The sequence below is a fragment of the Polypterus senegalus genome, chromosome 5 (assembly GCF_016835505.1).
Source record: "Polypterus senegalus isolate Bchr_013 chromosome 5, ASM1683550v1, whole genome shotgun sequence".
Lineage (NCBI taxonomy): Eukaryota > Metazoa > Chordata > Cladistia > Polypteriformes > Polypteridae > Polypterus > Polypterus senegalus.
This window is the reverse complement of record NC_053158.1, coordinates 195,786,537-196,074,894: the sequence shown is the minus strand read 5'-3', so window position 1 is coordinate 196,074,894 and position 288,358 is coordinate 195,786,537. Positions and strand designations below refer to the sequence as shown.

The 288,358-nt window shown below is 42.5% G+C and overlaps 2 protein-coding genes across 2 annotated transcripts; one reads left to right on the top strand and one right to left on the bottom strand.

Moving 5' to 3' along the window:
* Positions 1 to 54,318: 54,318 nt before the first annotated feature.
* Positions 54,319 to 89,676, bottom strand: si:ch211-37e10.2. Its single transcript, XM_039753911.1, has 5 exons — positions 89,503 to 89,676; positions 85,267 to 85,932; positions 81,012 to 81,550; positions 61,505 to 61,571; positions 54,319 to 56,293 (listed from the first exon to the last, which is right to left on the bottom strand). The coding sequence occupies exons 2-5, from the start codon at positions 85,907 to 85,909 to the stop codon at positions 54,774 to 54,776; spliced, it is 2,769 nt and encodes a 922-aa protein (XP_039609845.1). The 5' UTR covers positions 85,910 to 85,932; positions 89,503 to 89,676; the 3' UTR covers positions 54,319 to 54,773.
* Positions 89,677 to 100,381: 10,705 nt separating this feature from the next.
* Positions 100,382 to 275,400, top strand: LOC120529776 (amyloid beta (A4) precursor protein-binding, family B, member 1 interacting protein). Its single transcript, XM_039753910.1, is given in 15 exon segments — positions 100,382 to 100,765; positions 165,486 to 165,545; positions 168,591 to 168,672; positions 184,435 to 184,766; positions 190,709 to 190,786; positions 197,292 to 197,451; positions 205,096 to 205,217; positions 208,799 to 208,864; positions 209,155 to 209,298; positions 215,760 to 215,870; positions 237,918 to 238,016; positions 248,193 to 248,307; positions 268,753 to 268,856; positions 274,762 to 274,888; positions 274,891 to 275,400. Coding segments are annotated over 14 exon segments (1,734 nt in total). The 5' UTR covers positions 100,382 to 100,765; the 3' UTR covers positions 275,025 to 275,400.
* The last annotated feature ends 12,958 nt before the right edge of the window (positions 275,401 to 288,358 follow it).

Genomic DNA, 288,358 nt, shown 5'->3' with positions numbered 1-288,358 from the left:
TCTCAACTGAGTCAGGAGGGCCAGCATTTCCCTCTGTGTGACCAGGATGGGGAGGGGGGGGGTATTGCAACACCCCAAACCCCAAATACCACCTCACAGACACAAGTCCCAGGTGTAGATGTAAGGCCTATTATTATAAATTACCTTACAAAAGGCTTCTTTTAATAAACACCAACACGAATCCAAGGTAAGAAGGGAACCACTGGCTTAGAAGAGGATTCAAGTATCTCAGAACCTCATCATGACTAACGGAAGATAGATAGATAGATAGATAGATAGATAGATAGATAGATAGATAGATAGATAGATAGATAGATAGATAGATAGATAGATGAAGAGGCACTATATGATAGATAGATAGATAGATAGATAGATAGATAGATAGATAGATAGATAGATAGATAGATAGATAGATAGATAGATAGATAGATAGATAGATAGATATGAAAGGCACTATATAATAGATAGATAGATAGATAGATAGATAGATAGATAGATAGATAGATAGATAGATAGATAGATAGATAGATAGAGAGTGCCAACCCCAACACAGACAGATGCAGGAGGCACAGGTACAAGCACACTGGACTTTTTATTTTAATTTTTCTTATCTGGGAAATGCCTTCCCCATTCCCCACAAGCTCAACACAATTTTACTCCTTATCTTTCTTTCTTCCTTCCTTCCATCTCTTCTCTTATTTTCTCTTCTCCTTCACTCCTCCTGGCAAGCTTTGTGCTTCAGGTGCTCATTTGCTGCAGTACCCCCTGGTGGCGCAACTGACCTCAACAGGGCTGTATCAAACTCCATCTCCCATAGAGCCCTGTGGGAGTCCGAGGCACTGCTGTCAACCAGGGAGTTTGCCATCTAGCGCTCTGGGAGAGGTAATGTTCTGCCATTCCGCCGCCTGCAAATGCCCCAGCCATCCATGACAATAGATAGATAGATAGATAGATAGATAGATAGATAGATAGATAGATAGATAGATAGATAGATAGATAGATAGATAGATAGATCCCTTTTAATTCTCACAAATCTTGCATTAAACTTAAACAGGTGCTGTCTGGTAACACTTAACATAAGGCAGCAGGGAACAAAACAGAAAATAGCTTCACCGGTATTTCTATCAAACAAAACAACAAAAGGCTTTCCTAGAGCTTTCACTCATCAAAAACCAAATTAGTGGAGGCACCTGATCTTTTTATAATGGGAGGACCGGAAGAGATGGAGCTAATTTCCTTCATTGTGAGGTTTCTGGGAGCTGTTGGATAAAAACAGAGTTAGTGACAGTGCCCCCTCTCGTCCTGGTGGGTTACCATTTACCTTGAATGAGCCAGCAAGGAGATCCTCAAACACACATGCGTGACACGTAATATGATAGATGAAGTAGTTGGCAGGATTAGATAGATAGATAGATAGATAGATAGATAGATAGATAGATAGATAGATAGATAGATAGATAACTTTTTTTCTCAACTCAGGGAAATTCAGGTGTCCAGTAGCTCAAACACATCAGTAACAATTGTTACAAATGTGAAAGTTTTTTGTTATCTGCAGACTTGATCTGGGAGTGACATCATTAAGGACGTGACTGTGAATCAATGCTTCTGTAAAGAGAGGAAGACAAAAAGGCATTAGGTAACAGCGCCAAACCCTGGTTGGGAGTGTAATTACATTTATATGAGCATTGAAGTTGTCTCTCAAGCGCACATAGGCAATCAAAGTACCTAAAATGGTGTCCCAAGACATTACAAAAAAAGAATCACACCAATATCGAACAAATGATGACAGGAACAGAATCCTCGACCCTCAAGAAAACCCAATTCAAGTACAATTTGCTATTCAAATGAGTTAATGAGCCAACAACAAAATCAAATCAGTCATTTTCCAACCCGCTATATCCTAACACAAGGTCACGGGGGTCTGCTGGAGCCAACCCAGCCAACAAAGGGTGCAAGGCAGGGCGTCAGCCCACCGCAGAAACCAAATCAGAATGCATTTATTCCTATAAGCTCTGACCTTAATTGATTATGATGCTCAGGGTATAAAATAAAGGCCGACTGAACCTGTGCCCAAATGCTCAGAGATTTCTGCTTTTTCCGTGTAGGTGACAGAAGCCGTTGTTTTTTCGGATTTGCTCGTCATGACAACAATTTGTCCGGACCCCCTCACACACTGACACTGTGATTTTTTTTGTAGAATGAGATGGATCATGGCACAGTCAGCAGGTGTTTGAGGCATAACCTGTATAAAACCATTTGCATGCTGGGAGGCTGTCAGGTATCTAATCATTTATTCCCCAAAAACAATTTCGGCTGAGAGAGAAGGGCTGCTGCATCCAACATGAACTGCCGTGGATTTCTTTGTACACAATCACTGAAGTCACTTTTGATTCTTTTATTAGAGGAGATCTGCAGGAGGATGGCACATGAACAGGATCTGGCTGTTCTAACTGGACAAATGAATTCACAGCATATGCAATAAGTATTGAACGCGTCAACATTTTTCTCAGTAAATATATTTCTAATGGGGCTATTGACATGAAATTTACATCAGATGTCGGTAACAACCCAAGTAATCTACACATGCAAAGAAAAAAACAAATAAGTCCATAGATTAAGTTATGTTATGTGTAATAAAGTGGAATGACGCAGGGAAAACGTATTGAACACGTGGAAAAGCCAAGAAAGCAGTTGACATCTGTCAGCATTTAGAAAACAATCCTATCAATGCAAATGAATATCAGCTGGTTTAGTCCTAACTGATGGCCTATAAAAAGGTTTCTCATTACCGAGGTGTCACACAAGAAGCATCTCACGATGGGTAAAAGGTGTAGTGTGTGGCCAGGGCCTTTGTCCAGCCAGGACGCCACCACGTTGGGAGGACAGGGGCACCTGGGACGCTAGATCATACCTATTGTCACACACGAGCGCTTAGGAGGCAACCAACAAACCCTAAGGTGAGTGATACTATAAGGAACAAGGGGCTGATTGAACGTACTAACGCCTCTGTCTCTGTATCACCAGGAATAAAGTCAAGTCGAGTCAAGTTGGGGAGCATGCACTGGTACAGTGCGTTGCTGCACCCGCTACACGGCGAAACAACTCGGCATCCCGGTTGGCAACCCCCCAGGCAGACACGCGGTCCAGTCCCACCCTCCGGAAATGACCCTCTATCTGCCGCACCCAGGTGTTATGTGAGTGACCCCTTGGTCTGATCCAGCCACTCGGGTCCCCAACAATGAGGATCTTACAAGCCGGATCACCATCTGGGAAACGCGCCACATGTCCATAGTGCCATAGCTGACGTTCCCTCACAATTCAGGTCATATGCTTCATTCGGGACTCCATGAGCAACACAAAGTCAAACCAGCGGTGCCCAAGGATTTTCCAGAGAGACCAAAGGAGTCCAGTCATTGTCTCAGGTCACTGGATAGCGTCCATGTCTCGCAATAATATATCAGTAAAGGAATACAGAAGGAATGAAGAAGACAAATAACTTACCATCCACACATCCAGTTACTCAAAAATCAGCACTGCTGCTTAACAACTCAGATCACATATATGGACACAATAATCGGTCCAGCATAATTGGTAGACGCTTCCCTAGCCTTCAGGGAGGGGACACTTTAAAATTAGGTTAGGTAAACTATATTAATCCTAAGGGGGAAATTCAGATGCATACAGCAGCAGAAGCATAAAAAACAAGGATACAGACTCACAGGACAAATAATAGAGCCAATCAATCAATAAAGTTAACAAGTACATTGGGTGGAAGCATTGAATTTCCTGATAGCAGTGGGTAGAATAAAATACCCCAGAAACGCTTCTTAGGACTCCATGGTGGAACAAGCCTGTAGCTAAAAGTGTTCCAAGTGAGCCCCTCCTGGAGGGGATGGAGGGGATTTTTCATGATGGCATCCAATTTTGCCACCATCCTCTATTCCACATGTCAACCACCAGGGGGGGCACAGCTCCCCAAACACCTGACACAACAGACACAGAGCCCAAGTCCAGCACACAGCACAAGTTTATTATGAATCAGCATTACGACGATAGTGTAGGAGTCGATGTAAACTTGAAAGAATTTGCAGCTATATTCATGAAAATATCCATCCATCCATTTTCTAACCCGCTGAATCCGAACACATGGGTCTGCTGGAGCCAATCCCAGCCAACAAGGCAGGAACCAATCCTGGGCAGGTTGCCAACCCACCGCAGGACACACACAAACACACCCAGCACACACTAGGGCCAATTTAGAATCGCCAATCCACCTAACCTGCATGTCTTTGGATTGTGGGAGGAAACCGGAGTGCCCGGAGGAAACCCACGCAGACACGGGAGAACATGCAACTCCACGCAGGGAGGACCCAGGAAGCGAACCCGGGTCTCCTAACTGCGAGGCAGCAGCGCTACCACTGCGCCACCGTGCCGCCTCATGAAAATATGAACTGCAAAATATGCATTTGAAGTAAATGGTGTGTCACCCTCTGTCAGAAGGACTGTCATTAAGAGAGCTGATAACAAAGGGCCACAAGAGATGCAGATTTCTGTACTCAAAATACCTGAATCAACAAATCTGCCTAACAACACCAGTAAAGCAGTATAGCATCCACCACCTTTCTGGACATTGTGGGTGACCAGGAAGAAGGACAGGCACCCTGGCTGGCATAACAGAAGGTTTCATACCCAGCCAGGAGGCCATAATGGAAGGACTGTAAGAATGGACTCACCAGGAGAAGATCATTCCCCCACTTGGCAGGTGGCAGCGTTCCTCAAGGCTAAACCCGATTAGGGCACCCATAGGGTTGCATGGGAAATGACGTCTAGAAACACCACACTGTCAGAGAGAGGTGTCCGGGTAGGATTGCCCTGGTTTCCACACAACCCAGATATGCTCCAGATGACTGGGACAAGAAGCCTAGGTTGGGCTTAAAAGAAAACCCACTGCTTCATTTGGACTGAGTCATTGTCAGGAGACAGTGGGCTACACTCTTGGAGGAGGAAGGAGAATTGTGCTTGGCGCTTTATTTTGCCATTAGTCTTGAGAAGAAGGTGATGGGGCTCAATGTTATTTGAGTAGGAAGTGTGTTTGAGTATTATTGTGGTTACAACATCTAAATGAGTAACTATCAAAAATTAAACATTACTGTCTAATTGGAAATGCAAACATAAATGGGCAAAATAGCTGCAGTGTTTTAACAGGTTGTATATCCACAGACAATAGTGCCTATCTAAACTCTCTTTGATGTTGTTTTGTCATATAGTAGGGGTCCTCAACTCTTTCCAAACAGAAATGAAATCTGAAACGAGTGAGCCAGCAGCAGACCAACTAAGTCAGAGCCTCAAAGTGCAACCAATTTTATTCCAACCAGTTGCTTAATCAGGTGCGAGTCTTGTCGTTATTTAAACCCGTTCTTTAATTCCAGGACTTGTTGCTGCTCTCGTTGTGAAATAACATCCATCCATTATCCAACCCTCTATATCCTAACTACAGGGTCACGGGGGTCTGCTGGAGCCAATCCCATGTTTCCAAAATTGTTGATTTTCTCTTTTTTGAGAGACCTGAGGAGATCACCATTCCCGAGACCTTTATTTTCAGATATTGTATGACGGCCACAGTTTGCTGGTCATGTTTTGGCTCATTTTGTGTCTCTTTATTGTATAACTACTAATTAAAGAAACAATGAAGGGGCAGAGTCTTCAAGAACAAGTCAATTAAAATCAATTCAAAAGAAGTTACTTAGCAGCAAAAATAAGTCACTAATTAAGAAAAGGGTTGGAATGAAAACCTGCAGCCACTGTGGTCCTCCAGGACTGGAGTTGGGGACCCCTGTCATGTCGTGATGCAATAGTCAAAATAATTGAAAGATATCAAAGGAGACATAGGTGCTTCTGAAAAATGTGGAGCTGTGGTGGTCTACAGGCGTGTCTGTCTGTCTCCACTGTTGCAGTGTTCAATACAAAGAACAAAGTCATTATTATCCCTCAGTCCTGCAATTTTAGCTTTTTATTTTCTCTCAGTGTCAAGTCTTTTGCTTTCTCACTGAAACCCCGTCAGCAGTTTAAAACACATGGACTGCAGAAATTGTCGGGGCGGATGTTTTAGGGAGCACCCCTGTGAGTGGAGCCTTTGCAGTGCAGGAGTCACCACACACTTTTTAACGTTCTCTCCCCAGATGTGTATTCTCGTTTTAGCCTCACGTCTGGCCCCACAGTAGAATCGTTTCAAAAACCACAGACACCTCCAAAGCCCACATCTCTCCCAATCCAAAGTGAGCTGCCAGTGCAATCAGGGACCCAGTATAAGTTATTTATTCTGCCTCTGTGGGTGTCTTGATGCCCCAGAAGGAGTTGGTTTCTCACCTTACACCCAATGCTGCCATAAAATTATATAATTCAGCTACTAGAAAAAGCAGGTGCAAAAAAGCATGGAAAATGCTTAATTTGCTTTTACTGAAAATTGCAGATGAACGATGTCATGTGGTATACCATCTTTATTTTCACACAAAGCTCTTTAAATGATTAGCATTGTTTTTTTTTTTTTGCATGAAAGAAGAAATACAGATTTAAAATTACAACCACAATTAAATGAAGTGAGCAGCATCACCTCGGGAGAAATGTTTTTTCAGTCTAAATTGTCGATATGAATATGCATGGCCCCGTGATCTTACTGAGCCTCATCACAATTCATTATGTAGTTGCACTTAATTGTATGATGAAATGGAAACATCTGTCACGGATGAAGCTCATCGACGAGACTCGGCACTGCAGCAATGTTGTTTGCTTTTTAATGTCTTGAATAGCCGACGTACATCATGTGAAACACACATTACCATCAGACAAGCAGCAATCCAAAGCTCTTAACGCTCGACAAAGACCCCGCTTTTATTCTGATAGACAAGACGGCGTAACCTGCAGCGCATTTCAGTCATCAGAGAGCGCCGGCACAGATGTGTGCTTGACAATATTTGGCTTATCGATTGAGAAAAACTACGGAGGGCATTGCAAGTTCATCCAAAAAAAAGGCTGACATACTTGTAGCTGTTAATAGACAGGAATGAAAAAGATGGAGATGTGCTGAAGTGGGCTGAGTGTGTAGAGAAGGTGCCCTCCTAGGGCAACACCCTTGGGAGATGAATCTGGCACAGCCCACTGAGAAGAGACCAGGAGTGCACAAACAAGAGACACCATCTGTGTCACTCTGAGACCCCAAGAACACACATAAGAACATAAAAAATCTGACAAACGAGTGGAGACCATTCAGACCATCAAGCCCGTTTGTTTAGCTAATAGCAAAGCTGTTCCCAAAATCTCATCCAGGTTCTTCTTAACTCTTTGAGGGGTGAATATTTCTTCCAATAAACTCTATTTTCTGAAAAGCACACAAAGCGATGGTTTTACACATAAATCAACATAAAACGTCTGTTCTGCATGCTGTGGTCAGCATCTCAGGGAACAGAGGCTGCGTGGGGTGGCTCAACGGGCTGGCTGCCTGGCTGTCTTCATGATGCTGGTGGCAGTGTGACACAATCTGGTTTGTACCTCTTGTCGTCGTAAGTGTTGGTCCTCCAAGGTGAACGTTGCTGTAGGCGAATCAGCTACACGAACATCTTCAGCATCACGATCAGCCGGGAAGCGGTTATCTGAGGCTGGTACCTCGCTTTTGTTTTCGTTCAATCTTTCCAGATCACTTGCATCAAAATCAGAGTACAATTCAGTGATAGTACGCAAAATGTCGCCCGCGGAGTGTTTTCCTTTGCGCGTTCGCTTTGGTTTTTTGCCGGATGTTGATGCTATTTTAGAGGTTGTTTGCTCTTCGCTACTCACGCATGCGCAGGGCAAATTGAGGTCAGATCAACGAAGCTAACTTTCCTTCTAGCACAGAGAGTCGAACTAAAACGTAACGGCAAGTTTTGTCGCCATTTACAGGTGATTACTGTCCTCTACCCCTATCTTCCCTGAAAGAGTTAAAGGCTGTCAAGTTTTCTGCTTCAACTCGATGTCTTGCTGGTTTGTTTCAAAGTCCCACAACTCTTTGCATAAAGAAGAGCTTCCTGGCTTCAGTCCTAAATGCACTTCCCCTTAATCTCCATTGACGTCCTCAAGTGCCTGATTCACCCTGTGGCGACGACCTGGCTGGGATGGCATCTCAGACCACGTGGGGGCAGCCACCCTGGTTGCTAAGGGGACTACAGGTACAGAGCTTTGAAGTTCAACCCTGTAGGGGCTCGTGGTCACTGCCAGGGGGTGCTCCGGTGCCTAGACAGCCCTGGACCTCAGCACTTCCGCCACACCAGGAAGTGCTGGGGGAAGAAGACTGAGGACACCCGGAGGGCTTCTGGGTGCGCAGCCGGCACTTCCGCCACACAGGGGAGTGTCCACAGAGGAGTGTCGGGAAGCACCTGGAGCCCACCTGGGCTTGTACAAAAGGGGCCGCCTCCCTTCATTCGATGATGGGTGGAAGTGGACGGGAGTCTTGTGAGAGAGGAGTGGAGGCGGCCTGAAGAAAGGCACTGGAAAGAGAGGCCTGGACTTTGGGGGATTGGTGCTGGAAGCACTGGGTTGTGCACTGTGAACAAACTGTAAATATTGTAAATAAATGTGTGTGTTGGGTGAGAAGACGTTGTCCGTCTGTCTGTGTCCGAGGATCGTCTCACAACCCTTAACATGAAAGAATGTTGCTGAATCTTCTTTGTCAATGCCTTTGAGGATCTGGATGAGGTTCCCCATACAGATTCCTCTACTCAAGACTAAGCAGGTTTAATTCTTGGAGTCTGTCACCATAGGACATGTCCTTAAATCCCATGATGCACCTGGTTGCTCTCCCCTCACAGCTTCAAGTGCTGCTATGTCTTTCATGCATTGTGGTGACCAGAACTGCACACAATGCTCCAGATGTTGTCTTACTAGTTTAAGCATAACATCCCTTGATATAACCTCACTTTTTTGTTGTCTTTTTAATCGTTTCTTTGCATTGTTTAGTCGGTAAAAATATTGTGTCAACATAAACCCCTAAATCCTTTTCAGAGGTTGCTTCCTGTAGCTCAGTGTCTCCCAACTTGTATTTATAGTTGACTAGTCATCCACTGTGGCTTCGCCCGCATAGAAGTGAAACAGGACAGCGAGGAGGGCCCTGCCTGGCTCCCTACTCCTGATGTCACGCTTCCCTCTCTTCTTGGCCTCTGTCTCGGATTAGCATGAATATATCGGTCCTGCAAGCAAACTATGATTCTTAGAAAAAAGCCGATCTAAATCCGTTAAGTAGTTCTCTCGTTCGCTAGCTAAGCAGTTGTAAGGTACGCCTCGAGGCTGGCGCGTGAGTGAGGAGGGCCCTGTCCCTCGCCCCTCTGCCCACTGCGTCTCTCTTGGATTTGCACAAATAAACAGGTATAGCAAGCGAACTACCATACTTAGCACGATTAGAGAAGTCGCAAAGTCAACCGGAATGTTCAAGCAAATTATAGAGAAAAGCCGATCTAAATCCGTTAAGTAGTTCTCTCGTTCGCTAGCTAAGCAGATGTAAGATACACCCCGAGACTGGCATGTGAGTGAGGAGGTCCCCAGCCCTGTCTCCTCGGCCTGCTTCATCTCTCAGATTCGCGCAAATAAATCGGTACAGCAAGCGAACTACCATACTTAGCACAATAAGAGAAGTCGCAAAATCAACCAGAATGTTCAAGCAAATTATAGAAAAAAAAAATCTAAATCTGTTAAGCAGTTCTCTCGTGAAAAGTAGACAGACATACAGACAGATTTTGGATTATATATACAGTATAGAGATGTTCCGTTCGTCCACGTTTTGCACTTTGCACTTTTCTGCATTAAACTGCATTTTCTGGGTGTCTGCCCAGTACTGAAGCTTGTCCAGGTTTTTTAAATTCTCTTTGCTACCTCCTCAGTGTTTGCCATCCCTTTTATTTTAGTGACATCTGAAAATTTGACAAGTTTACTAACTATACCAGCATCAATGTCATTAATATAAATCAGAAAAAGTACCGTATTTACGCGTGAACCACACACACATTTTTTCCTGCAAATTAACATTAGAAAATCAGGTGCGCATCATAGACGAGGAAATGTAATTCTGTAATGTTTACTTCTTTTGCTTGGGCTCGCGTTCTCTCTCTCTCTCTCTCGCTTGCTCGTGCACTTGCACTCTCTCTCTCTCTAAATGCTTCCTATAAATTCACAATGCGCGTAGTACACGGGCAAAACGATTTTCGCGATTTTCTTTGTAAAAATTATGGTGCGCATCTTACACGAGGGTGCATGGTACACGAGTAAATACGGTAATTAGGGTTTAAGGACAGGCCCCTGAGGGGCTCCACTGATGACCTCACTCCATTCTCCTCATATCTGGACCCTTTGTCTCCTGCCAGTTAACCAATCAGAGATCCAGTTTTGTAGGCTACCTCTGATTCTTATAGCTTCCAGTTTCAGAATGAATCTTAGTTGTGAGACGACTGTATCAAAGGCTTTTTGAAAGTCAAAGTAAATGATGTTTTATGCTTTGTTTTTGTCAACTCTGGTTGGATGTCAATAAGAGAACCAGATAGAAAATAAGGGTGGCTCACTGGACAGATGATTCAAAGGACATGTATCTGGTTACTTTGCAGGATTAATAAAAAGAAGGTAGTGTGGTGAGCTTTACTGACTGTAAAAATAAACTCTGACAGGTTGAATGCTGAGTGTGTCTGTTCTCTGAGAGCCAGACGTGACAACTCTAAGGGAATTTTCCTTTAAATACGGGTGGGGGCAATCAGATGCTTCACTCAGGTTCAACTTTCGAAGCTAATCCAATGCCTCATGAAGGCGGAGCTCAAAGTAGGGGGCGGGATTTAATCAGCAAAGAGTGACAGTGCTTGTGCTTGTTTATCTGGTCTGACAGAGAGCCTCCTGTGGCCACCCATGGATTAAACTTCTATGGCTGAAGAATATAAATGTGTGTCGTGTTTCAGGATTGTCAATTTGTTAACAATAAACATAACTTGTTACAAAGGAAAAAAAATTCTGTAAAACCAGACTACAATTCTAAGACATCACTGGACTAGCGATAAAGGCAAAAAATACACTGCTGCCGGCTTTATGTGGTGTCTGACACTCACAGTTATGATGATAGTTCAATGTGACGTGTAAAAAATTGGCAGCTATGTCCACAAAAGATATTATTGATAACTAGCTGTGTAAGGCCGTGCTGTAAAGAGCCCAGGGCTCCTAGAAACCATGGATTCTGGCACTTCAGTCAATCAATCAATCGCATCGGTTGTGCATTAATGGCTAAGCGAGGTTCTCTTTCCTCAGTGGTTTCGTTTTGCCAATGTGCTCGACTCCATTGTCAATCAGCAGCTAAGCGAGTTTCTTGCTCCTCGGAGGTTTCGTTTTGCCGATGTGATCGCCTCTCTTGTGTATCAGCGGCTAAGTGAGTTTCACTTTAGCGACAGAGTCACTTTCTTTGAACTTCATGCTGTAGCCTCGTACTTCCGGGCCAGACAGACAGACATACACACATTTATATATAAGATATTGTGGTCGCCTGAGGAATAACAGGCTGGCAGAACTGCAGCACTTTGGGGTGCCAAGACGACTGTCCCCTTTTACTTGACAAACGTACAAATGAAAAATTAACATGTGATGCTGAATAGTAATAGCATGAATAAAATAAATTTGTCCCTCTGCAATCGGGTAGTTGAATCTTCTTTTCCCTAACACTCTGTCAATTAATGCCTGGAGCTCCTCTCCTTGGTTGCTTAAGTCTCAAGTGACATTTTCCTCTGGGCGGTCTCAAATTTATAGCCCAAGGAATCGGAAGGAGTGGAATTAATTGTGCTCATTGGTTGGCTTTCTGTGCTGTGAGAAAAGGACAGAGGGAAGACGAGGCAGTTACCAGAGGCAGCACCCCCTCTCGGCTTGGGGTGGTATCACCTACCTGTGAAGAACTTGAAAGGTGACCCTCTGACATTCATGTGTGACAATATGCATTTGAGCTAAACAGTGCAACTGGTGCCTTTTTTAGGGATTATTTCTGCCTTGCACACAATTACTGCTGGGAAAGATGTCAGCTGCTCCGCAATCGTGCCCTGGATAAGTGAACTGAGGAAATAAATGGAAGGATAGATGGATGGAGAGTCTGAATGGTGTGCCATCACAACCAGTTTAAATGATGGTAAAAAGAGCAGCTGTTAAGTGAGATGAGCCACAAAAGATTTCACTTTCAGTTTTCGGTCTGTCTGAAACAGTCAGTGTGCCTAATGATGCTGACAGAACTCCAGCAAAACTGCAAACGAGACTGAACCTCATCCAGCACCTCACTGAACTTCTAGAATGGTCATGCGAGGAATGAGAATTCCACATGGTGAAAAGTTTGGGCATCAATTTGTCGTTGCCTAATATCTTTTCCGTTGCTTTATTTTTGTTAGGAGTAAACAGGGTTGGCCCAGTTGGCACACAAACATATTTTGGGACTCGTTCAGCCTTTTGTCACTGAGCTCCCACAATATACTGTTGTGGGGAACAGCCCGGACACAGACAGGCAGACACCGCTGGTTTGCACCCAAACACATGTTTATTCATATTTACAATAAAATGAGTCCCGCACCAATAACCCTTCAGTCCAGGCTTCTTCCGATGCCTCTTTCTCTCCTGACCACCTCCACTCTTCACCTCCAGGCTTCGTCCTCTTCCACCCGACTCTAGCTTTCGAATGGAGGGAGGCGGCCTCTTTTATATGTACCCGGACGTGCTCCCTGGTGTGGTGGAAGTGCTGAGGGCCAGGGTTCCACAGGCATCCGGCCCCCTGGGCGGTAACCACAGGCCCCTATAGGGCTGAGCTTCCATGCTCTGTTCCCATGGTCCTCATACCAACCAGGGTGGCTGCTGTCTCAGGGTCCAGAGGAGGCATAATCCCTCCTTCGGTCCTTCCAGGCATCCCACACTGTATATGGACACATTTCAGGATTTTCTTTTATCAAGTTAGTTAGCAAGTTTGTTTTTTAAAATACTCATAGCACAGTTTCATATCATCTATATATATAATTCACTAAGACAAGACACCCATGGAAAGCACGCCGGAAGGGGCGTGGATTCACTAAGTCGCCGACAAGGCGCCCATGGCGCATGCAGGAAGGAGCCACGCCCACCAACTCTAAGACCATTGGATGCGACGACAACTCGCAGAACCACACCCACCAACTCGGATGCGACGACACAGGAAAAACGGCATCATTTCTGTCGTGGAGTCCGCATTCAGCTCTGAGCCACGTTGACTGTTCATAGAGGCATGTTTCTCACGGAAGTGAATCGCTATATGCAGCGTGTAAAACAGTTTGTGAGGGCTATCCCATGGGATCCTTAAAACAATCCTTTACAACTGAGGTTAAAACACAATGAAGGAAGCAGTCTTTAAAAACCAATAAGCCGTGTGCGTCTGTTTCATTACCGTCTCACCTGCTTCACCAATGCAGGCCCTGCAACAGTCGAGACGCTCTCTCAGCAGCTGACCTTCTCTCTGCCTGACCGGTTCACACAGAGGCACCACATGACCAGACGGTGTGTATGCTTCGAGAACGAGGGTGGACGCGGCAGGACTATCAAAGAAGAGTAAATCGCTGTATGCGGCGTGTAAAACAGTTTGTTTGTCGCGGATATGAATCGTTGTATGCAGCGTGTAAAACAGTTTCCGAGGGGTTTCCCATGGTCTTAGACTTGGTGGCCGGGTCTCTGTCAGTTGTTCTTGCGACCGGGCACATGACCAGGCAGTGTGTATGCTTCGGGTGCGAGGGTGGACGCGACAGGACCATCTAAGAAAAATCATGTTGCGGATGTGAATCGCTGTATGCGGCGTGTAAAACAGTTTGTTTGTCACAGATGTGAATCGCTGTATGCAGTGTGTAAAACAGTTTCCGAGGGGTTTCCCATGGTCTTAGACTTGGTGGCCGGGTCTCTGTCAGTTGTTCTTGCGACCGGGCACATGACCAGGCAGTGTGTATGCTCCGAGTGCGAGGGTGGACGCGACAGGACCATCTAAGAAAAATCATGTCGCGGATGTGAATCGCTGTATGCGGCGTATAGAACAGTTTGTCATAGATGTGAATCGCTGTATGCGGCGTGTAGAACAGTTTGCGAGGGGTATCCCATGGTCTTAGACTTGGTGGCCGGGTCTCTGTTAGTTGCTCTTGCGAGCGGGCACATGACCAGGCAGTGTGTGTGCTTCCAGAGCATGGGAGGACGCGACAGCACCATCTGAGAAGATTCATATTTGTCGCGAATGTGAATCGCTGTATGCAGCATGTAAAACGCTGTATTGTATGTTGCCCTCTCCAGAGTTACATCTTTTCATTCACCTACAGTCGTATACACAATGAAGTAAGCAGTCTTTAAAAACCTAGTTTTCGGTTACGACGCACGATCGCATGCACCATATTAAACTGTTTTACACGCTACATACAGCAATTCACATCCGCGACAAACATGCGTCTTCTTAGCTGCTCCTGCACTTTGTACACACCCCCCTCCCACCTCGCTACTACCATGGTCGGGTGTCTTGGTTGATTATATATCGAAAGGCAGCCAAAACCGTACAGAGCAATGAAAAGTCTATGTGAGTCACAGGTGCATCTGAACTGTACAAAGACGACAACGACTCAAATGACGAGCTGGACGTGGGCACATGAGCAGGCAGTTCATACTGGACGAGAAATCAGCACACAAGCATGATGGAGGGAGCAAGTGGACGTCCTTCTCCTCTCCTCCCGTTCCACCCTCCGCGCCTGAGCGCCGCACGGACGATTGTGTGATGGATCGTTCCGTGCATTGTTACAATGTTGCTTTTCTTTCTGATTTATTACATTACCGATTTTTCAAATGTTAATTTTCTCCCTGTGCTTAAAAATCATTAAAAAACCGGCCTGATTATGCGGCGTATGGTACACCGCGGGTTGGCTAGTATTCCATAAAAAACCTAGACGGAATTGCGGTTTACAGCAGTCTGATCCTAAATAATGTCAAAGAGAGACAACTTTGACAAAACTATTAAAATAAAACCACAGCAAAGAGGGACTCACAAATATGGTGGTAATTTACAGCTGAGAGAGTCAATGATGCACAAAGGAAACCCGATGAAGTCAGGTCAGTTCATGTATGTTAGGATGAGTTTTTTTTACCATTGCTAAATAATGCAGCTCACGTTTAAACAAAACACATGAATGTGGCATCTTCAAGATTATTTATACTTACATTTTATATTTATTTGCTTGCCAGACACTTTTATCCAAAGCGACTTACAAAAGAGTTAAACATAATCGAGTAACATTAGGCTGGGGTTTTGTTTCGTTCAGCAAGTGTAGCAGAACTGGTAACAAAAAGTTGATTGCATTTTTACTAAATATTATTAATGGTAACTTCCCGAAAAATCAATGTACAACATAAACAAGAAAGGGATTCTCATAATACTGTACTTTTTAACAAGAGACAGGACGTTTTGTGTATGGAGGAATATTTCGGACAAAATGAAATAAATAAATAAATGCGTAAATAAATAAAAGTACTGTGAAATGTGAGCATAAATAAATAAATGTGTCATGAAATGAGAGCCTTAATAAATAAATATGTCATGAAATGAGAGCATAAATAAATAAATGTGTCACGAAATATGTTTTTCGTTGCTTATTTGTTTATTTCATTTTGTCCGTAACATTCCTGCAAACCGTCATGAAATACGGCTTGAAATAAAACTGTCACTTTCACTCGTCAAAGTTGAGAGGGTGGGCTCTAACACGCCCTCTAGTTACTGATTGGTGAATCGATAGCACAAGAGTTAATTAGAAAAATGCTTACTACTGCTGATTAAATGGATTCTGCCGAAGATATTACGTATTTCAGAGAGAGAATTGAAGATTTATCGGAAGAAATTACAATGTTGGCGGCCCTTTTAGAACTGAGTATTTGACCCTTGTTTTACGAGTTGATAGTCAGTTTTTTCAAACAACTGTACAGCTCTGATCAGTGGTAAAGTTGTTCAGTTCAAAATATTAGGTGGAGCTGCTTTGGGCATTCCATGTCAAAGTACCTAAACTAATACAGCCGTTGCAGCTTACCGTATATCAAACTGGCTCATTCGCCTTGTGATCGTCTTCTCTTATACATCATACAGATCTGCAATCTGTTGTACTTTTAAACCGCATAACAGAAGGTGTTCTATTGACTCAGCTGGAATGTCAAAGGATGGACGTCCAGAGCAGGGTACTGCATTACCTGAACTGGAGTGTAGTCGAGTCCGTTCCACCTGTTCTTCGATAATTTCCAAAACAGTTTCATCTATATCGGAGTATAAAAGGGCCGCCAACATTGTAATTTCTTCCGATAAATCTTCAATTCTCTCTCTGAAATACGTAATTGCTTTGCCCTTCAGAGCCACCGTACGTAATATCTTCGGCAGAATCCATTTCATCGGCAGTAGTAAGCATTTTTCTAATTAACTCTTGTGCTATCGATTCACCAATCAGTAACTAGAGGGCGTGTTATAGCCCACCCTCTCAACTTTGACGAGTGAAAGTGACAGTTTTATTTCAAGTCGTATTTCATGACGGTTTGCAGGAATGTTACGGACAAAATGAAATAAATAAATAAGCAACGAAAAACATATTTCGTGACACATTTATTTATTTATGCTCTCATTTCACGACATATTTATTTATTAAGGCTCTCATTTCATGACACATTTATTTATTTATGCTCACATTTCACAGTACTTTTATTTATTTACGCATTTATTTATTTATTTCATTTTGTCCGAAATATTCCTCCATAGTTTTGAACATATGGTTGCATAACTGAAATGTGGATTATGCCACACAAGTGACGTGAGATTTTCTTTTTCTTTTTCCCATGGGCAGTAGTCAGAAATTGGTCACCATTGAGTTCTATTATATTATAAACATTTTTCTGTCATTCTGCATGTAAGCAGAGACTAAAAATTTTTCTCGGCCATCACTACATACCACATGGGGTAAGTAACATATAAAAAAATATGTCATTTTTGGGTGAAGTACTCTTTTAAACAGTAATAAACACCACAACAAACCTCAAGTTTGGAATCTCTTATTTACAAAAACCTTATAAACAATCTCTAATTCGCCAGGAACCCTGCTACAATTTGCATAATACATTTTGAATATCAGAAGTCAAAACATTTACAGTATAGCAGAAGTGGGATGATGGTACAGCCATGGAGATATCAGTGGGTGTTGGTGATGACCAAGAAAATAATGAAAGAAATGATGGTGTCTCACTAATAACCCCCAAATAAAATGGTGTCATGATGAATGCTGGAAATGTATAACAACAAAATGACGATAGTAAATGTTCCATAAGAAAAAGTTAAGTGTCATGTAGGACAGATGGACATCCCAACCAGGATGGAAGTTGATTTTTTACCAAGAAGGCAAACATCAGATGGACAAGAGGCGTCTCCCACTCAAAGTTATATTCTCCCCCTTACACACGGTGGCAGCATCCTACTGATGGGACACCCATAGCAATATCCGTAGGGCAGGCTGGGAACTGTAGTCCCATGGGGCCTGGCCTGGTGGGGTTTCCTGGGTGCCATCAGTGGGAGCTCCAAATGATCGATATGAACGTTTTAATAGACTTCTGCCTGACAGAGTGTTGTGGCACTCGAAGTACTCCTGGGTCTGGAATTAAAGAAGCTGCGTTTCCAGTAAGGGCAGTCAGATCCAGGAAGAGTGTGGACGAGACTTCAAGGAAGGTGAGGAAGGAGGAAGAAGATTTACTGTCCTGTTATTGTGGTAAGAGAATTGGAAGAATGGTGGAGATAAAGAATAAAGAAAATCTTGTAATTTAACCCACGATTATGTTGTGATGTGTCTTGGGCATTTGGGGTGCTGCTACACCCTCTACTAGTCATAAAAACTGCAATAAATAAGGAAGTCCTACATGGAGAACTTGTTACATAAAAACAACAGTAATAGTGGACAAAATGAAAAGAAGTAATGCAAATCAGGATATGCACAAATACGATTCTAACACATAAATTCTTCCTGGGCTCTGGATCATGCCCATCACATTCATTCTCGGGGTGCTGATGTCTGTGTTCAAACTGCTGAACAAGCGTTAGCATTCTTAGTGTCTAAAAGACACACACCCATTAATAACAGCCATGCGATTTTCCTGATGCTTACAGGGGGCTATTAAATCTTCTAAAGCTCCATGCTAAAAGCAATTTTCTGTTTGTCTCCTGCGCCCCTCTTCAGATAAGTATGCTTGAGTGCTCAAATGAGGCAGAACTGCCTGAAGAATCGCGCTTAAGCCTTTAAAACCCTCTCATTTGCATTTTAGTCACGGGGGTCAGAGGACAAGAGGACCTCAGTGGGCATTTCAATAAAGTGTCTTTCTTTGATCAGAGATCTATTTTTTTTTTGTTGTTGTTTTCTTGATTTCAGGGCAATGCTTTTTGTAAAGGATAAATACCAATTTGTATTTCATCAGACTGCCATTCACTTTCAAGTGTTTTATATTTTAATAGAACTACTGAAAGTGGATATATGGACACCATGGCTTTCAGAAGGTCCTGCTTTCATATGCTTTGTCTAGTGTTTGTAACCATTGAAGAACATTTCAGCCTAGAATAGATGGTTGGATGGATGGATGGATGGATGGATGGATGGACACCATCCATTTCAGTTGTGATAATCTCTGTCAAATTCTTTTTGGAGTAGTGATGAGGACACATGAGCCATCGATTGCTCTACTGCACCGAGTCTCTTCCCTTTCGGGAGTCTGGCATTCATCTCCTGTAGTGCTGATTGCATAAAACTCCCATCTCACTGAAGATTTATTCACTCCTAATAGACAGGATAAGGTGCTAGAGTCAGTACCAGCGGCAATGGACGGGGGTAAAATGAAATGAAGTGGATTGCTCTGCCAGGCCTTTACTGCAGCGGCTTTCAGTTGCTGTTTGTTTGTGGGCCTTTCTGTCCAAAGTTTAGTCTTCAACAAGTGAAATGCATGCTCAGTTGGGTTAAGATCAGGTGGCTGGCAGCCATGCACGCCCAAGCCATCACACTGCCTGACTCCACCGTGTTTTACAGATGATGTGCTATGCTTTGGATAATGAGCTGTTCCACGCCTTCTCCATACTTTTTTCTTGCCATCATTCTGGTAGAGGTTGATCTTGGTTTCATCTGTCCAAAGAATGTTTTTCCAGAACTGTGCTGGCTTTTTTAGATGCTCTCTAGCAAAGTCCAATCTAGCCTTTCTATTCTTGAGGCTTATGAGTGGCTTGCACCTTGCAGTACACCCTCTGGATTTCCTTTCATGCAGTCTTCTCTTTATGGTAGACTTGGATATCAATACGCCGACCAAGCCCTGGAGAGTGTTGTTGTTTTGATTCGGGAAAATGGTTCAAGGGGTTCTTTAGAATAAGTGGGCAAAAATCAGAGAGAAGAGGTCCGATACTTCAATAAAATTTACTTAGTCAATTATAACATTTAAATACATATAATGCAGTAGCGATAGGTTATAGAAACAAATATATGCTTACAGTAATAAAAACAAACTTATGCTTACAGTATATCAAAAGAAACAAACTCATGCTTATAGTATATTACAGGTTATTATTATGCTGTCTTAAGGAATTGTTCTGTTGTGTATATTGTATTGCATTGACCCCCTACTTTTGACACCCACTGCACGCCCAACCTACCTGGAAAGGGGTCTCTCTTTGAACTGCCTTTCCCGAGGTTTCTTCCATTTTTCCCTACAAGGTTTTTATTGGGAGTTTTTCTTTGTCTTCTCAGAGAGTCAAGGCTGGGGGGCTGTCAAAAGGCAGGGCCTGTTAAAGCCCATTGCGGCACTTCCTGTGTGATTTTGGGCTATACAAAAATAAACTGTATTGTATTGTATATCAAAAGACACAAACTTATGCTTACAGTATATGAAAAGAAACAAACTCATGCTTACAGTATATCAAAAGACACAAACTTATGCTTACAGTATATGAAAAGAAACAAAGCAATCATCCTAGACCAGTAGACTGAGGGAGCCCGCATGTCAGTCTCGTCAGAGGATCAACTCGTTAGCCTACTCCCAAATACCAAACAGGTGTGCACATTCCCCACGGTTGAGCTTCCAAAGAAACTGAGGGCGAAACCTTCCCTTATATACTAATTGAACGTCCTTGCCGAAAGCGGCTTACGTGCAAGCAGTGTATACAGAAGTGATCAGCTTCAGTACACACCTTTCCACGGGACGCGGTGTTGTTTTTCACTTGGTCCTGATGGAGACGGTGCCTAGTACCAGAAAGCACACAAAAATAAGAGCTGTGTACAGTAAAGCCCCTCGAAGTGAAAAACAAGTCAGCATGACCCTTTGCCCTGACGGAGACGGCGTCTAGTACCAGAAGGCACACAAAAATAAGAGTTGCGTAGTGAAGCCCCTCGAAGTGAAAAACAAGTCAGCAGAACCCTTTGGCTGTATCTTTAGAACATTCCCGGCTGTTTCTCTCAAAACATTAGTAATGCAGCTGGGTTTGCACTGGAGCGATCAACGCCCATCTGCTCTCCTGATTCCCTTCCTCTCTTTAGAAAAATCCTTCCATTATAGTTGTTCACTTGGTTGGCTGTTGTGAAGGGGTTTCTCATCATCATGGAAATGATTCTGTGATCATCCACCATTGTTGTCTTCCGTGGACGTCCAGGTCTTTTTGCGTTGCCGAGTTCACCAGTGCTTGCTTTCTTTCTCAGGATGTACCAAACTGTAGATTTTGCCACTCGTAATATTGTACCAATTTCTCGGATGGGTTGTGTCTGTTTTCGCAGCTTAAGGATGGCTTCTTTCACCTGCATGAATGGGGAGCTCCTTTGACCGCATGTTGTCTGTTCACAGCAAAATCTTCCACATGCGAGCACCACACCTCAAATCAACTCCAGGCCTTTTATCTGCTTAACTGATAAGACATAACGACGGACTTGAACACACCTGCCAAGAAATAGCCTTTGTGTCAATTGTCCAATTACTTTTGAGCCTCTGAAATGAAGGGATTGTGTTCAAATAATGCTTTAGTTGCCTCACATTTTTATGCAATCGTTTTGTTCACCCCACTGAATTAAAGCTGAAAGTCTGCACTTCAACTGCTTCTGAGTTGTTTCATTTAAAATTCATTGTGGTAATGTACAGAACTAAAATTAGAAAAAAGTTGTCTCTGTCCAAATATTTATGGACCTAACTGTATATATATAGATTTAGAAATATTTCTGTTTTTTTCTCAAGCTATAAATGCTTAACTCTCCTTTGTTGTTTTCTTATTTTTTTCCCCTTTTCCTGTGTAGTTTGCTCCCTTTATTTAACCCACATAGTGACAATTAACAACAGCATAGCAGACACCCAGGATGATGAAAGCTGCAATGACCCACTAATTAGTAAATAATCAATTAAATAATCAGAACACCTAGAAAAGCAGAATGAAAAATAGGTTGCAAATACTGTTAATGACTAAAAAGTATGTAACTGCTTATTACATTTTAATGAAAATCAACCAAACCTAGTTTGTAATTTCTACGTTGACTCCAAAACACAGAAATTGGGAAATAACGACTCACTTAATTAACCTAAGAATCCAATGAAAAATGTAAGTTGGTGGGACCAAAAACCTGCAGCTACAGTGGGTCCCCAGGATCGAGTTTGGGAACCACTGCATTAGGAGAACCGGACATGGCTGCAAATTGTTTCTTTATGTTGGCAAAAACATGTTATGTTTCATGTATGTGCACCCACACCATACGAAAACTAAATGTAATGATAGTTGATGTTGATCTGTGAACTCGACAGCTTATAGTAATGTCTTAATTTACATACAGGAAGTTGTAAGAGGATTTGGTGCTTTGGCAGAAGTTGTACATGTTTAGGACTGTTCAAGTAAAGAGTTACTCTTTTCCAAACAATGCGTCGCTGAGTTATTGGAACCCACAATAAAAACAATACACTAAATGTAGTGCCTCGTCATTCAGTCAATTGTTTCCAGTACAGCAGGCATGACGGAGTGAACATTGGCTGAGATATCGTTGACCTGTCAGTCAATTAGTTCCATGAAAAGTGCCACCAAGTATCTGATATAAACTAACGAATAACAAAAAAGCTCTTTGGTAGAAATATGCAGAATTGGTCCTCTTAAATGGGAACCAAAGTACAGTCTGTGTATCATACTCATCAGTTTTGAGGTATAATATCTCTGTCACATCAACGCACCTTGTAATAACAGCTCGGTGACAGGAATTATACAAGTCGTCATTTAGTAGATTTGGCTGCATTTCTCTACTTGATCAAGGGTGTTGTCATTTTCTAATTTCTCCAAATTGTTGTGCACGCATTGGTCAGAGAAACCATAAATATACAGTATGCTTGATAGTTCGTTGAGTTTTCGTTTATAAATCATGAAATTGCGTACGCACATTTTGAGTCTCTGTTTGTGCGTATGCAAGCTTTATAAATGAGGCCCACTAAAGATCGCAACCAGTGGAGACAACTTGTCACTCAGTACTCCCCAAGGAACTGGAGAAACAAGTCTAAGTAAGACCGTCTGGATGTGGATACTGACAAGTCCATTATGACTCCCCAGGTCATTTTAAAAGAAAGATAGACGATATGATAGATAGAAAGATAGATAGGAAGGAAAGGGGCACTCTCTGATAGATAGATAGATAGATAGATAGATAGATAGATAGATAGATAGATAGATAGATAGATAGATAGATAGATAGATAGATAGATAGATAGATAGATAGAATACAATACAATTTATTTTTATATAGACCAAAATCACACAAGAAGTGCCGCATTGGGCTTTAACAGGCACTGCCTTTTGACATTTCCCCCCACCCCAGCCTTGACTCTCTAAGAAGACAAGGAAAAACTCCCAAATAAAACCTTTGTACGGAAAAAAAATGAAAGTAACCTTGGGAAAGGCAGTTCAAAGAGAGACCCTTTCCAGGTGGGTTGGTTGTGCAGTGGGTGTCAAAAAAAGGTGATAAATAGAATACAATACACAGAACAGTACACAAGTAATCCTCAATACAATATAATAGTGCAATAGAAATATTACAAGTACAGAGCAGAATTCTACAGTAGATTATATCATGTAATAGGATTCGGATTTGTTCAGAGTCCTGGAGACTTCGGCTATCAAGCTGCCTCCCCCTATTGGCTATTTCACAGCTGAGTCAGTACTGGGCCAGCCAATCCAATGAAAGGACCCCTCTACCCGATGATTCCTGCAATAGATAGATAGATAGATAGATAGATAGATAGATAGATAGATAGATAGATAGATAGATAGATAGATAGATAGATAGATAGATAGAGCTGAAAAGCGCGATACACTGGATAGATAGATGGCTTTATTCAGAAGCTATTTAAATAAATGGATACATAAATAGGTAGATAAGGAAGGAAATAAAGTTTCAGATCTCCCATTGCATTTTTAAATCTAACAACATTACTTTCTACTCCTAATATCTTAAATGTACTTATTGTACATTAAAAGATTGGAGCATCGCATATGGTTATACTAGTATTCTTAGGAACTCACAGACTAAACGTTCCACTGCATACACCAGATTCAGGCTACATTCACATTACCAGGCTGTAGACACACAAATCAATTTTTTTGCCATAATGTGACACAAATCTGATGTTTCCATGCCTGTGTGGACACAGAAATCTGATCTTTTCAAATCTGATTGGAGTTACTTGTGGCCACATGACATGAAGCAGAATGGCCTGATTAGAATTCATGTGTTTTTATTTTATTTTTTTTGCCTATACACATGGGTCGAGTCCCAGCAGTGGCAGTGCGGCAAACCAGCAGTGGAGAAGAACTACAGCTGTGACAACATTCACAGTTCCACCATCGCTTTCTCCTTTCTTGTACCCACACATCTCTTGGTATAGCAGTGCCCTCATTAAATGCAAAAACAGCAAAAGCTAGCCATTTTTCACCTTCTTGACCTGAAAATGTCAGCCGTCCTCCAGAACAAAATGTGACGTGTACATTAGCTACTAACACATCCATTTTGTCATTTTGAAAACCACGAATTGTCTCACAAATATGACTTTTTTGTTGCCAGTGAAGCAGATGATGTATGTATGCATGCCGTATCGGAGGACATATGCATTCACATTAGAGTTAGATATGCAGGTCACCTGTACTTTTGCGTGTGATAAGCAAATCGGATCTGAGGTAATAATCAGAACTGAGGCTTGCAATGTGAACATTTTTTTTTCCAACATTACATACAGCCCATATATTCACCTGGAGTAATTTATAGTAACTCCAAAGATAAACTGCTACCTCCACTCACACAAAACACCTTCCTAAAATGAATGGATTTACCCCTGAAGAATCACAAAAAAGCCTTTAAACCATCTTAACTTGTATTTTAGTCAGTGGGTTTAAAGGACAATGGGCAGTCAATGGACATTTCAACAATCTGTCTTTCTTCGATCAAAGAGGACGTCGCATATTTTTTTTTTTTTTCTTGATTTCCTTGAACCGTCACCTTATTCACCAAACCGTCAACAAACTTCCAATGATGAGCAAAAACTCTGGACAACGTTTTCCCTTGCCTGGACGCGGGTCACCGGGCCCCCCCTCTGGAGCTAGGCCATTGAGGTGGGGCTCAATGGCGAGTGCCTGGTGGCCGGGCCTGCACCCATGGGGCTCGGCCAGGCAAAGCCCGAAGAGGTAACGTGGGTCCTTCTTCCCATGGGCTCACCACCTATGGGAGGGGCCAAGGAGGTTGGGTTCAGTGTGAGTTGGGTGGTGGCGGCGGGACCTTGGCGGTCTGATCCTCGGCTACAGAAACTGGCTCTTGGGGCGTGGAATGTCACCTCTCTGAAGGGAAGGAGCCTGAGCTAGTGCGCGAGGTCGAGAGGTTCCGGCTAGATATAGTCGGACTCACCTCGATGCACAGCTTGGACTCTGGAACCAATCTCCTTGAGAGGGGCTGGACTCTCTACCACTCTGGAGTTGCCCCCGGTGAGAGGTGCCGAGCAGGTGTGGGCATACTTATTGCCCCCCGACTTGGAGCCTGTGCATTGGGGTTTACCCCGGTGGACGAGAGGGTGGCCTCCCTCCGCCTTCGGGTGGGGGGAAGGGTCCTGACTGTTGTTTGTGCGTATGCGCCGAACAGCAGTTTGGAGTATCCACCCTTTTGGAGTCTCTGGAGGGGTGCTAGAGGGCATACCTTCTGGGGATTCCCTCGTTTTGCTGGGAGACTTCAATGCTCACGTGGGCAATGACAGTGAGACCTGGAAGGGCGTGATTGGGAGGAATGGCCCCCCCGATCTGAACCTGAGCGGTGTTTTGTTATTGGACTTCTGTGCTCGTCACGGATTGTCCATAACGAACACCATGTTCAAGCATAAGGGTGTTCATATGTGCACTTGGCACCAGGACACCCTAGGCCTCAGGTCGATGATCGACTTTGTGGTGTGGTCGTCGGACTTGCGGCCATATGTCTTGGACACTCGGGTGAAGAGAGGGGCAGAGCTGTCAACTGATCACCACCTGGTGGTGAGTTGGCTTCGATGGTGGGGGAAGATGCCAGTCAGACCTGGTAGGCCCAAACGTGTTGTGAGGGTCTGCTGGGAACGGCTGGCAGAGTCCCCTGTCAGAAGTAGCTTCAACTCCCACTTTTGGCAGAGCTTCGACCACATTGAGTCTGAATGGGCCATGTTCCGTGCCGCTATTGTTAAGACAGCTGACCGGAGTTGTGGCCGTAAAGTGGTCGGTGCCTGTTGTGGCGGCAATCCCCGAACCCGTTGGTGGACACCGGCGGTGAGGGATGCCGTCAAGCTGAAGAAAGAGTCCTATAGGACCTTTTTGTCCTGTGGGTCTCTGGAGGCAGCTGATAGGTACCGACAGGCTAAGCGGAATGCGGCTTTGGTGGTTGCTGAGGCAAAAACTCGGGCATGGGAGGAGTTTGGAGAGGCCATGGAGAACGACTTTGGACGGCTTCGAGGAGATTCTGGTCCACCGTCCGGCGTCTCAGGAGGGGGAAGCAGTGCAGTGTCAACACCGTATATGGTGGGGATGGTGCGCTGCTGACCTCGACTCGGGACGTTGTGGGTCGGTGGGGGGAGTACTTCGAAGACCTCCTCAATCCCACTAACATGCCTTCCAATGAGGAAGCAGAGCCTGGGGACTCTGAGGTCGGCTCTCCCATCTCTGGGACTGAAGTCACCAAGGTGGTCAAAACTCCTTGGTGGCAGGGCCCCGGGGTGGGATGAGATACGCCCGGAGTTCCTTAAGGCTCTGGATGTTGTAGGACTGTCTTGGTTGACATGTCTCTGCAACATCGCATGGACATCGGGGACAGTGCCTCTGGATTGGCAGACCGAGGTGGTGGTCCCCTCTTTAAAAAGGGGGACCAGAGGGTGTGTTCCAACTACAGAAGGATCACACTCCTCAGTCTCCCTGGAAAAGTCTATTCGAGGGTTCTGGAGAAGAGGGTCCGTCGGATAGTTGAACCTCGGATTCAGGAGGAACAGTGGACCAGCTCTACACCCTTAGCAGAATCCTGGAGGGTGCATGGGAGTTTGCCCAATCAGTCTACATGTGTTTTGTGGACTTGGAAAAGGCTTTCGACCGTGTCCCTCGGGGAATCCTGTGGGGGGTGCTCCGGGAGTATGGGGTACCGGACCCCCTGATAAGAGCTGTTCGGTCCCTGTACAACTGGTGTCAGAGCTTGGTCCGCATTGCCGGCAGTAAGTCGAGCCTGTTTCCAGTGAGAGTTGGACTCCACCAGGGCTCCCCTTTGTCACCGATTCTGTTCATAACTTTTATGGACAGAATTTCTAGGCGCAGCCAGGGTGTTGAAGGAGTCTGGTTTGGTGGACTCAGGATTGGGTCACTGCTTTTTGCAGATGGTGTTGTCCTGTTTGCTTCATCAGGCGGTGATCTTCAGCTCTCTCTGGTTCGGCTGGGATGAGAATCAGCACCTCCAAATCCGAGACCATGGTCCTCAGCCGGAAAAGAGTGGAGTGCCCTCTCAGGGCTGGAGGAGAGATCCTGCCCCAAGTGGAGGAGTTCAAGTATCTCGGGGTCTTGTTCACAAGTGAGGGAAGAATGGACCGTGAGATCGACAGGCGGATCTGTGCGGCATCCGCAGTGATGCTGGCTCTGCATCGGTCTGTCGTGGTGAAAAAAGAGCTGAGCCATAAGGCAAAGATCTCAATTTACCAGTCGGCCTACCATCACCTATGGTCATGAGCTATGGGTAGTGACCGAAAGAACGAGATCGCAAGTACAAACGGCTGAAATGAGTTTCCTCCACAGGGTGTCTGAACTTTCCCTTAAAGATAGGGTGAGAAGCTCGGTCATCTGGGAGGGGCTCAGAGTAGAGCATCGAGAGGAGTCAGATGAGGTGGCTCGGGCATCTGATCAGGATGCCTCCTGGACACCTCCCTGGTGAGGTGTTCCGGGCATGTCCAACCAGGAGGAGGCCCTGGGGAAGACCCAGGACACGCTGGAGGGACTATGTCTCCCGGCTGGCCTGGGAATGCCTTGGGATTCTCCCGGAAGAGCTGGAAGAAGTGGCCGGGGAGAGGGAAGTCTGGGCCTCTCTGCTCAATCTGCTGCCCCTGTGACCCGACCCCGGATAAGCAGAAGAGAATGGATGGGTGGATAGATGGATGATTTCAGGGCAATGCTTTTTGTAAAAGATAAACACCAATTTGCATTTCATCAGACTGCCATTCACTTTCACGTTGTTTATATTTTAATAGAACTACTGAATGTGGATATATGGACATCACAGCTTTCAGAGGGTCCTGCTTTCATATGCATTTTCTCGTGTTTGTAACCATTTCTTTGTTCAATGAGGCTGTTTCCTATTTTTTGTTTTTTGTTTTGTTGTTGTTTTCTTGATTTCAGGGCGATGCTATTTGAAAAAGATAAACAACAATTTTCATTCAGTTTCAAGTGTTCTTAATTTAATTGAATTGCCGAAAGGAGATACATGGACATCATTGCTTTCAAAAGGTCCTGCTCTCAAAATGCTTTTAGGTTCTTTTTCTTACGTCTGTAACTGTAACGAGTGCGTTAGCGGACGCAATCCCAGCCAAAAATAAGACCAGGTGGTCTAAAAGGGAATGGCACTTCCAAGCAGCATCTGACAATTCAGATAAACCGCTGTGCTTATTTCAAGATCTCATTTGAATTTAAACACTTGCATTGCAGCAGTGCCAAATGGGGTGGGATGTGAAGTGGAGGTTGGGGGTTCTGATTTTGTATTACAGTTGTCACACATGTGTGTTAGAGGATCTCTTTACGGGTTTTGTTAAGGTATGTAATAACCTGGCAAGATGAGAAGGGGTGGTGCTATCGCTAATACTGTCCCCAGAGCACTTAAAAATTGTCGAGTGAGGGCACCTTCTAGTTCCCCGACAATAAGGACCCCAGCTTCCTGGAAGAATGCATCATTATCGCAACCTGAGAAGCAGAGCTCCTGAGCAAATTGACCCTAAGCCCAGCGTTTCTCAACCTTTAAGTATTTGCGACCTGAGTTTTCATAACAGTTTTAATTGTGGCCCCCTAAGGTTTTTTTGAAAGGAGCCCACTAATACCATTTTGTTCTTTTTGAATTAATGATATTTCATAGATGCATATTTTATTATACCTACTTAACTTTTATCGACATTTATCTAACTCTATATTTATTTTTCTATCTATTCTCAGAATGTAGTTTAAGTTAATTTGTTTTGGTTTCAATAGATGTATTTTTCATATTTTCGATTCTTGTTTTCTTTCTTTCACATCTTCACGCCCCCCTTTTTGTTACTTCGCACCCCCCTAGGGGGGCCTGCCCCACAGTTTGAGAACCACTGCCCTAACCCATGGATAGAAACAGAGCTTTATTTTATTATTGGAAGCCTGAAAACAAGAGCAATTTATTCTGAACTTTCTCTTAATTAAACTTAAACCCGGTTAGCGCCTGAAATTTTTTTGGCGAGCCCATCATTCCTGCATTCAGCTCCACAGTGAACTCAGAATGTATTCTCGGCTTTTCACTTTCTGCACACTTTATTGTGTTGCCAGATTTCATTTTAAATGAGTAAATTTGCCATTTTTGCCCATCAATCTAGACTCGATAACACTGCACAACACTTTTTTTGAAAAGTCTTGCTTTCTGAAAAGTTTTTGCTGATTGTGACAGGTACCTACTGGGTATGCACAAATAATGTTTTGTAACTCAGAGAAATCGACATTTATATGTTTACTGACAATAACATATTTAGTCACATTTATGTTTTGCATAAGCTATTAAATTCAACAGAATTAAAAGTGTTTTGCTCCTGATTTTCTTTTGTATTCAATGTCTGGTGCATCATGTTGCAGTGTCCTACAATAGTCAGCAAGCATTGACTGATTCCAGTTGCCCTGCTTCTCCATTGTAGCAATGTCCTGGTCAAACCTTTCACTGTGTTTGTCACTGACAGCACTGAGATTTGCGGGGAAGAAGTCCAAGTGTGAGTGGAGGAAATGAATCTTGAGTGACATTTTGCACTTCATTGTCTTGTATGCTTTGAGAAGTTTGTCTACCAGCTGAATGTAGTTTGGGGCTCTGTAATTTCCCAGAAAATTGTCAACAAGTGTTTAAAGGCTTTCCAGGCAATTTTTTCCGGCCCAACTAACAGATCTTCAAACCGCTTGTCGCTCATAACATATCTGTTCTGGGGGGACAACAAAAATGCCCTCTTTGATCTTGGCGTCAGTTATTCTTGGGAACATCTGCCTTAAATAACGAAAACCTTCGCTTTCCTTGTTCAGTGCTTTCACGAAATTCTTCATGAGTCCCAGTTTTATGTGAAGAGGAGGCAAAAATATCTTTGCCAGGTCGACAAGCAATTCATATGCCACATTTTTCTGTCCTGGAACTAACTTTTTACGGAGTGGCCAGATCTGTCGAGAATAGTGTGACTCTTTGGCACGGCTGTCCCATTCACAGATGAAACAACAGTACTTTGTATAGCCGAGCTGCAGTCCTAGTAACAGAGCAACGACTTTAAGATCTCCACAGATATTCCAGTTGTACCTGCTATACTGGACGTGCTTCAGCAACAGTCCCATATTCTCATACGTTTCTTTCATGTGTGCTGCATAACCAACAGGTACTGAAGGATAAACGTTGCCATTGTGTAGCAGAACAGCTTTCAGGCTTAACATTGACAAATCAATGAAGAGACGCCACTTTTCCGGGTTGTGATCACAACCCAAGGCCGAGAACAATCCTTCAATGTCACAACAGAAACAGAGACTGTCGACTTGTGCAAAAAAATTGGTTATATCATGATGTTGGCCTCAAAACTCAGAAAGTTCCATACCTGGTGACAGCAAACGCCATTCCTGCAGTCTCAAACCCAGCAGCTCGGCTTTTGCTTTTGACAGACCCAAATCTATGACCAAATCGTTCAATTCGGACTGTGGATGTGGATCACCTGATGAGCACGGTTCAAAATCCTGGTCAATGTCACTTTCAGTACCCTGCATTGCAGTTTCTTCAACTGGTTCATCTAAGGTTCAATCCTCTGGTGGTTTCGGAATTGAAAGTCTATCGTCATGTGGCACGGGTGTCATTTCTGAAGGCAGATTAGGATATTCAATTGACTTCTTGTTTTTGGCAGGGAAACCAGACACATTAGTCAAACAGAAGTAACAGTCCATCACATGCGGTCTTTCTGTTCTCGCAATATCATCGGAACAGCAAACAGCATCATCTTTCGAGTGCCTCTGAGCCAGGCTCTCAAACTAACAGCACATATAAAGCAAATATGAGGTGCCCATTCCTTGTCTTGATCACCAATTTTGCAGCCGAAATACAGATGATAAGCTTTCTTCACAAGAGCAGTCATCCAACGTCTCTGAGGCGCAAGTGTATATTCGCCACAGATATAGCAGAATGTATCGCGGCTGTTACGACATTGACAAGACATATTGGCCGACACCAAAACGTCTATAGCATCAAGCTTACTTACTGTTATATTGCTGCAGATACTATACTATACTATACTGATACTATACATACACAGTGACTATCTATATAAACCAAATGAGCAGGATCGGCATCAACCTTTATAGCATGCTGAGACAACGTCAAGCTCGTTCACACCTGCCCAGGATGTCAACTTCCACAGAACAGCTTCCAACCTGGCCTGATTCACTGCCTGGACATGCCCAGGCTGCACAAACCGTTGTTAATAAGTCACTTACGGGAGCGAAAATGTTTGGATACAAATATAAGAAAAAATCATGACAAAACTGAAATGTGATTGGTAAATTTTGATGTGATATTCGTGATCAGCACCCAAAAATCTATAAGAAACACCCAACAGTGTTCAAGAAGCAAAAACTTTGTTCCGCAGTGTAACCCATAATGACAAATTGAATGCATGCTTTCAGAACGGTTTGCAAATGTCAAGTCAAAACCTAAAATTTCTCCTTCATATAATCATTCAGACTCTTTCCTGTGGCCCTCTAAATTGTGATCAGCTGTATCCAGTTTCTTTTATTTATCCTTGAGATGTGTCTTAAACTGATTGGACATCATTTAGAAAGTCACAATGACTGGCTTTGGCCTACATGGGCCTAAAAGGGGTTTTGCCTTTAGAATATCTAGGTTACCTCTCAGATAAGATAAACAGTGATGCAACTCTAGCTTCAACAGATTTCATAAAAAGGATTTTTCTAAATATAAATAAAATAATGAAGAAAAAGCTTAAAAAGAGCATAAAGGAGTTGCCTGAAAGGAAATCATGCAAAAATTCAGAGAACAGGATCCAAAACAGACCTCCAATAACCAGAGTGTAAGATTATAAATAAAATTCAGTAAATCCAATACCAAACATAATACTCACAAATGGCTCCTACAAACTGACCTTCATTACCACATTACCGCAGCTCTTAAATAGCCAGAGGGAGGTCTCAGGAGTGGTGACGTCAGTGTAGCCCTGCCTCTTGGGGTACCACCGACAAACTATGTGGAACAAACTCACCTGTGCAAAACCAAACCGCTTGGACATCATTTCGAAAGCCACACGTGTTCCTGTCCATATAAGGTACACGATTCATATTGCATGTCAGGACAAAACCCAGCCATGAAGTTCAAGGACCGTTTGTAATGTTTCAGCCAGCATTTCTCCCCTGGCAGGGGTTCAAAATCACATTTCTGGTCTGTTTTGTCTAATTATGTATCATGTTTCTGTTGTTTATTATATGTATTGTTTGTTGTGTTTTTTAGTAATTGAAGTAGCCTAGATTATGTCCCATGTGTTTTGTGGGTGGTTCCCCAAGGGGCGGGGCCACCTGACAATCACCACCAGGAATGGCCCTCCACACTATTTATGGGACGGCATCCATAGTTCCTGACAGTTCATTTCGCTCATGCTAGGGAATGGAGTGTTTCTAGTCTTTGTCGTTGTCCTTGTGATTTTCCTGATTTTTTGATCCTGTGCTCTGTTTCTCAACAATGTCTTTGGATTTTTGGTACTGTGTTTATCTAAACCTCCATGTCTTTTACTGAGGAGAGGCTTCTCTCTGACACTCTGTCATAAAACCCAGATTAGTGGAGTGTTGCAGTGATGGTTGTCTTTCTGGAAGTTTCTTCCAGCTCCATGGAGACTCTGGAGCTCAGCCAGTCTTAGTCATCTCCCTTACCAATTGTTCTTCTATTCAACCAAGTGGACAGCTCCAGGAAAATATGTGGTTTTTCCATATTTCTTCCAATTAGGAATTATGAAGGCAACTGTTCGCTTGAGACCCATCCATGATGCAAGAATATTTTGGAGCCTTCTGTACCTTGACACAATATGGTTTCTAAACTCTGCAGGCAGTTCCTTCAAGCCAGCATGGACAAAACACTACCTCCCCTGAAACACTAAACGGCAGTCCCCCTGGGTGGCAGCCATACCTCGGACTCCCGCAGAGAGCCCTGTTGGGATGCGGGGGTGCCGCCAAGGAGCGCTGCAGCTGTTCCTGAGCCCGTATGAGCGATTCTTCTGCCATACCTGGAAGTGCTGCCGGAAGTAGGGCAACGGGCACCTGAAGCACTTCCGGGTGCCTTATATAAGGGACCAAAGGACAGTACTCAGTGACCCAGAGTCAGGTGGAAGGTGGACAAAGCTTTGTGAGGAGGAGTGGAAGAGAAAGAGAAGAGAATTTATTGTATTGTGTGCTTTTGTGTTGGTGGGACTGAGTTGTGCCTGTGGGAAACGGTGATGTAGCTTCCCACATGGTGAAGAAAAAATAAAAAAACGTTTTTATCAGTGTGCCTCTAGCGTCTGATGTGTCGGGTCAGGTGGCTGGCATGTCAACTAGAGTTGTTACACCTCTAATACACTTGTGTGTGAATTGACCAAGCTGACCACAGGTGGAATCCTAACAAGGTGTAGAAACACCTCAATGATGATCAGAAGAATGGGCTTCACTTGAGCCACATTTCAAGAGTCATCGAAAAAAGTCTGAATGCTTGTCTCAATACGAAATGTCATGTTTACTTTGAATAAATTTAAAATTCTGTTTTCGCTTTGACATTCTGGAATATTAAGTGTTGCCTGATGAAATGAATTTAAATAATTATATGATTTTAGCAGAAGGCTGCAACATAACAAAAGGTGAAAAAAGTGAAGAGATCTGAATACTTTCTGCACCCACTTGTAAGTGAAAGTGTACTTAAATAAAATAAATTTCATTGCATTAAACAGAAATTAAAGTAATACATTCCAGCACTCTCTGAGATCCTATAGTGGGTGTAATGGATTCAGAAAATGGACGGGCGTGTTTATAAATGGAAGGCTGGCTGAAAGGCTCCCTTCATGCCCTGGTAGTCATCCTCAAATGATTTGAAACATGCTTTAACCTTTGCATTATTCCATACATCTTGTAACTGTGTGGCCAGATAATTTATTTATTTTTTATTTAAGAATGATAAACTGATGACACTGTTAAAGTTAAAAAAACAAAGTTCAATCAATCATTAGCAAAGAAATCAAGAGAGTCCATCATTTAGCAAATCCGAGGTCTGAAACATTAAACTTTACACTGATGCTGCATTCTTTCTCATTTTATTTTTATACTTGTTTTCTTTTTTCTTTTTTTTTTCCTCGAAACACAAATGGCACAAAAGCATTTGTTTGATGTGTAATGTAAAACAGCTGCTCATCCAGTCGCTGCACATCCGCTTCCAATATACTCTACGGGCAGGGCCTTCTGTAACATTACTGTACTTCATAACAGATGAAGGGCTCAGTCAGTGAAGATTAGGCTTTCTCGTCCATAATGGGAGTTTTTCTTTCATATCGAATTCACTTACTCTTGTTTTTAACTTTCAAAAATGGCAAGATGCATTAAAAGTAAAAAGCGTCATTATATAACATTACTCCAACACCATGAATTGGATTAGAGGGGTCTGAGAGTGTTATGTTATGTTTAACAGTTGACTTTTTCAACATACTATTTGAACAGGCACACAGTGAATCTTCATGCAAACGGTGCCTATAGATAAAGGTGACATACTTTAATAAAAACACACACACATTTCCTGTTTAATACGTTAATTAATAAAAATATCATTAGATGTAATGATTATAGCAGTGCTACTATTAGATAAAACTACATCTCCCAGCAGTCCTTGCAGGGGTTGTTGGGGTCAAAGGTGGTCAGAGGGGTTTCAAAGGAGGGCAGGTGTCCAAGGGAGAAAAAAGTGTTTTTTGTTGTTGTATTTTGTGTCCCGTTTACCTGTCGGACTGCCTTCTGTTGATTAAGCCGTATTTAGTCTTTGAGTCCTGGATTGTTTCGTTGTTGGGGTCTGAATCATCTTCTGTCCACCTGTGTGCTGAGGACTGATAGTGGATTAATTGGCTTCACCGCTAAGAAAAGGAGCGCTCCTGACCTATCCATCTGTCTTCACCCTTATAGTGTCTACCGGTAGGACTGTTTTTTCATTCCCTTTCAACGTGCAGATCTCTGGACTTACTATTGTCATCTTTCATTGCATCCAGTGTTGTTTTTCATGGACTTTGCTGTGTTTATATGTTTCATGTACTGAGGTGGGTTGGCACCCTGCCCGGGATTGATTCCTGCCTTGTGCCCTGTGTTGGCTGGGATTGGCTCCAGCAGATCTCTGTGACCCGATTCAGCAGGTTGGACAATGGATGGATGGATGTTTAATGTAATAGCACCGTAGGGGTACAGGGGTGGTATTATTGTTTTCCATCCATCCATTTTCTAACCCACTGAATCCGAACACAGGGTCACGGGGATCTGCTGGAGCCAATCCCAGCCAACACAGGGCACAAGGCAGGAACCAATCCTGGGTAGGGTGCCAACCCACCGCAGGACACACACACAAACACACACCACACACCAAGCACACACTAGGGCCAATTTAGAATCACCAATCCACCTAACCAGCATGTCTTTGGACTGTGGGAGGAAACCGGAGCGCCCGGAGGAAACCCACGCAGACACGGGGAGAACATGCAAACTCCACGCAGGGAGGACCCAGGAAGCGAACCCGGATCTCCTAACTGCGAGGCAGCAGCGCTACCACTGTGCCACCGTGCCGGCGGGTATTATTGTTTTCATTTATATTATTTAATTCTGAGGTGGGCTGGCGCCCTGCCCAGGGTTTGTTTCCTGCTTTGTGCTCTGTGTTGGCTGGGATTGGCTCAGGCAGACCTTGTATATATAGCGGGTTGGATAATGGATGGATGGATTATTTAATTTCATTATATTCTTTGATTGTTGTTATTTCCCATTGTGCTTTATTTTGTCTCTGTTTGTGAATGTGTGCGGGTCAGGCCAAGGCTAGGAGCGTCCCTGGGATCTTCTCAAAAAATAAATAAATCGCCGTCATATGGACGGTGTGAATCTTAGCGGCACCGGATCAGCTGACTACTTCAGCAGCCACACCACATGCACTTCAGAGCAGGTCATCCACCTGAAGCTAAGCACATTTAGATCTGGCCAATACTTGGATGGAAGACCAACCAGGCAAAGCTTAGGTTGCTGCTGGAAGAGGGGTTAGTGAAGTCAGCAAGGGCCACGTCCTAATGTCCCAATGCAGTAACAGGAACATTGTGCTGTAAAAATGACGCTGTCCTGCGGATGAGATATAAAATAGAGGTCCTGGTCATAAAAGATTCTTGGGCATCATTCGTAAAGAGTAGGGTGCATCCTAATGTTCTGGTTAAATTGCCCACCACGGCCTAGTCATTCTGGCCCTCTAACCATCCCCTGTCTCTAATTGGCTATCTCTCTCACCACTTCACCACTTAGAGCTAATGTGTGCTGATGGAAGCTTATAACTCATTTTGCAAAATATGTGATTGTGCCCCACTAGCACTTAATGCAGAAATGCCACAGGAAAAGCCCACAGGAACCAAAGTTCAGCCTGTAAGGCAGCCGCATTAACAACACTGAAATGTTACATATTAATTACAAGAACAAATTAGAAAACACACCTGTCCATTTTTTAGATTATTATACAGAGGTAGATTCAATTCTAGAAGTTTCAATCATAAGAAAGAACCGACCTTGCAATGGTACTCCAGAGGTAGAAATCTGTGTATCTGGAGGCAGCGCCCGAGACGTTAATATTGAGGCCATCAAAATAAGAGAGATGGTCATTTATGTAAAACAGGGAGGATGCTGATTCTTATTATGGAAGCTATTCTTTAAATAAGACATAGGGCCGGTGTGTTAAATAACGTTACTGGAGGCAAGGCAGCCCTTTCTCTCAAATATATTTTTACTAAGCTAATCAATTCAGAGTTGATATGCTTACACATGCAATACATATTATAATACAGGGTTTATAATATTCAGTATGTTCTCAGAAAAATAGGCAAAATATATGAAGAAATGAAGGATGAGCTTCAAATCCATCAAAGGAACAAAAAAAGGAGGGGAGGGTGGCAGTGGTGACTTTCTGGGTGCTGAGATTTCCTGTGGAGAAACCACACTAATGTGCCCAATGGTGCGTTTTAGTGTGTGTTCACATTGTAATGAGAGAACAAACAACGTAAGTCTTTTAGGGGGCATCTTCCAGCCAACCCAGTATAATTGAAAAGGTTTGAATAAAAAAAAAAAATTCATGTAAAATGCAATTCGAGTCTTCCGCAGACTTTTGTCTGCTCTGGATGACTGCCCAAGATGGCGGCTCTTTTCGGTTATCAGGCATTCTGGGAGGAAGAGGCGGGTATCCAGGTAGACAGAACCTCAGAATTGACGTCAAAGGTAGTAAACCAATCTCACCCAGCACAGGGCACCAGGCAGGAACAAATCCCCTGGGAGGACACCAGCCTTTATAAATCCTATACAGAAATTTTATTTCCATGCACCAAATAAATGTTGAGTTGCCTCGGATTGTACTTGAATAACTTTTAAAAACTACAAACTCCAGACTTGATAAGTATACAAATCCTAACACTTACAGATCAGGGGCCTCATGTATAACACAGTGCATAGAACTCACACTATAACATGGCATAAGCACAAAAGTGGGAATGTGCGTACGCAAAGAAAAATCCAGATGCATAAATCTGCGTGTTCGCCAACTTCCACGTTCTTCCGCTACATAAATCCCAGTCAGCGTGAAAAGTAATGCACGTGCACGCTCCTGCTGTCCCACCCCAACTCCTCCCAGAATTATGCCTCTTTGAATATGCAAATTAATATAAATAGCCCTTAAGCTCAGTGTTCTGTGAAAAGACAATGGCAAAAGCACTGGGGAAAATATAAGAATTTCAGTGAATACCAAGTGGAGGCAAAGAAAAACGTAATATTTGTTGGTTTAAACAGTGGTATAAACAACAAAAGGAAGTCGATCGAGTGACATAGAGTGTCAGAGAAACTCGAAAGCTCATGTTCACAAAGTCGCACAGTGCCGAAATAAAAAAGAAGTTGTCAGATATCAAAGTTGCCGTGAAAAGGTGAGTCGTAGCCCACTGTCTGAGTGTCATATGAAAGCTTATTAGGGTACAGAGAAAAAAAAAGGCACACAGTGGGAAAAAAGCACGAAATGTCAACTTCAATCTCGAAATTTCTACTTTAATCATGTAGTTTATTTTGTCATTAAAGTAGAACATCATAAACTTAGTCTTAAAATCATTTAATGTACTAGTTTCTCAATCCTATTGTAACTAAAGCAGCAAGTTAAATGCTTTGTTTAATATTTGATCTTCTATGTGCTTTATGTGTGTGAATCACCATGTGCTTCCGGGCTTTCTCTTCCTCCGACAGGACACAGAATCCATTACATTCGTGATATTACAGCTCTCTGAATAATACTGAGATGTACATGTGATATCATTTTCATGATGACAGGAGTTAAATCATGTTATTAAACATGGGAACACGGTGGTGCAGTGATTGTTCATGTCTCACGCAAGATGCTTGCTGCGGCGTGTGCTACCTTCGATGAAATACTTTATTGTAGCAGTACTGCCTCTTTCAAACGTACTAACCTCCAATTCCTGTCCTTACTTTTCTTTCTCCAAATATCCAATCGCCACACAATCAGCTATGTGATAGACGTTAAGCCATCCTTAAGCTTAGAACGTCGATTCTTCAAAACTTTTAAGGAACATCAAAATATTTTCGTAGTACATGTTTAATTATTCTATTCATCTATCCTTCCCCTGTCGCGTCGGCACCAGCAAGAATACAGCGCGAGGCAGGAACAATCCGTGAATGGAGCGCCAGCGGCTCACTAGCGCTGTGGCACCGTGTAGTTAAAGTTGAAGTTTTATCTGTATAATATAATAAACATATTTTGCTGTATTTCATCTTAAAAATGATATCGTCATCATATGTAAATACACGCTTTATAAAGTGGCTCAGGTTGTGCAATATTATAACTGTAGTGCAAGTTTACAGTGAGGTGATTGTACTTATAAGTACAAACATTTCTACAAGGAGCACTTGATGAACTGTTTGAGTGCATTTAGAGTTCTTGGGATGAAACTGTTTCTGAACTGCGAGGTCCGTACAGGAAAGACTCTGAAGTGTCTGCCGTATGGCAGCAGTTCAAATAGACAGCATGGCTGAGGCAGCGTGTGCTTGATGCTGTATACCGATAATTCTCTTTCTCAGATACAGTGATATGAATACTCTGAGTGGTGCAGTGAGAGTAATATGGAAAAAGATGATCCGTTGTGGGACCGGAGGTGCAGGATGATATGATATTTGGAATAGTTTGACCATTCTGTGGGCCATTATATTATTGCAGGTTAATTACAATCAGATGCATTAAACTAATCAACAATATGTGGTTAATTTCAGTGTATTTATAAAGCCGCGTCAGGGATGTGGATCTAAAAAAGAAAGGGAAACCACACAGGAACAGTAGCACTGCTTTGACGCTGGGTGCTGCCAGTCTGCAAAACCGAGCAGAGAACTTGCATATGACAGGGTATGAGCTACCGTGGAAATGTGCGTGGCTTTACGCCAAGTTTAGGTTTTTTATATCGCGATTTGAACTTGGAAACGTTCTTACGCAACATTTTTGTGCGTACGCACCGTTTATACATGAGGCCCCAGGGCCTTTAAAAATTTGGTTTGTGAGATCTAAACTTTTGAATAGCAATGGCCACTAGGGGTCACCTGAGAGCCACTTTCACCTACCACATATAGTACAGTCTTTCTGTGACCCTTAAGCACCAAGGCACAGGCTGGTCAAGCGAGGCATCCATCTTTTCATTCACAACATCTTCCAGTCTTTCAATATGTAACCCCCTTGCACCACCAATCCTTAATCGGTAGGCAAAGGCCTGAGCTCTTTATAACGGTGTCGCCACCTCTATTGTTGGCAGGTTCACTATAGCCCACTTTAAACCCGGTAATGCCCATTCCAAGCACTGTTACTCAGATATTTTATAAAACCAAACTCTTTACTTAATTTGAACATAAACAGTTTTCCCAAAACTTAAAGTATTTACAAATATATATACATACAATACATAAAACAAACACTAAATTATTTACAACTATACAGTATATATATTGTGTCTGAAACTACTGGTGAGCTCACCCAGAACTTATTTACCCAGTCAGTAAATGTTACTCACTCCTTTGGGAGCCCCAACCGTAGCTCGGGTGCGTAGTGGCCACACAAACAAAACAAGAACTGGGCCCTTCACTTGAAAGTTTATTCAAGCCGCTTTAAAACAAACAAACACCGACCTTGTTTTATATCTTCCCCCTTATACTCGGGTACCTCCTTTATGCTTCCGTCTCCCTCTTTCTCAAACACCCTCTTTACTCGCTGATCGCCATTTCTGCATTTTCTGTCCTGCAAGCCGGCTTTCCTTTTATCATCCAACTCCTTTTGTGTTTTAGCCATGTGCTAACGTTAGTTCCTCTTTCTGTCTTTCCGTCTTGCTTCGGCGTTTTGCCTCAACAGCGCCTCTCTTTTCTCTTTATCGTCTTGTTTCAGCGTTTTTCCTCAATGGCGCCTCTCATTTCTCTTTCGTTCTTTCCGTCTTGCTGCAGAGTTTTGCCTCAACAGCGCCTCTCATTTCTCTTTCTTTCTTGTTTCAGCGTTTTGCCTCAACAGCGCCTCTCTTTCTGCAACTCTTCTTTACGTCTTGTTTCGGCGTGCTGCCTCAACTACGACTCTTTCTGCAACTCCTTGTTTCGCCGTGCTGCCTCAACAGTCTCTTCTCTCAACGAACTCTTTTTTTTCTCTCTCTTCCCGCCAATAGGCGACACATATATACTCCACGTTACCCAACCCCCACAACTGGTATCCCAATTCTTTCAATAGCAAAAAAAAACAGTTATATTTTCATTTTGAAACCTTACCAGGTTACAAATACATCACAGAGTCCTGGCAAGGTGGAACTGATCCCAACAGTATTGTGTTCCGTTACAGAACACACACACACACACACACAGGTTCAGTTAAGTTTGAATTTAAATAGAGCATTGTGAAACTGACGTTAAAAGTTGTGCAGTTGATCTCGTAATCACAAAACTCAGAACTTTTAAAGGAGTCTCCTTTTTTTACTAGCAATACCACTCCTTCATTCACACTTCAAGCATATAGTGGCATGAAATGATGTTCTCCAACACATACAGGACAAGAGCAAGACAAGTAAAATACTATACTGCCTGTGTAGGTGTGTGCTGTAAAAAGCCCAGGCTCCTAGAAACCTTGGATTGTGGCACTTCAATCAATCAGTTGCATTGGTTGTGCATTAGTGGCTGTTGTGATATGAAATTTTGCATACAAGTTGATAAATATTTTGTATGTCTTTATTTGTAACTTAGACAAAGAGATGTAATATTAATGTTACATTCTAGATAATAACAGCAATGGTTTAGAACCCCTTCCCCACTTTTAGGACTGAGTCTCTGTAATTTTACGACAGGGTTGGGGTGAAGTGCCTCAAACAAGTTTTGCTAATATTTCTCTGCTAAAGTCTCTCAGTCAACCCCCACAGGAAAGCCAGGCTGCCTAACTGGCAAGCTTTACCTTAACATATGGTTTGGAGGGCAGGAGTGAGGGTATTCTGTCCCCCCATTGGTCTGAAGTATGGCTGTTTGGAATTGGCTTGAATCATAAGCCTTTAAGTACCCCATCGCCTTATTGGCTGTAGGGGTTGGACAGAAAACCTATAAATTTGCTTGCTTTACCTCACCCTCTCTCTCTCTTACCAAACTGATGAAAGACCATCACACATCATGAACTGAAAAGTACACCACAATGAAGAGCACAGCTCGGCTGCCATTTTGACACAGGCATGCAGCCTGGTCTGAAGAAAGCTGACCACAAATGAACAAGTCTGTGTGCCACCTGAAACTACACATCACCATTCATCAGGTTGTATGGTTGCCAATATTCAAATGTACTTTGCATATTGTTATTATTTACGAATATTATCAATAATACATTGTTTAAATTGTAACTTAACTCCTGCTTGTCTTTTACTACACCTAATTGCCTAAGGTTGTACATGTAGAAGGGAAGGTGGGGAGAAGTTATATGGGACAGTACACAGTGCCTTGTCTCTTCCTTCAGGCCGTTTTCTTGCCTCCTCCTGAGACCTCGTCCTCATCCACCCAACTCTAGCCATTGTATGAAGGGAGGCAGCCCCTTTTATGCTCCCCCGGATATGCCCCAGATGTGTCCTGGCAATCTTCCACAGACACGCCCCAGTGTGGCGGAAGTGTCGGCTGCATCCCCAGAAGCACTCCGGTTGTCCCTGCTTCTCTTACCCCCAAGCACTTCCAGATGTGGCTGAAGTGCTGAGGTCCAGGGCTCCAAAGGCATAGGGACACCTCCTGGAGGTGACCATGGGCCCCTACAGGATTGAGTTTCAAAGCCCTGTACCCGTGGCCCCAAAAAGTACCAGGACGGTCTGGGGAAGATGTAAGCCCTCCTCCGGTCCTCCTGGGCGTCATGGCCGGATCGCCCCCCCTGCCATCTCCGACAACTAGAGTCATAGAGAACTCTGCCAAGACAAAACAGTGGCTAAGCGAGTTTCTCTCTCCGCAGAGGTTTCGTTTTGCCGATGTGCTCGTCTCCATTGTCTATCAGTGGCTAAGCAAGTTTCTCTGTCCTCGGAGGTTTTGTTTTTCCGATGTGCTCGTCTCCTTTGTCTATCAGTGGCTAAGCGAGTGTTTCTCTCCTCAGAGGTTTTATTTTGCCGATGTGCTCGTCTCGCTTGTCTATCAGTGGCTAAGCAAGTTTCTCTCTCCTCGGAGGTTTCGTTTTTCCGATGTGCTTGCCTCGCTTGTGTATCAGCGGCAAAGTGAGTTTCTCTTCTCTCTGCGGTTTCACTTTGGTGATAGAGAGGCTTTCTTTGAGCTTCATGCTGTAGCCTCTCACTTCCAGCCCCAACAGACAGACACACACACTTCCACGCATAGACATTTATATATAAGACTATAAATAGATTGTGATAAATAGGGGCCGCCACTGAGCTCCAAAGCCTGGAAACTACTGACACACATACAGTCAAGGGTTCAACCAGAGACTTTTATGATTAAAAATACTTCACAAAAGGTTTCTCCCAGGTCACACAGTATTCTTCTTTCTTTCCTCCTCCTGTCTCTTCTCTCTCTCCGTCCACCTCCCTCCAGCGTGTTTTGTCTTCCTTCCTTCCGACTCTGACTCACCAGGGGAGGCTGAGCAGCTTTCTTTTATGTCAGGTCCAGGAGTACTACGGGTGCCAGGCCAGAGCCTAAAAGAAGCACTTCCGGCTCAGACGGAAATCCCAAGAAGTAGGGATTGTGAATCCCCGCAACACCCTCTGGTGTAGCTCCCATGGCACCCAGCATGGCTGATTCTTGGCACTACAACTCCCGTCATGCATTTCAGGGTCCTATTTGTTTGTCATGGTCTTGGGATGCTGCCATTTAGTGGATGGGGGAAAAATATACAAAATTAGGAGCTTCCCCCACTGCCTCCTTGTCTTGTCCTCCCATCTGGTTAAGGGTCCCATCTCATCCTGCCAGATAATCCTGCTTGGCACTTACAAGATAAATAAATACTGTAGTAAGTAAGTGAATAGATTTGAAATACATAGTAATTATTACATTAACAACAACTACCAATAATTTTAAACCACAGTAGTGACAAGTGTAAAAAATGTACTGCATATTAATTTGTTATTGAGGACAGGGGGCAGCACTAAGTTCAAAGCAGAGGCAGCCAAGGGATAGAATCTACTGCAGGACCTGGCAGGACTGGTTCAAATGCTACAGTACCTTCTACCAGATGGAAGTGGGACAAAGAGGCTGTGGAAGGAGTGGGAGTGGTCCTTCACACTGCTATAGGCCTACAGGCTTTGCAGATGTAACACTTCATAAATGTGTCTTCAATAGAGGGCAGAGACATCCCAATGATCTTTTCTGTGCACTATAGATCTTTATGGTCAGTGGCACTGCTGTTCCCAAACCAGACAGTGATGCAGCTGGTCATGACCCTTTCAAAGGTGGACTATCTTACAGTCAAACCTCAGTATGTGCATCTCGGGAACTGCAGGTCTAACATTGTGGTCAGCAACACAGGAGTGCCACAGGGGACTGTGCTTTCTCCGGTCCTGTTCAGCCTATATACATCAGACTTCCAATACAACTCGGAGTCCTGCCTTGTGGAAAAGTTTGCTGACAACACTGCTATCGTGGGCTGCATCAGGAGTGGGCAGGAGGAGGAGTATAGGAACCTAATTAAGGACTTTGTTAAATGGTGCGACTCAAAACACCTACACCTGAACACCAGCAAAACCAAGGAGCTGGTGGTGGATTTTAGGAGGACCAGGCCCCTCATGGACCCTGTGATTATCAGAGGCGACTGTGTGCAGAGGTTATAAACCTATAAATACCTAGGAGTGCAGCTGGATGATAAACTGGACTGGACTGCCAATACTGATGCTCTGTGCAAGAAAGGACAGAGGCGACTATACTTCCTTAGAATACTGGCGTCCTTCAACATCTGCAATAAGATGCTGCACATGTTCAATCAGACAGTTGTGGTGAGCGCCCTCTTCTATGTGGTGGTGTGTTATAGAGGCAGCGTAAAGAAGAGGGACGCCTCACTCCTGGACAAACTGGTGAGGAAGGCAGGCTCTATTGTGGGCACAGAGCTGGACACTTTGACATCTGTGGCAGAGCAACAGGCACTGAACAGGCTCCTGTCAATCATGGAGAATCCACTGCATCCACTGAACAGGATCTTCTCCAGACAGAGGAGCAGCTTCAGCAACAGACTGCTGTCACCGTCCTGCTCCACTGACAGACTGAGGACACCCCACACTATGTGGCTCTTCAATTCCACCCTGGGGGATAAACGTTAACATTATACAAAGTTATTGTCTGTTATACTTGCATTGTTATCACTCTTTAATTTAATATTGTTTTTTATCAGTATGCTGCTGCTGGAGTATGTGAATTTCCCCTTGGTATTAATAAAGTATCTATCTATCTATCTATCTATCTATCTATCTATCTATCTATCTATCTATCTATCTATCTATCTATCTATCTATCTATCTATCTATCTATCTATCTGTAATGAGAATGAGGGGAGGTAAGTTTGCCTTCTTCAACCACAGAAGGAAGTGGTGACACTGCTGCACCTTCTTGGCTATGGACGTGGTGTGAATTCACCAAGTAAGGTCAGCTGCCAGGTGCACAGCAAGGAATTTGATGCTCTTGACTAATTTCACCATTGAGCCCTCCATGTGCAGTGGGGTGTGGACAGCATGGGCCTTCATGAAGAGAAATGTTGGGGTGCCAACCACATCGCCACATTTTGTTCCAAGATGTAAATAAACAGAACAAGAGCACGATAGTAAAAACCTCCTCAGCTCTTCGATTAAAGGGTCTCTGCACTGGAGCTCCATGCTCTTTCCTAGCCCGGGTACAAGTGAAATACCAGCTTGTTGCACTGCCAGGCTTTTATGGCCATTGGACTGGAAGGGGAGGAGTCAGTTGTCCTCAGTGGGCGTCTTCTTAGTGCTGAGGAAGGAAAAGGAGACAACACCATCAATGACGGTGCAACCTTTTGACCTGGAAGGGTATTGCTTACCTTTAACGAAGGTGGTCCTTTGTTGTGCATGAGTGACACAGTACCTGTCAAAGACAGGTAAGAGAATAATTTAAAAAATGTTTGCTATCTCTTGCTCTATGTGTACCTTCAGTGCCTTTCTTTGGTATCTGTTTGTGTCTGAACCTCCATTGACCAAAGCCCCCTTCTCTTGAGCATCTTAGCAGGCGACTCTCTCAGTGCTCGTCTTTGCTTCCTTCTTTCATGACATCACCTTCAAACTAACTGCTAATCCTAGAGGTACACATACTTTTGCAAATCACAAATATGTAATATTCGATCATTTTCCTTAATAAATAAATGACCAAGTATATTATTTTTGTCTCATTTGTTTAACTGGTTTCTCTTTATCTACTTTTAGGACTTGAGTGAAAATCTGATGATGTTTTAGGTCATATTTATGCAGAAATATAGAAAATTCTAAAGGGTTCACAAACTTTCAAGCACAAATGTAGGTGCATTGGCGATCCTAAATTGTCCCTGGTGTGTGCTTGGAGTGTGGGTGTGTGTACCCTGTGGTGGGCTGGCACACCTGCCCGGGGTTTGTTCCTGCCTTGCGCACTGTGTTGGTTGGGATTGGCTCCAGCAGACCCCCGTGACCCTGTAGTTAGGATGTAGCGGGTTGGACGATGACTGACTGACTGACCTCTGTCCTTGGTTTCTCTGACCAATCTGACCAGGCTGTAACAGACTGCTTCTGATGAATGCTCCCTCTCAGGCATTTTGCTGAGGAGTAACTAAAAGATGCAATGAACAGCTTTTCTCTTGCCTGATTACTGAAGTGTCCTGCTAGATAATGTTTCTTTCTTTAATAAAATGTTAACTTTCTACCACAATAACCTGCAAGCTTTTGGGGATGTGGAAGGAAGACCAGGGCATCCAGAAAATCCCAGGCGGACATGAGAAGAACAAGCAAACTCCAGTCAAACCCAGGACTCTGGATCTGTTAGGCGGTGACCCACTGCACTGCCATCCCACCCAGGCATTCAAGATTGAAAATGTAAACAAGAGGATGGGGGGGGGGTCTTGAATCTAGCAGGGTTAGTTTAAGGAAACCTGAGCAGCACTCCAGCAATAACAGAGTCCAGATGCACGCAGAGGAAAAGTAAAGGAATGGCAGGAAACGCTTGTCTCCTCCGTGCAGAAGCATTGGATAAAAACGGTTTATTTTTTTCCTCTTTAGAATAACCGTTTTAAAAAAAAAAAAAAAGACGATGCCTCATAACATTTCCATGCCTCGCCTCGGGTCTCTGCCGTATTGGGTTTCACCTCCTCTTTAACTTTGGATGGAAGCAAATGCTCCTGGGGTTCAGATGGATGTTGGTCTTATGGCTGCCAATCCAAACATTCTGTACCAAGTTTAGGCAGCGCCGGGGGAATTTGAAAAATTTGAAAGTGATTTGTTTTCTTATTAGGGTCAATACATCTGCACTTCTGCGTCTCTCGTTCTTTCAGCGATGGGGGTTGTGCAGGGTCACATTGGGAAGATTTAAATTGTTTAAAGATTTGCACGTGCTCAAATATTCATTCAGGTTGACATGAGAATAGGAGCCCTGGATTCAGGAAAAAAGAAAAGGAATTTGATGGGGGTAACCCACTTATGGCGCCTATAGAACAATATCGTAAAGTTTGCTTTTTTTGTCGTGCAGCCTGACATCAAATCCAATAAAAATATCTCTTTCCAGCTTTACACACCATTGAAACAAAATGCAAATAAAAACCAAGATAATGAGTTACTGATACTTCTTATGTTTCCTAAACAGTGACTTCTTTCAGTTCCTCTTGAGTATTTTACTCTATCTGGTGCCTCCTGGGTGGCTTGGTGGTAGCGCTGCTGGCTTGCAGTTAGGAGACCCAGGTTCACTTCCCGGGTCCTCCCTGTGTTGAGTTTGCATGTTCTCCCCGTGTCTGCATGGGTTTCCTCCCAAAGACATGCAGGTTAGGTAGATTGGCGATCCTAACCTGCATGTTTTTGGACTGTGGGAGGAAACCCACGCAGACACAGAGGGAGAACATGCAAACTCCACACAGAGTGAACCTGGGTCTCCTAACTGCGAGGCAGCGGTTCTACCCACTGTGCCGCCCAATTCACACTATTATGCTTTGAAAAAAAAAAAAAAAACCAGTCCATGCCATTCAGGGAACTCTTTGTAGATGTCCACGATCAAACTGTGGTGGAGCACAGATTATGGCAAGGGGTTCAAACCATTTCTAAAGCTTTAAGTGTTCCCAAGAGCACAGCGACCTCAATACTTTTAAAAGTGGAAGAATTTCAGAACCACCAAGACTCCCCCTGGAGTTAGCTGTCTGGCCATACTGAGTAACCAGGTAAGAAGGGCCTGGATTAGAGAGGTGACCGAGAACTCACTGGTCAATCTACCAGGGCTTCAGAAGGAGTGGAGGTGCTTATGAGCCTTCTTGATAATAACTGAGGCGTTATTGTTGAAGGTCAGGTCATCAGTCAAACGTACCCCTAGAAACTTGGTGCTATTTACTCTTTCTACAACAGAACCACTGATGGTCAATGGAGAATAATTATTAGGGTTGACCTTCCTGAAGTTAATTATCATCTCTTTGGTTTAGACCAGGGGTCCCCCACTCTGGTCCTGGTGGGCCTCATTCTACCCCTTTTTTAATTAGTAATCTGTTTTTGCTGCTGGTTAACTCCATTTCCATTCATTTTAACTGACTTGTTTTTTTAAGATTTGTTCCCCTGAATTTCTTCATCGCTCCTCTGACTTGCTTCATTTCTTTTCTTAAATGGCGCCCAAACAGAAATGAAATGTGAAGTGAGTGAGCCAACAGAAGACCAGCTAAGTCAGGACCTCAGACTTCAACCAATTTCACTTCAGCCAGCTGCTTCATTAGACTCTGATTCTTCTTGTTAATTAAACTCGTTCTTTAATTCCATGGCTTGCTGCTGCTCTCATTATGCAATAGCATGCATTTCCATAATTGTTGATTTTCTCTTTTCTAAGAGCACCGTTCAAATGTTCTGTGGACCTGAGCAGATCAGCATTCCTGAGACCTTCATTTTTCTTTATTTTCAGACTAACTGTCTCCCGCAGAGACAAACTTTAGAACTCAATGAGCAAGCAGGTATCGTTAGCTAAGCAGAGGCAAGGTGTGCTCCAAAACATGGCGAGAGGCTGGCACAGTGAGTGAGGAGGGTCCCACTCGGCTCCCCACTCCTGATGTCTCGCTAATTCCTCCACTCAGCCCGCAACAGCTCTCTCGGATTAGCGCAAATAAATCGCTGCCACAAGTGAACTATGATACTTAGCGTGATGAGCGAAGTTGCAAAATCAACCGGCATGTTCAAGCAAATTATACAAAAAATCCTGATCTAAATCCATTAAACAGGCGGAGTGGTGGCTCTGAGGCTAGGGATCTACATTGGCAATCAGAAGGTTTCCAGTTCAAATCCCGTAAATGCCAATAGGGACTCTGCTCTGTTGGGCCCTTAACCTGCAATTGCTGAGCATTTTGAGTAGTGAGAAAAGCGCTATATAAATGCAAAGAATTATTAATTATTATAAGTAGTTCTCTCATGAAAAGCAGACAGACAAACAGTTGGATTTTATACAGAGAGAGATATTGTATGATTGACGCAGTTTGCTGGCAATGTTTTGGTTCATTTTGTATCTCATTATTGTTTGGCTGCGAATAAAGGAAAAAAGAAACAAGGGGTCTGAGTCTTTAAGATGCTGCTTATGTTTTACAAAGAATTAAATAATCTGCTCCATCCTGTATCTCAGAATGACTTTCACCTTACAATCCTAATCGTAACCTTAGATCTTCAAATGAGTGTCTGCTTAGAATTCCAAGAGCTAAACTTAAAAGAAGTGGTGAGGCGGCCTTCTGCTGTTATGCACCTCAAATATGGAATAGCCTGCCAGTAGAAATTCGCCAGGCTAATACAGTGGAGCTCTTTAAAAAAACTGCTAAAAACTCATTATTATTAACATGGCTTTGTTATAGCTTCATTTTTTATTCTGTATATGCATTTAAAACTCATTTTGTCATTGCTTCACAATCTGTACTAACCCCTATGTTCTTTTTCCGGTTTTCTGTGCTGGTGATCTGCACCACCACCACCTGATCAAAGCACCATGAAGTCCCTACAATGATGCATGGAAGGCCAGATATCCACATGAACATCATCATCTAACTGTTCCACATGACGCCTGAAAACCATGAAGGCTGATTGAGATCATTTATATTAGGTAGAGGGCGTCACGGTGGCGCAGTGGGTAGCGCTGCTGCCTTGCAGTTAGGAGACCTGCGGGTTTGCTTCTCAGGTCCTCCCTGTGTGGAGTTTGCATGTTCTCCCCGTGTCTGCGTGGATTTCCTCCCACAGTCCGAAGACATGCAGGTTAGGTGCATTGGTGATCCTAAATTGTCCCTATTGTGTGTGAGTGGGTGTGTGTGCCCTGCCCAGGGTTTGTTTCCTGCCTTGTGCCCTGTGTTGGCTGGGATTGGTTCCAGCAGACCCCCGTGACCCTGTAGTTAGGATATAGCGGGTTGGATAATGGATGGATGGATGGATACTAGGTAGAATGTCCAGTGGTGAACGGGTGGTCTTGTGGCCTTGGAACCCCTGCAGATTTTGGTTTTCTTTTTCTCCAGCCCTTTTTGTTTTTGTAGGTCCTCCCTGGCCATTGGACCTTACTTTATTCTTTGTTAATTAGTGTAATATATGAAATGTTTGCCTATATATTAGTGCATAGTCTATGGGAGGTTCCTACTACCCCCAAAAGCTGAATTGAATCGGTTTATTCTAATTATTTCTAGCCTCTCTGACTGCACATCATGCTCAGTTAGTGACCTGCCTTGCCAGGTGTAAGGCGTCGAGGGCACATGGTTTTAAATCGTGCCTTGCATGCATTAAGTGCCAAGTAACATGAAAGACAACGTACTTTATCAAATGTGCAGCGCCGTATGTTTAAAGGATACAGAAGAAGAAGTAAAGCATCTTTAACTATAGAAACAACTAAAGTCTGACAAGGAAAGCTAAGTGTATAGAAGATACATTTTTTCTAATTTTTTGCCTTTTATTCTATGTGTGTAACAACCTTTTTCTTTATTCTTGTGTTGATTGTTTGCTTTGAATTTTCACAAAATATTTTAAAACAAACTTCTGGACTGAGAGATTTCTTTCGGTACGTGTACCAGTGCTGGAACCCGCCTTACACTCCTGCAGCTGGTTAGTATTGCCTAATTTTTATATATTTTTTCATTTCTTTATCTTGTAAAGCACTTTGAGCTCAATCATTTGTATGAAAACGTGCGATTAGAAGCAAATGCTGAGTCTTTCGAGAGCAAATCCAATACAATGAATTCAAAAGAAGGTAATTAGGAGGAAAAACAGGTCACTTAAGAATAGGGTTGGAATGACAAGCTGCAGCCACTGTGGGCCCACCAGAAGCGGACTTGGGGACCCCTGGCTTAGACCGTGTTGAGGGCACGATTATGAATTTTTTTTTTTTTTTACCAAGTTATCAGCTGCTCCACCTCTCTTCCATAAACTGGCTCATCCTCATTACTGATTAGGCCTACAAGTGTGGCATCATCCGCAAACTTTATAATGTCATCTTTGTTGAAACTGGTGGAACAGTCATGTGTGAGTAAAGTCAGTAATAAAGGGCTCAGTACAGAGCCTTGAGGCGGTCCTGTGCTCATCATGATGGATTCAGATTGTGAAGGACAGCCGGGTCCCATGCCCGGCAGGGACGCCTCTGCTGCTTATGTTCCGGGGGAGCCGCCATGGGAAGTCCAATACCTCCCCCGGGACGCTTGGTGGCAGCCTCCCTGGCCGACGGTGACTCCCCAACCGCCCGCAGGGCTCCATGGGAGATGGAGTCCTCCACAGTTTGGTTGGGGCCCGGCTTGGCCGTTAGGGGAGCTGCCTGCTTCCCACAGCCCGGCTGGACGAGCTTTCAGCCCCACCCGGAAGTGTAATTAGGACCAGGTGGTTAATCACCTGGAACGCTTCCGGGTGGGCTATAAAAGGGCCCAGCCACCACCACTCGAAGAGCCAGAGTTGGGAGGAAGGAGACGAAGCTTGCCTGGGAGGAGTGGTGGAGAATTGTGGTTTGTGTTGTGTTTTGTTTGGTGCTTTGGGACTGTGTTTGGGCTGTGTGGCACGGGGAAGACGTGTCACACAGCTGAAGAAAAATAAAAGCCTGTGTGTTTTGTACACGTTGCCTCTGCGTGGTCTGTGCCGGGTCGGGCGCTATATAGCGCCTTTTACAAGATATATTGCTACCAACTGGGGTGGCGCAGTTGGGTAGCGCTGCTGCTCTGGGTGGAGTTTGCATGTTCTCCCCGTGTCTGCGTGGGTTTCCTCCGGGTACTCTGGTTTCCTCCCACAGTCCAAAGACATGCAGGTTAGGTGCATTGGCGATCCTCAATTGTCCCTAGTGTGTGTGTGCCCTGCGGTGGGCTGGTGCCCTGCCCGGGGTTTGTTTCCTGCATTGTGCCCTGGGATTGGCTCCAGCAGACCCCCGTGACCCTGTAGTTCAGATATAGTGGGTTGGATAATAAATAGATGGATGGATGCTACCAACTGTGAATGTCTACCATCCCTGTGCCAGGAAATCTAATATCCAGTTACAGGTGCCAGTGTCCACATCTAGCAGCCTCAGTGTCTCTAGCAGCTGTTGTGGCAACACTGCTTTAAATGCCATGCTAAAGTCGACCAGCACGATCCTGGCATACGTGTCCTTGTTTTCAAAATGAGGTAGAGCAGGGAGGTCAAACTCCAGTCCTGAAGGGCTGCAGTGGCTGCAGGTTTTCATTCTAACACTTTTCTTAATTAGTGACCTATTTTTGGTGCTATTTAACTTCTATTGAATTAATTTTAATTGACTTGTTTTTTAAGATTTGTTTCCCAGAATGTCTTTATCATTCCTCTGAATTGCTGCATTTGTATCCTTAAACAGAAATTCAATGAAATGTGAAGTGAGGGAGCCAACAGAAGAGCAACTAAGTCAGGGCCTCAAACTCCAACCAATTTCACTCCAACCAGTTGCTTAATAAGGCACTCGTTAATTAACTCTTTGAGGGCTGAATATGTTCTCCAAAAAACATCATTTCTGAAAAGCAATGGTTTCACGTAGAAATCAACATAAAACGTCTGTTACTGCATGCTGTGGCTGCCAGTTTGCCAAGAATGTGCGGCAGGCTTGCTGCCAGGCTGTTTATTGTGTGGCTGGGGCAGCAGCAGCGGTCACTGTCGCAGTGCATTATAATCTGGTTTCTACCTCTTATCATTGGTAAGTGGCAGTCCTCCCTGGCAAACATTGTCAGTACCAAGATTAGCTGGGGACCAATCAGCTGAAGCTGGAACCTCACACTCGTCTTCGATCACTTGTATGAAAATCCAAGTCTAACAAGTCATACTCCAGTTCAAAGATAATAGGCAAAACATCGCCCACTGAGTATTATGCTTTACGCATGCGCTTTGGTCTCTCGCCAGATGTCAGTGCCATTTTTGACGTTGTTTGCACCTTGCTACTCGCACGAGTGCAGCAAATCTCGGTCAAACCAATAAAGCTATTCTATCTAGCTCTGCTAACTTTCCTTCTAGCAACGAGAGTCCAACTAAAACATAACGGTTGGTTTTGTCACCGTTTACAGTTGATTACCATCGTCAATTCCTCCTTTTGACAAAAGTCAACATCAGCCCTGAAAGAGTTAAATCTGTTCTTTAATTCCATGGCTTGTTGCTGCTCTCATTGTGTAATAGCAGACATTTTCAAAATGGTTGATTTCTTTTTTTTTTACTTTTCTAAGAGCGCTGTTAAAATGTTTAGGGGACCTGAGCAGATCAGCATTTCTGGGACCTCCACCCTTTTCATTTTTAGATATTGTATGATGGTCTCAGTTTCAGTTCATTTTGTATCTCATTATTGTTTGGCTGCTAATTAAGGAAAAAGAAACAATTATTGGGTCTGAGTCTTCAAGAGGAAGTCAAATAAAATGAATTCAAAAGAAGTTAATTAGCAGCAAAAACAGGTCACTCATTAAGAGAAGGGTTAGAATGAAAACCTGCAGCCACTGCGGCCCTCCAGGACTGGAGTTTGACCTCCCTGCTCTACCTCATTTTGAAAACAAGGACACTTATGCCAGGATCGTGCTGGTCAACTTTAGCATGGCATTTAATGCAGTGTTGCCACAACAGCTGCTAGAGACACTGAGGCTGCTAGATGTGGACACTGGCACCTGCAACTGGATATTAGGTTTCCTGGCACAGGGATGGTAGACATTCACAGTTGGTAGCATCTGTAGAGTTTGGGGAGTTTGACATCCCTGAGGTACAGCATAGTGGGTATTGCGTCCTCCATAGAACGGTTAGCTCTGTAAGAGACCCTCCCTGGTCCTGCCATATCTTTTCCTAAAGAGTCCCCAGACTCCTCTTTATTCAATTATTTGTATGATGACCTCTCTTTGGGTAAAATGTCCGCTAAGCAAGTAAATGTAGATGTAAGACATCTCACTATCACTGATCACAGTCCTGTGATGTTTGAATGGTTGAATGAAAGTGCATTGTTATTCTTATCTCATTTCAGTTTGTTGTTCCTTTGCATGCAATTTTTGCTTTGACATCTTGTGAGCTACAGCCTTTGTAGGAAAATGTGCTACAGAAATTAATGTTGACGTTGTTGTATTAGGTGGCAATTGAAGACACTTGGTACGTTGGCCTCCATTTTAGGAGACGCACAATTAAACGTTTATTAATGCTGATGTATTGTACTCATTAGAAAGCACAATCTTGTTAAAACACATGTGAAGCACGGATGTGATTAATCGCATACATGTCATATCAACACATTTGGAGTTCTGTTCCCCTTATGGGGCCGTCTTTGAGGCCCAAAGACCCTCTTGTACCCATATGTCCCTGAGCGTTGACGTCAAGGTGACACAGAACGCAGAGATTTTTTATTGCTATTTACTTATGTTCAGATCTGCACAAGAAACTGCCTTATGACCTAAACACCTTTTGGAGAAAACAAAATTCCTGGGAAGATCAACTCCACTGCCTTTTTGTTGTATCTGTGCTCTCTTTTCTCCTAACACCAAATTGAGATCTCCAGGGCATCAACGTGCAAACAGAATGACTTTACTTTAACACAAGGGTGCCAAAACTCAAGAGGAAAGCCAAAGGATAGAGAGGTTGGTGCCACGTTCATGAGCAATTTGGTTGATTCTCCCCCTCACGCAGTCCAGGGAAATGTAAATCATCGTGCCGTTGCGGACGTCAAAGGAAGTGCGGAGGCTGACGCTCGTCCATTGGCTCCCTTCGGGCATGTGACCTCCGATTTGCTGGGCTATGCTTGTTGGCTGCAGCTGATCACTCATCAGGCGATTCAACGTAAGCTTAACGATGTTGCAGGAATGAATGAGCTTCAGATTAAAGGCAACGCTTGCCGTCCCGCTTTCCCGGAAAACGAAATACTTCTGCGCAAATTGTCCCGAACTCACCAGCTGAATCTGTTTCTCGTGGGAAGAAGCTTGATAGAAGTGGAGTGCTTTATTTCTCACCGCTCCTGTTGGTAGTCCGTCACGCGAGACGGTCGCCGAGAGAGCACTCGAAACTGCTGAAGGAATCCAGATGAGACTTAACATGCTAATCCCGGAGTTGTCACCGAAATACCTGATGTTGCACTGTGAGGGAGACAAGATCTCAAAGTTCATCATCTCTCCTGCGTTTACCTTGGCCGCGCCAGACAAGGAGATTGACGTGTCTCTGTAGTTCACTCCGGACTTGAATACGTGCATCAACTCTTCGTTTGTTCCATTTCTATTGACATAAGCAACCAGGGAATAGCCTTCCCGGACACAGGTGTGCCCCATGGAATACAACGCCTGCTGAAAGACAAACTTCACCACCCCACTCTCCGTAAACTTAACTCCTCTGCCATCATGTGACAAGCTTATCATGTAGGGATCGGATACAGAAATTATTTTAAAGGCCGGTCGATAATTAGTCTGATACTGCATGGACATCGATATCTGTGCCGTCATTGCCACCGCCCCCGTGTCATGAGACAGCCAAAAAAGGCTAAAGGGGGAGCTGAGGTCATACGTATTAAAGTCTTTGCTCTGATTACAGTACTGATTGGGACTCTTCAGGAACAGCGACAGAGTATAGTTGGGCTCCACCTCGGCGGTGGCACTTAAACTGATGCTCTGAAAGTACTTCCTTTCGGGCTGTTCGATGCGAATGCCACTTATTTCTTGGCCTTCTTCACTGTCGTTGAGCCTGAGGGAGAGTTGAAGGAAATTTCGGCAGTTGTGCTTCAAGGCGAAATTGTAGTCAGTCCAAATGAGACCATGTTGTTGGAATAGGAGGCGCCCATCATCACTCAAAAGAAGATCTGACTGGGTTTTCCCCTTGATATTTAGGACCATCCCTGGGTAGATAGAATGGGAAAAGGACTTGGCGGTAGGTACGATCACAAGACCTGTCCACGATTCCGAAAGCTTGTTTTCCGAAGAGGCGGAGCAGACTGTATCACTTGCTGCTGTGCAAGGAAAAGAGACCGACTCTCCTGGACACTCGGAGCATGCTTGACATTCCTGCAGTTCCCTATTGAAGAAATAGGCATGGCCACAAACTCCTGCTGAGGCGTCTCTTTCGGAAACTCCCAAGCACCTGAAGCCCCCTAAAGGAGAAAAAGACATTTGTGATTAAAGAAAATTGAAGAACGAATGAAAAGTTTAATGAAAGAACAACCAGTCATAGAAGTTATCACCTTCTCTTGCTAATACGGTCATTGATTTCTATCATTGATCATCAGCCATTACTAAGCAGTCTGTCCTCCTGGGGTTCAGATTTATTAAACTGGTCTATGCACGAAAAAAAAGACTCCCGAAATGTGCGTACACAACTTACGACTCAAAAGTCAGGATTTATTAAAGAAAACTTGACGGAATTAACCCATTCTTATAACGTGCGTTGACGTGACAAAAGTATTATACCTCAAAAGTGATGAATATGATATACAGCTTCTGTTTTAGTTTCCTTGTAAGAGTGTGTAAGAGCCCGGCCGGGACGCCCCTTCACTATATATTCAGGGGGAGCAGCCCTGGACGTTGCAATACCTCCCCCTGGATGCTGGATGGCCATCCCCCTGGATTAGAGCGGTGCCTCAGCCACCCGCAGGGCTCCATGGGAGATGGAGTTTTCCACAGCCCTGTTGGGATCTGGGGTGGCTGCAAGGGGGCGCTGCATGGCCTCCTGAGCCTAATTGGGCGAATCTTCAGCCCCACCCAGGAATGCAACCGGAAACAGGAGATCAAGCACCTGGAGCACTTCTGGGTGGGCCATAAAAGGAGCCCACTCAACGGCCAGAGTCAGGAGGAGGAGGACTAAGCTGGTGGAGGAGTGATGGTAGAAGAGAGGAGTGTGGTGCTATACCTTGTGTGTTTTGAGTTTGTGCTTGGGACTGTGTTGTGGCTGGGGGGCACAAGGAAGACATGCCCTCCAGATGAAGAAAATAAAACTTTATTTATTTTTATACGTGCCTCCCGTGTCCAATCTGTGTCGGGTCGGGCGCTTATATAGCGCCTTGTTACAAGGGTCAATAGTATATATTTGAACGAAAGAACATTTTGTTCTGTTTTTCATCAATTTATATTAGCTATCTGTTGTCACTTAGAAACCAAAGCTATCGCTTATCAATAACTGCATGAAGCCAAAACAGTGATGTGATTCACTCACTGAGTACAGAAGGCTATAAACATCATGTCCTAAGCTGTAGCTTATTCTTAGCCTACTGGTTTGACACAATATTGTTTGTCTGACACTGCTTGAAGACTATGATGTTATACAAAGGAAATATCTTCTAGAGCCTGAGTTCTTAACCTGAGGTCCATGGACCCATGGATGGGTTCCAGGGGGTCCGTGAGGGTCAGATAAAAATAAACATTTATATTCACTATATGGCCCGGTACTGTTGATTTTTCTTGCGTTAACTTTCTCACTTGATTTTCCTCACACGTTATTTCTCTCGCTGTTATTTTTCTCGCGTATTATTTTCCTTGCAAGTATTTATCTTACCTAAGCCTAATACCTGAGTTACATACTCAGGAGAAAAATGACACACCAGAAAAATAATGTCGAGAAAAATCATGCAAGAAACATCATGCGAGATTCGGTCACCATACAGCGCCTCCCCCGTGTCCCAATCAATTGAAAGAAATGAAACAAAACACACCCTGTCACAGTTTCATATTGTTATTCAAGGCAAACAAAAACAACCTTCTCTTTGAAATAAAATAGATAACGAGGGAATAGATGTAGTAGTAGTAGTAGTAATGGTAGTAGAAAACATAGTAGTAGTAGTAGTTCTGTTTTAATTTGCACAAGAGGACAGTATTTCATACTTCTAATGAGTCTGCGGTGGGTTGGCACCCTGCCCGGGGTTTGTTTCCTGCCTTGCGCCCTGTGTTGGCTGAGATTGGCTCCAGCAGACCCCCATGACCCCGTAGTTAGGATACAGCGGGTTGGATAATGGAGAGATAGATGAATTCTGAGTGGCCATTACTTTTTGCATGAAAAGGAGTGTTTTTTTAGATTTAGGTCTGACATTGTGGTCAGCAGCACAGGAGCGCCACAGGGGACTGTACTTTCTCCGGTCCTGTTCAGCCAATATACATCAGACTTCCAATACAACTCGGAGTCGTGTCACGTGCAAAAGTTTGCTGATGACACTGCTATAGTGGGCTGCATCAGGAGTGGGCAGGAGGAGGAGTATAGGAACCTAATGAAAGACTTTGTTAAATGGTGCGACTCAAACCACTTACATCTTAACACCAGCAAAACCAAGGAGCTGGTGGTGGATTTTAGGAGGCCCAGGCCCCTCATGGGCCCCCGTGATCATCCGAGGTGACTGTGTGCAGAGAGTACAGACCTATAAATACCTGGGAGTGCAGCTGGATGATAAATTGGACTGGACTGCCAATACTGATGCTCTGTGCAAGAGAGGACAGAGCCGACTATACTTCCTTAGAAGGCTGGCGTCCTTCAACATCTGCAATAAGATGCTGCAGATGTTCTACCAGACGGTTGTGGTGAGCACCCTCTTCTACGTGGTGGTGTGCAGGGGAGGCAGCATTAAGAAGAGGGACGGCTCACACCTGGGCAAACTGGTGAGGAAGGCAGGCTCTGTTGTAGGCACGGAGCTGGACAGTTTGACATCCGTGGCAGAGCGACAGGCGCTGAGCAGGCTCCTGTCAATCATGGAGAATCCACTGCATCCGCTGAACAGGATCATCTCCAGACAGAGGAGCAGCTTCAGCAACAGACTGCTGTCACCGTCCTGCTCCACTGACAGACTGAGGAGACCCCACACTATGTGTTTCTTTAATTCCACCTGGGCGGGTAAACGCTAGCATTACACAAAGTTATTGTCTGTTATACCTGCCTCACACTCCCCACCTTGCATTTTTTTTAACTTGCAGTATGCTTTTATCACTCTTTAATTAATATTGTTATTTGTATCAGTATGCTGCTGCTGGAGTATGTGAATTTCCCCTTGGGGTTAATAAAGTATCTATCTATCTATCTATCTATCTATCTATCTATCTATCTATCTATCTATCTATCTATCTATCTATCTATCTATCTATCTATCTATCTATCTATCTAAGAGTGCCTTTCACTATCTATCTATCTATCTATCTATCTATCTATCTATCTATCTATCTATCTATCTATCTATCTATCTATCTATCTAAGAGTGCCTTTCACATCTATCTATCTATCTATCTATCTAGATTGTTAACTTTAAAGTTTAATAATTCGTTGTGTATGTCATATATGGATGAGACAACTAAATCTCAATAAATAAAGTACATTATTTTCATTGCTTGCAAAGCTGTGTTTATGTGAATGTGTCTGGGGGGATACATAACTTGCATTAGATTCTTAAAGGGGTCCGATACTCAAAAAAGGTTAAGCATCACTGTGCTACAGGATAGCAGTATATTTTCACCCATGATGATGACTGGCTTACGAACAGATTTAGATTTCCAAGGCCAGCCATAACACCAGTGCTTGAGAAGAGTCAATCCACCTGAAGCTAAGCATGTAGGACCTGAATCTAGGAAAGGTTTGGGTTGCTGCTGGAAGAGGTGTTGGCAAGGACAGCAGAGATTGCTTAACCCATAGTGTATGTGTGGACCCCAGTGCAGTCACAGGGATACTGTGCTGTAAATACGGTTCTCTTCTTTCGGATGAGACGTTAAACCGATGCCCTGATTCTCTATGATCATTAAAGATCTCTGGACATCTTTTGAAAAGAGGAGGGTTTATCCCAATGTCCTGGCTAAATTGCCTATCATGGCCTAGTCATTCTGGCCCCCTAACCACCACCCTTGTCTAATTGGCTTCCTCTCTCACCCTTTCACCTCCTAGACGTGTCTACACCGTTGCCCGGGTAATGTTCAGGCCTGACAATTCCGCATGACATGCCTATATGGTTGCACGAGTAACACTCGTCACGAATGCTGTTGGCACTTTTATAGCCCAAGTAATCCTCGGATCTTATGTAAGACACATCTATATCCTTGCCCAAGTAACACTCGGGACTAACGATTTTAGCACTGTTTTTACTGCCCCACTGATGCTCGGGTATAAGAAGGTTAATTCACTACGGAACCCTGGCTACAGGGCAATTTTGGGTTGGGGTCTGTAGAGGCTGCGGTGGGATGGCACCCTGCCCGGGGTTTGTTTCCTGCCTTGAGTCCTGTGTTGGCTGGGATTGGCTCCAGCAGACCCCCGTGACCCTTTGTTCGGATTCAGCGGGTTGGACAATGGATGGATGGATGGATGTTTAATGTAATAGCGCCGTAGGGGTACAGGGGTGGTATTATTGTTTTCATTTATATTATTTAATTCTGAGGTGGGCTGGCGCCCTGCCCGGGGTTTGTTTCCTGCGGATCTCCGAAATATCAAATCATATTCATCTTTCAAATGTAAACTTAAAACACATTTGTTTAAAATGGCTTTTTCTTCTTCCTCCTGATTATAGTGGTTTTGTTTGGTTTTAATTTTTAGATTTTCTGATGTTTTAAGTTGTTTATAATTGTGTCTTTTATTTATTTATTTATTTATTTATTGTTTGTTCGATGTCCTTGAGTTCTCTGAAAGGCGCCTTGTATAAATAAAATGTATTATTATTATTAACATATTTTTTTTTATAATTTAAAAAAATGAAGTGATTTCAATGCATTCAGAGGTAATTCTTATGAACGCAAAGGTTCCCGAAGCCTGAAGATCTACACTAAGCACTTTTGAACAACCACAGCTTGGAGAATGAAGAATATATGCTGGTGACTTAAATATTGCCCCACACATGAGCACGGGGAGGGTCTCAAGGGCTCTGGTGACAGGAAACATATGGGGAAGCTGAAGGATGTCGCACATTTGCTAACCCAGTTTCCATTCCCACCCATAGAGTGGAGGAGAAACCTCCTGTAGACACCTGCCATCACTTCTGTCCTGTCGCCACAAGCCTCACCTCTTCTGGTTCCCAGGGAATATAAACCACTACTTCACTGGAAGACGGCATTCCATTTTGGTAGCAGATTCTGAGAAGAACAGAACTTATATGAAGGTTGTTTGAATTCGGGTGTGCGTTGAGCAACCAATATTGGACAGAAATACAATGACGTCCTTCTTTCAACTCCGGACGTTAAACAGAACTACCCTGGAGCCCCAACTCTTTAGAGGTTTCTCTGCAGTTATTCCACAATCCCATCACATTGCTCACATCATGCTGGTTGGACTCCATGAACAAGCCCCTTCACAGTTCATCACGTCACAAAAATTAAACGTATTTTGTTGTTTTGCCACTGCATTGTTTCCTTACCTGGTGTGTTCATGCACTTGACTCGTTCACCACATATGCTCGGCAGTTCCATGCACTCATCTTTGTCCTGAAAGAAGAGAATAGCATCATATTTTCCAGTAGAATCTTACATTTCTAATTATTAGCAAATATCTGAGCTATTTCATCAGCACCACTCCACTTGATAATAATAATAATAATATAATAATAACAATTCTTTCGATTCATATAGCACTTTTCTCACTACTCAAAGCTCTTCGGTGAGTGGGAAGCCACTTCAGCCGCCACCAATATGCAGCATCCACCTGGATGATGTGACGGCACCCATTTTTGTTCCTTGAGCTGTTAGGTGGTGAAGTGGTGAGAGAGAGCGATAGCTAATTAGAGAAAGGGTATGATTAGGGGGCCAGAATGACTAGGTCATGGTGTATAATTTAATTGTGACATTGGGGATACCCCCTACTCTTTACAAAGGATACCCATGAATCTTCTATGACAACAGAGAGTCAGGACCTCGGTTTTACGTCTCATCTGAAGGACGGTGCCATTTCTACAGCACCATCTACTGCACTGCGGCTTTTTGCATCCACATTCAGACCACAGGGTAAGTAGCTCCCCTCTGGCCTCACCCACATCTCTTCCAGCAGCAACCCAAGCCTTTTCCTAGGTGGTCTTCATTCCAAGTACCAGCTAGACCCAAACATGCTTAGCTCCATGTGGATGACCTCTTCTGAAGTGTATGTTTTATGGCTGCTGGCCTTCAAAACAGCATTATTGTGTTGTTGTTCATATTGTTTTTTATATTGTCTGGCTGGTGATCTTCTTAGATAGCAGCAATGTTATGACATTATGGATATTTTGACTACCTGGTGAAGTGGTCCTGGCCAAGTGAGTCCTTGAAGCATACTAAGATTATCATCTCCCCTGAATTCTTTTAAAAGTCAGTCAGTGGGTTCCGCAATCAAACATAATTTGTCAGGCAGTTAGAGAGCAGATTGGATCAGGAAATGGAACGTATAGTCAGAAAAAGAGATAAAGGGTCAATACCCAAAGTCAAAATGATTGTAGGACTGAGACAACAAAAATTCAACTTAAAAAAACCCTGAATTACCGTAAACATCCCTAATTAGGGATAGTTCATGAGGTAGGTCAGGTCAGGTCAGGTTGGCTCAGGCAAGCACGGGGTCCAGTCCCACCCTCCGGAAATAACAGTCTATCTGCCCCAGCCATGAGTGTGTCCCCTTGGCCTGGTCCAACCACTTGGGTCCACAACAATGAGGATCCTGAGAGCTGGATCACCCTTGTGGGAATTGAGCCACATGGCCATAGAACTGTAACTGAGGCTCCCTCACAATGCAGGTAATGTGCCTCTTTAGGACTCTATGAGCACAAAGTCAGACCAGTGGTACCCAAGGATTCTCTGAAGAGACACCGTACAGAAGCAGCAGTGTCTTTGTCTCAGGTCACTGGATAGCGTCCATGTCTCGCAACCATATATCAAAACAGGAAACACCAGGATTCTAAAGACTTGGACCTTGATCCTTTTGCATAGATATTGTGACCGCCACACAGCCCTTTTCAGAGACCTCATGATACCCCCATGCTCTCCCAATCCGTCTAATGACTTCATATAAAAAGCCACAGGAAACATGAATGTCACTGCCAAGGTAAGTAAACCTCTCAACGAGGTTGACCCTCTCTCCACAGACAGACACACTGCTGATGGTTGTGCCCAAAAGGTCATTAAAGGCCTGGATCTTGGTTTTTATCCAGGACACTCGCAAGGCCAGACGTTCAGATTCCTTGCTCAGTCTCTCGAGAGCCCCAATTAGACATAACAAAAAATCAAATATTTGAAATATTACATATTCATAATATTCTGGATTGTAATAGAAATGTGTCATTTTTAACACCCTGATGGAGGTCCTTTAGAGGACTAGTTGCCTACTAAAGAATCAAAAATAACATCATATTCATAATTACTGACCTTGAAATAGTCTAAAGTGATACTCCGCATGCTTATGTTTGAAATTAAAATATAAAACAGCAGGGTGCCAATCTGTCATATGACCCATTTGCACACATTGGGCTAATTTATTGTCACCAATTAACCTTACATGGGATGTGAAAAGAAAACCAAAGCACCAGGAGAGACCCCAACACGGACATGCAGAGAGCAACCAGACACACTGAGGCAGCTGTGCTAAAAAGTGTAATACAAAAAGTGTGGCATCTAAACACCTTGTGCTGCAGACATGATTAAGAATGAGGTGGGTCATACCAAAATAACGACTAGCGCTCCAACAGTCTTTCTTTTAATCTTTTTTTTACAAGTTTATTAAATAAGCCAGATGTTCTAAATGAGCCAAGGAATACTGCAGACTTACCCAGAAAATAAAAAATGGATGTAAATATAAGAGCAGGCGTAAGAAAGAATACGCTTGCAGAGACGATTCTGTTTAGACTTTACCTTCAGGTGTGTGAACACAACCCTAAGTGGTTGATTTTTTTTTTTCTTAGCAAAGATTTTTATTTAACTTAAATAAAGAATTCTGTCTATTTATTTATTTATCTTGTATTAATTGAAAAAAGTGGTCAAAAGAAGGTAATTAGCAGCAAAAACAGGTCAATAATTAAGAAAAATGTTAGAATGAAAACCTGCAGCCACTGCGGACCTCCAGGAGTGGAGTTATGGACCCCTGTTGTAGACAAGCAGGCAGATAGACAGACAGACCTGGCTACCACAGTAGGTGCTTTTTGTCTACAAAATTACCAATGCATTCAACTATTTTCTATTTCTTTTTTTCTCGTCAACAGCTTTCGGCCAGCAATTGGTGTGAAAGTGTGACCGATACTCCCCAGGATGCCAGTGCATTAATAGGTGAAGCTTTTAGGGACCAGTAAATTTAGAGTCCATAAAAAGCCTAAATGCACGTGATTGGTCTGTTAGAGGAAGTCGTCACCACTGGAGACACCCAGACACCCAGAGAGCATGCTAACTCCTCGCATAACTCAAATGAGCCAATCACCCAACCACCAGAGAGAGAGAGGGTTTAGGACCATGAGCTGATATACCGCATTGCCGCACCCACCAAATGACAAACCAACTCAGGATCCAGATTAGGGCCCGAGTGTAGCCATACAATGGGTGACACCTTAGCACCATACTAGTTCAGATGGAGTGGAACAGTGTGAGGTTTTTTAGATAGATAGATAGATAGATAGATAGATAGATAGATAGATAGATAGATAGATAGATAGATAGATAGATAGATAGATAGATAGATAGATAGATAGATACTTTATTAATCCCAAGAGGAAATTCCCATACTTCATCAGCAGCATACTGATAAAAAACAATATTAAATTAAAGAGTGATAAAAATGCAGGTAAAAACAGACAATAACTTTATATAATGTTAACGTTTACCCCCCCGGGTGGAACTGAAGACTCGGATAGTGTGGGGTCTCCTCAGTCTGTCAGTGGAGCAGGATGGTGACAGTAGTCTGTCTCTGAAGCTGCTCCTCTGTCTGGAGATGATCCTGTTCAATGGATGCAGTGGATTCTCCATGATTGACAGGAGTCTGCTCAGTGCCCGTCGCTCTGCCACAGATGTCAAACTGTCCAGCTCCGAGCCTGCCTTCCTCACCAGTTTGTCCAAGCGTGTGGCGTCCCTCTTCTTCATGCTGCCTCCCCAGCTCACCACCGCATAGAAGAGAGCGCTCGCCACAACCATCTGATAGAACATCTGCAACATCTTATTGCAGATGTTGAAAGACGCCAGCCTTCTAAGGAAGTATAGTCGGCTCTGTCCTCTCTTACACAGAGCATCAGTATTGGCAGTCCAGTCCTATTTATCATTCAGCTGCACTCCAAGGTATTTATAGGTCTGTACCCTCTGTATAGTCACCACTGATGATCATGGGGTCCATGAGGGGCCTGGTCCTCCTAAAATCCACCACCAGCTCCTTGGTTTTGCTGGTGTTCAGTTGTAGGTGGTTTGAGTCACACCATTTATGATGGCTGGAGTGCCAACTCTGCCACTAACCCCCAAGTTTCTCCTGCAGGTTGGAGGGCCTACATGCACGGATGGGTGCAGATTAACGTCATACCCATGACGGAGCAATTGCAGGTGAAGGGCCTTGCTCAAGGGCCCGACAGAGCAGAGTCCCTTTTGGCATTTACGGGATTCAAACCGGCAACCTCCCGATTGGCAGTGCAGATCCCTAGCCTCAGAGCCACCTCTCCGCCCCCCAACCATTAGGAAGTAAAAAAATATTTTTACATACTTTAGAATTGAATTACATTTCAAAAACAGAGTTTGGTCTAAGGGTTCCCAATGCATCTGTGGTTCATTTCTCTCTGTATGTCTACCGCCATCTGAGAAGCTTCATTCACAGACCAGAAAAGCAGACACCTGCAGTGCGCCAAGGCACTTTATTCCTACAGCACCACTCATCTACAAGAACACAGAGAGCCATACAATGCCGCTTTGCATTATTGGAATTCACAAAACACTGTAAAGTCAGGGTCCAAATTTCACGTATCTGTGTTAGCAAACATGAGGCCACGACCTGGCAGCCTGGACTATGGGGGTCCATTTAGCCAGAGAGGTCATGTTGCCCTGAGTCACAGCCATGCCTTTTTAGCTCTTCTTTTTTGTTTCACACATCTGGAGTTCATTTGAGTGCATCAATGACTCCAGAAACACACACAGGATGGGCTTCATCTGCTTCGGTAGCCAGAGGGTAAGAGTAACTGATGGAAACGGCTACATTTTCACGTCTGGCAATTCCATTTTCTGGTAATGCATTTCATTCAATATGGGTTGGTGCAAACGTAAAAATCAAATGTTTAGTTCATAATTGAGGTATGTGTGATGGTCTGGGTTACCTCCACACTCCCGGGTTGCTTCCAGGAGTCTTTTCAACTTGTAACCATCGATTGTCATAGACCGAGATGAGCTGGGCAAATGAGGGCACACATGTTCATAAGTGGTTCAGTACTTTTATTAAAAACCAGACCAAAACAAAACGTGTTCAATCGATCTGAGCAAAAATGAATCGTCCATGAAATAATCCAGAAAATCAAGTTAAAATATCTCATAAATATTTTATTACAAAGAAAAAAGACCAATCCATGGGCAGAATCCATCTATTAAAACAATGGCGAGCCACGGTGGTTCTTTCTAAAATGACATGCCCTCAGCTCACCCATACAGGACACCTCAGCATGAGGAAGCATCTCCCCACAGGTACAGTCAACTCTTTAACGGGGCTCGGGTCCTCTTTGCCAGTTTTTCGGGGTCTGCGAGGTGCTGCACCGAGCCTTACTCCCTGGCCTCCCGCCGCCACTCCTCAGCTTTACACGGGAGTCCTCCTGGAGCGGTTGGTCGCTCCTGCTCCCCGGGTTGCTCAACAGGAGTAGTCCTCATCCCCCCTTTTGAACGTTGGCCACACACTCCTCTCCTCTCCGCGACTGCCTGCCTCCACTCTGCATTGCATCACTTCTTTAACCTCCGCCTTGCTCCTTCTTTGTTCTCCAATTCTGTTCTGCTATTCCTTTGTTCCCATTTTATATTCTGGGTGATTGGGTGCAATTGTGATACACTGCCTCCTCCGAGGTGAGAATGAGGCACCTGACTGAATTGCTACCATTTGCTACCAAGCACCCCATTCAACCGTAAAGTGACTTGTGCTTTTGCAGATCCGCACCCGATCGGAGCCTGTACGGTGCGGCACGTGATTATTTATTTATTTAAAATCGCAGGTCGCCACGGAACTCTTACCACAAGCTGCACACTTAAGTCACCAGCTGCAAGGGAAGGGTCCACACTCCTCCCTTCCCAGTGCATCTGGTAGTCCAGGTCTGTTCTGTGGCCGTAACACTACACGAAAACAATAAAATCACTAAAACAAACCCCTCAATAAAACAAATCCCCAAGCCCCCTCTTAAGAATAGGACAATAAAAGAACAAGAAACGCAAAAGATAATAAAATAAGCAATAAATAAATAGTCCATAAAAAGTTCAACATTCTAAAAAGTCCTCTTCTGCTCTTCTTTTCTCACTGCAACAGGATCATCCCACGGCTGCCACCATTTGTGTGGTGCGGGGAGGAGGGTGACACAGAGGTTCGCATGTGGTAATGTGCCTGGCCAGACATCACCAAGGCAAAGGGAAAAATGACCTGTTAAGTTTCATTTAAGTCAAGAAAAGGGGAGAATGGAAAACTATGAAGGGCACTCCCCTTTCTTATTTAGCAGCAGTGAAGGCAAGGGGACGCTTCTGGTAGCGTTTTAGCGCCGCTTCAGCGGGTTGACGTGGTAAGGGCACTGCCGGCTTGGCAACCTGTGGAATTATGCAGACGTATTTAGCCTCACAGGGTGACCCAATTCAACACTGCCGGCTTGTGGCCCCCCGCCATTGAAGTAATAAAATAAAAAACTTGCAGAGCATTCAGTTTAGTTTTCCGCAAGAAGTTAAAGGGATCCCAAAGGTTGACCTAAGCAGAGTTTTAGAAAGCATGGTATTAAAACATTTACTTCTGGAGCATTTATTACCAGTACGCTGCAGAAGAGGTCTATACATCTCTATCTATATAAAATCCAACGTCTGTCTGTCTGTATGTATGTCTGTCCACTTTTCACGAGAGAACTACTTAGCTGATTTAGATCAGGGTTTTTTTTCTAGAATTTTCTTGAACATTCTGGTTGATTTTGTGACTTCAGTATCATAGTTCACTTTCAGGAGCGATTTATTTGCGCTAATCCGAGAGAGAGGCTGCGGGCCGAGGGGGGGAAACGTGATGTTAGGAGTGGGGAGTCGGGTGAGGCCCTCGTCACTCATGCGCCAGCCTCCGTTTGAGTTCTACCACTCACCACGTGTTGGAGCATACCATGCCTACACTTAGCTAGTGATGCCTGTTTGTCACTGCTAGGCGGGCAGAGCCGCGGGTATACTGTATTATGATAAATAATGAACTCTTTGAAAATCTTGAAAAAAATGAATTAGAAAACAACGGTTTTAATATCAACAGTAACTGTCAAAAATACAAAGGAAATATGAATTACTTTATTTTCACCACCAACACGACTAAACATCTGCAATTGAACGAGAGTCCTAGAAGCATGGCGCCACACAGAGTGCTGGCTTAGAAGCAGACGTGCCACAAATATAACGTGTTTCATTGCGCCGCCTGCACTTGTTTCACACAACATATTTGATAGTTGGTGACAGTTTGCGCTCAGTGGGCGGCAGAATGTCCATGCAGTGCTGACCTGTCAGTCATGACAAGTGGGATGAAATAAGGCTTTTGGGGCAGCTATCTGCATCAATGCCAGAGCCTACAGCTTCCACATCATCCAATTAATTGTCACTGTCTCGATCAGTGTCATTATCATTATGTGACGGCATGACTACACTCTGTTTGTAGTATTAGTTCTGCGACTATCCACTAGATGGCAGCACTATAATAGATAACTGAGATGCAGCAGAAAAGCTCGCCAGTAAACTGGTTGCCTCAATAGTGGATGTATGCTGGCATACGAGTTTTATAATGCGCCGCACCTTGACAAGCTCACCGAGATACGACTTAACTCATACTTCGGATTTAAGGTGTTAACTTACCCTCAATTTGTAGTCGGAGAGCGCTCAAGCCTGAAACCTGTGAGTGATCACTTGCGAGTGCACGTGAGGCTACACTGAATTTAATACAGGTTCCACATCATCGTGTTGACTATCGTTATCATCTAAATATTCATCTCGCAACAAGTCTAGTTTATGGATAAAGTCTATAAACTCACCTTTGCTGTGTGATTTAGTTAGGGTATAGATTTGTAGTCGGCTTGGTGGCACAGTGGGTAGCGCTGCTGCCTTGCAGTTAGGAGATCTGGGTTCACTTTCCGGGTCCTCCCTGCGTGGAGTTTGCATGTTCTCCCCGTGTCTGCGTGGGTTTCCTCCGGGTACTTAAGTTTCCTCCCACAGTCCAAAGACATGCAGGTCAGGTACATTGGCGATTCTCAATTGTCCCTAGTGGGTGCTTTGTGCGTGTGCGTGCCCTGCGGTGGGCTGGCGCCCTGCCCAGGGTTTGTTTCGTGCCTTGCGCCCTGTGTTATCTGGGATTGGCTCCAGCAGACCACAGGACCCTATAGTTAGGATATAATGGGTTGGATAATGGATGGATGGATAGATGTCTAGTGAGGTTTCAGACCTTTTTGCTTTGTTAGGTTTTTAATAATAATAATAATAATAGTACATTTTATTTATACAGCACCTTTGGCTATATGGTTTTGGGTTCAGTTTTGATATTTTTAATTTGATATTCTTTATCAATCCCTAAGGGGTCTTTTCACATAACCTTGGAAAGAAATGGATCATGATTTTTTTTAGCGATTCATTAATGCTATTTTTAAAATAAGTCCATCAGGTCTCGGCCACACTTTTCTTGCTGTCTTAATGGACTGTATATGAGGAATGAGATTAGACTGCACTGTCCTGTTACAGAGTCGAGCTCTAGGAATCGGACAGGGGAAGTTGGTCGCGTCTTCAATTTGTTTAAATTTAAATTTCAAGGACACATTTTTTACTTTCTCCTTGCTTAGGTTCCACCAGATATCCACCGAGCCCCACGTCCCCTGAATGCAATGATTTTTAAAAACACATATTAGGGGCTCCTACAGTCTAATTGCTACTTTCCTTGAGCACTCTTGAGTAAAATGTATCCGGTGCCGGAAATGTACTTGATTACAGTGTTTTTTTTTAATTATAGCAGCACTTGTCTTTCTTTAATCTCTCTACACCATATAGGACTTCATTAATATATTCCCTCAAGTTACTGGAACACTTCTAACTTCTTCATGTGGGTAGACTGTAGAAACATAAAAACAGCTTTAGCTATTTCCTCTTCAGCTAATTTTGCTTCCCTCTGATGTTTCCAAATACGTTTTGCCTCATCTTTGACTGACCACTTGGTGCCCTAACTGTCTTTTTTGCCATTTCTTATTTCCCTTTCACGGCTGTTAAATATAGACGCAGGGTTTCTTAATCTATAGGACCCAAGTTGCATCAGTTGAGTTGTGAGTTACTGTCCTATCTAATGGTAAAGGGCGAGTGATGGTTTGTAAAGTGGGTCACAGTGGGTTGCCATGGGTTGATTAAGCAATCAGCATTGCTGTGACGATTGTTCTTGACAACCCTTGCCTCCCACACTCTGCCAATTTCCCACAATTCCCCAAGGGGGACAAAGACGATTGTCTGACCAATCAACAAGGAATGGGCCTCCACGACACTAAAAAAAGGGTAAGATTGGGTGGCAAAAAACAAAAATCTGCAGTAAGGGTCTTCTACACTACTCAAGAAATGAAGGGAACACTTAAATCATCACAATCTAACACTAAGTCAACGAAGCTTCGGAGATATCAATCTGTCCGGCATAAGCGATGGTGAATCAACAGGTGCAAATAATAATAGTAATTCTTTGCATTTACAGGGTGGTCCAGATCTAATTATGCAGATCCAGATCGTCTGGATGACTTTGATTTATGTGGGGACGATTCCAGTTCGTCGTGAAGTCAATTCTTCATGTCGTCAGTTCACACTCTCGATGGTCCGGGATTTTTTGGGTGATTTTCTATGTAATAAACTTAATAAGTTATAGCGTAATGAAAATTGCTTAATTAGATCTGGACCACCCTATATATATCGCTTTTCTCACTACTCAAAGCTCTCAAATGAAAGTGACAACAGGAGCACTGGAGGGGCAACAGCAAGACATTCCCCCTGTCCCAGACACCTGGATGGTCCACGGGAGGGACGATACCCTCCCTGGGGCATGAGAGGGCAGCCGCTCTGGTCTGCTTGGGGGCCACTAGAACAGAGCTGGGAAGCTCATCCCTAAGGGAGGACATGTCCACTGCCGGGGGCACCCAGATGGTTATGGAACCCTGGATGGCAGCACTTCCGCCGCACCAGGAAGTGCTGCAGGAAAAAATCCCAGGGGCACCCGGAGTCTCATCTGACTCCCGTCACATCAGGAAGTGTCATCGGACGGAGCACCTGGAGCCCATCTGGGTTATTAGAAAAGGGGCCGCCTTCCTCCAGTAGTGGAGCCAGAGTTGGGAGGATGGAGATGGAACTTGTGAGGAGGGGAGTGGAGGTCATAGAGAAAGAGAGAGAGAGAAAAGAGAAAGAGACTGTTGGAGAATAAGGCATTGTGGTGCTTATATAAAATAAAGGAGAGTTTTGGTCTTTCTGGTTTGTCTGTCTGTCTGTGTCCGGGGGCTGTCTTTCCACGCCCCTAAAAGGGAATGGTGGCCAAAGACAGTTGCTCTCTCCTGATCTTTCTTGACTAATTCGTCTCTAGTTTTGCATTATTCTGGTAGCATGAGGTGGTACCAGCTGCCAATTTGGGTTGCACAGGAAGCCCAGCTCCTCCATTGCAAGAAGGTTTGCATAGAGGAGATACCAGGAGATGGGCCATTACATGAGGAGAGCTGGACAGGGCATCATAGAAGGGCATCAGCCCAGCAGCAGGATTGGTATCTGCTCCTTTGTGCGAGAAGCAGGCGGAACTCAGCCAGAACTCTACAAAATGACCTCCAGCTGGCTACTGATGTGCAGCTTTCTGACCAAACTGTCATAAACAAACTCCATGAGGGTGGCGTGAGAGCCCGATGCCCTCCAGTGGGACCCGTGCTCACAACCTATCACCAAGCAGCATGATTGGCATTCACCAGAGAATACCACAATTGGCAGCTCTGCCATTGGTGCCCTGTTCTCTTCACAGATAACAGCACAATGAGCACATGTGACAGACGTGAACAAGTCTGGAGACATCATGGTGAATGTTATGCAGCCTGTAACATCATCCAGCATGACCGTTTTGGTGTTTAATTGGAGCACATGGAGGGTCACACAGACTTCCATGTGCTAAGCAGCAGTACCCTGACTGCTATTAGGTACAAGGATGAATCCTCAGAGCCATTGTTTAACCTTACGATGGTGCGGTGGGTTCCTCATTGTGCATGACAATGCCCAGCCTCATGTGACCAGAATGTGAAGACTGTTTCTGGATGACAAAGCCATTGATGCCTTTGACTGACAGGCATGTTCCCCAGACCTGAATTCAATTGAGAACCTCTAGGATGTTATGTATCAGTGCATCTGACGCCATCAAGCAGCACCACAGACTGTCCAGGAGCTCACTGATGTCTTGATCCAGGTCTAGAACGAGATCCCCCAGGACACCATCTGCTGTCACATCAGGAGCATGCGGGAGTGCATACAGGCATCTGGAGGGCCATACACACTACTACTGAGTTGCCATGATGGAATTCACACAAATTGGATCAGCTTGTGATTTCAATTTTTGACTTTGATTTTCGGTGTGATGTTGAATCAGCCCTCAGTGGGTTGGTGATTTTGGTTTCCATTGACCGTTATTATATCATTGTGTTCTCCTCGAATGACACGGTATTACTCAATTAAGATTTTCCACTTGAGTACTGAGCGGGATTTAAGTGTTCCCTTCATTTTTTAAAGCAGTGTATATTCCCATCAGTGCCGGCTCTTCCCTTAAGCATAGCAGGCATCTTCCCTTGTTCATTTTTTAAGGATGGGGACAAAAGGATGCGGTAACGGCCATTGGAGAACAAGTGGATCACTATCTTAATTTGAGCTGTTAGACTTGAGGTCACATGGTGGAGGCTTGTCACCTAAGTTATTAGACATTTTGGACTTGTCATTACTCTCCCGTGGTACTTCCTTTCTCGGGAGACAGACGTCTAGGATAAATTTATAATACCTCATCCTTCAGTGTTACATGTTGTGGTTAGAGTTCCCTGGTTTAGGTTTATTCCCTTCTTATTTTTTTAACTGTTCAATTATTATTTATCTCGTATTTTTGCTTTTTAGGCAGCTTTTTATGAAAGGAGTACATCACCTAAAAATAATATTTTTTATATCTTACGTACTCCATGTAGTTTATAGTGATGGCTAAGAACAATCTTTAATCTCCTGTTTTCAAGCAGAAAAAGGTTTTTGATAAAATAGGAATCTAATTTGGGGCCAATTAGTGAAGTCCTGGTTTCTCTCATAAATATAAGGAGAAGAAGGAGAAATGAGGCCTCCAAAAGACCCACAAAGCTGGCAAGGACCATCACTGGCCTGCCCAGAAGAGGCCCATCCCAAGTCAACCAATCCCCAACTACTACCCTCAGGCTTCAAAAATGAAATAAAATGACATATTTCAACAAAATACCTTACAAGGGAGAGAACCTATAAAACCTCTGGCTTGTAATTAACAGATGCAACAAGCACATTTACAGTATAAATAAGCACATCTAACAAAAAATGCTCAAAAGAACAAAAAGGAGTCAAACGCTAACAAGGCCAAATACACTTTACCGAAGGCAAAGATCTGGGGGGTATTTTTCGTACGTGGATTGCTCGTTTAGCCGGATGTAACAGTTGACGATTTGGCCTGATCCTGGATCTGTCGGTTTTTTGAAACTTTTGCTGGATGTGTTGTCATAGCAGCACATCCAAATCGTCAAACCTGCTCGGAGCAGGTTTCTTCGATGTAAACAAGGATTAGCTCACACATTTAATCAGTGTCCGTGCATGGAATTCATTCAGTCATGGCTTCGCCGTTCATGAATGAGTGACCAATTGATATTGGTGCGCAAACTATAAAAAGAGAATTTCATATAGAGAGGCAAGATCCTTTATTGCTTCCGGAGGAAGATACCGCTTTAGCCGGGGGGGAATATTGTACCTCAAAGATTTATTAGCACTTTATATTTGAAGTCAGACTAGGCGAAGTTGGGCTCTCACAACCACACAGACAGTATGCATTGCTTTAAGGTTTTTTGCAAGCGGCCCTTTATTATACACTGTAGGTGATGCGGAAAATCGGTCTAAAAGTGCAGGCAATTTGTAGAGTCTGTTTGGTTCTGAAATATTTCCTTTGGGTTTTCATTGTGTTTCCTGGACACACCTGCGTGTGCAGACAATAAAAGAGGCGTTTAATGCCATTGCAGGTACACAGGCAAAAACACCCACAGTTGAATAAAGAATCTCACAATCAGCCTAACATTCTCATTACTCAGGATTTCCAAATGTGATTGGGGCACATGGGACTGATCAGAGTGGAGTTTGATAAACATTATTTGGAAAATGTACCTCTCCTCCTGATGAATAATCAGACACAGTGTCTTCATCAAATATTTGACCTCCGTCAATATCTCGTTGGTCAGACACAAGTTCTAGGGATATGAACATACCTATGGCACACATTGAGGACAAATACAGTATATGCAATGACCATCCTTTACCTGAAATGAAGTGACCACTGCATCCTGCCACTGGTTCTGAGGAGGAGCTTCCCCCTGGAATGCCCTCAGAAACCGGGCGATGGGCATTTTGCTGGAGAGCCAACTCTTCTGCCGGGGTTAGGTCTGGACCGCGTGGACCTCCACCTTTTTTTTGCTTGTCTGCCTTCTTCTTATTAGCTTTACAATTAATGTTTTTTATATTATATATGATTCTTTATCATTCATCTCGGATGATTAGATCCAGCTAGACTCATCTACTACATGGCTGCGTTTGAAAAACCGACTTATCCCAGATGTGTTTCACCGGCATTAACTCATCCAAGATGAGGCATCTGATCTCGGATGATTTAGGTGGCGTTGGGAAAATATGGAAAAAAAATGGATTATGTGAATTTCCCCTTGGGATTAATAAAGTATCTATCTATCTATCTATCTATCTATCTATCTATCTATCTATCTATCTATCTATCTATCTATCTATCTATCTATCTATCTAAAATACCTCCCTGGAGGCAGAAGCTGAATAATTCCAAGAACCAGGAAATCTAAACAAAATAAACCATAACTGATAGCAAACTCCAAACAAAATAAATGAACCACTGCAGAATCCTTCTTTTTGGATGACTGTCATGAATGTGGAGTCCCAACCACTAAAGAGTTCCAAATCATGTAGTCCCAAGCACTACCAATAATGCCCACTAGAGGGGCCTACCACCATCACATTCTGGCTAGTTATAAGGGTAAGCACCAATTTCTATAAGATAAAAGATTTATTCTTCACAAAAAATATCCCAATTACAATGGAGCTCCATTGAGCACAAAGGAGAAATTGAATAGCCTGTAACAAGAAGGCAATCCAAATCAAAGAAGTCCCAATACAGATTCCAAAAGCAAGCTCAAAAAACCCAGAAAAATCAAAAGACATAGAACATTTACAAAGAGCGCAAGAACCTAACAGTCCTAAGCAAATTTGCAATGAAGTGTGGAGGACCCTTCAGATTTATAGGGCAGAGGTTGGCCCCTGGTGGTGATTGGCAGGTGGCCACACCTTTTTAGGTACCGCCCACAAAACATATGGAACATACCACAAGCTTAGCTTAAGATACATAAAACATAAAGAATAATGCAAAGCATACACGAAAGAAATAGTAATGCATGCAAATAAATTAAAAATGTATAACAAAGACACAAAATAATCATTTAAATCCCAGCCAGGTTATGACAATGACTTATAAATCCAGAGGGAGGACCTATCAGTAGTGATGTCACGGTGGCCCCACCTCCTGGAGCTCCATCCTCAAAGTGCAAGGAACAGCAGAATTTTTAACAAGATAAAACACAAAAATGAAACAGAGAATAAATACAAGTTATCCTGACTCAGCAGTTGAACCTGAGAGATGTGTGCAAAAGGTAAAACAGAGCAAATTAAATAAAAATGAATCAAATTCCAAAATACAGGCAAGGCACAAGAAGTCCCACAGAGAGAATTACTACGAGAGTTTCGAAGGGTTTACCTTCAGATTGGATAAAGCTTTGTATCTTGTCTACCTGAGCAACTCGAGGTCACGACCCTGGAGACCACGCCCTTAGAAACGTGGGATGCACCCCTAACAACAGTTACTCAAACTGGTGTCCATAATAGAAAACGACTGAAAAAAAATTCAGCCTACCCTGTCCTTGGATCTACTCAGCTTTGGAGCTGCATGACGTTCCTATTATGGCTCCCTGTCACATCAGATTTAACAACCGTGACCACTGGTATGGCCCCTTTTCAACATTTCCATATCACAATGGGGAAGTTTTAACATAACAGCAGCCGTACCACCTGCACATTTCAGAACAGGTCATCCACCTGAAGCCAAGCGTGTTTGGATGTGGCCAGTACTTGGATAGGAGACCATCTGGGATAAGCTTGGGTTAATGCTGAAAGTGGTGTTGGTGGGGCCAGCAGGGGGAGCTTACCCTGTGCTCTGTGTGTGGATCTCTATGCCCCAGTGCAGTGATGGGGACACAGTGCTGAAAAAATGGTGCCATCCTTTGGATGAGATATAAAACTGAGGTCCTGAGTCTTTGTGGTCATAAAAGATCCCTCTTCATCCTTCATAAAGAGTAGGGTGTATCCCAATGTCCTCATTAAGTTGCCCACCACAGAATAGCGATTCTGTCCCCCTAATCATCCCCTGTGTCTAACTGGCTATCTCTCTCACCACTTCACCACCTAACAGCTCATGTGTGGTGAGCGTACTGAGACAGAAAATGGCTGCCATCGCATCATCCAGATGGATGCTGCACATTAGTGGTGACTGAAGTAGCACCCCACTCATTATGTACACCTCTGTGAGCAATAAGGAAAAGTGCTATATAAATGTAAAGAATCATGATTATTTTTTATCATAAACACACTAGCTGTGTAAGCCCATGTGCTGTAAAAAGCTCAGGGTCCTAAAAACTATTGAAATCATCAGAAAAAAAATTTAAATGTTGAGATGTCAGGTAATTGAAAGGAACTACTCAGGGCATCTCTCTCCTAGGAGGATTTGTTTTGCCGTTGTGCTCGCACCAGGGCTCTCCATCACTCCTTATCCTCCTGGATCTCACAGCTGCATTTGATATGGTAGATCATAATGTTCTCCTCCATTGTCTCCACTATATAATTGGACATGCTGGTGCTGCTCTGGAGTGGTTCGAGTCCTATCTCACAGATAGGGCTGAGTATGTGGCCCTGGGGGATGCTAAATCTCGTACCCACACTGTCACCTGAGGGGTCCCACAAGGATCAGTCCTTTTTAACATCTATAAGCTATCGCTGGGTCACATCATCGGCAGGCATGGAGTTTCATTCCATTGCTATGCCGATGATAGGCAGCTCTATGTGAGACTGGATTCGACTTCTCCTACACCTTCATCAACCCTTTCCTCCTGCTTGGATGAGATTGAAGCCTGAACATCCAAGAACTTCCTTAAGCTGAGCAGCACCAAAACTGAAGCTCTTTTAATTGGTACCCCCCATCAACTTCCTTCCTCTGTAAATTATATTTTCTTTTCTGGCCATACCATCACTTTCTTCCCTTCTGTTACTAATTTGGTATCAAGTTAGACTCCCATCTGTCATTTGATACACATGTCCATCACTTCTGTAAAACTGCATTCCTCCATCTTCGAAACACAGCCAAACTCCGTCCCCGCCTTTCCCTCTGTGATGCTGAAAAGCTGGTTCATGCCTCTGTCTCTTCCAGGCTGGACTACTGTAATGCACTCCTCATCGGGAACCCCAGCAAGAGCCTTCAAAAGCTCCAACAAATTTAAAATAGTGCTGCAAGGATCCTGATGAGGGTGCGGAAATATGAACACACTTCACCAGTCCTTCGGTCACTTCTTTGGCTCCCAATTCACCTTCGTATTGAAAGAAATCTCTGTCTGCTCACTCATCAGTATATTCATTGAAATGCTCCTCAATATCTTAAGGAACTTCTTATTTTACAATCCACTACAAGAAACCTCCGTCTTGCAAACACCTATCGCCTTCGCCCCCCTATGACCAAACTTCATTCAATGGGTGATCGAGGCTTTGCAGTCGCTGCTCCACGGCTCTGAAATGTCCTACCAGAGAGCCTGAGAACACAGCAGATTGGGGGCTGTTTTATAAAACAGCTAAAGACTTTTCTATTTAGGAAAGCATATTAACATGAATGCCACTATTTATTGTTGTTTTATCTCTGTTTTTATCTTGTTTTGTCTTTGTTAAATATTTTTATGTAGCACTTTGAGATTTACTACAAATGTAAAGTGCCTTATAAATAAAATGAATGAATGAATGAAATGAATGCATCGCTTGTGTATTACCAGCGGGAGGAAAAGTAAAAAGGATACCGTTATGTCGATGTGCTCGCCTCGTTTCTGTATTAACGGCTAAACGAGTGACTCTTTGTCCCTAGGTTTCATTTTGTCAATGTGTTTGCCTCGCTTCTGTATTAGCGCCTAAGCGAGTTTGCTTCCTTGGAGGTCGAGCCATTACCCAGACTCCACCTCTCACTTCCAGGTCGGACAAACAGATACAGTGGTGCTTGAAAGTTTGTGAGCCCTTTAGAATTTTCTATATTTCTGCATAAATATGACCTAAAACATCATCAGATTTTCACTCAAGTCCTAAAAGTAGATAAAGAGAAACCTGTTAAACAAATGAGACAAAAATATTATACTTGGTCATTTATTTATTGAGGAAAATGATCGAATATTACATATTTGTGAGTGGCAAAAGTATGTGAACCTCTAGGATGAGCAGTTAGTTTAAAGGTGAGGTGTCCGGTGTTTTCAATCAATGGGATGCCAATCAGCTGTGAGTGGGCACCCTGTGTTATTTAAAGAACAGGATCTATCAAAGTCTGCTCTTCACAACACATGTTTGTGGAAGTGTATCACGGCACGAACAAAGGAGATTTCTGAGGACCTCACAAAAAGAGTTCTTGATGCTCATCAGGCTGGAAAAGGTTACAAAACCATCTCTAAAGAGTTTGGACTCCACCAATCCACAGTCAGACAGATTGTGTACAAATGGAGGAAATTCAAGACCATTGTTACCCTCCCCAGGAGTGGTCGACCAACAAAGATCACTCCAAGAGCAAGGCGTGTAATAGTCAGCGAGGTCACAAAGGACCCCAGGGTAACTTCTAAGCAACTGAAGGCCTCTCTCACATTGGCTAATGTTCATGTTCATGAGTCCACCATCAGGAGAACACTGAACAACAATGGTGTGCATGGCAGGGTTGCAAGGAGAAAGCCACTGCTCTCCAAAAAACATTGCTGCTCGTCTGCAGTTTGCTAAAGATCACGTGGACAAACCAGAAGGCTATTGGAAGAATGTTTTGTGGACGGTTGAGTCCAAAATAGAACTTTTGGTTTAAATGAAAAGCGTTATGTTTGGAGAAAGGAAAACACTGCATTCCAGCATAAGAACCTTATCCCATCTGTGAAACATGGTGGTGGTAGTATCATGGTTTGGGCCTGTTTTGCTGCATCTGGGCCAGGACGGCTTGCCTTCATTGATGGAACAATGAATTCTGAATTATATCAGAGAATTCTAAAGGAAAATGTCAGGACATCTGTCCATGAACTGAATCTCAAGAGAAGGTGGGTCATGCAGCAAGACAACGACCCTAAGCACACAAGTCGTTCTACCAAAGAATGGTTAAAGAAGAATAAAGTTAATGTTTTGGAATGGCCAAGTCAAAGTCCTGACCTTAATCCAATCGAAATGTTGTGGAAGGACCTGAAGCGAGCAGTTCATGTGAGGAAACCCACCAACATCCCAGAGTTGAAGCTGTTCTGTACGGAGGAATGGGCAATCCTCCAAGCCGGTGTGCAGGAATGATCAAAAGTTACCGAAAACGTTTAGTTGAAGTTATTGGGGGGTCACACCAGATACTGAAAGCAAAGGTTCACATACTTTTGCCACTCACAAATATGTAATATTCGATCATTTTCCTTAATAAATAAATGACCAAGTATAATATTTTGTCTCATTTGTTTAACTGGTTTCTCTTTATCTACTTTTAGGACTTGAGTGAAAATCTGATGATGTTTTAGGTCATCTTTATGCAGAAGTATAGAAAATTCTAAAGGGTTCACAAACTTTCAAGCACCACTGTACACACTCATTTCCACATGTAAAATGGTAAAATGGTAAATGGCCTGTATTTGATATAGTGCCTAACTAGAGTTCAAGAACCCCCCTAGGTGCTTTACAACACAACAGTCATTCACCCATTCACACACACATTCATACGCTGATGATGATAAGCTACTATGTAGCCACAGCTGCCCTGGGGCACACTGACAGAAGTGAGGCTGCCGAACACTGGCGCCACCAATCCTTCCGACCACCACCAGCAGGCAAGGTAGACGTTTATATATAAGACACACACCAAACTGCATATTAATGTGAGTGTCTACACCACAAACACCAGCCTTCTGCATTACCTAAGCCTTGGCCTAGCTCTGTTTTCCTATAGAGTACAACTGAAAATTATGTTAAGAAATCATATTTTCAAAATTAAAATTCTCTTAGAGCTTGTATCAGTGTTTAATGAGTTTCTACCCCGTGTGGCCAATTCAAGAGATACACTAAACATATCTCCATTGTCATCCTGTAAGCCGATTGACCAGAATTTAAACTGAAAAGTAGGATGAAATGTATTACCTGGCAGATGCGGTCAGCATTCTGTGAGCACTCAGACACCAGAAAAAAGCCAGGTGGGCACAGGGTGCATTTCTCACAATGGGGTGGATTGTTCTGGAAGTTACAATACTGGTCGCGAGCACAGGATCCGCATTCTAGCAGAGGCTCTCCTACGTCAATCACCTTGGCATCCACATCCACCTTATGCACGGCGTAGGACTTCTGCAGGTGACTCCGCACTTGGTTTTGGAGGCCCTGCAGGTGGCTTTCAATGTAACTCTGGATGTCCCCCTGCAAGCTTTGGAAGGACATCTGCTTGACTGCCTCGAAAAGCATGCCGTACTGCACTTTGACCAGGTCCATCTGCTCATACATTTTCCTCTGCTGTTCCAAGATTTCTCTTTGTTGGCTGATCAGGGCACTTTGTTGCTGGGCCAGCTTCTGCTGCAGATCGGTTATCACCTTCTGCTGGCTCTTGAGGGCCTCAACAAACTTCTCCTGCCCTTTGGCGAGCTGGAGCTGAAGTATTAAAGCATCTTCAGAAGGAACTTCATTTTCACCTATGGAGAAGAATGAAGAGATTTAATGAGATGAGGTCATGTGACGCACTGGGCATTTGGGCTGGCACCAGCCCTACACAGGACAATTTACTATCACAGGAGACATTTGCTCATTTAAAGTCACCAATCAATTTCAAAAAGAACGAGTTACAAAATATATACGCATGGTATAACATTCTGGTGTGCTCAAGGGCTGTGCAGGCACTGAGGCCTTCAAAGAACTGAGTGCTACAACCTTCTCAATAAACTTCAGGGTTACAGGTGTCAAAGGCTTCCTCACCAGGATTGGGCAAAAGTTTGAAAACAGACCTGGACAGGACTCTAGTCCATCACTCTCACACACACACACCTCATATTCACACACAAAGACAATTGGCAATTAACATAACCTAAATGAGCAAAGTGCAGCGCAGATTAAATAGGCGGAAATCAAACAATTCACCAGGGCCAGATAATATCTATCCTCAAGTTCTTAAGGAGGTTAGCAAGTGCAGATATAAACCCTTGACAAATATATTTAGGAAGTCACTGCGCACTGAGGACATTCTGAAGGACTGGAAAATGGCAAATATTATCTCGTTATATAAAAACACAGATCTGAGCAGCTATAGGCCAGTAAGCTTAACCTGCAGCACAGGAAAATCAATGGAAGGAACTATTAAGGTGAAGATTGAGCAACACATGGCAAGAACTGTGTGAAAAATGAGTATGGGTTCAGAAGAAGGAGGTCGTGTTTTACTAACGTGCTGGAATTCTATTAGGAAACAATAAAAGGATGCAATCAAAGTGGACCTTCTGATATTTTTGATCTGGACTTTCAGAAAGCATTTGATAAGATGCCACATGAGAGGCTGGGCATCAAACTAAAAGAAGGGGAAGTTCAGGGTGATGTGTGTAGATGGGTGCAGAATTGGCTCAGACATAGAAGGTAAAGGGTGATGGCGTGAGGAACATGAATTGGCTGATTTAAGAGTGGTGTCCAGCAGGGGTCAGTACTTCAGCCGCTATTATTTCTAACCAGTAACGTGCAGTGAATCCACTTGACTTGAGCATTCCTAGTTTTCCTCCTCTTTCTCTGTACGTTTAGCATTCATTTGCTTAGAGGTTGATTCGCTTGCTGCTTCCTGAGCAGCTCTTCTTTTCTCCACCGTAGCGGCCCGCTTCCTCTCTTCTTTCATCTGCATCTTCTCACGTTAAAACTGATAAATCAGCGTTTCTGTTGCAATTACTTAGTACGTTTGTCTGTCCAGGATTTTAAATCACCTGTAGCTCGCCAATCGTTTTACCTATTGATCTGAAATTTGGTACTCATATACTACGTGACGTCTACTATCTGCTTTTGGGATGATGATTGATCTCCAAGGTTATTCCTCTCTTTATTTTGATTTTATTTTATTGTAGAATGAACTCTCGGCAGCGGCCAGCAGGGTGGCCATGTGTACGGGCACCATTCTCATCCCTACCACCTTCGTCGTCACTTTCCCTACCTCTTCATATCTTAAATCATTATTGAGGCAGATTGAAGACTTAAGTGCTAGCTTAAGTGAAAAATTAAAGAAAACGTACTAAGTAATTGCAACCCAAACACTGACTTAATCAGTTTTAACGTGAAAAGATGCCAACGGAAGAAGAGAAGAAGCGGCCCGCTAGGCTGGAGAAAAGAAGAGCTGCTCAGGAAGCAGCAAGCGCATCAACCTCTGAGCAAATGAATGATAAATGTACAGAGAAAGAGGATGAAAAGTAGGAATGCTCAAGTCAAGTGGGTTCACTGCACGTTATCGTGTAGTTCACCATTACTGGTAAATAAATACATAAAAATCAAACCCTTTTGTATTTCCTTCTTTGCTTGAGCATGTCTGGCCACATTTTGCAAAGTTGTTCGGTTATGACAAATGTTAGGGAATAACAGGAACGAAAGGCAAACTTTATTACAGCAACTGACTGTTATGAATATCAGGTGAATTTGACACTTTGATGGTAAGTGATAAGGCGACCAGATCTTCAAAGTCCCAAACTAGGACACTTGTGTGGCACGTATGTCCATCCTCATTCCTTTAATGCCTGCTTTATAATATCACCAACAGCAAGGGTTTCAAGGGTACAGGACAAAACACAAAAACACTTCCACAAATCAACATGCTTGATGTGGGCACAAATAAATGGCACGACTGTCTGTTTTTTTGGCTGCTGCTTGGTCAAATTTAACACAAGTTCTTAATTATGCTTTCTCCATCGCAGTGTTGGCCAAGCTATTATACTTATATCATATCAAACTGGGAACAGGCTGCTGTCTAGTCACTCCACCACAAACACCTGATTGATGGAGGCCTATTTGCTGCTATCTATGGCTTGTTGTTAGCATAGCAGCGTATTGTTCTTACTGGAACTACAATGTCCATACAGAAGTTGATGTAATCAGTAGTGCAGACCCCACACTATGCGACTCTTCAGTTCCACTCAGGGTGGTAAACATTAACATTATTCAAAGTTATTGTCTGTTTTTACCTGCATTTTTATTACTCTTTAATTTAGTTTTTTTTTATCAGTATGCTTCTGCTGAATTATGTGAATTTCCCCTTGGGATTAATAAAGTATCTATCTATCTATCTATCTATCTATCTATCTATCTATCTATCTATCTATCTATCTATCTATCTATCTATTATATAGTATCATATCTATCATATAGTGCCTTTCATATCTATCTATCTATTATATAGTGCTTGTCCTATCTATCTATCTATCTATCTATCTATCTATCTATCTATCTATCTATCTATTATATAGTGCTTGTCAGATCTATCTATCTATCTATCTATCTGTCTGTCTGTCTATCTATCTATCTATCTATCTATCTATCTATCTATCTATCTATCTATCTATCTATCTATCTATCTATCCATCTATTATATAGTATCATATCTACCATATAGTGCCTTTCATATCTGTCTGTCTGTCTGTCTATCTATCTATCTATCTATCTATCTATCTATCTATCTATCTATCTATCTATCTATTATGGGCAATGAACGTCACCCACTATACATCACCATAATTAAGCAGAGGAGTTTGTTAAGTGGTAGGCTGCTATCTCAGATCTGCCGTACGGACAGACACAGAAGTTCTTTTGTCCCCAGAGCCATTAGACTCTTTTCCTCTTCCCAAACAGGGCAGGCGTTGGTTGATTTTAGGCCTGATGCTCCTTCTCTGCTCACAATATATTAGCTTTATGCACGACATTCGATATCTCACTACTTGGTCACTACTGCATAACCATTTTTTTCATAATGTGTCACTTTAAACACGTTATCCTAAGCAAAGTCACTATCTTTGACTTTAATATTATGTCACTTTAGTGTCTGTCACTTTTTTTATTATGTGCCACCTGCCACTTTGGTAATAATGTCATTTGGACAATTCCTATTGCACTGCCGTTATTGGATGCACCATCTACGTTCCCTCTGTTGGACTGAAAGATTACAACCCCAGTTTACTTTGTTAATGTTATTTGTATCGCCTGTCCTTAAATGTTTGTATCTAACTTTGTAACATAAACAGCGTTTTAAATAAATGTTACTCTTTAGAAAACGTCACCAAAGAGACAATTCCGCGATGCTGCCTTATTTAATTTGATTTCACTTTTTTAGTGTACACCTTCCACACATTGAAAACTCAACCAAAAATTCATTAGCAAATAATTAGAAAACGCGACTCACCCGGTTTAATGTCACACGTAAGCTGCACTCCGACAGAGGCGCCTCCGAGCTCGACTGGCGGATACCCAAAGTCTGGGATCTCTCCGAGAAACTGAGCAGCCCTGTCCGGCAGGTGGACCAAAGTGGGCTGCGGCTGCAGGGCATCAGTGGGACATCCCTCTCCAAAACACGGGTGTGGTCGTGGCCGGGGCTTCAGCCGGATCTTCAGAGGCAGTTTACACTCGATGCCCCGACAGTCCCTGGTCTCGTTGGCGGCCTGTCTGACTGCTGCGCCACAATCCGCTCCGCTGCACGCGGCCACCGGGTGTTTGGCTGTGTGGCTACCACTTGAGCCGGTGAGAATTCCCGCTTGTGGGTGCAAAACGGCGTTGGGATCAACGCTGCTTCTGGAATGAAAACCGTGCTGTCCATTGTGCTGACTCGGGAAGAAGTGCGTGTTCCTGCCCTGAACTCCTGAGCTCAGCGGCCGCACCGGTCTGGCTGAGCGCGCCGGGCAGTGGGTGCCTTGGCACGGCCGGGAGTCGTCCGCCTCCGTCGAACTGTAGCAGTGGGCACCTCTGCAGCCCTCGGGCGAGACCCCGTGCTGTCCAAATACCGGGACGAGCCAGAGCCAGAGCCATGGGGAGAGCCGCCGCAGCAGCATGCCGGGCAACGCCAATGCGGGATCTGGAATCAACAAGAGACTGAGTGATAATACCAATGAAAGAAAGAAAGAAAGAAAGAAAGAAAGAAAGCAGCAATGTTACAAAAGAAAGAAAGCAACAATAATATAAAAGAAAAAAGAAAAAACAGCAATATTACAAAAGAAAGAAAGAAAGAAAGCAGCAATATTACAAAAGGAAGAAAGAAACTTTTTTGAGTTTTGAATTGAACTGTATTAATCAATAAACAACAAGCAATTTACATTATCAAAAGTAATGAAAGCAAACAAAAAACAACTCAACCTCAAAAAGAAAACAATACCTAATTCGAATTTTAAATAAGAAAAATCAATTATACTCCAGTTAACAGGTTGCCTCATGAACACATCATCTTTTCACAAAAGAATTCACATTTGCGGTCATTTTGTCGAATTTATATTCTAAATAAGCTTGGGCTATCACAAGTCCATGAAATATCCTCTTCATGCCACATGGCCTGTTTGACTTGACTTACTCTTCTCTTGATTTACGATAAATGGTCAACTTGGACTCTCCTACAAGGAAATTTCCAATGTGACGTTCATCCTGATTATTCTTATTTCCGGTAAAACCATAAATAAATTCACAATCATTAATAGGTAAGTTAAGAATATTTAAAAGTGGTTGAAGTTTAATACAGAAAATTAAATAGTGAAAGACAGTCTCTCAATGTCTCAATGTCTCTTCTGTATGTGTGACTTAAGGTAATAAGAAAGAAAGAAAGAAAGAAAGAAAGAAAGAAAGAAAGAAAGAAAGAAAGAAAGAAAGAAAGAAAAGAGCTCAATTGCTGATTTGGGACAGTGCAATATAAAGGAAAGAGCAAAAGCTGTTGTTTAATTGTGGTATCCTAAATAACTAAAAGTTTCTGTAAAAAAATTCAAAATTTCTCTGCAGGAAAAAATCACTAAACAAAATGTGGACAGGTTACTATTGTGCCGAAAAAGCAAGACAAGGAAAATAAATAACAATCGAGTAAGAATGACTATATGGCAAAAAATAATCAAAATAGAATTTGTGTTGGATTGTAGCCAATTCAGAAATAGTTTCAACTCTGTGCCAGGACAGGCTCATGTCTCAGAGACCCTGTTTTAAACATGTTATGTTACCATCCTTTCATCCATCTTCACAACCTGCTTATCCAGGAAAGGGATGCACAGCAAAATCATCTGACACAAGGCAGGAACAACACCTGGACGAGTGCGTTTGGGGGGCCAGTCCATCATTCTGTTACCTTATTTTAGAGTTGGCCATACACTCTTACAAATAACCGTCAATAAATTTGCATTTTACTTGGCTGTGTAGTTCTCATAGAATCATCGCTTGATAAAGGACCATTTAATTCTGGGAAGAGTTCTTGGCATATGACATTGGATCTTTGGGCTTTAAAAGGGTTCCCAATATGTGGACAGAACAGAAATCTTGAATGTATTGTAGACAACCTAGAAGGATACAATCAGATCAAGCAACCCTGAAGTTAGCCTGTGGTATTGCATGCAGTGAGAGTCTCTTTTAGATAGATAGATAGATAGATAGATAGATAGATAGATAGATAGATAGATAGATAGATATAGATAGATAGATAGATAGATAGATATATGAAAGGCAGATAGATAGATAGATAGATAGATAGATAGATAGATAGATAGATAGATAGATAGATAGATAGATAGATATGAAAGGCACGATAGATAGATAGATAGATAGATAGATAGATAGATAGATAGATAGATAGATAGATAGATAGATAGATAGATAGATAGATAGATGATAGCAGAAGCTCTTTAAATAAATAAAAAAATCAATCAATAACAAACACCACAATGACTAAAAAGGAGGATTTTTTAAAAAGAAAGCAAAATGTCTGACTAAATCCTCTCCTTGTCTACTACACCCAAGGGGTCCAGAGTGTGTCCAAATATGTGAGCCTGCCCTTTAGCGGCCCTTTACATCACAGCCATCCCAGACTTGTAGAAGATGTAAAGATGTCTCTACCCAAACTAATGTAACACAGTCTACTAAGAAAGAAGAGTCTGCTCTGCCCTTTCTTCTACAGTTCCTCTTTGTTACACAACCAGTCCAACCTGCCACTAATGTGGACCCCCAAGTACTTTAAGGAGAGCATCACCTCAACATCCACTCCCTGAACAGTGACTGGGAGTGGAGGCTCGTTGGTGCAGTGAAAGTCAATAAGCAGTTCCTTGGCTTTGCTGATGTTAAGCTGCAGACAATTCACAAAGCTCTCCCCCTGACTCCTCTCCTCTTTCTTATCCCCCTAATCAATGCACCCCATAAGTGCAGAATCATCTGAGAATTTCTACCCGTGTTATGACCTGCTGTTTCATTTATAGCCTGAGGTGAAGTGAAAAGCAGGCAGGTCTGTTCCTTGTGGTGCTTCAGTTTTGCTCACACAGTCCTTGAGTCTCACACACGGTGGTCTGCCTGACTGATAGTCCATTATCCAGGACACCATAGTGTCATCCACCTGCATATCTCTGAGTGTACCCCTTAACAGGGATGGTTGGATGGTATTGAAGGCACTGGAGAAATCAAAACCCATAATCCTCACAGTGTTGCCAGCTTTGTCCCGGTGACAATGAATCTTGTGGAGCAGACAGATAATTGCATCTTCCACTCCAATTTATGTTCAATAAGCAAATTTCAGTGGGTCCAGGTGGTCCACCACAAGACGACTCATATATTTCAGGACCAGCCTCTCAAAGGAACTCACCAATATTTCACAAATATGTTACAATCTATTCATGTCTATTCATGCCACCTGTTACTGATCTAAACAGATAACGGTCCTTTCTGGAACCTTCATGTGGATGGTTCGTTTTGGAACCAAAGATGGTTCCTCTATGGCATCACTCTAAAGAGCCACTTTGACTCCTTTATTTTCAAGAGTGTACAGTACTGATGAAGGTCATAACATTTATTGTTGTCAATATTGTAAAGTCATGAGCGAGACTTGACGCATACTGTAACATAAATAGCGTTTTAAATAAACGTGGCTCTATGGAAAATCTATATTTAGATTTGCCGCATCATTTAAATGGGCTTCACAGAATGTCACCAGCATCCGCAGCAGCTCTGAACGGGACGCCAGTCCAGTGACTCGCACACAGTTAATGAAGTCGTGCACGTAATGGAGTGTCAAAGGAAACTTTAGGGCACACATGAGAATGTCAAGTTCGCTGAAGTCCCGAGCCCACTTTCTGCGCCATGCTAGTCACCCCCGAATCCCAGTGTCCTTGCGGGTGGCATTTGGCATCAATAAGATGTCAGAAACAGTTAACAAAATAATAAAAGAGAAAAATAACGTCCAAGACGCTAAATATGTCAAATCAATCGGACACTAGAAAGTCTGCTGCTTTTTATTCCCGAAAAAAATAAAACCTTTTGGATTTTTTTTTTTTTGTTAAATATTAATAAGATTTAACGCATGCATTCCATACTCAGGCAGACATACGGTGCACAGACGCGCCAGCTGCTCCAAGCAATTTTATTCTGAACAGCACCGATGATGTCTTTTGAAATAAAAAATATCACAAGTTACCTTTCAAGTGTCTGAGAAGAGACGGCAGAAGTTCGCGGACAGATGCATGGAAAACAAAGCTGGAAGAAGCAGAACCCGCGTCTGCTTATCTGAACTTCTTCATGCGTTTGAATGTTTTGCAGTTTGGCACTGCGCTCTCGGGTTGGTTTTTTTTTTCCCAGCGATCTCGACTGACCTCCTCTGAAGTTTTGGGGGGATTGTTGTGCACGGCATTCCAAAGACGTTCAATTAGAATCAGGTTTCCCAGCGTCTCCCAAACTTAACCCTTTCATAGCACTAGTTGCTGGATTATACCATAAACATGATGTTTTTTTTTTCTTTTTTAGATTTCCGCTTTATTTAAGGGTTTGTTTTGTTTTTAGTTTGGTTGTCAATTCCATTTTTAGCCCCCACGCCCAACAAGGAGACCGCGCATGGGTGTTCCCTGCATGTGGAGTTTGCATGTTCTCTCCATGTCCATGGGGCTTTCTCCCAAAGACACGGGGGTTACGTGATTAGCGACGCTAAATTGGCACTACACTCCAAACATAAAGGTGTCGAAGTGATTCCTCAAAGTCAAGCCAGCTTTATTTAAACAGCACATTTAACACAACTGCAAGTCGACCACAGTGCCTTACAGTAAAACACAGCTCCCAAAAGCTACAAGGTAACAAATACACACACAAAAAATAAACGACTGAAAAACTATACAAACTATTAATACATAAACATCTTTCAAAAATTAAAAATTAGCTCTTTCCTATGAGCTAAATGCCAGCTTATAAAAATAGTTTTCTAATTGAGATTTAAATGTATTAATCAACAGAGCACCTCTTACTACTAATGGCAGAGCCCCGGGCCACAGCTGCAAAAGCAAGGGCACCCATAAGCTATCTGTCTTCATATAGTGATTTTCATATCTATCTATCTATCTATCTATCTATCTATCTATCTATCTATCTATCTATCTATCTATCTATCATATACTGCCTTTCATATCTATATATCTATCTATCATATAGTGCCTTTCATATCTATCTATCTATCTATCTATCTATCTATCTATCTATCTATCTATCTATCTATCTATCTATCTATCTATCTATCTATCTATCTATCTATCTATCTATCTATCTATCTATCTATCTATCATATAGTGCCTTTCATATATATATATAGCTATCTATCATATAGTGCCTTTCATATCTATCTATCTATCTATCTATCTATCTATCTATCTATCTATCTATCTATCTATCATATAGTGCCTTTCACATCTATCAATATATCTATCAAATACATGATAAAAGACAATAGTCTTGGTGTCTAGTCCCTCAGAAAAATCTGATTGGTCATCTATCTATAGCTTGGCTTTGGTGTGATTGGTCAGTTTGGCTTTCATGTGATTGGTCCGTTTGGCTTGGGTGACACTATCAAAGAGTAAGTTTGAGTGTGAGATGCATGATCAGGAGTAATGCTGCATTCAACTAAAATTACCAACCTTCGACTCGGACTCCTAATGGCAAACTCGGGCCAGGCCTCTCAAGTCTGAGTTTGTCCAACTTTAGATTTGAGTATGACATCAACCCAAAATGGTGACGTGCACTGTGAGCAGTTAAGAACAGTAACGCTTTATAAGTTTAATTTGTTTATTAGAACAACTTACTTTAAATGACTCCCTCAATCCATAATACTGAATATTGAGAAAGTGAGCATTGGCATTACTAGAACGAACAGTAAAGGACTAACTGATGTTAGCTTGATACGTACTAATGTTCGTACATTACGCTAAATGATTGCTTTGTGAAGTTTTGAATTGCAGCTTCCAAGCAGAAATATAATAATTTATTGTGGCCAAGACAGTGACATGACAACATACTTTTGGTGCCTTTCTTGCTCATCGGTTTCTTCTTCAATCCCCACCATAGACCTACTTAGTTAGTTTTTGTTGATGAAACACCAGCATTCACGGGGTGATCCGTGTTTACTTTCCTACTCCGGGAATCGCTTGTGTACCGTGATGGCCTCTGATGGTTGTTCAACAAAACATGAGGTTAAGGGTCTCATCATTTTTGTTCATGCCATTTTCATATATGTTCTTATTTGAAATATTCTGTTTATTCAAATCTCTAAAGCAAAGTCTGATTTTTGTTGAATTTGAAATAAACACAATGGGTGCCAATTACTTTTGTCAGTTTCAAGTTATTTCAGAGACAATTGTGGGTTCTTCTTCTTTATCGTGGAGGGGTCCCTACAAATGTGTCTACGTCTGTAAATGGAGTCAATGGTCTTGGATTTTTTGTAGTAATATTAGTAGATGGATTTATTTAACTGCTGCTGTCCAAAATGTAATATCCTGAAGGTACTGCAAAAGGAAAGTTATGGAAGTCTTCACACCTCACCAGAACTTGATATGGCTTAGCATGAAATGCAAAAGTTAACCCAACTTATTTAAAAGCAATTGAACTTTCCACATTTATGGAGACAGGCCAGTTCTGAGTACTTTCTCACCTCACTTTTATTCTCGCTCCTATTCTTTCCATCTTCAAAAGAGCTGCTCCTGTGATAAGGTGTAATGGCGTGGTGATCACAGTGCTACCAGCTGAGTATGGAGACATTTCTAATATATGGCACTTTACGTTCTCAGGATCCCTTACATTCTCAGATGTTATACATGTCAGTAACCATCAGCGTGTTTTGATCCTCTTCACTCACTTTATGATAACTTTCACATTTCCAGCTCATCCAAAGGGCAGTCGATGCTTGCTGACTGCTTGGGTGGTGTGATGACAGCAGCACATCTTCAATTAAAAAATTCAATTAAGATTTATAGTAGCAAGGCAGGGGCAAAATCTTCATCTTAATGTTGATAATAAGTATAAATTGCTTAATAATTATAAAAAAAGAAGAAAAAAGGAGACCCACCTCCTCCAAAAAGACTTTGGCAGAGCACCTAATAATCACTTAACAGCCTGCTAACTTTTCTTAAGAGTTTACAGCCACCTAATTAAAAGTCTTCAAAAGGTTAAATGAAATAATTAGACACCATTATGATCTCTGTGCAGCTAAAGGTAGGGTGGTCTGTTGTTCAAAGGAAGCGAGAATTCCTTTCTCCTTTATATCTCCGCTGAAGTGGTGTAATGGATAGCAAATGCAGTGAGATGGCCAACGGCAAAATCGGAAAAGAGTCTTCCTGGGATGGCAGGCACTGCAAATGTTTTCCTTGGCCCTTCAAGTCACACCTTGTGTGTTTAATTAGCATTCAGCTGCAGCGGAGATGTTCTCATCACTGAAATGCAGACCCGCTTGTCTCATCTGGGGCTGCGATGTGTGCCTCAAGTAACACGGGGGCCATACTTTGCTTCATAAATGTTACAGTTAAGCTAAGGTTTTGTCCAAGCTCAAGTAAAGTTTTCTTTAATTTGTTATTTGTATTTATTGTAAAATATAATTCTGTATATTTTGTTATTGGTAATCTATCTATCTATCTATCTATCTATCTATCTATCTATCTATCTATCTATCTATCTATCATATAGTGATTTTCATATCTATCTATCTATCTATCTATCTATCTATCTATCTATCTATCTATCTATCTATCTATCTATTATATAGTGCCTTTCATATCTATCTATCTATCTATTATATAGTGCCTTTCATATCTATCTATCTATCTATCTATCATATAGTGATTTTCATATCTATCTATCTATCTATCTATCTATCTATCTATCTATCTATCTATCTATCTATCTATCTATCTATCTATCTATCATATATTGCCTTTCATATCTATCTATCTATCTATCTATCTATCTATCTATCTACCTATCTATCTATCTATTATATAGTGCCTTTCATATCTATCTATCTATCTATCTATTATATAGTGCCTTTCATATCTATCTATCTATCTATCTATCTATCTATCTATCTATCTATCTATCTATCTATCTATTATATAGTGCCTTTCATATCTATCTGTCTGTCTATCTATCTATTTTTGTGTTAATGTGTTTGTGTTTTAGTTATGTGCAGTGTCCCCATAAATAGAATATTAGTGGTGGGTCCACTATAACAATCAGTGTGAGGACCACCCCCTGTCTTTGTATCCAAGTTTGAGTCAGACCTTTAAAGTGAATGTATATTGTGAGCATTACTGGATTGTATGTTTTTTTTATTGCTGTGGGTTTACAGACTGGACGTGTTTGCCTTGTGTTGCCATTTTAGGTTTACCCATTAAGCCTATTTTGTTTTTGCTATTTATGTCCTAATGTTTCATTGTGCTGCTCTTCTTCTTCTTTTTTAATAAATACATCCTTCTTTTATACAGGTTTATTTTTTAAAATTAATTTTCCTTTTTTATGCAGGTTCTTCATTGGTCTCATCTTTTCATCAAGAGGTTTTAACAGTTTCTTTTCCCAGTATTTTGAACTTTAAAATCCACTTGCTCTTTTTTTGGGCCTGTGTGGGCTGAAACCTCCCTGTGGAGTTTAGGGATCAGGCTGCCTAGGATGAAGCCTATTTTGAGTGGGAATCTCGGTGAGTTCCTGGTCTGTTCTATGTGTTTTATTGCCTTATTACCCTTTTAAGCATTCTGTGCCACTCTATTCACTGTATGATTTGACTTATTGTTCTATTTTTAATACGTTTTCCTTAACTTACAAATAACACATATTACATTATAGATATTTTACAGATCAAAGAATCCTGTGGTAAAAAGTGATTTTTGATTGAATGTACAGTTATATTCAAATCAGTTTTTTGCGTGATACCATTTTGAATTTGGAGTTTTAATAGTTGCTTGCCATTGTTAGGATGAAAGAAATCTAAGAAAGTACAGGAAAGTAGATTGAGGTGGTATGGAGATATGATGAGGAGAAACACTGAATATGTGGGCAAAAGAGTGATGGGTTTAGAAGTACAGTGGAAGGGGAAGTGGAGGTGGATGGATAAAGTGAAAAATGATTTGATAGGAACTTGTCTGAATAAGGAGGAGATGTAGGATCTTTTTATCAGTTACTGGACAGCCAACTCTGGGAAGAGTCCTAGTGGTTCCAAACTTCTTCCAATTCACAATTATTATTACACACTAAACTTAATTGTTTTAAACCTTTGCCTTGATTTATACCTCACCACAACTTGATCACGGAGGTCTACAGAGAGTTCCTTGGACTTCGTGGTTTGCTTTTTGTTCTGACATGCTGTGTGAATTGTGAGACCTTCTACACACAGGTACACATGTGCCTTTCTAAATAATGTCCAATCAATTCTGGTGGCCACAGGTGAAGTCCGATCAAGCTCTAGAAACAATTTAAGGAAAATTAAAGCAAACAAGATGGACCTGACCACAATAAGGAGTGCCACTCAAAGGGAATGAGACATTTCCGTTTTTGATTTGTAATAAGTTTGCAAACCTTTCTGAAAACATGTTCACGTTTTGTCATTGTGGGTTATTGGGTGTAGATTGGTGGGTGAAACTAGAAAATGTATCCATTTAAAATGGAATCTACAACACAATTAAGTGTGCAGGCAGTGAAGGGGTCTGAATACTTTCTGAATCCCCTGTAGATGTATCCTTTGTTATGAGTGCAGGTTCATGATTTAGTCAGGTGGGAGCCAAGGCTGATTCATTCTGGTTTCTGCTCTTTTCCTACAGGGCTACATCACCAATGTCACTGATGAGAGTGTCCTTGATGCCCACTACAACGGAGGTACAACACCTTTTAACAACTAAACACCCCCATATAGACCAAGTATTTCTACTGTCAACTTTGGAAACTGATGACAAACATCCTTAACTCAAGAACACTGGAAATATATAGCTAAGTAAAATCAATGCTTGTGACAGTCAATGTGTCCCCATGGTGTGTGGCCCAGTCAGAAAAGACTTGTCATTGCAGAAAAGGAAAAAATGAAGATGCCACATATATGCTGAAATAGACTATCAAGAACAGACCATCTATAGAAAAGTTATTTTAAGCTGAAATGTGCAATTGATGTGTGGTAGCCACACGAACTACAGGAAATGAACTGACCAAAGAAAAAAAATGGAAACAACCACATCTCTTCTCTTTTTACAAACTGTCTTAACAGGGACCTTCTAACGAGAAGTTTAACATGCAGTTGAAAGTGTTTCAAGAGTATCTCAACCTTTGAAAGGGTGAACTGGGTGAAGGTTTACTAACGCCTGGGACCCCCAGAAGGCAGCACACCTTGTAAAGATAACACCAGGTCTGTGTTATGGTGCCAGTTGGGCATCCATGTGTTGTCCTTTCAGCCAAAGTGAGCTGACAGAGAGGCTACAGTAATTCAGTGTTGTGGGGTGAAATTTTGCATATAAGTTGATAAATATTTTGTATGTTTATTTGTAACTTATAACACTAATGTCTATTACTGATAAGAACAGCAATGGTTTTGATGGTTAAGAACCCCAAATTAGGACTGGGTCTCTTTGTAATTTTACGAGAGGGTTGGGTGAAGTGCCTCAAACCAGTGTGGTAAGTGATTCTCTGCAGGACTCTCTCAGTCAACCCCCACAGGAAAGCCAGGCTACCTAGCTGGCAAACATCAGCTGAACAAATGGTTTTGGGGGCAAGTGTGAAAGGTATTGTGTGCCCCATTGGTCTAAAGTTGCTTGAAGCCATTAAGTAGCATGACACCGTATTGGCTGTAGGGTTACCCCTCTCTCTCTCTCTCTCTCACACACCATCATCATGAAGGAGCATCTCACACACCATGAACTGAAAAGAACAACACAATGAAGAGCACAGCTCGGCAGCCATATTGAGACAAGCATGTGGCCTGATCTGAAGAGAGCTGACCAAAAATGAGGACTTAACTCGAGACATTTTAAGTAAAAATAAAGTCTGTGTGCCGCCTGAAACTACACATCAGCATTTACCAGGTTGTATGGTTGCCAGTATTCACTTGTACCTTGCTAATTGCTATTATTTATGAATATTATCAATAATACATTATTTAAAGTGTAACTTAACTCCCGCTTGTCTTTTACTACACCTAATTGCCTGAGGTTATAGATGTAGAAGGGAAGGTGGGGAGAAGTTACAGTATATACTACAATGCCTTATAAACAGTGGTAAGTTTGTGACATTTGAGGCATTCTGACAAAGGCTACACATTAATAATACAAAAGGGGAAAGTCGAGTAAAATAATACTCTACCAAGACCAAACATTCAGAAAACCAACTGCGGTGAGCAGAGAAGCATCTCAGAATGCACAGCACATCAAACCTTGAGGAGGATGGGCGACTACAGTAGAAGAGTACGCTTGGTTCCACTCCTGTCAGACAAGAACAGGAAGCTGAGGTGGCAGTGGGCACTAGTTTACCAAAACTGGAGAGTTGAAGACTGGAAAAATGTGTCCTGGTCTGATGAATCTCGATTTCTGTTAGACAGCACACAGATGGTGAGGTGTCAGAACTTGACTTGATGTTTTCTACCAAAACTTGATGTTTTCTTGAAGACTGGAAAAAGTGGATAGGACTGGCGAGCTTTGTTGGGCTGAATGGCTCGATGTTCTCGTCTGAGGCATTGTTCTAATGTTCTAATAAGAATTGTTCACCAAGAGCATGAATCCATGCATCCAAACAGCCTTGTGTCAACAGCCCAAGCTGCTGGTGGTGGTGGTGGGGGGGGGATGTTTACTTGTCACACTTTGGTCTCATTCATACCAATCAGTCATCCCTTGAATGTCACGGCCTGTTTGAGTATTGCTGCTGACCATGTGCATCTCTTCATGGCCCATATTCTAATGGCTACTTCCACCACGATAATGTGCCATGTCACAAAGCAAAAATCTTCTCAAACTGGTATCATGAACACGTCAATGAGTTTGCTGGACTTCCCAGTCACTGGATCAGAAATCAAATTGAACAACTCTGGGAAATGGAGCTGGAGAGCTGGAGACTCACAGCATGAAGGTGCACTACAACGGGGAAAAAAATGTGGTGTCAGAGATTTCAACTGTTAGTGCCAGACAGGCTGGCTTGAGTATTTCTGAAACTGCTGATCTCCTTGGATGTTCACACACAACAGCCTCTAGAGCTGACTTCAGAATGGAAAGAAAAACATCCAGTAAATGGCAGTTCTGTGGATGGATGTACTTTGTTGAAGATAGTGGTCATACTGGTTCAAGCAGACTGGTAACTCAGATAACAAAACTGTGGGGAGCAGAGAAACATCTCAGAATGCAGAAGATGTTGAACTTTAAGGTGGATGGGTTTCACAAACAGAAGATCCTGTTGGGTTCCACTCCTGTCAGCCAAAAACAGAGAGCAGAGGCTGCAGTGGGCACTGGCTCACCAAAACTCGACAGGTGAAGACTGGAAAAATAATGCCTGGTGTGATGAATCTCAATTTCTGTGAGGCACATACGAGGGGGAGTCAAGCTAAAGTTAGAAAATGGGATTTATCAGGAAATGAAATGCACCTTAACAAAACTGATCATGTCATTTCTCAATGTCATCTCCACCCGTCTCGATGCACTTGTGTCACCTGCCTGAAAGTGCCTGGAGTCCAGCAGAAGAAAACGTTTTGTCTTGTCCACGCCGCCACTCATGCACCGCTTTCTTCACGTCGTCATCTGTCTTGAATCGACCACCACCCAGATGTGGTTTTTTTTTAGTGGAGGATGTGGCAATACCTCAAACTTCAGTTTCTCCAGACAAGCCTTGGTGTTCTTAGCAGTGTGTAGGCAGGCGGGGGCATTGTCTTGCAGCAGAAGGACTCCTTGAGACAGCCGTCCCCACCGCTTGAATCGAATAGCAGGCTTTACATTGGTCTCCAGCAAGTCACAGTAACTTGCACTAGCGACTGGTGTACCCCTCGACATGTTGTGTTCGACAAGAAGTCGGGTGCGTGCGTGGTTGAGAGGACGAGACAAAGCCTTTTATTCTGCTGGAATCCAGGCACTTCCAGGCAGGGGGCAAAAGTGCACTGGGAAGGGTGGTCAAAAGTTTTGAGAATGACACAAATATTAATCTTCACAAAGTTTGCTGCCTCGGTTTTTATAATGGCAATTTGCATCTATTCCAGAATGTTCTGAAGATTGATCAGATGAATTGCATTTCATTCCAAAGTCCCTCTTTCCCAAGAAAATGAACTTAATCCCAAAAAAAATCATTTTCACTGCATGTCAGCCCTGCCACAAAAGGACCTGCTGATGTCATCTCAGTGATCCTCGAGTTAACACGGGTGAGAGTGTCGACGAGGACAAGGCTGGAGATCACTCTGTCATGCTGATTGAGTTACAACAGAGAGGTGAACAAGGCTTCAGGGCACCCAAGAAAGGCCAGCAAGTGCCAGAATTGTCTCCTAAAGTGGATTCAGCTGTGGGCACCACCAAGGAAGAGCTTGTTCAGGAATGGCAGCAGGCAGGTGTGAGTGAGGCAAAGACTTTTGGAGGATGGCCTGGTGGGTGTGAAGAAGGGCAGCAAAGAAGCCAAGAAAAACATCAGGGGCAGACTGATATTCTGCAAAAGGTACTGCTGGGGTCAAGTCATTGTCTCTGATGATTCCCTTTTCCGATTGTTTGGCGCATCTGGAAAAAAGAAAAGGTGAAGACCGCTGCCATCAGTCCTGTGTCATGCCAACAGTAAAGCATCCTGAGACCATTCATGTCAGCCAAGGCAGTGGGCTGATTCACAATGTTGCCTAAGAACATAGCCATGAATAAAGAATGGGACCAAAACATCCTCCGAGAGCAACTTCTCCCAACCATCCAAGAACAGTTTGGTGACCAAAAATGCCTTTTCCAGCATGATGGAGCACCGGGTCATAAGACATAAGTGAGAACTAAAACATCGACATTTGGGGTTCATGACCAGAAACTCCCCAGACCTTAATTCCATTGTGGTCAAGAGGCGGATAGACAAAGAAAAAAACCCAAATTCTGACAAACTCCAAGCATTGATTCTGCAAGAGTGGGCTGCCGTCAGTCAGGATTTGGCCCAGAAGTTGATTGACAGCCTGCCAGGGAGAATTACAGAGGTCTTGAAAAAGAAAGAAGGGCGGACACTGAAAATATTGACTCTGTGCATAAACTTAATGTAATTGTCGATAAAAGCGTTTGAAACTTATGAAATGCTTGTAATTCTATATCAGTATACGATAAAAAAGATCTAAAAACACTGAGGCAGCAATCTTTGTGAACACCAACACTTGGGTCATTCTCAAAACTATTGGCCACGACTATACATTGAGAAATGACATGATCAGTTTTGTTAAGGTTCATTCCATTTTCTAATAAATCCCATTTTCTAACTTTAGCTTGACTCAGAATTTGGTATCAACAGCATGAGTCCAGGTAAACAACCTGCCTTAGGTCAACAGTTCAGGCTAGTAGTGGTGGTGCAAGGGTATGGGGAACATTTTCTTGGCACACTTTGGGCCCACTAATACCAAACAATCATCACTTAAATGCCAGGGTCTATTTGATTATTATTGCTGACCGTGTGCATCACTTCATGGCCATAATTTACCCATCTTCCAAAGGTCCATTAGTAATGGATACCTTCCAGCATGACAATGCATCATGTCACAAAGCAAAAATGGTACTACGAACATGACAGTGAGTTTGATGGCCTTCCCAGTCACTGGATCAGAATCCATTAGGGCCCTTCTGGGGTGTGGTAGAGCGGGCATGAACATGCAGCCGACAAATCTGTAGAAACTGCAAAGTGCACTCATATCAGTATGGACCAGAATCTCAAAGTAGTGTTTCCAACATCTTGTGGAATCCATTCCGTGAAGAACTGATGCAGTTTTGATATCAAAAGGAGGCCCTCCCCAGTGTTAGTGCTCAGCGACTGCTTTTGTTTTATTTTTTTGTAAAGTATACAGGCAGCTGGCATCAGGGTGGAGCCACACTACATCTTGACTGGGGCGGCTGAGGTTCCGAGCCTGCTGGTCTGATACAGATAAGCTGAACATTGCCACATTCTCTGTCTGAAAGCCCTCCGACTTTACGTGGCTTTTCCTTAATCTTCTTATACCCACCAACCGAAATCAGACGCGTGCTGACTCAATGTTTAGGGCCAGGTTTGTCAACGTAGTCTTTCTCTTCATTTCACAATTTGAAAAACCTACCCTGGTGAATTTCCGCCAATTCAGGAAGTAAGAATAACTGAAAGAAAAAAAAAAAAAAAAAGAAAAGCCTGACGGGCTAAAGAACAGCCAGCAGCAGAGAAAGAGGAGCTGCAAGATCCCAGCCAATGTGCTTCATTTGACTATTAAGTTTGACTCAAGACGAGATCTCAAGGTAAGAGCTCCTCTAAAACGTCCGTCTGTAACTACTGTACTCTAAATGTTGGCATATTACATGTGAATGCTGTACCTCCACATATATAGCGTGTATAGCTCACGTCTCGTACAGGGTATCTGGAATTGACTTGGACTTCATTTTATGTAATCACTATTTAATCTTTATGATATGCTGCCAAATGTAAATATATTTAGAATAATTTAAAGCATTGCTTGTGATCTTATCATGTGCCTTAGGAGACATTTGTTACTTTAGCCTTAGTAGATTATAAGCAAATGACAAAAGTTCTCATTTCTGAGTTTAACTAAATTGCACTCTTCAGGGTATATATACACAGCATATATATATATATATATATATATATATATATATATATATATATATATATATATATATATATATATATATATCATATATACATGTATATGTACAAATATATATACAGCATATGAGTACATTCATAGAAATTTGATAATGTGCATACACACATACAGCTGTACATATACAGCATATGCACAATATATACATTTCTGCCTGTTATTTTATACTGTGCTTTAAGTTTATCAAGGAAGAAAAAACTGTCTTTTATTTCATTTCATTGTACTTTTTGTTTGCTTTTCGGTGTTATTCTAACGGACGCAAAAACAGGAAACTGAACTGTGGTTTTGAGCTATAAAATGTTGGTTCACAGTGGTGTATCACAACATGAGACTAAGGCGTTGGCACACAGCGACAAAGAAAAGAGGCTAATTACACGTTGTTCATTGCATTTCGTGGCTTATATAATACGTCGGCCGTGCTGATTGCCTATTCAACGATTTAAATAAGAAATGTCGCCAGACTCCCCCTCTTCGTGTGTATCGTAACACCCTGAAGCTTTGCCGAGAGAGGGTGTTCTAATCTGATGTCCGCCTCTTCACTGTCAGGCTCTTTGAGATTTCACAATCACGCGCCTTCAGATTTTTTTTTTTTTTCCTTATTGCTCTGTGCTTGCTGAAAAGAATTAAAGAACGTGTCTCCACACATCAGTGTGCTGAGAGCACACCTAATTTACCCTAACCCTTCACGGGCTGTTCCATTATGCAGTGGCAGCAGGTTTTCACTTTAACCAGTTTCTTAATTAGAACCCCATTTATCTACTAATAAAGCTAACTTTTTTTTGGGGGGGATGAACTTAGTTTTAGTTAATAATTCAGAAGCCTTAATTGCCTGTTTTAGTTTTGAATTGCTGCATTTGGTTTTTAATGGTCAGCTGTTTTCTCAACCAGCCGTCAGTTAGAGCATTAGAAAGATTTAGAGGAGACCAGGCCATTGGGCCCAACAAAGCACAAATCTTATCCACTATGATGGATGGCCGGGGATCGTGCCCTACCAGGAGACCTGGAGGAGCAGGAGACCAGGAGAAAGGTAATTTATACCCCAGGACATGAGAGGGCAGCCCCCCCGGGATGCACTGGAGCCACAGGCTTGGGGCTTAGAAGCTCCAACCTGTTGTGGTCCATGGCCACCATCAGGGGGTGCCTGGACAGCTCCAGAAACAAGATCTGCAGCACTTCCTCCACACCCGGTAGTGCTGCCTGAAGAGGACTTGGATCCACGGGCAGTGCTTCCACCACACCAGGAAATTGCTGCTGGAAGGCTAATCGGGAAGCACCTGGAGCACGTCTGGGTGCACTATAATTCAGGGAGCCGGAGTCGGATGGAAGAGGACGGAGCTTGCGAGAAGTGGAGTGGAAGCAGCAATAGAGAGAGAAGAAAGGACTGTGAGCATTAGTGCTGGTGGGTTGTGCACTGTGTGTGAAGTAAAGGACTGTGCAGTGAAAAACGATATAAATTGATTGTGCTTTTTGGAACATCTGGCTGTCTCAGTGTCTGTCTGTGTCCGAGCTTCTTTTACACCACTTAGTTATTCCCAATTAACATTAAGTGGAGTTTTGAAGGTCCCTGAATTTTCCTCCCACAGGGCAAACACATGCAGTTTAGAACATTAGAAGATTAGAGCAGTCTAGACAACAACAGGCCATTCAGCCCAGCAAAGGTCGCCAGTCCTATCCAGTTCCTCCAAATTAACATCAAGTCGAGTTTTGAAGGTCCCTGAAGTTTTCCTGTCCACTGCACTATTTGAACACTTACTCCCTGTGTCTGTGGTCCTCTGTAGGAAGAAAAATGTCCAAATATTAGCACCTAATAATGAGGCGTAAATGACAACACTACCTGTGTGCAGGTATTTATGTTCAAACTGTGTTTTGATATAAACAAGAGAGAGGGGAAGGACCACAAATTATATGCATGAAGTTCTCAGGAAATAAAAAGTATGTAGTTGTTGTCTTTGAAGTGTGAAACTAAGTTTCATTATCTGTTAGGCCTGGCTTCTAATTAACAAAGTTAGCTGAAATGAAAACCTGCTGCCACCGCAGACCTCCAGGAACGAAATTTGGGGACCCCTGCCCTAAAATGTGTGTTTACACCTTGCCCTCTTCAGGGCTGTTTTCTGCCTAACACCGGCTGTTGCTGCTAGCACCTGAATGTGTGTTTGTCTATGGAAATGTATTTGGCTCTTATTGTTATGAATTGTGCACTATGAGAATTTTATTTTCAAAAAATGTGGGTGTCTTAGCTGTTTTTTTTTTCCTCTACTGTCGTTCTTATGGTTTCCTCCAGTTATACACTTCCTGAATGTAATGGCTAATTACTCTGATTATTTTATTTGACAATTGGGCACCGCCATCACGTTATTATTACCATTACTACCAGTATGCGGCTCCTGGTTAACTCTTTTAGGGTGGATGTCGACTTTTGTCGACAAAAGGGGCTGAGGGCAGATAACAACTAAAGTCAACATCCTGAGGCAGAGGGCAATAAAAGTTGTAAATGTCGATATGTTATGGGTTGACCCTCTTGATGTAGAATCCCTTAATTGTGTAAGTAGCTCGGAGTGAACAACGTCTAGAATGGCATCGACATCAGGCGAGAGAGCAAAGCGAAGCTCATTTATTTATTTATTTATTTATCATTCTTGCTGAATCAAACTCTGACTTATCGAACTCCAATTTTAATACAACTGATCTGTTGATTGAAAACGAAAGTCAGGTACCTGCATCAGCTGATCGATCACCAGCTGATCGATCACCAACTGACACACCTACTGGCAGCATTCACCTGAAAGGACTACACAGACATTTGTCGAACTCCGATTTTGATGCAGACCATCTAGAAATTGAATATGAAAGTCAGGTACTTGCATCAGCTGATTGATTTCCAGCTGATCATACTGCTGCACACGCACGTGTAGCTGATGCACCTGCGGTAACGTTTACCCTGGGAGGACTACACAGATGTAGATCTCTGGGAGGCAAACTGGCAACTGGATTTGATGAAACGACACAGAGTGCTGGTGGACACTATGGATTACCAGCCACTCGACTACTTCAGGCTGTTTTATTCCAGTAGGTGCCTTTCAGCTTATGAGTGATGAGACAAACAGGATTGTAATAAGTACGTGAATTTACATGCTGTAGGGGCTCATGGAACATAAAACAGAGTGACAATTGTCATAAATAAGTATTTTATGTTGATTTATGTGTGACACCATAGCTTTGTGTACTTTTCAAAAAACTGAGTTTTTGGGAAAAATATTCAGCCCTGGGATAAAAGGGGAAAAAAAAAAAATAGCGAGTCCTTAAAGGGTGGCACGGTGGCACAGTGGTAGCGCTGCTGCCTTGCAGTTAGGAGACCTGGGCTTGCTTCTCGGGTCCTCCCTGCGTGGAGTTTGCACGTTCTCCCCTTGTCTGCGTGTTTCCTCCTGGTACTCCGGTTTCCTCCCACAGTCCAAAGACATGCAGGTTAGGTGGACTGGCGATCCTAAATTGTGCTTGGTGTGTGGGTGTGTGTGTGTGTGTGTGTGTGTGTGCCCTGCAGTGGGCTGGTACCCAGCCCAGGGATTGTCTCCTGCTTTGCGCCCTGTGTTGGCTGGGATTGGCTCCGGCAGACCCCCGTGACCCTGTAATTGGGATATAGTGGGTTGGATAATGGATGGATGGACAAGTCCTTAAAGAGTTATTATGGAAGTTACGTAGCACAACGCCACACCTTACATCATAGGCATGGCTCTTTACATCCGGCGTACACAGTCATACCAACTCTAACATGCGAAACGCATATTCTTTCTCGACTTTCAGGTTTCTGATTCTATCGTTTCTCTCTCTGATCCTGATATCTGGATTATGATTAGGTTTTGGTTCTTCGTTTCTGAATCATAGATGTTTCATCTCCTGGTTTTCTTCACACCTTTGGTAGGAATAGTTATTGTGTTATAATAACAATTATAAGCAATACATTTGTTATGGGAGCTGATATCAAAGATCTACTGTATTGTGAGAAGAAAGTACCAGATCAATGGAGAAATATTGAGATATTGCCTAGTATAAATAGAAGGAAGACATCCAGGACTGTGTAAATTATAGGGGTATAATGATAAACTGGACTGGACTGCCAATACTGATGCTGTGTGTAAGAAAGGACAGAGCCAACTATACTTCTTTAGAAGGCTGGCATCCTTCAACATCAGCAATAAGATACTGCAGATGTTCTAACAGACGGTTGTGGCGAGTGCCCTCTTCTACACAGGGGTGTGCTGGGGAGGCAGCATAAAGAAGAGGGACGCCTCACGCCTGGACAAACTGGTGAGGATGGCACGCTCTATTGTAGGCATGGAGCTGGACAGTTTGACATCCATGGCAGAGCAACGGGCACTGAGCAGGCTCCTGTCAATCATGGAGAATCCACTGCATCCACTGAACAGGATCATCTCCAGACGGATGAGCAGATTCAGTGACAGACTGCTGTCACCGTCCTGCTCCGCTGACAGACTGAGGAGACCCCACACTATGCAACTCTTCAATTCCACCTGGGGGGTAAACGTTAACATTATACAAAGTTATTGTCTGTTATACCTTCATTTTTATCACTCTTAAATTTAATATTGTTTTTTATTAGTATGTTGCTGCTGGAGTATGGGAATTTCCCCTTGAGATTAATAAAGTATCTATCTATCTATCTATCTATCTATCTATCTATCTATCTATCTATCTATCTATCTATAGAGTGCTTCTATCTATCTATCTATCTATCTATCTATCTATCTATCTATCTATCTATGCCCCTTTCCTATCTATCTATCTATCTATCTATCTATCTATCTATCTATCTATCTATCTATCTATCTATCTATCTATAAAGCTGATGTCACACACAATGAAAATATGGGAAAGGATAATGGGTGAAAGGCTGAGAAGAGAGACAGCAATAGGAGAAGAACAGCTTGGATTTACATGAGGAAAATGTATAACAGATGCGATTTTAGTCTTGAGACAGGTTATGGAAAAATATAGAGAGGAACTGAAAGGACTACACATGGTGGTTATGGATTTAGAGCAGTCCTAAAATGGAGTCCCCTAGCAAGAAGTGTGGAGTTGTATGAGAGAGAAGGGAGTACTGGAGAAGAATATAAGGATAGATAAGGATATATCTGAGGGTGCCAACACACAAATGAGAAGTAGCGATGGAATAACAGATGGATCTGCAGTTAAGATTTGGGTTACGTCAAAGATCATCGCTAAGCCCATATCTTTTTACTGTAGTTATGGATGATATTGTTAGGGGAATAGTAGATCAGATCCCATGGTGCATGCTGTTTGATGATGACATTGTGTAATATGGCACCACCAAGAATATTGAGGAAAGGAAACTGGAGCAGCGGAGAAGAGCTACACTCTTAAAAATAAAGGTGCCACAGAGGCTCTTCAGAGCGATGCCATAGGGGAACTATCTTTGTTTCTCAAAAGACCCATCCACATGAAGGTTCCAGAGAGAACCTTTATTTATTTAGATCTGTAAAAGGCTCCATACATTGAATAACCATGAATTGATTGTAGAGATTTGTGAAATACCAATGGGTCATGATTTTAAATGGGTTCTTGCTGCATACGTACAATAACTATAACTAAGTCCTGGTTTTCTTAATCTGTCAGTCTGCTAGGTAGCCTAATATGCAGAGAACCCTTTCATGAATGAAATGGTGCTCAGTCAAGCACTGGCACTACGAGGAACCACACAACCCAGTGAAGAGCCATGTAGTGCCATTAAAATAAACAGGGTTTTTAAGAGTGTTTGAAGGATATGAGCCTTAAGATTAGCATGAAAAAGACTTAAGGGACAATTGATAACAAGATGGGGAAATTAACCTCCAGGAGGGAATGGCTGAAAAGGGTGGAAAAGGTTAAATATCTAGGATCGACAATAACAGAGAATGGAGGGATGATGTATTAAAACAGGTCAAAACTTGTGCAATCAACTTTTTTTGTGTTTACTATGTCTTTCATGTAGACCACTTTTTAGAACCGTCTAGACGAGAACAGGCCATTCAGCCTAACAAAGTTTCCCAGTCCTATCCTCTTAATACCCCGACATTAACATCATGTCTATTTTAAAAAGTCCTACTGTCTACCACACTACTTGGTAGCTTATTCTATGTGTCTACAATCCTCTGTGTGAAGAAAAAATGTCTAACTATTGTGTAAAACATAATAATAGTCTCAATCCACTATACTAATTCCCTTCATAATTTTAAACACTTCAGTCAGGTCTCTTCTTAATCTCCATTTGATCATACTTTAAAGGCTCAGATCTTTCAATCTTTCTTCATCATTCATCCCCTGTAGCCCTGCAATCAGCCTAGTTGCTCTTCTTTGGACTTTTTCTAGTGCTGCTATGTCTTTAAGGACACCAAAACTGCCCCCAGGACTCCAGAAGAGGCCTCACCAGTGCTTTATGAAGCTTCAGCATAACCTCCATGGATTTGTACTCCACACATCAGGGCACTATATACACTGACATGCTGTTAGCCTTCTTAATGACTTCTGAACACTGTCTGGCAGTTGATAGTGTCGAGTCCACCATGACTCCTAAATGCGTCTCCTCAGGTGCAATTTCAAACTTCAGACCTCCCATTGTGTATTCAAACCTCACATTTTTACTTCCTATATGTAACACTTGACATTTACTGACAATTTCATCTGCCCAAATCCTGCATGCTGTCCAAGTTCCTATCTGATGATTCAACAGATTATAGATTATCTGCCAATCCACCCAACTTGGTATCATCTGCAAAACCTAACCAGCTTGTTATTTATATTTCAATTCAAATCATTTTATATATAAAAGTCTACACGTGGAAGTGTGTTTGTCTGTCCGGAAAGGGAGGTGAAGAGAGGTGGAGTCGGGGTAAGGGCTCCAACTCTGAGGATACACAAGCGAGTCGAGCACATCAGCAAAATGAAACCTCCGAAGAAAGACAGTCGCTCAGTCACTAATACAGAAGTGAAGCGAGTACATTGGCGAAACGAAACCTCTAAAGAAAGACAGCCGCTTAGCCACTAAAGCACAAGTGATGCGAGTACATCAGCAAAACGGTATCCCTTTTACTTTTCCTCTCGCTGCTAATATACAAGCAAGGTGAGCACGTCAGGAAAACGAAACCTCCAAAGAAAGGCAGTCGCTTAGCCGTTAATACAGAAGTGAAGCGAATACATTGGCAAAATGAAACCTCTGAAGAAAGACAGTCGCTTAGCCACTAAAGCACAAGTGATGCGAGTACATCAGCAAAACGGTATCCCTATTACTTTTCCTCTCGCCGCTAATACACAAGCAAGGTTAGCATGTCGGAAAAACGAAACCTCCAAAGAAAGATAGTCGCTTAGCTGCTAAAGCACAAGCGATGTGAGTACATCAGCAAAATGGTATCCCTTTTACTTTTCCTCTCGCTGCTAATACACAAGCAAGGTGAGCACGTCAGGAAAACGAAACCACCAAAGAAAGGCAGTCGCTTAGCCGTTAATACAGAAGTGAAGCGAATACATTGGCAAAACGAAATCTCTGAAGAAAGACAGTCGCTTAGCTACTAAAGCACAATCGATGCAAGTACATCAGCAAAACGGTATCCCTATTACTTTTCCTCTCACTGCTAACACACAAGTGAGGCCAGCAGGTCGACAAAATGAAACCTCCAAAGAAAGATAAAGTCGCTTAGCCACTAAAACAGAAGCGATGCAAGTACATCAGCAAAATGGTATCCCTTTTACCTTTCCTCTCGCCGCTAATATACAAGCAAGGCAATCACATCGGCAAAATGAAGCCGCCGAAGAAAGACAAAGTCGCTTAGCCACTAATGCACAAGCGATGTGAGCACGTCGGCAAAACAAAACCACCTAGGAGAGAGATGCCCAGAGTAATTCCTTTCAATTACCTGACATCTCTACATTTCAATTTCAATAGTTTTTAGAACCCCGGGCTTTTTACAGCACATGGGCTTACACAGCTAGTTTATATATATTAAAAACATCAGCGGCCTTACCTCTGACCTCTGTGGGAAATTACTTCTAACTCACTTTGTAGGAATCTGTTTCTGTTTTGTGTTGATCAGTGTCAAAAAAGGCAAACTAAACCCACTGTGATTCAATGTCCCATAACAATAAACTGTGAAAACTTCCATGAGGTGAATATTTTCAAATGACGCCGCACAACACACAACCCACTGTTAAATGTCAAGTGACCGTCACAGTGATTGTACAGGTGGATTAAAAAGAAAATAATACAGAAGGTTTAAACATTTAAAGCCATGCCAAAAAAGACTGTATTTCTTATGACGATGCCATTTTGAATGCAGATCTTTGTAGAATAAGGAATACTTGATCTCTTGTCACACTGGCTTTGCTTTACTCGAAGAACAAAAGAAATCTGGTTAATTAAATTAAACAAAAACCTGCAGCCTCAGTGGACCCCCAGAACTGAGCACGAAAGCCGCCAGTCGAGGTCAAGCAGGTATTGCAACATTTCCTTTTCCTCTGTCAACATGGCTGATTGAGTCATTTTATACAAGTGTGGTGTTCAGGGTAGGTGAAGTAACCTGCAGCTTTAGCAGAGCAACAGCAGATAAGACAAATGAATAAATCTTTGGGGACAGCATGGTGGCAGAGGGACGACTGTTGCTGCCTCATGAATCCAGGGTCCTGGGTCTGAAATGCTCATCTGGGTGTTGTATATGTGAAGCCTGCATGTTCTTCCTGTGTCTCTGAGGGGTTTTCTCCCACATCTTCAAAGGCTCTGTGTGAGTGTAAGCCTGGGTGGGCTATGCGAAGGAGTGGGCTGAATCCTGCTTTGTACCCATGATGCAATCTGTCACCACCTCACCCCTGAATGTTCTGTTACAGAATTTGTTGGTACCCTTCGACAAAAAACAAAAACCCACAATTGTCACTGAAATAAATAAATGGCACCCATCAATTGTTTACTCTGTATTTACCAAAAATCAGCCTTTGCTTTAGAGTTTTAATTCAACAGAACATTTCAAATAATGACACAAATGAAAAGGGCGTGGACAAAAATGATGGGACCCTTAACCTCGTTTTTTTGTTGTACAACCTTTCATAGTTTGCAGTCACTACACACAAGTGATTCCTGGAGCTCACCATGAGATGTCTGCACCTGTCCACAGGTCATTAGGCTGCTCCAGGGGGGACAGGTTTGAAGGGGTCTTCTCCAGACGACATGTTTCAGTTCTTTTCAGAGAAGTTCAATTGGATTCAAATCAGGGCTCATAGAAGGCCCACTTCAGAAAGTCCAATGTTGTTTTCTTAGCCATTCTTGAATGCTTTTTTATGTGTGTTTTGGCTCCTTATCTTGTTGGAGGATCTATGACCTGCGGCTGAGACAGACCTTTATAACGTACTGGGCAGGATGTTCCACTCCAGAATGTCTCGATAGTCTTACGATTTCATTGTTTCCTGCAAAGACTTGAGGTGCACTGTACCAGACACAGCAGAGTAGCCCCAAAAACTAAGCAAACCTTCTCCAGGTTTTACAATAGGTCCTGTGATCTTTTCTGTGAAAGCTTCGTTTTTATCATCTGTGGACATAGAGCTGATCTGACTTGCTAAATTCCAGTCTGACATTGTTTTATGGAGTCCTCCTGGGTTTTCTTCCATTGATCCCACTGTCACTCAAAAGTGATGGATGGTGCGATCAGACACTGATGGACCTCGATCATGGAGTTCAGCTTGCATCTCTTTGGGACTTGTCCAGAGCTTTTTGTCTGCCACTCTCACTATCCTTCTGTCCATTCTGGGGGTGATTTTCCTCTTGCAGCCAGGGAGATGAGCAACAGTCCCATGGACCTTAAAAGTCTTAATAATCTTTGAAACTGTTGTCACAGGAACATCAAGCTGCTTGTTAATGGTCATCTAGCCTTTGCTTTTCATATGATTGTCTATCATTTTTTTCTGATCTCTTCAGACAACTCTGTCCTTTACTTTCTCTGGTCCATGTTCAGTGTGGGACACACAATGACACCAAATAAACAGCAGAGTGATCTGACTGATTGCACAATTGGAGACATGTGTGATACAAATTCAAGAAAGCAGCAAATTTCAAGAAATCACTCCAATCCAATTACTTAGGATCTTTTCTAGAGGTACCAATAAATGTGTCCAGGCCATGTTAGAAGATCTTTATAGAATAAGGAATACTTGATTTCTTCTCACATTTGCTTTGCTTTACTTGATGACATGTCAAAAGCACGAAGGCACACAGGGGATTTACTTTTATTTCATCACTTATCAGGAGTCATAGAGCACCTTTTGAGCAGTAAATGAGGCAACAAATTTGTCCACATCTATAAATCAGGAATTGGGAATCTATACTAATAAAAGGCAAAGCCCTCACTCACTCACTCACTCACTCACTCACTCACTCACTCACTCACTCATCACTAATTCTCCAAGTTCCCGTGTAGGCAGAAGGCTGAAATTTGGCAGGCTCATTCCTTACAGCTTACTTACAATAGTTGGGCAGGTTTCATTTCGAAATTCTATGCGTAACGGTCGTAACGGTCATAACGGTCGATAACGTCCGCCATGTTGAACTTTCTTATTCATGGCCCCATCTTCACGAAATTTGGTAGGCGGCTTCCCTGCGCTAACTGAAATCAATGTACGTACTTATTTCAGTGGTATGACGCCACTGTCAGCCGCCATATTGAACTTTCCAATGTCACTAATTCTCCAACTTCCCGTGTAGGTAGAAGGCTGAAATTTGGTACTTATTTCGGTGGTATAATGCCACTGTCGGCCGCCATATTGAACATTTCAACAGTCTTTGTTACTTATGGGCCCATCTTCAAGAAATTTGGTACGTGGGTTCCCAACGCTAACTGAATCCTACTTACTGTACGTACATATATACGTCCATAGCTTGCAGCTCGGTCACCGTGTGAGGCGCCATTGGGTCCCCCATCCCAATGCCTCCCACGTTGTTGGCTGCCTGCCTAAATAAGGCCGTCCATCGCTCCAGTCTCTACATTCCCTTCCTTGCTTTGCCACGGGATTCACAACTCCCTGCTGATAACTGCAGCCTTTTTATTTAATCCACGGCTTCTCGGCTGTTTTATTGTTCATTTATTACAATTATAGTTATTGTGTAGGTATTTTAGACTTACTTTACATTGTTAAGGTACCCATTTCCTTTATCATTCCAACCCCCATTACCATGTCTATAGAGGTGATCACTATTGATCAAAGAACTGTCACTTACCGAGTGGTTTCCATGCCCGGAGATGGCACCTGCCTTTTCTATTCTCTTTGTTATATATTGCACGGCCATATCAGGCTCACTCTTGATATCCGGAGGAACATTCTGTCTTATGTATTGAATGACTGGGACAGGTTCAAGGTGTGGACTGATGACGGTACAGGAGATAATTATACTACACAGGAGCACTAGAAGAGTGAAATGCTTAAGCCCTTCACCTATGCATCTGCATGTGAGTTGATGGCTGCCACTGAATTGTTGTCGCTTTCAAGTGTACCGAAATGGCCAAATATTTTACACCTTTCGACAACCGCCAATGCTTCTTAAACATCTTAGATTGACAGGTGACGATTTCAGTAGTGGACACTTTGATGTTTATGAATGTTTAAACTCTCAAAAGCTGGATGTGAAGTTATCGATGAAACTGGTTGTATACTTACAACGCTTGACAGATGCCGAATGTCACTTCAACACAAGTCCTACAAATACTGTCGTAATTGAAACAAACCATGAAACTCAAACCGATTATGACAGCAGCAATCCAAGCTGTGAGATTTGAGGCAAGATTACTGTTCACATGGCCAACTGTACGTTAAATGCTCAAGAGTAAGCTCAGCGCACAGCTTGTTCATATTACAACCGGAGGGCCGAACTCACAATGTGGTATACAAAGAGATCCTTAACAAATAATTATTGGTATATTTTCCCTCAGTCTAAAAAGGTTTAATTTTCTTCTTAATAAAAATTTTAAGGCAGTACTTCGCCGCTGCGAAGCGCGGGTATTTTGCTATTAATTATAAACATCACCTGCTTTTAAATTACTGGCGTCACCACTGAGACATTGTCTAACTAACCTGACCATTATTATCCATATTTGTTAATATTTGGTGGCCTGTGTTGTCACGACTAAAAATAACTGCCTGCTTCGCCCCCTGATCGACTGCATTTTGTTGATTGATGAAAATAAATGATTAACACTTCCATTTTTGAAAGCATTCTTTGTTTACAGCATTTTTTCACACCTGCCTAAAACTTTTGCACAGTACTGTATATACTGTATATAAAACTGCTCAAAAAAATTAAAGGAACACTTTGAAAACACATCAGATCTCAATGGGAAAAAGAAATCCTCCTGGATATCTGTACTGATATAGACTGGGTAATGTGTTAGGAATGAAAGGATGCCACATCGTTTGATGGAAATGAAAATGATCAACCTACAGAGCCCTGAATTCAAAGACACCCCAAAAATCAGAGTGAAAAAATTATGTGGCAGGCTAGTCCATTTTGCCAAAATTTAATTGCAGCAACTCCAAATTGTACGCAGCACTTTGTATGGCCCCTGTGTTCTTGTATACATGCCTGACAACATCGGTGCATGCTTCTAATGAGATGACAGATGGTGTTGTGGGGATCTCCTCCCAGATCTGGACCAGGGCATCACTGAGCTCCTGGACAGTCTGAGGTGCAACCTGGTGGCATTGGATGGACCAAAACATAATGTCCCAGAGGTGTTCTATTGGATTTAGGTCAGGAAAGTGTGGTGGCCAGTCAATGGTATCAATTCCTTCATCCTCCAGGAACTGCCTGCATACTCTCACCACATGAGGCCAGGAATTGTCGTGCACCAGGAGCCACTGTACCAGCATAGGGTCTGACAATGGGTCCAAGGATTTCATCCTGATACCTAATGGCAGCCAAGGTGCCTTTGTCAAGCCTGTAGCGGTCTGTGTGACCCTCCATGGATATGCCTCCCCAGACAATCATTAACCCACCACCAAACTGCTCATGCTGAATGATGTTACAGGCAGCATAATGTTCTCCATGGCTTCTCCAGACCCTTTCACTTCTGTCACGTGCTCAGGGTGAACCTGCTCTCATCTGTAAAAAGCACAGGGCACCAGTGGTGCATCTGCCAATTCTGGTATTCTATGGCGAATGCCAATCGAGCTGCATGCTGCTGGGCAGTGAGCTCAGGGCCCATTAGAGGACATGGGGCCCTTGGGTCACCCTCATGAAGTCTTTCTGGTTGTTTGGTCAGAGACATTCACACCAGTGGCCTGCTGGAGGTCATTTTGTAGGGCTCTGGCAGTGCTCATCCTGTTCCTCCTTGCCCAAAGGAGCAGATACTGGTCCTGCTGATGGGTTATGGACCTTCTATGGCCCTCTCCAGCTCTCCTAGAGTAACTGCTTGTCTCCTAGAATCTCCTCCATGCCCTTGAGACTGTGCAGGGAGACACAGCAAACCTTCTGGCAATGACACGTATTGATGTGCCATCCTGGAGAAGTTGGACTACCTGTGCAACCTCTGTAGGGTCCAGGTATCACCTCATGCTACCAGTAGTGACACTGACTGTAGCCAAATGCAAAACTAGTGAAGAAACAGTCAGAAAAGATGAGGAGGGAAAAATGTCAGTGGCCTCCACCTGTTAAACCATTCCTGTTTTGGGGTCATCTCATTGTTGCCCCTCTAGTGCATCTGTTGTTAATTTCATTAACACCACAGCAGCTGAAACTGATTAACAACCCCTCTGCTACTTAACTGACCAGATTAATATCCCATAAGTTTCATTGACTTTATGCTATACTCTGATTAAAAGTGTTCCTTTAATTCTTTTGAGCAGTATATATATATATATATATATATATATATATATATATATATATATATATATATATATATATATATATATATATATATATATATATATATATACAGGGTGATGCAGGGAAACAATACATTTTCAACTGACATTCAATGCACAAATAAACACATTACAAAATACATTTAATGATGAGATGTGTTGTACAGGATATGTAAATTACTGATGGTAATTAATATTCATTCGATATTCATTTTATGATTTAAGAAAACATTATGAAGGTGTTGTCCATTTCTCCATACACATTCTGACAGCCTGTTGTGGAAATTCTGCATTGCTTGACATAACGTCTCAAGAGAAATGCCTGCGATTTCCTCTTCAATCCTCCTTTTAGTTTAGCAATGGTTGCAGGACGTGTGCAGTACACTTAGTTAACAAGATGTCCCCACAGAAAAAAATCACAAACAGTGAGATCTGGGGATCTCGGAGGCCATGGAATGTCACAGTTTTATGATCGTCCAATATCAGTTATCGGGCAGAATGTGAAGTGGCTCCACTTGGGGACTTCATTTTGAAGACTGAGCCCATTTCTTCGAAATTACGCACCCCTGTTATAATTACATGAGCAGACAGGACACAATCATGATGTCCTAACTGGTAATAATGCTGAAATTCCCTTTGCGCAGCAGTCACCATTCTTATAAAAGGCTTTCACAGCGAACGCTCATTGCGCACCACTCCACTGCTCCATTATAACTAATGGCAAGGGGTTTGAAACGAGGTCACATTGGTCCCAAACAACTGCCGACGCCTCAGGGTCGCCAACACTTGGTTCCAAAATTTCTTGTTTTCCTGTGCCACCCTGTACATGAATACAGTGCCATGTGCAGACTAAGCAAATGGTGAAATTGCAGAAAAAAATAAACAGTAGATTACAAAATAGATCAAATTATAAATAACTGCTATTTTAAAAATCAATGTATTCTGAAAGCATCAAAATAAATCAAAAAGGGAAGTCTAGGAGGTCAAGTTACTAGAAGTTAGAGCTGAAACCATACCAAGCAAATGAGCAAAATAAGTCTTTGAGCTCAGTGTGAGCCTTTGGGCCAGAGGAGCTGCACACACAGACATAGTCAGGTCACCATGGAGCTGGGTGGCCATTAAAATGAGACTTGTGTATGTAAGGGCTTGTTGAGGTCAGTAAAGCAGTGACCAGATATAATGAGGGTGGTCAAAATGTGAATGTTGATCACAGCAGTCCACCAGCAATGCCAATGACGTCTAACTAGGGTAGGGCATACCGAAGCTCCTTCTCTTGTTGTCCTCAGCTCCTATCATGGCTCCGTCTCCTGGTGCTGCCTTGAATGGCGTAGTAAGTATGATCTAAGTACCTTCAGCAAGTGGTGGGTTCTGTTTAGCTAAAGAGTGCTCGGTCAGACACTGAATGAAAGCAAGACCAGATGGCAGATGAGGTTTCACTCTTTGCATAAGTACATTTGGCAAGAGTTAAGATTCTCGTTGAAATCAGAATGTTTTATATTATGATTTATTTGGTGTTTTATATTTGTAATTAATTCAGACCACTTTGCAGGGATCTGCTTTCATGTTGAGTCTTTTCATCAGTGTCAAGAAAGCCAAATTAACTCCACTGATGTATAACAATAAAAAATGAAAACGTCCGAGGACACTCTTCATGTGCAGTATTTGTTGCTATGATTGAATGTTCAGTAACATGACCTGTGGGTAGAAACTTTCCCTGAAGCCACTGGTGCGACAGCCAATGGTCATATACTGTTTTCTCAGACCAATCCCAAGAATTAGTCTTACTGCTGTTCCCTGCATAGTCCTTTCTGTATAAATGCCAATGGAGGCTCTGATTCGGGCTCTTGAGAGACTGAGCAAGGAGTCTGAGGCTTACGAGTGTCTTGGATAAAAAACAAAATCCAGGCCTTTAATGACCTATTGGGCACAGCCATCAGCAGTGTGTCTGTCTGTAGAAAGAGTGTCAACCTCGTCGAGAGGTTTACTTACCTTGGTAGTGACATTCATGTTTCTGGTGACTCTTCCTACTAAGTCAGTAGATGGATTGGGAGTCCTGGTGCTTCCTGTCTTGCTATATGGTTGCGAGACATGGACGCTATCCAGTGACCTGAGGTGAAGACAGGACTCCTTTGGTACTGTGTCACTCCGGAGAATCCTTGGGTACCTCTGGTCTGACTTTGTGTCAAATGATCAGTTACTCTCGGAAGTCCCAAATGAGGCACATTACTTACATTGTGAGGGAGTGCCAGTTACGGCACTATGTGGCGCGATTCCCCGAGGGTGGTTCAGCTTGTAGGGTACTCAATGCTGAGGACTCAAGCAGCTGGACCAAGCCAAGGGAACACCCACGTAACACCTGAACTCATTTCCGGAGTGTGGGACTGGAGCATGTGTCTGACCTGGGGGGGTTGCCAACCAGGATCCTGAGTTGTTTCGTCGTGTGGTGTGTGTGACAACATGCTGTACTAATGCATACTCCCCGACCTGACCTAACCTGACCTGTATAAACATGAGTTTCATCCATGTGCTCCAGTTTCCACCACATATAGTTTAGAACATTAGAACACTCTAGACGAGAACAGGCTATTGAGCCCAACAAAGCTTGCCAGTCCTGCCCACTTAATACAGTGGAACCTTGGTTTGCGATCATAACTCGTTCCAGAACCGTAAGAAATAATGGAAACTCAGATCATTCATTTCACAACCCACAAATATTTATATAAAAATGATTAATACAAAATCTTCATTCAAACTAACAGAATCACTGCTATCTGTTGGTTCACATGAATCTTTTTCTTTTTTTTAAGAAGGAGACCTATCTAACGACAGTTGCTTTTGCTTGAAGAGTCACTGCACTTGGACACAAAATTTAAAAAATGCTTTACGCACTGTAGGGTTTCTAAACTCTTGTGGGATTCCAGCCAACGGGACAACACGCGAACGTCCCGAAGCAACCACATGCTCCCAGCGCTGCAAAAGATCACAGTCATGCTATAAGCGCCTGTCATCGATGGGTGATGTAAGGCACATTATAAATGCCAGGGCACAGAATTACTTGGCCTTGCCCCGACCCTACCGGATTGCTGTATCTGTGTATAGGAGAGCGGTAGATCCCGCTACAATAAATAACCGTGCTGTTCGTGTTTCACGCTGAATAAAGCTGGTGTTGCTAAAGTACTGAGACTCAGCCTCGTGTTTTGGGGTGCATGACAGGGACTCGCACATTACAGCACACACACACACACGTGGTCACCATGTTCTAGTAAACAGTATACGCTCGTACGGATGTTGACGATACGAGTGAGGCATGCAGACTGAGACCGAGAATGGGAGACGATTACCCACAATCCCCACGTGACGCTCAGCGGACAAAGCGTATACCTACTACTCATTTTGCAAGACCTCACTCGTTTATCAAGTCAAAATTTATTAAAAATCTTAGCTCGTCTTGCAAAACACTCGCAAACTAAGTTACTCGCAATCCAAGGTTTCACTGTACTTCTAAAATAAAATCAAGTCAGGTTCTGAAGGTCTCTAAAGTCCAACTGTGTTTGCCATACTAATTGGTCACTTACAGTAATCCATGTGTCTGTGGTTCTCTGTGTGAAGAAAAACTTTCTAATGTTTGTGGGAAATTTACCCTGACCAAGTTTCCAACTGTGTCCCCGTGTTCTTGACGAACTCATTTTAAAGTAGCCGTAACATAAAGTACCTGAAAAGGCTCCGCTTGGTGTTGCTAAACTGGCACTAATGTCTGCATGTGTGTGTGTTTTCACTCTCTGATGGACTGGCACCCTGTCCACGGGTTTGTCCTGTTTTGCTCCAGGTGTCCTGGATAAGCAGGTTAAGAAAGTTAAACGGACACGTTTCTGTAAGCTCAGACATCCACAGCTCTTAACATTTTGCCTGTGAGTCAAATAATCAGCAGACACAAGTCATAGCAAAAATGACCTCCGCCTGCATTCTGAAACCATGTTTTCCATTGCAGGATTGTGGAAAGCAGAAGCCTGTCTCAGCAGTCTTAATTGCAAGGCTAAAAACAATTGGGGGTCACATGTCAATCGGTGTGATGCCAGGGTTGAGCCAGGGACATTGATAGTCATAAACTGAGATGGACAAGTGTGCAGCATTAACCTCCTCTTCTGAAAATGGCGTGTGGAGTGGAGTACTTTCAAGTGTTAGTAGATATGGCCAAAGAGGATAGGTGTTGCCAATAGCCAGCCATCCACTGCCTTGGAATAGATTTCTGAATTTGCTCAGATAAATGCATCGTGGGTAATTTCAGGCCACTTTGCCATGTGTCTGTGAAGAGCCCTAGATGACTGCATGTTAAATGCGGGTGTACGTAAGCTGCAAAAGGTCACGCGTATGGATTAGCATGGCTGACCAATCCACCATTCCACCAGATATTGGCAATTGTGTGGAACCTGATGTGCCTTTCAGGAGAGGATGGACATGATATGTAGCTGTTTGTGTGGCAAAGAAGAAGTCTGCAGACTCATTTATATTACAATGCAATACTCAATTACAATACAGTACAATACAATTTATTTTTGTAGAGCCCAGAATCACACAAGGAGTGTCGCAAAGGGCTTTTCACAAACCCCCAGCTTTGATTCTCTAAGCAGACAAGGAAAAACTCCCAAAAAACCTTTGTAGGGAAGAAATGAAAGAAACCTTTGGAAAGGCAACTCAAAGAGAGACCCCATTCCAGGTAGGTGGACATGCAATGGGTGTCAAAAAAAAGGGGGGTAAATAGAATACGATACGCAGAACAGAACACAAGTCATGCGCAATACAATATATAGTGCAATAGAAAGAAATATTACAAGTACAGAGCAGAATTCAACAGTTGATGATTAGTCACATAATACGATTCGGATTTGTTCAGAGTCCTGGAGACCTCGGCCATCAAGCTGCCTCCCCCTATTGGCCATTCCACAGCTGAGTCAGTGCTGGGCCAGCCAATCCGATGAAAAGACCCCTCTTTCCGATGATTCCAGCGATCCTCCATCAGACTTTACCTTAGGCGGGCAAAACAACTTGGCAGGTGGGCAGTGGCACCAAGTGCCACATTTGAGTACCGAGAAGAGAAACAGAAGAGGTGAGGGTTAGTAACAAATTCTAAGTATCATGTTACTTATGTTTTAGTGCTAATGACTAACGACAGAGATGCCGTCTGTAAAGTTAATCAGCAGCTCTAGTCAGGGTGTGCTAAACTGAGGTAGTTAGTCTTCAGCCGGGATTTGAAAGCTGAGACCGAAGGGGCATCTCTTATAGTAGCAGGCAGACCATTGCACAGTTTAGGGGCCCTGTAACTAAAATCTCGACCTCCCACTGTTATCTTATTAATCATTAGTAAACCAGCATCTTGACATCTCAGTGTGTTTTCTGGTTTGTAAGTCATGATAAGTTCAGACAAGTAAACCGAACCTTGGCCATTTAATACTTTATATGTTAAAAGGAGGATTTTGAAATCTGCCCTAAACTTAACCGGGAGCCAGTGTAAGGATATAAGAACTGGAGTTATGTGTTCGTATTTTCTTGTTCTTGTAATAATTCTTGCAGCAGCATTTTGGATTAACTGGAGGCTGTATAAAGAACAGTTTGAACATCCAGTGAATACCGCATTGCAGTAGTCAATCCTACTAGAAATAAATGCATGAATGAATTTCACGGAATCCATGCTTATTTAGAAAGCACCTTAATTTCCCTACATTTTTAAGATGGAAGAAACCTGATTTGGACATACACAGCTGCCAAGTGCATCTCCGACAGTCTGCTGAAATCCTCTAGTTGTGTAATATCTCAGCATTGCTAGGAGCTGCACAGTAGGTGTCATGGCATAGTTCTGATGGGTGGGTCTGGACAGGTCTTCTTCCTGCAGCTGGAGCAGTGCCATTATTTCAGCTCTTGCCACCCTGTACCTCTCCAATACTGCACCGCCACTTAGGTGATCGAGCCGGTTTAATTGTGCCTGTCCCGCTGCATCACGGTGCAGGATTTTAATGTCAATTCTAAATGACACAGGTAACCAGTGTAGTGACATCAAAACTGGGGTGATGTGCTCGGATTTTCTTTTCCAAGTTAAGATTCTAGCAGCTGCATTCTGCACCAGTTGCAGTCAATTTATGTCTTTTTTTGGGTCGTCCTGAGAGGAGAGCGTTGCAGTAATCTAGCCGACTGAAAACAAAAGCGTGAACCAATTTCTCAGCTTCTTGAAGTGTTATAAGAGGTCTAACTTTTGCTAGATTTCTTAAGTGAAAAATGTGAGTTCAACGTACTGCCTTAGTTACAAAATGTTTTGGGAAACCACCTTTTTCGCAACACACAAACTGAATATTTCTTTAATGTGGTTAGTGACGTCCTCCACATCTTCTACAACTCTGTGATGGCCAGTGTGATTTTCTATGCTGTAATGTAACATCACTTCAGGAGAGGCGCACCAAATCAACAAGCTAATTAACAGGGAAAGCTCAACTATGGGATTCACTATAGACCCCTAGAGGGAGAAGAGGAGGAGAGAATGATGACAAAACAGTGCCATTATGAACAATGCTGCACATCCTCTCTCTGACACGCTAACACTGAGGACATTCAGACAACAAATTTGTGACGATGCGGGTTCGCTCCATGCTCCCATCTTGCCTCTGGGAGCCCTTGAACCCATCACCGTCGGTAATGTCACCGATGAGCTTAGCAGTGAGGCAACAACAAAGCAAGGGGATGGTGAAAAAGTGCAAAGTGCTTTTATTAAAACAAAAACAATGTTCAAATGAAATAAAGGTGCAGTGTCCAAAGTCATTAAATAAACAATCCATAAAAACAATTGTGCAACATGGAGGTTAAAAAACTCAGTAAATAGAAAAAACAATCCTCTTAAAACAATGAGGTTAAAATAGTGTAGAAAGCAGTCTTTTAAAAACCAACACAAGCCCGGTGTCTTTTTACCAGCGACTCCCCTGCTTCTACCGTATGGGCTTCTCAACAGGGGAGTCGCCCTACATGCAGCTGACCTTCACCCTGCCTACTTCGGCTGTTCAGTTCGCCTCTCCGATTCCTGGCTCCGGTAGGTTCCTTCTGACAACAACTTGGGATCCACAGCGACCAAGGCTCTCACACTGAGGAATACCCAACCCAAGCCCTGACTCCCGCTGCCTTCATAGCTTTACGTGGCCTGTCGTCCTTCACCTGGTTATTCCAGCTCCTTGGTCGCTCAGCTGGAGCGACCACTTCCTTCTGCCCCCACCGTGTTAGCCAAACACCCTTCTTGGGGCTCTTCTTCCAGCTGCCTACCTGCGAGCCTGCCCACATCGGCTTTCTCGCTCCACTTCCTGCTTTCTCCCACAACCTCCATCTTTCTTTGTCTTTATTCCCCTTAACCGTCTCTTTATAATGGACATGGCAGCTGTGGCAATCAATAGTTCCTGGGAACAATTACGGAGTGGACCGTCTCTCACCTGTGCACTTAGGTGAGAAACATTCGCAGCACGAATCCACCCGGGAACCGCTTCAGCCACACTACCATGCCCCCTCGCTAAGCCGCGAGCACGGTGATTATTTATTTAAAAGTGGCCCTTTGACGGGAGCTGTGGACCCGCTATACCACAAAATTATTCAGCAGATTTGTGACAAGAAATGCTACGGGGGCTCCTTTAAACCAACAGCAATATGTCTGTGTAGTGATTCACTGGGACTGGGACATCCAAGTCAGAACATTTCTTTCTTTAGATTTTTTTTATCTTTATAGTCATTACAGTGTGTGTATATCCATTGTGGTACATCGCCGGCCATTCATGCCAGCCAATTGGAGGATGGAGCCCTCCTTGCAGCATGGAGATGCCCCAAATGCCAGCAGGGAATTATGGACAGTGGACTTTTAATGCACAGCCCTGCTGGATACCATGGGGGCCGCCAGGAGTCACTGCAGGGAGGCCCAGGGACTATTTTCCCTACACCCCGGAAGTACGTCCCAGTCACATGGACAGAAGAAATGACATGCTTGCGGGATGAAGAAAAGGAGTTTTTACCTGAACCGGAAGTGATTGAAAGTCACATGGACTGAGGGAAAAACACTTCCAGGTCAAGGACTATAAAGGACTCTGGGAAATCCCAGACGGACGAGCTGAGTTGGGAGGCAGGGTGGCTAAGCATCTGGGAGCTTGGAGGATTGTTATTGTGATTGGTTTATTGAGAATTGTGGAGAGGAGCGTGCATTGTGCACTTATTTATAATAATAAATATTATTATTGGACTTTTACCTGGTGTCTGACGAGATAGATAGATAGATAGATAGATAGATAGATAGATAGATAGATAGATAGATAGATAGATAGATACTCTATTAATCCTAAGGGGAAATTCACATAATTCAGCAGCAGTATACTGATACAAAAAACAATATTAAATTAAATAGTAATAAAAATGCATGTAAAAGCAGACAATAACTTTGAGTAATGTTAGCATTTACTCCCCCGTGTGGAATTGAAGAGTCGCATAGTGTGGTGGAGGAACAATCTCCTCAGTCTGTCACTGAAGCTACTCCTCTGTCTGGAGATGACACTGTTCAGTGGATGCAGTGGATTCTTCATGATTGACAGGAGTTTGCTTAGTGCCCGTCGCTCTGCCACAGATGTTAAACTGTCCAACTTTACCCCTACAATAGAGCCTGCCTTCCTCACCAGTTTGTCCGAGCGTGAGACGTCTTTCATCTTTATGCTGCCTCCCCAGCACACCACCGCGTAGAAGAGGGCACTTGCAACAACCGTCTCGTAGAACATCTGCAGCATCTTATTGCAGATGTTGAAGGACGCCAACCTTCTAAGAAAGTATACTGTAGTCTGCTCTGACCTTTCTTACACAGAGCATCAGTATTGGCAGTCCAGTCCAATTTGTCATCCAGCTGCACTCCCAGGTCTGCACCCTCTGCACACAGTCACCTCTGATGATCACGGGTGGTCTGAGGGTTCAAGGGGGCGAGAGAGCCCTAAACTGTCACACCATCCATCCATTATCCAACCCGCTATACCCTAATTACAAGGTCACAGGGGTCTGCTGGGGCCAATCCCAGCCAACACAGGGCAGGAAACAAACCCCGGGCAGGGCACCAGCCCACTGCAGGGCGCGCACACACACTAGGGACAATTTAGAATCGCCAATGCACCTAACCTGCATGTTTTTGGACTGTGGGAGAAAACTCACACAGACACGGGGAGAACATTCAAACTCCATGCAGGGAGGACTCAGGAAATGAACCCGGATCTCCTGTGAGGCAGCAGCACTACCCACTGTGCCACCATGTGTGTATTATTTATTTACTTACTTAATCATCTAGCAACTTATGATATTTATTTATGTAGAGAGCTTCCTTCCGAGGACAAATAAACTTCTACCTCTCTTAGGTATGAGATAATGTTGTTCTTAGAGCTACGAAGCCCCTGGAGCGTCTCTCATACCACTACTTCTTGAAGGTTCAGACACTTAACCGCCTTCCTTCAGCTTTGCCTTCTCTTCTCTCTTATCTTCTCCTCTCCAATCCAAGAAGGTAAAAAGGAGTAATAATGACCACTCGTATCCCATTAGCAGGATGGTTTTATCAGGCCTGCACAACTTCAAAATCCTTTTGGGCCTTTTAGCTGAAGACACTTACTGGTTTACTCTTTATCATGAAGGTGTCATGTCCTGCACAAAATATGGTCCAAAGATGCCCTATAACTGAGGACTGTTTTGAGTCTAGAGGGTAAAAAATAGGGAGGGGGACCCCAAAAAGCTCAACGTCTCTCATAAGTAAACATCAAAATGAGTCCTATGGTATATCATATGTGGTTTTCTCAGCCAGAAGGCACCAGACAAGAAAATCTAAAGTGATTTCAAAGCGTTCATAAAGGACACAAAATTTCTGAAACCTGAAGATCAGAACTAGAAGATCTCCACTGAGCACTACTGAAAAGAGTTTTGAAAATATCCACAGCTTGGAGAATGAAGAACAACATTGGGGTGACTTAATTATTGCTGCACATGTAAGCATGGCTCTGGTGAAGGAAAACACTTTGGGGAAGGTGAAGGATGTTCCTCGTTTTGGTAACCAGATTTCCATTTCCACCCATAAAGTAGAGGAGGTGTGCAGGACAAGCCTCCAGAAGAAACCTGCCATAACCTCTACCCTGTCGCCACAAGCCTTGCCTCTTCTTGTTCCAAGGGACTATAAGGCACCACCTCACTGGAAGTCGGCATTCTGTTTTGGGACCAGCCTCTGAGAAGAACTGAGCTCTGATGAAGGATGTTTGACTTGACCAGAAATACAAGAAAACTATGACTTTCTCATTTTTTTTCCCTTCAACTTAAACAAGATTCTCCTGGAGCCCAAACTCTTTATTCCACAATATCTCCGTGCTGCTGATCTCACTGAAGGAATTTCAAAGTGTCCAGAAGTAATAATGTTGCCCCTCTCTGGCGCCATACATGATGGTATCAACTCAAGTCAAGTCACTTTTTTAGAACATTAGGACACTCCAGACGAAAACAGGCCATTCAGCCCAACAAAGCTCGCCAGTCCTATCCACTTGTTTCCTCCAAGAAAACATCAAGTCGAGTTTTGAGTCCCTAAAGTCTTACTGTCTACCACACTACTTGGTAGCTTATTCCAAGTGTCTATCGTTCTTTGTGTAAAGAAAAACTTCCTAATGTTTGGGCGAAATTTACCCTTAACAAGTTTCCAACTGTGTCCCCGTGTTCTTGATGAACTCATTTTAAAATACGAGTCTCGATCCACTGGACTAATTCCCTTCATAATTTTAAACACTTCAATCATGTCTCCTCTTAATCTTCTTTTGCTTAAACTGTAAAGGCTCAGCTCTTTTAATCTTTCCTCATAATTCAACCCCTGTAGCTCTGAATCAGCCTAGTCGCTCTTCTCTGGACCCTTTCTAGCGCTGCTATGTCCTTTTTGTAGCCTGAATTTCCACCTTTTACTGCTTTGAAGTCAGCCACGGCCTTTTTTTCTTTTCCTTTAAACTAAGGAATCACTGTTACGACGACGCGGTTATTTATTTACAAATGCCCGATATCAGTTACTGCTGCTTTCTACCCTGCCACCTCGATGCTAATTCAAATACAGATAACAAGAAAAAGAACAAGTACAAGTACAAATAACTTTTCCAAGCGCACCTCCAAACACCCAGCTACTTTTGCTCTTGTGCGGGCGAAAAAAAAGCAAAAAAAAACCCTTCTAATGGGAAAAAAAGCTTTAAAAATTCCCACACGGTTCCTTAGCGGCAACCAAAACCCAAGTTTTTAAGAGCAAAATTTATTTTTTTTATTTAAATCTCACACCACAGAACAAACCAACAACTCTCAACAGACTCTAGAGTTTGCAAAGCACATATCAGCACAAAGCACACGTGACTCTCAGCTCTCCAATGACGTGTTGACGGGTGCCTTCCTGCTGGGAACACTTTATGAGTATAGGCTCAGAATCTATATATATAATTCACTAAGGCAAGACAACCATGAAAAGCACGCCGGAAGGGGCGTGGATTCACTAAGCCGCCGACAAGTGAGACACCTATGGCGCACGCAGGAAGGAGCCACGCCCACCAATTCCAAGACCATTGGATACGACGACAACTCGCAGGGCCACACCCACCAACTCGGATGCGACGACACAGAAAAAATGGCGTCATTTATGTTCGTCTATCGTAGAGGCCACATGCAGTGCAGGTCAGGTTAATGTCATGTACCTCCGAGCTACGTTGACTGTTCATAGAGGCATGTTTCTCGCGGAGGTGAATCGCCATATGCAGCGTGCGAAACGGTTTGCGAGGTGTATCCCATGGGATCCTTAAAACAATCCTTTAAAACTGAGGTTAAAGCACAAAGAAGGAATCAGTCTTTAAAAACCAATAAGCCCTGTGCCTCTGTTTCATTACCGTCTCACCTGCTTCACCAATGCAGGCCCTGCAACAGTCGAGACGCTCTGTCAGCAGCTGACCTTCTCTGTGCCTCACCGGTTCACACAGAGGCAGCACAAGAGAAAGCCTCGCCAGAGACAGACAAAGACACACACACAGGCAGCTGGTGGGCGGCTCTCCGTGAGTTTCTCTTGCGACCGGGCACATGAGCAGGCAGTGTGTATGCTTCGAGAACGAGGGGGGCGACAGGACCATCTAGGAAAAATCATGTCGCGGATGTGATTCGCTGTATGCGGCGTGTAGAACAGTTTGTTTGTCGCAGATGTGAATCGCTGTGTGCGGCGTGTAGAACAGTTTCCGAGGGGTGTCCCTGTGTCTTTCCAGAAGTGTTCAACCATCAATAAATAATTATGCAGCGTTTGTTATGCCGCGGGTTCACTATTGTGTTGTATTTTGCTCTCTCCAGAGTTCCATCTTTTCATTCACTTACTGTTGTATTCTCACACTAACCTGTTTTAGACAACCGTGTCTTTCCAGAACTGTTTACCATTCAATAAATAATTATGCATGAGATTGAGCGTGTGTCTAGGCGTGGGTAAGCCGTTGAAACCCATTCGGACTGCCACTAAGTGCGACTCATACGCGCCCACTGTTTTCGTCCCTACCCTTTGTACACACCCCCCTCCCACACGTTGACTGTTAATAGAGGCATGTTTCTCGCGGAGGTGAATCGCCATATGCAGCGTGTCAAACTGTTTGCGAGGGATATCCCATGGGATCATTAAAACATTCCTTTACAACTGAGGTTAAAACACAATGAAGTGAGCAGTCTTTAAAAAACGAGTTTTCGGTTACGACGCACGACCGCGTACAGCATAGCAAAGTGTTGTACACGCTACATACAGCAATTCGCATCCGCGACAAACATGCGTCTTCTTAGATGCTCCTGCACTTTGTTCACACCCCCTCACCTCGCTACGCTGCACGGACGATTGTGTGTTGGTTCGTTCCGTGTATTGTTACAATGTTGCTTTTCTTGCTGATTTATTACATTACCGATTTTGCAAATGTTACATTTTCTCCCTGTGCTTAAAAATTATTAAAAAACGGCCTGATTATGCAGCGTATGGTACGCAGCGGGTTAGCTAGTTCCGTATAATCGTGTAACAAATCTGAGGAGTGACTTCTCCTAATGTTCAAATGGTCATTAGGCCCCAGTTGGTGAGGCCCATTTCTGGGTATGAGATGCATGATCCCCACCTGAAGGTGCCATCTTTCTGGCACCGATGACAATACATACATGAATGGGACTTAGTGACCCCCTTAGTTTCTCCTGTGTGCAGCTTTGTCTTCTCTCCTCCATGATTAACTTCAGCTATTTGGGGCTGTGCGGTAGAATGGGCACCATGGGGTTGGCACTATATTCTGCATTGACATTTTCATGGTTATGAAATTGATAATAAAAACAGTGATAAGAGGTACATGAGACACCCTCACAGACTTAAAGGGCTCAGTCAAGTGAGTGGTCAGGACAGTCCAAAAAAAATATATTGCCAGCTGCGGACCACCAGGGAGGGGCATACGGCTCCCCAACCCCGACACAGACAGGCTGAGACACAAGGTTTGCCTAACACCACGCTTTTATTTAAGTGGGGAACTGCTTTTCTGTTGCACCCCACATCACATCACATTATAAAGTACCAAATAGCACAATTACACCGTCCTTTCTTTCTTCCTTATCTCTTCCTCATTCTTTCTCTGTCGCCTCCACTCCTCCTCGCAAGCTTTGTCCTCCTCCTCCTCGCAACTCTGGCTCGTCCGTGCAAGGCTGACAATTCCCTTTAAATTGGCCAACCCAGAGGTGCTTCTGCTCCTCCGCCCACATGGTCTGCAAGCACCCCATGCCATACGTCTCCTTCTTTTTTACAGCACCCCCCTGGCAGTACCCACGGTACCCAATAGGGCTGAGATAAAGAACTCCAAGTCCCAGGGCGCCGCTGCAAACCAAGGGAAGCTGCCATCCAGTGTTCTGCCCTAAAGAGGCTGCCTTCCCTGATCCTTTGATTTCTTCGGCGTCCCGGGCAGGTTGGTTTGCCAGCCGTCTGTTACCCAGCATACATGTTATCTGATCTCTTCTACCGACCTCTCTGTTGTCCTATCATACTGGCCAGGGTGGGCAGCAAACACTTGCCTTTTTCAAAGATGAAATTGACAAATCTGCCTCATGGGGATACGACAAATGTTCAAGAGTAGTGGCCTTATGAGGACATCTTGTTTCCCCAACAAAACCCTGGACCTGACCTGCAAAATTCTGACAGCTTTATCAACCCCTAAAAAAAATAAAGCAGAAAGGGGCCATTTATTTAAGATCTTTCTGCCACTCATAAAACATCCTAAATCACTGAGTAAAGAAGTTTCTGTTACTGCAAGCAACTTATTTTTTCCTTTCATTTTTTTTTTTTAATATTTGCTGACCTAATTTCCATATTAGTAATTTTTAACTACAGGAAAGCACCAAGCAGCTGCTTCTAGAGTAGGTTTAGAGTGGTTACAGCGTATGTATTTTTAAACTGCGTGCTTAAATTAGGCAAATACATTGAGACATGCTGATTTTACACTAATGCACATTTTTGGGGGATTTTTGAGAAAGGAAGGAAGAAATAAAAAAGGAACATGGTAGGGCTATAATTAACATTTTATTAGGATGCTAGTGAAACATACAGACCTATGGACCTAAAATAAATGGGGAGGGGGTTCGTCTTGAACAAGCTGGAGTTTTCCATTTGAGTAACACATTCTTTTGCTTTCAGCTTTTAAAAACGTAGTGACTACGCCGCTGATCTAATTTTCATAAGTAGTGCTCTTCAAACCAACATTGATCTACATGACCATGAAACTTAATTATGGCAACACATTGTTTTGTTTTCAGCATTAAAAATACAGCATAACATTGATTACATTGCTGATGTAACTTTTGGCTTCTGCCATTTGCCTGATGCTCAGCAGATGTCACTGCTTTTCTTCTTCTTCTTCTTCTTCTTCTTCTTCTTCTTCTTCTTCTTCTTCTTCTGCTACTGACGCCCAAAGGTCATGCAAGAAATCCATTTCCCCTGAGGGATTAATCAAGTATAAAGTATGATGGTGGTTATCACTTCATTTTGAGACCACTTTGCCATAAACTCAAGACCACAGGTCACTTTGCCATCCTTTATTGACTTTTGATAAAGTTTGATGTTCCAGGATCAGAAAACACAATACTTGTACTTGATAATAACTTCTGAATATGTATGTACCATGTCCTGGGGGATTATCTATTACTAGATGGATTTGCAGAGACCATGGATTTATTACAAGAAATTTTTCTGGCCACCAGGTTGTTGTGACCTGATTTTATTTTTCTTTACTTTCTAGAAAATACCATTATTACCACTTGCTATTGCTTCATCATTCTTGTCTGCTTATTCTTTCTTGTTCTTCGTCATGTAATCAGCCTCTGCAATTTGCTTGATGCTCAGCAGATGTTACTGCTCTTCTTTTTCTTTCTGCTATTATCTTGGATATCGCTTCATTTTATGGCCATTGTGTTGTAAGCACACACCCACAGGTCATTTTGTCATCCTTTATTGACTTTTGGTTATCAGGTCATATCATGACCACCTTGCCGTAAACACAAAGCCACAGATTGTTTTGCTGTCTTTTACTGACTTTTTGATAAAGTTCCATGTTTGATGATCAATAAACACAATACTTACACTTGGTAATAAATTCTGAACATGTATGTACCGTGTCCTGGAGGATTTTCAATAGATTGGTTTGCAGGAACCATGGATTTATTACAAGAAACTTTCCTCTCCACCAGTAAAGTGGCCGCCAGGTTGCTGCAACATATATATTTTTGTTAATTTCAAGAACATATCAGGCTATACTCAGGACTACCTCATGCTTGTCTAGGTGTTTCATCCATTTTGTCTGCTTATTCTTTCTCGTTCTTTGCCACTTAAGCATCTTCTGAGTTGTGCTTGACCCTCAGTGGACGTTGCTGACCTTTCTTCCTATTATGACATTCTTTGTCACGTAACCAGACTCTGCAGTTTGCTTGCTGTTCAGCAGATGTCACTGCTCTTCTTTTTCTTTCTGCCCTGTCCTGTCAGAGCAGGTTAGAGATAATGGAAGTAGGAAAATGCAAAAGTCTCAAATAAATGAGTGAAAAGATCACATTACCGCAAACAATATGGAAAATATTACTCGGTGAAATAATGGAAGAGCGAAAAGGGATCACATAGTGTTTGAGGACAAAAGGACAGGTGCTGTACAGGCTTTTAAATCTTTGAAGCGCCACCCAAAATGCTGATCACACGGCACAGGAGTAGTAGCAAGCCAGTAGCTGATCAAGCAAAGAGGAGGTAAAAAAACAATTGTTACTTGTTTCTCATTGTATCACCGTTTAAGAGGGGGTTTCAGAGGAGCTACCGGGTCACCTTGGTGTACATTCAGCCACACTCTTCACAATGGCGCATGGCACTGGCGAAGAAGGTGGGGGGGTATAGGGGTATGCGAGCGAAGTTCAGATCAAACGGCACGGCAGCAGCAGCAAGCCAGCAGCTGATCGAGCAAAGAAGAGATAAAAAAAATTTATTTGTTTCCCATTGTATTCCCATTTAAGAGGGATTTCAGAGTCTCCTTGGGGTGCGTTCAGCCCCCATCTTCACAATGGAGTGGGAAGGGGCAGGCAAGTGAAGCAAGCAGGGGGCAAAGCCCCCTAGTATTGTCAAAATTCAATCCGGAACTCACACAAAAAAAATGTGAGAAACATTGCTAATCACTTACACTTAGTACATACAGAATTTCTCTAAAACATTTACAAGGCAGCATTGATTGTAACACTTGGTATGTTTCCATATTTTCGCACTCTTGGGGTGGCACAGGGGCGCAGTGGGTAGCGCTGCTGCTCTCACAGTTAGGAGACCCGGGTTCACTTCTCAGGTCCTCCCTGTGTGGAGTTTGCATGTTCTCCCCGTGACCACATGGGTTTCCTCCCACAGTCCAAAGACATGCAGGTTGGGTGCATTGGCGATCCTAAATTGTCCCGTGTGTGTGTGTGTGACCTGCGGTGGGCTGGCACCCTGACCAGAGTTTATTTCCTGCCTTGCGCCCTGTGTTGGCTGAGATTGGCTCCGGCAGACCCCCGTGACCCTGTAGTTAGGATATAGCGGGTTGGATAATAGATGGATTAGTCAAGCTTTTACTAATTTGAATGCAGTACCCTGAACTCACACTGATAACACATAAATGGCTACACAGGAAGCCAAATGAGACCTGTGAGGCATCTGTTCAGCCTGTATACCATGACAGGAGCCACGGAAATTGCCAACATTATGCCAGTTTGAATTGAGCCCATCAAAGGCCGCCGAGGACTAGAAGTGGTCAGCCTTACAAGCATAACCGCTGTGCTGGCTGACACATATGCTAATGGAAGCCATCCAAAAGCTGCTCACATTATGCTGCTGATTTCTTCTTTGAGCTTTGGCCAGCGGTTGACAATCTGCAGTGGAGTCAACTTCTTCTGATTAGCACTTTTATTTTTGGTCAGTGCAGTTTCTCAGTCTCGCCAGTAAAGCAGCTAATATACAAGAAAACAATTCACACATATGAACTAACGGGGCAAAACATAGCAGAACGGGGCACCAGCACTCATGTGCACTCATCTAAATGGCAACCTCGACATGAATGTAGCATGCACATGAATGGAGATTTGGGGAGAAAACTGACATGATGGGAAATAAAACACATCCAGACATAGTAAGAACTGTGTAAACAGCTCCTAAAGACTTTTGGGAGATTTCTGAAAAATAAACGGTAATAAAAAAATATTACAATGATTTGAAATACGAGAAGTGAAAGGGCCTGCTCATTTGACTTGGATGAATTTGGAAAGAGAACTAGATAATGAAATGTGCATTTTGGCTCCTCTCTTATATTTGTACAATTAGTAAGTAAACATTTAACTTACCTGTTACTCATCAAAGCTTCAGGAGGAGCGGTTTCTTCACAAGCAGAGCTGGGCCTGCTGATAAGAGGATTGTCATCCAACACACGCCGTGAGCTTGCCGAGCACAGAACCAACCAGAACCGGAACAGACAAAGAATATTTGGGACATCAGCCGGGTCGTTCAGTTTAATTCCCTGCTTTCCTTTTATAAACTTAAACAAGTGCCTTCTGACAATAGCTAACATGACCTCACAGGGTACAAAACAGAAAAGAAAATCAAGCTTTTAGCTTTAGTCGTTGCAACAATTAGAGGTCTCCCTTAGAGCTCTGACTCGCCAGGAACCGGTCTCCAAAGGCAACTGAGTGGAGGCAGCCGGGCATTTTATAACAGGAGGACTGGAAGAGACAGAGATAGTTTCCCTCATTGGGAGGTTTCTGGGAGCTGCGGGGAAAAAGGGAGACGACACAGTTAGTGACAGCGCCCCCTCTGACCCCGATAGGTTACCATCTACCTCGAATGAGCCAGCAAGGAGATCCTCAGACGCACATGCGTCACGACGCACTCAAGCAGCCAACAATGAAATCGACTTCATACCCCGCCCACGCTTGCCACTGATTTTTCCTTAACTTGTACTGGGGATCTGTTTGCCGTCAGTAGAATTATTGGAGGTTAAAATGAGAAAAATATGCAAGTCGGTGCAACTCTCTTCCAGGGAAAAATAAACAGGGCACTAATTTGTGGTTGAATTTTCAGAGTATATTTCCCTGTTTTAAAATGGATGAGCTCATAAATTTTAAAATTTTAAAACTCTCCACAGTACGATCTGTTTGAGGTATTTCAACGCAAATTGAAGTGTCGTGACAAATTGTAAGTGTGCCATATTTCAATGATATTGGTGCATGGGGGGCTGAGCTGTTTGAGGTGGACAGACAGACATGGCTATCGTAATAGCTGATTCATGTATTATATGTCAACGCAACTAAAAAATGTAATTTTATCCTCCAGGACAGACCTCTACTTCTGATAGCACATAAAATAATAAATGTGCCACTTTTCAAAAATGCTGGTCCACCGGGTGGGGCCTAGTTGTTTCAAGTGGACAAACAGACAGATATGGCTATTACAATAGTTGATTCAAGCATTATATACTGTACAAATACACACGGTAGCAATGTGGTAGCGCTGCAGCCTCGCAGTTAGGAGACCTGAGTTCACTTCCCGGGTCCTCCCCGCGTGGAGTTTGCATGTTCTCTCCGTGTCTGCGTGGGTTTCCTCCCACAGTCCAAAGACATGCAGGTTAGGTGCATTGTCGATCCTAAATTGGGCTTTGTGTGTGCCTTGTGGTGGGCTGGCACCCTGTCCATGGTTTGTTTCCTGCCTTCGGTGATCCCAGCATCAGTAGGCTTGTCAATTCACAATAACTTGGCTCAAGGTGTGGCCCTTATTCTAACAATAATAAGAAAACCTTTTGGAACCACACACTGCAATTTTGTTGATGCTTCATATTTTCAGTAAAATAAAAATAAAAACCTGCCGCCCTGCCCAGGGTTTGTTTCCTGCCTTGCGCCCTGTGTTGGCTGGGATTGGCTCCAGCAGACCCCAGTGACGCTGTAGTTAGGATGTAGCGGGTTGGATAATAGATACACCTAAAAAAATTATGAATTTATCCTCCAGGATGTGGCCCTATTTCTGATATCACATAATAGAATAAGTGTGCCACATTTCAATAGAATTGGTCCACAAGGGCCGAATTGTTTCATTTGGACAGACAGACAGACATGGCTATTGCAATAAAGGATTCACACATTAAATGCAAACACACCTAAAAATGTGAACGCATCTAAAAATGTAATTTTATCCATCAGGACAGACCTTTACTTCTGATATTATATAATAAAATAAGTATGCTACATTTGAATAATGTTGGTTCACAGGGGGCCGAGTTGTATCATGTGGACAGACAGACAGACAGACATGGCTATTGCAATAGTTGATTTGTGCATTATGTGTGAACACACCTAAAAATGTAATTTTATCCATCAGGACAGAGCTCTACTTCTGATATTACATAATAAAATAAGTATGCTACATTTGAGTAATGATAGGCAACAGGGGCCTGAGCTGTTTCAAGTGGACAGACAGACAAACAGACATGGCTATTGTTATAGATGATTCACACATATATACAGTACAAATACATCTGATAAATAATGATTTTATCCTCCAGGACAGGCCCCTAGTTCTGATATCACATAATAGAATAAGAGTGCCACATTTCAATAGAATTGGTCCACAAGGGCCAAATTGTTTCATTTTGACAGACAGACAGACATGACTATCGCAATAAAGGATTGACACATTAAATGCAAACACACCTAAAAATGTGAACACACCTAAAAATGTAATTTTATCCATCAGGACAGACCTTTACTTCTGATATTACATAATAAAATAAGTATGCTACATTTGAATAATGTTGGTTCACAAGGGGCCGAGTTGTTATTTGTGGACAGACAGACAGACAGACATGGCTATTGCAATAGTTGATTTGTGCATTATGTGTGAACACACCTAAAAATGTAATTTTATCCATCAGGACAGAGCTCTACTTCTGGTATTACATAATAAAATAAGTATGCTACATTTGAGTAATGATAGGCCACAGGGGCCTGAGCTGTTTCAAGTGGACAGACAGACAAACAGACATGGCCATTGTTAAAGTTGATTCACACATATATATATACAGTACAAATACATCTGATAAATAATGATTTTATCCTCCAGGACAGGCCCCTAGTTCTGATATCACATAATAGAATAAGTGTGCCACATTTCAATAATGTTGGTCCACAGGGGGCTGAGCTGTTTTATGTGGACAGACAGACAGACATGGCTATCACAGTAGTTGATTTGTCCATTACATAGAAACGCACCCAAAAATTATGATTTTATTCTCCAGGACAGGGCACTACTTCTGATATCACATAATAAAAAAAAACCCGGCCTTCTGTGTTTAGTCACATCTGCATCCACATGCACACAATGACCTCAGCCATAGTTTTTAAGAAGTCAGAGTGTCTATGATTATACTATATTAGTGTGGTCCATTACTTTTTGAATGGTGAGTTAAACATTTCAAATTTCATTTATTATAAACACATGTATGTACGTGTGTGTGTGTGTGTGTGTGTGTGTGTTAAATTCTCACAAAGTACAACCACATCCAGCTTCTACTGGAGCGAGCGAAATGTTGAACACTAAGGAGAATCAGGCTGCCCAGCTTCCTGTTAAATGCATTGCAGCACATTTAGCTGAGAGCCACCACTTCCCTTTCACTTCCATTTCAGTACAAAGCAGAACTGAAAGACACCATTTAATTAAAAAAAAAAAAAAGAGTTTGGAGCATAAAATCATTTGAGGTTCAAAATCCACCAACTTTTCTCTTGCTTGCTTTTCACTGTATGAGGATTCAGCAGTAGGGTACCGTGAGAGAGTACGGTCATCACTGCTACAGAGCTACAAAGAAATGGCGGGAGTTATGTTATATTAAAGGCTGTGCTCTAATCTAACACCCTTATAGGGACCACCTTGACAACCAGGGGGAGGTTCATATGGATTTCATCCTGATTTTCTTCTGATTCAGACGCTGGTTCCTTCACTTCGGTAAACCTCAGCACCAGTCGGCTTGTCAATTCACAATAACTCGGCTCAAGGTGTGGCCCTCATTCTAACAATAATAAGAAAATCTTTTGGAACCACACACTGCAATTTTGCTTCATATTTTCAATAAAATAAAAAAAAAAGCTGCCGCCCTGCCCAGGGTTTGTTTCCTGCCTTGTGCCCTGTGTTGGCTGGGATTGGCTCCAGCAGACCCCCGTGACCCTGTAGTTAGGATATAGCGGGTTGGATAGTGGATGGATGGATGGAATAAAAAAAAATCGTGAGTGGTCTCCCCTCGACTTTCTCACATACTCAGATACTGTAAGTGAATGGATATTTGAAGAGTAAACCACAAGACATATTTTTATATTATATACATTAAAGAACTGGGCGGCATGATGGCACAGTGGTAGCACTGCTGCCTCGCAGTTAGGAGACCCGACTTCGATTCCCAGACCCTCCCTGTGTGGAGTTTACATGTTCTCCCCGTGTCTGCATGGGTTTCCTCCCACAGTCCAAAGACATGCAGGGTAGGTTCATTGGTGGTCCTAAATTGTCCCTAGTGGGTGTGTGTGTGTGCCCTGCAGTGGACTGGCACCCTGTCTGTGGTTTGTTCCTGCCTTGTGCCCTGTGCTGGCTGGGATTGGCTCCAGCAGACCTCCGTGACCCTTAGGATATAGCGGGTTGGACAATGACTGTCTGACTGACATTAAAGACCCATCAACCCAATCAAATCAAATTAATAATGTATTGAACAATTGTTATAAAAATTAAAGTTGAATAAATTGGACTCTGCAGCTGCATGAATAAAAAAAAAAATCGAGTATGTGTTCAGGTGAAGTACCACTTCTGGTTAACGAAAAAATAGCCCAAAATTTGACAGAAATGTATATGTTGTACCTAATATTTGCATGAAAAATTTGGGTGACCTAACTTGTATTAGGAATTTGTTCATTTTCGCATACCCCTTGGGGTCAGAGCGCAGGGTCAGCCATTGTACTGCGCCCCAGGAGCAATTGCAGGTTAAGGGCCTTGCTCAAGTCCCCAGCAAAATAGGATCTCTTTTGGCAGTAACAGGGATATGAAACGGCAACCTTCCGGATACTGGCACAGATCCTTAGCCTCAGAGCCACCACTGTTGAGCCTTTTAGTTATATTAATGTTACTTCTGTTAATTATCTGCTGTATTTTCTTTGCGTTATCCTGCGTTTTTAGAATTTAGAAAAATCTGAATGAGAACAGGCCATTCATCCTAACAAAGCTCTCTGTTTCTATCCACTGTGAACCTGGCCCGGACACAGACAGGCGGACATGTTGTTTAAAACCACCACACGTTTATTCACACAAGTATTTACAATACTGGTCACAAAGACCTAGTCCAGTGGTCACACAAACCTTAGTCACGTGCACAAAACAAACCCCAAACAGTCACAGTCCTGGCCACAAAAGCCTTTCTTGGCGCCTCCATTCTCTTCTGCCTCGTCCTTCTTCCACCCGACTCTAGCCTCGAATGAATGGAGCGGCCCTTTTATAGAGGACCGGATGAGCCCCAGGTGTTCCCGGCATTCCTCCTCTGGCCACGCCCAGCGTGGCGGAAGTGCCGGCTGTCCTCCCGGCTGCTCTCCGGGCGCTGTCATAAATCTTCCCCCCAGCACTTCCGCCACACCAGGAACAGGTCCCCAAGGCATTGGGGCGCCTCCTGGTGGTGACCACGGGCCCCTACAGGGTAGGGCTTCCATGGAAACCCCCATGTGATCCAGGGTGGGTGCAGACCCACATCCGGTCCTTCCCGTCGTCCCGGCCGGGTCATGGCCCCTGGCATCCCTGACACCACATAATTCTAAAATCACAACAAGTCGAGTTTTGAAAGTCCCTAAAGTCTTACTGTCTACCACACTACATGGTCACTTATTCCAAGTGTCCGTGGCTCTCTGTGTGAAGAAAAACTTCCTAATGTTTGTGTGAAATTTACCCTTAACAAGTTTCCAACTGTGTCCCCGTGCTCTTGATGAACTCATTTTAAAGGCACATTATGTTCCATATTTTTTATGGGTAGCCCAATTTAGGATCAGGGGGTGGATAAAGCAAATCCATGCGGCACTGGGCACAAAGAAGAAGCCAGCTCTGGGACTTTGCACCAGTTCATCTCAATCTTCAGAATTTGGTTGTCCATTTTTTAAAATGTTTTGACTAACTGCTTTCAGGTGTCCTACATACAATCAAAATGTTTTCCATTCATTCTGCAAAGTGTAGAATTACATTTCCCACTGATTTATGGTGACAGTAAGGTGACCCACTCGGTGATGTTGAGCAGAGCCCGGCCGGTTTAGGATTTCTTCTGTCCATCTGGAACACTACGATTTCTGCATCTGCTTTCAAAAGGAAGTTTTTTCTGCAAATCACCGGTATTTGTGTTTCTTCTTTCCAATGATTTCACCCTGCAACCCTCAGCACAGCAGCCAGAGAGCAAAACTCACCGCCCGTCTTGTAGTATTTCATAAATTGCTGCGGCGTCAAGACTAGCAAGGCAGGGAACGCATAAAATCACATCTGAAGTTCTTCTTTTGAACGCCTGAGATATTTATGAACAGTCGTGATTCTGTGAGTCTTGCAGCATATTGAATGTCACAGGCCTGTATTTAAGCTGCTTTGATCTTGTGCGTTTTGAATGCTTGTCCTATTAAATCATTTATTCTATTTTTGCTAAAGTAAAATTCATAGTTTATTGCTATGGCAATGACTTTCTAACTTCAGAAAAACACTTTTCAGGATTTAGTCACTTCTTCAATCAAAGCTGAAGAAACATTTCAACTTGTCTAACTGTACTTGTGTGGTGAGGTTCAACTGCTTGGGCCACAAAGGTTAGTAGACAGGTATTGGGAGGGATGCAAGTTCCGAATTTTCCCAGGCGCTTATATAGCACAGTATATTTTAAAGTCCTCACTCTACCAGCTGTGTCTTGTTCACAACCTCGACTATGCCATGGCACTTCTGAGGGCAACATTAGCAATGATGGAAGCTTGGAATGATTATGCGTGTTAGACATATTACACTTTAGGGCCATAGGAGCTTGGCAGACATCCCATTCCAAAAACCATGGTCATTAACATGCCGTTGGCCCATCTTTGTCAGAAATAACAGCCTCCATTCTTCTGAGGAGGCTTCAGTGTGTGTCTATAGAAATGTGTGCCCATTCAGTCAAAAGAACATTTATGAGGTCAGGTATTGAAGTTCACAAGAAGATCTGGCATTCTAACTCATCCATACTCTTGCATGATCCTCTCTCTTCCAGAGGTGTCTTCTTCACACCATCGACTATGCCAAGGCACTTCTGAGGGCAACATTAGCAATAATTTTAGTTTGGAATTAATCTGAATGTTAGACTGTATTACACTTTAGGGCCAAAAATTGGGGGACACCTGACCATTACTCTCATAGGAGCTTGACAGACATCACATTCCAAAAACCATGGGCATTAACATGGTGTTGCCCCCTCTTTGGCCTGAAATAACAGCCTCCACTCTTCTGAGGAGGCTTCAGCGTGTGTCTATAGATATGTGTGCCCATTCAGCCAAAAGAACATTTATGAGGTCAGGTATTGATGTTCACAAGACGATCTAGCATTCTAACTCATCCAGACTCTTGAATGATACTCCCTCTGCCAGATGAGTCTTCTTCACATCTTTAACTATGCCATGGCACTTCTGAGGGCAATGCTAGCAATCACAGTAGCTTGGAATGAATCTGCCTGGAAGATTGTATTAAACTTTAGAGCTAAAAATTGGGGGACACCTGACCATTACTCTCATAGGAGCTTGACAGACATCCCATTTCCAAAAATCATGGGCATTAACATGGCATTGCCCCCTCTTTGGCCTGAAATAACAGCCTCCACGCTTCTGGGGAGGCTTAAGCATGTGTCTATAGAAATGTGTGCCCATTCAGCCAAAAGAACATTTATGAGTTCAGGTATTGATGTTGGACGAGAAGATCTGGCATTCTAATTTATCAAGTCTCTTGAATGATCCTCTCTATGCAAGATGAGTCTCCTTCACGCCCTCTACTTTGCCATGGCACTTCTGAGGGCAACATTAGCAATCAATGTAGCTTGGAACGAATCTGTTTGAAAGACTGTAATAAACTTTAGAGCCAAAATTGGGGGACACCTGACCATCACACCCATATGAGCTTGAAAGACATCCTATTCCAATACCATAGGCATTAACATGAAGTTGGCCTCTCCTTTGTAGCTATAATGGCTTCATCTCTTCTGGTTATGTTTAGAGTGTGTCTGTGAGAATTTGTGCCCATTCAGCCAAAGGAGCGTTTGTGAGGTCAAGTATTGATGTTGAATGAGAAGACCTGGCATTCTAATTTATCCCAATGATGTTCAATAGGGTTGTTGGCAGGCCATTTGAGCTCCTCCATATCTTCATGGACCTGGCTTTGTGCACGAGGGCAGAGTCAGACCTGAACAGAAAAGTTCCTTCCACAAATGGTTGGCACAAAGTTGGAAGTGCACTTGTCTTTGTATGCTGTAGTACTAACAGTACCCTTCACTAGAACCAAAGGGCCTCGCCCAAATTGTACTAAACAGCTCCAGACCATTATCTCTTCTTCACCAAACTTTACAGTAGACTCTACATGGTCCATAAGATAGTGTTTTCTTGGTTTTTCCATCACTCAGATAGCACTAACAGGAACTTTCATTGGAACCAAGGGGCTTAGTCCAAACTCTGTCATCATCTGTCATCCAGCATAAGTAGTCCAGGTAGCAGTGTTGTCCAGGCAAACTCCAAAACCCCGATTTGTCCATCAGACTGCCAGATAGTGAAGCATGATTGAAGACAACATATTTCCACTGCTCCAGAGTCCAATGGTTCCATCCTGACATTGCACATAGTGATCTTAGGCTTGTGTGCAACTCCTCAACCATGGAAACCAGTTCCAAGAAGCTAACTGTTCTTGTATTGATGTTGCTTCAAGAGACTGTTTGGATCTGTGCTGTGAGTGATGCAATAGAGGAGATGCCATTTTTAGGTGTTATACCTCGGGATCCCAGATTAGGACCCAAGCTCAGCCATGCAATAGGTGACACCTCAGTGGCTGGGCACAACAGTGACTGGAGTGCCAATCCTACCACCAACCCCTGAGTTTTCACTGCAAGATGGAGGACCTGCTTGCAGGGCTGGACACAGTTTAACATCATTCCCCAGGACGGAGCAATTGCAGGTTAAGGGCCTTGCTCAAGGGCCTAATGGAGTGGAATCTAACAGAGCAGAAATTTTATATTCTGAATGCCAGTGCCACATTTAAAGTTGTTGAGATCTTCATTGTGTCTTGGATAAAAACCAAGATCCAGGTCTTTAATGACCTCTTGGGCACAGCCATCAGCAGTGTGTCTGTCTGAGGAAAGAGTGTCGACCTTGTCAAAAGGTTTACTTACCTCAGCAGTGACATTAATGTTTCTGGTGACTCTTCCTATGAAGTCAGTAGATGGATTGGGAGAGCATGGGGGGTCATGAGGTCACTGGTAAGGGGTGTGTGGTGCTCCCGATATCTATGCAAAAGGATGAAGGGCCAAGTCTTTAGAGTCCTGGTGTTTCCTGTCTTGCTATATGGTTGCGAGACATGGACACTACGCAGTGACCTGAGATGAAGACTGGACTCCTTTGGTACTGTGTCTCTGCGGAAAATCTTCGAGTGCCGATTATTTGACTTTGTGTTGCTTACAGTGTCCTGAATGAGGCACATAACCTGCATTGTGAGGGAGCGTCAGTTGCGGCACTACAGCCATGTGGTGCATTTCCCCGAGAGTGATCCGGCTTGTAAGAGTCTCATTGTTGGGTACCCGAGGGACGCCCACATAACACCTGGCTGCAGCAGATAGAGGGACATTTCTTGATGGTGGGACTTGACCGTGTGTCTGCCTGAGGGGTTGCCAACCAGGATTCTATGCTGTTTCATCATCATGTGGTGGGTGTGGCATTGCGCTGTACCCGTGCATGCTCCCCAACCTGACCTGACCTGAGATTTTCATTACGACCCATTCTACTGCCAAAGTATGTCAGTGCATGTCAATGGAGACTGCATGGCCATGTGTTTGATTTTACATACCTGCTAATAATGCGTGGAGCTGAACCTGCTGAACTCAGCCATTTGTGGGGATGTCCACATACATTTGTCCTTATAGTGTACCTCAGTGTAACTCAGTAACCCAACACAGGCCAAGTCAGATGGTTTTCAAAAGGATGTCCACAGTTCAACTTAGGAGGTATTCTGACACAGACAGGGTGGCAGAGAATTTTCAAATAAAGAGCAGAAGAAAAGATGTAAGCCAAAAGACAAGCAAAGATTCCTAACCGAAAAGTCAATTAAAACCTGTTGTCAAGCCAGAATCAAAACCTAAATCATTTTCGAAAATAAGTAGAGCGGAAATGGACTACCAGGAACACAAACTGAATAAACGTGCACTAATCTCTTGTTATTTACTCACAAACTCAGATGAGTAGGAAGTGTTCATAGTGACCTTTATACCCCGCCCCGACCCAGTGACGTCACACCTGCTCACTACCAGGTCATTACCTTAGCAACACCGATCCAACTTCACCCCAAAATGGAAGCTCCTGCAAAAAAAGAAATAAAACATCTGAAAATGCACAAAAATGTAAAAAAAAAAAAACTGATAATTTTTTATTTGTTATTGATAATTCCTCTGTCTCCCCTTCCCCACAGGTTAAAAGTCTGGGTGTCATCCTTGACAGAACTTTATCTTTTCAGTCCCATATCAATAACATGTCCCGGTATGCGTATTTCCACCTGAGTAACATTAATTGTATTCTCCCTTCCCTCACTCCCCACAACACTTCTGTCCTTGTTCATAGCCTTGTCACTTCTCATCTGGATTATTTTAATTCTCTTTTCTTTGGTCTTTCTCGCAAATCTCTTTATAAGCTTCAACTGGTCCAGAATTCAGCTGCCCGCATCATTACTAGAACCCCCTCTAATTCACCATATCACTCCCATCTTGCAGCAGCTTCATTGGTTTCCAGTAAAGTTCCGCATTCAATTCAAAATTCTTCTGTTAACTGTTAAGGCTCTTCACAACCTCGCCCCTCCATATCTGTCTGACCTCCTCCATGTTGCTATTCCCTCCCACACAATTAGATCCTCTTCCTCCATCCACTTGACTTTCTCCTTCATCCATCTTACCACCATGGAGAGCAGAGCATTCAGTTGTTCTGCTCCCCAGCTCTGGAACTCACTACCATCTGAGCTTAGAAATATTGAATAATTCTCACTTTTCAAATCTAAACTTAAAACTCATTTGTTTAAGACTGCTTTTTCTCTTTGACTACAACTGCTGCCTGATTATAAATTTTGTATTTTAGTTTTGTTTATAAAGTGTGTTTTATCTATTGTTTGGTGTCCTTGAGTGTTCAGAAAGGTGCCTATAAATAAAATGTAATTATTATTATTATTATTATTATTATTATTATTATTTATAAAGTTTGCTTACACACAAAAGAGGCTCAAAATGTGCTTTCCCTTAGGAAAACTTGACAGGGAAGCATGCGTATGTTTATCGCAACAAACTGGGAAATGACGACACCCTTGATCAAGCAAGGAAGTGCATCCATCCATCAAATGCAGCCAAACCAGCTAAATCACAACTCAGTGGTATAATAATTCATATCACCAAGCTGATATTATAATGTGTGTTGACGTGACAAACATATTAAAGCTCAAATGTGATGAATATGATGCACAGGCTGTATTTTAATTCCCTTTTAAGAGGGTTAATTTGACATGTCAGGAATATCTCGGCTAAGCTTCACTCTGTCAAGCCTGCTGTGCTGGAGACCTTTAACCGATTGTCAAGGTGCTACATTCAGTTTTCGTGTGGTGTGGGTGAACATACATAAAACGCAACAGGGTTCAGCCAACATAAAAAAAAATCAATTTGCAACAGCGTCCAGTTTTTTGTTTGTTTTAAAAAATGTTTTTATTTTAATTAAAAACAGAATACAATCCATAAAGTCTAATAAAATTAAACAAATCAAAACAGTCACAGTGGGGCACTAAACAGGCATTTTGACAAGACACATAATCAGATAGAATGTGCAGCAGTGTTCATAATGCTCATCAGTTCTATCCTCCACTACTACCTCCAGCAGGTCCAGATGACTTCCCAAAACTAAGTCAGCTTTTTGATCAGCTTGCTGATTCTATGGGCCTCTTTTGAAGTTGGTGTTACCAGTCCAGTAACCCACTGGCCATCATAAATTTATAGAAAATGTAAAGGATGTCAGTTTCACATTAAAGGAGCACAGTTTCCTGATAAAAAGAGTCTGCTCTGCTAATTCTACAATAGTTCCTCTGTGTTATGTGACTAGTTGAGCCTGTCACTGATGTGAACCCCCAAATAGACCCCCTTTAGAAGTTTACAATCACTACCTCCATTCCCTAAATAAATAAAATAAAAAATTGCGGATTGGAATTTCAGGCATATGGAGTGTAATTTTATGCTATTTTGAGGTTGCTGATCATGGCTGTAATCATATTGTTCACATCTGATTCTTTATCGGTGATTCTAGCCCTCTAAGGGACACTAACCAGAAATTTTAAGCAGATTTTAAGCATAAGTATGTGGGGTACCATTTTACAGTATTTTAAGATCAGTGATTATGAATATAATGTTATTTTAGATCCTTTACTCAGGAGCTAGCCCACTATGTATCTCTATCAGAGGGTGGAAAATGTCAATGTCTATTACAACTGAGGATATTTAGACTTTAATATTTCAAATATTTGATTAAACTATTCTTGTTCATTATGGACTTCTACCTCATGAAGTAATTCATTACATTTCTTATGAACACCTCAATTTAGGGCGGCCTACGCTAATTCAGAGTTTTCCATTCATTGCAATGAACCACAGCCAACACACATTTCCTTACCGGCTGCAGCAGCTATGCATGTCTCTGATTCCACAGAGACAGACGAGCAGGAGATATGCATCTTTTATAGCCCGTTGCAGAAATGACTGGTGGAATAGTTGGGACACCTAACCAGCTAGGTTGTGCCATTTAACTGAATTCGGCAAATAACAACAAAATTATTTGATTCTTTGCTGTAGAATTGAGGGTCACTTACCAGAGCTCAATCCATAGGGTCACTCCCTTTGCAAAAGACACCTTCTTCTGGGCAGCTGGGCTTCTTATGCAAGAGCAGCATTTGGGGGTAGCATGTGGAGCAACTGCCCCAGGCCCCGCTTTTAAGGTTTGTGTGTCCCATTCGAGCAGATTTGTCAAGTTACTGTATATTCTCCAGTATATATATATTTGTATATTCTCCAGTATATATATATTTGAGATGCTTCTAAGAGGAACCCTTTCAAAATCCTTCTTCAAGGTCAAATTCTATACGTGTCAGAGTATACTTGCAATTTAGGTACTTTTCTAGAAGAGGCCCTGCTAATTTCAGCATGACAGAGCATTGCATTTCGTACTGTCGTGGTATTGTCATAAATTATGAATTGCACTTTTTTAGTAGATTATATTGTTATATTTTAATAAAGTCCGCATGTTATCTTGTAAAAATTTAGCTAATATGTTAACATTATTTTTATTAATTTTGTTATAGTTAAGTTTATACAGTCCACACATACCGGTAACAGCATTTGATGTAACCGGCCCCACGTGGGGTTGGTCAGCCCTACGCCCCGCACACCCCTAAGGCCGCCTCTGTTCTTATATCACACAAACCGGAGTAGGTGGGGCCAAGTGCCCTCACTGGGCAGTTTCTTTGAGCTGTGGGGAGAGGAAGAAAAAATTATTTTAGTAACAGTGCCCCCTCTTGCCTCGGTGGGTTATTGCATACCTCAAATGAGCCACATGAGAAGATCCACCTGACGCTTTCTTTCCAGTATTGTTGCCTTCTTTTTTAATAGACACTCCTTTATTTTTTTTTATTGACATGCAGAATGTCTGAATGTAACTAAGCACATATTTAACATTTCATTCATTCTATAAGCCTTTAGTGAGGTGTCCTTGTTTAAGACACTTAAACATAAACCTTTGAATTTCAAGAACCAATCCATCTTCCATTTGGTAGTTTCTTGATCTTTGTGCACTCAACAAGTTATGACTTTTATCACAAAACAGATAGAGGTTACTGAATGTGCAGACGGCTATCTTTGTCTTTTTGAGAAATCTCAAGTTGCAGTGTGGGCTGAGAAATAAGAACAACAGCCAGTGGCAGCCTAGAAAATATGAGGAAACTGCTAAAAGAGTGAATCCTGTAAAACGTATTGCAGTTTTATTTGACATCCATCACTGTGTGTATTCAGTTAATGTTATATGAACTTTATAATAAAAAAAATGGAGCAAAGCACAAGACAGGATAGAAATTAAGTCTTCCTAAGAACTTCTTTTGCCAAGTTCCTGCATCAATCTTTCTGACACAAACCCACGTCTAGAATTGTAGGCGCAAATTTCTCCTCGGGGTGCTTTTTGGCTTTTCCTCTTTCTTTACATTTCTTTGACATGATTGTCAATTCTGTGATAAATCTCTGTTCTAAAAGCCTTCATTCTCCTGACATTAGAGATGAATGTGTGGAGAATAACATTCAACAGAGATTTCCTTTTTCTGCCTGCTGGCTTTCCATCTCTAGTCAGTCTGCCTGATTTTACTGACCTGTACATTTTTCCAAGGTTTTGGTACTGAATTTCTTTCTGCATGATACATCACCATCCTGATAAAACAGAAAACTTTATTCATTTCTGTATCCTTGGGATATTTAGAAATGTTTTGTTTCATTATGTGGAGTTGAGTCATAACACAGTACCAGAAATTAATGCTCTCTGAGTGACTTCCAATAATGTTGTGCCAAGATGGAAATAAGGGGAGGAATTCTGAAGAAGAAGGACTGAGAAATGCATGAAACAAAAGCCTATAGTGAGACCAGCTATGTTATATGGATAGATAGATAGATAGATAGATAGATAGATAGATAGATAGATAGATAGATAGATAGATAGATAGATAGATAGATAGATAGATAGATAGATAGATAGATAGATAGATAGATAGATAGATAGATAGATAGATGTGAAAGGCCCCAAGGGGAAATTCACTTATTCCAGCAGCAGCATACTGATAAAGAACAATATTAAATGAAAGAGTGATAACAATGCAAGTATAACAGACAATAACTTTATATAATGTTAACGTTTACCCCCCCGGGTGAAATTGAAGAGTCGCATAGTGTGGGGTCTCCTCAGTCTGTCAGTGGAGCAGGATGGTGACAGCAGTCTGTCGCTGAAGCTGCTCCTCTGTCTGGAGATGATCCTGTTCAGTGGATGCAGTGGACTCTCCATGATTGACACGAGTCTGCTCAGTGCCCGTCGCTCTGCCACGGATGTCAGACTGTCCAGCTCCGTGCCTACAATAGAACCTGCCTTCCTCACCAGTTTGTCCAAGCGTGAGGCATCCCTCTTCTTTATGCTTCCTCCCCAGCAGACCACCACGTAGAAGAGGGCGCTCGCCACAACCGTCTGATGGAACATCTGCAGCATCTTATTGCAGATGTTGAAAGATGCCAGCCTTCTAAGGAAGTATAGTTGGCTCTGTCCTTTCTTATACAGGGCATCAGTATTGGCAGTCCAGTCCAATTTATCATCCAGCTGCACTCCCAGGTATTTATAGGTCTTCACCCTCTGCACTCAGTCTTCTCTGATGATCACGGGGTCCATGAGGGGCCTGGTCCTCCTAAAATCCACCACCAGCTCCTTGGTTTTGTTGGTGTGGAGACAGTGGTACTGACCAGAAAGCAGGAGACAGAGCTCGAGGTGGCAGAGTTAAAGATGCTAAGATGTGCATTGGGTGTGACAAGGATGGACAGGATTAGAAATGAGAACATTAGAGGGTCAGCTCAAGTTGGACAGTTGGGAGACAAAGTCAGAGAGGCGAGATTGCGTTGGTTTGGACATGTGCAGAGGAGAGATGCTGGGTATATTGGGAGAAGGATGCTAAGGGTAGAGCTGCCAGGGAAGAGGAAAAGAGGAAGGCCTAAGCAAAGGTTTATGGATGTGGTGACAGAGGACATGCAGGTGATGGGTGTGATAGAACAAGATGCAGAGGACAGAAAGATATGGAAGATGATCCTCTGTGGCAACCCCTAACAGAAGCAGCCGAAAGAAAAAATAATTCTTCTCACTACTCAAAGCGCTCAGCAATTGCAGGTTAAGAGCCTTGCTCAAGGGTTCAACAGAGCAGAGTCCCTTTTCGGCATTCAAACTGGCAACTTTCCGATTGCCAGTGTAGATCCCTAGCCTCAGAGCCACCACTCCGCCGAGCCAAAGAAGAAGAAGAAGCCTTTCTGGGTTTGTTTTCCTTGTAAGAAAGAGACTTGACAAGAAAAAAGGGTTGGAGTACCACCCTGGTCATCCCGTATACCTGGTAAAGTCAAACATTAGAAAAACACGGAGATGTCATTTCAGACAGGAGTTCCCACTTAACTAGCAAAGACGGTGGAACTTCTGGTTTTGAGTCCTTCCAACAGGACGAGGCAGGTCCAAGTGACCAAACACCGAAAGTGGCATTAGACATATTACAGCCGTCAGTCTTCCCATTTGCAGCAGGAGGAAATGAAAAAGGCATTAGGACACAGCGCCATCCCCTGGAGCAGAGGTAGAATTGCAGTCACTAGATCCCATAAGGTTGTTCCTTATGCACACTTGCCTGAAACCATTTAAACACAAAATATCATATGAGGGGCAGTGGAAAAGTTCCTGGAATTGTGATATAGTGGGGGAATGAGAGATCAAATTACACACACATTGTTGCACAGTGCGTTAGCGTATCTGAAGCTGATTTCCCCAATTTGCACATGTACTTGACGTTAGCACGATGTTCGAACTGTGACATTGCGTCGAATGACTATACACACACGTCTAATTCAAACACCGAAACCAGTCCAGACCTGTTGTAACTGGTCTACAGATGTGCTGTGCTCCCCTCCACAACAATGTGGGCGTAATCTGATCTCTCCCACAGATATCAAAATTCTGGTAAATTTTTGACTGCCCCTCATTAACCCAACATATTAGCCAATAATTTAAGCTAGAAAAACGTGCAAATATCCTTTGCCCTTAGTCAAAGCAAAGTCTCTAAATCACATGGTTGGTTGTCTTGGGGGCATCACAGAGGGACCCTACTTCACTTGTAATATTCCTAATTTAACCTTTACCTGTTTTATTTTTTTTTTTCTCCAGCCGTCTGGAGTTTTTATTTTTGTTTGTTTTTTCTGTCCACCCTGGCCATCGGACCTTACTCCTTTTCTATGTTAACTAATGTTGTCTTATTTTAATTTCTTATTTTGTCTTTTATTTTTGTTTTCTTCATTATGTAAAGCACTTTGAACTACTTATGTTGTTGTTGTTGTTGTTGTTGTTGTTGTTGTTGTTGTTGTTGTTGTTGTTTATCTGTCAGTCACACGTCAGACTTCGATATGGTTCACTGACACTGATTACAGACAGACCAGTCCAGGATTGACTGTACCTGTCATTTATCATTAACTTCCTCAGAAACAGTAAACTGTGCGCAGCAATTAAACAGGGTGACGGGTACAATTTCTTATTCACTAATTGTAAGTCTTAAGTATAAATGTCCTTAAAGTCTAAAGCGTGCCTGAAGCTGAAACAAACTGTTTACATATGTGTGGCATGTGCCTCAAATACAACATGGATGGTTCTCTTCTCAGTACTCAAAAGTGGCACTTGGTGCCACTGCCCTACTGCCAAGTTGTTTTGCCTGCCTAAGGTAAAGTCATCTCTGATGGAGGATCGCAGAAATTATTGGGTAGAGGGGTCCTTTCATCGGATTGGCTGGCCCAGCACCGTCTTAGCTGTGGAATGGCCAATAGGGGGAGGTAACTTGATGGCCGAGGTCTCCAGGACTCTGCACAAATCCAAATCATTATATGTGATATCATCTACTGTTAAATTCTGCTCTGTACTTGTAATATTTCTACTACACTATTATATTGTGTAATAAACCCAGGGTGTCAGCGAGTCCCAAACCCCAACACGAACACAATTGTACAGTCCTGGGTTCAATTAAGCAAATGTTTTATTTTAAATACCTTCAAATGTGACACAAACACAAGCAAAATGCAGGTCTTCCTCTCACAATATCTCCTTTCTCCCTACTGCATTCCCTCCTCCACTCAAGCATTGCTCCACTACCTCCCAGCTCCGACTACCCTGAATAAGGGAGTGTGGTCCTTTTTATTTCAGACCCGGGAGTACTTCTTCTTCTAAAAATGTTATTTTTATGCTGTATTAAGGATTTGTTCTGTTGTGTATATTGTATTGTATTGACCCCCTTTTCTTTTGACACCCACTGCACGCCCAACTTACCTGGAAAGGGGTCTCTCTTTGAACTGCCTTTCCCAAGGTTTCTTCCATTTTTCCCTACAAGGTTTTTTTGGGGAGTTTTTCCTTGTCTTCTTAGAGAGTCAAGGCTGGGGGGCTGTCAAGAGGCAGGGCCTGTTAAAGCCCATTGTGGCACTTCCTGTGTGATTTTGGGCTATACAGAAATAAACTGTATTGTATTGTATTGTACTTCTGGTGCCAGGGCCACTGCCCGATGAAAGCACTTCCAGGTCACACAGAAGTCCATAATAGGGAGCTTGTTTCCCTACAGTGTCCTCTTGTGGCACCCAGTGACCTCAGCAGGCCTGCTCTGCCAGACTACATATCCCGGCATGCCCCCCTGGTTTCCTACTGTGCACCGACCTCTGAGGCTGCTGCCATCTAGCATGTTGAGAAAATAAAAAACTTTCATCCTTGTCTTCTCTTTATAATGGGCTGTCTGTCCACTTTTTCAGGTCCTTCCTGCCAGGTCTGCTCCCTTTCCTGTCCGGGATGCCTGTCCAGCCCATGTGACATCTACAATTGTACTGAGGATTACTTGTGTTCTGATCTGTGCATTTTATTGTATTGACCCCCTTCTTTTTAACACCCACTGCACACCCAACCTACCTGGAAAAAGGGGTCTCTCTTTGAACTGTCTTTCCCAAGGGTTCTTCCGTTTTTTCCTACTAGGGTTGTTTTTTTGGGCGTTTTTCCTTGTCTTCTTAGAGAGTCAAGGCCGGGGGGCTGTCAAGAGGCAGGGCCTGTTAAAGCCCATTGTGGCACTCCTTGTGTGATTTTGGGCTATACAAAAAATAAATTGTATTGTATTATATTTATAGACCTTGCTTTGTGCACGGTTGCATGCGCAGTCATGTTGGAACAGGAAAGGTCCATCGCCAAACTGTTCTCACAAATTTGCGAGCATGAAATCGTCCAAAATGGCTTTGTATGCTAAAGCATTAAGTGTTCCTTTCACTGGAACTAAGTGGCCAACCCCAACCCCTGAAAAACAACCCCACATCATAATCCTCCCTCCACCAAACTTTACACTTGGCACAATGTACAACCTTGGGAAAGGCAGCTCAACGGGAGACCAGGTAGGCTGGGTGTGCTGTGGGTGTCAAAAGAAGGGGGTCAATACAATCCAATACACAGAACAAATCCTCACTTCCTTTCTTCTTCTTTCGGCTGCTCCCATTAGGGATTGCCACAGCGGATCATCTGTCCACATATGGATTTGGCAAAATTTTACAACAGATGCCCTTCCTGACATAACCCTCCCCATTTATCCGGGCTTGGGACCGGCACAAAATAAACACACTGGTTTGTGCATCCTCTGTGGCTGGGTTACAAATCCGCACTATTGTATAAAAATAAAAATATTACAAGTACGGAGCAGAATTTAACAGTAGATGATATCACATAATAGGATTCGGATTTGTTCAGACCTGCGGTGTGCTGGCACCCCCTGCCCGGGGTTTGTTTCCTGCCTTGCACCCTGTGTTGGCTGGGATTGGCTCCAGCAGACCCCCATGACCCTGTAGTTAGGATATAGCGGGTTGGATAATGGATGGATGGATTGGTTCAGAGCCCTGGAGACCTCGGCCATCAAGCTGTCTCCCCCAATTCCGTTTCACAGCTGAGTCAGCACTGGGCCAGCCAACTCCTGTGATCCTCCATCAGGGATGACTTTAACTTAGGCAGGTAAAACAACTTGGCAGGTGGGTCGTGGCACCAAGTGCCACATTTGAGTACCAAGAAGAGAAACAGAAGAGGTGAGGGTTAGTATCAAATTTTAACTATCATGTTACTTATGTTTTAGTGCTAATGGCTAACAACAGAGTTGCAGTCTGTACAGTTAATCAGCAGCTCTAGTCAGGGTATGCTAAACTGAAGTAGTGAGTCATCAGCCGGGATTTAAAAGCTGAGACCGAAGGGGCATCTCTTATAGTAGCAGGCAGACCAGTCCACAGTTTAGGGGTCCTATAACTAAAAGCTCGACCTCCCACTGTTATCTTATTAATCATTAGCAGACCAGCATCTTGAGATCTCAGTGTGTTTTCTGGTTTGTAAGTCATGATAACTTCAGACAAGTAAACCGAACCTTGGCCATTTAATACTTTATATGTTAAAAGGAGGATTTTGAAATCTGCCCTAAACTTAACCGGGAGCCAGTGTAAGGATTTAGGAACTGGAGTTATGTGTTTGTATTTTCTTTTTCTTGTAATAATTCTTGCAGCAGCATTTTGGATTAACTGGAAGCTGAATAAAGAACAGTTTGAACATCCAGTGAACACCGCATTGCAGTAGTCAATCCTACTAGAAATAAATGCATGAATGAATTTCACGGAATCCATGCTTATTTAGAAAGCACCTTAATTTCCCTACATTTTTAAGATGGAAGAAACCTGATTTGGACATACACAGCTGCCAAGTGCATCTCCGACAGTCTGCTGAAATCCTCTAGCTGAGACCGAAGGGGCACATCTTATAGTAGCTGGCAGACCATTCCACAGTTTAGGGGCCCTGTAACTAAAAGCTTGACCTCCCACTGTTATTTTATGAATCCTTGGAATCCTAAGCAGATCACACTCTAAAGAAATGGATGAGCGAGTCTGGTGTAGAGGAACTTGACTGGCCTGCACAGAACCCGACAGAACACCTTTGGGATGAATTAGAGTGGAGACTGTGAGCCAGGTCTTCTCATCCAACATCAGTGCCTGACCTCACAGATGCTCTCCTGGTCACAAATTCCCATAAACGCACTCCAACACTTTGTGGAAAGTCTTCCCAGAAGAGTTGAAGCTGTTATAGTTGCAAAGGGTGGGCCAACTCCATATTAAAGCCTATGTAATAAGAATGGGATGTCATTAAAGTTCATGAGTTGGCAGGCATCCCAATACTTTTGGCAATATAGCTGTATAAGAAAATATGAATCTGAAATAATCGACAGGAACTACGGGATGAGCCGGCCGCACATGTCCTGGCACCCAGCATGTATAAAGTGGCTTATAAAAGACATAGATAGATTCCACTAAGTGTTTTCCCTGGCACTACAGCTACACTAATTAGAAAACCTGGAAAATACATGACGGTTGATTAGTGTGATCTGATCTGTGATGATTCAGCTCTGATATTTCAATAAAAGCCACCCAACCATACAGAAGCACAGAACACCACCAAGGCCCATTCACGCCACACAAGGTGTGCGAGAGGAGCACATTGAGAACGTGCCGAGACGCACATAAGGGGAAGGAGAGCACAAACGTCTCTGATGATTTGTTTTCACTTCCATTCAGCCAGCTGCTGGCGTTCAGAGCTTCAAAGAGTCTCTGAGAAGCCAAAAAAAAATGCTGGGCCTATCATTGAGCTTGGAGAGAGAAGCGTGAAGTCCCAGATGTTTTCAAAATGTAGAACCTAAGCCAAATAGAAGGGGTTTTTGGCCCTTTCAAAAACAGTAGAGTGCTGATGTGCTAGTGTATCAAACATGGCCATTTGGGGGACTATTTCTTAAACTATACTTCTTACTGAGTGTGAGTGTGTGTGTGTGAGTCTTATATTAAAGTATGATGGCACCGTGACATGAAGCTTAATGACTTGCCAGTTTGTCAAGCTGATTGCCTGCTCTGCAGTGTCTATAAAAAGCATTCACCCTCTCGGAAGTGTTCATACGTTATTGTTATGCAATGTTGTGGATTTCATTTGGCTTTTTTGACATTGAGCGAAAGAAAAAGTAAAAATGGCGCCCATATTTACATAACATTTCACAGTTATTAATAGGACTTACACTATAACTCTGACTAGGATAAGAATTTGCTCAACCCCAGAGTAAGACATGAGAAGGAGATATGCAGCTTCCTACACCCTCTTCCAGCAAGTATTAGGAGTTTGCATTGGGGAATGAATGACGTCACGATTGTACAGCATCCCAAGTTGCAAAATGGCTCATATGATGTTTTGGAGTGTTCTGATACTAATGCTAAGGTTTCTTTTCATCTTTTGATTTTCTGATATACTCATAGTTTATCATTAAGGGGAAATTGTCATTTTCATGATCTTTGGGAGTCCTCTAGAGTGCAGGGTCAGCCATTGGACAGCACCCCTGGAGAAATGTTCAAGTTAACGGTTTTGCTGAAGGGCCCAATGGTGTAGGATCCCTTCGGACAGTAACAGGATTTGAACTGGTAACCATACAGATACCAGTGCACATCCTTATCCACAAATATGCCTACAAAGATGATAATAATAATAATAATAATAATAATAATAATAATAATAATGATGATGATGATAATATTCAAAACAGACGATAAAGAAGTAAGAAGAAGAAGGAACACATAAGCTGCACGTAATTGCTGTCACTTTTCAACAACATCAAGAATAATATTGTAACGAGCACTGAGATGGAAAGATGAGACACACACAGACACTGAATGAGAGTCCTGCTGCGTTCCATCTGAAGTAGGAAATCATAATTTCCAGTTTCCAAAATGGAATTTTCAACAGTCACATTTCCAACTCAAAAACTCTCAGGGTCAGTCTTTCAAGTCCTAGTTTGTCCGACTTCAGATTATAACGTCAATCCAAAGTTGTGAGGTACACCGTGAACTTTAGTGAAAACTGTGGACTGCAGAGTCTTCTAATTCTCTGCCCCAATGCCATCTTCTGGCAGATCCTAGCAAGTTAGGGCAGCTCATAAGTTCTTCTAAATCCTGGTGAAGTTAGGAGTAGTTTCCTAAATTAGGAAAATTGCTAAAACGCTTCTACTCCTAATTGTAACAATAGGGCCAAGTTTGTGTCTTTCTAAGAATTACTTTAAGCAAGGACCATGTACCTGTTGAGATAGATAGATAGATAGATAGATAGATAGATAGATAGATAGATAGATAGATAGATAGATAGATAGATAGATAGATATAGATAGATAGATAGATAGATAGATAGATAGATCATTTTATCACTTTGATTTTTCGGGGTGTCTTTGAATTCAGCCCTCTGTTAGGTTGATTATTTTCATTTCCATCAATTGATGTGGCATCCTTTTGTTCCTAATATATTACCCAGTCCATAGCAGTAGAGATATCCAGCAGGATTATTTTCCCATTGAGATCTGTGTTGGCTGGGATTGACTCCAGCAGACCCCCATGACCCTGTAGTTAGGATATACCAGGTTGGAAAATGGATGGATGGATGGAGATCTGATGTGTTTTCAAAGTGTTCCTTTAATTTTTTTTGAGCAGTTTATATATATGTATAATATATATAATCCGAACTCTGTCTGTCCGCTTTTCACAAGAGAATTACTTAACATATTTAGATTGGGTTTTTTTCTATAATTGGCTTGAACATTGGTTTTGCGACTTCTCTCATCATGCATAGTTTGCTTGCGGTAACGATTTATTCATGTGAATCCAAGACAGAGGCTGTGGGCCGAGGGGAGGGCAAAGCGGGCAAAGCAGGCAGAGCCCTCCTTACTCAAGCGCCATTTTCTGTTCGAGTCAGTCTGATGTGGCATTGGCGACAGGGTTTTAATCCCATGCATTCCAGCCCATTCAATTTCAAGAGATTCTCAATGTCATTTAACAAGGCCCACGGGCAGACAGTCAAGCTGGCAGCAGTTGATATTAGCTCACCAGGCTTCTCGCATGGTCAGCTTTACGTCGCTTTCTCTCGGGTTAGTTCCCCAAGAAAACTATATGTCCTCTCCCCTAAAAGCAAAAGCATAAATATTGTATATGAAGAGGCACTCAGATAGGAAAGGTATCAGTATAAATTATTCTCAATACAAATGATATTTTTTTATTGATTTTTAAAGTTTGTCCTGTTTCACCACTACGTGGGCAGAGCTGAGGGGGACAGCTAGTAATAGATAGATAGATAGATAGATAGATAGATAGATAGATAGATAGATAGATAGATAGATAGATAGATAGATAGATAGTGTCACAATAATGAGACATACTCAGATAAAGATTTGGGGCAGCCACCCGTATAATCTGGTATCCTGGCTGCAAAGTCGTTCTTTATGGAATTACACAGCACTGAAGTGCATACAATCCAAAACAAGACTGAGGGAAAAGGGAAAAGGGCAGGTTTTTAAAGGGGAAGACAGGAAGTGAGGTCATAAGATTGGGCATGTGTTCTTCAATCACTGGATCGAGCCGGACGTGACATCACAGGGACCGGAGTTGGTAAGGTCTAATTCCATTGGCTCAGCCCGGAAGTGAAAGAGAGCCAGGTGGAATCTCCGGCAATGGTCTACAGGAAAGGGAGATAAAGAGTCAGTGCACTCTGCCACATCCCGGCATGCCTCAGAACTGCCTTCACTCAAGCCCTTTAGCTGCCTCCCATGCGCGTGTGTGACAATAGATAGATAAATATGAAAGGCACTATATGATAGATATATAGATGTGAAACACACATTATGATAGATAGATAGATAGATAGATAGATAGATAGATAGATAGATAGATAGATAGATAGATAGATAGATAGATAGATAGTGTCACAATAATGAGACATACTCAGATAATGATTTGGGGCAGCCACCCGTATAATCTGGTATCCTGGCTGCAAAGTCGTTCTTTTATGGAATTACACAGCACTGAAGTGCATACAAGCGAGTCCAAAACAAGACTGAGGGAAAAGGAAAAAGGGCAGGCTTTTAAAGGGGAAGACAGGAAGTGAGGTCATAAGATTGGACACGTGTTCTTCAATCACTGGATCGGGCCCGGACGTGACATTACAGGGACGGAGTTGGTAAGGTCTACTTCCATTGGCTCAGTCCCGAAGTGGCGTCAAGAGAGCCAGGTGGAATCTCCCGGGAATGGTCTACAGGAAAGGGAGATAAAGAGTCAGTGCACTAGGCAACATCCCGGTATGCCTCAGAACTGCCATCACTCAAGCCCTTTAGCTGCCTCCAATGTGCGTGTGTGACGATAGATAGATAGATATGAAAGGCACTATATGATAAATATATAGATATATAGATGTGAAACACACATTATGACAGATAGATAGATAGATAGATAGATAGATAGATAGATAGATAGATAGATAGATAGACAGATAGATAGATAGATAGATAGATAGATAGATAGATAGATAGATAGATAGATAGATAGATAGATAGATAGATAGATAGATAGATAGATAGATAGATAGATAGATAGATAGATAGAAAGTAAAGAGACAAGACAAATGAGCTGGAACTCCAGAGGGACACCATTTTTAAATGTCCTGTATTGAAAAAAAGAAAGCTGGTAAATAATAAAAAGTTGCTCACAGAGTCGGATTTCAGTGCTGTAGTTTCGGAGCTCTAGGGTTGCCGTGTTTTCCACCTCTGGATGGGTATGTCGATTTGTTGTAAACCAAGTCTAAATTAAAGAACACCTCTATGTTTGCAGTGTTTAGTTCTCTCTCATCCTTGGTGGACAGGTTTTATTTTTCAAAGCTGAGCACTGTCTGGTTTTTGTTTTTTTAGTTTGTTTAAAGTATTCTCAATGTGTTTATGTCCATTTTAATTTCCAGACACTCCAATTTCTTCTTGTATCTTGTACAATGTGTTTATGTCCATTTTAATTTCCAGACACTCCAATTTCTTCTTGTATCTTGTACAATACGGTACACATTTAGTTCACTGCCCTGGCATGTGTGCCAACGATCGGGTGACGAAGTGCATTTTTGCACCTCATCCTGGCTGATTCCTGCTTTGCGCTCAGCGTTGTCAGAATTCAGTCCTGAGCCACACAACCCTAAAATGTAACAACTGGTTTCAGAATTCAGAACCGGCATCCTGTCCTGGGTTTGTTCCTGCTTTGCGCCCTGTGCTTGTTGGGATTGGCAAAAGCTTTCCTGTGATCCGGCCCAGGATATGGTGGGCTCAGAAAATGGATGGACAGATGGATGGGTAATATTACAAATTAATGATTCTAGCCCTTTATACAAAATGTGTATCCATAGACTCCATAGTCTAAATGACATACTTAGAGACCCCCTAATGACTCCTGTCAGTGTATATTTGGTATTCGTTATGCTTTCTGTAAAACGGCATTGATGTAGTTTCACTCTGTTCAAACTTTTGCCTTCAATGTTTCAACTGAGATCATTGAATGTATATCACAATGGCACCGAAAGGCGTTTTTATTCATTACAGTTCATGTTGACTGTACAAAAGTCCCGAGACAGTCTTGGCAGTTTATAAATTAGTTATCTGCCGCAACATTCAGAATTGTCGCTGATCCAGATGTGCGTGTCTTTTTCTTTTTTATTATCTGGCAGCAAATCAGAAAGCACAGGCTGTTTGGCGCACTCTCGGCCGTTCCCACATGGGCCTGCACAGGCAGTGTGAATTACTGGCAATCAGAGACCACCACGCAGGTCAGAGCTCAGAAAACTTTGGGCGAGCTCAGTTTGACTGCAGCTGTGCTCCGTGTAATTTAATAATACAGCTGCCGTCGCTCTGCGTCTCTGCTCGTAATTTCACACCAGTGCTGCGTAAATGTAATTCCCTCCAATACCTTATTGTACCTTGTGCAGAGTTTGTTTGGCCAGTTCATCACAGGTGTTTTGTTATCTGCATTGGCCTCATATTGAAAATAAATGCATGCTAGACGGCAAACAGCCTGAGCAGGTAGCAGAACTTACGTTAATAGAAATGATGAGCACAGTCATAGGAACAGGGCGATGGGGGACAGTTTGGTGTCATTCATTCATTTTCCATGTACTGAGAAGTCAAGCAAAATGATTAAAAAGATTACAATATACAAGCTTTTGAGGCAACTCAGGCACCTTCTTCAGGCAAAATGGCCTGAATCAGTCAGTCAGTTACATCTCGCCTGAAGAGGGGGCCTGAGTTGCCTCGAAAGCTTGCATATTGTAATACAACAACACCAACATTTATTTCTAGAGCAAGTTTTCATACAAATAATGTACAGTAGCTCAAAGTGCTTTACAAGATGAAGAAAGAAAATAGAAAAAATATGCCTGTTAGTGCCTGAACGGATCCTACACTATTGGGCCGTTGAGCAAAGCCCTTAACCTGAAAGATGGCTCCAGAGGTGCTGTACAATGGCTGACCCTGCACTCTGACCCCCAAAGATTATGCGAAAAGAGAATTTCCCCTCGGGGATTAGCTATAGGTATATCAAAAAATCAAATAATGAAAAGAAACCTTAGCGTTAGTATCAGAAAAGTCCAAAACGTCATCATGGAAGCCATTTTGCAGCAGGGGGCACTAGCTCCCTGTTTGCAATAAGTTCTTTTGCAATTGCGGCATCTTAAGTAACCTGAGCCTAAATAGATATATTATAAAGAGGCGATATAACTCCCGGGGCGGCACGTTGGCGCAGTGGGTAGCGTGGAGTTTACATGTTCTCCCCGTGTCTGTGTGGGTTTCCTCCCACAGTCCAAAGACATGCAGGTTAGGTGCATTGGCGATTCTAAATTGTCCCTAGTGTGTGCTTGGTGTGTGGGTGTGATAGATAGATAGATAGATAGATAGATAGATAGATAGATAGATAGATAGATAGATAGATAGATAGATAGATAGATAGATAGATAGATAGATACTTTATTAATCCCAAGGGAAATTCACATAATCCAGCAGCAGTATACTGATACAAAGAATCAATATTAAATTAAATAGTAATAAAAATGAAAAAAATTAAAATAAAATTAATGTTCGCATTTACTCCCTGGGTGGAATTGAAGAGTCGCATAGTGTGGGGGAGGAACGATCTCCTCAGTCTGTCAGTGGAGCAGGGCGGTGACAAAAGTCTGTCACTGAAGCTACTCCCCTGCCTGGAGATGACACTGTTCAGTGGATGCAGTGGATTCTTCATGATTGACAGGAGTTTGCTTAGTGCCCGTTGCTCTGCCACAGATGTTAAACTGTCCAACTTTAATCCTACAATGGAGCCTGCCTTCTTAACAAGTTTGTCCAGGCGTGAGGCGTCTTTCATCTTTATGCTGCCACCCCAGCACACCACCGTGTAGAAGAGGGCACTCGCCACAACCGTCTGGTAGAACATCTGCAGCAACTTACTGCAGATGTTGAAGGATGCCAACCTTCTCAGAAAGTATAGTCTGCTCTGACCTTTCTTACATAGAGCATTAGTATTGGCAGTCCAGTCCAATTTGTCATCCAGCTGCTCTCCCAGATATTTATAGGTCTGTACCCTCTGCACAGTCACCTCTGATGATCACAGGGTCCATGAGGGGCCTGGGCCTCCTAAAATCTACCACCAGTTCCTTGGTCTTGCTGGTGTTAAGGTGTAAGTGGTTTGAGTCGCACCATTTAACAAAGTCTTTGATTAACTTTCTGTACTCCTCCTCCTGCCCACTCCTGATGCAGCCCACAATAGCAGTGTCATCAGCGAACTTTTGCACATGGCAGGACTCCGAGTCATATTGGAAGTCTGATGTATATAGATTGAACAGGACCGGAGAAAGTACAGTCTTTGTCTTTGTGTGTGTCCTGCAGTGGGCTGGCGGCCTGCCTGGGGTTTGTTTCCTGCCTTGCGCCCTGTGTTGGCTGGGATTGGCTCCAGCAGACCCCCATGACCCTGTAGTTAGGATATAGCGGGTTGGATAATGGATAGATGGATATCCCTCCCTTAGTGATACGGTGGTAAGAAATCACATGCGAGATAATATCTTAGCTTTTCTTTAATGAAGGTTAATGAAGCCATGACATGACCTTTGAGTAGAGTCTGCTATTTTTGTCTCGGCGTTGAAAAGATTTTCAGGATCGGATGATGGCATCTTCCATCCGTCGGCTTCAAAGGTGTGCCGGGCAATATTCCAAGGCTTTATATACTCTTTCTCCATGTGCAGGCCCTTACTTAGGTAAATCATGCCATTCCAGACAAGGCAAAGAGAAGATCCCATGTCATGCTGACTATGTCAGTCACACAGAAATAGTGCATGTTGCCCATTTGTCTTTGTCTATCTTATCTTATGCTAACCTTGGAAGTTCTAAATGCTGTCCCTTTGTACTAAATCTGGCTCAGCTGTGCATGTAAAAAAAAAAAGAAGAGCAGATTTACAATATTTGTACAGAGCACAGTGACGTATTAAACATATAAACTTATTACAATCATTTATTCCCAAACGTGAGTTTCTAATCCTTGCTGGAAGAGTGTGTAGGACACTTCACATCTTCTTCTCCTGTCCTACTCTGGGCTTGGATAAATTATTATTTTCATCAGAAATTAAGTGCAAGTCCTGTTAGTAATTGTGAGATGTTTGTTAAATATAGACGCCATTTTTACTTTTTCTTTTGCTCAGTGTCAAAAAAGCCAAATTAAATCCACAACATTCTAGTTATCCAATAAAAGGTATCATTTTACTTGGCTACCGCAATACATCCATAATGGCTAACACAGTACAACATCCTAGTACTACATTTATTTTTCAAACACTCTATATTGAGCAGGGATGTGGGGAAGCTGCAGTCTGTCTCAGAAAGCATGGGGCGCAAGGTAAGAAAAATCCCTGGACAGGACGCCAGTCCATCACACACACACACACACACACACACACACACACACACACACGGGCCAAGTTAGTGTCATCATTCCACCTAATCTGGAAGTCTTCGGACTGTGGAAGAAAGATCTGAGAAAGACAGGAATACCATATATACTCGCGTATAAGTCGGGTCTTGAAACCTGAAAAATCGATCATAAAATCAGACCCTGACTTATATGGCCATTCAAAAATGCGACACTTACATTTTTTTTTACATCTTCTTTCCTCCTCCAATCTTGCATCAGTTTCTCAGACGCAGTGAATTTTGTTGTAGCAGCGCAGTTAACAATTTCTTTCGCTACTTCAACAACTCTTAATTTAAACCCAGCTTCATATTTTCTTCTGATCTAATGCTTCATTGTAGATAAGGGATGCTCTTACGATTAAGGTGTATGAGGGTGTGAGATGCAAAAAACACAAATCAGTGAAAACGTCACTTTGGAATAGTGCGGGTATTACTGTGTGGTCACGTAGGCACAATACATAGAAAAAAAGGCTGTGTGCTCTGTGGTTACTCTCTCAGGTGGGCTAGCATTAGCATATCATAATCTGTTGGACCAGTAGCGTCAGTCTTCCTCTTTCGACTTATACGACCGATATTATAAATCACCAGAAATTATACGGTAAAATCAAGTCCCGACTTATCCACAGGAGAACTTATCCACGAGTATATACGGTAGTTCAATCAATCAGCTTTTATTTAGTCACAGACGAGTACGTAGATTGCATGCGTTGCAAGGCAGAAGAGCGCAGATTCCCCTTTTCGGTAGGCTTTTTATTTTTTTCCTCCCTACCCCTTCCCCTTACTTATCGTTTACCGAAGTATTTCATTTTATTACGCAAATGGGCCATCAGTTTCTCTTTTGTGTATATTGCAGATGGGGCCCTAAAGAAGGAAAGATCACAGTGGTTCTCAAACTGTGGGGCGGGCCCCCCAGTAACAAAAAGGAGGGCACGAAGATGTGAAAAAAAGAATCAAAAATATGAAAAATACATCTATTGAAACCAAAACAAATTAACTTAAACTACATTATGATACTAGAAAAATAAATATAGAGTTAGATAAATGTCGATAAATGCATTGTGACAGGCGGCCGGGTCCGACGGCCCTTCTGTATATGTTCCGGGGGAGCAGCTATGGACATCTCACTACCTCCCCCGGGACACTTGGTGGCAGCCTCCCTGGCTGACGATGGTGCCTCAGTTTCCCGCAGGGTTTCATGGGAGATGGAGTTCTCCACAACCCTGTAGGGAGCAGGGGTAGCCGCCAGGGGGTGCTAAATGGAGCCAGGAACCCACCTGGACATCTCTGCAGCCCCACCCGGAGGTGCAATTAGCCACAGGTGATCAAGCACCTGGAGCACTTCCGGGTGGGCTATAAAAAGGGCAAGCATCCATTACTCAGGAGCCAGAATCGGGAGGAAGAGGACGAGGTTGCCTGGCAGGAGTGGTGGTGCCAAGGTGGAGAGAAAAGAGTGTTTGTGTGCTGTATTAAGTGCTTATGGGACTGTGTTGTGGTTGGAGGGATTACGGGGAAGACGTGCCCTCCAGCTGAAGAAAAATAATAAGACTGTTTATTTTTATACATGCCTCCGTGTCCATCTGTGTCGGGTCAGGCGCCTATGTAGCGCCTTTGTTAAAGCATCTATGATATATCATTAATAAAAAAGAACAAATTGGCATTAGCGGGCTCCTTTCAAAAAAACGTTAGGGGGCGCGATTAAAACTGTTGTGAAAACTCGGGTCGCAAATACGTAAAGGTTGAGAAATGCTGGTCTAACAGATACGTTCCTAAAGAGGAAATTGTCCCAGGTCAGCTTACTGCACCCTGTCTTATGACAGACGCCTGTTTGAATAACATGCACAAAACAGCTTTGTCAGCTTTTAACCCTTAGTAGCTTGCAAGCAGTTCATTTTTCTTTTACACCACAGAGCCAGGAGACAAACACAAGCAGAGAGGGGGAGAACATGCAAACTTCACAAGAAGGAAGGACCCAAGACGTGAACCTCCGTGTTGTAAGGCAGCAGCAGTGTACCATCATGTCACCCATTTATAGTGTCATGTTTTATGCAGTCATGTCAGAAAGGAATTCTGTTAAAATCACACCCCCCCCTTAAAGGTTGTGCAGTATAGCAATACTGGAAAAATACCTTAAAAAAACGAATTTTAATATTGTAACAGTATCAGCATTTTGGGATTTTCGGTACCGGAGGTAAATGTCAGCTTTTCGAGCAATCTCCTATCCCCCCATACTTCTCTTGAGACTCGCTATTGCAGTTGTGGAAAATCACTTGTTTGTTAGACTTCACGAAACAAAACCACACAAAAGACCCCTAAAACTGGTTCACTGCAATCTGGCCATCAAGAGGTAAGTGGTGCGTAGTGTGGTGTAATGGTGTGGCCTACTAGAAAGGTGAGAAATTGTATGGGAGCCTGGAGTAAGACGGGAGGTTTTGGACTTGCCTATTGTTTCTCGTGAACAAAAAACCTCCAAAAATTCCCACTAAAGGGGTAAAAACATCAAAATCGGGTATTAACAAGGGAAAACACATAGATTTATAAAAATAAAATGGGTTAATTTCCACAAAAATGCTCAGTCAAACAGCAAAGATCCGTAGACAATGAAACAATCCCAATCAAAAAAAGTACAAATCCAAAGTAAGGTCAAAATACCAGACACAAGGTCACAAATCCAGAAATATCAAAAAATGCAGTAGAAACACATAAACTCACCAAAACAGCCTTCTCTGGGAGGGATTAAAACCATATTTTTGTTTTAAAACTTCATGATGTGGTGCTCCTTTAAGGAATAGCTTCTTGTTATTCGAAAACTAGAAGCACTTCTAGGGTTGTAGAACTTATGAAATGCTGTTATTTATGTTTCACTTTCTAATTTCCACTTTTTCTTCTTCTTTTAAAGATGGATGACATTGAAGCGATGTTTAGCGACTTACTGGGGGAGATGGACCTCCTGACACAGGTAAGCCATCTTCTAAAATGTCTTAATATGATCCAGACATAAGAAATCTGATAAAATGAGAGGAGGCCATTCAGTCCATCAAGTCTGTTTGTTTAGCTAATAGCTCAACTGTCCCAATGTCTCATCCAGATCCTTCTTAAATGTTGTTGAGGTTTCTGCTAGTGTGTTTCAGAGTCCCACAACTGACAGAACATTAGAACACTCTAGACGAGAACAGACCATTCAGCCCAGCAAAGCTCGCCAGTCCCATCCACTTATTTCTTCCAAGAAAACATCAAGTCGAGTTTTGAAAGTCCCTAACATCTTACTGTCTACCACACTACTTGGTCGCTTATTCCTGTGTCTATCGTTCTTTGTGTAAAGAATAACTTCCTAATGTTTGTGCGAAATTTACTCTTAACAAGTTTTCAACTGTGTCCCCGTGTTCTTGATGAACTCATTTTAAAGTCACCGTCTCGATCCACTGGACTACGTAATTCCCTTCATAATTTTAAACACTTCAATCATGTCACCTCTTAATCTTCTAGACAGGCCTGAAAACTGATTGATATAAAATGCAGGGATGGAGGGGAAATCAACAGAAAGCTGGGACATTTGTTTGCCACTAATGATGACTATTTCTTTATATTGCATTCCTTATGGCCATTAATTAATCAAAGATCGATTCTAAATGAGTGGTGGCTGTGGTTAGCACTGACACTCTGATCCCTACAGAAACATGAACATGAATTCTCAGCTCTCTGTCCGTTATGAATCTGGTTAAAGTTATGTGTACTTTATGGTTTATTGTTGTTTTTGTTTTTTAGTGTTGGGCAGAATACTCTAAAACAGGGGTGGGCAAAATCGCAGTGGCTTCAGGTTTTTGTTCCAACCAAATTGTTTAATGAAGAAGCACTTATTGCTCAAGTAACACTTCTGCTTCACTTTAGTTGTCTGCCTCATTAAGATTTTGAACCCTTATTACTTCTTTTGGTCTTAAACAGCTGTATTCTCGGTTTTTAATTGTTCCTTATTAGCAATAAGATGCAAATGACAAAACTAACCAGCAGTTCTCCATTTAGCTTGTTTCCATTTACACTGTTTGGTTTAATTAAATACTTGGAAGGAAAGTGAAGAGAAAAAAGTGAAGGACTGAGAATTACTCCTCCGTTTTAGGCTTCAAATCATTTGAATGATATCCCGACGAAGAAAAAAAATTCCAGGATATGTGAATGACCTGACATGGCATAGCAGAGTTAAAGAACTAACAAGCAATGAAACTAAATTATTGGTAAGGATTGTTTTCTAATTAAGAAACTGCAGCCCTCCAGGACAGACTTTGCCCACCCCTGCTCTGAAAGGTATTGAATACTGAATATACAGTCCTTAATGTATTGTGAACACCTTATAAATTATTTTTGAATACTTTCAGGAACTGATATATAGCCTATATATGTATATATACTAGCCATGTGTGAGAAACAAGATTCTCTGGTCTGTTGAAGCCAAAATTAGTGTCATGTTTGGAGACAACCGGGGATCACTCATCACCTGTGCAAATACTCTTCCAACAGTCAAGCATCGTGTTGGCAGTGCTGTGAGGTTGGGGGTCTAGGGCACTAGGCAGAGTTGAAGGGAGCAAAGTACACAGATATCCTTAATGAAAACCTGCTCCAGAGCACTCCGGACCCCAGACGTTCACCTTACAAAAGGACAATGACCCTAATTACAAAGCAAAGACAGTGGCGTAGGGACAACTCTGAGAATGTTCTTGAGTTGTCCGGCCAGAGCTTGGACTGTAATTGAAAATCTCTGGAGAGACCTGATGATAACTAACCACCAATGGTGTCCATCCAACCTGACAGAAATTGAGAGGATCTCGAAAATGGCAGAAATCGCCAAATCCAGCTTGTGGCGTCAGACCCTAGAAGACTTCTGGTGGGAATCGCTGCCAAAGATGCTTCGGTTATACTGAGTTAAAGGTCCAAATATTTGCGTTAATGCGATATTTGTGGGGTTTTTTTTTAACACATCAGCAAAAATGTCTAAAATCCTGTTTTTGCTTTGCCATTCTGGGGTATTAAGTGTTGCTTGATGGGGGGTAATTAATTTAAATGATTTTACTGCAAGGTTGCAACATAACAAAATATGAAAAAGTTAAGTGGTCTGAACACTTACTGAACCCACTGTATATGTGGGCTCTATGATAGACTGGCACCACATACAACATGGGTTCCTACTTTGTGCCCAGTGCTGTTAACAATTAGTTTTGGGCTCCATTACCTTGATCTGGCGTAAAGGGTCTGAAAATGTTATGCTATGGACCTAAAAGTAAAGTTAAACCTGCAATCTGCTTGTACAAACTGTACACCACATCTCATCTTAATATGTTGGACTGGGTAGAAAAACTTTGGGGAATGATCTCCTCAGAACTGGTCCTAAATACATTTGCTTTAATAGAATTCTGTGATGTCACAATGGTTAGCACTGCTGACTTACAGTTCCAGAGTCCTGGGTTCATAAAGGTGGGATGATGCAAAGAAGAACGTAAAGTAACAAAGGACCACCAGGTCCCATTGTGCCACTAAAATATTCTCATAAAGAGATCATGAAGTGTGTACTTGCTCAGGTGTATGGCTCTGAGAGTCAAGGAGGAAACCTTCTCTGTCAGACATCAACAGCGCAACAGTCTTTTAATATCTGCAAAGCGATACATAAATGCCAAGACTGCTAGACATTACATCACATTCATGAATGAAAATGCAGACACAAGTTTGGACTTCTTAATCTTCCATATGTAAATGCCATTCATCAATGGAAATGAGGGGGCGGCTGCTGTTACTTAATCTGATAATGGGTGCCGCAAAACAAATGGGATTCATTTATGTGCTGTAATCAAATGAGCCAATAGGGGCCAGAAGATCAAAACATGAGGGGAGCGGGTAAATCCAAAATTGTCTACTGATGGAAACAATCATTTAGTTTATTGTGAATATGACAGAACAATTAGACGAGGAAGCGTGACCTGAATTTTTACTGATGCTTATCCCATATTATTTCTTCCAGAGCTTAGGGGTGGAAACCGTCCCACCAGAGGCTCCCCTCCACAAAGAAGTAAACTATTCAATTGGATTTAGAGATTTAAATGGTAAGTTCCTTTTTCCTTCTTCTTCTTCGTCTTAGCATTTGAAGTGACCAGCTTGAGTTGAATTCATCACTTAATAAGCATCCTTAACATCACACTGACAGGACAGAGTGGAAAATGCTTGGCTTTCATTGCTTGTGCACATTGTGCTTGGCTGCTGTAGTCAATGTTTGATAGTGAAATTGGCCTGCAATGGAGATCATCAGCTCATGCATCTGATGCTGAAGACGAGGCTGAGTGTTGTGGATTGCATCTTCTAATGTTAAATGGTTACTCATTAAAAGATTTCATGATTCCACTTTACAAAGTTTTATATTTTACCATTGTAGTATATTGTGATTTTCTTTTTCTTCCAATGGCTGATGTCATATTCCAGTGTTTCTCAATGACTGGGTTGTGACAGATTTTGGGCTGCTGCTGGTGGCTCGTGGTTGCTATTGTTTAAAACGGTATTGGGTCATGGTGGGTTACAAAGTGACGTAACGATCCCGCTCAATCCCCTCCCTGCTCTGAGCAATTGTTGGATTCACCAAGGGGGACCAAATGCTATGATGATCGTGCTTGATTCACCAAGGAAGGGTGTATCTCATTCTGACGATCGTGCGCCATACATCAAGGGGACCCTTCTACCCTGTTCTGATGTTTGTGCTTAATTCACCAAGGTTTTATGCCATTCTGCCGAATGTGCTTGATGCATCAAGGGGACCTCCTGCCCTGCTCTGACGTTCGTGCTTACTTGACCAAGAGAGGAACCCCATCCGCTTTGGTGGGTTCTGAAGGCACTTACATGGGAAGAATTGGGTAACAATGCCATTATCAGGGCTGAAATTTAAGGCCTGATATCCTTTTCCTATTATGGAAGCCATTTTGTACTGTTATCAGGGTCTTGTCCTGTGATTCTAGGTGAGTGGTCTTGAATTAATCAGCAAATGGAATAAAAGGTCAGCCTTTTGCACTGAGAATTATCTGATCTGCGGATAATACCTTCTTTACCATTGTTTCCTTTAGAAGCAAAAGCTTCCTTGTTGGAATAAGTTCTTTTAAATTGTGGCATGTTAAGTAACCGAAAAGACAGAGATATGATATTAAAAGGCAACATCCCTCCCATAGTGATTACCGCGGTACAAACAAAGTATCACATGACAGAAGTATACTTAGCTTTCTTTAATGACGATTTTACGCAGTATAACAGAAGAAAGGAAGCCATAGCTAGACAATATCAAGGTATGATCTTGATCTATAGAGTCATTTTGTCACTGCGCTGAAAGGTTTTTCCGGACGGATGACATCATCCATCCATAGGCTTCAAAGGGTTTGGTAACAGTCCAGTCCTTATATACTGTCTTCTCCACATGCTGGTCCTATCTGGTCTCCAAACAAGGACATTAAAAGCTCAAACCTCACCTCCAACAAGAATAGCACAATGCTCACACTGCGGTTTGTCCCATTCTCCAAACTGCTAGGCTAAATGCAGCCTAGCCCCTGTGTACCATACTTGGTCTGCCTGTATGAATGAATCCATAACAGTGTACACAGAGACAGTGACATTAAACTTAATATTATAACTGCTATGTTAGGTCAATTGAGGCTGATATTCAATGACAAACACTGAGGCCAGAAGTTAACTGCACCGTAGGCTTTTACTAAGAACGTTCTCTGAAACTGCTTGTCCAAGATCTCTCTTAACCCCACTCTGGCGCCCCCTTCTGCCTGGGAATACTACCAATCATTGTTACATTTATTTCAATACATAACATTTCCCTCCCACCTATTTATAAAACCACAAAGACTAAACAGTCAAAATGAGCAAAACTACTATAACAAAGCTGTAGTTCACTGCCACATATCCAGAATGGAGCAGTTCTGCTTGAAGGTAACTATTTACATAAATACATTGTACTGTTTCAACTACTTTATAACATTTAAAGATTTAAACGATCTGGAGGCTTAGATACTCGCAAAGGATAGCGTCTGCCACTGCTCTCTGTAGGTGAAGTTGGAGGTGCATATGTCTGAGGTTCACTAGTTTGAGGAACCATGTCTGGAATGACTGAGCCTACTCCCGTAGGGTTATGCCCTGCATCGACTGTATTATTCTCTAATGTTACTGGTGACATTGTTACCAAGTTGGAAGAAGGTGTCTCTTCTGGCTGTGTGGCCTGTGGAACACTTTCATTTGCTCGGTTGAGTAGTAACTGGTCTGCATGCCGTTTCCAATCTTCAGCATTCCCAACTTTTACACTGTAGGAAACTGGTCCCAACTGGGAGGTTACCACTCCAGGTGTCCACTTTTCTCCCTTCGGTAATCCCGGACCAGCACTGGGTCACCCACATTAAATTGTCTGGATTTCCGGTTACTGTGCAACAGCTGAACATCTTGAGACTGACTCACTGTAGAAGCCACATTTGGTTTAAGCACATCTAGCCGTGAACGTAATTTGCGACCCATAAAAGCATAGCTGGAGATTCCTGTGTTGTAGCATGTGGAGTATTGCGATATGAGAGTAAAAACGTGTCTAGTCTTTGCTGTACTAAAGCAGATCCTTTTGATGCCTTCAAAGCTTGTTTGAAAGTTTGCACAAAGCGTTCTGCAAGCCCATTGGTAGCTGGATGATAGGGAGCAGATCGTATATGTTTAATATGGTTGGTTTTCATAAAATATGCAAATTCATCAGAAATGAACTGTGGGCCATTGTCACTAACAAGGACTTCAGGTATCCCATAACGACTAAAAAGGGTCCTCATGACATGAACAGTCTTACTAGTTGTGACACTATCCATTAGTTGAACCTCAGGCCACTTTGAGTGGGCATCGACTACTACTAAGTACATATGGCCTTCATAAGGCCCAGCAAAATCAACATGAATTCTCTGCCATGGCCCACTTGGCCATATCCATGGGTGGAGGGGCACAGGGCTTGGAAGATTTTGAACACGCTGACATGACTGGCAGTTGTGTACTTGTTGCTCAATCTGGCTGTCGATACCTGGCCACCAAACATAACTGCGTGCCAAGGACTTCATCCTCACTATACCGGGTGGCTGACATGTAGTTCTGACAAAACACGAGGGCGTAATTTAGGGGGCACAATTACTCTGCTCCCCCACATCAGGCATCCTTGTTGTACGGTAAGCTCCGTTTGTCTGTTGATGAAAGGCTGTAACTCATCATTATCCACCAATTGTTTAGGAAAATGTCCCAGCAACACCATATCCATTAGTTTAGACAATGTAGGGTCCAACATGGTCTCTCTACGAATTTCTGCACTACTCACTGGTAGTAATTCCATTTGTTTTATGTAAAAAATGTCAACTGTGTTCTGGCTCTCCTTATGTTTAATTAGTAAGGGCAAACGAGAAAGCCCATCAGCATTGGCATTGAGAGCAGCCTTCTTATATTCTATGGTGTAACTGTGGGCTGCTAATATTAATGCCCACCTCTGCATTCTGGCAGCTGCCATAGACGGTACCCCTTTCTCTGGGCTAAAGATTCTTGTCAGTGGCCGATGGTCTGTGAAGAGAGTAAACTTCCGTCCATATAGGTATTGATGAAACTTCCTGACCCCAAACACAATCCCAAGGGCTTCTCGCTCAATTTGTGCATAGTTCTGTTCAGCCTTACTCAGTGTTCTGGATGCAAAAGCGATTGGTTTCTCTTCACCATTGGGAAAGACATGGGAAATGACAGCTCCACACCATATGGAGAAGCATCACAAGCCAGGCGGATGCTTAGTTGTGGATCGTAGTGCGTTAGGACATTTTGAGACACCAACTGCTCCTTAGCTTTCTGGAATGCAGATTTACATGCGGATGACCAATGCCAGCGTTTGTCTTTGCAAAGCAGCTCATTTAATGGGGTCAAAATGGTTGCAAGATTGGGTATGAATCGCCCATAGTAATTGATGAGACCAAGGAAAGATCTCAGTTTAGTTACATTATCGGGGGCTGGAGCCTCTAAAATAGCCCTAACCTTTTCAGGTGACTTGTGCAGTCCTGCTGCATCAATTTTATGACCCAGGTACTCCAAGGTCTCCTTGAAAAATTCACATTTTTCTTTTTGGACACATAAGCCAAATTCTTTCATTCGCCCAATACTCTATCCAAATTCTGCAGGTGCTCTGCATCATTACAGCCTGTAACCAATATATCGTCCAAGTAACAATGCACATTGGAAAGGCCTTGTAACACCTGATCCATCGCCCGTTGGAATATGGAAGGTGCTGAAGCAATCCCAAATGGTAGACGATTATAGCAGAACAACCCCTTTTGGGTATTGATGGTGAGCAGTTTACGTGATTGTTCCTCAACCTTTATCTGTAGGTACGCCTGTGCCAAGTCCAATTTGCTGAAACGCTGTCCCCCAGCTAATGAGGCGAACAAGTCTTCAATGTGTGGAATTGGATAGTGTTCCACACAAATGGCTGGGTTTAAGGTCACTTTAAAATCACCACAAAGCCTCACAGAACCATCTCTCTTTACAACTGGCACCACAGGAGTGGCCCACTCACTATACTGCATAGGTGACAGCACACCTAATTCTAGCAGGCGGGACAGCTCAGCCTCTACTTTGATCGCAGCATAGGGTACAACCCGAGCACGACAGAACTTTGGCTTATGTTGTGGTTTCAAAGAAATGACTGCTTCAATGCCCTTCATTGTCCCCAAATCTTTACTGAAAACTGCAGCATGTTTTTGTATTATGCTCTTCAAAGTAACTTGCTGTACTGACTTAATCTCTTGCCAATTCAATTTAATTCTTCTGAGCCACTCTCTACCAAACAGGGGTGTATAATTTCCTCTGATAACATATAATGGAAGGACAGCTAACTGTTTGTTCAAAGTGACTTTCACATTAATAACTCCTTCAGGGATATTGGTTCCCCAGTGTAAGTCTTCAAAACTACATCAGTTGTCTCAAGAGGCACGTGGCTCAGTAATTTCTTGTATAGTTTTATTGAAATTAATGACACTGCTGCCCCTGTGTCCAACTCCATCTCTACTTCTGTGCCTTCTATTTTAGGTTTCACACTAATGTGTGACTTCTCCCCTTCTTGGATCAGCTTATGTAAGGCTAATTCTGTGTCAGTTTCGTTACCTGACGCTTCACTGGACACCTCCTGCAATATAATGCGATTTACAGGTCTCTTTTTAGGATAATCCGATCGCCGTTGTGACTTCCCTTTATACTGCGCTCCTCCTCTCTCCTTATAGATTCCTTCTGTTTACATACTCGCGCTGCGTGGCCCTTCTTACCACAGTTATGGCAATCCTGATCTTTGTACCAACAATCACTGTCACTGTGATTAACTCTTCCGCATCGTTTGCATTTCCTTATCTTATCTGAAACCGATAGCTCATTCACTTTTAAAGATCCACAAAGCTGCTGCGATTCGCGTGCCACCATCTCCATGGAAATTGCGATTTCGACTGCTTTTTTATAGGTCAACGCTACTTCAGTTAACAGTCGTTTCTGTATCGCTTCATTATTTAGTCCACAAACAAATCGATCACGCAATGCTTCCTCTAAGTAAGCGCCAAATTCACAGTGCTCAGACAGTTTCTTTAAGACAGCAACATATTGTGAAACCGACTCCCCCTCCGCTTGGTTCCTTTTGTGAAAGCGAAACCTTTCTGTTATTACCAAAGGCTTTGGAGAAAAATGCTGCTGTAGCACTGCTTTAATCTGGTCAAACGTTTTGTCCTTTGGTTTCTCCGGTGCTAAAAGACTACGCAGCAAGCCATACGTTGTACGTCCAATTACAGTTAATAGCACTGGCACCAGTTTGTCCTCTCCAATATCATTAGCTAATGCAAAGGTTTCGAAACGCTCAATATAAGTGGTCCACTGCTCCACATTTTCATCAAAATCGTCCATGTGCCCCAGCGTCGCAGCCATGTTGCCACAATGGTTTTCTTTATATAAATATACTGAATAAAACTCCGCTGCAGTCATAAACAGACGAACTTACGCACTGGGAATCAACTTTATCCTCGTCGCCAGTTTGCTATGTTAGGTCAATTGAGGCTGATATTCAATGACAAACACTGAGGCCAGAAGTTAACTGCACCGTAGGCTTTTACTAAGAACGTTCTCTGAAACTGCTTGTCCAAGATCTCTCTTAACCCCACTCTGGCGCCCCCTTCTGCCTGGGAATACTACCAATCATTGTTACATTTATTTCAATACATAACAATAACAAACTGATTATAACAACCATCTAAACAGAAAGGTTGCAAAACACTACCATATGCCATGGTTTATAGAGAGAAACACCATTGCTAAAAATAATAATAATAAATTATATTTATACAGCACTTTTCTCACTACTCAAAGCACTTAGACAGATGGGAGTCACTTTAACCACCACCAATGTGTAGCACCCACCTAGATGATGCGGTGGTAGCCATTGTTGCGCCAGTACGCTTACCACACATTAGCTGTTAGGTTGTGAAGTGGTGTGAGAGAGAGAGACAATTAGAGACAAGGGATGATCAGGGGGCCAGAATGACTAGGCCATGGAGGGCAATTTAGCCAGGACATTAGGATACACCCTACTCTTTATGAGGGATGCCCAGTTATCTGTTATGACTACAGAGAGTCAGGCCCTCGATTTTACATTTCATACAAAGGACAGTGCCATTTTTACCGCACAGTGTCCCCTTCACTGCACTGGAGAATTGGGATCCACATTCAGAACACAGGGTAAGAGCTTCCTGCTGGTCTCACCAAGACCTCTTCCAGCAGCAGCCCAAGCTTTTCCTAGATGGTCTCCCATCCAAGTACTGGCCAGGCCTGAACGTACTTAGCTTCAGATGGATGACCACTTATGAAGCGTAGGTGGTATGGCTGCTGGTGGTATTACTATTCACATGCTCTTGACAGACCCATGCCACCTGTATTTAAAGAACTTCTCCACCCAAAAATGTGGATTTTTTTAAATGCTTCTTAACCCATGTGGTTTGCAGTGATGGCCAAAAAAAAATTAAAATCTCATATTTTCAAGGAGAATAGAATTTGATAGAATTGGTGTCTATGCAGAACAATGCCAAACCACAGCAAATAACATAATAAAGTCCATGAACAAGTTTCACGTTACTCGTGCTGCACAATTTACCTTTCAGGTTAGCCAGTGATGTGATCAGATGGCCAAAACCGTGTGCATTTTTTGGTAAATTAGTGTTAAATAAATACAGAGAGGGTGGCACGGTGGCGCAGTGGGTAGCGCTGCTTCCTCGCAGTCAGGAGATCCGGGTTCACTTCCCGGGTCCTCTCTGCATGGAGTTTGCATGTTCTCCCCTTGTTTGCTTGGGTTTTCCCCAGGTACTCCGGTTTCCTCCCACAGTCCAAAGACATGCAGGTTATGTGCATTGGTGATCCTAAATTGTCCCTAGTGTGTGTGCCCTGCGGTGGGCTGGCACCTTGCCAAGGTTTTGTTTCCTGCCTTGTGCCCTGTGTTGGCTGGGATTGACTCCAGCAGACCCCCGTGACCCTGTAGTTAGGATTTAGCGGGTTGGAGGATGGATGGATGGATGGATAAATACAGAGAAGTATGCGCCGAAGATGACAGATGTGGAATAGAAGACTAGTGATGAGTTCAGCAAAAACGTGGAAATGTTTGAGAATTTCGACAACCTCAAGTGAAATGCATTGATGTCAATTGGGAAGGAGAAGCTGAACTACTTTTGAGTGGATTATAATGGTGCAGTGGTCTTTCAAGTATCATTCAGAGCTAGGGAAGTCTGCCCGCTATGCCTGACTGGTTATTGTGGCCAAATAAGGGACCTGAGCTGTGAAGCAGTAGTGAGATAAAATTATACTCCAAGTTCACAATACTGTAGGCGAGTGTGGTTCGGCCAGTGTAATCGTTAGTGCTCCGGGGTATGATTAGAATCTTTGCCCTCTTCGAAGGAGCCTGAGTAGGATAGTGAGGAGGACAGATGGAAAACAAACCACAAGGCAGAATCAGGAGAGGAAGACAGTATGGTGGAGAGGAGACAGTGTGGTCAGAGGGAGCGAAGGAAATGACTCCAAGAGGTGTCCAAGCTGAGCAGGCTTTTGGAGCAGGGGCGCTGGTGAAGTCTTCGGTAGATGTCAAGGAAGCATAAGGCAAGATGGAGAATGTGTAACAGTCACGGTGACGCTAAGATTCACACCGTCAGAAAGATGGTGGTCACTCCAGGAACACACTCGGCCTTGACCCGACACCCACAATCTTACTCACAGAGACATAGTTATTGAACAAATGAATCAATTAATAATGAAAATATATTAATCAAAGAAAGAAAAAAAACAAGCATGCAATATAACAAAAGATATGTATGCAAAAGGCCCTCCCCAAATACTTAACAGCGATTATTACACAACTCAACAACAATAAACATCCATCCATCCATTATCCAACCTGCTATATCTTAACTACAGGGTCACGGGGGTCTGCTGGAGCCAATCTCAGGGCGCAAGACAGGAAACAAACCCCAGGCCGGGCACACACACACACACACACCAAGGACAATTCAGAATCGCCAATGCACCTAACCTGCATGTCTTTGGACTGTGGGAGGAAACCCACGCAGACACGGGGAGAACATGCAAACTCCACGCAGGGAGGACCCGGGAAGTGAACCCCAGTCTCCTAACTGCGAGACAGCAGCGCTACCCACTGTGCCACCCCCACAACAATAAACACTAATGACAATATCCACTGTAGCAGAGGCAGTTGATGATAGATGGCGAGTGGAAAATCCAATGAACGGTTCACTGTAAGCAAATGTAAAGTTTGTCCTACCAGTTTCCTGATGCATTGGGGATGAGGTGATTGGGAGCGCCAGCTCTGACGAAGACGTGTCCAATATGTACAAACTCACACGAACAAGCAGGCCATACATCCAGATAGGAACAGCATTCCAAATGGTAATCCAAATGTGTGAAACAGCGTTTTAACAGACAGATAAATGATCGCAAACCTCTTGGTGTCTTGCCAGACCATTTTTTAAAGGGTCCATCCGGTCAATCTTCTTCCTAGCAGCCCCCATGGCCTCCAAAGCTGTCCAATAGCGTTATACTGTCAGGACTGCTGGGAGATGTAGTACAAATCAAAGTAGCACTGCTACACGTGTGTCCTAGAAAATGCTGTTGGAAGCAAGTGTCCTAGAAAATGCTGTTGGAAGCAACCAGTAGTTGCCATCTACACCAGCTGAGAAGGACCCATTGGGTTGACCAGAGTAGAGAGGGGCATGCTAGGCTGGCTATAAATCGTAACCCGATGCCTGGATAGTTTTACATTTGGATTTTAATCGTTGGGTTTTTCATTCCCCACATGAGCACTGGTTTTAAGAGATCATGTATTTATTTAATGAATACTGCGCTACACTTTATTTTTGGTGCATTGTTAACTTTGCACCCTTCTCTGGCTGTGTCAGTGTCCTCATTGGCCAGGTCATCTCGGTCATGACTATTAATGGCGATGGCAGCTGCAGCCATCCAGGACCATCACAGTTGGAGTTGCAGACACACAACTGGCTGTTCAAGGGAGGCATTGTAATAATGGCCAAGCATGTACGCCTAATGAAATGCCGTCATTCTTCTGACCTCCTTCTTTGAGCATACAGTATGTAGTGTAATAGTGCACACCGGAGTGATCATAATGTTTTAAAAATCTTGAACACAAATTAACGCCATGATTATTGTGACTGGGGGACAGAATATCACAAGATGCTAGAAATGTTTAATGTTTAATAAACAGGATAGACTAAAACCAATGCACCTTGGCTTAAATGAAGCAACAATATCTCATCCGAGGTCAAGGGTCCATGGCTGCCCTCCGGGGTCACTTTCCCACTTTCCTAAAAGGGTTACACTTCCGAATACCTTAGCAAAAGCCAAGAGCTGCTTGAAAACCTGCACTCCTGCCGAAATTCATAGAAGTGGTGCTCTGCCCCCAGATAGCTGCCTTCAAAAGGGCTGCACAAATACTCTGCAGTATTTATACGGTATTAAAACTCATCAGTCATTGATACATGTCCATAAACAACAAGGGCACTTCAACAAGGTAATGCCCAAACCTTATTTCATTCATTATTTGGGTTAATTTTGCAGAAAAACCAGGCATAAAATCTACATATGAAAAACGTGAACGATTCATAATGGGGTCACACAGCAAGCTTTGTACCAGGTGGCTGTAGTTTTGCCTGTTGTAGTCTTTGTCTTCTTAAAGGGTAAGTTTAGTATTTTTAAAGTCAGTTATTTCTTCAAAAACACGTTTTCTATACGTTAAAAAAAAAAAAATACAGAGCCAGACCTTGAGTGAAAATAGACATGTTAGTTTGTAACAGCCGACTTCCTACCCAGCCGGCTGCAACACTAACAGGACCTGTGGCCAGGATGAATTACTGAGAATAACCTATCAATACCAAGCCGTACCTCTAACAAATAATAATTTTTCCCTCCTCCCCAATTGATGGTTAAAGACTAGCAAATGAAAGCAAATACGTAAAATAAGTGTGGAATATATCAAATACAATACAAGACAAAAATTCAAGAATATAAATCCACAATGTAAAATATATCTACTTACAGTATATAAATATATATAGATCCTTCCGCCAAAGCAGCTAAGTGAAACACCTGTATAATAACAAAACCTCTCTTGCCTCTGCAAATGTATAACAAACACAACGCACAAATAATAGCGATGTATGACTACTGAATGACAATGTGCGTGAAATTGAGTCTGGGTAAAATCACTGTCCAGAAAATGGATGACTGATCAAAATGGATGTGTTTGAATCTCCCGAAAAACAGAACAACCTCACTGTGCTTTCTCGGCGGATGGTGAAGTGTAATGTCCAACCCCGGGGTTTCTTGGCGATGATGGTGTTGATGTGATTTGGGCGGAGTGAGAATCAAACTGGAATCAGGCACGATGAAAAAAATAGCAGAATGATGTTGATCGATTGTCGGTACTTCAAATCTCCGTCTCTCTCCTTCTCTTCTCCTCTTTCCCTCTTGCTGGTTTAATTAATGATGACCCGGGTGTAACTGTTAAAATCCTGGTCCTGACATGTCCAGGGGGTCGCTGCCTCCCTGCAACACCCTTCCCCATTTCTTATTACGGGGACGACATTTAAACAGACACACATTAGTTTAAATGGGGTGCTGAGACGAGACGCGACTGGGAGCAACACAATAAACAACAATACCAATGTGGCCCCGCTACAAGTTAACAATCAGTCAGACCATGGGAGATCATCAGTTGTCCAAATATGGTTGATGCAACACTTTACATAAAGTAGCCATCAACGATAAAGGACAAGCATTTTCAGAGATGCCACAACTGCCCGAGACAGAAAACAACTCAACATCTACCATCATAGGGCTCACAAGCGTCACACCTGGCTTAAAGGAGAAGTCTGGCACTTTTCAAGTCAAACTTTTTCCTTCACAAGCATGGCATACTGTATATGCATTTGCCACAAGAAGTTGTTTTGTAAAGTTTTTATAAATTTAAAAAAATACACAGCCAGTCATGGCATTTTACAATGAACCCTTTATGGAATGGGGCATCCATGGAAAATAAAACCAAATGTTAATGCATTTTAAATGTAAACCTGTGGCACAACTGGGCAGATCTGAGCATATTACTGCCACTTACAAGCCCGTTAGCAGACAGTAGCAGCTCTCTTATTATCAAAGCCAGTTCTTATGTGTGCTTGGGGAGTTGTGCTTTGGTAAAGTTTTAGCTTGCACTGGGAAATTATCTATCTATCTATCTATCTATCTATCTATCTATCTATCTATCTATCTATCTATCTATCTATCTATCTATCTATCTATCTATCTATCTATCTATCTATCTATCTATCTATCTATCTATCTATCTATCTATCTATCTATCTATCCATCTATCCAATAATAAAAGACAACACTAGTGACACATGTAAAACGTAAAAGTGTAACAATGTAAAAATGTACTGCACATAAATTCACCACTGGGAGGCAGATCTGAGGGCAGGGCGTAGATGCACAGATTACAGTGTCTGGACTGCCCAGGTATAGAAGCTTTTTCAGAACCCTGTAGAACTGTTTCAGATCTACAGTACCTTCTGCCCAATAGAAGTGGGACAAAGGGACTTTTGGAGGTGTCGACGTGGTTCTTCACACTGCTATAAGCTTTGCAGTTTTACAAAAGTGTCTTCAATGGAGGGCAGAGAAGTCCCAACGATCACACACCAAGGGTCTCATGTATAAATGGTGCGTATGCACAAAAATTTTGCGTACGCCTGTTTCCACGCTCACTTTAAGATGTATAAAAACTAAACTTGACGTAAAGCCACGCACATTTTCATAGCAGCCTCACACTGTGCGTACGCACTTTTCTTCTCAGCTTTGCAAATGGGTGGCATCCAGCATCATAGCAGTGCTACTCTTTCAGTGTGGTCTCCCTTTCTTTTTTAGATTCACATCCATGATGGTGGGCTGTATCAAATACACCAAAATAATGGCATATCATTTACAAATCTATCATATAGTGCATTTCATATCTATCTATCTGACATGGGAAAGATGTTATATAAATAAAATGTATTATTATTATTACTATTATTATTATATAATGTCTTTCATATCTATCTATCTATCTATCTATCTATCTATCTATCTATCTATCTATCTATCTATCTATTTTATAGCGCCTCTCCTATCTACGTATATGAGCATGGAAAAGATGCTACATGAATAAAATGTGTTATTATTATTATTATTATTATTATTTATTATATAATGTATTTCATATCTATCTATCTATCTTCTATCTATCTATCTATCTATCTATCTATCTATCTGTTTATCTATCTATATTTTATAGTGCCTCTCCTATCTACGTATATGAGCATGGAAAAGATGTTACATAAATAAATGTATTATTATCATTATTATTATTATTATCATACTAGCAAAATACCCGCGCTTCACAGCGGAGAAGTAGTGTGTTAAAGAAGTTATGGAAAAGAAAAGGAAACATTTTAAAAATAACATAACCTGATTGTCAATGTAATTGTTTTGTCACTGTTATGAGTGTTGCTGTCATCAAGGATTTGATTATCATTATTTCTGTCAATCAGGTTCATATTTGGAGGATGTGTTGTTATGAAGTTACATTCCGTTTTTGTCAACCGTTGTAAAGATAACAGGTTTCATTCGAAGTGTTCACTACCCAAATCGCTACTCATGAATGTAAGATGTTTAACAGGCATTCCCAGTATTAATTTGTGCTAAACATACCATGGTGTGACATAAGGGGAACTGACTGCAAAATGGCAGTGAAGGAGCGGAAAAATGAAAAGGAAAACTGTTTAAATAAAGAGCTAGGAAGGTGAATGGAAAGAAGCAGCCAGCGGTAAAGCAAGGAAGACTCCGTAATAAGGACGGTTGGGTGCACATAGAAGGTGTAACAATAGGATTGTTAAGTCTTATGATAATGTTCCCGCACGGAGGGTTTAGAGAGACACACTGGGAGAAGTATAAAATGGGGAAGCCTGTGTGACTGTTCTGCTGTTCTCCTTCGACAGTTCTGTGGCTCTGCATATTTGTATGCACCTCTCTAAAGTCAGTTTGTCTTCTCTCAGTAATCTTTGTTGAAAAACTTGCATCACTGGTTCCACACACAATTCGGTCACGTATAAGGGAACTTTTAATCTCCCCAAAATTGCATGTGCCTGCTAACACTCTTAGATCTGTGACGTAGTTGTCTATATTTTCTCCCCTTGCCTGATTTCTTGAAAAAATTCTGAATCTCTCTACAGTTTCGTTTATTTTCGGGTTGTAATGTTCATCAAATTTACGTATCATCAAGGTCATGGTTAACTCATCAGGTCTTACATCACCGGTCAGCGCCTGACACAATTCTCTGCCGCTCTCTTAAATAAGATAACAGAATAATCTGACCTTAGTGTTTTGCTCTGCCTCTGGCATTGCAAGTTCTGTGTATAATCTGAACTCGTCCTTCCATGTTCTCCATGACTTCGACAGGTCTTTAGCATCAAGGCTTTATACCCTGCGTCTTCTCATTAAACTTGTATCTCGCGAATATCATATTCGTCGTAGGCATGACAAACGCCAGCAGCAGCGTGTCTATGAACTTAATTTAAACTTAAGGTTTACACCGTGCTTTGTTCTCGCAGTAGTTGCATTTATGAATATGCTTGTATGTGTCACTCGCTTCATATTCTTTTGCTGCCTTCTCAATTGTCTAATGCGTTTTTTGAACAGGTTTCATTCATCGAAGTGTTCACTCCCCAAATAGGTACTCATGAATCTAAGATGTTTAATAGGCATTTCCAGTATTAAGTTGTGGATTTGCTTGCGTATATTTAGCGGCAGCGTGTCTATTAACGTAATTTAAACTTAAGCTTTACACCTTGCTTTCCTATTGATATGTGTACAAAGGCTTGTTCAGCATCAGAGGGTTTCCGCAGTAGCTGCACTTATGAATATGCTAAGCACAGTCCTTCACCCGCAAATATTTACCTTATATGGGCAGGCACTCAATTACTTGGGAGGCTTGATGATGTGGGACGCAACTCCGCCTCACACGGCGACCGAGCTGCAGGCTATGGCCATGTATGTGGACGAAAGTAGGGACGTGAGTTCTTGACATTTTTTAATTTATAATTAAAAAACGGAATAAGAATCTGAAAATCTAACAACATCACATTAAAGTTTGATAAAATCTGAAAAGAATGATATCAAACATATATACAGTATGTAGGTTTTAAAATAAGTCCAATTTAAAGTGTGACAAAAAACGTAACATAAAAAGTCACATAAAATTGTTACACAAAATCGTTGCACTTTTAGGCTTAGGATTTTATATATAGAGAGTAGATATAATGCCTTTCATGTCTATCTATCTGTTATACAGTTCCTTTCCTATCTATCTGTCTAACATGGGAAAGGTGCTATATAAATACATTTTATTATTATTGTTATTATTATATATTGTGTTTTGTGTCTATCTATCTATCTATCTATCTAGATTCACATCCATGATGGTGGGCTGTATCAAATACACCAAAATTAATGGCATATCATTTACAAATCTATCATATAGTGCCTTTCATATCTATCTATCTGACATGGGTAAGATGTTATATAAATAAAATGTATTATTATTATTACTATTATTATTATTATATAGTGTCTTTCATATCTATCTATCTATCTATCTATCTATCTATCTATCTATCTATCTATCTATCTATCTGTCTGTCTATCTATCTATTTTATAGTGCCTCTCCTATCTATATGCGCATGGAAAAGGTGCTACATAAATAAAATGTATTATTATTATTATTATTATATTATTATTATTATTATTATTATTATTATTATTATTATTATTATTATATCAAGTATTTCATTCAAGTAATAAAATAACCCAATCTTTATGGTGTAATATATTGTACTGTTTGTACATAATTGTGAAGTCTGTAGAGTACATCTGTGAAATGTACAAGGGCAACTGTACGGATGGAGGTTTCTATACTTTTGCCACTGAAGGACCACAGAGGTCTAAGAAATTCTATACATGAAAACTGCCTGCTGCCCATATATACTGTAAATGCCATCCATTGTATTGGATTCATTTTTTGTTTCTGCTTTAACTGTGGACAGCTCTAACTTTTCCTTCATCCCTGGTCACTGTATTCCATAATGATGGCCATGCAGAAGTGTGCTGATGTGGCTGATTGTGCTTCTTTTGTCAACAGAGTCACTCAATGCCCTCGAAGACAATGACTTAGATGCATTAATGGCCGATTTGGCAGCAGAGATCGGAGAACCTCAACAGAGCCAAAAAGGACACAGTAATGCCTCGGTGCTGTACCAGGACAGCCAAGCTGCTTTGCCCCCACCACCACAGAACTACAGCTTGAGCTACTCAAGTGGGCCCCCGGCTGCCTCTACTCTTCCCCCCACTGCATACAGCAGCAGCGCCTCACCTGCTCCATCGTTTCCACCTGCTCCTGCTCCTTCTCCTTCTCCGGCTCCAATTGTTACTTCAACTCCAGTGCCTTCTCAGCCTTCTAAACCCCTGACAAAGGTAAGCATGTTCAGCACTCCATCAATTATCTATGACATCAGCATTCAGTGATGAGGAGGGAGTGAGAGAAATCTGTGGGATTACAAAGGTTTGTGGGTCATATGGTTACAGATTGTGTGTCCATGGTTTCCTGCTAAATCCTTATTAAAACAAGAGAAGAATCTGGACGTGAACAGGCCATTCAGCCCAGCAAAGCTCGCAAGTCCTATCCACTGAATTCTTCTAAGAAAACATGAAGTTGAGTTTTGAAAGTTATGGTGCTGCTCCTGCTTCAGAATAAAGAATAGCCAAATAGTTAACTCTAAACAATTTCTTTTTTTTAGTTTATCAGTATTAATTTTAGATAATCCTGTTATTTAAAGCAACTTATGAAGCCCTGGCAGATGAAGCAACTCGTCCAGAGTCACATAGTGAGGGTATTTGAACCAGGGGCCCTGTTATAAACAGTTGTGTTATTGAATTATTAACCTAGCCCAGCTTGCTAGAATCTGAATTACTGGCCTTCTGCTTTAGATTAGATTAGATGAATTTTATTAATCCTGCGGAAATGCAGATACATACAGCAGCAGAAATATAAAAAAACAAGAATACAGACTCTGAGGACAAATAACACAATCAATAAATAATTGTATATTGTGTAGATATTTTAAAATAAACTTAACAAGTACATAAGGTGGAAGCACTGAATTGCCTGTAACAGTGGGCAGAAAAGACCCCCAGAGACGCTTCTTAGCACACTGTGGTGGAATGAGCCTGTGACTAAAAGTACTCCAAGACAGCACCTCCTGGAGGAGAAGAAGGGATTTTTCATGATGGTGTCCAATTTTGACATTATCCTCTTTCCCACAGCAGCTTCCATTGTGCCCAGCATTCACCCATTGATGGTGCAGGCTTTCCTGATTTGTTTGTTCGGGGGTTGTGCTTCTTTTAAGCTCTGGTTCCTTCCCCAAGATACTGGCATTGGCTACTATGGACTGGTAGAACATTTCCAGTAGCTTGCTGCACACATCAGAAAACCAGAGTTTCCTTAGGAAGCAAGGTGTTCTCTGGTCCTTCTTGTTCAGTGTCACTGTGTGGTCGAACCACTCCAGTCTATGGTTCATGTGAACCCCCAGGTCCTTGTAGCTCTGCACCACTTCAATGTCCTTTCCCTGAATGGTGACTGGTCTCCATGCCAAAAGTCCACCACCAGCTCTTTTGTCCTGCTGATGTTGTTCTCTCTGCACCACAAGACTTCCACAACCTTCCTGTACTCTGACACATCTCCATTACTAATGAACCCTATGATGGGGAAGTCATCTGAAAAATCATGTAGATGGCAAGTGCTGGAAGTCTGTTGTGTAGAGGGGTACACAGGAAGGGAGATGAGACAGTTCTCTGAGGTGATCCAGTTGTATGCACCACCATTTCTGACACACAGTCGCTCAGCCTGTTCGTTGGTCAGGTAGTCTATGATCCAGGAGACTGCTGGGACATCAAGATTCAATGCCTTGAAGTTTTTCCCCAGTCAATGAGGCAGAATGGTGTATAAAAACACTGGAAAAGTCTAAAAACATGAAATTGACTGCGGTGCCGGCTTGGTCCAAGTTGAAGTAGAGTATGTGAGCATGCAGATCAGAGCATCCTCCATACCTATATGTGTCTAATAGGCAAACTGAAGATGGTCGAGATGTTTTAGGACAAGACACTCAAAGGCCTCAATTATGTATGAAGAAAGAGCAACTGGTCTGAAGTCTTTGGGATAACTGGAATGCCCTTTCTTTAGCAATGGGCCCACACAGGATATTTTCCACAGCTAGTGGTCCTCCTGCAAATTCATTGAAAGGGATAACAGGTGTCGAAGGACCCTGCAGAGCTAAGAGGCACCCTGGGGCTGATTTACAATGCTGACATGAAAATTGTGTGATTTGCTTTCATATTTTATCTCATAATATTATGATAAAAGTATCTTGTCAGATCTTGTTAATTATTGAAAGATCTTGAGACGTTGGGACCTGTTCCACTAAGAGAAAGAGAATGATCTTTTTAACCATTAGTAAATCTGAAGAAAAACTTCAGATTTCAAAACATGTGTGTTCTACTCAGAGAATACCAGATCAGAACCAGTATGAGCTAAATGTACAAGTTAGGCCTAACCCGGGGGGCTGCAGAGGAGGGCTGGGTTGGTAGAAGTTTTCAAGAATGCAAGTCATGACTAAGCAAGATTGATCTAATTATACAAGGTGTGACTCAGGGGAGCCGGCACTACAATACAACGCCCCATTGGTCCAAGAAGGACATCAAGGAAGCACAAGACTGGCATAAATTCAGGCTAATTAATACAATACAATACAATACAATACAGTTTATTTTGTATAGCCCAAAATCACACAGGAAGTGCCGCAATGGGCTTTAACAGGCCCTGCCTTTGACAGCCCCAGCCTTGACTCTCTGAGAAGACAAGGAAAAACTCCCAAAAACCTTGTAGGAAAATGGAAGAAACCTCGGAAAAGGCAGTTCAAAGAGAGACCCCTTTCCAGGTAGGTTGGTGCAGTGGGTGTCAAAAGTAGGGGTCAATACAATACAATATACACAACAGAACAATTCCTTAAGACAGCATAATAATAAAAATTTTAGAAGTACGGTTTAACAGTAGATGATATGACATAATTAGGTTTGGATATTTTTAGAGTCCTGGAGACCTCATCCATCTAGCTGCCTCCCCATTTGGCCATTCCACGGCTGAAACGTTGCTCCGAAAAGGACCCCTCTTTCCCATGATTCCTGTGATCCTCCATCAGGGATGACTTTACCATAGGCAGGCAAACAACTTGGCAGGTGGGCCAAATATAATTATCATGTTACTTATATTTTAGTGCTAATGACTAACAACAGTCTGTATAGTTAATCAGCAACTCTAGTCAGGGTATACTAAACTAAAGTAGTGAGTCTTCAGCCAGGATTTAAAGGCTGAGACTGAAGGGCATCTCTTATAGAAGCAGGAAGACCATTCCACAGTTTAGGGGCCCTGTAACTAAAAGCTCGACCTCCCACTGTTATTTTCATTTTCAATTAAGAACTCCCTGTCTTACTCCATTGTTCTATCCAGAAATGAAGCTGGTTGATAAAGCTGAGACAAAGAGTCAACTGGTGTGCTGAATAAAGAATATGCCAGTATTTTTCTTTTTATAGAAATTATCCAGAGACGACGTGGTCAAGAAAACAAAGCAAGGTCGATAAGGGAAAAGCAAAGAAAACCGGTGGTCAAAGCCAAATGCAAGTAGCAGGGGTCAAAAAGAAATTCAGAAAGTAGTCCCAGGTTAAGGCTGTCAGATCGAACCCCGTTATTTGAATTGTGATAAGAAATTAACCCCAGACATCATAAAGTTTTGGGGCAGCCACCCGTATAATATATCCTGGCTGTAAAAAGGTTAAATAATTGAACAGAGATGTTCACAGGACTGAGTCAAAAACAGAACTGCCTGACTGGAAGCAAGATGACGGCTGTAAAGGCCCGTAGAGGAAGTGACATCATCGGGGCCAGAACCGGAAGTGACGTCATCTGGACCAGACGTGATGACGTCTAAGGCTCCGGGACCAGAAGTGATGTCATCAAAGACCCCCGGAACTGGAAATGATCTCATCATAGGCACCAGAAACCAGAATTGGCGTCATCGAAGGCGCCGGAACCTGGTGGGATTTCCCGGGAATGGTCTGCAAGGAACTGAGAAAGACAGTCAGTGCACCATGCCGCCCCCGTCTGATGTGGTATTATAATTACTCAAGCCCTTTAGCTGCCTCCTACTCGCACGTGTGTGACAGAATATAATTCAATTTTATTGTAAAAAATAAATTGAAGGCTAAAGATGACTTTTGATTTGTCCAAGAACACTTGCCCACTGGCTTTCGTAAGAAGAAACTGGCGATGACATATCTTATCCGTATCGCTGGCAGATGAGTCCTATTAATCTTCTTATTAATGAAAACACCTCCAGATAGACAATGTTTTTGGTGAAAACTTCAAGCCTTGCCCTCCATTGCTGAGGTGTTTCACTTGTAGGTTATTGAGCCCTGGCGTTTGCTTCGTTTCGACATTTTGCCTCCTCATCTGTGTTATTAGCACTGTATCGATGTTTATCCTTCTTTCGTATGCAGGATGTAATTTTCAGTTGATTAATTTGTTGCCTAGACTTGACTCAAGTCTTCCTTTTAAAGTTCAACAATTTTATTTCGAACAGTAACAAATTAATCTTATAACAGTTTGTAACACTAAGCCAGGGCCAAAGTCTGTATTGCCATCATTTCCTTCTGCCTGCCAACTTCCCACTCCTCTCATCACACAACACCTTTCTCACAAGAACTTTCATTGAAACACAAGAAATTAATGATGATGCATTTACAAATATTTAAAACTACTCTTGTTTAAATTATAAGGTTCACTTACATTAGGGCTCTTACAAGCACAATGTTATTGCACGGCAGCATTTGCTACACACACAAGTCTGTCATAGTGAGAAGTGAGGTGCATGAAAGGAGGAGGAGGTTAGGAGCAGACATTGATACAGCGCTTTGCTGCCCCCACCACACGACAAACCAACTCAGGATCCCAGATTAGGATTCGAGTGCAGCCAGGGTGACACCCTAGTTCAGATGGAGTGGAACCAGTGTGAGGTTTTTTTTATGGTGGTTGCCAAATCTACCACCAACCCCCAAATTTTACCCTACAGGTTGGAGGGCCTACATGCAGGGCTGGATGCAGATTGACGTCATACCCAGGACGGAGCAATTGCAGGTTAAGGGCCTGGCTCAAGGGCCTAACGAAGTAGAGTCCCTTTTGGCATTTACGGGATTTGAACTGGCAGCCTTATGATTGCCAATGCAGATCCCTAGCCTCAGAGCTACCACTGTGCCCGTGTGCATGAAAGTGCTGAAAAAATATGAAAGTGCATACATGCGCCATCTAGTGGCTGTGGTTGAGCGTGAGCACAGCGGACTGCTCCATATGCACACAGGTCATATGTTTATATACAGTATATCTAATATTGGACTGTTTGATGTTATGTATATTGTTCTACAGTGTCCATGGGTACTTTGTGAGGAACTTTTAAATAAAATGTATTATTATTATTATTATTATTATTATTATTATTATTATTATTATTATTATTATTATTAAGTGCATATTAGAGAATTCCTGAACTCAGCTTCAAGGTGCAGACATGAAAATAAAAAAGTACTCACACACATCCAATAAGAGGGGAGGTAGTTCAATCTGTCACTTGGTGGTCTCTCTTTTCTGGCTTGTTCAGACTGTATCCACTGTTAGGTGATTACAGACAAAGGGTCATGCAGTAGAGGGGATGTGAGAGGGGGGGCAGGCACCGTTTTGCACAGCTGGATCTTCTGGGCTGATCTTTTTTTTCCTTTTTTTCTCATTTTTGGTTGTATTCCAGCACACATTATCCCAGCTGGGTATTCTCTATATCAAAGAGAAGAATTTGAACTGTTATGAGCGTCGAGGCTTGGACTTGCTCATTAATCATGCAGGGATATGACTATATTACAGGGGAAAAAAACAAAAGGAGCAGCTCAGATTGCAAGACATGGAGAAATCAATTCAAAGACTCCATTGCAGGCTCGCCATCTCTTTATGGAACAGGCAGACAATGAGGTCACATTTAAAAATATTACCTTGATGACATAATTGAAGCCAATCTGGAATGCGTTACCTCTGAAGAAAACATAAAACACTGGGGTGTGTAAATCGCACAAAACAGGCTCATGTTTGGTTCATAGTTGCTTTTCTAAACTTGCAATATGGTGTTGCCAGCCACAATTAATGGGTAAGAATAAAAATTACTGTTAACAATATGAAGTGGAACAGAAAGGTGAGGAGATCAGGAGCAGCAGAAGTGTTCTGGTTATTGGTTAAAAATATATACTTTTCTCTTCTAATGCTTCAGGAAGAAGAAGAGGCCCAGGCAAAAGCTGACAAAATTAAACTTGCCCTGGAAAAGTTAAAAGAAGCCAAAGTCAAAAAGGTAGGCCATGCTTATTTAGTTGAGTGTCTCTCACAGTTTGCCTTGCAAGAGGGGAACATTCGATTAGATTTGATCAAGTCAAGTTGGGGAGCATGCACTGGTACAGTGCATTGCTGCCCCCACCACATGATAAAGCAGCTCAGCATCCTGGTTGGCCAACCCCCCAGGCAGGCACACAGTTCAGTCCCACCATCCGGAAATGAACCTCTAACTGCTGCAGCCAGGTGTTACGTGGGCGACCCCTTGGTCTGGTCCAGCCACTCAGGTCCCCAACAATGAGGATCTTACAAGCCGGATCACCCTCAGGGAAACACGCCTCAGTGCCATAACTGACGCTCCCTCACAATGCAGGTAATGTGCCTCATTCGGGACTCCATGAGCAACTGCTCATTCAACACAAAGTCAAACCAACGGTACCAAAGGATTTTCCGGAGAGGCACAGTACCAAAAGAGTCCAGTCTTCGTCTCAGGTCACAAGATAATGTCCATGTCTCGCAACCATATAGCAAGACAGGAAGCAACAAGACTAAAGACTTGGACCTTCGTCATTTTGCAGGACCAAAATGTCGGGAGTGCCACACACCCCTTTCTAGCGACCTCATGAACCCCCATGCTCTCCCAATCTACTGTCTTCATAAGAGGAAGAGTCACCACTGCCAAGGTAAGTAAACCTCTTGACAAGGTCGACACTTTCTCTGCAGACAGACACACTGCTGATGTCTGTGCCAAAGAGGTCATTAAAGGCCTGGCTCTTTGTTTTTTTGTTCAGGACACTCGCAAGCCCAGACACTCAGACTCCTCGCTCAGTCTCTCGAGCGCCTCGATCAGAGCCGCCATTGACACCATGAAGATCACAGCATCTTTAGCAAAGTCAAGATCTGTGAATCTTTCTTCACGAACAGATGCCCCACAGCCACTGGACCCCATGACCTTGCCCGACACCGAGTCCATGTAAGCATTGAACAGAGTAGGAGCAAAACACAACCCTCATGAACCTCAGAATCAACTGGGAAAAACACAGCCGGTCTGCCTCCACTCTGCACTGCACTCACAGTACCAGTGTGGAGACCAGTCATGATATCCAGCAACCCTGAGGGGATCAGCTTTAATTAATCCAATTGGGACATAACATCTAGGTTTATTTAGCTTTGGACAGCAGCTCTTCCTTGGAACTCAGTCCATGGATGTGCCCCTTTGTCCCCAGTCACACTCTAGTATATACTCTATAGTTACATTCGCCTCTTGGTTTCTCTCTACTCACCCCTTTTACTTTTCTGCTCATCCTAAAGGACATGTTTTTAACTTAGGGTTAGGGTTAGGGTCACACATACACCATACGGATTATTTGTTCTCCATTCATCCACGAGCAGATCTCAGTTAGCCCACGGAAGACCAAATCCACAGCGTCATGATTTTGTGTCCGTTCACCGCCTCTACTTTGTGCCCTGCCTTCATGTGGTGTTTGATTGGTTTCAAAATTTGACACTCGGTGAGCCATCTAATTGTTCCCACCCAGTTTTAAGCACTATTCACTCATATCCAGATGTATAGATTATATGTCTGGCTTCAGTGAGACTACACATTTTATCATTTTGCAACATTTGGATTTTTTGACACTGATAAACAGTGTAAAATGAAAAGACCTTGACACAAAAAAAGGTTTAGGGCAGCCACCTGTATACTTGAATAAGGCTACAAAATTGAGATTTAGTAGCACAGAAATGTACGGGTTGAGTCCAAAACAGAACTGAATTCAAAGTGGGAAGTTGTCTTGCTTCTAAGGCAGGTCGGCGGAAGTGAGGTCAGCAAGGCCAGAACCGGTAGTGATGTAATCGGGGCCGGATCCAGAAGTGAGGTCATTGGGTCCCAGAACTGGAAGTGACGTCATCAAGAGCCAGAATGGAAGTGAGGTCATCGGGCCTGGAACGAGTAGTGATGTCATCGGGGCCCAGAACCAGTAGTGATATAATCAGGTCCCAGAATTGGAAGTGACATCCTCGGTGCTGGAACCGGAAGTGAGGTCATCGGGCCTCAGAACCGGAAGTAAGGTCATCAGGGCCCAGAACCAGAAGTGAGGTTATTGAGACCCAAAACCAGAAGTGTCATCCTCAGTGCCTGAGACCAGAAGTGAGGACATTACCAGTAGTGATTTCATTGGGTCCCAGAACTAAAAGTGATTTCCTGGAACCGGGACATCACTTTTAGTGGAACCAGGAGTGACATTCTCTGGGCTGGAACCAGAAGTGAGGTCATCAGGCCCCAGAACCAGAAGTGAGGTCATTGGGGCCCGGAACCAGTAGTGATATCATTAGGTCCCAGAACTGGCAGTGATGTCCTCAGGGCTGGAACATGAAGTGAGGTCACTGGGCCCCATAACCGGAAGTGAGGTCATCGTGGCCCAGAACAGGTAGTGATGTCTTTAGGGCTGGAACCAGAAGTGAGGTCATCGGGGCCCAGAACCGGTAGTGATGTCATCGGGGCTGCAACCAGAAGTGCAGTTATCAGGTCTGGAACCGGAAGTGAGGTCGTCAGGCCCCTGGAACCGGAAGTGACATCATCAGGGCCAGAAATGAGAAGTGACAACAACAACATTTATTTCTATAGCACATTTTCATACAAATAATGTAGCTCAAAGTGCTTTACATGATGAAGAAAGAGAATAAAGATAAAGTAAGAATTTAAATAAGACAAAGCTCATTAACATAGAATAAAAGTAAGGTCCGATGGCCAGGGAGGACAGAAAAAACAAAAAAACCTCCAGGCGGCTGGAAAGAAAAAATAAAATCTGCAGGAGTTCCAGGCCATGAGACCCCCCAGCCCCCCTCTGTGCATTCTACCTAACATCAATGATCACTCCTCATTGTATTCAGGGTTCTCATGGAAGGACTTGATGATGACAGTCATGTGGACTTCTGGCCTTTAATCTATCAATGTAGGGACATCACGGTGCTTTGATTAGGTGGTGGTGGTTCAGGTCGCCACCCCAGAAAACCGGAAAAGGAACAGAAGAGAGAGTAGGGGTTAGTACAGATTTTGGAGCCACCATGAATAGTAATGATAATTAATTGAATATACAGAGCATCAGGATTAAACTACAATGAAGTTATGAGAAAGCCTTGTTAAATAAAGTAATGTGTTTTCAGCAGTTTTTTAAAACGCTCCACCATATCAGCCTGGCAAATTCCTATCAGTCAGCTATTCCAGATTTGAGGAGCATAACAGCAGAAGGCCGTCCGTCTCACCACTTCTTTTAAGTTTAGCTCTTGGAATTCTAAGCAGACACTCATTTGACGATCTAAGGTTACGATTTGGAATACAAGGTGTCAGACATTCCAAAATATAAGATGGATAAGACGTCATTGGGACCAGGCAGAATTTCCTGTGTCTGGTCTGCAGGGATAAAGGAGAAAGGTTTACTGCACTAGTGTGGAATTACCTTCTTTTGGTCCTTCTAGTTGCCTCCCATGCGCACGTGTGTGACAACAGAAAAAGTCTCTTTAATGTCAAAGTGAAAACAGATTTCTGCAAAGTGGTCTAAATTAATTATAAATGTAAAACACAAAATAATTGATGACATACGTATTCACCCTGTTAATATGGGACCCCCTAAATCATCACTGGTGCAGCCCTTTGGCTTTAGAAGTCACAGAATTAGTCCACTGAGGGTCACCTGTGTGAAGCATCTGTTGATTGTAACCTAAATGCACCTGAGTGTTGATGGGCCAGCTTGCAGGGAGTCATTTTGGTGGTCTAACCTACACAATGAAGACTAAAGAACACTAGAAGATATCTGTGAAAAGGTGACTGAAAAGTTCGAGCCACGGGATGAAGACAAAGAGACGTCCAAGTCATTGAATATCCAGTGAAGTCAATCAGTAAGAAATGGAAAGAGTACGGCTGAACTGTAAATCTGCCCAGAGTAGGCCTTCCTCAAAAGCTGAGTGAACGTACAAAAAGTAGATGAGTGAAGGAGACCACCAAGAGACTTCTGAGATCTCTCAAGGAGTTACAAGCTACAGTGGGTCAGACTGGAGAGACTGTGCAGACAACAACTGCTGCCCGGGTGCTTCAGCCTTATCAGAGGGTGGCAAAGAGGTAAAACCACGCATGACATCTCAGCTGGAGCTTGGAAGACTCGTAAGTCAACTGAAAGAAGGTTCAACGGTTTGATGAAACCAAAATTGAGTTTTTTGCCCATCAGACTGAATGCCATGATACACGGCACAGTGTCAGAAAGACACCAGTCCCACTGTGAAGCATGGCGATGGGCAGCATTGGGTTGTAGGCATGTTTATCTGCAGGAGGCTATGGAAGGCTACTGATGGTTAAATGGGTGCAGCAAAATACGGGGAAATCTAAAAGGAAAAACCTGATGCAGTCTGCAAGAAACCTGCGCCTTGGGAAAAGAAGCCCAAGCATGACCCAGGAATGGCTTCAAAGTAGCCATGTGAATGTCCTGGGATGGACAAGTCAGAGTCCTGATCTCAATCCAGATAAGGATTTGTGGCCGGACTTGACAAAAGCTGTTCACTCACGAGCACCATGACACCTGATGGAGTTTGAGCAGTTTGGCAAAGGACAATGAGGAACAATGGTGGTATGGATAATGGAAAAGCCAACAGTGAGAAAGACAGGAAGAAAAAAAGAGAGACAATTACACATAAAGACTCGAGGCTGTCATGCCTGCCAAAGTTAAAGTCTACTCAGCACAGACATGAAGGGGGGGGAGGTGCTTATGAGATCAAATCTTTTGTGATTTTTAGTTTGTAATTCATTTAGATGACTTTGCGGAGATCTGTTTTCACTTTGACGTTAAAGAGTCTTTATCTGTTGATCAACGTGAAAAAAAGGCAAATTAACTCGACTGTGACTCAATATTATAAACCAATTTTATTTGATCTACTTTATTATTCCTCGATGGGAAATTGTCTTTTCACACAACCTTTTTAGGATCATAGCACAGGGTCAGCCATTGTACAGCACCCCTGGAGCAATGGCCTTGCTCAAGTTTCCGACAGAGTAGGGTCTGTGGCCTGTAGGGGACATTGCAGAGAACTTGACCCCCTGACACAACTTCACAACACACTTCTGGGTTGAACAAAAGGCGTTTATTCAACAGGTTTCTAGTTTCCTTACTTCAATTCCTTGCTTCTCCTCCTTCATCTCCCATGAAGTCTCATCCACCTCCTCCTGATTCTGACCCCACCGAGTCGAGTGGAAGGCTTGGTTTCAACTCCAGAACTGAGAGTATTTCTCATGCTCAATCTATTATCCTGGGCAGGACCCCAACAGTCCTTGCACCGTCAGTATTCAACAGCTCCCCCTGGTGGCCTCCACAGAACCTGGCAGGACAGACCCCTGGGACCACAACTCCCATGCTGCTCTGCAGCCGTCCATACTGGGGTACTGCCACGCCATATTAAAGGGGACATACTATCCATAGTAGGCCGTCGCCCACTGTGCTGTCCTTTGTGGTTCTTTGATCCATCCTGGGTGTTGTCCTGGCCTGGCAGGAGAATATCACTGCTCCCCAGCTGTGCTTCTTATCCCCTGGCTGACCAGGCCAAGTAAGGGAGCAGGACCCATCTCAGCAGGGACACCCGTTGGTCCCTCAGAGATTCCTTCTGGCAGTCACAGGATTTGAACCGGCGACCTTCCAGATATCAACGCAGATCCTTAGCCTCGGAGCCACAACTGTCACGATGTCATGCCATTTTCTCACCCACTTAATCCAAACTGGGGTCATGAGGGGTGTTGGAGCCCATCCCAGCTAGCATAGTGGGTTCAAGGCAGGAGCAAACACCAGACAGTCCGCCAGTCCATCGCAGATGTAGTAAAACAATAAAATGAGAAAACCTCTGACTATGTTTTATAGACATTGTATATCATAAACACTCACTGTACCTACAAGACAGCCACTAAAAAATCATGATTCATGTACGTAATTTTTGTTGGTTGATTTTTTTTTATGAAATGAAAACCATTTCAAATTTTTTGATTATAAACAGAAACAAAATGTCTTTATGCTGATGATGTGCAATTATGATGGCACAGTCTGTTCTGCTAAGTAATTTAGCCACTTATACTTGAAACATTAAGCACCATCTCCTTCTGCTTGCACCCATAATCACAGTCATTAATCAGGCTTTAGGAACCTGTCATCTGGGATGTGCTATGAAAAGAGAGTAACATTCTATTCAACTCCTTTTGTTGGGTCAAATCAATATGAATGTTCCAGTAAGACACTGAACTGTGATGCGGATCAGCACAAATAATTTGTGTATTCCCTAGTTAAGAAGTGTTCCTTCTAAGCAAAATAAAGCCAATAAAGCATTGTTAGTGTGTGGGAAACTATCAGACCGCAACAATGGCATTCTTTTAAAAAACCCTGCAACTCTTTTCAGTCACTTTTTTTTAACTTCCTTACTTTAAGTCATAACTAACTCCCAAAATCAGCTCCTCTTTGGAAATCTCACTTTCACCTTACTCTCCTCCATTGTCACAGCTTGTCGTCAAAGTGATCATGACAGACAACAGCTCCAAGACCCTGATGGTGGATGAAACACAAACTGTCCGTGACATTCTGGATAATCTGTTTGAGAAAACCCACTGTGACTGCAATGTGGACTGGTGCTTGTACGAGGAAAATACGTATCTGCAGATAGGTGAGTCTCGTCATTCGCCATTCATCTTTACAGACGTCATGGAGGAGGGCGAGCAAAGGGTGTCTCGGGGGGGAATGGCGCACCCTTTCAATGCAAACATAGTTAATGTAACTCCTGCTGGTATTTCTTCACTGTGAGATTTGTATTTAAGTGGTTTGAGTACACACAGGGCATATTATTCATAGAGATCAGATTAGATTAGATTGGAATCAATTACATTATAAATATATTATTTTAGATTAGATTAAATTAGGTTATCTTAGATTAGATTAAATTAGGGTTAGATTTGGTTTGACAACATTAGATTGGACTGAATTAGATAAATTTAGATTAGATTAGATCAGTTTAGATTAAATTTAACAACATTAGATTTGAATGAATTACATTAGATTATTTTATATCAGACCAGATTATATTAGATTAGATTACATTAGATTCAGCTTGACGGCATTAGATTGGAATGAATTATATTATCCATACATCCATCCATCCTCTTCCGCTTATCCGATTTTGGGTCGCAGGGGCAGCAGCTTAAGCAGAGAAGCCCAGACTTCCCTCTCCCCGGCCACTTCTTCCAGCTCTTCCGGGAGAATCCCAAGGCGTTCCCATGCCAGCCGGTAGACATAGTCCCTCCAGCGTGTCCTGGGTCTTCCCCGGGGCCTCCTCCATGTTGGTCGTTCCCAGAACACCTCACCAGGGAGGCATCCAGGAGGCATCCTGATCAGATGCCCGAGCCACCTCATCTGACTCCTCTCGATGCGGAGGAGCAGCGGCTCTACTCTGAGCTCCTCCCAGATGACTGAGCTTCTCACCCCATCTTTAAGGGAAAGCCCAGACACCCTGCGGAGGAAACTCATTTCAGCCGCTTGTATTCGCGATCTCGTTCTTTCAGTCTCTACCCATAGCTCATGACCATAGGTGAGGGTAGGAGCGTAGATCGACTGGTAAATTGAGAGGTTTGCCTTACGGCTCAGCTAATTTTTCACCACGACAGACCGATGCAGAGCCCGCGTCACTGTGGATGCCGCACCGATCCGCCTGTCGATCTCACGCTCCATTCTTCCCTCACTTGTGAACAAGACCCAGAGATACTTGAACTCCTCCACTTGGGGCAGGATTTCTACCCCAACCCTGAGAAGGCACTCCACCCTTTTCCGGCTGAGGACCATGCTCTCGGATTTGGAGGTGCTGATTCCCATTCCAGCCGCTTCACACTCATCTGCGAACCAATTCAGAAAGAGCTGAAGATCACGGCCTGAAGAAGCAAACAGGACAACATCATTTGGAAAAAACAGTGACCCAATCCTGAGTCCACCAAACCGGACCCCCTCAACACCCTGGCTGTGCCTAGAAATTCTGTCCATAAAAGTTATGAACAGAATATGTGACAAAGGGCAGCCCTGGCGGAGAATTATATTATATTATATTATATTTTCCATCATCCAACCTGCTATATCCTAACTACAGGGTCATGGGTCGGATGGAGCCAATCCCAGCCAACACAGGACGCAAGGCAGGAAACAAACCCGGGCAGGGCGCCAGCCAACCACAGGTCACACACACACACACCAAGCACACACTAGGGACAATTTCACATCACCAATGCACCTAACCTGCATGTCTTTGGACTGGAGGAAACCCACGCAGACACGAGGAGAACATGCAAACTCCACGCAGGGAGGACCCAGGAAACGAACCTGGGTCTCCTAATTGTGAGGCAGCAGCACTACCACTGCACCACCGTGCCACCCATATTATATTATATTATATTATATTATATTATATTATATTATATTATATTAGATTAGATTAGATTAGATTAGATTAGATTAGATTAGATTAGGTTTAACAAAATTAGATTGGACTAAAATAGATTAGATTCGATTAGATTTGGTTTGGCGACATTCGATTGGAATTAATTAGATTAGATTATTTTAGATCAGATCAAATTAGATTAGATTAGATTAGAATAAATTAGATTAGATAAATTCTATAAATCCCAGGAGGAAATTCAGATGCTTACTCCAACATAAAGATGATGAAATAAGGATGCAGACTCTCAGGATAAACAATACAATCAATTAATCAATCAACAAATAAATAAATACATAAAAATGTACACTGTGCAGAAACTGAAAAAATTAACTTAAAAGAGTATCAGCATTTAGTTTGGGACAACAGAGGAAGTATTGAATTAGCTGATACCAACAGTCACAAAATGCCCCCTGAGCTGCGTCTTAGCACACCAAGTCTTCATAACACTTACCAAACATCAGTAGATGGGTTATTCATTCACCTCTGTGCAGTGTGGCATATTGACATGATGGTAAAATGACTTGTTAATATGAAGCATTCACTGGTCTTATACTAAATATGGAATCTCAAGAGCAATGTGTCTCAGTTAAGCCACCTCAGAGCACTCCAAAGTGAAGTTCTATTACTAGGCCACATTGCACAAATGCATAACAACAACAAAAATGTATTTCTTGTAAAGCCCAAAATCACACAAAGAATGCCTTGATGGGCTTTAACAAGCCCTTTGTTTTGACATAAACCCGCCTCAACTCTCTGAGAACACAAGAGAAAAACTTCACCTCCCCCAAAATGCCCCAGATTGTCATTGTTTTTTATCGTACTATTATTATTATTATTATTATTTTATCATTTTATAGGAAAATTAGTTGCAAATTGAGCCTCATTGTAGCATACACTGACAATAAAGGAATTCAATTCAATTCAATAGAAGAGAGTGCGTATTTACAGATGATGACGACTGGCTTCTACGTTGATTTACATTTCCAAGAGCTTTCCCCTTGCAGCTGTTAAAATACTAGGATGTATACTTGATGTCATTTTCATGATGAAATGCATTAAAGCAGGTATTAAACATGTTGGGGCACAGTGACGCAGCGGTAGCAAATACAAAGACGTTTATTGTGTTGCAATTGGCGCATGCATGTGCGTTAAAATTCATGTTCATTGGGATTTATAAAAGGGAAGTGTGAGGAACTTTGCTTATACACAGTTTTTTGCATCTGAAGTTTTTTTGGGCATGCGTACATTTCCAGATTTGTCTGTCCGCCATGTTTTAGTGTGAATTTAGTGTGAGGCCCCTGGATTTGGTGGATTTTCCACCATTCACCTCTGTTATGTCAGGTGGGATGGAGACCATTCATATAGGTGTTGGTGAACGTTCTTCCTTCAGTAAACCCAAATGATCCATTAAAACTGTGCATTGCGTGTACTCAGGTTGTCTTTTGTCTTATGCTAAATTTGTTTGGCAATCAGAAACAATTAAGTGTTATGAATAAGCAAAAATAGAGAAAATCACTGTAGGTGCCACAAAAAAAGAAAATCTTTATGCTGGTGTGGTTTTGTGCTCTCTGAGAATAAATACTGCAGCTCTGACGGCTCTGTAATTATTACAGATATGGCCGTTATAACTCCCAAATCTCATAGGGAATATTCGTATCCTTCTCTGAGCCCACAGGACCCCCCGACTGTTTCTTTTTAAGTATTCCAGTGTCTGTCCCTGGCCACATAAGGTTAATGTAGGGTTACCTCTGTGGCTGCTGGCTTTCTTTTTTAACCTGACGTATCTATCAGAGGCACACAGCTGCAGTAAGCAGCACTCCAAGTTCATTTCATTTCGAACTTTTGCTCTCACTCTACTGGTTAATGTTCAGAAAGTGTGATTTTTTTCACTTTTACACATTTTGTTATGTTGCAGTCTTGTGCTAAAATTATTTAAATTTATTTTTTCCTTCATTAAACAACACTTAATGGCCCCAAAATGATGAAACGACAGCTGGGCTTTAGAAACTTTTGCAAATTTCTTAAAAATGAAAAACTGAAACACCACATTGACACAAGTGTTCAGACCTTTAACTCTGTACTTCCTTGAAGCCACTTTAGCAGCCATTGGGGTCTGACACCTCAAGCTACACACACCTGGATTTGAGGATTTCCTGGCATTCTCAAGATCCTCTCAAGTTCTCTTAGGTTGGGTGGGTGGACAACCTCAGTGGTTCGCTATAATCAGGGCTCTCCAGAGATGTTTGACTGGGGTCAAGTCTGAGCTCTGGCTGGGCAACTCAAGAACATTCACAGAGATGTCACTAAGCCACACTCTTTGTCTTCTGCTTGGATTCATTGTCCTTTTGGAAGGTGGACCTTATGCCCAGTCTGAGGACCAGTGCGCTCCACAGTAGGTTTTCATTAAAGATATCTCTGTACTTTGCTTTGCTCAACTTTCCCACAAGCTTGTCTAGTCTCCTAGGCCTCCAATCTCACATCATGATTCTGCCATCACCATGCTCCACTGTTGAAACACTATTGCTCAGGTGATGAGCGATTCCTGGTTTTCTCCAGACATAACGCTAATCTTGTCTTCATCAGACCATAGAATCCTGCTTTTCACAGTCTCAGTCTTGCAAACCTAAGTGGATATCAATGTATCTTTTAATGGAGAGAAGCTTCTCTCTGGCCACTCTGTCATTAAGCCCAGATCAGTGCAGTGATGCTTGTCCTTCTGGAACTTTTTTCCATCTCCATACGGGTTCTCTGTTTAACAGCCACAATGACTAGTGTGTTCTTGGTCACCTGTCTTTCCATGGCCTTTTCCAAGAACTGCTAAGTTTGGCTGGGCAGCAAGCCCTAGAAAGAGTCATGGTTGTTCCAAACATCTTCCATTTAATAATTACGAAGAACACTGTTTGCTTAGGAACCTTCAGTGCTGCATGATGTTTTTGTAGCCTCCCCTGGATTGGTGCCTTGACACAATCCTATCTGTAAGCACTGCACGCAATTCTCTCGACTTCATGACTTGGTTCACGCTTAACTGTGGGATCTTCTGTAGACAGGTGTCTGCCCTTCCAACTGAATTGACCACAGGTGAACTCCAAACAAGGTGCAGAAACATCTCAATGATGATCAACAGAATGCCTCCCTAGAGTTGTTTGATTGGTTTCAAGTTTGGGCTCTTGTTGGGCTATTTAACATCCTTATAGTTAGACCCGAGCATCTCTTTTCCAACTGTATAGACACGTCTTGTGTATGACCCAAGGATTATTTGGGCTGTATAAGTCCCAGCAGCATTAATGCCATTTAGTGTCTGGCATAAGCATCAGGCCCGAGCGTTACCTCGGCAGCAGTGTAGAATCATCTTCTGCTAGCCTCATAATGGTGTCTCATAAGCAGTGATGACGAGGTGAATCTGTCTTCAGGCATGAAACTATAACAGGCAGTGAATCAGAAAATGACACTCACGTTACTCACACATGTGCAGTGTGCTGTTCATATTATTATTATTATTACAGGAAGATTCACTCGAAAGAGGCCTCAAATATTCTGTTATAACTCCCGTTAGGATGAAGCAATCTTAACCAAAAAAATACACTCTATATATACATTGATGTATGTGTAATCGATTGCATTACATGCGATGCTGGAAGTGGTTTCCGTTTTCTGCCAGACACATTTCGACGTAGCACTCCATGTTCCTGAACATATCGGCAAGCGTCTCGGGGGGAATAGCAGCAATTTCACATTGGATGGTTTCCTTCAAATCTTCCACAGTGTGAGGTTTGTGCCAATAGACTTTTCCTTTGAGGAGACCCCAAAGGAAGAAGTCTGGTGGTGTCAGATCCGGTGACCATGGTGGCCAAAGCCCCTTTGAAATTACCCTGATGCCGAAGAAGGACTCAATTTCTGCCATGCCCCTTCTCGATGTGTGACACGTTGCTCCATCTTGCAGGAAATAACCTTCCGGTAACTCATGATCATCCAGTTGATTCTGACATCACTTAAATGAATTGGTGACCCAATAGGTTCGCACCATGAAGACGTGCTGCTCAATACTGTACACCACCATCCTGATGAGACGTTGAGAGACTGAGTGATGGGGTACAGGCAGTATGCACCCAGAAGTTGCAAATGGAGGTTAAATGTCACGGCTAAACATGCGCCTACCTCATCGCTCCAACACAGGGGCATCTCAGCTTGTTTGAAGCTCCATATACTGAGGAGCACACTGCACATTGTTTTGTTCAGATTACTTCGTCCTAACGAGAGTTATTACAGAATATTCAGGGCATTTTTTGAATTAATCTCCCTGTATTGCTATTATTATTATTATTATTATTATTATTATTATTATTATTATTATTTTTAGTAGTAGTACATTTTATTATACTAGTATAGTATAACATTATACAAAGTTATTGTCTGTTTTACCTGCATTTTTATCACTCTTTAATTTAACTCTTTGAGGGCTGAATATTTTTTCCAAAAAACATAGTTTCTGAAAAGCAATGGTTTCACACAGAAATCAACATAAAACGTCTGTTGCTGCAGGCTGTGGCTGCCAGTTTGCCAAGAATGTGTGGCAAGCTTGCTGCCAGGCTGTTTTCACTGGTCACTGTGCATTGCAATCTGGTTTCTACCTCTTATCATTGTTAAGTGGCAGTCCTCCTGGCGAACATTTCCGTAGGCATGTCAGCTACATGAACCTGTTCAGCACCACAATTAGCTGGGAACCAGTCAGCTGGAGTTGGAAGCTCACATTCGTTTTCAATAACTTGTACCAAAATTGGAGTCCAAACAGTCATAGTCCAGTTCAGATAGAGAATAGGCAAAACTTCGTCCATAGAGTATTTTGCTTTACACATTCGCTTTGCTCTCTCGCCATTATGTCAGTGCCATTTTTGATGTTGTTTGCACCTTACTACTCACTCAAGCGCAGGAAATCTGGGTCAAACCAATGAAGCTAAGTTTCCTTCTAGCAACGAGAGTCCAACTAAAACAACAGTTGGTTTTGTCTCAGTTTACAGTTGATTACCATCGTCAACTCCTCCTTATGACAAAAGTCGACATCAGCCCTGAAAGAGTTAATATTGTTTTTTATCAGTATGCTGCTGCTGGAGTATGTGAATTTCCCCTTGGGATTAATAAAGTATCTATCTATCTATCTATCTATCTATCTATCTATCTATCTATCTATCTATCTATCTATCTATCATATAGTGCGGTTCATTTCTGTCTATCTATCTATCTATCTATCTATCTAGTAGTAGTAACAGAAGCACTTTCTAAACATATGACTTTGTACTTTTAGTTCTGTAGTTCTGCTAATGCTTTAAGTGCTGTTCATATTATTATTATTATTATACTTTCTACACTTTGGACTTTGAGTGTTTTACACATTTTACAGAAGAAAGATGAGATTTAGTAAAAATGTAATTTTTCCAGCTAAATGTTTTTTACATGTTATTTTGAGAAAAAATGTAATGCTAAGGAGGTTACGGACATTCCCAGAATTATTCCCTAAGCCACTCCTGTGTTGTCTTTGCTTTGTGCTTTGTCTCGTTGTCCTGTTTCAATGTCATCCTTTGTCCCAGTCGGAGGTTGCTGCTTTTCAATAAACTAACTAACCAGACTCCACTAGTGGTGGATTCAAGAACTACACACTACTCCCATGCTATCAACTGATTGTGTGAATTTCTGCCCCCCCCACCCCATATATTCTGATCTCTCACTTGACAGTGTTTATTTATTTTTATTTCTCAGGATATTTAATCAATTGATTTAATGACTGTGGGAGTACATTTCTTAAATTAAATGCTTGCTGGTTTTTTTTTTTAACAGAAAGAATTTTTGAAGATCATGAAAACATGGTGGAATGCCTATCACAGTGGACAAGAGACAGTGAAAACCGAATTCTTTTCATAGAACGAAAAGATAAATATGCGGTTTTTAAAAATCCACAGGTATGCTTAACTGCTTTTTTTTATCACAGATTCCAGAGGCTGACCTTTCTTTCCTTTCCGTGAATTTTAGGCCGTATTTGGGTTAATTGTGTTTATCGAGTGAATGCTCAATTAGCAGCTACAAACTGTGATACCCCGTGTGCCCACAGCCTTGGCACTACCCACTTCCCAGGGCATCAGTAGTCAAACATGAGGCATACTGCTCTACAAGCAGTAATGGTGTTTATTCAGAACATAGAATTCAAAGTACTGTACAGACAAACATGGGCAAAACAAATAAATCTCTCTATTATAATAAAAACAATTTCTCGGAGACACTTTAATGTCCCACGAGTCAAGGAACTGAGACAATAGGACAGCTGCTGTAGAGGCTTTTAAATGATTGACGCACAGTGCGACATGCAGATCACGCCTCACAGCACAAGCAGCAGCTGGCTTAAAGGACACAACTCATTCAGTACAGCTTTATTACTGAAAAATATCAAGAAATTAAAAATGAATGAATCTCTTTAAATTGTATATCCGGTTAACCAAATCCGGGGGTTGGCGAGCAAAGCGGGCAGAGGGCAGTGCCCCCTTAGTATTCCATAAAATTAATATCACGTCTTCATGTCTTGGCGTGGTTAAAAATGACTTCTTCAATGAATAAGTTAAAATCCATGTGAAGACGTAAAAATAGAAAACATCTTTTCTTTCCATTTGCTTCCCCGGTCCTTGTCAGGACCCCAGGTATGCCATGGATGCAGCCCACCACATCCTTCTTGATCCACCACATCAACAGGCACCTGCAAACCAAGAGATGCCACGGCATTCGGTCACTGTAACTCTAATGGCACCATTTCCGAAGCCGGAGCAGGGTTGCAATGGGGGGTTTGACTGGGAGTTGTGGGGGTTCTGGGGCTTATCCCAGTAATGCAGGAACAATTCCTGGACAGGTTATACCATACAATGAAATTCTTACTCTGTGTACTCTAGCTCTGATCGTTTACATTGTTTTGACATCTCTGTTTCATGTTAATATTCTCCTCAGACACGTTCTGCATTCTAACAGTAGTATGATACCAGTTGAAAATTCAGCCAGGACAGGGGACAGCACTTGATCAGTTATGGCTCTTGTTCACATTAAAAATCTCTAGGCTACACAGTCCAGGATAAGGCGTGAAGGTTTTCAGGGTTTCGGTACCGACCAGGGGCCTCCTTTTCTCTTCACTCTGTACACCTCAGACTGTACATATAACGGCAAGTCAGGTCACTTGCAGAAATTCTCTGATGATTCTGCACTTATGGGGTGTATTGATAAGGGGGATGAGACAGAGGAGAGGAGACAGGGGGAGAACTTTGAGAGATGTCTGCAACTTACCATCAGCAAAGCCAAGGAACTGCTTATTGACTTTCAATGCACCAAAGAGACTCTGTGTCCGGTCAGGGAGTGGATGTAGAGGTGGTCCACTCCTACAAGTACTTGGGGGTCCACTTGAATGACAGGATGGACTGGTCTCGAAACACAGAGGAACTATATAAGAAAGGGCTGAGCAGGGTCTTTTTCCTCAGAAGACAACATCTACCTTTAATGTGGGTTGTGATATCATTCACATCTTCCATAACTCTGTGACGGCCAATGGGATTTTCTGTGTTGGGTTCTGTTGGACTGTAACATCACTTCAAGAGAGGTCTGCCTAATAAGTGAGCTAATTAAAAAGTTATGGGACACACTATGGACCCCCTGGAGGTAGCAGAGGAGGAATTAAAACTGAGTGCCATTGTGAACAGTGCTACACATCCTCTCTGTGACACAACAACAGTCAGGACTTTCAGTCAACAAATTATTCAACAGAAGTGAGTCAGGAAACATGACGGGGGCTCCTTTATACTAACAACAACTCACTGGGACTGGGACTGGGACTGGGACTGGGACTGACAAGTCAGAAGTTTTCTTTGTTTTTAGTTTTCTTGTTGACTGGTCAGGAGTATCTCCGTCAAGCTTTACTCCGTCATTCCTGCTTTGCTGAAAGCCACTGACTAACCATCAAGGCACTACTTTGTATGGTGTGGGCATAAGTAAAAACATGTTCTTGCCAACATAAAAAGTCCACCTGTGGTAGTGTCTGGTTCTCCTAACGTATTCATAGCATTTTACTGCAATCGTATTGCAATAAGAGCACCTAGTGAGAATGAAGCTGCTTTTGTTAACTGTGAGAAGTGACATTGCATTAACACGCAAGTCATCCAAGATGTGACTGGCAAACTTCATGTTTCGATGGCCTCATTCAATTCTTGGTTCATTTATTTTGAGGTAAAGTAGCTTTGACAGTTATGATGGTGCTGTGCATGCTGGCTGTCGTGACTCAGGAGTCCTAAAATCACACAGGTCCCAAAAATGCTTTCAAAGTTGACCTCGGTGGTGGAAGTACCGTGAACACCCTGACTAGAAACACAAAAGGACCTTGAATAAGCTTTATATAATAAAGGACTGGTTTTAAATATAGGCACAATATCCATGAAGCTCCTAAGAGCACAAGAAGAATTGCCCGAGAAGGCAAAGCAATCCACTGCAAATCAAGTCCCAATACAGAATCCAAATGCAAAAACAGGACAGGTTCAAAAATCTAGAAATCACGAAAAGTAATAAGCCACAGCAAAACACAAATGACACTCCACTCCCTAGCATGTTCAGAATGAACTGCCAGGGACTATGGAAGGTCCTCCAATAGATAAGGGTGGAGGGCAGTTCCTGGCGGTGATTGGCAGGTGGCCCTGCCCCTTGGGGAACCACCCGCAAAATACATGGGACATAATCAAATAAACACAACGAATAATGTACATGATAAACAAAATAAACATCAATACAAATAAACGATACAAAATTAGACAAAAAAACATAACTTTGAACCCCAGCCAGAGGAGAAATGCTGGCTGAAACATGACAGCTGGCCGGCTGGTTGGTAAGATAATTGAACGAACCCTCAGTGTTTCATATGGCCTGTGATATTCATTGTAGCAGCTGTCACCATGTGCCTGGTGAGAGGGGCTACTTGCTACCTTTCTCGGACCCCCACAGCACAGAGGACAGGCCCTATAATACCGCACATGATCTTGTGTTCTCAGTTGCGGAGCCCAATCAGATGCTCTTGGATGCAGGAGGCGGGGTCTCAATGCATAAGGAGCGAGACTCTAAAGTTCTGCAGCATAGTGATTGCATATGCATGAGGCTGATTAGCATGCTCCATATATGGATGTTTTAGGGTGGCGCTCACGTATGCAGATTTTCCAGGTGAGTGTGATTTATAAAGAGTAAATTGTGTAGCAATGTGCATACACCAGGTTTTATAAATCTGATTTTTTTTTTGGCATGCGCATTTTCCTGCTTTTTGGCATATGTGCAGATTTTCACACTTGAATCCACACAAAGTTTTATAAATGAAGCCCCAAGGATGCCTTGGACTGTATCCAGCTCGTCATCTAGTGTCCTCTTATGACAGTCACCTCCTGAATTCAGAACAAACCAAGAGTTTCACTTTTGTGGATGTTTCAGTACCTCAAAGCAATTCAAGTAATTGTTTGTTTCTTTCCCCCAAAAACAGAATTTTTACTTCGGCAGGAAAGAAAAAAAGGAAATGAAAGAGAAAGACAAGGAATCTTTACTTGAGGTGAGTAGGTGTAATTTCAGACTAATTATCCATTACAAATCTTGAACTTTTCATCTCAGGTTATAATAATCGTCACATTTGTCTTGTGTCAGAAAGTCACTGAGGAAGCATTTGTTGCTGTGAGGTTTGCCCCTCGTTATAAATCGCTCCGTCAGAGCAGTAATTGAAACTGTTCGGCCATGGAGATCGCATTTTTTGATAAAACTGCCAAAGAGAGTTCTTGAAAAATCTGAACCAGACAAGTGTTTCAAGTTACTGATTAGACGATTTCTTGTTCTCATTTACTACAGGAGAACTTCTGCGGAACGTCCATCATCGTCCCTGATTTAGAAGGAGCCCTTTATTTAAAAGAAGATGGGAAAAAGTCCTGGAAGCAGCGGTATTTTCTTCTACGAGCTTCTGGCATTTATTATGTGCCAAAAGGAAAGACAAAGGTTAGAAAGTCAAAGGAAAAAAAAAATACTCCTGAAAGTGCAGCTCACTCCAGGGAAAGGAAATATTGAGCTAATGACACATATAATATTTCATCCCAATATCTAATGATGTTCTCCCACTCAGCCACAAAACTATCACGCTTACTACATACATGAAATTATTTTGGAATCTGACTTGTTCACCAAGCTAAATCCAAGGAAATTACAGAAATTATTCAAATCTTCATTTTTTAAACATTTTATGTTGCAGTCTTGTGCTAAAATCATTTATATTAGTATTTTTTCCACACTTGCTATCCCAGAATGAAAAAGAAATATTGGCTTTGTTTCTTGTTTGCCACTGTAAGGGATGGCCGGCATCCTTACCTGCCTGGGACACCCATGAGGTGGAAGGATGGGGGAAGGGCACTGCCTCTCCCAAGACGCTAAATGGCAGCCCCCTCCCACTCCCCCGGGTTGCAGCGGTGCCTCGGATTCCAACAGGGCATCTTGGGAACTGGAGTTCATCGACTCAGCCCTGTTGGGTTCTGTGGGTGCCGCCAGGAGGTGCTGCAGGGACTGGGAAGCCTTACTTCATGGGGATTCCACTTGACCCTGAAGTGCTTTCAGACCACTTGTATGGAACACCAGAAATATGTCCGTATGGTAGATTAAAACAGCTGCCAGGAGTTAGAGTCGGGTGGAAGGTAGACGAAGCTTGTGAGGAGGAGTGGAGGAGGCAGTGACCAAAGACAGAGAAAGAGTTGTGCCTGTGTATTGCTTATACAGTGGAACCTTGGGTCACGAATGTCTCTGAACACGTACAAATCGGTCTACGACCAAAAAGTTCGCCAAACTTTCGCATCTGTTCACGACCACACACTTGGGTGATGAACAAGCCAGTTTCCCTTAAGGTTCGTATGCACCGATGATTTCCGCACATGTTCAGTCTCTCCCTGTGAATTCGCTGTGAACTCTTTGTGCTCTATCTCGTTTCCCTACCGGTTTGCACGCACCGATTATTTACGCACGTGTTCAGTCTCTCCCTGTACAGTACGTTATTCTCGGTCAGACGTGCATCGTGCAGAGGGACTTTACCTCAAAACTGTAATCTCCTCTCCACCCAGTTCCTCCTTACTTCTTTCATGCCAGAACTCGACTCATACAAAGTTAGTTTTCTTGATTGTTTATGGTTAGTTTTTGTATAAATTACGGATTTTTCAAATTTTCATTTTTTTCCCTGTGCTTAAAACTCATTAAAAAAAGTGTTTACAGTGAGCAGTTCATAAGTCTGTAGCGTGAACTCCTGCAATGTTAGTTTTCTCTGTTCAAGGTTTTCTCAGTCTTATTCAATGTTTTTACATTTAGTTTACTATTACACTGTGCATTCTATGGTATAATTAACTATTTTTGTGCTTAAAAATCTTTAAAAAAATATACTTACATAGAGTTTGTACAGTCTGGAACGGATTAATTGTATGTACATACAATCCTATGCAGGAAATTACTTCGGGTCACGACCAAATTGGGTTGCGACCAGAGTTTTGGAACAAATTATGGTCGTGACCCGAGGTTCCACTGTACTTGTGGCTGTGGTGGGAAACGCTTGCTTAAGAAGAGTTCCAGCAATAAAAGTTTGCCTTTTAACTTGGGTCTGAATCTGTTTGTGTTGGGAGTGTCCCCGGTGTCCACACCTGATAATTTTCAGTCTCTCATCTCCTGGGACCCCATTTATAAAGCTTGCATATATACAAAAAGAGGGCAGAAATTGTGCATAATCTATGTAAAGTCATCCATCTGAATACTCGAAAGCATGTAAAACATGTATTTTGTGCTAAAATATTGTTAAATTGATTCTTCTGTTAAAACTAAAGCAACCCAGTACCCTAAGGGTCGCGATTTTGAATTGAAGACCTGCCTCTCCCTCAATACACTGGCCAAAGAGTTCTGTCTTCGATTCACAAGCACAATATTGTAGGAGTACGTCTTTCCTGTTTATCGTTTGCATGGACTTTCCCATGAAAATTAATAGCATTTTAGCAAAAAATGCACATATTTAGTACATTCTGAGCATAAGAATGAATAATGGACATTTGAATTATACAACACAATTTATGTAAGAAGTTTTCATGGCGGGTTTCACATCACTAAATAGTTTGTAACCATTTGGACCCATTCAGTTTGAATCTGTTATATATAATTTCTCCATGAAAACGTGACATTGAAAATTTTTCTCAGACACTTCCACAATCAATCAAAAAAATCTAAATCTTTATTGTCATTGTTGCAATGAGATATTGCACAACAAAATTTTAGTTGCAATTTTCCAGTGCAAAAAATAAAATAAAAAACACAATTACTCAAGTTAAAACTAAATTAAAAAGGGAGTAAAATCCATCCAACCATCCATCCTCTTCCGCTTATCCGAGATCGGGTCGCGGGGGCAGCAGCTTGAGCAGAGATACCCAGACTTCTCCCTGGCCAATTCTTCTATTTCTTCGGGGGAATCCTGAGGCGTTCCCAGGCCAGCCGAGAGACATAGTCCCTCCAGCGTGTCCTAGGTCTTCCCCGGGGCCTCCTCACCAGGGAAGCATCCAGGAGGCAACTTGATCAAATGCCTGAGCCACCTCATCTGACTCCTCTCGCTGCTCTACTCTGAGCCCCTCCCGGATGACTGAGCTTCTCACCCTATCTTTAAGGGAAAACCCAGACACCCTGCGGAGGAAACCAATTTCAGCCGCTTGTATTCATGATCTCATTCTTTGGGTCACTACCCATAGCTCATGACCATAGGTGAGGGTAGGAACGTAGATCGACTGGTAAATTGAGAGCTTTGCCTTACGGCTCAGCTCCTTTTTCACCACGACAGACCGATGCAGAGCCTGCATCACTGCTGACGCTGCACCGATTCGCCTGTCGATTTCATGCTCCATTCTTCCCTCACTCGTGAACAAGACCCCAAGATACTTGAACTCCTCCACTTAGGGCAGGATCTCACCCCCAACCCTTAGAGGGCACTCCACCCTTTTTTGGTTGAGGACCATGGTCTCCGATTTGGAGGTGCTGATTCCCATCCCAGCCGCTTCAATGCGGACCAAGCTCTGACACCGGTTGTACAGGGACTGAACAGCCCTTATCAGTGGGTCCCCTCGGAAAATCGCCACCAGCAGTCATAATTTCCCTCTTGGAGAATCACCACCAAGAGCCATGGCTTCCCTGATCGAGAATTGCCACTGACAGTCATAGCAGAGCAATGGTAATTGCTTGAGCTGTCCACAGCGACCCAAAGTGAGACACTTCGCAAACTGTCCGCAACCCTTTCCAATTTCTGACCCTGCACAATCCGAAAAGGCAGACACCTAAGACCATTGTTTAAGTATCTACGCTTCAGAGCAGTGATTCTTCATCTTTTTTGAGTCACTGAACACTTTAAGAATTTGATGAAAGCTATGGACCCCCTTCCCAAGAAATATTCACGTAAACAAAACTTTGCATGTAATGAATATAATGTACTTCATTTATCAAGATTTGATTGTCTCATACATACAGCATATGATATACACAAAGTATTATTTAACTTTAAACTAAAAAATCACTCATAAAAAACACTCATTTTTTTATGCAAAAAGTAATGGCCACTCATTATAATTATGAAATACAGTCCTCTTGTGAAAATCAAAACAGAACTACTACATTTTCTACTACCATTACTACTACTACTTCTACATCTGCTCTCTTGTTATCTACTTTATTTCAATGAGAAGGTTGTTCCTGTTTGCCTTGAATAAGAGTATGAAACAGTGGAGTGGTCTTCAACAAGGTGATGCGCATATCATCTTTGACATCCAATCTATGCTGACTTTTCATTTTGATAGAAACAAACCCTGATTCACAACGGTATGCAGTAGCAAAGGGAATCAGAGCACTCATAACTCACTCTACCAGATGAGGGTAGGCTTGTGGCAATGCACACCAGAATTCTCCAAGACTCTTCGAGTTGAATTCATATACTGTACTAGCTGTGTAAGCCTGTGCTGTAAAAAGCATGAGGTCCTAGAAACTATTTAAATCGTCAGAAACAAAATTGAAATGTAGAGATGTCAGGTAATTGAAGGGAACTACTCTGGGCGTCTCTCTCCAAGGAGGCTTCATTTTGCCGACATGTTCACATCGTTTGTGCATTAGCAGCTAAGTGACTGTCTTTCTTTGGAGGTTTTGTTCTGCTGACGTACTCGCCTCACTTGTGTATTAGCGGCAGGAGGAAAAGTAATAGGGATGCCGTTTTGTTAATATACTATCCTCTCTTTTGTAATAGCGGCTAAGTGACTGTCTCCTTCTTAAGATGTTTTGTTTTGCCGATGTGCTCGCCTCGCTTGTGTATTAGTTACTAAGCGACTTTGTCTTTCTTCTGAGGTTTTGTTTTGCCGATGTGCTCACCTTGCTTGTTTATTAGCAGCAGAAAGGAAAAGTAAAAGGGATACCATTTTGTTGATGTGCTTGCCTCGCCTGTGCACTTGCGACTAAGCAACTTTGATTTTCCTCAGAGGTTTTGTTTTGCTGACGTGCTCACATTGCTTGTGCATTAGCAGCTAAGCGACTGTCTCCTTCTTAAGAGGTTTCGTTTTCCCAACGTGCTCGCCTCGCTTGTGTATTAGTGGCAGAAAGGAAAAGTAAAAGGGATACCATTTTGTTGATGTGCTTGCCACGCTTGTGCATTAGCGACTAAGCAACTTTGTCTTTCTTCATTGGTTTCGTTTTGCCGACGTACTCACATTGCTTGTGCATTAGCAGCTAAGCGACTGTCTCCTTCTTAAGAGGTTTCGTTTTCCCAACGTGCTCGCCTCGCTTGTGTATTAGCGGCAGAAAGGAAAAGTAAAAGGGATACCATTTTGCCGATGTGCTCGCCTCACTTGTGTATTAGCGGCAGAAAGGAAAAGTAAAAGGGATACCATTTTGTTGATGTGCTTGCCACGCTTGTGCATTAGCGACTAAGCAACTTTGTCTTTCTTCATTGGTTTCGTTTTGCCGACGTGCTCACATTGCTTGTGCATTAGCAGCTAAGCGACTATCTCCTTTCAAGAGGTTTCGTTTTCCCAACGTGCTCGCCTCGCTTGTTTATTAGTGGCAGGAGGAAAAGTAAAAGGGGTACCGTTTTATTGATGTACTCTCCTCTCTTCTGTAATAGCGGCTATGCGACTGTCTTTCTTTGGAGGTTTCGTTCTGCTGACGTACTCGCCTCGCTTGTGTATTAGCCACTAAGGACTTTGTCTTTCTTCAGAGGTTTCATTTCGCCGATGTGCTCACCTTGCTTGTTTATTAGCAGCAGAAAGGAAAGGTAAAAGGGATACCATTTTGTTGATGTGCTTGCCTCGCTTGTGCACTTGTGACTAAGCAACTTTGATTTTCCTCAGAGGTTTTGTTTTGCCGACGTACTCACATTGCTTGTGCATTAGCAGCTAAGCGACTGTCTCCTTCTTAAGAGGTTTCGTTTTCCCAATGTGCTCGCCTCACTTGTGTATTAGCGGCAGAAAGGAAAAGTAAAAGGGATACCATTTTGTTGATGTGCTTGCCTCGCTTGTGCATTAGCGACTAAGCAACTTTGTCTTTCTTCATTGGTTTCGTTTTGCCGACGTACTCACATTGCCTGTGCATTAGCAGCTAAGCGACTGTCTCATTCTTAAGAGGTTTCGTTTTCCCAACATGCTCGCCTCACTTGTTTATTAGCGGCAGAAAGGAAAAGTAAAAGGGATACCGTTTTGCCGATGTGCTCGCCTCGCTTGTGTATTAGCAACTAAGTGACTTTGTCTTTCTTCGGAGGTTTCGTTTCGCCGATGTGCTTGCCTTGCTTGTGTATTCTCAGAGGTGGAGCCCATACCCCGACTCCACCTCTCACTTCCGGGCCGGACAGACAGACACACACACACTTCCACACGTAGACATTTATATATAAGATATAGTATGAATTATATATTCACTATAGGCTGTATAATGAATATAAATGTTCCTTTTTATCTGACCCTCACGGATGCCCTAAAACCAATCCATGAACCACCTAGGGATCCACGGACCTCAGGTTCAGAACCCCTGCTTTAGAGGGTGTAAGTCTTAAAAAGCAAGCCAGTTAAGTCAGGCAAAAGAAGTTAATTAGATATTTAAAAAGCAGAACAAAAACCTGCAGGCACTGCAGCCCTCCATGATCAGAGTCAGTCATCCCTGCCGTAAGTCATGTGTTTGCCTGCGACAAAACAGTTAATCATTCTTATACCCCTGCACCTTTATTTTCTTGTTACAGTCAGATTTTTTAGAAATTCACTCTTTTGGAAATCAACAGAAATGTCATTCTTTTGCGTACGGGTGTTTATTTTTTAACATGGCATCATCATGACTAACCCCTTCACATGTGTTTTCCTGCTTTTAATAAAGGTTGGCTTGTTCTGCTTTGAGACCTCCCATGTTTAAAGACTTCATCTGTTTTATTACAGACATCCCGGGATCTGGCTTGTTTTGTACAGTTTGACAATGTGAATGTTCATTACGGAACGGACTACAAGAACAAATACAAAGCACCCACAGATTATTGCTTTGTTTTAAAGGTAAGAACATTTTCAGCAACTAAACCGCATGAAAACTTACAGTATAGAATGATGTGTGACGTTTTTGAATTCTGTGGATCTCGGGACTATCCCAACATTGAATAAACTTCTCAGCGGCCTTCCCACTGACATTAATTAGTTTTTATATTTGGTCATTTTCTAAATTTGTTAAACTTTTTCTTTAATCGACCTGCCCCAAGCATTTTGCTTCAAATTATTGGCCTTGACTCCTTCATTTTTCCTTGTTATCTCTTCAAAAATCAGCTATGGATTAAATTTCTTGAGGTCCTGATATAGACAGGTCACATATAAATGCCATGATCTGCGTGCACCTTTGGGTCAACCTAAAACAGATGTGAATATAATTTGCTCAAATAAAACCAAGAACAGATTAAAAAGAAAAATGATGGAAATTAGTTTTGTCCTGAGGGCGAAATTTATCTTGGTACAGAAGCTAAATAAATAAATAAATAAATAAATAAATAAATAAAACAGAATGATTAAAAAGAAAGAAAACTTCACAATTGGCAGTCCCAGTCCCAGTGAGGCTCTATACTGGCATAGTGCTGTTGGTATGCAGGAGCGCCATAGTGTTTCTTGACACACTTCTACTGAATTACTCATTGGCGGAAAGTCCTCAGTGTTGATGTGTGCAGCCTTGTTCATCATGGCACTCAGTTTTGTTTTAGTTCCCTCCTCCTTCACTACCTCCAAATTTGTCCTTTAAATTAGTTTGTTGATTCGGTGGGCCACTCTTATAGTATAGAAAATCACACACTGGCCATCATAGAGTTGTAGAAGATGTGAAGGATGGCACTTCCCACATTAAAGGAACGCAGTAGAGAGGAAGAAAGAGAGAGAGCCTGTTAGGCCCTTTCTTCTATAATTCCTCTGTGTTCCAAGACCACTCCAGCCTGTCATTAATATGGACCCCCAAGTACTTATAGGAGTGGACCAATCTCTCCATCCACTCCCTGAATAGTGACTGGACATAGAGGCTGTTTGGTACAGTGAAAGTCAATTACCAGTTCTTTGGTGTTGCTGATGTTAAGTTGTAATTAGAAGTGACCCCTTTTATTGGCTAACTAAAAAGATTACAATATGCCAACTTTCGAGGCAACTCAGGCCTCTTCTTCAGGCCAGATGTAACTTCATGACTTCTCATTACATCCATAATGGCTAACACACAGTACAACACCCTGATGTTAAGTTGCAGACAATCCTCTTTACACCTAGAAATAAAGTTCTCCCCCGACTCCTCTTCTCTGTCTCATCCCCCTTACCAATTTACCCAGTAACTGCAGAATCATCTGAGAATTTCTTCCAGTGCCCTAATCTGCTGTTATATTTCTAGTCCGAGGTGTACAGAGTGAAGAGTAAAGCAGACTGGCCTGCTCCTTCTGGTGCTCCAGTGTTGCTCACACAGTCCTTGAGTCTCACAAACTGTGGTCTGTCCAGACGGATGGTCCGTTATCAGGGTCATCCACTGGCATATCTTTGAGTTTACCCTTCAACAGGGATGGTTGGATGGTACTGAAGGCGCTGAAGAAATCAAAAAACAGAATCCCTCATAGTTGCTGCCAGCTTTGTGGAACAGATAGATAATTGTGTCCTCCACTCCAGTCTTTGTCTGATGGGCAAACTGCAGTGGGTCCAGGTGGTCTAACACAAGATGACTCATATATTCCAGAACCAACCTCTCAAAGGTCTTCATGATGAGAGTATAGTGACCGGACACAGAGACTCTTTGGTGTACTGAAAGTCAATAAGCAGTTCCTTGGTTTTGCTGATGTCTCATCCCCATTATCAATAGACCCCATAAGTGCAGAATCATCTGAGAATTTCTGCTAGTGACCTGACTTGCTGTTATATTTCTAATCTGAGGTGTACAGAGTGAGGAGTAAAGCAGACTGTCCTGCTCCTTGTGGTGCTCAAGTGTTGCTCACACAGTCCTCGAGTCTCACAAACTGCGGTCTATCCAGACAGGTAGTCCATTATCAGGACAGCAACGGCTCATCCACCGGCATATCTTTGAGTTTACCCCTTACCGGGGATGGCTGGATGATATTTATGGCACTGCAGAAATCAAAACACGTAATCCTCACAGTGCTGCCAGCTTTCTCCAGGTGAGAATAAGCCATGTGGAGGAGACAGATAATTGCATCCTCCACTCCAATCTTTGTCTGATTGGCAAACTGCAGGGGGTCCAGGTGGTCTACCACAAAGAGGACTCCTATAGTCCAGAACCTTCCGCTCAACGGTTTTCACGGTAACGGTAAGACATAAGTGCCACTGGTCTGTAGTCATCAGGTTAAGAGGTGCCTGCCTTCTTATTGACAGGAACAATGTGGGATGTTTTCACAGCAGCAACACTTTTGCAGCCTTCATGACAGATTGAACAGGTGCCAGAGGACACCACACTGGACAGCACAGGCCTTAAGAATGTGAGGACTAATTTCATCTGGTCCTATGGCTTTTCCTGTGTGTTTCTTCCACAGTTTTCTCCTCACATAGTCTTTAGTTATTTACAGTCCATACTGATGGTCAGAGGTGGACTCATCAATGGTCATACCAGTTGGAGTGGTAGATGTTACTGAAGTGGTAGGGATGGTTGGAAGAAGGTGACTATGGGAGAAATAATCTATTAGAAAATAGTGTAACAAAGAGACATCAAAGGTTTGGGGAAGCCACCCATATAATATTCCCTGGCTGCAAATGGGTATTTTTTGTGAGTTGTGTTAAGGCTGAAATCCAAAACAGAACTGGGTTTAGTTTGATAACATGGTGGCTTTAAAGGCCGCGACAGGAAGTGATGTCATCTGGACTGGAACCGGAAGTGATGGTGTCGAGACTAGAAGTGATGTCATCCATGACACCAGGGCCGGAAGTGACATCGTCCATGGCCCCAGGATCAGAAGTGATGTCGTCCATGGCAATGGTACCAGAGGTGATGCCGTCAATAGCACCAGTACCAGAAGTGACGTCATCAATAGCCTAGTGGGATTTTCCGTGGATTGTCTTCAGAGGATGGCAAAAGAACTGGACTGGTCTGGTACTACTATTATTTAGGCCCTCTAGCTGCCTCCCAATCGCACGTGTGTGACAATGGATTCAAGGCATTAGCTTTTTCCACATGCCCTTCTAGCACCTGAGCCCTGTAATTATACTCTGTCCATTCCTGACATCACTTCATGTTATTCTGAGCGAGTTTGTTTCTCTTTTAGCTCTGTAAGCTTCTCTTCTTTCCTTTCTTCAAATACACGGTCCTATAAATGTGACACTGGTGTGCTTCTCTGAATGCACAATAAGACGAGTTAGAAAGAGACCAGATCATGAAATAAGATTAGTTAGAGTTGAAATGACTGAGTGATTGTGAAACTGGTGGGGACAAAGACCTGCAGCCACATGTAGTCACCAGGCCTGAGTTAGAGGCTCGCTGTACTATACTAACCACTAAGCCCTAAATCAACACGCCATACCGACACTGATCTTTCCATATTTAGCAAAACTAAAAGATTCATTTCATAGCTTTCGAGCAATCATTCATGGTAATGTCTCAATGATCCTGTGTTATGGTGTAAAACACATTACTGGCAATTTTACTTTAATTTTTTATTGTTTGTGTCTTAAGTGAATTGAGCCTCCCAGGTACAATAGTTGAGTTTAGAAAGTCAGAACCTCAGTTTTACATCTCATCTGAAAGACGGAGCCATTTTTACATCACAGTGTCCCCATCACTGCACTGGGATCCACATTCAGACCACAGGGTAAGCACCCCCTGCTGGCCTCACCCATACATCTTCCAGCAGCAGCCCAAGCTTTTCCTTAATGGTCTCCCATCCAAGTACTGGCCAGGCCTGGACATACTTAGCGTCAGGAAGATGACCTGTGCATGTGATATACAGCTATTGGCTTCCTGAGAGATCAAGGAAACTAATCTGCATTTTCTTGAGATAACATGATATTTTCTAAAACATATAATTTAATGCGTAGCTTATTGAATACCACATGATGGCTGGATTGTGGGCTACTAAAATCCTCAAGTATGAAGTACAATCATGTTTGGACAAAGAGGGCATCCAGCAAAGATGACGAAGGGGAATCCAAAAATGGGAACCAAATCACATTTGGCCCATGGACAGCTATGATAAACTCACAAAAGGGAGGGAGGATTGATTGTGGCTTTGCCCAAAAATAGCCAGAACAGATGTCGGTACTGAAATTGCACCGCCGTTAGCCAATGCAGTTGAACTGAAGCCAGGTATATACTTCACGCGACGCGTCCTCCAGCGGACACTCTCCTCCTACGCAAGCGTTTTACTGTTCATACTTGCGTGCGTACTTTACATAAATCTGGAAGATGCCTTCAGATGGCAGTGTGAGATATCATCACGGTGAGAAAACGTTCAGCATCGCTGTGTTGTGAATTGCCTAAGACATCCATTAAATTCGGAGAATACCTTGCCGCAATATCTCTGAAAAGGATTTTTAATGATTAAATTCACCAATCCAGGGATGCGCCCATTCCAGCAAGCATTGGGCACGAGATAGAAACAATCCCTGGATGGGGCATCAGCTCATCGCAAGGTGAATACAAGCACACACATACACACTGGCATTATTTTAGTGTCACTAATTCTGCATATCTTTTGAAGGAAACCGGAGCCCACTGTAGAAACCCAGCAAAAAAACATGCAAACTCCCTGCGAGACAGCAGCGCTACCGCTCTGCCACCGTGTCACCCCCATGTGGGTACTGCAATTATTAACAGTATTCATTATATAAACAAAATGAACTATTTATCGATAAAAAGTATAAATCTAAGGCTTCCAAATGTGCAAAGACATACATTTAATGTGTTCGGTGTGGTGATCTATTGCTGTTTGCCGCTGCTGTTGGGTCAAGAGGAGGCCCCAGAAGCAGGTAGCGATTAATAACTGGGTCGGTTTTAAGATGACGTTTACGACGGTCTACTTTAATGATAAAGTAAACTACAAGATTAAAGTGGACATTACGAAATTTAAGCCTAAATTTACACTTTAATCTCAAAATACACTTTTTAACGGTGTCCTTAATTTTTTTTCTCTGTGGCTCAAATACAGCGCTGTATATTCTGATGCTGTTGCGTAGGTGCAAAAAAAAAAGAAGGCACAGAAGATGGTATGTGAAACTTTTAAAATGTATCGCGTCATTATGATGGGGAATATGCGATGTCTGAATACAAAAGGGGTGGCACAGTGGCACAGTGGGTAGCTTCCTAGGTCCTCCCTGTGTGGAGTTTGCATGTTCTCCCCGTGTCTGCGTGGGTTTCCTCCCACAGTCCAAAGACATGCAGGTTAGGTGCATTGGCAATCCTAAATTGTCCCTAGTGTGTGTGGATGGGCTGGCGCCCTGCATGGGGTTTGTTCCTGCCTAGCACCCTGTGTTGTCTGGGATTGGCTCCAGAAGACCCCCATGACCCTGTGTTAGGATATAGTGGGTTGGATAATGGATGGATGGATGAATATAAAAACACCACAAATCTATCTGTATGTCAGCATTATGCTTCACTACATCAAACCATTCATCAAACATCGAAGCACACACATCGATCCCAACCACATCATTAAGTTTGCGGATGATACAACAGTACTGGGACTGATAAGCAGAGATGATGAAACAGCATACAGAGATGAGGTGGAACAGCTGACCGCATGGTATGAAGACAACAATCTATCTCTCAGTGTTGACAAGGCAAAAGAGATAATTGTGGACTTCAGAAAATCACATCCTGCGCACATCCCACTCAGCATCAACAGTTTAGATGTGGAGATTGTTAGGAGTACCAAGTTCCTCGGTGTGCACATAACTGAGTAACTTCCGTGGACACATAACACCTCATCACTAATCAAGAAAGCCCAGCAGAGACTACACTTCCTGAGGCGGCTGAAGTGAGCAAATCTTCCCTCTTCCATCCTCACCATGTTCTACAGAAGCACCATTGAGAGTGTTCTGACCTGCTGCATCACTGTCTGGTATGGTAACTGCAACATATCCAACCGCAGGCGCCTGCAACGGATAGTGAAGACAGCAGAGAACATTATTGGGGTGCCTCTCCCTTCACTAGAGGACATATCTTACAACCGCAAGTCCTCCAGCATTGTGCAGGACACCTCACACCCCTCACATGGACTTTTCACACTTCTGCCATCCAAGAGAAGATACCACAGCATCAGAGCCAGATCTGCCAGGCTGCAGGAGAGTTTTAACCCCCAAGCTGTCAGACTCCTTAACACCAGGCTGCCCACTGGGATCTTCCACACGGCCTCAACCACCACTAAAAACAGATCATTTATACATCAAACCACTTTCCTGCAAAGACGAGTGTTCTGCCCCACATCTTGTTAGTTGAGACTGTTATTTGTTGAACTGTGCTCCCCCTTCATCTTGTCATTTATTAACACACCTGTCAGTCACGTCCCATAATCGCAGTGGTACTATAAAAGTCTATGAAACTCACGTAAAGCACGTAGGTCTCATAATAAACATTTGAATACAATACACCCCATGTGTCTCACGTAGGCACCCCTTTATCTCTTGTTTCGGTCACGTCCAAAACGTATCCTTAGGGTATATAAACCCCTGTGTCTGGTTAGTTGTGGTACGCAGCAATTTGAACCTCTGTCTACGTGCTTCTCTTCGTCTTGATCCAACCGTGGAAATCACTCGCCTTTTTACAACGAAGTACGTCCAGTAAAAGCCTTCAAGATAGCTTGCTCACCCCTTGTCGTTTTTTATGTGGATGTACCGAGTTGTTTAAGCTCTCTGCGGCCGCATTGCACTGGAGGTACGCAGTGGTGCGGAGTGAGGCAAAAAAACGAGTGAGCATGTAGAAAAGAACTGAAAATCTCATACTGACCTTTAAGGATTTTGACACTGCACTTTGACATTCTTTGATATCCTTGTGCTATAAAACATTCTGACCTGTCATTGTTTACAAGTCTTAAGCAATTATCATCATACACTGATCATTTCTGTATTATCTATATGTATTATTTATTATATTTATTATCCAAAGATCTTGACCATACATTGTTCTTCTCTCTCTTGCTAAATTAATCTTACCCTGAAGGAACCTATTAATTTTTTACATTTAAGATTTTTCATTATTTCAATATTTACGAATGTTGTTTCTTGTCCTAGTGTGTGGATATAAACACAGGGAACTTCCGTTTCTGTATTACATCTCGCCTCAAGAAGGGGCCTGAGTTGCCTCGAAAGCTTGCATGTTGTAATGTTTTTAGTTAGCCAGTAAAAGGTGTCATTTTGCTTGGCTTTTTTATTATATTACATATTTATTGACTATATATGTATCTAGATTGCATAATACCATACATTGCATCAATCTTGTCTGTGCACAATATCTTGTCTTGTTTGTGTTTTCATTTTAATTTGAAACTTTAATTTTAACTCTGTTTTTAATTTAATTATAATTTCTTATTTGCACTTCATGTTGTTGCACTGTGGACCCTGAGCTTCACAATTTCATCTATCTGTATACTTCTATATGGTTGAGATGACAATAAAGTCCGCTTTGACTTTGCCTTTGATCCAGGAGTATCCTCAAAGCGTCTTTCTGTCACATGTAGATAGCAAACAGAGACTCTGACGTCACATTCCAACTTTTATCACACTGCGCCCCCCGACTTTTTGCTGGTACTGCAACTCACACACGTGTCAAGTTAATTTCTGAGGACCTGCTCAGAGGACGCGTCAACTGAAACGCGTGGCAGCCATGATGCGTGCGTGTATGCGTTGTGAGCGTGAAGTGTAAATGAGCCCTAAAGCAACACAAAGCAGACGTGTAAAAAATCATCCAATCATCACCCCCACTAGCAGAAACACACAACGCAAATAGGTTGACATTTGTGTTTTAAATAGGCGCTACAAAGGCACCTGACCTGACACAGACTGGACATAGAGGCACATGTAAAATAAAACAATTATTTATTTTTCTTCAGCTGGAGGGTACGTCTTTCCCTTGTCCGCCAGCCACAGCACAGCCCCAAACCACCAAAGAAGCACCAACACACTCTTCTCTTCTCCTCCTCCTCGTCCTCCTCCTCCCCACCACCACCACCACCACCACCATCATCATCATCATCATTCCTCCATCAAGCTTTGTCCTACTCCTCCTGACTCTGGCCCCTGAGTGGTGGTCACTGGCTCCTCTTACAGCCCACCCGGGTGTGGCGGCATCACAGCCCAAACGGGCTCATTAAGTCGTTCCGCTCCCCTTGGCAGTGGCCACGAAGCCCAAAAGCCATGAGCTCCTCTGTTCCACGATTGTGGCCCCGATACTGCCCATGGGGGGGGGCTTTTCTCTTGCACCCAGGGAAAGTCAGTGCCACTCTCCCAGTTCGTCTTTTTTCCAGGCGTCCAGTTGGGGCAAGATCCCCAGTCGTCTGCCATATCCGTTGCTATCATTGTGGGTTTCAGTTGTCGTCGTGCAAACTCGCCCACTCAAGTTTTGTTTTCTCGAAACCTCGCGAAAATCATTTTGTTGTCTCGAGAAAAAAAAAAAAATAATGATATTGCACTTCCTTGAGGAGATCATTCCATTATCTTGTGAAAACGATCCCAAAAATAATAATATCGCACGTCCTGTCTTGGTCACGCAGTTTATTTGCTTAAAAGTAACCTGTTTTCTAAACAATCCCAACATAAAAGAAATTAAATGCTACAAGTCTTGTTTAATAAATTGAAAAAATATTTTTTTAAATCTCCCATTACAGACCTGCTCTCCATGATGACATATTCAATAATTAAACCTCAATGTTTGAGGGTAGCTGTATTTACAAGGCCCTAGACGTAGGTGTTTGTAGATAAATCATTAAAACATATAATCAGTTGTTTCTTTTTTAAACTCTCTTTCTAATGACCTTCCACCATGCCTGAAAGAAGATCTATTCAGGAGCCATTATCTTGAGCACGTAGCAGCCAACAGCCAACACACAAAGACGTATTTCTGCCCGTGAATTCAACAAGACAATAGCAGAGACAAATCCACTTTACCAAGCAGGAATTTAGTGATTAAGATCTAATCTGCCTTTCACAACGCGCCTCCACCCTGAGTATCTGTCCGAGGATGCCGAGTCGCTGACTATCACGTGGCTACAACGTGTCAACGCAATGAGAGGAAGCTTTGAGCACACAGTGGATTCAGAAATTATTCAGACTCCGAACACTTTCTGCACACTTTACTGTGTTGTAGATTTCTACAAAAATATCTTGTGGACAGACGAGACAAAGATGAAAACTGATCAGAGTGATGGGAAGAGAAAAGTGTGGAGACCAAAAGGAACTGCCCAAGATCCAAAGCAGACCACCGTGGTGCTGGTGGTGTTATGGCTTGGGCATGTATGGCTGCCACAGGTCCTGGCACACTTCTCTTCATTGATGATGGAACTGCTGACAGCAGACACACAATGAATTCTGAGGGGTGCAGAAACATCTGATCTGCTCAAGTTCCAGTAAATGTCTCCAAACTCAGTGGACGGCGCTTCATCCTACAACAAGATAATGAGCCAAACAGACTGCTGAAGCCACACAGGAGTTTGTCAAAGCTAAAAATCTGAAAAATTCCTGAATGGCCAAGCCAGTCACCTGATTTAAATCTAATTGTGTATGTTTATCTCTACATGCTAAAGAGAAAACTTAAGGGGACAAGTCCCTGAAACAAGCAGGCACTGAAGATGGCCGCATTAGAGGCTTGGCAGAGCAACACTAGAGAAGATCCTCAGCACCTGGGGGTCACATGTGTCTGTGAATGGCAGACTTCAAGCAGTCATTGCATGTGAGGGGTGAGCGACAAAGTCCTTAACAGACCTGCCATTGCTGTGTGCCAAACATTATGCTGCCTTGAAATGGGGGGGACTATGTAGAAAAAGTGTTGTGTGACCAAAATGTCTGCAAATCCTCATAAATGAAAGTCTGCAATGTGCACTTTCAAGTGTTTGATTTGTCATTTTAAACTGTGGAGCAGACGGTCAATCAAGGATGAATGTGTCTTATTTTATATTAATTGTATCTTAGCTTATATTTTTTTGAAGCTTTATGTGACAAGTGTCTGGTCACACTTAATAGGAAATCTAACTTAGACACCGTTAAAATATCCGACTACGCCACCCAGTTTTATTAAGAGACTGGGAACTCTTGAAATTTACTGATAATAGCACACAGGTTCTGCGGTGGGCTGGCGCCCTGCCCGGGGTTTGTTTCCTGCCTTGCGCCCTGTGTTGGCTGGGATTGGCTCCAGCAGACCCCCGTGACCCTGTGTTTAGGATGTAAGAGGTGACATGACTGAAGTGTTTAAAATTCTGAAGGGAATTAGTACAGTGGCGGCATGGTGGCGCAGTGGTAGCGCTGCTGCCTCGCTTGGACCTGGGTTCACTTCCCGGGTCCTCCCTGCGTGGAGTTTGCATGTTCTCCCTGTGTTTGCGTGGGTTTCCTCCGGGCGCTCCGGTTTCCTCCCACAATCCAAAGACATGCAGGTTAGGTGGTTTGGCAATTCTACATTGGGCTTGGTGTTTGTGTGTGTCCTGCGGTGGGTTGGCACCCTGCCCAGGATTGGTTCCTGTGTTGGCTGGGATTGGCTCCAGCAGACCCCCGTGACCCTGTATTCGGATTCAGAGGGTTAGACAATGGATGGATGGATGGAATTAGTACAGTGGATCGAGACTTGCATTTTAAAATGAGTTCATCAAGAACACGGGGACACAGTTGGAAACTTGTTAAGGGTAAATTTCGCACAAACATTAGGAAGTTTTTCTTTACACAAAGAACGATAGACACTTGGAATAAGCTACCAAGTAGTGTGGTAGACAGTAAGACATTAGGGACTTTCAAAACTCGACTTCATGTTGTTTTGAAAGAAATAAGTGGAAGGGACTGGCGAGCTTTGTTGGGCTGAATGGCCTGTTCTCGTCTCGAGTGTTCTAATGTTCTAATATTCTAATGTGGCGGATTGGATAATGGATGGATGGATAGCACACAGGTTTCTTTAAATTGGGCGGTGAGTAAACACACAATGAAAGACACCACAGTAATTTCAGGAAAAGCAACAGTACCTTCTATTACACAAGACAATATAAAGTACATTAAAAAGATAATTGAACATAAAAAAATCTAACAGTATCAGGAACGAAATTCCTTTTCTTCAAAAGGAAAGCACACAGTCCACACTCTAAAAGTCCATTAAAAACATGAAGTGGAGGATACAACCTTTAGTGGTGCAGAGTCCAGTTTGCGCACTGTGTTACCCCAACTGTTAATCGTCCAACTGTCCATGGATGCAGTCTGTTCACCAGACACTCGTTTCCCAACAGAAGTTTTGTCAAATCGTTGAATCCCTTCTAGCGTCTCGTCATCGTTCCTTTCTTTCCACTCTGGGCTCTTTGTGTTGCTGTGACCTATAGGCATGCCTTATTTTTCATCTGCCAGCTTTGCTCGGTCCTTTCATGCGGTTTCCCCTCTCGCTGGACCCACAACTGGCGTCTCCTTGTGAAGCTGTCTCTTCCTCTCCGGAAGTAAGTGTTGCCGTCCTTGGGCCACACGTCGTGCCCGCCACGTCCCCTGTGCTCTGTGCGAGTGTCTTGGCAGCGTTCTCAGCGGACCGTCCCTCACCCCTGCCTTCTCCTGCCCAGAAGTTTAAATGTCCTTCAGCCCCTGCCTAGATCGACAGGACGATGGATTAAACCAGCGTTTCTCAGCCTTTAAGTATTTGCGACCCAAGTTTTCATAACAATTTTAATTGCGTCCCTCCTAAAGTTTTTTTGAAAGGAGCCCACTAATACTAATTTGTTGTGACCCGTAATTTGCACGATAGACATATGAGCGCTGACAAAATAACGGCGATTAAAAGCGTGACAAAATAACAAAATCGGAAAGTTTCGATTAATATGAGCGTGGCATCAAAATCGCGCCGACACAAAATCGTGAAAGTTTCATTAAATATGAATTACTAGTTTAAAGCATATATAATAATGTTTATTTTAGAAGTCAATATTATGAGACACGGCACGCAGATAGTCCTTAAGATCACGCCCTGCATAAGACGTCTTGATAGTTGAGCGCATTTAGACTTGCTGGCTGCCTGACTGCTGGTAATTCCGCTTTGTATACGACGCGTTATGCCAACCCTCGACTGAGTTACTTGTTCGCGGCATGCCATCAGCAATTATAACAGTTATAACCTAGCACATACTGTAATGTGTACATAATGCGCACGTATGCGTCCCACTCTCTTGGCCTCTCTCGCGATTTTGTCGTGGTGATTTTGTCAGCACGCATTTGTCGAAAACCAGTTAGCGGGTTTGTCGGCGCTCATTTGTCCGTCACGGTTTTGTCGGGGCGCATATATCTATCGCGCTTTGGCTGGTGAACCCTAATTTGTCCTTTTTTAATTAATGATATATCATAGATGCATATTTTATTATACCTACTTAACTTTTATCGACATTTATCTAACTCTATATTTATTTTTCTAGTATCAGAATGTAGTTTAAGTTAATTTGTTTTGGTTTCAATAGATGTATTTTTCATATTTTTGATTCTTGTTTTCTTTTTTTCACATCTTTGCGCCCCCCTAGGGGGGCCCGCCCCACAGTTTGAGAACCACTGGATTAAACAATGGCACACCCAAATTTCCTGGGTTAGCAAATTGTGTAAACACAAGTTAATAAAAAGTATCAATGAGTACACACACAGCATGCTGACTAGAAACCACTATTCTCAGACATGTTCATTTTCCAAGTCAGATAAATACAAACATTTTCCAAGAAAGGAGCAGTTATTTTATCACAATTTTGTATTGTTTGTATACTTAAGCAGTTAAAACTTCAAAGCGGTGATTCTTTTGCAAGACAGCAAGTACCAATATCCTGTAGACAGAATAATCAGTAGCAGGATTACCCAGGAAATTTGCCTTTTAACTTCTCACCCCAGTCCCAACAATGGGTGCCTTTTGTCTCTTCATCTACTGTGTTTTAAATGTAATATTTACATGTTCTTTTGCCTAAGAGAAAAAATGGAACCACTCAGCGTACAAAAAATGCCCCCCTCTGACATTTACTTTTAAATTCATAGTTCTCCTTCCACTTTGGTCATGCTCAACATAATACTTGAAAAGGCAAATATATTATTTAAGAACTTTCAATTTGTGGCCACATTGGCTGCCTGCATGTTCTACACTGTGCCACTCCCTGGCTCAAAGAGGACTGTGGTTTTGCACGTGTCCGTCAGGTGGCTTTGTTCTTAATATTCTACAAAAAAAAAAAAATGAAAAGCTGTGCTTACTCATCTTTAGCAATATGTAGGCCAGGGTGTTAAACTCAGTTTCAGACATGATAGAGGGCGTCTGTATTTTTAGTGTACCTTTGCAGATGTTAAATGGCTGCACCTTTGCTGGTGACTCTGCACATTGTGTGACATCACGGACAGCCAAACCAAATGAAGATGAGTTCTTGAGATTGTGGTTGTGATACAGGATACCACACTGCAGAAATGCCACACAGTTTATAAGCCAGCTATTGGGGGCTGGGACATGAGGGGTGGGGGCATTGCACATTTTGCACTGAGTGCTATCAGTCAGTTCAGTCAGTTTCAGTTTTTATAGTGCTATCAGGCAGTCTATCAATTTTTTATTTTACATAGCAGATTTCTTATCAGACGGCATGGTGGCGCAGTGGGTAGCACTGTTGCCTCGCAGTTAGGAGACCTGGGATCGCTTTCCGGGTCCTCCCTGCATAGAGTTTGCATGTTCTCCCTGTGTCTGCGTGGGTTTCCTCCGGGTGCTCCGGTTTCTTCCCACGGTCCAAAGACATGAAGGTTAGGTGCATTGGCAATCCTAAATTGTGCTGGGTGTATGTGTGTGCCCTGCGGTGGGCTGGCACCCTGTCTGGGGTTTGTTTCCTGCCTTGCGCCCTGTGTTGGTTGGGATTGGCTCCAGCAGACCCCCCATAACCCTGTAGTTAGGATATAGTGGGTTGGATAATGAATGTATGGATGGATTTCTGATCAATTACTATCAGGAAATTCATTTTATTTAATACATGCAGTGGAACCTCAAAGTAATTTCCCCCATAGGATTGTATGTAAATACAATTAATCCGTTCTGGACCATACAAGCTGTATGTAAATATATATTTTTTTAACGTTTTTAAGCAAAAAATAGCTAATTATACCATAGAATGCACAGTGTAATAGTAAACTAAATGTAAAAACATTGAATAACACTGAGAAACTCTTGAACAAGAGAGAAAACTAACCTTGCAGTCTCTTAAAAACAAGTCCGGTGCATTCTTTACCTGCCTTCTCTCTCTCTCTCTCTCTCTCGCTCACTCGCTCTCCCGTGCTCTCTCTCTCTCTCGCTCACTCGCTCACTCGCTCTCCCGTGCGCTCTCTCTCTCTCCTCGCTCACTCGCTCTCCCGTGCTCTCTCTCTCTCTCCTCGCTGCACAGGGAATGCCCACGGAGAGACTGAACACGTGCAGAAATCATCGGCACGTACGAACTGGAAGAGAAACTGGCTTGTTCGTCACCGGAGTGTGTGGTCGTGAACATATGCAAAAGTTTGGTGAACTTTTTAGTCGTAACCCGATTTGACACAAGGTTCCACTGTATTCATTTTTACAGTGGATTCCAAACATTTTGAGGCCCCTTTACTTTCTGCACTATTAATTCTGTTGCAGGATGGATACATTTGCAAAGTTTGCCCATCAGTCTACACTCTGTAACCCATGATCTTCTTCTTCTTTTGGCTGCTCCAGTTAGGGGTTGCCACAGCAGATCGTCTTCTTCCATACCTTTCTGTCTTCTCCATCTTGCTCTGTCACACCCATCACCTTTATGTCCTCTCTCACCACATCCATAAACCTTCTCTTAGGCCTTCCTCTTCCCCTCTTGCCTGGCAGCTCCATCCTTAGCATCCTTCTCCCAATATACTTAGCATCTCTCCTACACTCTGTAACCCATGATAACAAAGTGAAAACATGTTTTCAGAAAGGTTTGCAAGATTATTAAAAGTCAGAGATTGAAATTTCTCATTCATGTAAGTATTCAGACCCTTAATTCAGTACATTGTAGAAAGCCCATTGGCAGCAAATTCCAGTTTTGAGTCTTTTGTTTTGGATAAGTCTCTACAAGCTTTGCACACCCGGGGTTTGGGTAGTGTATCCCATTCTTTCTGGCAGATCCTCTAAAAGCTCCATTAGATTGCTTGGGAAGTTGCCATCTTCTGGTCTCTCCACTGATGTTCTATGGTGTTCAATTCGGAGCTTTTGCTGGGCCACTCAAGAGACTTGTCCTGAAGCCACTCTATGGTTGTCTTGGCTATATGCTGTACTTTAGGTCATTGTGGTTCTGAAAAGTGAAATGTTGTCCCAGTCTGTGATGGCGTGTGCTCTGAAGCAGATTCTCTTCCTCTCTATATTTGCCTGCATTCATCCTTCTCTCAGTTCTGACCAGTCTCATTGTCCCTGTTGCAGAGAAGTACCACCATAGCATGCTGCTGCCACCACCATGTTTTACAATATGTATGGTATTGGGCAGGCAATGAACGATGTCTGGACTTCACCAGTCAGAGTGCATGGAGTTCTAAACATATGCATTTTGTCCCATCAGACCGGAGAATCTTTGTCCTCACGTTCTCAGTCCTTTAAATATCTTTTACTCAAGAGTGGCTTCCATCAGAGACCACTCTGCCATAAACAACTGACTGACAGAGTGCTGCTGAGATGGTTGTCCTTCCAACAGGTTCTCCCATCTCAGCAGAGGACATCTGAAGCTCTGTTAGAGTGACCATTGGGTTCTTGGTAGTTTCCCTGTCCAAGGCCCTTCTTGCCTGGTTAATCTGTTTGGTCAGGTGGCCAACTCTAGGAAAAGTCTTGGAGGTTCCAGATGTCTTCCATTTCTGTGTTCCTGGGAGCACTCAGAGCTTTACAAATGTTTTTAGCTCCATACCCTGATCTACAGTATGTCCTGAGCACAATTGGGAGTGCCACACCAAAGGGCCACAATTACTTCTAGGAATGAGAGAGCTGAGTGTTGGATTTTTGATAAATTTGCAAACCTTTCTGAAAATATACAGTATTTTCACTTTTTCATGATGGGTGTAGACTAATGCGCAAAAAATGGCAAATTTCTTCTGTAAGGGAAGGCTGGTAGCCTTACCTGTCCGGGACGCTCATGAGGTGGAAAGATTGGGGAAGAGCAGCTTCTTTAGGGCACTGCCTCTCCCGGAGCTCCAGATGGCAGTCCCCCTGGGTTACAGCAATTCTTCAGATTCCCACAGGGTATCATGGGAACTGGAGTTCTTTGACTCAGCCCTGTTGGGTTCCGTCGGTGCTGCCAGGGGGTGATGCAGGGACTGGGGAGCCTTACTTCAGGCTTACTTCAAGTGCTCCCAGACCACATGTATGGAACACCAGAAGTACTTCCGGGTGGTAGATAAAAGTAGCTGCCTGCCTCAATTCTGGGAGTTAGAGCCGGGTGGAAGGTGAACAAAGCTAGTGAGGAGGAGTGGAGGAGGCAGTGACCAGAGACAGAGAGAGAGAGAGAAGATAAAGAGTTGCCTGTGTGGTATATGGCTGGCCATTCATCCTGGCCAATACCCCAAGGGCACCAGATGGAGTCCTTCCTGCAGCATGGAGGTGCCCCGAATGCCAGCAGGGAATCCTGGACAATGGAGTCTTTATTCACAGCCCTGCTGGATACCATGGGGGCCGCCAGAGGACGCCACAGGGAGGCTCAAGGAATATTTTCCCTACAGCCCGGAAGAAAAAGGAGTTTTTATCCGACCCGGAAGTGTTGCAAAGTCGCATGGACAAAGAGAGAGAAACACTCCTGGGTCAAGAACTATAAAAAGGACTGTGGGAGATCCCAGCGTTGAGCTGAGTTGGGAGGAAGGGTGACAACGAGTCTGGGAGTGGAGGATTGTGATTGGTATTGAGTATTGTGATTATTTATGAGTATTGCGTAGTGGAGGGTGCTTTGTACACTTTTTTATTGTCCAAATAAAATTATTGGGACTTTTATCTGGTGTCTGGCGTCTGATCTGAGGGTTCAAGGGGACGACAGTGCCCCCTATCTGTCACACCTGTGTATTGCTTGTACTTGTGGCTGGATGGGATGGGGGAAGGAAGCTTTTTTAGGGCACTGCCCCCTCACCCTCCCCCCCCCAGAGCACTAGATGGCAGCCCCACTGGGTTGCAACATTGCCACAGTTTCCCACAGGGCATCATGGGAATTGGAGTTCCTTGACACAGCCCTGCTGGATGCTGTGGGTGCCACCAGGGGGTGTTGCAGGGACTGTGGAGCCCTACTTTGTCAGGGTTCTGACTCATTCAAAAGTGTTTCCGGACCACGCTAACGGGCCACCGGAAGTACTCCCGGGTGTAGGATAAAAGAAGCCCACCTCCCTGCTCCAAGAGCTAGAGTCAAGAGGAAGAGGAACGAAGCTTGCTGAAGAAGAAGTGGAGGCGGAAGGAGAGACAGAGTGGTGTGTGCTTTATTGTGCCTTATTTGTGCTCTATACTGTGCTTACTGTCTGGGTTAACTATCGGGAAGCGTTTCCCACAGCAAAATAAAAGCCTGTGTGTTGCTGGGCTTGTGCCTCATCTCTGTCTGTGTCAGGTTTAGGTTTGGGGAGCTGATGTATGTAGCAACTTCTGCTATCTCTGCCAATTTTACTTTAAATGTAGCAATTCTTCTCAAGTGCTCTCTGCCATGTTACTATTTATTTATTTTCCATTATTTAACACATTTCTCATCAAGTACTATCAGCCAGTTTATCAATGTGTGTGTCATGCAGCATTCAAACTTCAAATGGCACATTTCATATCAAGCGCTACCAGCCTGTTCAGCCAATTTTTATTTTTATAGCACATTTTTCATTGACTGCTATCAAGCGCTTCATCCAGTTTTATTTTAGTGTATATGGTTGAATTTCCTATCAAACACAATCAGACAATTCATTCATTTTTCTTTGATACAGCATTTCAATTTGATACAGCACATTTCATATCAAGTGCTATCAGCCCATTCACATAATTTCATCTTTATAGCACATTTTTAATCGAATTCTACCAGCCATTTCCCCCATTTTTATTTTACATAGCACATTTCTTATCAACCACTATCAGCAGATTCATTCATTTTCTTTCCTGTACAGTACATTTTTTTGCCAAGTACCCAACTCACCCAATTTTATTTTAAACAGCGCCGTTCTTACTGAGTGCTATCAACCATCCAGTCTGTGTTATTTTCTATTGTCTGCTTCTTTTTGAGTTCTGCCGGTGAGCCCATGCATGTGGCACAATTTATAATAAACATTTTCAGCCAGGAAATCCATCTATATTTCCTTGGAAGCACTTTTTTCCTGTTCATTCAATTTAACTTATGACATACTTTTATTGAGTGATATCATCTGATCCATCCATTAATTATTCAGACTCGCTTACCCTGAGCAGGGGTATGGGCAGACTGGAGCCTATCCCAGCAAACATCATTCACAAGGCAAGAAGCAAATCCTGAACATGGCGCCAGTCTGTCGCAGGACAAACACACACATGCACACATCTGTATACAATACTAGCCGTGCCCCACAGATCTGCCCACTTAGTAGTGAAACAGGACAGTGAAGAGGGCACCACTCCTGACGTCATGCTTCCCCCTCCCCTCGGCCCACAGCCTCCGTCTTGAATTAGCGCAAATATATCTCTCCTGCAATCGAACTATGATTCTTAGCGAAATGAGAGAAGTCGCAAAATCAGCCAGAATGTTCAAGCAAATTAGAGAAAAAAAAATCTAAATCCGTTAAGTAGTTCTCTCGTGAAAGCGGACAGACAGACAGAGAGATAGATCTCGGATTTTATATTGTAGATGTCACATGGGCTGGATGGGCATCCCGGTCTTGAAGAAAACAAAAAGCAGATCCAGAAGGAAAGATTGAAAAGGATGGATGGACAGCCCATGGAAAAGAAAAGATATCGGTGGAGGGTTTTTAATCCCCCAGCATGCTAGATGGCAGTAGTACCACATATCCATGCCCAGTGGGAAGCCAGCATGGCTGCCCTGCCGGACTACATCTCCCAGCACTGGGTGCCATGAGAGGGTGCTGCAGGCAGGCAAGCTCCCTGTTATAATGAACTTCCATGTGACCCGGAAGAGCTTCCATCGGGCAGTCGCCCTGGCACTAGAAGTTCTCCCAGGTGTATAATAAAAGGGACCGGAGCTGGGAGGTAGCGAGGCAATACTTGACTGGAGGAGAGCAGTGTGATGGTGAGAGAATTATTGTGAGGAGAGAAAACCTGTGTTTTGTGCTTATTATAACGTGTTTAAGGTGATTTGCTTAATATTCCAACCTTTATTTGAACCCGGTGACTGGGGTTGGACAGAAAAACCTAAATATTTGCTTGCTTTTCCTCACTCTCTCTCTCTCTTACTTAAACTGATGGAAGACCATCTCACACACCATGAACTGAAAAGGACAACACAATGAAGAGCACAGCTCAGCAGCCATATTGAGACAGGCATGTGTCCTGTTCTGAAGAAAGCTGACCACAAAATGAGGACTTAACTCGAGACATTTTAAGTAACTAACAAGTCTGTGTGCCGCCTGAAACTACACATCACCATTTATCAGCTTGTATGGTTGGCAATATTCAAATGTACTTTGCATACTGTTATTATTTATGAATATTATCAATAATGCATTATTTAAATTGTAACTTAACTCCTGCTTGTCTTTTACTACACCTAATTGCCTATAAAAGTAGAAGGGAAGGTGGGGAGAAGTGATATGGTACACATACCTTATAAACAGTGGTAAGTCTGGGAGATTGAGGCATTCTGACAAAGGCTACACATTAATAATACAAAAAAGGAAAGTAGAGTAAAATATTACTCTACCAAGACAAAACATCAATATATCAGTATTTAAGGGTAACCCTCCTAAAACAGAAAAACTAAATGCCCTGATGTGCATGATCGACTCACCCTTGTGTTATCGTACGTTATTACAACGCTAATATTCGTGCTTCAGTTGATTGGCTCTGCCCCACTTATGAATTTTGATGAGTTACCATAGATTAGCAAAGCACATAGTGTGAAATAAAGGACTGGACACACAACGAAGGTTTGGGGCAGCCACCCGTATAGTTTTCCTGGCTGCAAAAAGCATAATAATAATAATAATAATAATTATTATTATTATTATTATTATTAGATAGCATGAGCATTTAAAATACATTGCCCCATTATAGCAGGTTAGGCAGTGTGCTGCAGTGGTTAAGTTTTTGGACTTCAAACCCTGAAGTTGTAAGTTCACATCTCACTACTGACACCAATGTGTCACCATGAGCAAGTCACTTGACCCGCCTCTGCTCCATTTGGAAAACCACAAAGAAATGTAATCAAGCTTCTTCTATAATACGCTATCGTGGCTGTTCATTTGTCTGCCCAGGATTTTAAATCATCTGTAACTCTATAACCTGAAATTTGGTGCACATATACTACGTGGGGCGGCACAGTGGCGCAGTGGGTAGCGCTGCTGCCTCGCAGTTAGGAGGCCCGTGTTCACTTCCTGGGTCCTCCCCGCATGGAGTTTGCATGTTCTCCCCGTGTCTGCGTGGGTTTCCTCCCACAGTCCAAAGACGTGCAGGTTAGGTGCACTGGCGATCCTAAATTGTCCCTAATGTGTGCTTGGTGAGTGTGTGCCCTGCAGTTGCAGGGTTTGTTTCCTGCCTTGAGCCCTGTGCTGGCTGGAATTGGCTCCAGCAGGTTGGATAATAGATGGCTGGATATACTATGTCATGTCTATTGTCTGCTTATTTTTATTACTCTTTTTATTTTCATTTTATTTTATTGCAGAAACAACTCTCGTGGCACATGCGTACGGGCACCGTTCTTATCCCTACCACCTTCGCCTTCACTTTCCCCTACCTCTTCATATCTTAAATCATTCTTGATGCAGATTGAAGACTTTAAGTGCCAGCTTAAGTGAAAAATTAAGAAAAACGTACTAAGTAATTGCAACACAAACACCGACATAATTGCAACACAAACACCGACTTAATCAGTTTTAATGTGTAAAGATGCTAATGAAAGAAGAGAAAAAGCGGGCCGCTAGGGTGGAGGAAAGAAGAGCTGCTCGGGAAACAGCAAGTGCATCAACCTCTGAGCAAATGAATGGTAAACATACAGAGAAAAAAAGAGGATGATAACTAGGAATGAGAACTCAAGTCAAGTGTATTCAGTGCACGTTATCTTGCATTACGCCATTTCTGGTTGCATCATAAATGTTGTAAGTCACCTTGGATAAAGTCATCAGCCTAATGTAATAATCCACTCAAAATTAGTTGCATTTCTTCTTGTTCATTGACTTCAGTGCATTTTGTGAAGTTCAGCAAAGTTCTTGACCATTGATTTTGTTTACCTTGAAGCGAGGCGCTGGGGTCACCGATCACTACTGGTAACTCTAATGGCTCTCATGTGGATGTGTGCCCATGTGTGTCATGTGATCAGCTGGTACCACGTCAAGGGTTGGTTGCAGCCTTGGTTCTACTGCAGCTAGAATACACTCCACATCCAAATGGCCATGTAATGGGATACGTGGGTTCAGCAAGTGATTGGGCGTTTGTAAATTTGTGGTGCACTCTGCATTTATCATTGGGAAGTACAATTAGTTCAATTTTAAAAACTCATAAGAAGGCAAAAAGATGAGGCTGCAGTTCATTTCAGGGTGAGATCCCACATTACACCATTTGCTGTTGGAATAGGATATGGCTTCAGTATTTGAATATTTACAATATTGTTTTGCTAAGAATAGGTACATGAAAAGATAGATCAGGAAAATGGTGATCTGTTATACAATAATTGTCTTAATGTGTAGCAGAAATCTTTTTAGACTATGTATGTAACAGAACTTTAATTTCCCTGTTTGTGCCATCCACTCAGCATTGACCACAGATTGAGACTGAATACTTTTTAAGTAAATCCTGTTCTGTTTCAGCATCCACAGATACAGAAGGAGTCTAATTATATAAAATATTTGTGCTGTGACGATCGGTGGAGTTTGCAGCTTTGGGTCATGGGAATCAGAATTGCGAAGGTAAGTTGGCAAGTTTTACTTTCTCGATACAGAGTGTTAGTGCTCAGCTGTTTCCATGCTTGTTGTTACATTCTGAGTGCTTAAAATTTTAAGCTTACAGGCGTCACAAAATAGAGATGGGCAATTCACAAACAATTTGTTCTTTTTCAAGGACGCTTTTCAATGAATCACATGAACAATTCAGGTCAGTTGGAAATTCCCTTAAGCAAGAAGCATAACTCCCTACAGCGCCCTCTGACATCACCCACGGATGCCTGCAGGGTTGCCTCACTGCACTACAAGTCCCAAGATTCCTTGCGAGTTTCATAATACGGATGCTGCCATCTAGCAGGTTGGGGAGGCACATACCTTTGAAGCAAAGCCCACCTCCATCGTTCTGTCACATTGGCCTCCGGGCTGGTTATTGGGATGGAACCGATCCCAGACGGGACACTCATTCATGTATGTAGTCCTTTGCAACCTGCTCATGTTGAATTTGATAACAGCCAGCAACATGTTTCAAAAAAGTCAGGAAATGAGCAACAAAACCCGACAAAGTTGTGAAATGCTAAAAAAAAACAGCTGGTGGAACATCTCACAACTAATGAGGTTAATTGGCATCAGGTCAGTCACATGACTGGGCATTAACAGTTAACAGAGAGGCAGAGTCTGTCAGAATAGTAAAGATGTAGAAGGGTTTACCACACTGTGAAAGACTCTACAGGCAAATATTGCAGCCATTTTAGAATAACATAAAATGTCTAAGTGTTAGGGTATTGCATCATCTACAGTACATAATATAATTAAACGATTTAGAAAATGTGGGGAAATATCTGTACACGAGGCACAAGGACGAAAACCAGTATTGGATGGTTGCAATCTTCTGGCCCTCAGGCATCAGTGCATTAAAAACAGACATATTTCAGTAATGGAAACCATTGCATGGGCTCAGGAACGCTTGTCGGTGAACACAGTTTGTCACCGCATCCACAAAAGCAAGTTAAAACTCTATCACGCAAAGAAGAAACCACACAAAATGTGATCCAGAAACACCGCCACCTTCTCTGTGCCCATGCTAATTTAGTACAGACTGAGGCAAAGTGGAAAACTGTCTTGTGGTCGGACGAATCATAATTTGAAATTCTTTATGGAAATCATGGATGTCATGTCCTCCGGGCTAAAGAAGAGAAGGACCAACCGGTTTGCTATCAGCATACAGTTCAAAGGCCAACATCTGTGATGGCATGAGCAGCTTGCACATCTGGGAAGGCACCATTAATACGGAACGATATACACGGGTTTTGGAGCAACATATGCTGCCATCCAGATGCCTTCTTTTTCAGGGCAGGCCTTGTTTATTTCAGTAAGGCAACGCAAAACCACAGTCTGCACGTATGGCAACAGCATGGCCAGCATAGCCCAGGAGCTAAACTAGCCTGCCTGTAATGTAGACCTGGTGCCCACTGAAAACAGCTGGGGTTATGAAACAAAAAAAAAAAAACATGACAAAAGAGCCCCCAAACTATTGAGCAGCTGGAATCCTACATTGACTAAGAATGGGACAACATTGCACTTTCAGAGCTACAGCAGTTGGTCTCCTCAGTCCCCAAATGTTACAGAGTGTTGTTAAAAGAAGAGGTGATGCATCACAGTACACCCTTTTCTGAAATTAAAAATTAGGATATTTCTCTATTATAAAAGAAAATCTTGAGACGAGACTTTAGCCATGAGATTTTTCAAGTCCACCTATGCCCTCCTCTCAACCATATTCAACCACACCGCAGTCCTCTCACCTCTCATTCGTGTTGTTCCTGCTCTCTCAGCTCTTATTAATTTTTATGTTTTCCTCACTTTAAGTTGCCAATAAAAGAAGACATATTATGTACTAATCTTAATGAAGAATTTCATCCCGAAGGGTTATCAACAGAAGAAATGAGTACACGGGCATTCCTAGCACATGGTGAAATCAAACGAATTAACGTGAAAAATGTCGATTAGGTGGTGGTGATGTTGCGGAAGAGGAAAACATCAACTTACAATATCGCAAAGAATATCTACAGCCGTTAACACCATCCGGTCTCCCACCGCCAAATTACTGTTGAAAGAAGGACGATCGTAATGTTATTGTGTAATTTACGTATGAGTGATGGGCTATGCAATAGGACAAGATTAGTTGTATTCAACATTAGTCGAACAACTCTGACATGTAAAATTTTAACAAGCGACAAGAAAGGTAATGTAGTACATCTTCAGGGGATAACATTAGACACCAAAGGAGGTCTTGATATGCCATTCTTATTAAAACGTTTACAGTTAAAGTTAGAATAGCTTTTGCTATGACAATTAACAAATCACAGGGACAGGCATTCGAAAAAGTCGGTTTATTTATTAGAGAGAAAGCGATATTCACTCACGGGCAGTTATATGTTGCGTTGTCACGATGTAACTCCAAACTCGGAATCGAAATTCAAAGCGATATTGACAAAAAGTTCATTCAAAAATTGTTTTTATTGAAGTTTTACAGTAAAAGTGTAAGTTTAAAATGTATTTGCATGTTAATTTCAAAGCCAAACAGAGCAAAAATGTATAACACAATGAATAACTCTTAACTAATTTTCTTTCAATTTATTACGTTTTACTATATTATTTTTTACTATGGTTAATTATTCGCTGTAATGCAAAATAGTTAGCTCTGTTATGTACAGTGGTGTGAAAAACTATTTGCCCCCTTCCTGATTTCTTATTCTTTTGCATGTTTGTCACACAAAATGTTTCTGATCATCAAACACATTTAACCATTAGTCAAATATAACACAAGTAAACACAAAATGCAGTTTTTAAATGATGGTTTTATTATTTAGGAGAAAAAATCCAAACCTACATGGCCCTGTGTGAAAAAGTAATTGCCCCTTGTTAAAAATAACCTAACTGTGGTGTATCACACCTGAGTTCAATTTCCGTAGCCACCCCAGGCCTGATTACTGCCACACCTGTTTCAATCAAGAAATCACTTAAATAGGAGCTGCCTGACACAGAGAAGTAGACCAAAAGCACCTATCTTTTAAAAATTGAGAGGTCATTTTCCCAGTGTCCTCTTGGATCTTTGAAAGGAAGGGATTGTAAAAGGATTTTATATATTGTAGAGATGGAGTCTAACTCCTTGAAATTGAGCAATAAATTTTCCAGCGTGGATGAGGGTGCAAGATGAGGAAAATCTGGAAGGTTCTGTTTAACAAAGTTCCTGATTTGAAGATAGTGAAAGAAATTTGTAGCTGGAATGTTAAATTTGGAATGTAATTGTTCATAGGATGCAAAGACGTTGTCTATATAAAGATCCCTAAGCAAGTTAATTCCAAATTTTTCCAGATATTAAAACTGCATATGTTTGTGAAGGTTGAAAGAGGTGGTTCTTTTGCAGGTGCCACAGATAGAAGCTTCTCCGTCTTAAAATGCTTTCTACATTGGTTCCAGATTCTAAGTGAGTGGAGCACAATTGGGTTATTAGTGTATTGCCGATAACGTGTGTTTATTGGAGCGCAAAGCAGGGAATACAAAGAAGTACTGCAGGATTTTACTTCAATATTGTTTTCTAAGAATAGGTACATGAAAAGATAGATCAGGAAAATGGTGATCTGTTATACAATAATTGTCTTAATGTGTAGCAGAAATCTTTTTAGACTATGTATGTAACAGAACTTTAATTTCCCTGTTTGTGCCATCCACTCAGCATTGACCACAGATTAAGACTGAATACTTTTTAAGTAAATCCTGTTCTGTTTCAGCATCCACAGATACAGAAGGAGTCTAATTATATAAAATATTTGTGCTGTGACGATCGGTGGGGTTTGCAGCTCTGGGTCATGGGAATCAGAATTGCGAAGGTAAGTTGGCAAGTTTTACTTTCTCGATACAGAGTGTTAGTGCTCAGCTGTTTCCATGCTTGTTGTTACATTCTGAGTGCTTGAACTTTCAGCTTACAGGCGTCACAAAATAGAGATGGGCAATTCACAAACAATTTGTTCTTTTTCAAGGACGCTTTTCAATGAATCACATGAACGATTCAGGTCAGTTGGAAATTCCCTTAAGCAAGAAGCATAACTCCCTACAGCGCCCTCTGACATCACCCACGGATGCCTGCAGGGTTGCCTCACTGCACTACAAGTCCCAAGATTCCTTGCGAGTTTCATAATACGGATGCTGCCATCTAGCAGGTTGGGGAGGCACATACCTTTGAAGCAAAGCCCACCTCCATCGTTCTGTCACATTGGCCTCCGGGCTGGTTATTGGAATGGAACCGATCCCAGACGGGACACCCATTCATGTATGTAGTCCTTTGCAACCTGCTCATGTTGAATTTGATAACAGCCAGCAACATGTTTCAAAAAAGTCAGGAAATGAGCAACAAAAGCCCGACAAAGCTGTGAAATGCTAAAAAAAAACAGCTGGTGGAACATCTCACAACTAATGAGGTTAATTGGCATCAGGTCAGTCACATGACTGGGCATTAACAGTTAACAGAGAGAGGCAGAGTCTGTCAGAATAGTAAAGATGTAGAAGGGTTTACCACACTGTGAAAGACTCTACAGGCAAATATTGCAGCCATTTTAGAATAACATAAAATGTCTAAGTGTTAGGGTATTGCATCATCTACAGTACATAATATAATTAAACGATTTAGAAAATGTGGGGAAATATCTGTACACGAGGCACAAGGACGAAAACCAGTATTGGATGGTTGCAATCTTCTGGCCCTCAGGCATCAGTGCATTAAAAACAGACATATTTCAGTAATGGAAACCATTGCATGGGCTCAGGAACGCTTGTCGGTGAACACAGTTTGTCACCGCATCCACAAAAGCAAGTTAAAACTCTATCACGCAAAGAAGAAACCACACAAAATGTGATCCAGAAACACCGCCACCTTCTCTGTGCCCATGCTAATTTAGTACAGACTGAGGCAAAGTGGAAAACTGCCTTGTGGTCGGACGAATCATAATTTGAAATTCTTTATGGAAATCATGGATGTCATGTCCTCCGGGCTAAAGAAGAGAAGGACCAACCGGTTTGCTATCAGCATACAGTTCAAAGGCCAACATCTGTGATGGCATGAGCAGCTTGCACATCTGGGAAGGCACCATTAATACGGAACGATATACAATGGTTTTGGAGCAACATATGCTGCCATCCAGATGCCTTCTTTTTCAGGGCAGGCCTTGTTTATTTCAGTAAGGCAACGCAAAACCACAGTCTGCACGTATGGCAACAGCATGGCCAGCATAGCCCAGGAGCTAAACTAGCCTGCCTGTAATGTAGACCTGGTGCCCACTGAAAACAGCTGGGGTTATGAAACAAAAAAAAAAAAATATGACAAAAGAGCCCCCAAACTATTGAGCAGCTGGAATCCTACATTGACTAAGAATGGGACAACATTGCACTTTCAGAGCTACAGCAGTTGGTCTCCTCAGTCCCCAAATGTTACAGAGTGTTGTTAAAAGAAGAGGTGATGCATCACCGCAGTACACCCTTTTCTAAAATTAAAAAATTAGGATATTTCTCTATTATAAAAGAAAATCTTGAGACGAGACTTTAGCCATGAGATTTTTTCAAGTCCACCTATGCCCTCCTCTCAACCATATTCAACCACACCCGCAGTCCTCTCACCTCTCATTCGTGTTGTTCCTGCTCTCTCAGCTCTTATTAATTTTTATGTTTTCCTCACTTTAAGTTGCCAATAAAAGAAGACATATTATGTACTAATCTTAATGAAGAATTTCATCCCGAAGGGTTATCAACAGAAGAAATGAGTACACGGGCATTCCTAGCACATGGTGAAATCAAACGAATTAACGTGAAAAATGTCGATTAGGTGGTGGTGATGTTGCGGAAGAGGAAAACATCAACTTACAATATCGCAAAGAATATCTACAGCCGTTAACACCATCCGGTCTCCCACCGGCCAAATTACTGTTGAAAGAAGGACGTATCGTAATGTTATTGTGTAATTTACGTATGAGTGATGGGCTATGCAATAGGACAAGATTAGTTGTATTCAACATTAGTCGAACAACTCTGACATGTAAAATTTTAACAAGCGACAAGAAAGGTAATGTAGTACATCTTCAGGGGATAACATTAGACACCAAAGGAGGTCTTGATATGCCATTCTTATTAAAACGTTTACAGTTAAAGTTAAAGCTTTTGCTATGACAATTAACAAATCACAGGGACAGGCATTCGAAAAAGTCGGTTTATTTATTAGAGAGAAAGAAACGATATTCACTCACGGGCAGTTATATGTTGCGTTGTCACGATGTAACTCCAAACTCGGAATCGAAATTCAAAGCGATATTGACAAAAAGTTCATTCAAAAATTGTTTTTATTGAAGTTTTACAGTAAAAGTGTAAGTTTAAAATGTATTTGCATGTTAATTTCAAAGCCAAACAGAGCAAAAATGTATAACACAATGAATAACTCTTAACTAATTTTCTTTCAACTTATTACGTTTTACTATATTATTTTTTACTATGGTTAATTATTCGCTGTAATGCAAAATAGTTAGCTCTGTTATGTACAGTGGTGTGAAAAACTATTTGCCCCCTTCCTGATTTCTTATTCTTTTGCATGTTTGTCACACAAAATGTTTCTGATCATCAAACACATTTAACCATTAGTCAAATATAACACAAGTAAACACAAAATGCAGTTTTTAAATGATGGTTTTATTATTAAGGAGAAAAAATCCAAACCTACATGGCCCTGTGTGAAAAAGTAATTGCCCCCTTGTTACAAATCACCTAACTGTGGTGTATCACACCTGAGTTCAATTTCCGTAGCCACCCCCAGGCCTGATTACTGCCACACCTGTTTCAATCAATAAATCACTTCAATAGGAGCTGCCTGACACAGAGAAGTAGACCAAAAGCACCTCAAAAGCTAGACATCATGCCAAGATCCAAAGAAATTCAGGAACAAATGAGAACAGAAGTAATTGAGATCTATCAGTCTGGTAAAGGTTATGAAGCCATTTCTAAAGCTTTGGGACTCCAGCGAACCACAGTGAGAGCCATTAGCCACAAATGGCAAAAACATGGAACAGTGGTGAACCTTCCCAGGAGTGGCCGGCCGACCAAAATTACCCCAAGAGCGCAGAGACGACTCATCCGAGAGGTCACAAAAGACCCCAGGACAACGTCTAAAGAACTGCAGGCCTCACTTGCCTCAATTAAGGTCAGTGTTCACGACTCCACCATAAGAAAGAGACTGGGCAAAAACGGCCTGCATGGCAGATTTCCAGGACGCAAACCACTGTTAAGCAAAAAGAGCATTAGGGCTCGTCTCAATTTTGCTAAGAAACATCTTAATGATTGCCAAGACTTTTGGGAAAATACCTTGTGGACTGATGAGACAAAAGTTGAACTTTTTGGAAGGCAAATGTCCGTTACATCTGGCGTAAAAGGAACACAGCATTTCAGAAAAGAACATCATACCAACAGTAAAATATGGTGGTGGTAGTGTGATGGTCTGGGGTTGTTTTGCTGCTTCAGGACCTGGAAGGCTTGCTGTGATAGATGGAACCAAAAAATCCTGAAGGAGAATGTCCGGCCATCTGTTCGTCAACTCAAACTGAAGCGATCTTGGGTGCTGCAACAGGACAATGACCCAAAACACACCTGCAAATCCACCTCTGAATGGCTGAAGAAAAACAAAATGAAGACTTTGGAGTGGCCTAGTCAAAGTCCTGACCTGAATCCAATTGAGGTGCTATGGCATGACCTTAAAAAGGCGGTTCATGCTAGAAAACCCTCAAATAAAGCTGAATTACAACAATTCTGCAAAGATGAGTGGGCCAAAATTCCTCCAGAGCGCTGTAAAAGACTCATTGCAAGTTATCATAAGCGCTTGATTGCAGTTATTGCTGCTAAGGGTGGCCCAACCAGTTATTAGGTTCAGGGGGCAATTACTTTTTCACACAGGGCCATGTAGGTTTGGATTTTTTCTCCCTAAATAATAAAACCATCATTTAAAACTGCATTTTGTGTTTACTTGTGTTATATTTGACTAATGGTTAAATGTGTTTGATGATCAGAAACATTTTGTGTGACAAACATGCAAAAGAATAAGAAATCAGGAAGGGGGCAAATAGTTTTTCACACCACTGTATATGTAACAATTCCCATGAAAATAACAATCTGTAACAAATTGTACATCCGCTTACCCATACGCGAGCAGCAGATCCGTGAAGAGGCTAGCATGTAGCGTCCACCTGGGGGTTGACAAGCGAAGCAAGCAGGGGGCAGAGCCCCGTAGTATTTTCCAAAAAACAATAACTTTTCTCAGTTTCAGCATTTGATATTTGTACTATTTTCAATAAATTATAATTTGAAAATCATCTCATTCTGTTGGCAGCCTAACATTTTTTGGAAATGGGGTTGTACTAATAATCTTCTCACATCCCCTAAGATGTCCTGTTCGTGGCACCCAAAGATGCCAGGATACACTCCTGCCCAAGTGACCCTGAATTGGATTGAATGGTTTTGAGAGTGTTACAGTATTATATTTTCATATTTTGTATACAATATACTTATATTCACATTTATTGGGGCCTTCAGAAAGTATTCACACGCCATTTTTCACACATAATTTTATGTTGCAGGTTTAGGCTAAAATCATTTAAATTAATTTTTTCACCTCATCAAACAACACTCAGTTAAAGCAAAATCATGATTTGAAAAGAAAAAAACTGCAATATGACATTGGCACAAACATTCAGACCCTTTAGTTCAAGCACTTTTGCCAGCGATTACAGCCTGGAGTCTTTTTTCGATATGAAAACCTTGTGTTCAGCTTTCCCTCAACCTTGACTAAGCTACAAGTCCCCAACCATACAGGCGTGATGCTGCCATCACCATGTTTCCCCACTAGAATGGTATTGCTTAGGTGATGAGCGGTGCCTGGTTTCCTCAAGACGTGATGCGAAGTTATTAAAACTGATGTCAAATAGTTTGATCTTGGTTTCATCAGACTAGAGAATCTGGTTTCTCATAGTCTGAGAATGCTTTAGGTGCCATTTTGTAAACTCTGAGGAGGCTATCATGTGCTATCTCGTCACTCTGTCATAAAGCCCAGTTTGATTGAGTCTTGCAGTGACAGTTATCCTTTTGGAAGATGCTCCCATCTCCACACATGTTCCCTGGAGCTCAGTTAAAGTGACCATCGAGTTTTAGGTTACATCTTCCTAAAACCCTTCTCCCTCGATCGTTCAGTTTGGCTCAGTTCTGTGTGTGGATGCTCTCGACCAAGATGGCAGCAGGGGTTTTGCAGCAAAGTCCATGCACCACTTACTCTGTAAGTCTTGGAGTAAGCGAGAAGAAGAAACGAAATGTGAGAGCATGACTGTGTGAAGAGGAAAAAAATATATTAAATCAGTTACGGCTTAGGAGAAAGGAGCCAAAATGGAGGTTCTATGAAGAGTTAGAGATATTTTGAACTTCTTCCATTTTAGAATTCTGCAGGTCACTCTGCTCAGTGTTGTAAGGTTTGTTTGCAGACTTCATCAGATCGATGCCTTGACACAATCCTGTCTCTGGCTTGGTTTATGCTCTGCTACACATTGTCAGCCGTGAGACCTTCTATAGACTTGTATGTGTACCTTTCCTAATCATCTCCACAGGAGGACTCTGAACAGAATGGGATGCACCTGAACCAAAATTTCAAGTGTCATGGTAAAGGGTCTGAATACTTGTGTCAATGGGATATTTCAGTTTTTTATTTTTAATAAATGTGTAAAACATTTTAGCATAAGACTGCAACATAACAAAATGTGTAAATGTGAAGATGTCTGAATACATTTTGAAGGCACTGTAGGCATACATTTTTGTTTTAGGAGCAGGTCAAAGGGCATTAGGACTGATAACCAAAATACATCCAAGGTGACGTTCAACCTAGTGCCATATTGATTTTAACATTTTTATATTACATTGAATGAATCCATACATTTGCTAATAACTTGGCATTAAGTGTAACCCTCCTGATTTGTGTTTGTGTCTATAAAATGAAAGCCTGTGTTCTAAGAATTATTTCTTTCATAAGACCTCATGCTGCTGTGTTTTATTTTATATGAAAAGCAAAAAATATTATGACACTAATCAGAATTCCTATAATAGTCTTTATAATGTTTTTTTTTTCTTTTATTGCAGTATGGAAAGATTTTATATGACAACTACAGAACAGCTGTGCAGAAAGCAGGCCTGGCATCCCGATGGTCTAACCTGGCAAATGTAGAAGCAATTGCGTCCGCTCCTAAGACAAAAGGTCTGGCTTTTGAATTTTTGACATGGCTGAATTGTCCCATTGTGAGTGTGTGTGTGTGCGTGCGTGCGTTCGTTCGTTCGTTCATTCGTTCGTTCGTTCCTTCCTTCCTTCCTTCGTTCCTTCCTTCCTTCTTTCTTTCTTCCTTCCTTCCTTCCTTGTGCCCCAGAGTGCTGGGATAGGTGTCAAAATTGGCCGTACGGATGATCCCGTAGGAAATCTGGAGGAACAGCAAAGTACTGGTCTGTTAACAGTAAGCAGAAGGCTTCTTCATTCCAAAAGAGTAAAGCATGAAGGAATTCAATCTCTTCCATAAAATCTCCCTATTAAATACAGTATGTAAGGGAAGACTGTCTTTGCAGTACCCACCAGAAGGCTGGATAAAATATATAACAACTGACCAATGTGTTGATATGTCAGTTCAGAAGGAGAGAGACCGTGGATGTCAAGATGTACAAAACATGCTTGTTTGGTCCAGGATCTAATACAGGAAGCCAAAACCAATTACCATATATACTCGCAGATAAGTTGGGACTTGATGTTACAGTATCATTTCTGGTATTTTATAATGTTGGTCGTATAAGCCGAATGTGGAAAACTCATGCTATTGGTCCAAGAGATTTTGATATGCTAACGCCTACCTGAGAGAGTAGCCACGGAGCACACTGCCTTTAATTGTGCCTACGTGACCACACGGTAAAACCCGAACTATTCTGAAGCGACATTTGCACTGCTTTGTGTTTTTTGTATCTCACACCCTCATACACCTTTATCGTAAGAGCATCCCTTATCTACGATGGAGCGTTCGATCAGAAGAAAATATGAATCTCGTTTTTAAAATTAAAAGTCATTGAAGTAGCTAAAGAAATTGGTAACTGCACTGCTGCAACAAAATTCGATGGTGTCTGAGAAATTGATGCGTGATTTCGGGTGTCAAGACCCAACTTATACATGAGTATATACGGTAAGTACAATTTCACTGTAGTCTGAGTGGACTTGGCCTAAACTGCTGGAGAAAGAGAGTACTGGAGGTGCATTGTTTAACCAGACCATGCCCTAAGTCTGCTAATGGGCTATCTGTGTGGCATGACGTTACGGTTTAACTCTTTAAGGGTTGAATCATTTTTGCAGGCAACTCCGTTTTCTGAAAAGCACACAAAGCAAAGGTTTCACATGTAAATCATTGTAAAAAATCTGTTGCTGTGGATGCTGTCAGCGTCTGTTCAGCGTCTCTGGTGGCTGTGTAGGGGCAGCTCGTTGGCCGGTAGGAATGCGTGGCTGCCTGGCCTGTCTTCACATTCGCAATGCGACGCAATTTGGTTTGTACCTCTTGTCATCATAAGTGGCAGTCCTCCCAGGCGAACATTGCTGTAGACCAGCGTTTCTCAACCCTTTAAGTATTTGTGACCCGAGTTTTCAAAACAGTTTTAATCGCGCCCCACTAAAGTTTTTTTGAAAGAAGACCACTAATACCAATTTGTTCTTTTTTAATTAATGATATATCATAGATGCATATTTTATTATACCTACTTAACTTTTATCGACATTTATCTAACTCTATATTTATTTTTCTAGTATCAGAATGTAGTTTAAGTTAATTTATTTTGGTTTCAGTAGATGTATTTTTCATATTTTCGATTCTTGTTTTCTTTTTTTCACATCTTCATGCCCCGCTTTTTGTTACTTTGCACCCCCCTAGGGGGGCCCGGCCCACAGGCTGAGAACCACTGCTGTAGACGCAACAGCTACATAAGCGTGTTCAGCACTGTGATCAGCTGAGGACCAATCAGCTGAAGCCGGTACCTCACTTTCATTTTCAATCTCCATCTTCAGATCACTTGCAACAAAATCGGAGTCCGACAAGTCAGAGTCCGATTCGGTGATAATACGCAAAATGTCGTCCATGGAGTATTTTGCTTTGTGCATTCGATTTCGTCTCTTGCCAGATGTCAATGCCATTTTAGAGGTTGTTTGCTTTTTGCTACGCAGCTAATTGAGGTCAAATCAACAAAGCTACCTTTCCTTCTAGCAAAGAGAGTTGAACTAAATCATAATGTCAGGTTTTGTTGCCATTTATGGCTGATTACCGTCCTCTACCCTTGAAAGAGTTAAAGCGAATGATCAGATTACACCCAGTAAGGACCTGGAGAAAGCTAGTCAGTCACAGGCTGACCTACATGTATATCATTAGAATACTAAACCTTTGTGCAAATGAATTAAAGCAAACTCTGAAAACAACAAAAATCTTTTTTTTATTATTATGAATAGCTAGAGGGCTCCACCCCCCTGCTCTCTTCGCCCGCCCACCCCAGGGTTTGGTTATCCAGATATACAATTTAAAGAGATTGTTATTTTCATGCGAATTGTTACATACTCTTTCAATTCTATGTTGCATTGCTTCTCCGTGATCATAAATATATACCTGACCAAACTGCGGTTTCTTCAAAATTAAGCTCTAATTGTTGCGGGACCACAGATTCTCCTAGCGTATGGTCCATTATTGTGTAAATCTACATTCTGAGCATTGAATGATGTGAATGTGAACAGATTATTGTAGATATTTTGCCTGTAGTGTTTGTGGATTTCACTTTCACCAAACAACAAATCTTTTAATTCTCTCGAATACGTCTCTTCATTGGGAAGAAGCACTACTTTTCCCTGATGGCAACACGAATTAGACAATCTACAAGTCTCCAACTTAAACTATAAAGCCTTACAATATGTACATATTTCTGACATATCACTTATGTCCATATATTCAATCTCTTTTTTTGCTATTTCATTAATTTCCGTTTGTTTGTGCTAATGCGATATTTACTTTCTTTTTTTTTTGATACTTTCGAATTTTACTACTTTCATATCCTTTAACTTTACTTAAACTTTTTCTTTTACTTAAGTCTATTTTATCACTTTCATAATCTCTAACCTGCTCTGCATGTGAATCGCCCCAATGTTTTTGAATATCTTTATGAAGTCTTATTTCTGACCCCGATTGGACCTACATGGTTTTCAGTTCCACTTGGTCTGGGCAATTTTACTTAGTCTTTAATGTGCCATCTAGAACGTATAAAATTTTAAGAGCTGGGAGCACATGAAGTGTGTCTGCCAAAAGCATTCCAGCAACTGAGAGGTCAGATGTCCGTGATCTTGTTTTAAAGTGTTTGTAAGTAGGGCAAAAGTCACTGTCTCACAGGTCTTGCTTCCAAAGGTTGTAAAGTCTAGTCTTGCGGGACGTCAAAGCGTCTTTCCAAGAAGATCACGTCTTGACCAAAGATTATTTTATTATAAGAGAGATATTCATGATATTCATATATTCACATCAGTACTTGATATGACCTCCTTGACTCTTGAGAAGCAGCTGAATATGATTTGACAGGGAATCCACCAATTTTGAACAGTCTAGGAGGATCTCTGTACCAAACTTGAATTAGGGGCTGATTCGTCATCTCCATGGTTGTATGGTCCATTCCACAAAGTCGTTGCTTACAAATAGACCATAAATTTTCAATTGGGTTCAGATCAGGAGAGTTTCCAGGCCACTCCAGGATGTTCCTTTGATTCTCATCGAAAAATTTCTTCACTTCTTTCAATGTGTGACACAGGGCCAGATCGTGTTGAAAAACACAGGATCCATCGGGAAATAACTTTTTCAGTTCTGGAACAACGTGTCTGCGGAGAAGTTCAATGTATAAGACTTTAGGGACTATCAAAGCTAGACTTGATGTTTTTCTAGAAGAATTAAGTGGATAGGACTTTGCTGGGCTGAATGGCCTGTTCTCGTCTAGATTGTTCTAATGTTCTAATGTATTGCGGTGAACGCATCATGCCCTTGTCTGGGTGCAAGAAACCAATGCCATAATAGCTGATGCAACCCCAAAACAACATCTTTTGTGGGTGCTTCATGCAATCTGGAGTAGAACATTAGAAAGATTTACATGAGAAAAGACCATTTAGCTCAACAAAGTTTGTCAGTCTAATTCGCTTAATATTCCCCTGCAAAAAAATAACATCAAGTTAAGTTTTGAAGGTCTCTAAAGTCTTACTGTCTACCATGCTACTTGGTAGCTTATTCCCTCTATCTATGGTTCTTTGTGTAAAGAAAATCTTCCTAATGTTTGTGTGTAATTTACCCTTAACAAGTTTCCAACTGTGTCCCTGTGGTCTTGATAAACTCAAGTCACAGTCTCGATCCACTGGACTAATTCCCTTCATAATTTTAAATACTTCAATCATGTCACCTCTCCTTTTGCTTAAACTAAAAAGGCTCAGCTCTTTTAAACTTTCCTCAGACCTTATCCTTTGCAGCCCTGGAATCAGCCTAGTTGCTCTTTTCTGGACTTTTTCCAGTGCTGCTATGTCTTTTTAGCTGCGTGAAGACCAAAACAGCACACGGTACTACAGATGAGGACTATTCCTTTTTGGGGTGAACCTCATCATCAAGTTTGGAGTAGGAAAAACCTACTTAAAGGTACTGTCACTTAGAGGGTACATTGATGACCTAACAGTGACAAAATAAGCACTGACCTCAAATGGCCTGAAGCATCACCTATTCTAAACTCTTTTTAATTAAATTTCAACCTTACTTGATTCATCCCAAATGCCCGAACCAAACAGAAAAATTAAAATGAAGCACAACCTAGATTTTCTGAGGTGTAGATTTACTTTTACCCATTAAGCATGGTAAGCAATGGCCATCTGTATTGCATGAGTGCTTCATCTATAAAGACAATTGGAAGCAAAGCATTCTGCATACAGAAGTAAATCATTTGACGTTATTAAATCTTACTTCTTCTTTCGGCTGCTCCTGTTAGGAGATACCACAGCAGATCATCTTCTTCCATATCTTTCTGTCCTCTCCATCTTGTTCTGTTACACCCATCACCTGCATGTCCTCTCTCACCACATTCATAAATCTTCGCTTAGGCCTTCCTCTTTTCCTCTTCCCTGGCAGCTCGATCCTTAGCATCATTCTCCCAATATCCCCAGCATCTCTCCTCTGCACATGTCCAAACCAACGCCATCTCACCTCTCTGACTTTGTCTCCCAACCGTCCCACCTGGGCTGACCCTCTAATGTCCTCATTTCTAATCCTGCTCATCCTCATCACCCCCAATGCAAATCTTAACATCTTTAACTCTGACATCTCCAGCTCTGTCTCCTGCTTTCTGGTCAGTACCACCGTCTCCAACCCATATAACTGAGCTGGTCTCACTCCCGTCCTGTAGACCTTCCCTTTCACTCTTGCTGATACCCACTTGTCACAAATTACTCCTGACACTCTCCTCCACCCATTCCACCCTGCCTGCACTCTCTTCTTTACCTCTCTTCCACAATCCCATTACTCTGTACTGTTGATCCCAAGTATTTAAACTCATCCACCTTCGCCAACTCTACTCCCTGCATCCTCACCATTCCACCAACCTCCCTCTCATTTACATGTGTATTCTATCTTGGTGGTCCTACTGACCTTAATTTTCTCCACTCTAGAGCATATCTCCACCTCTCCAGTATCTCCTCAATCTGCTCCCTACTATCACTACAGATCACAATGTCATCAGCAAACATCATAGTCCACGGAGACTCCTGTTTAATCTCGTCTGTCAACCTGTCCACCACCATTGCAAATAAGAAAGGGCTCAGAGCCAATCCCTGATGTAATCCCACCTCCGTCACTCCTATCACAGACCTTACTACTGTCACACTTCCCTCGTACATATTCTGTACAGTTCTTACATACTTCTCTGCCACTCCCGACTTCCTCATACAATACCACAGCTCCTCTCAAGGCACCCTGTCACATGCCAGGCTCACAAAGACGCAATGCAGCTCCTTCTGGCCTTGTCTATATTTCTCCATGAAAATGGAAGTTTTGAGTAAAAACATTCTAGTGTGTATGTACAACAAACCAACAGACACTCTGGGCATCGTCTTATTGCTCATTGAATTACCGCAAACAAGAACGTGAACACAACTGCAGAGCGGCTTGTCTTGCTGGTGCTATAGATGTTGTCAAATGAAAAGACAAGAGCCAAGAATACTCTGGGAAACTCTTAAGGCCTTCTTAAGAGGACAGATTATCTCATATCTTTCCCACAGAAATAAATTCGAAGCCAAGAAAGTAGCAGAGATAGAAAATGAAATTTCTAGAATAGATGAAGAACATGCTAGACTACCAAGCGAGACTCTACATAGGAAAAGGCAGGCTCTACATTCAGAACTAAACCTCTTGACAACTAAAGAAACTGAACAACTAATTTATAAATCCATATATCATTACTATGAACATGGAGAGAAAGCTAATAAGCTTTTAGCTTAGCAAATTCACAAGCAAGAAGTGCAACGTAATCTCAGTAATCACCAACATGAATGGAGATAAAATCATCGACCACAAAAATATAATGCACACTTTCAGAGACTACTATAAATCCCTATATACTACTGAGTTTAAAGAAGACAGTACACAATCTAATGCAATTCTGGATACATTACAAATACCACAAATAGACGCTTTTTGTGTGGAGGAACTTGATAAACCTCTGGCATTATCAGAATTACTAGATGCTATAAAGTCACTCCAAGGTGGGAAAGCAGCAGGCCCTGATGGCTACCCTGCAGAATTTTACAAGAAATTCTCCGCTCAGCTAGCTCCTCTCCTATTAGCAACATTTACAGAAGCCAGAGATAACCAATCTCTTCCTCAAACCTTTCGCCAAGCACTAATCACTGTTTTTCCAAAACAAAATAAGGACTTATTACAATGTGCATCATACAGACCAATTTCACTTCTGAATAACGACGTTAAAATACTCTCTAAAATCATAGCTAGAAGGATGGAGAAAGTGCTCCCTCGTAATATCACAAGACCAAACTGGATTTATTAGGGGCCGACACTTATCTTCAAATCTTCACGCCTGTTTAATGTAATATACTCACCAACTAAATCAAACACCCCAGAAATATTATTATCATTGGATGCAGAAAAGCATTGACATGATTGAATGGAAATACCTTTTACTACATTGGAGAAGTTTGGGTTTGGCCCAACATTTGTGCATGGATTAAATTACTGTATACTAACCCAGAAGCTTCAGTTTGCATCAACAACATTTGCTCAGACTACTTTAAACTAGAGACTAGACAAGGATGCCCTTGTCACGCTGCTGTTTGCATTGCCATTGAACCACTGGCAATACATTGTCGAAATACTGATCAGATAAAGGGGATTAGCAGAGAAGGACTGGAACAGAAAATCTCATTATATGCAGATGACATGGTACTGTATATATGGACCCAGAAAATTCTGTGCCTGCAGTCTTAGCAGCACTCACAGAATTTCAAAAGATCTCTGGTCTCAGAATTAATCTGAATAAAAGTGTACTCTTTCCAGTGACTTCTCAAGCATATAATATTAGATTAGACACCCTACCTTTTATCATTGCAGAACAGTTTAAATACCTAGGGTAAACATCACAAGTAAACATAAAGCTCTTTATCAACAAAATTTCTCTGCATGGAAAAAATTAAACAAGACTTGCATAGATGGTCAACCCTTCATCTCACACTAGCTGGAAGAATTAACACTGTTAAGATGAATATTCTTCCTAAGCTCCTTTTTATTTCAAAACATCCAATATACATTAATAAATCATTCTTTAAGCAATTAGATTCAACAATAACCTCATTTATTTGGAATTCAAAACATCCACGCATCAAAAGAGCGACCCTACAAAGACAAAAGGCAGAAGGCGGCATGGCTCTACCTAACTTCCAGTTTTATTACTGGGCAGCAAATATACAGGCGATAAGAACCTGGACACAAATAGAAGAACATACACAGGCTTGGACCGCAATAGAAGTAAAATCCTGCAGTACTTCTTTGTATTCCTTGCTCTGTGCTCCAATAAACACACGTTATCGGCAATACACTAATAACCCAATTGTGCTCCACTCACTTAGAATCTGGAACCAATGTAGAAAGCATTTTAAGACGGAGAAGCTTCTATCTGTGGCACCCTGCAAGAGAACCACCTCTTTCAACCTTCACAAACATATGCAGTTTTAATATCTGGAAAAATTTGGAATTAACTTGCTTAGAGATCTTTATATAGACAACGTCTTTGCATCCTATGAACAATTACATTCCAAATTTAACATTCCAGCTACACATTTCTTTCACTATCTTCAAATCAGGAACTTTGTTAAACAGAACCTTCCAGATTTTCCTCATCTTGCACCCTCATCCATGCTGGAAAAATATTGCTCAATCTCAAGGACTTAGACTCCATCTCTACAATATATAAAATCATTTTACAATCCCTCCCTTTCAAAGATCCAAGAGGACACTGGGAAAAGATCTCTCAATTAATATATCAGAAAAGGAGTGGAAAGTAGCAATGCAGAGAATTCACTCGAGCTCCATTTGCGCAAAGCATACAATTATACAACTCAAAATTATATATCGAGCACATCTGTCTCGACTAAAACTCTCAAAATGTTTCCAGGGCATGATCCAACTTGCGAATGTTGCAACCAAGCCCCAGCCTCACTGGGTGGCATGTTCTGGGCCTGCACCAAATTAACATTATTCTGGACAAAATTTTTAATTACCTTCAGACAGCCTTGGACTCACAATCCCTCCTAACCCATTAACAGCTGTGTTTGGGGTTCTTCCAGAGGGCTTAAAGTGGAGAAAGACAAACAAATTGTGATTGCATTCACTACACTTTGGCACGCAGACTTATTCTGATAAACTGGAAGAACCCAAACTCTCCTCTTTAAGTCAGTGGGAAACTGATGTGTTATATTATTTGAAATTGGAAAAATCAAATACTCAGTTAGAGGATCTGTACAGACTTTTTCAAAACATGGCAGGATCTAATCAGTAATATTTTAAAATAAGTTCATAAAGCACAGAGAATTTATTAATTTAGGTATGTTTACAAGCCTTAAATTTACGCGTTTGGCTTGCTCTCTCTCTCAGGGTGGGGATCGATCTGTTCTTAACTCAATTTTTCTTTTGTAAAACTTGATTGATTTATATGGATTGTAATAAAATTAATAAAAATAAATAAATAATAATAAAAAAGACAAGAGCCACAAAAAGGTCTGGGGCAACCTGCTGTATACTTGAAGCACCGCTGCAAATTTGAAAATTGGTTGTACAATACAGTAGAGCAAGTTTGAGTCCAGAACAGACCTGATTTAGAAGAGGCAAAGATGGCGGTCTTAAAAGATGGCTGAGGAAGTGATGTCAATGAAGCCAGAAGTGGCATCATCGGGGAAAGGGGGTGCTCAGGGTGTAACAGCATATCAGCTTTGTGACGCAAAAAGTTAATTAGTTTGGGTATGCCTGATCTCCTTCTGTTTTCTTGAAGCTCATAAGCATACCTCATCCATTCGCTTCACAAAGAAGATAGAAGGAGATCAGGTATACCCAAACTAATTACCTTTTTACATCGCAAAGCTGAAATGCTGTTTCACCCTGAGCACAGTACCTCAGAATAGCTCAATTCTTCTTCTTTCGTTAACGAGTTCTGGAGCACGAGTGTTCTCAGTCCTCAGATGGTAGTTTCCAATTCAAGTTCAACACCTTCAGATGGCAAGTTTTCTGACAAAATTATAGCTGCATTTTCCAAAAATTACCAAAGTTCAGCAGCTCCAGGATAAAAAATAGGATTCAACAAAAGCCTGATACCTTCAAATGATTCCACAGACAAAATATCTGATACTATGTGTTAATTGTGTAAGTTGTTGTTTAGAATAAGTCCCAGTATACAGGGACTTACAAGACCCATTTTCAACTTAGAAATGGGATAGGCATACAGTTTTCTGACCGATTACTTTTGTCAGTATCAAGTTACGTCAAAGACAATTGTGGGTTCTTTCTTTTTTGCATGGAGGGGTACCCACAAATTTGTCCACGTCTGTAGCAAGCAGGAAGAGTAAGAGAAATGTAAAAATGTGGGATCTGTCAGCATAGTGTTGTGTTTCCACATCTGAATTCCAGCTGCCAACAAAGGGATAAATTGAAGGGAAAATATAATGAAAATATCTCCATAGCCACTATTGTGAGACAGAGTTGATTAAGCTTCTAAGTATTCTTTGAGTTCTTAATGTGGCCCACATGCTTGTAGTAAAGCTACATAAGACTCAGAAAGCATGTCATCTGGCACTGTACAGTATGTATAGTCAGCGTGATAAATAATATATTGCTGTATTAGGATTGTTAGCAGTTGGAAAGTGTGTACCTGGTGAGCTATGGCATTCTTCAGAATGATTCCATTACATTTTAAACAACAATTGTGAAAAAGTAAGTACATTACGTGAAACTTTTTTTTTCTTTTGTAACTTATCTGGTGTAGGTGAAGGAAGGATCAATTCTTGCCCGGAAAGGAGGCCATTATGGATTAACAGTGACAACAGACATACCAGGAGCAGTTTATTTCCCCACACAACAGATAGCAGTGAACCCGATTAGGACACCCGCAGGGTAGCATGGGATTTGGAGTCCAGAAACGCAACCTTGCCTAGGTCTTTGGGTACCACCACAGGGCGCTGCTGGGAGAGGACAGCCTCTGGTTTCCAAACAACCCCAGACACATTTGTTACATGAATAGGTAGTCAGGGGAAGAAAAGAAGCAAGAGTGAAGTATAAAGAGAGCATTGGTGGATATTTAGTCACTTGTCAGGGCTTGGGCTTCACCCCAGTGCGATAATGGATCCCAGTTGATAGATCCATCAGGAAGTCCATGATCATAGAGGAGCTCCGAGCAGCAAATGAGGAAGCTAGAAGACTTTAGCAGTCAGCCCAGGTACCCAAGGAGATTGGTGAAATTGATAAAATGGGAAGCATTGAGACAGACTAACCTGGGCAGACACATGGCAATACCAAGCATTGAGTCTCAAGCGCCTATTAAGATCCATTCATGATTTGTTATTCTAATCTGAGGATTATCAGGATACAATAAATGCAGGCTTTATGACACGAGACTGATGAAGTGCTCTGGGACGTATGGAAACTAGGGAAGTCATCCACTGGCAGAGCCCTCGGACTGTACCCAAAGGCCCCAACGGGGCAGCGTTTCCAGACTCCAGCTCCCATGCCACCTTACGGACCTGTCATAATCAGGTTCAGCCCTAAAAAACATTGCCACCTGTCATGTGGTATGCCCATTCACCCAGCCTATCCATTATGGCCTCCTGCCTGGACAAGAATCCATCCTTTATCCTGGCTGGGTTGCCCATCCTTCCTCCAGTGGACATATCAAGATTTGATCATTTAAATAGTATTTATTCATAAAAATGATATACTGTAATAAAATATATATATATATATATATTGTGGACGAAGACTTCAGACAAGACAGCAGGTGTGGTTATAAAGCAGCTTTATTTTGCAGAGTCACAGTGAGAAGAGTTTCAGAAAAGCAGACAATCAAATATACCTGACTGAGTCAGGGCTCTTCTGAACCCCGTCTGTTGGGTGGGGTCCAGTTTTATACCCCTAGAATGCGTGATTTAATATCATTATGAAATGTAACAGTCAACACATTTATTATACACAAACCTTGAGCCCCTTTAACGTCCCTTGTAAAACTTGATTTCTTGGCCCCTTTTGTTATGGCGTTCAGATGTAAGCTAAGGGAAAACGTGATAAGGCAGACTCATGTGTGGAAAGCTTAGACCTTGAGTTCTTTGCACAAATATCTTTCTGTTTGCTAAAACAAAGCATGCTATTACATGGTTTAGTAAAGCATACTTCTCAGACATGAATTAGTACAAGGGAATGAAGAGAGCATTCATCTTCCACGATATATATATATATATATATATATATATATATATATATATATATATATATATATATATATATATACTGCTCAAAAATTAAAGGAACACTTTGAAAACACATCAGATCTCAATGGGAAAAAGAAATCCTCCTGGATATCTATACTGATATAGACTGGGTAATGTGTTAGGAAAAGGATGCCATCGTTTGATGGAAATGAAAATGATCAACCTACAGAGCCCTGAATTCAAAAACGCCCCAAAAATCAGAGTGAAAAAATGATGTGGCAGGCTAGTCCATTTTGCCAAAATTTAATTGCAGCAACTCAAAATTGTATGCAGCACTTTGTATGGCCCCTGTGTTCTTGTATACATGCCTGACAACATCGGTGCATGCTTCTAATGAGATGACAGATGGTGTTGTGGGGGATCTCCTCCCAGATCTGGACCAGGGCATCACTGAGATCCTGGACAGTCTGAGGTGCAACCTGGTGGCATTGGATGGACCAAAACATAATGTCCCAGAGGTGTTCTATTGGATTTAGGTCAGGAAAGTGTGGTGGCCAGTCAATGGTATCAATTCCTTCATCCTCCAGGAACTGCCTGCATACTCTCACCACATGAGGCCAGGAATTGTCGTGCACCAGGAGCCACTGTACCAGCATAGGGTCTGACAATGGGTCCAAGGATTTCATCCTGATACCTAATGGCAGCCAAGGTGCCTTTGTCAAGCCTGTAGCGGTCTGTGTGACCCTCCATGGATATGCCTCCCCAGACAATCATTAACCCACCACCAAACTGCTCATGCTGAATGATGTTACAGGCAGCATAATGTTCTCCATGGCTTCTCCAGACCCTTTCACTTCTGTCACGTGCTCAGGGTGAACCTGCTCTCATCTGTAAAAAGCACAGGGCACCAGTGGTGCATCTGCCAATTCTGGTATTCTATGGCGAATGCCAATCGAGCTGCATGCTGGGCAGTGAGCTCAGGGCCCATTAGAGGACATGGGGCCCTTGGGTCACCCTCATGAAGTCTTTCTGGTTGTTTGGTCAGAGACATTCACACCAGTGGCCTGCTGGAGGTCATTTTGTAGGGCTCTGGCTGTGCTCATCCTGTTCCAGATACTGGTCCTGCTGATGGGTTATGGACCTTCTATGGCCCTCTCCAGCCTTCTAGTAACTGCTTGTCTCTAGAATCTCCATGCCCTTGAGACTGTGAGGGAACACAGCAAACCTTCTGGCAATGACAGATTGATGTGCCATCCTGGATGTTGGACTTGAGAACCTGTGCAGGGTCCAGGTATCCCCTCATGCTACCAGTAGTGACACTGACTGTAGCCAAATGCAAAACTAGTGAAGAAACAGTCAGAAAAGATGAGGAGGGAAGTTGGACTCCACCTGTTAAACCTTCCTGTTTTGGGGGTCATCATTGGTATATATATATATATATATATATATATATATATATATATATATATATATATATATATATATATATATATATATATATATATATATATCCCACATTTACATTTTACAGTCCATTATATAATCAAAATAAATTTCACAAGTGGAAAAAATAACAAGGCCTATGCATTTCCAACTACCTTAATTACTTCAAATTAAAATCAGGTGCTGCAGATCAGGTGCAAATGATTAGGATATCATCAGAGGGGGGTCTTTTCTGACCCTGCTTTCTTATTTAAAATTCACAAATTTAGTTTAGATTCCTCTTTGTGGTTGAAGTGTGGTGTTATCACCATGCCTGATCGAAACAGCTCTCTGAGGCCTCTACAGAGAAGGTTATAAATGCCTAATAGTCCGAGAAGGGTTTTGAAAAGATCTCTAAGCAACTGGAAATCAACCATTGCATCTCCTGCAAGATCATCTACAAGTGAAGAGGATTTCAAACAACGGTCAGCTGGTCCAAGCCAGGACACCCTGGCATGTTCAACCCATGAGCATAACCCACGATGCCGAAAGAAGTCTCGAAAAAGCTCCTTCATTTCATTATGGGACCTACAGGTATTTCTTGCAACTGTTGATGTCAAAGTGTATGAGTCCTCCATTAAAAAGAGGCTGCACAGTCTACAGGTGCGCCAATAGGAAACCTTGCTGTCCAGAGAGAACATCAGGGCAAGGCTTAACTTTGCCTATGAAACCTTGGGCAATGACCAGGACTTCTAGAATAAATGCCATCTGGAGTGGATATTTGGCCACAGTACCTGAAGACGTTTTTGGAAAAAAACAAATACAGCATTTGATCAGAAGAACCAGATATCAACTGTAAAGCAAGCTGGTGGAAATGTTATGGTTTGAGGTGGCATTGCTGCATCAGGACCTTTGTTGCCCAGAAAGAATATCAGGACAAAGCTTAACTTTGCACATGAAAACCTGGGCAAAGACCAGGGGCCTCAGGTATAAACGGTGCATACGCACAGAAATGTTGCATACGAATGTTTCCACATTTAAATTGCGATGTATAAAACCTAAACTTGGCATAAAGCCACACACATTTCCACAGTACCTCATACCTTGTCGTACGCAAGTTCTCCACTCGGTTTTGCAGACTGGCAGCATCCAGCGTCAAAGCAATGCTACTGTTCCTGTGTGGTTTATCTTTCTTTTTCAGATCCACATCCCTAACGAGGCTTTATAAATACACTGAAATTAACCGCATATTGTTTATTAGTTTAATGCATCTGATTGTAATTAACCAGTAACAATATAATGGTCCACAGAATGGTCAAACTATTCTAAATACCATAACTGCTTTATCGTTGTACCTAACTCACTGCGGGTTCTCACGGAAGGGCTTCTTCTTCTTCTTTCAGCTGCTCCCGTTAGGACCACCACAAAAAAACGGAAAAAGAAACAGAAAGAGAGTTGCTACAGCGGATCATCTTTTTCCATATTCCTCTCACTGCACCACTGGGAGAAGCTGATCGGAAAGAGAATTATCGGTATACAGCATCAGAGCACCATAAGCGCTGCCACAGCCATGCTTCTTATTTGAACTGCTTTCGTTGCAAACGACGGGTAGTCAAACGCTTCAAAACCTTTCCTGTATCTTTCAGGACCTCGCAGTTCAGAAGCAGTTTCATCCCAAGAACTTTAAATGCACTCCATCAACTGCTCCTTGTAGAACTGTCTGTACTTATAAGTACAAACACCCCACTGTAAACTTGCACTACAGTTATAATATCGCACAACCTGTACCACTTTATAAAGCGCATATTTACATATGATGACGATATCATTTTTAAGATGAAATACAGCAACATATGTTTATTATATTATACAGATAAAACTTTAAATTTATTTAAATAATCTATATTGCTAATAATTAGAGGACACAGTGTCGCCATACTAGCAAGGATCTGGTGCTCCATTCACGAATTGTTCCTGCCTTGCACCGTATGCTTCACTGGGACTGGTGTGAAGCATAGAATAATTAAACACGTACTACAAAGATATTTCAAAGTTCCTTAAAAGTTTTGAAGAATCGGCATTCTAAGCTTACAGATGGCTTAACGTCTATTACAGAGCTGATTGTGTGGCGATTGGATATTTGGAGAAAGAAAAGGAAGGACAGAAATTAGAGGTTAGTACGTTTGAAAGAGACAGTACTGCTTCAATAAATTATTTTATTGAAGGTCACGCACAATCACTGCTCCACCATGTTCTAATGTTTAATAATGTGCTTTAACATATGAAAATGATATCACATATACATTTCAGTATTTTAGTTATTCAGAGATGTAATATCACGAATGTAATGGATTCTGTGTCCTGTCGGAGGAGGAGAGTCAGTTTAATAAGCAAGTAGTGATTCACACACATAGATCACATAGAAGATCAAATACAAAACAAAACATTTAACGTGCTACTTTAATTACGATGGGATTTGAGAAACTGGTTAATTAAACGATTTTAAGATTAAGTTTATGATGTTCTACTTTAATGACAAAATAAACTATGTGATTAAAGTGGAAATTTCGAGATTAAAGTTGACATTTCGTGCTTTTTCCCCACTGTGTGCCTATTTTTTTTTCTCTGTACCCTAATAAGCTTTCATATGACACTCAGACGGTGGGCTACAACTCGCCTTTTCACGGCGACTTTGATATGTGACAACTTCTTTTTTATTTCGGGCACTGTGCGACTTTGTGAACTTGAGCTTTCGACTTTCTCCAACACGCTATGTCACTCGAACAGCTTCATTTTGTTGTTTATACCACTGTTTAAACCAATAAATAGGACATTTTTCTTTGCCTCCACTTGGTATTCGCTGTAATTCTTCTATTTTCCCTCGTACTTTTGCCATAGTATTTTCAGAGAAGGCTGATCTTAAGGGCTATGTAGAGGACTGCCGGCCCAGGAGCCCTCCCAACAGCAGGATAGTGCCCCGAGGTCCAGCAGGGCCTTATGGACTTTGTAGTATTTATACACAGCCCTGCTGGATACCTTGGGGGCCACCAGGAGTCGCTGTGGGGGACTTATGGGCTCTGTTGTGCCTTATGACCCGGGAGTACGTCACGGTCACGTGACGGGAAGGAATAAGGAACTGGAACTGTGGACTGTTGGGACAGGAACACCTCCGGGTCAGGGGCTATAAAAGGATGATGCCTCAGTCCAGACACTGAGCTGAGCTGGGAGGTAGAGGAGCAAGTGTCTGGGCGAGGAGGAGAGAGATTATTGTGTTTATTGTAGTGATTTATGAGTAGTGTGGAGGGTGCTTGGTGCACTGTGGAAAAGGAAAATAAAAAGTATTGGACTTTTACCTGGTGTCTGGAGTTGAAAGTCTGCGCCCTCTAGTTGTCCCCATCAATTTTCTAACCCGCTGGTTCACAGGGGTCTGCTGGAGCCACCCAGCCAACACAGGGCACAAGGCAGGAACCAATCCTGGGCAGGGTGCCAACCCACCGCAGAGCTATTTATATTGATTTACATATTCAAAGAGGCGTAATTCTGGGAGGAGTTGGGGTGGGGCAGCAGGCACGTGCACATGCGTTACTTTTCAAGCTGATCGGGATTTATGTAGCGGAAGAACGTGGAAGTTTGCATACGCACAGATTCCTGCATCTGGATTTTTCTGTGCGTACGCACATTCCCACTTTTGTGCTTATGCCATGTTATAGTGTGAGTTCTACGCACTGTGTTATACATGAGGCCCCAGGACTTCTACAAAAATGTCCTCTGGAGAGATTATTTGGCCATAGTATCAGAAGACATGTTTGGGAAAAAACAAAACCAGCATTTGATCAGAAAAACCTGATACTATCTGTCAAGTATGTTAGTGGAAATGCTATGGTTTGAGGCTACTTTGCTGCATCAGGGCATGGGCTGCGCACCATTAGAAAATTAGAAAGATTTAGATGAGAACAGGCCATTCAACCTAACAAAGCTCACCAATCCTCTCCACCTAATTCCTCGGAAATAACATCAAGTCAAGTTTTGAAGGTCCCTAAAGTCCTACTGTCTACCACACTACTTAAGTTGTTCCATCATAGAATCCACCAGGAAGTTTTTTTCACTTAGCCAGAGGATGCTCGATGATGATAACATGAGACGTTCTATTAGATGACTGAACCTTAACTGCAAGTGGACCTTGCAGCAGGCCAATCACTCCAAATATTCTAGTAAATCCATCAAGGCATTGATGAAAAGAAAGAAATGGGCGGCTCTGGAATGGTCGAGTCAAAGCCAGGATCTGATTTTAAAACAGGCTGTGCACACCAAGACAACTGTAAGAATGCTGCACGGAGGAGCAAGAAAAACTTTCTTGCAGTCGATATCAGAGACTGCTAGACAGTTCTAGGAAATGCTGACTTGAGGGGGAAACAACAGCTATTAGAATGAATGGGGGACTTTTCCACAGATGGAAATGGCATATCTGGTTTTTTTTTTTTAATTAATTATTGCAAATTTAAAATGTTCATTTTTTTCAGTTACATTACCTTTATCTAAAGATACTGTTGAAAGAATATCAAATCCTGGTATGTCCACATCTCTCCATTATAAAAAAAAAATCCTGGGAGGGAGACTAGGGAGACGAGACGTGATCTTCTCAGAAGTCAATTTGACATCCGCACAAGGGACACTTTAACGTCACGCGAGACAAGGCAGTGAGACCACATTTAAAACAAGTTCATTGACATCTAACCAAGCAGTTGTTGGAATGCCTTTGGCAGACAAACATCATGTGCTCCCAGCTCTTAAAACAACGACAAGCGACAAGCAGAACATGCAGCTCGCAAGCAGCAGGAAACCAGCAGATGATCCCACTGCTTCTCCTTAGTGTGTGCTTAGCCCCACATGCTTTCACAACGTGAGTGGCAGAGACGCGAAGTGGCAAAACAACAGCTGCAGTACAGGCTTTGAAATGATCGACACAAAGCGCGACAAGCAGAAAACGCAGCTTGCCAGGAGAAACAAGCCAGCAGATCATCTGACTTCAACTCCTTAGCGTACGTTAATCTATATCCCTCCTCACCCAAAAAGACAGCAGAGCAGCTTCTCCTTAGAGCCCCACATGCTTTCAAGTGGCAAAAGGACAGCTGCAGTACAGGTTTTGATCGAATGATCGGAGAAACAAGCCAGCAGATCATCTGACTAGTAATCTATATCCCTCCTTACCCAAAATGCGAGCAGCAAAAGAACAAGCAGCTCGACAAAAGAACAAGCAGCTCGCCAGCAGCAGCAGCAGAAAGACAGCAGATGATCCGACGGCATCTCCTTAGTGTGCATTCAGCCGCCCCCCCTTCACAACACTAGTAGCGTTATAAGTCCTGTGAGAAAGATTTAACCACGCCCGGGGCCGGAAATAAAGGACAAGTATTGTTTTTACAAAAGTTTTAAAGTAAAAGTGAAAATAATGCATATGTAACAATTCCCATGAAAATAACAATCTCTTTAAATTGTATATTCGGTAAACCAAACCCGGGGTTGGGCGAGCAAAGTGAGTAGGGGGTGGAGCCCCCTAGTATTTTAAAAAAGAAACAACATTTTGTGGGGGTGCACTTATTTTTTCACACTACTGTACTAAAACTAAATAGACACCAACTCTCAATATCTCCATATATAAAGTGTCATCTCACGGTGCTTTAAAAATGCATATTGCCTTTTTAATCAGAACATGGGCAGGTGACAAAGTGGGGGCTGAAAAAGTACACTTGTGGTCCGCAATCTAGTATCATAGCCATTTGAGGCCACACGGCCTGAACAGAACAGCTGCACAGGATGTTGGTCTGCCAACCTAGTGCTGCCAAATAAAAAAGAAGGCCTTGGTTATAAATACGCATTCTGAATGCTAACCACTGAGACACTGTGCCACCTGTGTGTAGAAGACTGTCATTTCCTATTTTTTTAACGCATAATGACAAAGTGACAAGACGTCTTCTAAAAGGTTTGCTCATTTCTTAACAATCAAAAAGTGAAGTCTTTCGCTCATAATAGTATAGTCGGTATCCATACCCAGAGGCTCTGCATTTCCGGGTTCAACCAAACAAATCTAAACTATATGAAAAAAAAAAACCAAAATCTAGAAAGTTCCAAAAGGCAAAATCTGAATCGGCTGTGCGCCAAGCACTAAGCTGAATCTATGCAAGTAAAGTGATTTGTAGGCATAGCTTGCGGTTGCCTCTCTGAATAAAATGGCTCATAGTGTCAGGGAAAAAAAACTCTCCTCCATCTTCAAATAAGGCAGTCATGGAGCCCAGCTGAGAATGCAGAACATTTCTTTATTTGTGCAGAGTTATGAACAAATGGCTCAGTCTATGGAGTAAACAATCCATTCAGGAATTCATCTGTTTTTCTGACTCCATAATCTTATCTGATACATCACATCATCTGACTCTTAATATGCAGAACGTTATCATCTCCTCCAATCAACTAAAGCCACCAATAATTTCTTACTCCTGTCAACTCTCCCATTTATCTGAACTCTTTAAGAGGGGTGTTTCAGCTTTCCCATTAGTTTATTCCTGTTTTCTGGAGGTGAATGTGTTACTCATTTATCTCATTCTAATCTTGGAAAATTACGTTGGTAACTTGTCTAAGATGCAGCAAAGACTTCATGTGCTTAAGCTTTAAGTTACATTTAGAATAACCCTTAAGTTACATTCAATAATTTTCCTTATGTTTAATAATCCATTCTTATAAAAGTTCAATATACACTTATTGGCCACTTTATTAGGTACACCTGTTCAACTTCTTTTCAATGCAAATATCTAATCAGCCAATCACATAGCACTTAGGCAGGTAGACCTTGTCAAGATGACCCGTTGAAGTCCAAACTGAACATCAGAATGGATAAGAAAGGTGACTGAAGTGACTTTGAATGTGACATGGTTGCTGGTGCCAAACGGGCTGATCTGAGTATTTCAGAAACTGCTGATCTTCTGGGATTTTCACACACAACCATCAATAAGGTCTACAGAAAATGTCCCGGAAAAGGGAAAAATATCCAGTGAGAGGCAGCTCTCTGTGCTAAAATCCCTTGTTGATACCAAAAGTCAGAGGAGAATGACCAGACTGGTTCAAGCTGATAGAAAGGCAACAGTAACTCAAATAATCCCTCATTACAACCATAACCGTGGCCTGCACTTTCATCTCACTTTTTTGCCATATTTACTTTGTCTCTCTTTTCTCTCCTTACAGCTGCACCCACTCAGGCAAATGGATGTCCAGCCCAGGCCACTCCGCCCGTAACATCTGTCAGCTCAGCCTTCTCAGATGCTTGGAAGCGGGCTGACATGTCTAAGGTGAACGGATTTCCTTACTATTACTATTCTAAAGCAGCTTTCCATATCCTCGAAGTGATGGGACAAATGCACTTTTGTCATTCCGGGTCATGTCCAGATGTGGTGGATGTTTATTTGCTTGTTACGTTAATAGCTTTTTGTGGTCTTGAGTCTGAATGGGTTCATCAGAAACTGGCTCATCTCAGCAATAACAATGCCGTTTTTCTATTATGTCAGGAGCTGGAATGAGCTATTCGTTGAATCCACAAATGTGAATAAATGTAATCAATAAGAATGTTTTACTTTAATCATATATCACGTAACATGAATCCCAGGACATGGGATGTAGGTTTATGGTTAGAGGAAAAGAAGCCTGAAGGCAGGCCTTGGTATACTGATTAAAAAATAATTTTCTTTAAAATTGTCTTTAAACAGTGTCTAAAAACCATTTTAGAATAGAATATTTTTCTATTCTGTTTTTTTTTTTTTTGGAATAAAAAAATACAGATTACAATAGATAGATAGATAGATAGATAGATAGATAGATAGATAGATAGATAGATAGATAGATAGATAGATAGATAGATACTTTATTAATCCCAAGGGGAAATTCACATAATCCAGCAGCAGTATACCGATACAAAGAAACAATATTAAATTAAATAGTAATAAAAATGAAAAGAATTAAAATAAAATTAATGTTCGCATTTACTCCCCCGGGTGGAAGGGGGTTCAAATGAACTGTCCCCCACTAAAACACAAATAAATAAATATACAATTCAAATTGACACTAGAATAAGACTCAAAAAATGGAATAATAAATTAGACTATGAAGTTTTTAAATAAGGTACTTTAAAATAAGAAGTTTAAAAAGTATAAGTATATAGGTTAACATTAGGGCCCTGAAGACTCATTTTTAACATCAGGGTCCTACATAAGTTTTAAGATTAGGGCTGACATTAAACTAACTTTAAGATTAGGACTATAGATAGGGAAAAAATCATAAAAGAAAACGATTAAGATCAGACTAAAAAAGAACAGTTTAATCTCAGGGCCCCAATGGCGTAGCTAGGGGCAGGCGGAGGGGGCGGTTCGCCCTGGGTGGCACATTTTTTGGGGCAGCATTATTGGCCAAAAGGCTCAGTACAATTCGTGTGTAGAGCAGCAGGATTCAGAAAAATATCACTCATGAATGAAAAAAGTCAAATTCTCTCATTTTTATCCACAAATGCTTCAAAAATAATTTTCAGACTGTCCTTCAATGACGGCATCAGGCACAGCAGTTGCAATTTATGAGGCCATAATAAAAATAAACAGAAACATTGGACCGATAATAATTTATAGGAAGATAAACATTTAGAATTTATAACTTTGTTTCCTTATCAATCCAAATGCATTCTTGTTCTGCGCAGAAAACATCCCCACCTATCACTTGTACACTACACTGGTTCTGATTTTCGCAGCGTAATTATATTAAACTAATAATTAGAACACGGCTTGTCAGTGTGACTCTACTATATTCTTGTCCAGTTGATGCTTATAAATAATTATATGTGAAAAATGGTTGCTGTTTCTCTATATATGAATAAATTTATCTTAATTTTTCTCCACACATCATTTTAATTTCTAATTAAATAGGTTAACATATTCCGATATGTTGGAGGGCTGCAAGTTGTAGCACCACCCCTAACCCGAGTGGCACGAACTTTAGCTATGCCACTGCAGGGCCCTAAACACAAATTTTAAGATTAGGGCCATGTTTACTGACCTTTAGATAAGAGTTAGAGGAGGGGATGGATCATAAAATGTGTATTTTAATTTATTAAACCTTCATCAGACAATAATCCAGCAAGTCTGAGACAGATTCCCGAGTCAGATAATGACAGTAATCTGTCATCCTCTCCAATGAAAACCTCGGGGGCCAATACAACTGAGGAGAATACAGCACCCCCTAGTGGATGGTACCAAAACTCCTGTGTAACTAACTTGCTTTCTAATGCTCTGGTGAGACCTCATCTGGAGTCCTGGGTGCAGTTTTGGTTTCCAGGCTACAAAAAGGACACAGCAGCACAAGAAAAGGTCCAGAGAAGTGCGACTAGGCTGATTCCAGGGCTACAGGGAATAAATTATGAAGAAAGATTAAAAGAGCTGAGCCTTTACAGTTTAAGCAAAAGAAGATTCAGAGGAGACCTGACTGAGGTGTTTAAAATTATGAAGGGAATTAATACAGTGGATCGAGACTTGTATTTTAAAATGAGTTCATCAAGAACATGGGGACACAGTTGGAAACTTGTTAAGGGTAAATTTCTCACAAACCTTAGAAAGTTTCTCTTTACACAAAGAACGATAGACACTTGAAATAAGCGACCAAGTAGTGTGGTAGACAGTAAGACTTTAGGGACTTTCAAAACTCGACTTGAATTTGGTGGATAGGACTGGCAAGCTTTGTTGGGCTGAATGGCCTGTTCTCGTCCAGACTGTTCTCATGTTCTAACTTTAACATACTGATTTAGTGAACTGGTCAGCTGACTCACAACATGGTGGCACAAAACCACATGATGGATTTCTGTACAAATCTACTAAATGCTAAAAACAAAAAAACACTGCCAACATATGGCTTTGAAACTAACAGCTGGGCCACAGAGATCTCATTCTCACTAGCTTGAGGAAGTTAGTCAGCTAGTTGAGCACCAAACAGCCCTAACTCGACATCTAGGCCTGGTACATTTGCTGATTGCAGCTGGAGGAACGTTAACTCACTGCGAACGGCTTCACTGCTTTGTTTTCCAGCTAAATGTTTTGGAGGTGACCATTCTCTCTGTCCTTCACAGGGCTTTAACAGCTCAATGCAGTTGAGACAGATTTTGCTGTTTTGTTTTGCATGCCTCTGGCTGTGCAGAAAGAATAAGTGGATTTAGATGAGTACCTGCAGATGGATAGGATTTTCATGGATAGAGTGAGGATTTTCCACTTGGCACAAAGCCATTTCAAAATTAGTTTTTTTTTTTAAACAAGAAATGGTTTACTCTTAAAGATACTCTGACTCACTAAGAAACACTGTGAGACATGCCCGGACACCATCAGACAGACACTGCATCTTTATGAAAAGGTCTTTTATTTTCTCCTCCATAATTCACACAACTCAGTCCTGCACAGTCCACTGGGCCTTCTTGCCCAAATCACTTTAATCCCGGGCCTTTCTCACTCTGTCCCTTGTCATTCTGTCTCTTGGACCGCCTTTCCTCTCTTCACGGGAGCCTTGTCCTGCTCCCACTCCCGACTCTAGCTCTCCGACTGTAGGAAGGCAGGCCCTTTTATTCTCCCCCGGATGTGCTCCAGGTGCTCCCTCTGACGTCACTTCCTGGTGTGGCGGAAGAGCACTCGGAAGCGCTCCGGGCGACCCTGGAGGGATTCTCCTCCATCTTCCCAGGTGTGGCGGAAGTAAATCCATCCCAGGCCTCCTAAGACTCGGGGCGCCCCCTGTCGGTGACCATAGGTTAAAATAGGCGTAAGCCTCCTTGTTCCTCTCCTGTGGTCCTCCTCTGTTCCAGGGCGGTTGCCCCCTCGTGGCCCGGAAGACGTATGTGCCACCTTCCGGTCATTCCAGGCGTCCCGGCCAGGTCGTAGCCCCAGCGACTCGCCACAACACATACACAATGAACAAGGGATGGGTGAACAAGTGCAGGTGCTTTTTATTTAAAACAATCAAAAGCAATTGTGCATTGTTCAGTTCCATGCAAATAAATAAATAATCCAAAGAGTGCTTCTGTAGATGTTAAAATCCAGAATAACGGAATCCAAAACAAATCCATAAAAACAAGGATAAAACAGCATGGGCATTCTCTAATTAAAAACCGCTGAACCTACATACGCCTTTAAAACTGACGTCTCTTTGACTTACCCTTTTCTGACCTTCTTGTTACAGAATGCTGTATGTATCTACAGGGTAGTTACAGTGTCCTCTATTAGGAGTGCTCCCCCTTCAAATATAATTAAATGGTTATGATTTAAGCTTCCTCCTGCCTGTTTTCTCTTAGAGGTTTTAGGTCAGCCAGGGGGTGACGGTTGTTTCTTCCACAATATATATATATATATATATATATGTACAAGCGACTGGGAGCCTGATCGAATATGGCTACAAATTCTACGTTTGTGAAATCCATACTTTCTCTGCAAAGAATTATTTGTTTTTTTAAGTTCTTGAAATGATTTTGTTATCATAGCACTGATTTGTGCTTAAAATGGACCTTTTCGGCCGATGTAATGAAGAGCTTCCTGTTTAAACGGGGCTGCGAGACGTGAACTCAGCTCTTCGGCGCACCTCATTTGATTTTTTGCGGCAAACAAATGTTCAAAACAAACCATATTTTATGACTCTAATCAGAGTAAGAGTAATAACAATAGATGTCAGAAGGACGGATGCCAAAACCAAACTGCCCAAAGATAGATTTCAACGGACCAAGCAAATGGCGATACGTTCTAACTCACTTACGGTTCCAGAGCTGTCGAAGGGTTTAAGTCAGTCGACGATGTTGGAAAGTACGCCCCACCAAACCAACATTCCAAAAACCAACTGAACTTACTGTTATCTGCTCGAACCAACACCGACTTACTATACTCGGCCGTCCAGCAGCGTCACTGTAGCATTCGAACATTCTTAGCCAATCATGCAACACTGCGTCCGTGTTTGCCATGTTCTGTTCTAACTACAGAGGCAGAGTCCCATTGCATTGTTCTAACTTGAATTGAGTCGAGGTATTGACATGAACACCATACATACGGATTGTACCAAATTATATATAAGGATATATACAGTGTGATTGTAAGACCAAATGACCACCTTCTCAGTGATACAAATCAGTGCAAACGTTGCGTCGGAATAGTTTGGGTATTACCGTGTGGTCATGTAGACACAATAGAGAGAGAAACTTTGGAGCTCACACTGATACAGAGCATTGCAGCACCCACATAAAAACAAAGGCTGTGTGCTCCATGGTTACTCTCTCAGGTGGGCGTTGGCATATCATAATCCCTTGTACCAATAGCGTGACTTTTCCGCATTTGACTTAAACAACCAACATTATAAAATACAAGTAATCAGGTCCCAACTTATCCGTGGGAAAACTTATCCACGAGTATACATGGTAATATGTGATTTAAAATTCAGGTCAGAGTTAATAGTTACCCCTAAATTCTTTACCTCCGTCTTGAGTTTTAATCCTAATGCATCAAGTTTATTTCTAATACCCTCATTATATCCATTTTTGCCAATCACTAAAATTTCTGTTTTCTCCTTATTTAGTTTGAGAAAATTACTACTCATCCACTCAGAAACACAAGTAAGACATTGTGTCAGTGGATCAAGAGAGTCGGGGTCATCAGGCACTATCGATAAGTACAGTTGCGTGTCATCAGCATAGCTGTGGTAGCTCACGTTATGCCCCGAGATAATCTGACCTAATGGAAGCATGAAGATCGAAGAGAGGAGTGAACCCAGGATAGAGCCTTGTGGACCACCATATACATAGAATATCAGGCGTCTTTGAAGTATAACTACCACCACTAACAAAGAATTTTCTACCTGCCAGGTAGGCCTCAAACCAATTTAAGACACTGCCAGAGAGGCCCACCCATTGACCGATTGAAAAGCGTTGACAGGCCTGTCATAACGTATCTGTCACCAGCTGGGTAACGCAGCATCTCTAACAGGCTGGCTAGCAACGCTGAATGTAAGATTTCAAGTTCAGATAGTAGTCCGCCGCTTTGGACTTTGACTCAAAGATCACGTAAATGTCAGCTAGAAGATGACAGCAGGGTATGTTTAACGTGTCACTCCATTTACAAGAAGGACTGGTGGATGTATTTATGTGCTGATAGCGCTCTGACATTGTTTTTATATTTTTTTGTTCTTCTTTTCTTTTTAAAGGCAAACCCTGCTGTAAGTAAACCTGTGCCGGCGCCACCTGCTCCCACCATGCAAGAAATCCTGCCGCCCCCACCACCGGACCCCATTATGACTCAACAGGATTGCTTTCTCCCTCCACCTCCCCCAGACTTCCACGACCTCCCCCACCTCCCGATGATTTCTCGGAGCCGCCCCCCGATTTCCTGCCCCCTCCTCCACCTTGCCCCAATGCACCTCCACCTCCCCACCCCCACTCTTCACCCCTGCCCCTGCGCCAGTCTTGAGAAAAGTGGGCCCCCCACCCCCAAAGAGAACAACGCCTGAGAGGTCATCGTCATTGCATGGAGGGGAGCAACAAGACTTCATGTCAGAGCTGATGAAAGCCATGCAGAAGAAGGGCAGCAAGTAAGAAGACGCATCGACGGGGAGAAGAAAAAAAATGGAATGGTTCACGTCCAGAAGGTTATGTTGAAATGTAAATAGTTTCTTTGGTTTTAACCACAGACATATTCATATATAAGGAATCTGTAGAAACCGTTTGAGACGACTGGCTCAGGTTTTACAAACATTAAGCATTTGCCGATAATCATTTCTTTGTTCACGAGAACAGCTTGTAAATTACGCTTATTTTTCAGAATAAAGAGCTTTTTGAAATGTTGAGTTACAGTGTCGCCATACCTTACAGAGTCCTTTCAACGATCACAACGAGAGAAACATCACGGCTCCGTCCATTCTGGACCCCTAATCATCCCCTGGTAGGTAACCACCCAAATATCAGACTGTGATCAGACCTCTGCATGTAAAACTCCAATCTACGCCTTGTTAAGTAAGTGAAACAGCCACTGTGGCTCAATGGCTTCACCTCAGGTGCTGATGTCCGGGGTTCGATCCCCGCAAGTGGGGGGAAAAGGGCATACCTGATGAGCCGAAATGTGTTGTGTACTCTTTGTATTAATTGGCAGGCACTATATAACACTTGTGAAGGACCAGCCTCGGCACAGACAGACACGGGCTCCAAATGCACAAAACACGCACCTTTTATTGTGCAACACACAAAGCCAACCTCGGTGCGCAAAAACACCACACTAACTCAGTCCTTTTCCTTCCTTCAGCCGCCTCCACTCCTCTCTTATAAGCTCCGTCCTCTTCCACCCGACTCCGGCTCCTCGAAATGAATGAGGCGGCCCCTTTTATCTCGGCCCGGATGTGCTCCAGGTGCTCTGTGATGGTCTTCCGCAACACTAGGAAGTGCTGCCCTTGCACCCGGAAGCATTGCGAGCTTACACAGTTCCTGATTCGGCAGCACTTCCTGGTGTGGCGGAAGTGCTGTCCTTCAGGGGCTCCAGGACCGTCCAAGAGACCCCTGGTGGTGGCCACGGGTCCCCACAGGGTTGTGCTTCCCAGCTCCATCTCCATGGCCCTGATGGAATCCAGGGGGACTGCCCTCTTACACCCAGGGAAAGATAGTGCCCCTCTCCAGGTCCGTCCTTCTTCCAAGCGTCCTGGTGGGGCAGGATCCCTGGTTGTCTGCCACACACTATACTTTATACACAGGAGCACGTAGAGCAGACATCTGTGCGTACGGCACTGAAGTCAATAAGCAGATCAGTAAAAGATGATTTTCTTGTTTGATGTCGAGTATGGGACACCCTAGTTACAGTGGTGCTTGAAAGTTTGTGAGCCCTTTAGAATTTTCTATATTTCTGCATAAATATGATCTAAAACATCATCAGATTTTCACTCAAGTCCTAAAAGTAGATAAAGAGAAACCAGTTAAACAAATGAGACAAAAATATTATACTTGGTCATTTATTTATTGAGGAAAATGATCGAATATTACATATTTGTGAGTGGCAAACGTATGCGAACCTCTGGGATGATCAGTTAGTTTGAAGATGAAATTCGAGTCCGGTGTTTTCAATCAATGGGATGCCAATCAGGTGTGAGTGGGCACCCTGTGTTATGTAAAGAACAGGATCTATCAAAGTCTGCTCTTCACAACACATGTTTGTGGAAGTGTATCATGGCACGAACGAAGGAGATTTCTGAGGACCTCACAAAAAGAGTTGTTGATGCTCATCAGGCTGGAAAAGGTTACAAAACCATCTCTAAAGAGTTTGGACTTCACCAATCCACAGTCAGACATATTGTGTACAAATGGAGGAAATTCAAGACCATTGTTATCCTCCTTAGAAGTGGTCGACCAACAAAGATCACTCCAAGAGCAATAGTCGACGAGGTCACAGAGGACCCCAGGGTAACTTCTAAGCAACTGAAGGCCTCTCTCACATTGGCTAATGTTCATGTTCATGAGTCCACCATCAGGAGAACACTGAACAACAATGGTGTGCATGGCAGGGTTGCAAGGAGAAAGCCACTGCTCTCCAAAAAAACATTGCTGCTCATCTGCAGTTTGCTAAAGATCACGTGGACAACCCAGAAGGCTATTAGAAGAATGTTTTGTGGACGGCTGAGACCAAAATTGAACTTTTTGGTTTAAATGAAAAGCGTTATGTTTGGAGAAAAGAAAACACTGCATTCCAGCATAAGAACCTCATCCCATCTGTGAAACATGGTGGTGGTAGTATCATGGTTTGGGACTGTTGTGCTGCATCTGGGCCAGGACGGCTTGCCTTTATTGATGGAAAAATGAATTCTGAATTATATCAGAGAATTCTAAAGGAAAATGTCAGGACATCTGACCATGAGCTGAATCTCAAGAGAAGGTGGGTCATGCAGCAAGACAACGACCCTAAGCGCACAAGTCGTTCTACCAAAGAATGGTTAAAGAAGAATAAAGTTAATGTTTTGGAATGGCCAAGTCAAAGTCCTGACCTTAATCCAATCGAAATGTTGTGAAGGACCTGAAGCGAGACGTTCATGTGAGGAAACCCACCAACATCCCAGAGTTGAAGCTGTTCTGTATGGAAGAATGGGCTCAAATTCCTCCAAGCCGGTGTGCAGGAATGAGCAAAAGTTACCGGAAACGTTTAGTTGCAGTTATTGGGGGGGGTCACACCAGATACTGAAAGCAAAGGTTCACATACTTTTGCCACTCACAAATATGTAATATTCGATCATTTTCCTAAATAAATAAATGACCAAGTATAATATTTTTGTCTCATTTGTTTAACTGGTTTCTCTTTGTCTACTTTTAGGACTTGAGTGAAAATCTGATGATGTTTTAGGTCATATTTATGCAGAAATCTAGAAAATTCTAAAGGGTTCACAAACTTTCAAGCACAACTGTAATTCCACTCCACCACTGGAGAACAGCACACCACTGACAAGAACCAGCAGCCATACCACTTGCACATTCGCGCCCAGCCAGTATTTGGATTGGAGACGATCTGGGAAAGCTTGGGTTGCTGCAAGAGGTGAGCGAGAGTGAGGCCAGCAGGGGGCGCCCACCCTGTGATCTGAATGTGGATCCTGATGCCCCAGTGCAGTGATGGGGACACTGTGATGTAAAAATGGTGCTGTCCTCCAAATGAGACGTAACAACGAGGTCCTGACTCTCTGTGGTGAAAAAAATAATCCCTGGGCCTCCTTCATAAACAGTAGGGTGTATCCTGATATCTTTGCTAAATTGCCCTCCATGGCCCTGTCATTTTGGCCACTTAATCATCTCTGGTCTCTAATTGGCTCTCTCGCTCTCCCTCCTTCACCACCTAATAGCTCACGCCTGGTGAGCATGCCAGCACAAAAATGGCTGCCATCGCATCCTCCAGCTGGATGCTACACATTGGTGGTGGCTCAAGTGGTCCCCCTCTGTCTAAGCGCTTTGAGTAGCGAGAGTAGCGATATATAAATGTAATTAATTATTTCTTTTATTGTCACCAGTCCATCTGTTTCTTCTCCCAAACCCATGTAGACTAAACTAGGATCACAAAGAGCAAGGGGTGGACAATGTCAGCCCTGGAGGGCCGCAGTGGCTTCAGTTTCTTAATGAAAGGTTAATTATTGCTGATGAAGCCCTTATTGCTCCAGTGACATTTTGATGCTTCATTTTGGTGGTCTCACTTGGTAAGGTTCCCCACCCTTAATTTCTTTTTTCAGCCTTAAACAGCTGCAATCGCTGCTTATAATGGCTCTTTATTAGCAATAAGATACAAATGACAAAGGAGCCGGCTGTTCTCCATCTAACATGTTTCCTGCACTATTTGGTTTAATAAAACACTTAAGAGAATAAAAATGATCTGTTTTAGTCTTCAAATCATTTAGATGATATCCTTAGAAAGGAATACATCTACAATTTAAGAACCTACCATTTCAAACTAACAAGACATCACATTAAATAAGGTCTGAGCTTGGCATGGATTGGTTTCTAATTAAGTAACTGGGGTGGAATAAAAACCTGCAGCCACTGCGGCCCACCAGGTTCAGAGTTGGACACCCCTGACTCTTATTTAACGGAGTGTCGCAAATCTGCTTCTACTCTTAGGAGTAGGAGTGCACACATTTTTATTACTTTTTCTTATTTAGGAAACAACTCCTAACTTTACTAGAAGTGTAAAACATCCTTTAGACAGTCAGACATTCTCCAACCCATTATGTCCTAATGCAGGGTCACGGGGGTCTGCTGGAGCCAATCCCAGCCAGCATAGGGCGCAAGGCAGGAACAAGTCCCAGGCAGGGTGCCAGCCCACCACAGGGCACACACACACACCAAGCACACATTAGGGACAATTTAGTTTTGCCAATCCACCTAACCTGCATGTCTTTGGAAACCCATGCAGATACGGGGAGAACAAGCAAACTCCATGCAGGGAGGACCCGGGAAGTGAACCCAGGTCTCCTAACTGCGAGGCAGCAGCGCTACCCACTGCCCCACCATGCTGCCCCCTTTTAAACTTCTCAATGAATTGAATTCTTTATATACAAGGGGGCACAGCGGCATGGTAGTGCAGTGATAGTACTCTCAGTAAGGACACTAGGGTTCACATCCCGGGTCCTTCCTGCGTGGAGTTTGCATGTTCTCCCCATGTCTGCGTGGGTTTCCTCCGGGTGCCCCGGTTTCCTCCCACAGTCCAAAGACATGCAGGTTAGCTGGACTGGCGATCCTAAATTGTCCCTAGTACTGTATATGCTTGGCGTGTGTGTGCCCTGCGGTGGGCTGGCGCCCTGCCCAGGGTTTGTTTCCTGCCTTGTCCCCCATGTTGGCTCCAGCAGACCCCCGTGACCCTGTAGTTAGGATACAGCGGGTTGGATAATGGATGATGGATGGATTATTATTATTGAAGCAGGAGCAAAATTGGCTCAGACACAAGAAGCAGAGGGCTATGGAGCGAGCATCATTGAATTGCAGCGCATTAGTGAAATAGGATCTCCCCATCTAAGCCCATGCTAACCCTTCACTAATAATGAAGAGTTAAGAGTGGTGTCCTTTAGGGGGCCACTGCAATTTTAGATATATGTAAATGAGTTGGATAGGAATTGTGGTCGGGCGGTGGAAGAACAGACAGTCACACATTTGGAACGCCAACCGGGCCGTCCCTTTGATTCATCGTGAGACGAAATGAACAAAATAAAAGAAAAGAGAAAAAAACGTGCAAAAGTGCTGCTCCCCAATCCAGGGTTCCTCCTTCTTTGGAGTTTTAATCTCGTGCTCCGTCGTGCGGCTTATCCGTCAAAAGGCGCCTCTCTTTATGCTGCACGTCTTTCATGGCGAAACTTCCCTGAAGGGGTGGGGCTAAGTGCCCTTACTAGGCGGTCTCTCTGAGCTTTAAGGGAAGAAGAGAAACAGGAGAAAGTCAGCAGTAGCCCCCCCTCTCATCTCGGCACCCATGCGTGACAGAAAATAAATAACAAGCTGGTTAAGTTTGCAAATGATACCAAGATAGGTGGATTGGCAGATAATCTGGAATCCATTATAAAATGACAAAAGGACTTGGATAGCAGACAGGCTTGGGCAGTTTTGTGGCAGATGAAATTTAATGTCAGTAAAGTTAAAGAATTACAGCCTCCCATAACTAAGCCTGCCTTCTTAGTTAGCTTGTTGATTCGGTGGGCTCTCTTGAACTGATGTTGCTGGTCCAGCACATCACACTGTCTATCACAGAGGTATAGGACATGTACAGAATGGCACCACCCACATTAATGGTATGTACTGTTTTTTATAAAGGAACCCCAGTAATGTTTCTTTTGTTGAATAATTTGGTGGCCTAAAGTCCTTAAAGTTGGTGTGTCAGAGATAGGATGTTCATCATAGATAGATAGATAGATAGATAGATAGATAGATAGATAGATAGATAGATAGATATATAGATAGATAGATAGATAGATAGATAGATAGATAGATAGATAGATACTTTATTAATCCCAAGGGGAAATTCACATAATCCAGCAGCAGTATACTGATACAAAGAAACAATATTAAATTAAATAGTAATAAAATGAAAAGAATTAAAATAAAATTAATGTTAGCATTTACTCCCCTGGGTGGAATTGAAGAGTCGCATAGTGTGGGGGAGGAACGATCTCCTCAGTCTGTCAGTGGAGCAGGACAGTGACAAAGTCTGTCACTGAAGCTACTCCTCTGCCTAGAGATGATCCTGTTAAGTGGATGCAGTGGATTCTTCATGATTGACAGGAGTTTGCTTAGTGCCCGTCGCTTTGCCACAGATGTTAAACTGTCCAACTTTAATCCTACAATGGAGCCTGCCTTCTTAACAAGTTTGTCCAGGCGTGAGGCGTCTTTCATCTTTGTGCTGCCACCCCAGCACACCACCGCGTAGAAGAGGGCACTCTCCACAACCGTCTGGTAGAACATCTGCAGCATCTTACTGCAGATGTTGAAGGATGCCAACCTTCTCAGAAAGTATAGTCTGCTCTGACCTTTCTTACATAGAGCATCGGTATTGGCAGTCCAGTCCAATTTGTCATCCAGCTGCACTCCCAGATATTTATAGGTCTGCACCCTCTGCACAGTCACCTCTGATGATCACAGGGTCCATGAGGGGCCTGGGCCTCCTAAAATCAACCACCAGCTCCTTGGTTTTGCTGGTGTTAAGGTGTAAGTGGTTTGAGTCGCACCATTTAACAAAGTCTTTGATTAACTTTCTGTACTCCTCCTCCTGCCCACTCCTGATGCAGCCCACAATAGCAGTGTCATCAGCGAACTTTTGCACGTGGCAGGACTCTGAGTCATATTGGAAGTCTGATGTATATAGACTGAACAGGACCGGAGAAAGTACAGTCCCCTGCGGTGCCCCTGTACTGCTGCACACAATGTCAGATGTGAGGTTTGAATACACAATGGGTGGTCTGAAAATCGAGAATACAATACACCTTATGAGAAGGATTTAGGACTCATAGCTCTCAACTTCTAGACAGTGTTCAGAAGCCATTAAGAAGCCTAACAGAATGTCAGGTTATATAGCGCCTTGATGTGTGGAGTACAAGTCACAGGAGGTTCTGCTAAAGCTTTATAACACACTGGTGAGGCCTCATCTGGAGTCCTGTGTGCAGTTTTGGTCTCCAGGCTACAAAAATGACAGAGCAGCACAAGAGAAGGTCCAGAGAAGAGCAACTAGGCTGATTCTAGGGCTACAGTGGATGAGTTATGAGGAAAGATTAAAAGAGCTGAGCCTTTACAGTTTAAGAAAAAGAAGATTAAGAGGAGACCTGACTGAAGTGAGACCTGGTCCTCACTTGGATCCCGGCATGCCAGCCACGTTTTCTCCTCCGTGTCCTCCGGGCATGGTCCGTGTCTACCACCTTGGTCTCGAGTTATTGTGGCGAGCAGCCCCTGGTCGATAACTTCAAAAGTAGCGACTTGTGCCTTTGTTGCTCCCATGTTTACCAATGTTGTATGGTCATACTTAATAAAACAGTGAACAGACAGTACAAACAGCGACAATAACAAAAATACAGACACAAAAATGAAAAGTCTGCGACTTGATGTTATTTTAGACTAGCTGTCCCCCGTGACTCTGCCCATGTAGTAGTGAAACAGGACAGTGAGGAGGGCCCTGCCTGGGCTCCCCACTCCTGGCGTCACGCTTCCTTTTCCCCTCGGCCCACAGCCTCTGTCTCAGATTAACATGAATATATCGCTCCTGTAAGTGAATTTTGATGGATGAAATCAACTGGAATGTTCAAGAAACTTACAGCAAAAAGGCAGATCTAAATCGTTTAAGTAGTTCTCTCATTCACTAGCTAAACAAAGGTAAGGTATGCCATGAGGTTGGCATGTGAGTGAGGAGGACCCCGCCCCCTTGCCCCCGTGGCCCACAGCGTGTCTCTCAGATTCGGGTAAATAAATCAGTACTGCAAGTGAACTATGATACATAGCACAATGAGAGAGTCACAAAATCGACCAGAATGTTCAAGCAAATTATAGAAAAAAAACCCAATCTAAATCCATTAAGTAAATCCATAAAGTGGACAGACATACTGAGAGACAGACAGACGTTGCATTTTATATATATTTAGATGAATTAAGTGAATTTAGGACTAGAGAGCTTTGTTGGTGAATGGCCCGTTCTCATCAAGGTTGTTCTAAAAGAAGAGACTGTTGCGTTTCCTGAGAACGTTTTTTTGTTTTGGCCATTTCTGAACACCCAGAATTGAATTTTAGGAACGGCACTCCAAGTGAACAGAATCGCAGTTTTCAGAGGTGCTGACACCACCTCAAAGGTTTCTCTAGTAACTGAATTTCCCCTTGGAAGTAATACAATTTAGCATTGGTGGGCTCAATGGCCTGTTCTCAACCTGAAAATGTTCTAATGCTAACAATGCTCATCTCCAGACAGAAGAGCAGCTTCAGCAACAGATAGCATAAAGAAGAAGGACGCCTCACGTCTGGACAAACTGGTGAGGAAGGCAGGCTCTATTGTAGGCACGGAGCTGGACAGTTTGACATCCGTGGCAGAGCGATGGGCACTGAGCAGGCTCCTGTTTAATTTAATATTGTTTTTTATCAGTATGCTGCTGCTGGAGTATGTGAATTTCCCCTTGGGATTAATAAAGTATCTATCTATCTATCTATCTATCTATCTATCTATCTATCTATCTATCTATCTATCTATCTATCAGTGCAGACAAAGGTACAGATGACAGTGAATACTAAAGGGAAGCGGCTACTTCAGTACCATTTTAAAGACTTAACTAAGTGCTCCTCAAGTTCAGTCCTGTGGATCACCTGAACTGCTGCTATTCAATCCAAAAACTTCCTTCATTTTTTTGTGTCAGTCCAGAAATCACAAAATTGGTTTACCATTTGTTTTAATCGTAACACACACACAGTGACAAACATAGTGATATGTACCAAAGTATATGACACATTGTTGTGGGGTACAAAATCTGTACATTTTGGTTTATATTTCCATTATATTTTGTTCAAGAGAAGACAAAAGATGAGCTACATTCAGGACAAATCAAAGCATGTCTTCTTCCCAGTTATACTTCACTTTTAAAACAGCTGTTCCAACAAAGAAAGGAAGACATGCTGGTGATTCAGGCTATCAATTACTTTATAACCTGAGAAAGGATGGACATCTAATTATTTTACAGCCTGGGAAAGGAAGACCTACCAATACCTCAGAGAACATCAAAAAAAGTTTTATTGTTTGGGAAAACGGACAGTGAATTCAGTCATCATATTGACAGCCAGCCAATCAGAATATCTAACAATCACATCTTGCAAAACCCACCCCCCTGGGTAGAATTTTATAATAAATATGCCTCGTCTGAAGAGCGACACAGGAGGGAGGAAGAAGAAGGGAAAAAAGTCATCAGAAGAGAACTGAGCAACATCAACGTGCGCCCGTTTCCATCTGATTGTCAGAAAAGCATCTAGTGAATAACTACGAGTGCTAGATCACAAGTCGCCTGCGACATTTATCTTTGCCATCTTTAACTTTTCGTAAGCTTTATTTAAAGACTTGTGGTACCCGGATGGGGGTGGTACCCAGCTGGGATGCCCGAGAAGACCGGAGGAGAGCTTGTGCCTCCTCCAGACCTCGAGGTAAAGAGCTGGGAAGCTCGACCCTGTAGGAACCCGGGGTTACTGCCAGGGGGACCCCAATACCTGAAAGACCCTGGACCTCAGCACTTGCGCCATACCAGGAAGTGCTGGGGTGAAGAGGAACAGGGGGACCCGGAGTGTTTCCAGGGAGACAGCCGGCACTTCTGCCACACTGGGTTGTGTCGGTGGGAGATTGTCGGGAACACACCTGGAGCACATCCGGGTGCTTATTTAAAGGGGCTGCCTCCCTTCAGAGGGGGGCAAGAGTCGGGTGGAAGATTGGACAAGGTCTCTGGAGGAGGCAGGAGGTGGCCTGAAGAAGAGAAGAGAGAGAGAGAAGGCATTGTATTGGCCTGGACTGAGGGGTATTGGGGGACTTGTGAGTACTGAACTGTGAAAAGTAATGAAAAATAAACGTGTGTCTGGGGCAATGTTCACAGACTATACAACAACATTTATTTATATAGCACATTTTCATACAAACAGTAGCTGAAAGTGCTTTACATAATGAAGAACAGAAAAATAAGACACAGTAAGAAAATAAAATAAGTCAACATTAATTAACATAGAATAAGAGTAAGGTCCAATGGCCAGGGTGGACAGAAAAAACAAAAAAAAACTCCAGCCAATAAAATCTGTAGGAATTCCAGACCATTAGACTGCTCAGTCCCCTCGATTTATGTCTTTTTTGGGTAGTCCTGAGAGGAGTGTGTTACAGTAATCTAGTCAACTGAAAACAAACACGTGAACTAATTTCTCAGCATCTTTCAGTGATAAAAGAGGTCTAACTTTAACTATGTTTCTTAAGTGAAAAAATGCTGTCCTAGTGATCTGATTAATATGCGATTTAAAATTCAGATTACAGTCAACAATTACCCCTAAGCTTTTTACCACAACTCACAAAGAATTTTCTCCCTGCAAGGTAGGATTCAAACCAATTTAAGACACTGCCAGAGAGGCCCCACCCATTGACTAAGGCGATTTCTAAGAATATTATGATCAATGGTGTCAAATGCAGCACTCAGATCTAAGAGGATGAGAACAGATAAATGGCCTCTGTCTGCATTCACTCGCAAATCATTTATTACTTTAACGAGTGCTGTGATTTGTTCTAAAACCTGACTGAAATTATCAAGAATAGCATGTTTATTGAGGTGGTCATTTAACTGCATAATGGCTGCCTTCTCCAGAACTTTACTTAAGAAAGGCAGATTAGAGATGGGTCTAACATTTTCAAGAGCCAAGGGGTCGAGATTATGTTTCTTAAGTAGGGGTTTAACTACAGCAGTCTTAAGACAGTCTGGGAAGACCCCCGTATCTAATGACGAATTTACTATGTCAAGAACATTATCAATTAGCACACCTGATACTTCTTTGAAAAAATTTGTTGGTATTGGGTCAAGGACGTAGGTGGAGGGTTTTAATTGAGATATTATTTTTTGTAAATCAGGTAAATCTATCCTAGTGAAAGAGTTTAATTTGTTTATAACAGAGTACTGGGGCTCAGGAGGATCCTTAGTGTTGGAGGGATATACTATGTTATTTCTAATATCATTAATTTTTTGATTGAAAAATACAGTGATAGCCTCACAGGTTTTACTGGAAGTACTTAGGAGGCATTCTTTTGAGTTACCTGGGTTTAGCAGACGAATATACAGTATATATATATCCAGACTTTACTATCAGTCCTATTATTTTTTGTTCCATTGGTATTATTATTCCTGTAATAAATACCATGCTGCTTTCAACTATCTATGCTTTGTTTTAATGTCTAGAATGATTGAAGTAATAAGATTTCTAGAGCTCCTGGTGCAGCCAGAGGTTTGCCATACACTCTGTGCTGCGAGATTTATTAAGGCTGAGGGTGAGAGCTCCACCCAAAAGCAGGGCTGCAGAGTCGGTAGATAAATCCTTCAACTCTGACTCCAACTCCTTAGTTTCCGGTACTTCTGACTCCCCAACTCCGACTCCTCTGTATTTAATATGCTAATGTATTTTCCATGTTGATTAAAGGAAGGCAACATACACATCATTTAACCACAGAACTACTGGTTAGGGAGCTGACTCTCTACCATATTTGCCAGTTTAAACAAAAGACAAGAACCCCTGAACACACATTAGGCCACAGCACACACCTCCACCTACATCATTACACTAGATTAAACTCAAATTAACTTGTTAAACACATTATATCTGAAATAAAATGAAAACTTTTTGCAATGTACTGTAATCCAGATTACAATATGTGAATGTCAGGCTGTATAATAGCTCAGCTGAACTTCACACTAGTAGTAACACAACTATGCACTGGACTTTATTCTTACATCAGAGAAGATTATTGTTTGTGAAATGGGACTTTTGAACTTGCTGCATTTTTTTTTCATTACAATTTAAATTTATTAGGAACATTTTTGCCGACTCCGACCCCGACTCCAAGTACCCAAAATTGTCTCTGACTCCTCGACTCCGATTCCACAGCCCTGCCCAAAAGCAGGGAACAGTATGTAAAGTAAGGCACTTCTGGTTGATAAATGGCCTATAATCAAGAGTGCTGAGCCTTTGTATTTTGAAATGTATTCTTGTAGACCAAAAGTAATATTTAGGTCTGAGATATCATTAAAACATCATATGTTGTTCGTGCCAATAATAAATAAGTCTCATGAAGTGCTAGGAGAGTGACAGGCTGTGTTATTCCTGTGATTAGGGTCTGTGTGTATGCCTATAGCTGTGTATGCGTGTGTTAATCTGAAAATGCAACAGTAGACCAACACGGTAACGAACTTGACGAGTACACTTATAGGTAAATACACACGTGTACTGCTTTAGAGTTCAGTAGCCTGAATGTAAAGCTCACCTCTAATGTGCTGTCCTTTAGCCCTTTTCTTCTGAAATGACTAGTCAGGTATGGCTAATGTGGCAAATGTGCTAAATAGACATTGACCCGACACAAACTGACAATAGAGGCACGTAAAAATGAAACAGAAAGATTTTATTTTCTTTCCCGTGTCCCACAGGCCCTACACAGTCCCCAAAACACACAAAAGAAAAACATCAACACCATCTTCTTCTTCCTCCACTCCTCCCAGGCAGCTTTGTCCTCCTCCTCCCGACTCTGGCGCCTCGAGTAGTGGCTACAGGCTCCTCTTATAGCCCAGGTGCTGACTGAGCTAATTCAGGTTGCACTACTAGGTGTGGTTGCATCAGCCGTGCAGCTCCCCCTGGCTGTGGCCACGGAGCCCAACAGGGCTGAGCTCCAGTATTCCACGATTGTGGCCCCGGTATAACCCAGGGGGGCTGCTACCAAGCGTTCCAGGGGACGTAGTGTGCAGTCCATGGCTGTTACCCCAGATTCAGTGCCAAAGGGGCATCCCGGCCGTCCGCCACACTAAGCACAAAGTCCCATCACACTGAGATATCAATGAGATAAGAGTCATCAGAAAGAAAGGCCGCAGTGTTCAGAGAAGAAGGGGAATTAAAATTCCACAGAAAAAAAATCAGTCCACACGACTGACAATTAGACCTGCATTCATCTGGGTCAGGAGGAGTTAGAAGAAAAGCTCCAGTTAATCAACGTGCAAATCTATTAAGACTACACAAACTCTGAGACTGGCTGTTAATACTGAATGCCAGTTGAGCCTTTCAATGAAA

Bases quoted from the DNA above. Each gene is read 5' to 3' on its own strand.
- si:ch211-37e10.2 (XM_039753911.1), bottom strand. From the start codon at position 85,909: ATGCTGCTGCGGCGGCTCTCCCCATGGCTCTGGCTCTGGCTCGTCCCG. The intron at 61,572-81,011 runs GTAATACATTTC...CTCTTCTTTCAG, and splicing joins ATGCTGACCGCATCTGCCAG to GACAAAGATGAGTGCATGGA. The intron at 56,294-61,504 runs GTAAGGAAACAA...TTTCTCCTTTAG, and splicing joins CAAGTGCATGAACACACCAG to GGGGCTTCAGGTGCTTGGGA.